Source organism: Schistocerca serialis, chromosome 4 (genome assembly GCF_023864345.2).
Source record: "Schistocerca serialis cubense isolate TAMUIC-IGC-003099 chromosome 4, iqSchSeri2.2, whole genome shotgun sequence".
In the NCBI taxonomy this organism is placed as follows: domain Eukaryota; kingdom Metazoa; phylum Arthropoda; class Insecta; order Orthoptera; family Acrididae; genus Schistocerca; species Schistocerca serialis.
In genome coordinates this window covers 831,519,389-831,794,211 of record NC_064641.1, presented here as the reverse complement: position 1 = coordinate 831,794,211, position 274,823 = coordinate 831,519,389, and the positions used below count along the sequence as shown (strand labels likewise).

At 40.7% G+C, this 274,823-nt stretch overlaps 1 protein-coding gene across 1 annotated transcript; it reads right to left on the bottom strand.

Moving 5' to 3' along the window:
- Positions 1 to 31,399: 31,399 nt before the first annotated feature.
- LOC126474998 (Bardet-Biedl syndrome 1 protein homolog) lies at positions 31,400 to 173,944 on the bottom strand. Its single transcript, XM_050102537.1, has 12 exons — positions 173,820 to 173,944; positions 171,293 to 171,449; positions 145,323 to 145,422; positions 126,421 to 126,536; positions 86,816 to 86,986; positions 86,601 to 86,732; positions 73,722 to 73,976; positions 68,230 to 68,458; positions 49,529 to 49,687; positions 47,706 to 47,833; positions 46,396 to 46,530; positions 31,400 to 31,625 (listed from the first exon to the last, which is right to left on the bottom strand). The coding sequence occupies exons 1-12, from the start codon at positions 173,843 to 173,845 to the stop codon at positions 31,449 to 31,451; spliced, it is 1,785 nt and encodes a 594-aa protein (XP_049958494.1). The 5' UTR covers positions 173,846 to 173,944; the 3' UTR covers positions 31,400 to 31,448.
- Between the last annotated feature and the right edge of the window lie 100,879 nt (positions 173,945 to 274,823).

Genomic DNA, 274,823 nt, shown 5'->3' with positions numbered 1-274,823 from the left:
GTAGTAATTGTCAGTCGTAAGATTTCTGTTTGTTTTTCTCAATTGGTGTCACTAATATTTGTACAATGTCACCATGCTTGTTAGACTACAGGTAGGTTCCTGGCACCTACTTGCCACAATAAATTTCAAAGTTCAGGGTATAAAATGTCTTGGTATCACACAAGCCATAAATTTTGATCACATATTTTGCAGGCGTATTAGGGATATGCTGTACAAATCTCCAGCGTCCTTTGAAAGGATGCAACATCTTGTCAGTAGTGGCAAACTCTCTGACCATGCAGTAAGAAATACAGTCGTTGACAAATTCTTGATGGAAGTCCCGGATGGATGCCAGTTTTTCACTTTGTTTTCTCTCATTCCGGGTGCCCAAGTCATCGAACCTAAGAGGTCAAAGCAGAAATCGAAAGGGCTTATAGCTGAAGAGAGCTGGTAAAATAGTCATTCCTATGCCATCTGTATCCCACGGTTCACAGCAGTTCCAAATTATGGACCTAAAAGCGTCTTTATCTCTGGTTTTGTTGTGTTTCTACGCTCTTGTTCTCTCGAACATTAAACTTCAACTTTGTATTTTCCGCAATGTTGTCAATCATCCCATCAGTAATAAATAGGTAACACCCATCAATTTCTTTTTCCGGAGTTTCAGCATTTGCCTTTGGAGGTGACAAAACCTTTAGGATGTTCTTGGCTTTGGTTTTAGACGAAGAGGGAAAAATGTCACTTATCCAAATAGTTTCTTAATCTTTTGCTATGTAAATAAAATAATCGCTACTATGCAACCATATGGTCATTTATTCCTTCTGTTGGCTGTTCGGTGTCACTGATGTGTTTTTTTCTTCAATAACTTTCTCTTCCAACTCAGATTCACATGAATCTCACAATCCTGATAATTCTTCTTCTGACAGTTATCGTAATTCTTTCCCATAGTCTTCAGGACGCACAATTTGACAGTACCTGTAAAATGGCTTTTTTCTCTATTTCCACACTTTTATGAGTCCTAATGAAACGAATGTTTATAATAACAAGCTATTGTTGCAAAACAATAACCAAGAATTTGAAAAAGTAATAAAAATTTCAGTTGAGAACTTTGATTTGAATATTCACATAAAAGCAAGATTGCTTTGAAGCGTAAGAAAAACACAAGCACTTCACATCACAAAGCTCGTAGCAGTAAACACACCACCAACACGACATTCATTTTTCGAACAACAATAAGGACCAAATTGCGGTAAGTGTGAATTGCGCAAATGTAATAAATGGTGACATCTGTTATTTATAACAAATACGTATTTGGACTTGCACTCAACTATAACGCTATCAGTTATACTAATAGACAATTAAATCTTGCTGCTAATTGCCTCAGGCTAGATGTAATGTAGTGAACGTGAGGCAAGACAACCAGCCACAGGACAGGATAACATCACTATTGAACTGAATAGATGAGCTGTAAATGATGAGTCACAGGTTGGAAGTGTATATGATAATCGTTTCTTAAATATAGTAGGAATCATAGAGACAAACTGTTCAAGAGGAAAAATCACAGCAGTATGTTGAAAAACTAACTCTCATAAAATTCAGTCATATCAACGTATCACTAAATTCTCCTCCTGAAATTAAAAAAAGGATATACATTCTCCCAAAAATAAAGCTCATCTGGTTTTGTTGGTTTTTCCAATGGGAAAGTAAAGAACTGTTCCCAATAAAAGCTCTGGTCTTACCTGAAATACAGATATGTAATGCATCACTAACTTAAAGACATTTTTCCATAGAGACTGAAACATGCCGGTGTTAAACCCCTGCCGGCCGGAGTGGCCGTGCGGTTCTAGGCGCTACAGTCTGAAACCGAGCGACCGCTGCGGTCGCAGGTTCGAATCCTACCTTGTCACAGAACCTGTAGTTTCTGATTCAGTCCTTCCACTCGACTCAGAAACATAGGCCCACGGTCAGTTATGGGTACAATGCTGTAAGTTGAGAGCTTCGTTGAAACCCCATGCGCAAGTCTGGTCTCTCAACCTTTTCTGCCAGTCGCTGGAATGGCCCAAGCGTTATCTTGGAGCCCAGACAACAGGCATAATTTGCTCCAACGTGCGCCACAACCTGCATTTGGTTGCACACTATTCCGTCAACGCCTGCCAGAATAGCCTCTTCAACATATTGAATGAGGCTTCCAGGCGTACACACTGAGTGTACCTGGTGTCCTTTCCTGTCCCTTGCTGTCATTTCCCTAAGGGGTACCATCATCAGCTATATGTATGAACTGCTGACGATAAATGCATCCCTACCCTTTTGCGTTCACCTCCTTTTGAGAGCGGACAAATCAGGTCTCGACAAAACAGGTGACGAGAGTCCCATTGGCTCAGTTTCGGTTTCAGAGAAAGACAGCACCTCAGACTTGTTGGTTAGGGGGATCGGCACAACATCTCGAATCCTCCCTGGTCCCCGTCTGTCTTGTACAGGACGCCTAGATCTACCATTGACACGCTAGTCACAGTCAAGTGGACGAGTAATGACAGATCCTGTACTTTCTGCAGAGGACCCAGGGTCTACAGAAGTGTATAGTACATGAGGTGGATGAGTAAAGACAATCCTGTACTTTCTGGAGAGGAGACAAGATCCACAGGAGAGGATGTGCTTGAGATACGTCTGGTACTGGTATCACAGAAGCACTACTCTGTGGAGCAATGGAGAAATAACTTAAAATTAAGCCCACTGACTATTTTGCAATTGTTGAGCTAAAAAGTAGCTACTTACCTGTAAGAATTGAAAAAAGTACACAAAATGTGATTCCTATTAAGACAACACAAAACCTTAGGTAAAAATTCCTAGTTTCATAAAACGTTTTCAGGTTCATTACAGTTGTTAGCAAACTCGGAAACAGAGTTTTTGCATATTTTCATTCAGTAATGTCATATGGGATAGCGTTCTGCGATAATTCACCTTTAAGAAAGAAAATATTCGTTGCACAAAAATGTGCTGCAAGAATAATATGTGATGCTCACCCATGATCATGCTGTACACATCTGTTTAAGAAGTTGGGCATTCTGACTACTGCATAACAGTATATTTATTCTTTACGAAGTTTGTTGTAAGCAGTATACTACACTCCCAAAGGAGCAATGATGTACATAATTACAATACCAGAAGGAAAAATGACATTCATTACTTCACATTAAGGTTGTCTTTAGCGATGCAGCAACAAAAATTATCATCATTCACCCACTGATATAAAATGTCTGATTCCATAGAAGAATTTATGTTAATGTAACGTGTAAAAGGTGGTGAGTACGACTTACTAACTCACAACATCTGTATATCTTTTTTCTGTTTGAAAAAAAAATGTTTAGAAATGTTCACTCTGTAACCGTAATGCAAATTAATTTGCGATGTGAATGTATATTGACTCAGCCCACATCTTTACGATATGTCATTCAAAATGATGCAGGGAACACGAAACTAACTAAATAACTAACCTGATAGTAGTTGAATAGAAAAAAAGCGAAATAGGGGATATAAGTGGCATCTCGTTGATACATCATCTCGTTGATTACAAAGTTATCTTTATTCATCGATTTAAACTTCAAGAATGCAGAATCCATGTCTAAGGCACCACCAACAATTAGAGTCAAACCGCCTCAATGGACGGTTCATTGCTCAAGACGCCATGTTGCTAGTCAGAAATACCGCCCGGACTGCGTGAAACACTTCAGGCGTTTTGTGTATGCACTTTTTAGCTGCAGCTCTTACTATCACGCCAGTTGTCTCTTGGATGGAATAACACTCTGAGTGGACGACAAGAACTCATCTCGAAATCATCACACCACGTTACACTGAAAAAAGTGTACATTTCTGCTATTACTGTAGGCTTTGACAGCGCCATTTATAGTGTTAGCTTTTCAAGTCCATTTTAGTTCTGGTGGCTTGATAGTGTTTACTATCGTAAATCCTCTCCGTCTTATTCATATATTGTTTTACATACATGTTTCTAGGCCTCACTAACGAGAATCCTATTAGAATACAGTATCTAATGCTTTAATATTTCATTACAACAATTTGTACTTTTACAGATTGCCTCCCTATCTCATTTTCGTTTTACAGAGACACGAACTATTTTCAGTGTCTCAGTTGTCCCTAAAAGAGCAGAATTATTCAATAACGTTTGGTATCAGTAACTAATTGGTGATGATCACTTTAGTCATGCTGTGAGTAGCACCATACTTGTGTGAGAAATAACTGTCAACATCGGAGACAAGTAGTAAAATCGCTATTCACGTAACTTCTTTGGAAAAGGAAAATTTCATGGGTTTGAGACTTGTTTTACATTAGCCGCCAATCTTGGAGTAGGTAACACATTTCTTCATGCATAATGCACGCATCAAAACGTTTCTAGAGTGCCTGCTGTATGACATTATTTTTGACTGTTGCTTTGGTTTCCTTACGTGAGATGGCTGATCACTATTGTGCATAACAAAACTTACTACTATATATACCCTGAAGCGCCAAAGAAACTGGTATGGGCATGCGTATTCAAATGGAAATGGAAATGCCATGTGGCGAGGGCCTCCCGTCGGGTAGACTTTTCGCCTGGTGCAACTCTTTCGAGTTGACGCCACTTCGGCGACTTGCGTGTCGATGGGGATGAAATGATGATGATGATAAGGACAACACAACAGCCAGTCCCTGAGCGGAGAAAATCTCCGACCCCGCCGGGAATGGAACCTGGGCCTTTAGGCATGACATTCCGTCCCACTGACCACTCAGCTACCAGGGGCGGACGCGTATAAATACAGAGATAAGTAAACAGGCAGAATACGGCGCCGCAGTTGGAAACGCCTACATAAGACAACAAGTGTCTGGCGGAGTTGTTACACCGGTTACTGCTGCTACAATGACACGTTATCAAGATTTAAATGAGTCTGGACGTGGTGTTATAGTTGGCACACGAGCGATGGGCACAGTATCTCCGACGCAGCGATGAAGTGGGGATTTTCCCGTACGACCATTTCATGAGTGTATCGTGAACATCAGGAATCTGATAAAACATCAAATATCCGACATCGCTGCGGCGGAAAAAGATCCTTCAAGAACGGAATCAACGACGACGGAAGAGAATCGTTCAACGTGACAGAAGTGCAACCCTTCTGCAGATTGCTGCAGATTTCAATGCTGGGCCATCAACAAGTGTCAGCTGCGAACCATTTAACGAAACATCATCGATATGGGCTTTTGGGGTCGAAGACCCACTAGTGTACCCTTGATTGCACGATACAAAGCTTTACGACTCACCTGAGCCCGTCAACACCGACAACGGACTGTTGATGACTAGAAACACGTTGCCTGGCCGGCCGGTGTGGCCGTGCGGTTCTAGGCGCTTTGAGTCTGGAACCGCGTGACCGCTACGGTCGCAGGTTCAAATCCTGCCTCGGGCATCGATGTGTGTGATGTCCTTAGGTTAGTTAGGTTTAAGTAGTTCTAAGTTCTAGGGCACTGATGACCAAAGATGTTAAATCCCATAGTGCTCAGAGCCATTTTGAACGTTGCCTGGCTGGACAAGTCTCATTTCAAATTGTATTGAGCGGATGGACGTATACGGATATGGAGACACCTTCATGAATCCATGGACCTTGCATGTGAGCAGGGGACTGTTCAAGCGGGAGGAGGCTCTGTAATGGTGTGGGCCGTGCGCTGTTGGAGTGATATGGGACCAATGATACGTCTAGATACGACTCTGACAGGTGACACGTACGTAGGCATCCTGTCTAATCACCTGCACCCATTCATGTCCGCCGGCCAGAGTGGCCGAGCGGTTCTAGGCGCTACAGTCTGGAACCAAGCGACCGCTACGGTCGCAGGTTTGAATCCTGCCTCGGGCATGGATGTGTGCGATGTCCTTAGGTTATTTAGGTTTAATTAGTTCTAAGTTCTAGGGGACTGATGACCTCAGAAGCTAAGTCCCATAGTGCTCAGAGCCATTTGAACCATTTATGTCCACTGTGCATTCCGACGGACTTGGGCATTTCGAGGAGGATAATGCCATACCCCATACGTCCAGCACTGCTACAGAGTGGCTCCAGGAAGACTCTTCTGTGTTTTAACACTTCCGCTGGCAGCTAAACTCCCCAGACATGAACATTATTGAGCATATTTGGGATGCCTTGCAACGTGCTGTTCAAAAGATATCTCCATCCCCTCGTACTCTTACGAATTTATGGATAGCCCTGCAGGATTCATGGTGTCAGTTCCCTCCATCACTAGTTCAGACATTAGTTGAGTCCATGCCACGTCGTGCTGCGGCACTTCTGTGTGCTCACGGGGGCTCTACACGATATTAGGCTGGTGTACCAGTTTCTTTGGCTCTTCAGTGTATGTATATGGTAATTCATAAGATAAATATAAGAAAATTCTTTGCCATCGCCGTGTCGTTTTTCCAACATTCTATCCTTATTGGTAATACAGTAAGTTTCATTCATCGGCTCACTCATCACCATGTAGTTAACAAATTTTACTTAAGTTCCGAGACAGCGGAGAATTAGTTAAATCATTTAGCTAATATGCTATCCTCACATCATTTCCAGTAATCGAATGCATATATTGGCAGAACTTATAAAATAAGATGAGCATAGGCTTTAGGAATGCGATTGCACTAATTACAGTGACTATAATTTTCTGCTTCGTTAATACTGTTAAGAAATTAGGAATATAAATTACCACGACTCATTAAGTTTTAGTTTTCGTATATGAATTGCCTTGGCTGGAAGTATGTCATAATGTATATGTAATACATAGTGATATGTTATTGATGTAGCAACGGCAACTAAGAGATAAATGACTAGTCTCCCATTTAAGTGAAAACGCGCACTTGATGTGTCAGAGAACGTTTGCGTAGCAGACCACTGTGACCTAATGTTAAGTACCAGATGGTTATAATTAAACTTTCCCTATTTAACACGTCATAACATGAAAATTACCGTACGATGACCAGACTTGGTAGCATTAATGTCAAGGGCATAGGGAAGAGAAATAATGCAGAATGAATTCAATTGAAACACTTTTAATGTGTTGCTACGGTACATCATTCCATTACATACCGGTATCATTACTGGTACAAAAGGGGCTCAATATGGCTCCCATTTGTGTCCAGTAGAGTCTGAAAGCGCAGGATTGCATTCTGCATAGTATAATGAAGCATGGCTAGGTATACTGGCTGCGCTTCAGACAGCACATTTGTGAATGTTCCCCTGGTAAACCCTGTCCTTCAGGTAGCCCGACAATCAGAAATCACAGGGAGTGAGATCGGGTAATTGTGCCGGCCAAGCAACTGGAAACGATCGGCTGACAATTCGATCGTTTCCAAATGTGTTTCGGAGAAGCAGGTGCGCCAGTCTGTTCAAAAAAAGAATGGGGCAACAATGAACGTAGCCGTGAAGCCACACCATACGGTGACACATTCACCATACAGAGGAGCTTCATGCACAGTGACTGGAGGTGAAGGTACCCACACTCGGCAGTTCTGCGTGTTTATCTCACCTGTCAGAGAAAAATGAGCTTCGTTCGTCCATAGGATGGTCCAGGGCCAGCCCTCGTCAATTTCAGTCCTTGCGAGAAAGTGGAGCGCGAAGTCAACACGTCGCTGGGCGCCCTGCATGATACGGATCTTGTACGGATACCATTTGAGAATGGTTCGAAGCACCTTCCGCACAGTGAACTGAGGGCTGTTCAACTGTCGTGACTCAGCACGCGCACTGCCTGACGATCGGGAAATGAGAGCAGCGTTCTCTGCCATAGCAACAGCGATTTCATCAACCACCTGCCGTGCAACCGGTCGCCGGCCTCTTCGCGGAGCGACGCCCAGTTCTCCAGCTGATTCGAACTTCTTCATCAAGCTCCGCACAGCAGGTGGAGAAAGAGGACCTTACGTAATCCTTTCAGCCGGCGATATTCTCGAAGTGTAGCATCAGCATTGCCGTTGTTTTGATAGTACAGCTTCACCAATAATGCAATGCTCCGTTTGTCAGGGCTCATGTTGACGCTTCAACAAGTGCATTGAGACTGGTCAGCTGTGTGAGACTTTGAATGACGATGACTGATCACGGCACCTGGTGGCCATTGTTGGAACTGGACGGTAGTGCTGTGACGCATGGAAATCGTGCGCCACATACTCTGGACATTAATGCTACAAAGTTTGATGCTCGTACAGAATTATAACGTGTTAAATAGGGAAGATTTAATTATAACCATCCGGTATTGATTAATGGCATAGGAGCCAATGGACATGACCCGTTTAGTATGAAAGTAAAAGGAGTTTAGTCATATGACTATTGGTTAAGAGGGGATGAAAAATTAATGACCCCCTTCAAGGTATGAAAGTGTTTTGTATAACTTGTGAACGATTGTATATAAGAACTTCATACACAACACGGATAGCCAGCCAAATGCTATGTCCTTGCAATATAATCTACTACAGAACTATCTGATAGTAATCAGAAAGTTTAGGCAAAAGATCGTATTATAATCATATCTGCCATCTAAAGCTAAGATCTAACGTAAAAGTGTTAGCTTATAATTTAAGGATTTTATTTTATCATCGTGTACCTGAATTTGGTTTAATGAGTGCTCTGACTGCATTATAGAATAAGTTTTCTGTCAGATAATAGTTGTAAGTCTAATGAACAAAATGCGATAAGCATTGTATGATGTTTGGAATGTAAGTATATAAAGCGACCAATAATTACTCTCAAATGAGTATAGATAATGATGATTTCTGATGTCAGAATGACCGTCATCGACATAAATGTCGAAGGAAAGTCATGATGAGGGTACACATCTTTAATGTTCCTCATACTTGGGTAGGCCAATAGGTAACTACCAACATGAGGAATTTTGATTATCTGGAATGATCTAGTATATGGTAGTTCTTACTCCTTCTTAATAAAACTGAAGGTTTATAGTAGGTTTTGAACAACACTTTCTCACCTACAGAGTATACTTGCGTTCTACCTAGCCTCTTGCCATACTGTTTCTTTCACAGATTAGCGTTTTCCGTGATAGATGTCAACACTTGTTTTATCTTTTCTTCCAGGTTTTCCTCTGCTTATGGCACATGTGGAATGGGGTTCAGCCATTCTTTTCTTTTTTTCCCCCGTTCACTAAATCAGCTGAAGTATGTGAAGTAGAATATACAGGAAGATTATCTACTATTTCTCCAACCACACACGGAAAATTTATCCATTTGGTCCGTTTATGAGGCGCACAGGTTCGCATAAATCGATTAAACTCATGAAAGGTCCTCGCCATGGGGTTGGCTTGTGGGTTGAACTCCGAGACCAAGATTTGCTTTGTTTGCTGATCTTTCAAGAATTCCCTCCATTTGTGACAAGTGAAATTGGATGCTTTGTCAGACAAAATCGATTCAGTCTTGCCTACCATAGGAATATAGTCATTTACTGTTCTTCTAATAACTGGTGTGAGAGCAGCTGATTTTACTGCATAGAGCTTAACACATTTGGAAAAGATGTTATCTAAGCCAGTAATATATTTAACGCCCTCCAATGGTGGAAGGTAGTGGTCTAGAAAGGTGAATACAAACCACACTCAGAGTTTTTGTAGTAATATCGGATGCAGTTCCTTCCTACTACCCAAGTTCGAAGGTTTTATAATTGTAAATAACATTATTGGAAAACAGCAACCCGCCACTCAAGTAAAATTAGTAAAAAGCACTCTCGATCACAGTTATTCATTAAAAATATGAACGGTTTCGACCTCTAGTAGTAGGCCATCTTCAGATAATGCACTGTAAAGATAAAAATTAAAAGTGCTGATTTACATAGGGAAGTGGGAAAACATGAGAAAGAAGCTATAATGTACCTCAAGTTTTTGTTTTGTTTTTTATGGAATTTCCATATCATAGCCAATTTTCATCTTTTAATTGTAAAATGATAAAGAAACTTACAAAAGTACTTGGTTATATTAGAGGTAATTATTTCTTGTATATAATAGACGCAGATTTAATAAAATTTATTACCATATTAATAATTTTAGCTGCTTTCCCTTTTTGTGACTGATATTTATACGTTTTTAACACAATTTTACACGTCGACTTTACTTCTTGGGAAAAAAATCTGACTTCTAACTTTGGTTTCAACTTAGTTTTAATCAATTGGTCTCTTTGTTGCAAACATCGACCAAGGTCTTGCTATTGACTACAAAGTTTCAGCACACTGTCGCAGCTTCTATTAGCTTCAACCGCGATATCTCCATGCAAACGGCGCCCTTGGGCATTATAACTGATGCCACAAGATAGCGCTCATATATGGCAAATGGTTCAAATGGCTCTGAGCACTATGGGACTCAACTGCTGAGGTCATTAGTCCCCTAGAACTTAGAACTAGTTAAACCTAACTAACCTAAGGACATCACACACATCCATGCCCGAGGCAGGATTCGAACCTGCGACCGTAGCGGTCTCGCGGTTCCAGACTGCAGCGCCAGAACCGCGCGGCCACTTCGGCCGGCAGCACTCATATACTTCTGTATTATATTGAAGTATTTTTAACATATAAATTATACTAATGTGAATACTGGTGCATTCAATCGTTGGATAGGTACATTCTTATACTATTATGGATAAATAATTGCTGTCTTAATTGCAGTTGTTACGGAAACAATGTCTTCTTATTGCCAACTATTACTCCCAGACATTCTGGCTGACAGTTTGACATATCATGTTGGCTTATTATTTAATGTTTTGTAAAACTGATTTTAACTTTTACAACATCCACAGGGTATTGAAATTCCTGTTTTTTTAGCCGTTTACAGTTACATTTTTGTACACTTTTAAAAATCTTAGCTTAGGATATGTAATTCAAATCTTGACATACGACACGTAAATTGCTTCCCATTGGCTGATGCTGACATCATGTGGCTCATGCGCGCCCTCTTTCATTGTACACACATCAAAAAAAGTTTTGCATTACCTCGGTTGCGAGAGTTCCGGAACCTGTACAGAAAATTGGAAAAGAGATCAACATAAACATCATTTCAGCTCTTTTTATTGCTCATGAAAACCACACATTTCATGTTGTATCACCATACAGTGAGACCTTCAGAGGTAGCGGTCCAGATTCCTGTACACACGTACCTCTAATACTCAGTAGCACGTCCTCTTGCATTGACGTATGGCTGTATTCGTTGTGACGTACTATCCACAAGTTCATCAAGGTACTGTCCGTCCAGATTGTCCCACTCCTCAATGGCGATTCGGCGTAGATCCCTCAGAGTGGTTGGTGGGCCACTTTGTCCATAAACAGCCCTTTTCAGTCTATCCCAGGCGTGTTCGATAGGGTTCATGTCTGGAGAACATGCTGGCTACTCTAGTCGGGCGATGTTGTCATCATGAAGGAAGTCATTCACAAGATGTGCGCGATAGAGGCGCGAATTGTCGTCCATGAAGACAAATGCTTCGCCAATATGCTGCTGATAGGTTGCCTTATCGGTCGGATGATGGCATTCACGTATCGTACAGCCGTTATGGCGCTTCCATGACCACCAGCGACGTACGTCGGACCCACATAATGCCACCCCAAAACAGCCACATAATGCCACCCCAAAACAGCAGGCCCCTCCACCTTGCTGCACTCGCTGGACGGCGTGCTTGAGGCGTTGGGCTGGACCGGGTTGCCTCCAAACACGTCTCCGACGATTGTTTGGTTGGAAGCATATGCAACACTCATCGGTGAAGAGAACGCGTTGCCAACCCTGAGCAGTCCATTCGGCATGTCGTTGGGCCCGTCTGCACCGCGCTGCACGGCGTCGTGGTTGCAAAATGGACCTCGCCATGGACGTCGGGAGTGAAGTTTCCTATCATGCAGCCTATTGCGCACAGTTTGAGTCGTAACACGACGTCCTGTGGCGGACCGAAAAGCGTTATGCAACATGGTGGCGTTGCTGTCAGGGTTCTTATGAGCCATAATACGTAGGTAGCGGTCATCCACTGCAGTAGTAGCCCTTGGGCGGCATAGGCAAGGCATGTCATCGACAGTGCCTGTCTCTCTGTGTCTTCTCCATGTCCGAACAACATCGCTTTGGTTCACTGCGAGATGCCTGGACACTTCTCTTGTTGAGAGCCCTTCCTGGCAAAATGTAACAATACGAACGCGTTCGAACCGCTTCATTGACCGTCTAGGCATGGTTCAACTACAGACAACACGAGCCGAGCACCTCCTTCCTGGTGGAATGACTGGAACTGATCCTCTTTCGGACCCCCTTCGTGTAATAGGCGCTGCCCATCCATAGTTGTTCACATCTTTGGGCCGGTTTAGTGACATCTCTGAACAGTCAAAGGGACTGTGACTGTGATACAATACCCAAAGTCAGCGTCTATCTTCAGGAGTTCTGGGATCCAGGATGATGCAAAACTTTTTTGATGTGTGTATTTAACCCATGGCTGTTCAGCCGTCAACATCAGCAATTCTGTGATTGGGCCAGCACAGCTGTTCCAAGCGCCGTTCGGATGGGTAACGATACATCATTTTAACTTATATTCTTTTTAATGTTTTCTGTCTACCCTATTTAAAGCAGCACTTTTATTTTTACAGTGCATTGTCTGAAGATGGTCTACTACTAGAGACTGAAACCGGCCATATTTTTAATAAATGATTGTCCTATCGAGACTGTTTTTTACTCATTTTCTCGAAGGTTTTGCCTTCTGGCGGAGTAGACAAGCTTTCAGATTTTTTGTGCGTGTCGAAATATATTTGGGAAATAGCAGTATAGGTTCAATTTCCTTCAGCATTTCTTTGCGCCGTAATTATCCCATATATAATGAGTACGCCGTACAAGAGTACATTGATAGGCGGCAGAAACACACACACACACACACACACACACACACACACACACATACATACATGGCAGATAGGACATATCTCATGTAGAACAAGACACCTTCGTATAATCAATACTGCTGTTGTATCTTGGGTTTATTCCGTTGCTGAAGAAAAAGCTTCACTCTACCTGGGATCGATACTTTGTAACTCCTCCGTGTTCTTCGAAAATATTACTTACTCACTGGTTCTTTCATCAGCATAATTTTGCATTCGAAAGTTTGTTCTAACAGATCTTAAATTCGGGTAATCCCCGAGGCAATCACGATAAGACGTCAACAATGATATTGTCACTTCCTTGTATGTAAACGATCTCGAAATCAAGTAACTGAAGAAACATTGTCCAATGGGCAAGAAGACGATGTAGCAATTTACAACTCAAGGCTCGATGATCACAGTAAACCTTGGCATGTCGCCCAGGCAAATAATTGTTAATTTTTTTAAAAGCCCAAAAAATAGTTTAGTTGCAGAATATCCTCATTCGCGCTCAGACAGAGTCCTACTGGTGAAGCTGATTATCCTTCTTTCAGGCCTTTGTTTGTTGGGTATAAGTTGAAATAGGCATGTCCCCGGCCAAGAAAATGAGACATCAGAAGCAAGAGAAAAGTCTTCTGTCATGTCAGCGTGATGCAATATGTCTGAGTGAACTAATGCATGCTTTATAACCTCAGTCCTCCTTGCTACGCTCTGTCCAGAACCATGGACTATTCTTCATTAAAAGGACTAATAAGGTATTGCTATTCAACAACTGAAGTGGCACAGATCGGTTAAAAAATGAACATAACTCTTTATAGTCTTTAGTTGTCACCTGTTCCTTGGAAACGGAAAGTACTTAATAGCACTCAATTTCTCAGGATCAGGTGTTATACCCTTAGATGAAATTACACGACCTAGGAATTTGATCTTGCTTCGCAAAAACATTGATTTTGATAAATTTGTGGTAAGTCCAGCAGATGAAAATTTCTGCAATGTTTTTCTAGCAGTTCAGTGTGTTCTTGCTGGGTAAGAGTGACTATTAGGGTGCCCTCCACATACATAGTTATTTTATACAATAATTCTGGCCCAATCACTGTGTCAAATGCGGCTGTAGAGTCTCCTGAACTAACGTTCAATCCAAGGGGCAACACTCGGTATTAGTAATATCTTCCAGCACAGATAATTGTAGTATATTTCCTCGAGCCCTCCAAGAGCAAAATCTGCCTTATGAAGATAGCATGTCGATGCTAGATGAATGCGTACACCGAAAAACTTCTGTAGTTGCTTCTCCAAGTTTTCAAGGCACGTTCCTACTGGTCAGTCATGCGATCTATTTCCATTGTGTCGAGTACGAGGTGTAATTTCTCATTGGGTATGACCACTGCAAGAAGCGGACTTAAGGGGAGAACAAAGGCTCGATGACCCCCTACTCTAATGTACGTCGCATTTCTTGAATCACAGCCTCTCTCTTCGACCACAGAACTGAAGAGGAGTTTTGACAGAAAGTTACATGGGATTTGGGCCCCATGCGGAATTCATAGGTTTCAGTAATGCCTGGCTTCTTATCAAACACATGAATATCCTTTGACAGTAAATCTTACAATTGGTCCTGCTGTTGGAGAGTAATATCGGTGGACTGTTAAGACTGTATCCTGAAGTAATTTTTCATCTTCACAACTCGAAGAACTGCTGTGAAATTAACCATCAGTCAGTAACTGTCTCGTTTTGACAATACTTATCATGGTACTGAGGAATTTTGATTAAATCCACGGGGGCTTCCTTCTAATAAACTCGAAGATAGCATTTATTCATATCTAAGTGAATTTTGACGCACTTCTCCCTTACGAACTCAGTACCAAAAATACATCTTTCTATCAAATCCTCTATTGCTAAAAAGACTCTATGGCTGTGGATTTGGATTATTACTGGTTTCGACTTACTACCCGCTGCACAAACGATTCTGCAGTTTTGAACTGGGTAAGTTGGCAGCTCTCGAATTTTACTTATATCATCAAACAACACTCTAGACATAACATTTATCATCGCCCCAACGTCAAGTAAAATAAAAGTTGGAATAGCTTCTGTAGTAGGTTTTATACATGCTTGCACTGTTTCCCTTGAACCTTCAGCACATGTGCGAAAATTATCCGTCAGTTCGTCTCTAAAATCTACATCTTCATTATACCTTAACAAGTGATTGCGTTAATTAGTTTTACATCCACCCCATCTTATGGCCAACATCAGGGGTTAAATGTGGCTGACACAAGTTTGTTGAACTAGCCACCACAGGACAAGTCTCATTTGTGACGTGGACAGTATTCACTGTGACATTTTGATTACACCAGTGAGTGTCAATATCACGATTTACTTCAGCATTCTGTTGCACGTAGGTGTTACTGTTTCCATTAAAGGGTATCTGAGTAAAGTCACTGATTGTTTGAATTACGAGGATTGCCCAGAAACTAATAAATTGCAGTTTTTTCCTTCAACAATTCTTTATTGAACATAATGAGAATCACACACACAAAACAATGTCGTTTTATCTACACACCCTATTTTTCCACGTAATCTCCATCCCGTTCTATGGCCTTCCTCTAGTGCGAAACAAGGGCCTGTATGCCCTGTCGGTACCAATCCTTGTCCTGGTGGCGGAGCCAATGCTTCACTGTGTGAGTCACATCCTCATCGTCATCAAAACGTCTTCTCGAGTCGTAATGCATCTATCCTCGTGAATGACATCAACTCGCTGCAATATCACAGGCGTCACAGCCGTGGATGGTCTCCCTGACCGCTGCAAATCGTGGAGATCCGCCAAACCCCGTCCGATTGACATCACCCTCCGTGTCCAGCGACTAACATTGTACTTCTGTGGACAGCAGATGCTCCATAGACTTTGCACAAGCGTTAGTAAATATTTCCCATAGTTTCTTTCTCCGCAGTGAGAAATTCAATGGTGGCACGTTGCTTATAAAGTGCATCACCTACAGGCGCCATTTTGAAATTGTCCTGCAACTAAGCTGTGAGTTGGAAGTGACGGAAACTTGGCGCACTCACTCAAGAGACTTCAAATAACACACATGTAAAGTTTTGCATTCGGAGCATTGTTTTCGGCTTAGAAAAAAAATGCGGTGCATTACTTTCTGGGCAACGCTCGTACTTTGTGTTGTACTGAACTGTGGTGTGTTTTGAGCATTGGAATACCACTGATTACGTTTTTTGTGAATATTCCGGGCGTGTACGCGGTTGGTGCGTCTCATCGGTCTTTCTCCTTCTCTTATGATAGATAAAGTCAGTATTTACATAACCACCAGCACCCGATACCTGAGCACTGGCGACGGGGCAACAAATCCAACGCGAGCGTAAGCTGATCGGTCAGATTGTTGTCATACTGCTGACTCGGCAGTGTTGCCCGATTCATTCGCTTCCCATTCCTATGATTATTTCCATTATTACTAGCCCTTGCATCTTCATTTATTAAATCATTGGAGTCTAGTAAATATAAAAAGTATTCCAAATTGGATTCAGGTACCTACACTGGGTTTTTGCTAATGAGACTCGACAACTTGCTTGTCAGAATATGTAACGCATTTTTATCTGATATACAGTAGTGGCATTAATTCTGGATACTTGGTAGAGATTCAGTGTATATTCCATTCAGGAGATTATTTTAGTTGAAATATACAATATAATTCACTACAAATTTTCAGAAAACATTTTTTAAAGTCCATTATTTGAAAATTAAGATTAAAATATAAAAATTTATTTAATTATTTTAAAGATCAAACAAATTACTCACAACCCACGAATTTTAGAAAGTTACAAGTTACTTGGCACAAAAATTATTACAATATTTCTTAGTATTTTGTGAGATACCCTTTTGATTTAGTCACTGCATCGACTGAGCGTGGCATAGAGTCCACTAAATGTCGATGATCTCCTGGTTTGATCATTCTGAACCACGAACTGACGATGGCCTCTAGGAGCGCCCTCTCATTGATGGGATTCTGTCGTGAAACCATGATGTTAAGCTTTGACCACAAGCTCTGAAATGGGTTGAGGTCGGGACTGTTACCAGGTCATGGTAACACACTACTCTGATGTTCATTGAAGCATTTCTTATTGATTTTCACGGTATGAAAATGCACACTATCTTGCTGAAAGATGCATTGATGGTTGTTAACTTCAAGCAAATCATTGATAGAGGGCAGCAATTTCAACACTAAGACTTCTTCTTGGTACTTTTTGACGATAACGTTGTCCTGTATCACTTTCAGACGTCAAATACCATGACCCACCGTACAGTCCCCCACCATGACACTTCATAGTGGCAATGGTGCACTGAGGCAAAAGTCTCCGCCTGGTCGACGACGAACGAACAGCTCCACCATTTCCAGAGATGCTGATATTATTCTTGTCACTCTGTGCGCTAATGCCCACTGCACCTGTTTCTGTTCTGGAATTTGTTCAGATAAGGCTTCTTTGTTGAAGCTGTCGCTCGCAAACCATTTTCACAAAGCTCCTGTCTGGTGATTTGATCAGAAACTCTAACTCCTGAAGTCTCCAAGATGGCATTTATGTCTTTTGCAGTACGTTGATGATCTTGCAGAGAAAGACCGCAGACAGTACGAGAGTCTTCATTAGTCAATACTGGTTTTCTGCTGGTTCTGGGAGCAGTTTTCATTGACCCAGTTTCTTCATACCGGTTGCAAACTTTCCTTGCACCCGACTTTGTAGTCCTGCACCTGATCTTTTGAGTATTTCTGGGTACGTATAACCTTCTACACGAAGTGTTAATGTCTTACTTCGTTTACTTGGTGATCAGTCAGCACGTTTCGGTATAGGAGGTATCGTCTTCAGTCCGTCATCCGTCTCAGCTCACACTAAAGAAACCTTATACTTCAACAACAACAATGTATTGCTACTACTGGAGTTTCTTGCTCTGCATGATGAATAGGCAGAGGCGGAGGTTGCACTTGCGGTTGTGTTGATGCCTGGTCTGGTGGGTCCTGTACCTCCTCACTGTGACCACTATGAGAAATCAGAATCGTGTGTTGAGATGGTTGTTCGATTTCAGTCGGTATTTCTTGAGCAGTTCTTGGTACTCGATACATCCCTTGTACGAGGCAGGCTGATTCTCGCTACAACTGGCGCACGTCGGTTTCTCTGTTTTGGGAAGTTTGCACTCTGCTGAGGTGTGGTGACCCTACAATGGATGCATCGCACTGGCAGGCAGCAGAAGTTTGCGGTATGTTCATAATGCTGACAGCATTTACATAGCTATCCTGGTGTAAAATTAGAAACGAAGATCGGAATTTTGGCACTGTCTTTGCCTTTCGAAAGTCTCACACATAAGCTGATTGTGAAATAAGCTGCTTTGTCTTCTCGGCCTAATTTTTAGACTGATGGGCATTGATCACATTAAACCCAACTTCCTGAAGTGCCTTCAGAACTTCCGCAGTTGGTATCTGCTCTCAATAACAATATTCAGTTCTCGATTTTTGGGTGACTGGTGGATAAAGAAGGAAATTTTATTGAGCGCGAAAAACCTAAGAGCTTTATGTTGATCAGCAAAGATGTCAGATTGATATTTGATACGATCTTTTTGGTATGTCGCCTTGAGCCCACCGTCCAGATGTGTCTTCAAAGTTTTGTTGAGTTCTAGGCAACTTGATGTGTGGTAAATCGTGACCATTGTAACAGCTGCCAGCCGGTGTGGCCGAGAGGTTCTAGGTGCTTCAGTCTGGAACCACGCGACCGCTACGGACGCAGGTTCGAATCCTGCCTCGAGCATGGATGTGACTGATGTCCTTAGGTTACTTAGGTTTAAGTAGTTCTAGGGGACTGATGACCTCAGATGTTAAGTGCCACAGTGCTCAGAGCCATTTGAACCTTTTTTTTTTTTTTTAACATTTCATTCTGCACTGACGTGCAAAACCAAATCGCAGAGATGAATGATGGTTTCTTCTAACAGTTGAATAATTTTATGCGCCATCTCCAACAGTTTGCTCCACATCCTTTCACAGAATTGATAGGAATATGGCTGCCAGTTTTGCCGACAGTCTAGACCCTAGAGCAGGCCACATACTTCGTGAATCAAGTATTCATACAGCCCACGATTCTCAGCCTATTTTATAATAATATGCATCTAGCAACTAACAGCTGAATCCAAAAATATCAGCTGACATTAAGAGCATCTTAAGAGTTTCTGCCTATATATATTCAATAATACGTAACTTACTTCCAAACCATAACCAAAAAAATTTTTTTACCGCTTTCAACACTACCGCTGCTATAAAATCCACCATTCCCAGTTTACAAACATTTCTCGTGTAACCTCGTGAATTCTATTTCACAGCTTCCGTTCCTTTCAACTATTAAACAACCATTAAGACAAGTTCTAACAACTTTTGCTTTATTTCCATTCCCGTTTTCCCACATCACCGATCATTTTTTAGCAGCTTCCCACAGGTTTTAACGTTATTATTTCTTCGTCAGACAATTGTTAGCCTCATTTTCATAATCTGCCACCACATAAGCAGTCCTTTTAATACATTTACACGCAGTTTTTTCGAAATTTTCCTGAACTTCTCCACCCTTCAACGTGTTTTGGAGGTTAAGACAACTACCTAACCTTTGTGCATATCGTTGTTAAGCAACCTAAGTTCACCACAGGATCAACATAGCTCAGCTTTAACCAAGCTTTTTCGACTTTTTTCACACCAGAACTCCAGATGCTTTCTAGTTCACCTTTATCTCTCCCCATATATTTTTATTTTTATTTTCATTTTAGCCTCATGTTACACTTTCCACCTTCTAAATACCATGTCACCCTCACAACATCCCCACAATGACCCCATCAAGTTTTATTTACATTCCTTCCGCAAACATGCCTTCGCCCTAGCCAGATTACGCTCCCATATTTTATTTACTCAGGCTTGTCTGACATTTGGCATTACCCCTAAAGGCCTCGCACTTAAAGTTCCCATCTCTGGCTGTAACCCTTCTTTCCATCAGTCCCTATACCAGTTCCAAACCGAACAACCATAGCCCTCACCCGCCTAATCCTTCACCTACACATCAACACAGCCAATGAACACACCCATCAACTCCTATACCTAATCAAAGTCCTCAATCTTTCCTCTCCCACATCCACACTGGCTGTTCAGAGCATCCTCCTACAGGCCAACCGCAAATTAGAACAGCATGCCACCCTCCACCTCAAAAAACTATCCAATCTCCTGGTTTCCCACCTCCGGAAAGGCAACTCATTCAGCCTCCACAACATTTCCAACAAACCTCAACCTCCTCTCATTGCACACAGACCCAGTCTCTCCCATCTACTCAATCTCCCACTTCCAGCTCCACTCCCCCCAAAACCTCAAAATTCTAATCAACACAATCTGGAACCACAACACCCCAATTCAGCAGTTAACCATTCCTCCAAATCTCTCTCCCAATCCGAAACATCTGTCCTATCCAAAGGCCCCACCTTCAGCCCCACTCCCAGATTCAACCAAACAGCCCACATCAAAGATTTACTGTCCTACACTGTTAGTCTCTGCGGGAAATATCACTTTGCCACAAAGAAAAATAATCCTAATCCTACTCCTAATGATCCAACTCACCAAGACACTATCCAAATTGAACCCTGCCTGGAACAGTTCCGTCCTCCATCACAGCGGGACCCACCTCCTCTTCCTCAAAATCACCCTCTCCAAACCTTCTAGGAATTTCTCACTTCCAGCCTTGCCTCTCAATCCTTTGTGAAAAACCTTAATCCTACTCACAACATCACCACAGCTGAACCCCAGGCTATCCGTGATCTGAAGGCTGACCCATCCATTGTCATTCTTCCGGCGGACAAGGGTTCCACGAATGTGGTACTTGATTGTTGGGAGTATGGGCTGAGGGACTGCATCAGTTTTCAGACAACACTACATACAAAGTTTGTGAAGGTAAGCCCATTCCTGATGTCCAGGCGGAGCTTCAAGGAATCCTCAGATTCAAAATGTGTAAGAAGTAAGCTTCTCTCAGTAACCATGGTTTGGTGAAAATTGAATTTCTCTTTGAATGGCCACTTTACCCCACCTCCCTACACCCCTTTCCCCCCTTCTATGCGGCCTGAGGTGTTGGTATACAGTGTCAATATTGGCTTTTAAGCAAAATAGTTTAATGACCACTGCTCTAGATAATTTTGAAGTGCACATCCAAACTACATTAAATTCTGGAAAGTGAGCTACTGTAGATTGGTACACTCACTTTCATTGACAAAATTAGCTGTTTGTCGGAAGTCTCTTACTATGATGTTATAATCATCTAATATCACCGAAGGCAAGAGACTGTTTCCACAGAAGAAAACTGCAGTCTGCATTTAAACTTTACATCAATGATTCCACCTATCTAAGGATACATCAACATATCAAAGATTTTCAAATACTGGCACTGGATAAAACACAATCCGACACCACACCCACACTGATGCATTTTCATGTGCTCTTGTTTAAGCTGTAACTGTCTGTAAACAACATTAATTGTGATGATGTGGTTAGCTTTGAAAGTTCTCCCGCAACTGTTAACATGTGTTTCAGCAGGAAATTATGGTTTAGATCTCCTTTTTATTATTAATGTAGAATAAGTTTGTTCCTTCTCAGTGAGGTGCTGCACAGCGGTCTCATCTGTGCCTCTTGTTGCACTTTGGGGGTCAGGGTTGGCACATGCTGGCTGTTGCTCAACACACATGTATCTCATGTCAGCTAGCATTTTGGAGAATACAGGCACACACATAATTATATCGGAAGTGAGTTTGAAGTACACCATTTACACATCTCATAGGCATTTTTTAGTATAATACATCTTAGCTATGCAAATATATACTATTAAAAATATTAAGTGTCATGTAATATTTTGTGTAATGTAATATCTTGTATAGACACCTTTTATTAACTTGACACATTCCACTACATTACGAAGTGTCATATTCATGATCTATGGAACAAGTACTAATCTAATCTAATCTATTTGGTCTAGGGGCAACACGACTAGGTTCTAATGTATGCTGACAACTGCTCTATTATGGAAATGTAATTATGATACTTCAGCAGTGTTCCACCTCAGGTGATGATGATGTGCCTACTCACGGAACTCGGAATGGCTGGGTTAGGGTATGCCTAGTAACCCTTGATCTGAGGAACAGACGATAGCAGGAACTCATAGAATACTCCAATAATATAAATACTCATGGTAAGCACATTTTAGGTGGTAAACTTTATAGGAATGATGTTCAGACTGTCATTCAGTGACATGGGATCAAACCTACAGCAGTAATATTCCTCCTCCTCCTTCTGCACTGGTGTTGTCGAACATGACTGGCACTATCAAAGTGTTGAGAATGCGTGAGCTTCATACTGTGTACAGCATCTGAACATACCACGGGTTCCAAGCAAAATAATTAAGATGAGTGAATGTTTAATTATAATCACCATGTACTTATGGATTTTTAGTGCAATACATCTCAGTTATGTGAATATCAGGAGTAGGGGGAAGCTGTTTTTATGGTTGATAACATGAAGTGACTGTCAGACGCTGCTCATATGTCATGGTGCACTGGTGCACACTGGCAGCGCCTCAAAGAACTGCTGTACAATGCTTTGCTTGTAGAAAAGTTGCAACATGTGTGTATGCCATGGACAGGATGATCATGGACACAGAGCTTCGTCTCAATATGTTCATAAAATTGTGCGATGCTGTGAGTACAGAAAAATCACAGCACTAAGGCTAGGGAAATGTTGCAACACAGGCTAATGGATCGTGATACTGATGTCATAATTATGTTGGTGTGACACCAGTGTCACATTGGTGTGATACTGGCAGTGCGTCAGTGCAATGCTGGTGTCGCGTCAGTGTGACACTGGCATTATGTAATCCTGACTGATCTGAGTCAACAATTTGAGGTCATTCTCTCACTCATGCTCTACTCACTGCTACTAAGGGCAGCCTAGGGGAGGAAGCTACTATCAACTGCCAACAGAATCTGGTCAGACTGAGGAATAGTTTCAATGGGTATTAGACGTTCTGTGCGAGTGTTAGATGCTCTGTGCTGATTTTCAAATGCTTTCATATCTAGAGTGGAGAAAAGATAGACCATATGGCCCATGGTAAAACACCATATGACTCAACAGCTAGTCAGCCCTCGTACAGAATGTCACCAACTGGATGACAGGTAATCCAGAAGGATTTGGAGAAAATGCTGCAAGATGACATCACTGAACCTTCAGAGATTCCTTTGTCTTCTCCTACAATGCTCATGAAGGAGCAAGATGGCACATGCTCTTCCTATATCAACCACATACAACTGAACAAAATCAAGAAGAGAGATATGTACACACTGCCACACACTGATGACACTCTAGGTTGCTTGAGAGGAACAAAGTATTTCTCAAGTATGAGCATGTAGACAGGCTTTGGCAATGTGAAATTGACAAGGCTTACTGATTAAAGACAGTTTTTGCAACTCCTGAAGGCCTCTATAAGTTCAAAGTTATGTCGTTTCCACTACGTAATGATCCAGCCACCTTCAAGCTATGATAGACAACCTACGTTGACATCATAAATAGATGACATGACTGAGATATCTGGATGACACTGACGTTTTTTCAAAGAAATCTGAAGAACATCTAACCACTTAGCAACTGTGTTGAAGTGTGTTCAAACTGCGGGTCCCTGACTGAATCCAAAAGGTCTCACCTCAGCACCAAGAAACAAAACTTTTGGGGAACTTAGCTAGTGGTGATGAAGTCTGTCCTGAGCTAGGAAAATACAATTACAGTGCAATTCTATTACAGATCCAGTAAAGTGATATAGTTTATGCTACTGGAGTACTCTCCAAGTCCAAGAGGAGCTACTTTACAACTGAGAAAGAGTACCTTGCCATTGTTCGAGCCATCAACAACTTCTGGCCACATTTATTGGGCAAAAATTCACTACTGTGACAGACCATCATTCTCTATGCTGGCTGACTAGACTGTAGGATCTACCAGGTTGACTGGCAAGATGGACACTGAGGCTTAAGGAGTACAGTGTCACACTGGTGTACAAAAACCAGACAAAAACGCAAGGATGCCAACTGCCTTTCGAGGAATTTGTTAGTGGAATACAGCAGTATTAAATGGATACTCTAGACAGAATCAGACACAGGTCTCACTGACCAGGTCTCTATTAATCTAGTAGGAACTTTGTTATGAGATGTGTTCACAAAATAAAGTCTCTAAGGCACTGGAGTCATGAGGAATGCTTTTACATGAGATCCAGCAATGCTGGAATGCTGGTGTACAGCTTGGCTACCCCCCGCCCCCCCCCCCCCCTTCAAATCCCCAGCAGCCTGAAATCACTGCAACTCTCAGTCTTGACTGAGCAAACTTTCACAATGGAGCTCCCCCTCACTCTTCCCATGAGGTGTGAGTTGCATGCAGTGATCCACTTTTTGAGTGCCAAGGGCACTAACCTGATTGACATTAATCATCAGTTATGGAGAGTCTATAGGCCACATGGTATGGACATCAAAAATGTGCTAACATGTGTCATACACTTCAAGGATGGACAATCAAATGTTCATGAAGAGTGTTCTGGTCAGCCTTTGGTTCTGGCTGAAGTTATGCATCATGACATTCAAAATCGAAGGAGGGGAATGCTGAAAAAGGCAGTGTCCATTCATTATGAAAATACTCGTTCCCATACTGCCCATGCAGCAGCCAATCTCCTGGCCCAGTTCAGGTGGGACATCCTCGTCGGTCCCCTCTATGGCCCACACTTTGCACCTAGTGATTTTCATTTGTTTCCTGAGCTGAGCTCACACCTGAGTCGAACAAATTTTCAGACCAATAACGAACTGAAAAACGAGGTCGAGTGGTACCTGTGCAACAAGGCACAAGAATTCTATGGCAAGGGTATACAAACAATCCACAGCACATGCAAATGTTCATCAGTCATAATGGTGAATATGTGAAATAGCTGAAGTCCAGCCTTTCCATTCATTGCTAATAAAGATGTTTTTAAACGTGAAAAAAATTGTAAACTTTATTTTACAGGTAATTATCTACCACACTAAGGAACGGCAAGTGATGGAAGCACATGCCGAAATTACCTCCAGGTTATTTGGCTCTAATTCTGCCTCCAGCAGCATTACACTACTGAACTGGAGTTGATCTTTTGGGATGTTCCTGAAGTTGACTCACGACTTCACCCACTTCTTAGTCAGAAAGCTGTGTCAACTGCCAAAGCTCTGAAAATTGCCAGGTGACTTGCAGAAGACATCATTCTGAAGCACACAGCACCCTGTGTGATGATTAGTGTTCGTGGAAAAGTTTTCCTGTTGAGTCTGGTATCAGAGATAATCTGACATCCACCCACAACTGCTTACCATCCACAGATGAATGGTTTCACACTCTTCTGACTGGTTTGATGTGGCTCACCATGAATTCCTGTCCTGTATCAACCTTTTTATCTCAGAATAGCAACTGCAACCTATGTCCTCAATTACTTTCTGGATGTATTTGAATCTCTGTTTTACCCACTACAGCTCCCTGTAGTACCACGGAAGATATTCCACGATGTTTTAACAGATGTCCTATCATCCTGTCCCTTCCTCTTGTCAGAGTTTTCCATAAATTAATTTACTTGTCGATTCTGCAGAGAATCTCATCATTCCTTACCTCATCAGTCCACCAAAATTTCAACATTCTTCTGTAGCAACACATCTCGAATGCTTTAATTCTCTTCTACACACATCAAAATAAGTTAGAGTTCCAGAACCTGTACAGAAAATTGGAATAGAAATCAACATAAACATCACTTCCACCCTTTTTATTGCTTATGAAAACCACCATACGGCGAGGCCTTCAGAGGTGGTGGTCCAGATTGCTGTACACACCGGTACCTCTAATATCCAGTAGCACGTCCTCTTGCATTGATGCATGCCTGTATTCATTGTGGCATACTATCCACAAGTTCACCAAGGCACTGTTGATCTAGATTGTCCCATTCCTCAACAGCGATTCGGCATAGATCCCTCAGAGTGGTTGGTGGGTCACATCACGCATAAACAGCCCTTTTCAATCTATCCCAGGCATGTTCAATAGAGTTCATGTCTGAAGAATATTGTGGCCACTCTAGTCGAGCGATGTCATTATCCTGAAGGAAGTAATTCACAAGATGTGCATGATGGGGGCACGAATTGGTGTCCATGAAGACAAATGCTTCGCCAATAAGCTGCCGGTATGGTTGAACTATCAGTCGGATGATGGCATTCACGTATCGTATAGCCGTTACGGCGTCTTCCATGACCACCAGAGGCATACTTCGGCCCCACATAATGCCAACCAAAGCAGCAGGGAACCTCCACGTTGCTGCACTTGCTGGACAGTGTGTTCAGCCTGACCAGGTTGCCTCCAAACACATCTCCGATGATTGTCTGGGTGAAGGCATATGCGACACTCATCGGTAAAGAGAACATGATGCCAATCGTGAGCAGGCCATTCAGCATGTCGTTGGGCCATCTATTCCATGCTGCATGGTGTCATGGTTGCAAAGATAGACTTCGCCATGGACACTGGCAGTAAATTTGCACATCATGCAGCCTATTGTGCACAGTTTGAGTCATAACACAATGTCCTGTGGCTGCACAAAAAGCGTTATTCAATATGGTGGCATTGCTTTTAGGATTCCTCCGAGCCATAATCCTTATGTAGCGGTCATCCACTGCAGTAGTAGCCCTTGGGCGGCCTGAGCGAGGCATGTTATCAACAGTTCCTGTGTCTCTTTATCTCCTCCTTGTTCGAACAATATTGCTTTGGTTCACTCTGAGATGCCTGGACACTTCCCTTGTTGAGAGCCCTTCCTGGCACAAAGTAGCAATGCAGATGCAACTGAACTGCGGTATAGACCATCTAGGGATGGTTGAACTACAGACAACACAAGCCGTGTACTTCCTTCCTGGTGGAATGACTGGAGCTGATCGGCTGTTGAACCCCTGTCTAATAGGCGATGCTCATGCATGGTTGTTTACATCTTTGAGTGGGTTTAGTGAGACCTCTGAACAGTCAAAGGGACTGTGTCTGTGATACAACATCCACAATCAACGTCTATCTTCAGTATTTCTGGGAACCGGGGTAATACAAAACTTTTTTTGATGTGTGTATTTTAATTTTCTGACAGTCCATTTTTCCCTATCATACAATTCTGTGCTCTGAACAACACTCTCAGAGCTTTCTTTCTCAAATTAAGGCCTAATCTGACATTAGTAGCCATCTTTTGGGAGCAATTCCTTTTTTTCCAGTGCTAGTCTGTCTTTTATGTACTCTTTGCTCCATCCCTCAAGAATTATTTTGCTACCTAGGTAGCAGAATTCTGTAAGTTTGTCTACTTCATGATCCCCAATTCTGACATCAATTTCATCTTTCTTTGATTTATTCTCAGTTCATATTCTGTACTCATTAGACTGCTCATTCCATTCAGCAGATTCTGTAATTCTTCTTCATTTTCACTGAGGATAGCAATGTTATCAGTGAATCTTATCATTGACATCCTTTTACCAAGAATTTTAAGCCTACTCTTGAAGCTTTGTCAAAACACTTTTCCCCCTTGGAAAAAAAAAAAAAAAAAAAAAAAAAAAAAAAAAAAAAAAAAAAAAAAAACCCCTCACTTCCTTGGAGACACGGACAGTGCGAAGACATCCATGGCCTCTTGGGAGGCTCCGACAAGATCCCGCGGAGAAACACGAGAGTATGGTCGAAAATGTCCAGGACGGAAGCTTGTGCGTGGAACGTGCCTCCTGGACAAGATGATGGGTGAAAACTCCGGAGCAGCATCCGTAGGTGTCGTGGACCTGGGGGTGTGCCCCAGCGAGATGGGTCCCGGAGAAGGCGGCGTCGCGACTGGGGCCGGTTCCAGCGTACTCTGAAGCGGTAGCGACGTCGGCTGCAGCAACACACACGGAAGATCGGCAGCAGCGACAGGACTGGCTTCTCGGGCTGGTGGAGGTGAAGGAAGGGGCGGTGGTACTGGCGTGGCCACCACTTGTGGGCGCATCTGGTTGTAATGGCGAACAACCATGCTGTCGTCCGTACGTATTTCACAAAGCCGGCGGCCGCGAAGAGCCTTGACCACCCCTGGAATCCATTTAGGGCGAGATCCATACCCTCGCGCCCACACATCGGCACCCACCGAGTATTTTCCCGCACTAGGGGACACAGTACAAGGCCTGACAGGGTGAAGCAGGTGCAGTAGAGTGTGCGGTTGGCGGCCATGCAAGAGTTCAGCAGGGCTGCGATCACCCAGAGGCGTGAAGCGATAAGAACTCAGAAATTGCAACAGAGCATCATCTGTAGAAAAATCACTAAGGAATTTTTTCATCTGGCTTTTGAAAGTGCGGACAAGGCGCTCGACCTCCCCATTCGATTGCGGATGGAAGGGCGGTGCTGTAACATGAGGAATCCCTTGTCCAGTACAAAAATCACGGAAGGCCTGTGAAGAGAACTGAGGGCCATTGTCCGTGACAATCGTGGATGGAAGACCTTCTAGCGCAAAGATTTTGGACAAAGCCAGCGTCGCCACCGCAGTGGTGGGCGACGGACATCGAACAACAAACGGAAACTTCAAGAAGGCGTCAATCAACAGTAGCCAGTAAGTGCCGAGGAAGGGGCCGGCAAAGTCAGCGTGCACCCGTTCCCATGGCTGCGCCGGATCAGGCCACAGAGAGGGCATTGTACGGGGTGCAGCCAGTTGTTGAGCACACTGACCACATGCAGCGACCATGTGGGCGATGTCCGAATCAATACCGGGCCAGTAAACGTGCCTGCAACAGTTTGAGAACATCTTTGCGAAGAGAGGCTGGCACCACGACCCATGGAGACGCGCCATCCGTGGCCAGAAGAACAACACCATCACGAACAGACAGACGAAGGCGCAAGGCATGGTAGTTGCGAAGGCATGGTAGTTGCGAAGATTTTAATCTCCCTTTACATACTGGATTACTTGATCAATATCCTCATATACCTTGTCTTTCTTTTCATCTTCTGCTAGCGATGTCAATATGTGTACCTGAACTATTGTTGTTGGCATTCATTTGCTTTTTGTAGTTGTTGTTCATTTGCTTTTGATTCTGATGAGAATAACTAGTACTGAGTTGTTCAGAGTAACTCACTCTTTGCCCTACCTTACTATTCATAATGAATCATACTAATCATACTTCTGTTATAACATTTTGTGCTGCTGTTGATGTTACCCTACACTCATCTGACTAGAAATTATTGTCTTCTTTCCATTTCACTTCACAGACCCCCCACTATATCTACAGTGTGCCTTAGTATTTAATTTGTCAGATTTTCTAGCTTCCATGTCATGTTCAAACTTCTGAAATTACACACCCCTACTCATAGAACATTACCTGTTTGTCAGTTATTTGATTTTTTTATCATGGTCACCTCTCCCTTGGCAGGCCCCTCCCAGAGATCCAAATGGGGGACTAGTCCAGAATCTTCTGTCATACAGAGATCATCATAACACTTTTTCAAATACAGGCCACATGCCTTGTGAATACATATTATGTGTCTTGAATGCAATGATTTTCATTGCCTTCAGCATCCTTATGACATTGATCATTGCTGATTCTTTCACCTTTTAGGGGCAGTTTCCCACCCCAAGGACAAGAGAGTGCCCTGAATTCTGTCTATTCCCCCTCCCTCTGTGACAAGGCCACTGGCAGAACGAGAGTGACTTCTTATGCTGGAAGTCTTCAGCTGCCATTACTGATGATTTTTACTCAAAATTTCAGCAGTGATGACGTTTGAACCTGGCACACAGGACATTTTGATTAGTTGTCGAAGACATTACTCTGAGATGGTGCGTTGTGTCCCTATGACTCATCTGATAAAGCTGAATAAGCACTTCAACACAACAAATGAGATTTTGAGTCAAAGAAAAGTTTAGCGAATCTTACCATAAAATTCTGTGCTGAGGATCTCTGATAACAGTAACAATTTTGTGTGGTTAAATTGCTTGGTACAAGTTGTTCAGCTGAACACCACTTTGGTTTCTTGTGTGTCCCTAATCTATCCCAGCTCTCCGGCTGGGGAAAGAGGACCCACATTTTTATGTGGTTTGGATTCCATGTCATAACATGCTTGCCTGAGAGACATCTGTGTTAATATAATTACTATGTGGTAAATGTTTCACCAAGAAAAAATTCTTTATTAGAAGCCTGTGCCACATCTACTTTTGTATCCTGGTTTTCAGTTATGTTCTGAACCAATCATTGGCAATTCTCTTATTTCTAGTGATTCTAGTTTCTTTTTACTTGTGTTTTATGGTCAGGAGTGTCAAAGGCCTCTGATGGATCTAAGAATTACCCATGACACATTAACCTTTGTCTTGTGCATCAATTGTCACTTGTAAACTTTGCTATGGTTCTTTCTGTGCTTCAACTACTCTGGAAACAGAACTATGCTCCACCAAGGAAGTTACTTAAGCAATTCATTAGCATGTCTTTCATAATGAAGTGTATTATGTGTCAGAATGATGACAACAGAGAAATGAGTCAGCAGTTTTCTACACCTTCTGCATCACCTTTCTTTAGTGGAAGCATAACTCTTGCTTGTTTCAAATACTCTGGAGAGTTACTTGAGCTGAAAGACTTATTTATTATGTCAGATAATGAGGCTTGTGTATTGCCTAGGAGTTCTTGGAGAACACAGACTGACACTTCATCTATGCCTGCTGACTTCTTAGTTTTTAATTTTTGTATTGTTTTCCTGTCTTAATGCTCTGTGATGGGTAACAACATCCTTGTATTTGCCACATAATTTTTTACTGGAACAGCATTTGATTTTGTGAATTTTTGTTAAATTTCTCTGTGACACATGAAAAATATTTATTCACAAATTTTGCTGCTTATTGGTTTTTCATATTTCCTTTTCTGCCTCCATATCAGCTCTTAATTAAATTAGACTTTCTACTTTTCATTTCCCTTTCTTTCAATCCATCTTTAGTTTTCACTCTGTTGTTCTACAATCTCTAGATTGAAACTGGCAGAGTGCTCACCCCTGTACTATCTTTGACTTCCTACTACTATGCCTTCCCTTTCATCTTTGTCATCTTGGCCTTAGACCAGGTGGATTGTTCTCAACTTGGATTCTGAGTGACCTGCCCTTCCTTGCCACATCTATCCCTCTTTCTTCCATGAGGAAGGAACTAACATTTCTGAAAGCTAGGATTTTTTCTTCTTCTTTTAATTATATCTATTGCATCCTGAAGGTAATTATGGCCAGACATTCTGCCCCATTGCAATTTTATAGATACAATTTTATAGTACAGGCAACATTAATAGCAACAATAAAGTGATTACATGCAGGTTCTTTACAGAACTGTTCCATTGCTTGTTAAGGGCACTGTAGTAAAAGGACAGGCAATCCAAAGTGGAATGGAAGGTAAATATACAAACCATATTATGTTAATTACAAATTTTTTATCACCATTTTATGAATAAAATAACAGTACATTACATACGTGAAATGAACAAGCACATTTGTTCTCTGTTCTGGCCTAGCTTTATGAAGTCATTGCCAACATGTCACATACTGGCATCTCAATAACCACCGACAGGAGAGGTTCTGTTTGTTGTTGTTTGACAACAAAAACACGTACTTCATCAGAAATGTTCAGATCTGACACACACTCCACTATTGTATCAAACTTATATGTCAGACTTGGAACAAGCATAGGCACCTGAAACAAATACACTATGACTAGAACTACTCTACAGTGTTTATAATTCAAGTAATTAAAAAAATTTGCTTCACATGCTTATGACATTGCTAACTTACTTTGTGCATATTTAAAGCTACATTAGATAACTGATGCATAAGACTAGAAAATAACTCTTCCCTAAATTAAAAGGCTAACTGATACAAAAACCCATAACATCCACTGCTACAGTTGCAGAATAAATCTCTTTCTTCATAGTCCATAAAATTGCATTGGTGTGCATCATGCTGAAACCAAAGACATAATCATAAGTACTGCTCATTGCTTCATGTATCTGCATTGTTTTGATAAAGAATGGCCAGGAGCTCTGTCTTTTGTGGCTTGGTAAGAATTTGGAGCATACAGGTTTTCTGGACAATGGTGTGTATGTGTGTGGGGGGGGGGGGGGGGGGGAGGGAAGGGGGGATTGGGGGGGGGGGGGGGGGAAGGTTGCCAATCATTCAGGACTCTTCTAAGCTCTGGGCATGTTTCAATGACTGATATCAAATGTGACAATGGAACATAGTGCGTCTTTCCTTAACTGCTTGTATTGTAAGGATGCAACAAAACTCTATTTACAAATAAATGGTATAGCTCAAGTAGTGCTGTGCTTTGGGAGGTTGGTTGGCTGTTGAGTTGAAACAGTCATCAGCTGGCAACTTCTGCAGCACTTGCTACAAAATAGTTGTATTAGGCTTGTGCAGATAATGCGGGTCTCTGTCTGGAGCCACCTCTATTTCCCTAGCAGCTTGTGGGACTTCTTTAGACCCTGTCCAACAAAAGAACTTATAGAGTATGGGGTAAGTACTGTCAGCAAATCCTGTAATATCATATAGAATAACTGTAATGAAGCAGAGCTAATAGCAGAGTTGGACAGAAAGATTCCACATCACCAGAACTATTCTCAGCAGTCCTACACTAAGTTTCCAATATGTCTGAAAATGCAAGTTTACAATCAGTCTGTATTACTGGTTCTTAATAATGAAAGGTAGATATGGACTTTTAATGTGCAAAACATTCTAAAATGGTGATTTGTGCAGTGTGTAAGGACAGATGAATGTTGGGAATTGCCAGGAGAAATAAGACAACAAGCAAAGTGATCAGGGAATGACTGGAGTGGAAGATATGATAATGACTGTAATGAAAATGAAATGGAATTGGGCAGCACATGTAGCTGGACAAATGAATTATATATGGACCAAGGAAGTTCATTGCTTGATTTCAAGAAATAAGAAAATACCAAAGTGACAACCTAATGGAAGGTGTGTAGATGACCGCAACATGTAGAAAAGTCTAAAGGAGGCCTAGTGGATGTCAAATGGCTGACCAGAGAATGCTGATGTTTCGGATGATATTCAACAAACTAGCCCTTCCAGAATATGTCACAGTTTGTGTCATGCACCTTACAATACACTCTTATACTAAAAATCAATTAGAATGTTGCAAATATGAGCATTTTGGTCATAACAAGTTGGCATATAAGGGTCAAGCAACATGCAACAAGTCTGTAGAGAATGTGCATGATGCAAGAATATTCTGCTCATTCCCAGACAACTGTGTCTATTACAATGATTAATGTCCTGCAAGGAGTAGAGAAACCTCCTTTATTCAGAAGAATGTAAGATATGAGAAATAACAGTTTCCAAACCGATTCCAAACACCAGTGCACAGAAGTCTTTTGAGACAATGCAACCATTGACTTTTTCAGCAACTGCAACAGTGAGAAAAGTTAGTGTTACCATGTCCTCATAAATACAGTAACTGATGTAGACACAAACGTCTGCAATTGTATGTGTACCAACAAAGGATAAACATTCCCAACATCTGCCACCTCCAAACAATCACCTCCTGCCTCAGTATTAAATATTGAGCAACTTGATGCACCATCCCTACAGATGGCTAAGCAAAAGGGAAACAGCTTATCTTGTACCACAATTAGTCATCAACAACTAAAGGCAAGAATGTAATGAAAAATAATATAGTGAAAATAAATACTCCACACCCATCAGATCAAGCCACATAGGGATGATTGCAGTGCTTGTTGCTGCAAAAGACCTGCTTTAAAGAGAGTTGCACACAAGGTGTTGAAGCTTCCACAGAACTGATGACCTCAGTCGGAAGAGGGCCAAAGGTGGAATGGGAACACATGTCAACAACAACTATCACTCCACTTCTTTCTCACTTAACACTACATTACATGCAGTTGCTGGAGTAGTGCACAAGCTGAACAGATAATGATGTTCCCTTTATATGACATCTAATGAAGCTTTACACACTAGCATGCTCTAGAACCTGAACATATAGCACCCATATAAAATGTACTTTATGGAGACTTTAAAGTGATTTGTCATTTTTTCTGAAAATGGGACAAGAAAAGCATTTTATACTGCTATAATCATCCTCTGTCATGAAATTTTCAACATGCTCTCCTATCCTTGTAGACAGAACTCAGTCGTTTGTGGTCAATGATTTGCACTCAAGTAATCACTTCCCATTCTGAATAAAACCAAACAGCTCTAGCAGTATCCAAAAAGAAGCCACAAAAGTGGTTGCTTGGCAAGACGAAATGGATGCTGTATAATCAATTGGCTGTTTTTCTTAATATGTGGAAAGTTTCCAGGAATGGATGGATTACATTTCAAATGTGATTCATCAAACTGGTGAGACATCTTTTTGAAGACTTCAGACCACAATCGAGGATTTTCATTCACCATTGATAATTTTATAGTGAAATAGGCTTCAACACTGTAGCATAGTACAGGATGTAGTAATACAGATGGGTATATGATGATAAACTATTGTCAGTTAACTATAGTATACATATTAAGCAGAGCAGTAATAAATGCACAACAGGAAAATTTCTAAAAGATGCTACTGATAATTTATAGTACACTATAGCATGGCACAAACACTGTGCAATAATAATTGGGTACATAACCATACAAAATATAAAAACGTAACTATACAAGGTGGGTTAGAAAAATTAAAAAGGGAAATGGATAGGTTAAAGTTAGATATAGAGGGAATTAGTGAAGTTTGGTGGCAGGAGGAACAAGACTTCTGGTCAGGTGAATACAAGGTTATAAATACAAAATCAAATAGGGGTAATGCAGGAGTAGGTTTAATAATGAATTAAAAAATAGGAGTGCGGGTAAGCTACTACAAACAGCATAGTGAACATATTATAGCGGCCAAGATAGACATGAAGCCCATGCCTACTACAGTATTACAAGTTTATATGCCAACTAACTCTGCAGATGACAAAGAAATTGAAGAAATGTATGATGAGATAAAAGAAATTATTCAGGTAGTGAAGGGAGACGAAAATTTAATAGTCATGGGTGACTGGAATTCAACAGTAGGAAAAGGGAGAGAAGGAAACATAGTAGGTGAATATGGATTGGGGGTAAGAAATGAAAGAGGAAGCCATCTGGTAGAATTTTGCACAGAGCAAACTTAATCATAGCTAACACTTGGTTCAAGAATCATAAAAGAAGGTTGTATACATGGAAGAACCCTGGAGATACTAAAAGGTATCAGATAGATTATATAATGGTAAGACAGAGATTTAGGAACCAGGTTTTAAATTGTAAGACATTTCCAGGGGCACATGTGGACTCTGACCACAATCTATTGGTTATGAACTGTAGATTAAAACTGAAGAAACTGCAAAAAATTGGGAATTTAAGGAGATAGGACCTGGATAAACTGAAAGAACCAGAGGCTGTACAGAGTTTCAGGGAGAGCATAAGGGAACAATTGACAGGAACGGGGGAAAGAAATACAGTAGAAGTAGAATAGGTACCTTTGAGGGATGAAATAGCGAAGGCAGCAGAGGATCAAATAGGTAAAAAGAAGAGGGCTAGTAGAAACCCTTGGGTAACAGAAGAAATATTGAATTTAATTGATGAAAGGAGAAAATATAAAAATGCAGTAAATGAAGCAGGCAAAAAATGAGCTCGACAGGAAGTGCAAAATGGCTAAGCAGGCATGGCTAGAGGACAAATGTAAGGATGTAGAGAGCTTATCTCACTAGGGGTAAGATAGATACTGCTTACAGGAAAATTAAAGAGACCTTTGGAGAAAAGAGAACCACTTGTATGAATATCAAGAGCTCAGATGGAAACCTAGTTCTAAGCAAAGAGGGTAAAGCAGAAAGGTGGAAGGATTATATAGAGGGTCTATACAAGGGCAATGTACTTGAGGACAATAGTATGGAAATGGAAGAAGATGTAGATGAAGATGAAATGGGAAATACTGCGTGAAGAGTTTGACAGAGCACTGAAAGACCTGAGTTGAAACAAGGCCCCGGGAGTAGACAACATTCCATTAGAATTACTGACGGCCTTGGGAGACCCAGTCCTGACAAAACTCTACCATCTGGTGAGCAAGATGTACGAGACAGGCGAAATACCCTCAGCCTTCAAGAAGAATATAATAATTCCAATCCCAAAGAAAGCAGGTGTTGACAGATGTGAAAATTACCGAACTATCAGTTTAATAAGTCACAGCTGCAAAATACTAACGTGAATTATTTACAGACGAATGGAAAAACTGGTAGAAGCCAACCTCGGGGAAGATCAGTTTGGATTCCGTAGAAATGTTGGAACATGTGAGGCAATACTGACCTTACGACTTATCTTAGAAGAAAGACTAAGGAAAGGCAAACCTACATTTCTATCATTTGTAGACTTAGAGAAAGCTTTTGACAATGTTGACTGGAATACTCTCTTTCAAATTCTAAACGTGGCAGGGGTAAAATACAGGGAGCGAAAGGCTATTTACAATTTGTACAGAAACCAGATGGCAGTTATGAGAGTCGAGGGGCATGAAAGGGAAGCAGTGGTTGGGAAGGGAGTGAGACAGGGTTGTAGCCTCTCCCCAACGTTATTCAATCTGTATATTGAGCAAGCAGTAAAGGCAACAAAAGAAAAATTTGGAGTAGGTATTAAAATCCAGGGAGAAGAAATAAAAACTTTGAGGTTCCCTGATGACATTGTAATTCTGTCAGAGATGGCAAAGGACTTGGAAGAGCAGTTGAATGGAATGGGCAGTGTCTTGAAAGGAGGATATAAGATGAACATCAACAAAAGCAAAACGAGGATAATGGACTGTAATCGAGTTAAGTCGGGTGATGCTGAGGGAATTAGATTAGGAAATGAGTCACTTAAAGTAGTAAAGGAGTTTTGCTATTTGGGGAGCAAAATAACTGATGATGGTCGAAGTAGAGAAGATATAAAATGTAGACTGGCAATGGCAAGGAAAGCGTTTCTGAAGAAGATAAACTTGTTAACATTGAGTATAGATTTAAATGTCAGGAAGTCGTTTCTGAAAGTATTTGTATGGAGTGTAGCCATGTATGGAAGTGAAACATGGATAATAAATAGTTTGGACAAGAAGAGAATAGAAGCTTTCGAAATGTGGTGCTACAGAAGAATGTTGAAGATTAGGTGGGTAGATCACATAACTAATGAGGAGGTATTGAATAGGATTAGGGAGAAGAGAAGTTTGTGGCACAGCTTGACTAGAAGAAGGGATCGGTTGGTAGGACATGTCCTGAGGCATCAAGGGATCACAAATTTAGCATTGGAGCGCAGCGTGGGGGGTAAAAATCGTAGAGGGAGACCAAGAGATGAATACACTAAGCAGATTCAGTCGGATGTAGGTTGCAGTAGGTACTGGGAGATGAAGGAGCTTGCACAGGATAGATTAGCATGGAGAGCTGCATCAAACCAGTCTCAGGACTGAAGACCACAACAACAAAATTATACAAAACATAAACACATCACATAATGATGCAATAAGCTCTAGGAAAATTTGTTAAATGCTAATAACCTTCTCAGCCATCTCAAAGAATTCTTTAATGTGGTAAAAAGGGTGTGGTTCATGGTGTGGGTTCCTGTTCTCATGTCCTAGTTCATGAATCATGGGCAACGTATGAGTGGCCAAGTAAGTGGTCATGACAGTCGGGATATCAGTTACTTTGGAATATGGCTGGGCATCTCGGACATATTCTGAGTCGTGGTCACCTTTGTGCTCAGACGCCAAAGACTACCAAATCCACCAGTCAGTCCCTCAACCATTAGGGGTAAAACTCAATGGGACCCGGGGCAATTAAGGCTAGCAACCTGCTTCCCTGGTACTTTAAATATGATGCTGGCAACAATCAGAGCAAAATGCCTCGGACCTTTGGAGGCGGCGGAGTCCCACCTCTAATTGACAAACCAGGGACTCCTAAGATACGACTCGGCAAACAAATGGTAACAAGATGGGGAGCTATTAATATCAATGGGGGCTACTCTGGGAAGAAGGTAGAGCTGGCATAGGCTGCAAGTAAGATAGGGTTGGACATTTTAGCTGCTAGTGACATTCGGGTAAGGGGTGAGAAAGAAGAGGAAGTGGGAGAATACAAGGTCTACCTGTCATGAGTCAAAGCAGGAATAGCACAATGGGGTGTAGGGCTTTACATCAGGAAAGAAATGGAACCCAGCGTAGTTGCAATAAGGTATGACGAACGACTGATGTGGATAGATTTGACAGTGTCTAGCAGGTAGGTGAAAATACGATCAGTAATGTTTCAGATTTTGATGTACAATGGGGTAGGAATGATGATGGAATTAGGATCACATTTGAGGAAGTGGAGAAAATGGTCAGTAGATTGCAGTGCAATAAAGCGGCTGGGATGGATGAAATTAAGTTGGAACTCATCAAATACAGTGGAATGTTAGGTCTTAAATGGCTACCCAGGATAACTGAAATGATGTGGGAGTCAGGACAGGTTCTATCAGACTGGACAGAAAGCAGTAATCACACCAATCTTTAAAATCTTCTCAGGTATTGTTGAAAGGAAAGTGCGAGTATTAGTTGAGGACAAATTGGAAGAAAATCGATGTGGGTTTAGGCCTCTTAGAGGTTGTCAGGACCAGATCTTTAGCTTGCAGCAAATAATGGAGAAGTGTTACAAGTGGAACAGGGAATTGTATCTATGCATTATAGATCTAGAGAAGGCATATGACCAGGTTCCTAGGTGGAAGTTATTGTCTATTCTACAAGATTATGGAATAGGAGGCAAACTTTTGCAAACAATTAAAGGTCTTTACATAGATAGTCAGGCAGCAGTTAGAGTTCATGGTAAATTGAGTACATAGTTCAGAGTAGTTTCAGGGGTAAGACAAGTAAGACAAGGCTGCAACCTGTCTCCACTGTTGTTCATATTATTTATGGATCATATGTTGAAAACATTAGACTGGCTGGGTGAGATTAATATATGTGAACACAAAATAAGCAGTCTCGCATATGCGGATGACTTAGTTGTGATGGCAGATTCGATTGGAAGTTTGCAAAGTAATATTTCAGAGCTAGATCAGAAATGTAAGTACTATGGTATGAAGAATAGCATCTCCAAAACGAAAGTAATGTCAGTGGGAAAGAGATATAAACGGATTGAGTGCCAAATAGGAGGAACAAAGTTAGAACAGGTGGACGGTTTCAAGTACTTAGGATGCATATTCTCACAGGATGGCAACATAGTGAAAGAACTGGAAGCGAGGTGTAGCGAAGCTAATGCAGGGAGCTCTCAGCTACGATCTACTCTCATCTGCAAGAAGGAAGTCAGTACCAAGACTAAATTATCCGTGCACCGTTCAATCTTTCGACCAACTTTGTTGTATGGGAGTGAAAGCTGGGTGGATTCAGGTTACCTTATCAATAAGGTTGGGGTTATGGATATGAAAGTAGCTAGGATGATTGCAGGTACTAGTAGATGGGAATAATGGCAGGAGGGTGTCCACAATGAGGAAATCAAAGAAAAACTTGGAATGAACTCTACAGATGTAGCAGTCAGGGCGAACAAGCTTAGATTGTGGGGTCATGTTACACGCATGGGAGAAGCTAGGTTACCCAAGAGACTCATGGGTTCAGCAATAGAGGGTAGGAGGAGTCGGGTAGACCAAGGAGAAGGTACCTGAATTCGGTTAAGAATGATTTTGAAGTAATAGGCTTAACATCAGAAGAGGCACCAATGTTAGCACTGAATAGGGGATCATGGAAGAATTTTATAAGGGGGACTATGCTCCAGACTGAACACTGAAAGGCATAATCAGTCTTAAATGATGATGATGATGATGATGATGATGGTTGTGGTGGTAAAAAGGGTGATCTGATAGCTGTACCACTTAATTTTAAAAACTTTTAGATCCAAAGACTGAACATGGATTAGTAATTTGTAGAAAATTTTGATAGGGTTCACTTTGTGAGAATATTCAGTTCTTGCCAGCTTGTGCATTGATATATCTGAATTAGGCTTAGCTCTGGTGTAGTGATCATGAGTTTCCATATATATATAGATAAAATCAAAGATGAGGTGACTTACCGAACAAAAGCGCTGGCAGGTCGATAGACACACAAACAAACACAAACATACACACAAAATTCAAGCTTTCGCAACAACCTGTTGCCTCATCAGGAAAGAGAGAAGGAGAGGGGAAGACGAAAGGAAGTGGGTTTTAAAGGAGAGGGTAAGGAGTCATTCCAATCCCGGGAGCGGAAAGACTTACCTTAGGGGGAAAAAAGGACAGGTATACACTCGCACACACGCACATATCCATCCACACATACAGACAAAAGCAGACATATTTAAAGACATATTGTCTTTAAATATGTCTGCTTTTGTCTGTATGTGTGGATGGATATGTGCGTGTGTGCGAGTGTATACCTGTCCTTTTTTCCCCCTAAGGTAAGTCTTTCCGCTCCCGGGATTGGAATGACTCCTTACCCTCTCCTTTAAAACCCACTTCCTTTCGTCTTCCCCTCTCCTTCTCTCTTTCCTGATGAGGCAACAGGTTGTTGCGAAAGCTTGAATTTTGTGTGTATGTTTGTGTTTGTTTGTGTGTCTATCGACCTGCCAGCGCTTTTGTTCGGTAAGTCACCTCATCTTTGTTTTTATATATAATTTTTCCCACGTGGAATGTTTCCTTCCATTATATTCATATATATATAGATATATACAAGTGCGAGTATTCTGAGACTGGAAAAAAAGACAATGACAGTGCTCCACATGACCTGTTTTACACATTTTGTGTATGACTTTCTTTTGTATTTTTAAAATATTCTTGATGTGGGGGGAGTATCCCCATATAATCAGACCACATGGCGTATTTGACTGGAATGGTCCAAAGTATGCCACCATAAGGTACTCCAAGCTCACTAAATGACACCATAGATATTTTTTCACATATATGATCGATAGGTCCCTCCCAGCAGAGTTTGGAGACAATGTAAATACCTAAAAGTTTTATTGACTTATTTTCTACTTCATTTGACATTTCCACTAGAAGTTTTGGGTTTTATTGCAATAACACAAGAGTTTATTAACTGCAAACCAGTCCAAGGCCACATCAAGAGTTTCTTTTGTGGTGCAGTAAGTAGTGTTGTATGATCAGCATAGCATACGATGGAGTAAGCTATGTTATTAGCCAAATCATTGATTGCTGCAATGGAGAAGAGGGGTCTGAAAATAGATCCTTGTGGAACAGCAGAGCTGATTTCCATTGAGGAGGAATTAACTTTTCTGTCTGAGACAAATTGTTTTCTGTTGCTTAAATAAGAACACGTCACATCAAATGTGCTCCCATGCATCCCATACAACTCCAGCTTTCTAAGTAGTATGTCTACAGGAATGCAATCAAATGCTTTGCTTGGATCACATAATAGCAGTGATACCGTGTTATTGTCTTCAAGAGCTACTAAAGTTTGATCCATAATTTCCACAACAGCCACTGTTGTATTTCTCCCCTTGAGAAAACCGTACTGATTGTTACACTTTTTTCATTGTAGCTGCTTATTTGTGTGTAAAGCAATGCCTCAAATGACTTTGATAATATTGGCACAATTGAGACTGCTCAGTAGCTTTGGGGAAGTTGTTTGTCCCCCTTCTTTAAAAACTGGGATAACTTTTGACACCTTGAGTGATTCCAAAAAATACTCCAAATTCTAAATATTTATCCAAAATAAAAGCTAATGATGTAGAAACTGAATGTACTGTCTTTTTAATGATGCAGTTCAGCAACGTACTTTTAGAATTTGAAAATTTGGAAACAGCTTTTATAATATCATCAGATATGACAGTACTTCATTGAAATATCTGGTCACCTGGCAGTGGGGCTCCAATCACATCCATTGCTGAGGAACTTGTTGCTCTAATATTGTTTCCTATTTCTTGAATCAAGTTTAAAAAGTAGTGCTTTAATTCCTCAGGATCGAGCAGAGCTGCTTGTGTGCATTTTGGTGTGTCCACTTGTTTTATTATTTCCCATGTCATCTTGTATTTATTGGGAGCCCTTAGTATATAGTTTTCCACTGCTAGTTTTTTTTGCCAGAATGGGCTTAGCTTTGTAATATTGTTTGCATTTAAGGTAGGACCTATAATTGTTCTGTTTCTGTTCTGTCCTTTGGGTACAGGCATGCTTATGAGCATGTTTTCTCTTTTTTCCACATGCTCTTCAGAAAATCAGTTCAGCCTTTTATTTTTCAGTACACTTGGAGATCTAATTTTTGTTACTGGTGAATAAGAATACCATATATCTGTAAGTTTCTTTAAAAAGTTATCAAAGGCTATTTCAGCTCCCCTTTTCCCCAACTGACAGTTACACACAAAGTCTCACTTTCCACTACCTAGTCTCTTATGTACTCTTCCTTTTGATCTCTTATCAGTACCACTTTAGGTTCTTTGATTTTAATTGGCTGCCTCCTACACAGTGTGAGGAGCAAAGGCTCATGATATGCCAGGCCTTCTCCTACAAGCCTGACTGTAAAGTCTTCCCTATGTAAATTCTCTATAATACTCTCTATGCAGGAATTCTTATTTGTACGGTTGTCTGTACAGTTATTTGACCATCTATGAAGACAGTGTGTTTCCTAATTGAGTGCAACACATGTAGACTTGCAGCTAACCAGTAGTTCAAAGTGTCAGCCAACTAAACACATCATAACCATTTTGGTGATGGGGATCAAAGATAGACATACAATAAAGAAACAGCAAAAGAAGATCACGGCAAAAGTTCCCAAAGTCAGTTAAGTGTACCACCAGTTCCAATGAAGTATTGGAGTCATTAGAAGGATTTCCAATATCCAAAGAAGGGCATCAATATCAGCTGCGAATGGCCAAGGCAGTCTCCTACCAGCTGTTGGAGACATTTCTGTGGCTACAACAGATTATTACAGTTGCATGTAGGTAAGATCTGGCTTTTGCCACAGAGAGGGCAACAGGGACATTGGATCCAACAGGAACTGGGATCTACTCTGTCAGTGACTGCAGATATGGGCCTAGTAATAATCAGGTACAACACTTCATGTTATGACATCTCTATACAAAGACAACTGAAATCCTTCCCAGTTTACTTAAAAATCTGGTGTGGGTAAAGCAGATATTGTTCAAGTGTTGATAACCTAAGCCAGTCGGGCTGTTCACCTTGAGAAGATCAGGCTGGCAACTGGAGATGTTGTAACCATTCCTACTTTCAGCCACTATGCTGAGGTTAAATCTTAGACATTTTCCTTTGGATATCTTTATTTCTTGACATTTATTTACAATAATACTCCATTTTATAACTATTATTACATTGCCATTGTTGTCATACTAGTTTTACAAGGAACCCTCCATACTGTAAATTATGGATTTTGATGCACTTCAAATATGTTGTAGAGGCACTTACCCAGAGTACCTGGCTATCCGGATTTTTAGCAACGGGCCTTGGTTTTTGAGAAAATCAGTTTTGAAGTTTGTTGCGTGTTTTGTATATCTGTAACATTTCATATATGCCGAAGAGGTAAGCATGGCACAGGGGTAAGGTTAACGACTACCACACTGAAGGTACTGTGTTCGAATCCTGCTGCTGTACTTTATATTTTTTCAAAATCAACCGAATTTTTCAATTTTATTTGAAAGAATATCAACAAACAGTGTAAGGTGTGTGAAATTATAAAGATATATTCTGTTATTAATTTTTTCAAATATTCATTCTGTTTGTGGTTCGCACTTGGAGTTCCAAATGTTCGTACAACGATCACTTCTTGTATTACCTGAAATCGATCTTCGCCCATTATTGTCCTCTCTCCTGTGAATACCGTTAGCTGTAACATGAACCCCAGCTCCTAGTTTTGGCCAATGAAGATGCGAATTGCATACCTGTATGATAACATATAACTACAGCATCAGTTGCTCGCAAAGCGTCTCTAGTGCCGTGTGTTAGAAGAATTCTGTGAAATGGAAAAACCAAGTGTTTCTGCAGCAGTGCAGCCAGAAGAAGATCCACAAGTAGAGGAGTTGAACGAAGAATCAAAAGGCGAAATCACAAATGCCATTAAATATGCTGAAAATCTACTCCGTGATTTGAATCTCGTAACGAATACACCATCTAGCATGATCTCTGCCAATTCCATTGCAATTGGCGATGAGATATGTATGGCAATACAGGATCTCTTGGCCAAAAGACAGATCATTATTGATGATGAATTGATAGGTTTCAACAAAGAAGATGAATTGGGGGAATATGATGTGGTAAGTTTCACTTTTTTATGAATATTTTCTCTTTCAGACAAATGGAAAAAACAAATACGTTCCCGAAGAGTTCGCGTCAGAACTGACAGATTATGCGCCCCTGTCCTACAAAGAAAAAGCAGTTGCTTTTTCAGCAGCTCATCCTAAATGGAGCTTGAAAAGTCTGCAGTCTCATGGAGTTTCGCGATTGAAACATAAATCGATATTATATCGATGGAAAGATGATGTAAAACGAGGTGGAACTTGTCTTGTGAGACATGTGAAAGGTTCGTCAAAGCGAGGCAGAATTTGGAACAGGTAAATCATATTGACATGAAGTATATGTCTAGTATATTGTAAAAAAGAGAATGGCTTATGAAAATAATACAAATTTTTTCTGAGATCAGGTGACAACAAGAACTCTACAGCAGTGGGCGATGAACGCTGCTCTTCCCATTTTATTGGAAAACTTCAATTTTGTGGCCAGCCATGCTTGGGTTGAGTGGTTCAAGAAAAAACATAAGATTCGGCAAAGAAAAATCACAAAGTTCATCAGCTCTAAGGAATCTGCGACGATAGACGAAGTTTTAGCAGCTGCCGAACAATTCCAAAGAATACTTATGGAGAATTTCGACCTTGACTTCATAGTTGACACTGATCAAACTGGCTGCCAGTATCAGGCAACTTATAATAGATCACTTTTGGAAAAAGGAACGAAAACCGTTCCCATCTGTAAAAAAGATTTAAACGAGACTACTCAACAGCCTCAGGAAAAGAGATCTCATATGTTTTTTTATGTATGCAAGAACCGTCTGGAAAATTTGGTCCTACTGTTAAGAAACGAGTAGACAAATTAACTGGGAAATACAGAAATATAGTTGTGTCCTGCACGAAATCTGGCAAGTTCACGAAACCAGTGTATGAAGAATTTTTGGATCCTGTAAATCTTCCATATGTGGGACAGCCAAAATTTTTGTACAATATTGATCCGTGGGGAGGGAAAACCGATTCAACTTTATACGATCATCTATTCACTGATGAAAGGAAAGCGAGCACCGGCACCCTAAAAGTGATCCCACCAAAGTGCACTCCTTATTGCCAGCCCTGCAATGTTTATTTTAACTGACAGGTGAAAATCTTCACGGAAATTATTCAGAATGCTTTTGACTTGATGGAAGACAATAGAGAGACTGCTTCCTGGAAAGATTTGATAAAATTACATTCGCTAATCCTACATCAATTCAGCGCCCCTAATTTTGAAAGCATGATTAAATATGCATGGTTCGCATCAAAATTAGCAGATGAAAGAGAAATCTTTTTGAATGGAAAAGAATTGTGTTTCCCAGTATCGCTTATGAAGAAACCGTGTGCCTGCAAGGCGATTGCTTTCATAAAATGCGCGTGGTGCTGCAAAAATTTGTGCTTCAGTTGTTTGTATGATAAGTATCATCCACAATATTGTTCTGGCACATCACGCAATGTGGACGCTGAAATATAAGATTTTGTAATACTGTATGACAGAAAAAAATAATAACTGAATATATCGTTATAATTTCACACACCTTACACTATTTGTTGATATTCTTTGAAATAAAACTGAAAAATTTTGTTGATTTTGAAAAAAAAAATAATTAATGAGTAGGATTCGAACATGGTCCCTCCAGTGCGATAGCCATTAACCTTACCCTGCATTACGCTGACCTATTCAGTGCGAATGTAATGTTATGGATATACAAGGCACACAATAAACTTCAAAAATGATTTTCTCAAAAACCAAGGCCCGTCGCTAAAAAGCTGGATAGCCAGGTCCTCAGGATAAGTGCCTCTACAACATATTTGAAGTGCATCAAAATCCGTTATTTACAGTATGGAGGGTCCCCTTGTTAGTGCCATGATTTTGGTGTAATTCAGTAACAGATGTGTATAACTTAATTATATTGTGCTACTGACCTCACTGTAGTTGAACAACACCATCAATTCTTCTGCCAAGAAATAGTAAAAGAAAATTTTATAGGAAACTCTACTCAGTCTGTAGAGAATATAACTGTTCCATAATAAATCACTGCAGATCCCAACTTCCTGGCCTCAAAACCCTTAAATCAGCACTTCTCAGCAGCATTTGAAAGATTGTTTATTGGTTGAATAAACTTCCATCTGATGCATGAAATTTTATTAAATTTCGGTGTATGAAGAAGTTTGACATTAGGTGCAACATACCTCAATGAAAGGTCTCTCCACAACGTACATTTTGTCATCACAGTGTACAACAATGAATAATCCCTTTAGTGGCACATCTTTAGACATATTTTGAAGCGTAATGGCTAATCTGAATTTAGGGCCCAATCCTAAAACCTAAAAGCAGAAATAAATGTCGTCTAGTTAAAATGGGCACAATAATAAATGTAACATGAAGTAAAAATGTAAAACAAAACAGACAAACAGCTCAATTCACCATGAAGTGCTGCAGAAGTCAAAAGTTCCTGCAGTTATATAATGCCATGTTCCACTTTTGGGATTTATTATGTCGTCAGTTTCTTTTTGCTATTTAACTGTTTTGAAAATTATTAAAAGTTTCCTGAGACAAAATCTGTGCAAACTTTTACATTTTCTATTTCTACATTCAAATCCATATCATCTCACTGAAGTATTACAGTTGAAATAATGATAATGATGATATGGGGGTTACAGTAATTAATTCAAAGTTTCTCTATAGCCATCCACATCTGGGTGTTACTGGATTTCATTAAATTTATCAGAAGTACCATCCAGGCATTTTCCTGAAGAGTGCATGTCCAATTTTCCTCCCTTCCATATACTATCTGAGCCTGTGCTCAATCTCATTGTCAACAGATATCTTTCCTTATTAAGGTCTCAGCATCTATGTAACTAGAAATGGTGTAGAAAAGAGGGAAGAACTGACCCCAATTTGTCATGAAACTGTCCTAATTCTCAATTTTAGTGATTTTGGGCAACAGCAGAAAATTTAAACTTAAACCAGAATGTCCACTGAGGTTTCAGATCTGCTCCTTCCAAATGGTAATTTTGTACTGTAACCACTGTATCACTTTGCTTGGGTCCATACATTTTACTTACATTATGCATTGCGATGCATTTGATATCAATATATTTTCTTGAATACTACGGTGTGTAAAAGGGCAATTACAATGTTTACAAAAAGTAGACGTGTGTAATTTTTTGTACGTAAAGTGGTAATATGGATACCTCAGATTCTTGTACTAACTTAGTAGTTTTATATTAAGTAATAGTTTTTGTAATCTTTAAATTTAAGTTTGAAACTGATAGGTTAATTACTAAGGTTCTGGATTTTCCACTATTTCAGATTGTGATATGTAATACAGCAGTTAAAATTTATATCTAAAACAAGATTTAAAGTTTCAAAATCAAAAGATGAAATTGATTGATGATATTAAAGTCTTCAAAATACATCTTCATTTTGACTGAAAATTTATTACTCTTATCATTATTTTCTGCATAAGTCAGAAGTATTTCTGTGGAGCAATACATACCTGAGCAGTTAGCTTGAGTGGTTCTTTGCTTGAAACAGGAAGAGAACAGCTCTGCAAGGCTTGCACACATGCCCTGGCTGCAGTGAGGTGCATTCGAAATAAATCATGTTGGAAAGCCTGATGTATCTCTGAAATGTTAAATAATAATAGCATATAACATCATCTTGTATTTCTATATCTTAAAAAAAATTTGAAAAATGAAAAGAGTGGAAAAAATAAATGACAGATAGATGCATTAAGTGATGTAATTCCAGGTGATGCATGTCATACTAGGTGTAGTACACACTTTAATGTGAAAATGTTCAGATATCTTGTAGCTATATGCACAAGAAATTTGAAATATTCCATCAAATAAAAATCAAGCAAATTTATTCATGACTCAGTTGAACACAATTAAATGGCATTGTTCTACATGTCTTGGATAAATTGAATTTTGGCAGCTGTTTTCTTTCATTGGTTTAAGTTTGTTTTCCTTGTACATATACTGGAACAACAAATATTAAATCTGCAAATAAAACTTTGTATGCATACAATTTGTTTCTATCTCAATTTGGTATTCTATAAAAAACAAATTATTTCCTTGAAAATGCCGTGTGTACATGTATCCATAGATGTAAGCCATCAAAACCGGTTGCTAATCCCTTATATTGTTATTTTGGTTTTCAGTCCAAAGACTGATTTGGTGCAGCTGTCCAGATTGGCTGATACTGTGCAAGCCTCTTCATCACCAAGTAACTGCCTGCAACCTGCATCCGTTTCAACCTGCTTGCTATATTCATGCCTACATCTTCCTCAATAGTTTTTACCATGCCACACTTCCCTCCACAACCAAACTGACTATTCCTTGATGCCTCAGGATGTACCCTATCAACTGATCCCTCCTTTTAGTCAATTTGTACCATAAATTTCTTTTTTTTTCCCAGTTCGGTTCAGTACTTCCTCATTAGTTATTTGATCTATCTATTGAATCTTCAGCATACTTCTATAGCATCACATTTCACAAGCTTTCATTGTCTTCTTGTTTGTATTGTTTATCATCCAAGTTTTGTTTCTGTACAAGGCTACACTCCAGACAAATACCTTCAGAAAAGACTTCCTAAGACACAAATTTATATTAGATATTAACAAATTCCTGTTTTCTACATCCCCATCTACATAGATACTCTACAAGCCACCACACAGGCATGGCTAAGAGTTCTTTGTACCATTACAGTCATTTCCTTTCTTGTTCCATTCGCAAATTGAGTGAGGGAAAATGACTGACTATATGCCTTTGTATGAGACTTAGTTTCTCTTATCTTCTCTTCAGGGTGCTTACACAAAATTTACGCTGGAGGCAATACAAATTGCTGTAGTCAGTCACATTTATTATAATAAATTTTCCATGTAGCAGACAATTTACTATAACAAATAATCAGCCTGATAATAATAAACTTTCTGCATAGTGGAAGTTTATGGATATATCACCCATAAAATGTTTTGGCAACCTGCAGCACTGTCTGGCAGCAGAGGACAGGAAATTATTTTAGTTTTACTAATGGCATTTCAGTCCACAGTGATTTTTATCACATTTCAACAGTCACAAATATAAGATAATAGCTGAAAACCTTATAAATGACTCATAATGTATAGTTTATATGAATTCACAGCATAAAATAACAAATTTCTAACAGGGACATCCAGTAATCCATATTAACAAACAAGCAAATAATAATCTCCTACCAGTGGCTCTTATTGGCTTCCACGTTTGAACTGAAGTCAATTTAATGATTAGTTACTTAAGAAACTAACTTGCAAGCCACACGTGTGAAGGATACACCTACCTTTGTAACACTGACGCTCACGCATTGTTTGTTCAACAAAAAGCCTTGTCTTCTTTGGTATAGGAACTTTAACTTGTTGTCCTGGCACAAACCCATCGGTGGTTGTCTGTGTCACAAAGTTTGCTGTTCTTTTAAGAATTTTCACCATTAGACAACCAGCTGAAGTGACAGAAATGTTATGGTTAAGTGCACAGTTTGCAATGGTTAAGTACACAGTTTTTCCAAAAATAATGTTTCAGCCCATAGATTACATTTTGTGAAAGTGATTTTAGTTCCTTGTGATTGTAATTAATTATTTATATTAGTGTTAACTTCATATCAAAATTGAAATTATCAAGGTATGGCCCAATCAGACAAACTGTATACCAGGTGATTAGGCAGCAGTATCGTTAGCAGTGATTTTACAGAAAACAGGTAGTGTACTAAAGGAGAAATAAAAACTGAACACTGAGAAGAAACTTTTAGAAGGAGCATTGTTATCTTACCTGCAGAGTTAATAAATAATAATAATAATAATAATAATAATAATAATAATAATGAAAGATGCTCTGGACATATAACACATACAGCACATACAGGGTCTCCATAATTAAAGTTCCAGTTCCAAAACACCATGGAAAGAGAACTGCTGCTCAGAATGATGTCAAATTTGAATAGTATATTATTGGTACAGAGGGAAAGTCATAAAAAAATTCTTGACAACAGATGGTGCTGTAAGCATCTTAATGTAAATGGGGTTGGCTACAAATACCAGATGAATCACAATGCAATGGCTATGATTTGAATTGCATTTCGCACCATCCGTACTGTTCAATGTGCATCACTGCAGAAGTTCAGCAGTCAACATTGCGGCACCATTAGTTAAGTAAGCGCATCCACCATAGCAAGATTGTACCACATTGGATGGAAAAAATTGGTTTTTAACTGTCCTGAGCCTGGAAATTGTGCAAAATGCAAAACTACATCAATCTGTAACTGACGTGAGACTGGCGCAAGACGTGTTCAATGCTTTGCCTGCCACAAGCTGAAATCAAGAAACAGCATGTTCCACAATAAATCAGAATGTCTCAGGGGTCGTGTTCAAGATGCACTTTCAAATGGTTCAAATGGCTCTGAGCACTATGGGACTCAACTGCTGAGGTCATTAGTCCCCTAGAACTTAGAACTAGTTAAACTTAACTAACCTAAGGACATCACAAACATCCATGCCCGAGGCAGGATTCGAACCTGCGACTGTAGAGGTCTTGCGGTTCCAGACTGCAGCGCCTTTAACCGCACGGCCACTTCGGCCGGCCAATGCACTTTCAGTTCAGCTAAGTTCGTAATTGGAGCACTCAACACAGCATCATCCAAATAATCCCATAGCCAAAAGCCACAAGGATTAAGATTAAGTGATCTGGATGGATCTAGATCAGCCACTGGCATGGCTGTCAGCAGAGCCCGTGGATGACACAGAGGTTGGAGTGCCATGAAGCAAAATCTCTTGAACCGAATAAAAGAAGATACAATCTAAGAGTCCTGATAGAGTAGTTAATGTGAAATTGTTAAACATAGACAACCAATGGTGAAAAAAGTAAGGGGGGGGGGGGGGAACCATGAGAGAGTTATGATACGAATATGAAAAGGAGGGAAAAATAACAGAAGAGGTCATTGTAAGTTGTGACCAAGTGCATGGGTAATACCAGATCTGTGCAGTATAGAAGCTACCATCTGTATAAAACACTGGATACATATGTAAGACGAAGCACTGCTCAAATCCTAATACTGCCATCCTGATTTAGCTTTCTGTGGTCTCTCTCGACCTTCTGAGACAAAATCCAAGATGATTCATCCAACAAAAATGACGGAAAATTTCTGTCATGCTTCCTAACAAAATTAAGCTAGGGCCCCTTCTCTAATAATTCAATATCAGTTTATATTAAACTCTAAGCTCCCATCCCACCTTCAAAGTTCTTAGGTACTGGTTCTGTGAGTATGAATGCATTCACCCCTCTGGTGAAGCACACATCAAGATCACAGCTATTTTGTGGGTAATGTTCAATGATACATAGCTGTGCGTTACAAACAAACTCATTATGTCCATTACTCCATTAAGGCTGCCAGTCTTTTTGGCTAATGTAGGAAGCTAAACAGTGTGTGCACATCACCAGATATATGAAAGCTAACTGCACTTCCTTTGTTAATCACTCTGCAGATGTCAATGAGTTCTGAGTACAAAACCCTGGCTTCACTGGAGGTTACTTTTCAATGAAGATACCAAACAAGGCATTTTATTCTACACAATGTTCTATAGCTTAAGCATATGAAAGGTGCACCTAGGAAGATGGTTGGTTGGTTTTTTGAGGGAAGAGACCAAACAGCGAGGTCATCGGTCTCATCGGATTAGGGAAGGACAGGGAAGGAAGTCGGCCGTGCCCTTTCAGAGGAACCATCCCAGCATTTGCCTGGAGCGATTTAGGGAAATCACGGAAAACCTAAATCAGGATGGCCGGACGCAGGATTGAACCATCGTCCTCCCGAATGTGCACCTAGGAAGACAAAAGTGAGCTGTTGTGGTGTGGAAAGAGAACCACTGCTCAGAATGATGTCTGCATCTACATCTACATCCATACTCCACAAGCCACCTGACGGTGTGTGGTGGAGGGTACCCTGAGTACCTCTATCGGTTCTCCCTTCTATTCCAGTCTCGTATTGTTCATGGAAAGAAGGATTGTCGGTATGCTTCTGTGTGGGCTCTAATCTCTCTGATTTTATCCTCATGGTCTCTTCGCAAGATACACATAGGAGGGAGCAATATACTGCTTGACTCTTCGGTGAAGGTATGTTCTCGAAACTTTAACAAAAGCCCGTACCGAGCTACTGAGCGTCTCTCCTGCAGAGTCTTCCACTGGAGTTTATCTATCATCTCCGTAATGCTTTCACGATTATTAAATGATCCTGTAACGAAGAGCGCTGCTCTCCGTTGGACCTTCTCTATCTCTTCTATCAATCCTATCTGGTACGGATCCCACACTGTTGAGCAGTATTCAAGCAGTGGGCGAACAAGTGTACTGTAACCTACTTCCTTTGTTTTCGGATTGCATTTCCTTAGGATTCTTCCAATCAATCTCAGTCTGGCATCTGCTTTACCGACGATCAACTTTATATGATCATTCCATTTTAAATCACTCCTAATGCATACTCCCAGATAATTTATGGAATTAACTGCTTCCAGTTGCTGACCTGCTATTTTGTAGTTAAATGATAAGGGAACTATCTTTCTATGTAATTGCAGCACATTACACTTGTCTACATTGAGATTCAATTGCCATTCCCTGCACCATGCGTCTATTCGCTGCAGATCCTCCTGCATTTCGGTACAATTTTCCATTGTTACAACCTCTCGATACACCACAGCATCATCTGCAAAAAGCCTCAATGAACTTCCGATGTCATCCACAAGGTCATTTATGTATATTGTGAATAGCAACGGTCCTATGACACTCGCCTGCGGCACGCCTCAAATCACTCTTACTTCGGAAGACTTCTCTCCATTGATAATGACATGCTGCGTTCTGTTATCTACGAACTCTTCAATCCAATCACACAATTGGTCTGATAGTCCACATGCTCTTACTTTGTTCATTAAACGACTGTGGGGAACTGTGTCGAACGCCTTGCGGAAGTCAAGAAACACGGCATCTACCTGTGAACCCATGTCTATGGCTCTCTGAGTTGTTGTTGTTGTTGTGGTCTTCAGTCCTGAGACTGGTTTGATGCAGCTCTCCATGCTACTCTATCCTGTGCAAGCCTCTTCATCTCCCAGTAACTACTGCAGCCTACATCTTTCTGAATCTGCTTAGTGTATTCATCTCTTGGTCTCCCTCTACGATTTTTACCCTCCAATACTAAATTGGGGATCCCTCGATGTCTAAGAACATGTCCTACCAACCGATCCCTTCTTCTAGTCAAGTTGTGCCACAAGCTCCTCTTCTCCCCAATTCTATTCAATACTTCCTCATTAGTTATGTGATCTACCCATCTAATCTTCAGCATTCTTCTGTAGCACCACATTTCGAAAGCTTCTATTCTCTTCTTGTCTAAACTATTTATCTTCCACGTTTCACTTCCATACATGGCTACACTCCATACAAATACTTTCAGAAACGACTTCCTGACATTTAAATCTATACTCAATGTTAACAAATTTTTCTTCTTCAGAAACGCTTTCCTTGCCATTGGCAGTCTACATTTTATATCCTCTCTATTTCGACCATCATCAGTTATTTTGCTCCCCAAATAGCAAAACTCCTTTACTACTTTAAGTGTCTCATTTCCTAATATAATTCCCTCAGCATCACCTGACTTAATTCGACTACATTCCATTATCCTCGTTTTGCTTTTGTTGATGTTCATCTTATACCCTCCTTTCAAGACACTGTCCATTCCGTTCAGCTGCTCTTCCAAGTCCTTTGCTGTCTCTGACAGAATTACAATGTCATCGGTGCACTTCAAAGTTTTTATTTCTTCTACATGGATTTTAATACCTACTCCGAACTTTTCTTTTGTTTCCTTTATTGCTTGCTCAATATACAGATTGAATAACATCGGGGATAGGCTACAACCCTGTCTCACTCCCTTCCCAACCACTGCTTCCCTTTCATGCCCCTCGATTCTTATAACTGCTGGTTGGTTGGTTGTTTTGGGGAAGACCAGACAGCGAGGCCATCGGTCTCATCAGATTAGGGAAGAACAGGGAAGGAAGTCAGCCATGCCCTTTGAAAGGAACCATCCCGGCTCGTTTAACTGCCATCTGCTTTCTGTACAAATTGTAAATAGCGTTTCGCTCCCTGTATTTTACCCCTGCCACCTTTAGAATTTGAAAGAGAGTATTCCAATCAACATTGTCAAAACCTTTCTCTAAGTCTACAAATGCTAGAAACGTAAGTTTGCCTTTCCTTAATCTTTCATCTAAGATAAGTCGTAGGGTCAGTACTGCCTCACATGTTTCAACATTTCTACGGAATCCAAACTGATCTTCCCTGAGGCCGGCTTCTACCAGTTTTTCCATTCGTCTGTAAAGAATTCGCGTTAGTATTTTGCAGCCATGACTTATTAAACTGATAGTTCGGTAATTTTCGCATCTGTCAACACCTGCTATCTTTGGGATTGCAATTATTATATTCTTCTTGAAGTCTGAGGGTATTTCGCCTGTCTCATACATCTTGCTCATCAGATGGTAGAGCTCTCTTGAGTCTCGTGGACGAATAGCGCGAGCTGGGTTTCACACGACCGTCTTTTTCGAAACCCCTGCTGATTCCTACAGAGTAGGTTTCTAGTCTCCAGAAAATTCATTATACTCAAACATAATACGTGTTCCAAAATTCTACAACTGATCGACGTTAGAGATATAGGTCTATAGTTCTGCACATCTGTTCGACGTCCCTTCTTGAAAACGGGGATAACCTGTGCCCTTTTCCAATCCTTTGGAATGCTACGCTCTTCTAGAGACCTACGGTACACCGCTGCAAGAAGACGGGCAAGTTCCTTTGCGTACTCTGTGTAAAATCAAACTGGTATCACATCAGGTCCAGCGGCCTTTCCTCTTTTGAGCGATTTTAATTGTTTCTCTATCCCTCTGTCATCTATTTCGATATTTACCATTTTGTCATCTGTGCGACAATCTAGAGAAGGAACTACAGTGCAGTCTTCCTCTGTGAAACAGCTTTGGAAAAAGACATTTAGTATTTCGGCCTTTAGTCTGTCATCCTCTGTTCACTACCATTTTGGTCACAGAGTGTCTGGACATTTTGTTTTGAGCCACCTACTGCTTTGACATCAGACCAAAATTTCTTAGGATTTTCTGCCAAGTCAGTACATAGAACTTTACTTTCGAATTCATTGAACGCCTCTCGCGTAGCCCTCCTCACACTACATTTCACTTCACGTAATTTTGTTTGCCTGCAAGGCTTTGGCTATGTTTATGTTTGCTGTGAAGTTCCCTTTGCTTCTGCAGCAGTTTCCTAACTCAGTTGTTGTACCATGGTGGCTCTTTTCCATCTCTTACGTTCTTGCTTGGCACATACTCATCTAATGCATATTGTACGATGGTTTTGAACTTTGTCCAGTGATCCTCGACACTATCTGTACTTGAGACAAAACTTTTGTGTTGAGCCATCAGGTACTCTGAAATCTGCTTTTTGTCACTTTTGCTAAACTGAAAAATCTTCCGACCTTTTTTAATATTTCTATTTACGGCTGAAATCATCGATGCAGTAACCGCTTTATGATCGCTGATTCCCTGTTCTGCGTTAACTGTTTCAAATAGTTCGGGTCTGTTTGTCACCAGAAGGTCTAATATGTTATTGCGACGAGTCGGTTCTCTGTTTAACTGCTCAAGGTAGTTTTCAGATAAAGCACTTAAAAAAATTTCACTGGGTTCTTTGTTCCTGCCACCCGTTATGTCAAATTTGAACAGCACATTATTGCTGGAGGGAAAAACTGTGGAATCATCAATGCCTATGCCATGGTGCTGGCAACCACACAACCGCAAGTCACATGTCAGACAGTCCACGGCCAGCCATTCCTGGCACAGGCACAGTGCTGGCAAGTTGGACAGTGCAGGTGCAGCTGTGAATGGTGAAAATCACAAAGGGACAGGCTTTTACAGACAGTTAAAGATTTCACTGCCTCAAAAACTGCGAGAAACTCAACATCATATGCATTCCAGTCGCATTGTAACCCTGAGAGCTTCTATGAGAAGAAACTGTGTGGCTGATGGCTACTCACTAACACATTGTTGAAGCACTGTGCCTATGGCAGTTCAGCTGGCATCCACAACCACAGCAGTTCAGCATAGTGCACAGGGTGAGCAACCAGCAGGGCTCCTGTGAGGCTCGGTTTGGACTCAATAAAGCTTCTCTCCATTGTGTCTGTCCAGAAAACAGGTGTCCTTCCCTACAGGAAGGGGCCATATAGTGCCACAGTTAGTGGTTCCAGCCCTGCAATGGCCTTAGGCAGATGGCGCAATCATGCTTAGATAGTCTTGGACCATTTGTGGGCATGGCTTGTTGAAGACCGCTTATACTTTATTCAGTAGCGGCATGGATCTGCTTATGTGTTGTGTCACACCTACTGCAGAATGATGGCATCTGAATGTCTGCCAGCTGCACAATTCAAATGTCTGCAGCTCCTCCGGAACCGTGGCTGGGCCTAACAGTCAGTGAGTAGAACAACAGTGAGTGATGGTGGTGGCCACTCCAAAACTTCAATTGTTGCATGCAGCAGGCATCAACATGCACCCATCAAAACTACATTCTGCTTGAGTGACCCAGCCAAGCACCAATCAAGTAGATGTGGAGATGTGGTACTCTCCACATCAAAGAGTTAAGTTTGCACTAAGAGAGCGGTAGGCAGTGACATTGCCAAAATGGAACCAATGAACTTCACCAAAGCCCTCGCCACTGTCAGCATTGAATCTCCTGTCCATCACTGTTCTTCAACCAAGACATTGTGCCCGAGGGATCAGAATCTACTGGATTGGTAAGCCTGCACTTTATCATTGTTTCAGTGATTGTAGCTAGGATAACTTTTTCACTACTCATGCTTGGCACAGACTTAGTGTTCACAATGAGTGTGCTCCTTAGTGGTTTGTCAGAAATTTAACTTTTGTTATACCAGTTATATTCTTCAGCAAGGGACTTGATTATTTGTTTTACAGTTATTGACGTTTTGAAGGCTGTGTTGTTCACTGCAATATTAAAAAATAGCTCTTCTTGCAATAGTAAATTTTCTGAAGACATATTTAATCTCTGTGGTGTTAACTGATTAGTTCTGGAAGACAATTTAAGAACTATTCTTTTGTGTAACTAAAGGCACAGACCTGTGCACATTCATCATAATTGTCTCAGTAAATATTTTTGAGTTTAGGTTCCATATAGCATTTATATCAAACATAATACTATGGTTGATTAAATGCACTAGACTCAATTTCTGTGACCATGAATATACAGTTCAGTAGGTTAATAATGATTCCAGCCTCTCTTAAGCATGGAAAGATGGTCATTAGTTGGTGGTGGTGGAGTTTTGGTGGCTTAAAGAACACCATTGTGTTATCGAAGTACAAGAAACAACATGGCAAGATTCGTAAGACACTGTCCAGAGAACACTGCCAGGTCTCGGCAGCATTCCAAAGACCAAATGCCATATACATGCTCTCTAAAAGTGTAAAGGGCAAGATAATTGCCGTTTTCTGAATGTCTTCAGTGCACAGTCAATTTTGCTAAATATAAATGAGCCTGCCAAGATGTTCAAATGGTTCAAATGGCTCTGAGCACTATGGGACTCAACTTCTGAGGTCATTAGTCCCCTAGAACTTAGAACTAGTTAAACCTAACTAACCTAAGGACATCACACACATCCATGCCCAAGGCAGGATTCGAACCTGCAAGTGCAGCAGTCTCGCGATTCCAAACTGCAGCGCCTAGAACCGCACAGTGCCAAGATGTGTCTAAAATCCTGCAGATGTGGTTCTGCAATTGGTCCCACATCATTTACAAATTAACAGCACAACAGTCCCTGCATGGTCACCATGAGCTGCCTTTCTTAGGGACTAAGTGCAATGCAGAGGACCATGGGCTGCTTGATGGTTGATCAATGTAATTTCTGGCCTTGAACCTGGCCTTTGTAACAGTGAGTCTACTAGGTGCAAGTCAACTTGTACAGCACGAGGTGGGTGGACCAGGTACAGCTACAATGTAGTGGGTCATCAAAGGTTTGACATTTCTCAGTGCACCAGGCAGGCAAGTGAGCTCTAGAAATTTGTCCAGCATGGCTGTTTTCCATCCGAAAGGGGGGGGGGGGGGGGGGAACTTCATTGGTTTTATGTTGAAGGAAGCAGCCTGTCACTTATGTGAACCTATCAAGTTTTTTAGTGAATCAATCAGCTGGGCATTTGCAACACTGGCTAGCAGCTTGTAGTGGCCAAGGAAATACGCACCCAGGATTGGCATGCTGACTTTAGCCAAAGTAAATACCCACACAAATGTGTGGCACAGTCCGAGGTCCAAATTTCAATGATGTGTGCCTTTTTTATGGTTGAATTATTTGCCATCATAAGAAACAGTGCTTTGTCCTTCCAGCAGTCTCTTAGCATAGATGGAGGGGAAAACAGACAGACTGAAACCGGTGTCAATGAGGTACTACACACTGCCAGGCTGTTCCACTGTGAAGACACACCTGGATGTTGCACTGCAGCCAACTGTCTTGGTGTGGTTGCAGCTGGGATTTGGGTGGGAGCAGGGAGGTCAACATTTTGTCACTCCACTGCCGAAGTTGGCATGTTACCAGCAAAGGCCACCTGCCAGCTCATCTGATGCTGGAGGAATACCACTACAAAGGCTGGTACTGCATTGCCCATTGCATGATCCAGTTTGGTGGTAGCTGGAACTGCTACTACTGCAGTGCCTGCTGCCCTCTGGCTGTGAGTGTGCCAAATGGTTGACCAGCAAACTTAGTGCTGCCACCTGTGTAGCCAATTTCTGAACTGGGTGGTGCAGGTCAGCATCTGAGGAGACAGTCGTTGCCATGAAGTGAAAACTGCTGGTAGGGTGATGGTACCATAGGTTGGTGCAGCAGTGATAGTGGACACCATTGCCATCGTGTCATGCACCCAACCAGCCAAGTCTGTAATGGCACCCAGCTGCATTTCTGTCTGTGCGGCAATGACCACTTGTGATTGTGCTGGGAGGCTGGGCACCCAATGCAACAGTGAGTCTGGAACCATGTCTGACCATCTGAGGCTCCGCATATGGTGAACGTACTAAGATGGCCTCCTGTTGTGGCATTCCTCTTGGCGCGGAACCCCTTGTTCCTGAGATGATGAAATTCACTGGTTTTACTCCCCCTTTAGTCACTTTTATGAAGATTGCATCAGCAGGGTGGTGATTATGTCATACACTTCAGCTACATTGTCTTGGTCTAGATAGCTCATGATGTGTCCAAATGTAGCAAAGTCACAGGTGATGTTATTGCTCAGGGAAACCACCTCCACTTGGCTGAACCACATGATTGGGTCATGGGCCCAAAACATTGGCAGCCTAATCATCACCCATAAGTTCTGTGCTTGCTAGCACTCCCATAACAGAAGGCTGTGTTGGTGTGGTCAAACTTTGCACACAGAAGTTTTCCTGAGCTGGCTCTGGGTGGGCAGAGTCCATGCATGCAGAACACAGTTTATATGCAAAGACGTAAGATAACTATTCAGTCACCAGTGAAGCTGAAATGCATATTTTTGTTGCTTACAAGACAGTCGTACAGAGAGCCAGCTTTAGTGTCCCCCCCATGCACTAAGTTCAGGATGTAGGCTGTGGTGAGGATAATTGGTGAAGAGCATGTCTGCCAAGTAATGCGTTTGATTTAGCACATTTGAGTACATGACCAGATGACAGTGATTTCAGTTTGTAATATTTATGCACTGGTGATTGCATGACTGCAGTAATTAGCATTAGCCCAAGTTATGTTTGAACACTGATCCCACAGGGTACAGACTCCTCAGTGATACTAGTGTTTTGCATGAATGTGAGGCTGTGGAAAAACAATGGTTGCCTGTACAGACATACACGTGAGTGGGGAGCTCTTGTTAAACTTGTTGCAAGTGGTCGGCAGCCTGTAGAAACAGAATCTAGAAAATTTGGCTGTAAAGAAATGTCATTCAGCTCACACTGCTGTTGCTTTTTGATGACTTGCACCCATGCATGCCATAATGTTGCCAGCATTTTGCCTATCAGTAAGCATGCATTCCAGCGGACACCTAGCTTGTGCTGCCTGTGAGCAGCTCTGGTCTGTTCACACAAAGCTGCAGCATGGCTGCCACAATGTAAACATGAGAAACAGGGTTCGCACATAAGCTATCTGAAATAACAAAATATTTGCTAAATGCATTCAGGTTCTAAAACATTCATTTTCCTCCTCAGTTGGACATAAGCACAAAAGTAACTTTTGCATCTGTCAGCATAGCTCGATGAAATTTGCTCCATACATAGAAAGAACTGCAACAGTATAGTACACGATGTAAAATAGAAATATGCAATAGGATGAAGGAAAACAACACTTATAATTGAAGACAATAATTACACTGATGTTACCACGAATTATGATGGTACCCTGGACATTTCAAAAAATGGGACATGTCTACAGTAGCAAGGATGATCACCGTGGATGGCAATGCTTGCTCTACAACATGCTCCTGTGCAGGCCACAAAGATGGTTAAGGAGTTCTTGTGGAGGGAGGGGCGTTCCATTCCACAACCAGTGTAGATGACAAGTGCTGAATGGTTGTTGGTGCATGTGGATGTGCTGCAGCATATCTCTCCAATGCTTCCCACATGTATCTGGAGGGATCTGAGCTGGGAGAACAGCCAGGCCAATCCATTCACTGACTATTCACTTGTTCCAAGAACTTTTTCTCCTGCACCGTTCAATGCTGTCACACATTGGCATCCATGAAAATGAAGTCACACCTGGACCACCAAAACAATCATCTTCAACCATGTTCCTGGGTGCCATAGGTGTTCCCACCTCTTGTCATATGAGGATGCATCCAGAACCCTTCTCTGACTGAAACCACTCTCATCCAGGAAAAGCCCATGATGCCACTACTCGTTGGTCCAGTCCCTATGTTCTTGGCACCATCCCAAACAATACCGCCTATGTGCAGGTGTCAACAGAATGTACAGGTTGTCACATAAGGAGACCCCCACCCCATGCAGACACCAGATCACTGTGGAGTGTGACTTTCAGCTTTCAGTCCTGTTAAATGTGATGCAATTGCATCTGCTGTTTGGTGTGGGTCCCTTCTCACCCACTGCATAGTATAGCAATCATTTACTACTGGAGTTGACCATAGTCAACAACCTTATCTCATTTGGGAAAAAGTGCCTGTGGTTTAGAACATTCCCCATACACATGAAGAAATGATGTGAGCAATACGGAATACAAGTGTGACAGTTGTCACACTTCCTCCTTCTTCCAGTATCCTGATGAATCTTTCCCATGTTAAGTCATTCAAAAGTTGTCTCTGAGCCATGTTATTATAGTCATGCTGACCTCGTGCCATGTGACGTCCAGTTTTCTGTGCATGGTTGGGAGGCCCCTGGCAATATGATCCTGCACTTTCATTCATATCCACTGAGTTACTTTACCTACCTTGTCCTTCAGTTTTGTAGAGCAGTGTACATTTTCCAAGTAATATTCAGATGGCAGTCTTACATTGTTGTGAACAGTTTTCTTTTTGACAGTAATTGGACATGTGATAATGAAATAGGCACAGAAAGTGTTACAAAAATTATTCCACTAATCTGCAGCATTTTCTGGATGACATACGGGGGCCGTAGGTCAGTTGTCCAAAATGTGCTTGGGGCATAAATACTAAATAAATGAAAGTACAAATTTATTATCAATACAGAAATACATGAAGAGTTCAATGAACTTACAAAAGATGCTCAAAGTGGTTTCCGTACTGTTCTAAGCAAACACTGCGTTTTTTCAATGATGATTTACAAATTTTGTGACATACCTTCTGGGACTGTAGGTTTTCAAATTCTGATTGGATTCATTTCTTCAAATGTTCAATATTATGTATCTTCATGGATTACAATCAATTTTTTACACTGCTAATCCATTCATCAAACCTCACAATAACTCCATAAGGTTGTTCTATCTTGTTGCCATATCAGCTTTTTCTTAACAGGCTGCAGATGCAGAATTTCAGTAGACACAGATATGTCTGTTCATGATGCCATTCAACCTGAAAGTCACTTCGTCACTCCAAAGAATGCTCTTCTAAAACTTGGGACTGACTTCTTGTCAGACTGTGAACACTTGCAGAGTTCCCTATGAGTGTTTGGAACATCTTTGTTTAGCCTTGTAGTAAAGTAGACCTATACAGTCTCAATTTCAGCTCTTCAGAATCCTTATACACTTGTTTTGCTATTCCATACTCCTTCGAAGATGTTCTCTGAGATTGAGTCAGTAATTGCACAAAAGCCTGTGCAACAACATTAAGCTTCTCGTCTGTAATAATGGACACAGACTTTTGCCTACCCAAATGAGGAATTTCCAATACTAACCCATTCTCTTCACCTCTTAAATTTAATTTGTGAATACCTTGTCAAGATGAGAGTTGGATGTGTGGAGACCACTTCACAGACAAATCACAAACATCACTGTACTATGGTCATATTCCATAAAGTTTGCAAAACAAATACATGCTGTTCTATAGTTAACTTTCTCTTCAGTGTTGCTCAGATAACAACACACACATATCCTAAAACTGCTACTGTTACCTGTCTTATGGATACTACACATTAGTCAAGCACAAAACTGACTACCACTACACTACACAAAACAATGTCTAGGAATTGTGAGTGACAATTGAGTTATGGTCCACCTTGTACATTAATTCATGTCTCAGACTGCAATGAAGACTAACATCTCTAAAGAGCTTTCAATTACACATTCATTTTCCTTATCCTCATGCGTACTTTGTGAATAGTGTATTAGGTGAAAGTTTATTATATCAACTCCAAAGTTATCTAAATTGGTGTAAATGTGATCTATGTAGCTAGAGGTGCTTCTACTTAGTCTTGTTGTCATAAAAATTTATTGATGAACCTTTCTACAAAATTACTTGTCACCTTCAAAATTCTCTCCATTACATGCGATGCACTTGTCAAGTCTCTTTTCCCACTGTTGGAAGCATGTTTGGAACTCTTCAAGTTTGATATTGTCCAGTGCCCTTTGCGAAGCTGTTTTTACCGCCTCCATATCGTCATAACGCTCCCCTTTTAGCATTTTTTTCATTCATGGAAATAGGAAAAAGTCGCATGGGGCTAGGTCTGGCGAATACAGAGCGTGGGGAACGACAGACCAGCTCTGAGATGCCAAATAGTGGGTCACTTGTAAGCCCGTGTGTGCTGGAGCATTGTCGTGATGCAGAAACCAGTCACCTGATCGCCAAAGTTCCAGGCATTTCCTCCTCACATCCTCTCGCAGATGCCTTAAAACATCCAAGAAAAAGTGCTGGTAAACAGTCTGGCCAGGGGGTACGAATTCCTGATGCACAATTCCATGAACATCAAAATAGATAATGATCATTGTCTTCACATTTGACCTCGCTTGCCTGCCTTTTTTGGTCTGGGAGATTTGGGAGTCCTCCACTGGCTTGACACTTGCTTGGTTTCTGGGTCATACCCATAACACCAACTCTCATCCCCTGTAATGACTTTGTTCAAGAAGTTTGTACCACATGCAATCTCTGTTTTCAAGTCCTGACACACATTTATGCGGATGGTTTTTTGCTCCTGTGTGAGAAGGTGTGGAGCAAATTTAGCAGCAACACATCTCATGTGCAAATCCTCACTCAAAATCCGCTGGCACGAGCTCCAACTGATTCCTGTCTCTGCTGAAATTTGGTCGATCATTTGGCGAAGATTCTCGTTGATCTTTTGGCGGACCTTTTCAATGTTCTCCTCATTTCGTGATATTGAAGGGCGTCCAGAATGAGCTTGGTCTTCAACACACATCTCACCACGTTTAAAGTGCCCAAACCACTCGAAAACCCGTGTGCAGCTCATAGCGTCCTCCTGGAAAGCTTCCTGAAGCATTTGGTGTGTCTCCATTGCAGTTTTTTTTAAGCAGGAAACAAAATTTAACACACACTATTTGTTCTTTTAAAGTTGCCATAACGACTTCGCAGAGGTAACCCGCCAACAGTCAGAGAAAAACAATACCACACTTGCACATTCAGCTCTACACTGACTCCATCTGCACAGCTGTTTCTTGAAGGTCTCTACTAACACCATCTAGCATGAGAACCCTGCACTACGTCTTCGAGTGGCAGCGCCCTCGGAGTCAGGTTTCTTTTAGGTCTGCCCTTGTAGTTGGCCCATCAACTCAGTATGACAAAACATAATTATGCAGAATATCATTTAACTCCCTAATCTTAAAATGCTTTACAGAATCTATATTAAAATCACCACCTAAATCCATACCCATGTTGTTACATTTCCTACATGCAATGTCAATCATTTTTCCATGTTTTTTAAGAAATCATCAACTATGTTACTAGGAGATCTGTACAAACCTGCAACAATCAAGGGTATTTTGTTTACCATTAGCTTTATTCCTGAAATTTCAAATATTGCTTCTACAATGAGTTCTGTGATGAGATGCAGTTTTATGAAATTTAGGTGGTCTTTACATTACATGGTAAAGCCACCATTTTTACTGGACAGAGTATAGCTGTCAGGTTTAGTCACAGTGATTAAATAATTCGACAGGCTATGTACGGTACTGTAAGAATGATCACATCTACATTTTCCTCGCTTAGTGTTTGCTGTAATTGTATGTACTTGTTGTTTAGGTACTGAATATTTTGATGTAGCACTTTAATGAAACCTATTTGTTTTCGTTTCTTCAGGATGTTTCTACCAAATGTCAACCTTTTCATAACTTTTCTGTGATGTATGAGTTTTAGATGCTGCAGAATTATGGACATTTTTCTGTTTACTATGTAATTTACCATGCCCAACAGGTTCCCCTGTTTATGTTCTTGCAGATACACATTTTACTTGAAGATGCAGTGTCTAGTATACTCAAATGAAAACCATCCCTAACTAAATATTTATTATTTAAATTTTTTTTTTGTTGAAGAATATTGCTCTGATCCTCTTGCATTGTTTTCTTATGCCACTGCTTATTTTGCAGGTGTATTTCTCACTTACCAACATCCTATTTACAATATGCATAAACACTTTTTGCTAATGAATCAAGTTTCTAGTTTTATTGGTAGGTTCTTGTTTACTACTATTTATATAGAACCATTGTGTCATGACTGAATACCTTATTATAATATTGACTGGATTGCACTGGATTTATTTGTGCACCCTGTTTTCAATGTTGCAATATTTTTAATGTATTAATTGTGTTGGCTAGTTTTAATCTCAGGAGAAATGTTGACTTAGCAGTGTGGAACTAGTACATTTTTTAACAGAGCATCACCTATCATCAGATATTTCTTGGGTAATATGGTTTCATCTCACGATTTTGATGCTTTAATGTCAACGCCATTTTTTTTCTTTTATTGTGCTTCACTGTCTTCCGTTTGTATTTGAATACTGCTTTCCGGAGTAGTTCATTTGTTGTAACATCATCAGAAACACTGGCCACAATTTATTTAGTGTCGGGCACAATGAGTTTGGTTCTTACTTTTTGCAAACACAAGACATTGGTTTGGTCCCTAGATTAGCATTTATTTTCTTTAGTGGTAATATTTCAATTTCAAGTGTTTCTATGTTGCTTTGAAGTAATTTAATAGTTTCATCTCTTGAGTTCACTGCACTCTGTAATTCTGCTGTTTCTATCCGTAAACAGTCACGGCATGTCTAAGGACAATCATTGCTTATGAAGTCCAGAGTTATTTCTGCACATTCTTCACATAGGCAGAAATTATACTTAACACATAAGATAATTTTGATAATATGTTTTTCTCTTTTCTTACATGTCAAACTTTTGAACTTGTGGAACTTCGGTGATAGCAAATGACAGATAACATAGTGATACAGAGAATACAACACACAGTATTTTATAGAAACTCAATACATACAAGAATACATGACATAACACACTCGAGTTACAGAACGAACTGCTGCTACCATCAACTGTCAGATATAAGACTGCATGTAGTTTTCTCTGGTCAGTGATGCTAATATTCCCACAAACTTTTGACTTTTTGATGAGAGCACTGCTTTGGCACACTGTTTCTTTGATGCCATTTTTTTCAAAATGTAATTTTTCTTGGACACACACACACACACACACACACACACACACAGTGGGATGTGAAATGAATGAAGTTACATGTAAACAGGTGGAAGTGGTTACTGTAGCCCACTTCTGTAAAGTTTACAACAAATTATAGCTAGTGCTGTTCAGCTCAAGCAGATTATAATGGGAATTACTTCTAGGGCATTTTATGTTCATTTGGGATTGGTACTTTGGAAGGGAGCAGGGTGTTAATTACATTTTCTGTGAGTCTCAAGTGAACTGAAATAAGAGTTTATTGTTATAAGTGTTTAAGTGAAAAGAGATTTTCATATATGAAAGTACTGATATCATTTGTCAGAGTAGTTGGTGACTTCTGACTAGACTTCAGTGCCACTAAAAGAAATAAAGCCATTATTTCAATTGCAGATAATTTTCCCTTTCATCACAATATTAGGAAGGAAAGATGTGACTCTAGTTGCAGTACGAGATGGAGTGAATTTGAAATAGATTTTACTATAAAAATGTTTGGGAAACGCTACCTCTGAGACTAGATGATAATTGATTTCTTTTATAAATTAACACACTTACTACAGTAGAAAGACTTACTCAAATGCAAAAGAAACTCATTATGAACTTGCAACATATGTTTAGTAATCAGTGTGTAGGAATTAAACAGGCTTTGCCTTATTTGTTCACATTCTGAGAAACTATTAATACTGAGACACATGACTGCTCAAAAATAAGTTTTCAACATACAACATAATACAGCATAATAAGTCTTGAAAGTCTCTTCGAGTTTGCTGCCAGATCCTAAAATGAACTTGACTCGATATTTCAGTGATCCAACTGGTCGCTATCTTCGTGGAGAATGCTGCTTTTGCTGATGAGTCCCGCTGAGAACTGATGCCAGGCTGCAAATCAACGTCCTATATAGTCCACTGTTCAGTACCCGGTGCATGCGCTGCCCATCATGGTTGCTGCCCTCCAAGACAGGGAAGTGGCACCGCCATTAGTAGACACTGGCAGCAATGATATATCGCACTCAGGGCCACACCGAAGTGCCTATATAGGACACTGATTTGCAGCCTGGCGTCAGTTCTCAGCGGGATTCATCAGCTGAAGCAGCATTCGCTATGAAGATGGCGACCAGTTGGATCATCGAAATATCGAGTCAAGTTGTTTTAGGATCCAGCACCAAACTCAAAGAGACTTTCAAGTAGTTGAGTGTATTTTAGGAAGAGAAATGGAATACAAAGTAGGAACTGTCACAGCACCATCTGGAAGGGCAGAAAACTGGTTTTCCACTTTTACACAGGATTCTTAAAAAGCTTGACAGACTAAACAAACTGGTATAGGAAAGGAAAGGATGTCATGCTTCATCCAAAATCAGTGTCGACACCCAAAGTTGTGCTTGCAGGGAACACGGTCATGCAGCAAAACTCTGTCGGTAGCGGAGCACTCTATCAATAAAAAATAATGAGGAAGAAATAAAAAGATATGTAAAGTACAACAGGTAAGTGATGTTTCTTAAAGTGCAGCGTTAAGAGAGACATGCCTGTTGAGCAGAGGAATTTAAACAAAGTCAAACAATGATCTGGGTATGCAACAGAAAGGCACAAGTAATTGAGATCTAATGGTCATGGGAGGTATGCATATATTCCTTATGACTTTATCTCCCACTAAATGGGATTCTTATTTTCAATATATTTCTTAATAAAGGAAGAACTGATTACTCTTCTTATTGTTGCCATTCACTATTCTGTAGTTCTCCCAATTGCATTCAGTGGTCTGGCAGCATTGAAACACCCAACATTTGGGGGAGGAACAGAACTTATGTACTGAAGTGAAACATAACAAAAATAAAGTAAAATCTAGTCTCATGGTTATTAAATACTTACCAACAGTAATGAGAACTAAGCTGTTCTCCTCCTGTCCAAAGCGACCAAACCTTAATGCTGCGACTGTGTCAGGAGTTGCAATAGTATCGACAAGCTGTTGACCAGAATATAGTTTAACCAAGCCACCTGAGAGAGCAACTGCCACTAAGCACAGTCCTTGCTGAGGCAAATGAACACTACCAATTGCTGTGATATTCTTTTCCATTTGTAGTTTCCACTGTCTGCGTCCCTGTGATAAATACCTGTTGTATTTATTTACTAGCCAAACTGTGAATCAGAGCTACTCAGACAAGAAATAAGTCACTAAATTTGAGTAAGTACCAAAGCACTGACATAAAATAAAGAAATTAAGTAAGTAAGGAAAAAATGTGAAAACAAAAGACTTCTGATTGCACATACAAATAAATAACATATTACATACACTAAATTCCATGTGATCTAATTTTGCTGCTCCTGTTTAATTATACCCTTGTTTGCTTTAAGCATCAAATGAGACTTAACATTCTGTAAGAATATGTTATAAATTTGTACCTACAATACCTACTTTGAACATTTCTTCACAGTGTTCTTTCTGTAATCTCTCTCTACACACGGCTTGAGTCATTGGGTATGGTGCCTTTCCTTTTATCATTTAAACCCAAGTGAGGTGCTGCAGTTGTTAAGAAACTGGAATCGCGGTCTAGAAGAGGAGGGTTTCCTATCCAGGGAAAAATGACTATCTATATGCCTTCATATGGGCCCTCATTTCTCTTATCTTGTCCTTGTGGTCCGTACACAAAAAGTACATTGATGACAACACAATTATTCAGCAGTCAGCTGCAAATGCTTGTTCTCTAAATTTTCTCAATAGTCTGTCAAAAAAAGTTCTCTTCCCTCCAAGTATTCCCATTTGAGTTCACTTAGAATCTCTGTAACACTTACTTGTCGATGAAACTTACGTGTAACAAATGTAGCAGCATGCCTCTGCATTGCTTCCATATCTTCCTCTGATTTGACCAGGTGGGGATCCCAAACACTTGAGCAGTACTCAAAAATGGGTTGCACAAGTGTTTGATATTCAGTCTCCTTTATAGATGGGCTACACTTGCCTAAAATTCCCCCAATAAACCAAAGTCAAGCATTCACCTTTCCTACTATTGTCCTTTTGTGCACATTGCACTTCATATCACTTTGCAGTGTTGTGCCTAAATATTTAATTGACATGACTGTGTTAACCAGCACACTACTAATACTGCATTAGAATATTTGAAAATTGTTTTTCTTACTCATCTGCATTATCTAACATTTTTCTACATTCAGAGCAACCTACCATTCATCGCATCAACTATAAATGCTGTGTTGTTCTACAGTCACTCAACAATGAAACTCTCCTTTATACTATAGTGTCATCACCAAAGAATTGTAGTTTGCTGCTCACCTTATTAATCATATCATTTCTACATACAGAACACAAGAGTGGACTTATTACACTTCCCTGGGGCACTCCTGATGGTACCCTTTTCTCTAATGAACACCCACCATTGAGGACAACATACTGGGTTCTATTTCTTAAGAAATCTTCAGGCCACTCATATATGGGAACCTAATCCATTTGCTTGGAACTTTGTTAACAGTCTGTAGAGGTACACTGTGTCAAACACTTTCTGGAAATCTAGGAATATGAAAGCTGCATGATGTCCTTTCTCCATGGTTCACAGGATGTTGTGAGGAAAGGGCAAGCTGAGTTTCACATGAGTGATTCTTTTTAAATGTATGCTAATTTGTAGGCAGAAGCTTTTTTGTCTCAAGGAAATTCATTATATGCAAACTCAGGATATGTTTTAGAATTCTTGGCAAACAAGCGTTAAAGATATTGATCTGAAACTTTGCAGGTCTGCTCTTTTACCCTTCTTATTTACAGGATCACCTAAACTGTCAAAGCAACCTGGGATTCCATCTGAACACGGTGACATTTGTTTTCAACTCTTTCAGTTGCTTGTCTGCACTAGGGATGCCTATTAATATGCCTTTCCTTTTGCTGTCTTCTATTGCCACATGAAACTGGTTGATGCTTGTCTGGGTAGAAGCCTTTGACCTGTTTACTGATTTTACACAGGATCAGATTTTCCTGGGTTCTCAGATAGATCTTTTGCTAAGATATAATGGAGGATGTTGCTGTACACTTTGCACATTAATATTGTTAAGCAAATGCTTAAAACAAATGCCAAGATGGTTTTTTAAAAAGGACATAACTGATTTCCTTCTCCAATCTAAACCTGTTTACCATAAAAGGACATAACTGACTTCCTTCTCCAATGTAAACTTGTTTATCATATGTCACTGTTGACAGACTCTTGAAACCCTTGCTGTTCTTCCCTTTGTTAATCATTTAAAGCAGTTTATTCACAAAGTTTTATTTTTTTCATTTGACCTTCATTGTCAGATGAAACATTTATTATTGCTCTTAGATTTAAATCACTGAACATTGTTGGCATTGAAAATAAGTTGATAATGACTGTTGTATTATGATATTTAGTCTTTGTTGAGAGCTTCACTGTAATCAAATAATCATACATTTGACATCAACAATTCTCAGTCAGTCCTATGACGCAGTTATCAACATTAAAGTCTCCATAGACATTGAATTTATAATTAACACTGCATATCCTTATGACCTAATTTCTCTAATTTCTTAACAAACTTTAAGCTCACTTATGAAACATAAGCTGTGGCCAGCTGTTGGTCTGTAACTGTAAGTGTGCTTGTGTGTATTTGCAAATCTGCCATTGTGTGTTTGCAAATCTACCATTGAGGTACAGCATTCAAAGAGCTATTTAATAAAATATCCATTATGGCTTAGGGTCTAGGACTTAATTCCTATTTCTGTATACCTGTAAACTCATTCCTTTACCTGGTTCTCCAGTAATATGAGTTAACTAGTATCCATATGGATGTATCAGTTCAAATTCAGTGATCTGCAAGTGATGAACTGATAAGCATATCATCTATTAAAACTCTACTCACCTTTTCATTTTCCTGTGAAATTTGGTACCTCTCCATTAGTTACTCAACCTACGTCTCTGACATTCAGTATTCTCTAGCACCACATTTCAGAAGCTCCTATTTTCTTCTTGTCTGAACTGTTTATCATCCACATTTCATTCCTAGGGCTACATACTCCAGACAAATACCTTCAGAAAAGTGTTCCTAACACTTAAATTGATATTAGATGATAAATTGTTTTTCTTTTCCCGAAACACTGTTCTTGCTATTAGCAGTCTGCATTTAATATCCTCTCTACTTTGTCTATTGTTAGTTGTTCTGTTACAAAAATATAAAAACCAATTTACTATTTTTAGTGTCTCAATTCCTAATCTAATTTCATCAGCATCACCTAATGTAATTGGACTACATTCCATTTGTACCTGATGCCATCCACAGTTGTGTAAATGAGGTTGTCAACCAAACTGTTGCCTGCTGCTCAAACTATTATCATTTAACTTTTTTACTGAAATATTTCCTCCAAGGGCTTAAATCACCTGTGACATCTCAAGCCTTGCTTGCATTTTACTAAATGACATTAGTTGTCTTGTTATCATCACCCAAACAGTTATCACTCCAACGAATATCACCTAGCAATATGGCCTTAAACTTTTCTTTTCTATGCATAGCTCCCACATTATGCCCTAAATTGTAAGTTTGGTTTTGTCTTCAGAGCACTGAAGCTACTGAAGATGCCTAAATGGAAACCATAAGACTAATTTCTTCTTCATCTTTACCATTATTTAGCAGATTAGACCATAATCAACTTTCAGATCTGGCTGTAACACTACTGTGGTAAACTGTTCTTTTTTTCAATAGACACTTATCATCTAACAGTAGTGGCAGTCACTGCACTGTCCAAAATCAATGCCATTCTTCATTATCCAACAATTAACAAATTTATTATGAACTATTTAAAAAAAAAATACAAATGTTGCAACTAGTGACCTGCGCCGGTTTCGCATGGGTACCACCAAGTATCTATGGCTGGACGTCTTGTTTATAATATGTAGCGAGAAGAGAGGTAATCCATGATGTTCTTGATTGGAGTTACATTGTGCCTCCCTTTTAAAAGAAGCTCCCAAAGATCGAGTTAAAGTTTGATATCCTTTAGCCTCAGAAAGTCTTGCATCATGAAATTCACTGGATTCTGGAGACCGCACAGTCCTCAGTCTTTCAGACATTCTAGCGCATTGAGAAATACTTGACCTTATTCTAGGCATTTCTGTTCATAAACAAAATCATAGAGCAAACTCAATAAATTCCTGTTTAATAGCCAAGAGGTCAAATAAAAATGAAATCTGTTGAAAGAAGCAAAACAGTTTTGTTAAGTTTTTAATAAACAAAGTGAAATTAGTAAATCTGCATATCCAGCTAAGTAAATTCAATGTTAGTCTGCATTCAGAGAGATAAGATTGCAGCAATTAATTATGTCACCGACAGAAACTTCCGAAAATACTTCTGTCTCTGACGTAAAAAAAACTAAGAGCACCATCTATTGGTTCTTTGGTGTACTACAAAACTAACAGTTCTACCTCTCATTTCTTTGGTGCAATACACTGTGATGATCGCTTTACTTGCAAACATCTGAACTACTAAGCTGAGCAGATTCCTAAAACTTTAAATTAAGATTTTTTTGCATAATCCAATTTTGATTAAATAAAGCCTATATGTTGTCTCAAGCTATGCTCAAGTTACCTGTGAAAACCCCATGAAAATTCATCTAGTAGTTTTGGAGACTAGTGTGTTCAAACAATGACAGAAAGTTGCTGTATGCTATTACACTCCCTACATCACACTCACATCAGTTTTTGGCAAATATTTTCAATACACAGACATGATTGTTTTACAGTTTTATTATTAGTGTAGATGTAGATTTTTCAGTGATAATACTGTCATGTAATATATTAATTGGCTGATTTATACCTAGATTATCAACTAATAAAATATAATTATGAGAAATGAATAAAATTATTTACAGAAGATAAATTTTCCACAATTTGTAAGGATAGAGTGTTTTTAAATAGTTGGATTCCACAAGATTAGTCAACTAAACTACAAAATGTTTAGCTTAGCTTGTTATAAACTACTATCCTACCACAAAACAAATTTTATTAATTTTTCAGATAAATAATATGCAATTAATAATTTTGTGAACACCAATGTAACACAAAGCTAGCACTGCTAAATGAAGAAAGATGATGGCATATTATTCAACTAAATATTAATATTTGCTGAACTCAGTTGCTGTAAAGCATTCTCTTACAATAGATACTACTCTTAGATATGTATGTACTAATTTCCTACAGCTACAGATGCATTACATTAAAAAATTGTGAACTTATAATTTGCAGCATCTAAATGAATAATTTAACAGGACTCAAATTAGCAGCACCTTAATAATGGAACAAACTTTTTAGTGGCACTGCAACATAAAGATACAATTGAAAATTTAATGTGAAATTACTTACCTTCTTAGAAAAGCAATGCAAAGCACTATCCATTAGTGCTACTATTATACTTGATGTACCATCTGGCATTAACAACAACCCAACAGCAGGAGCTGTAAGCTCTGTTAAGGTGCGAGTCTGCTGCCAGCCCCGACGAAGCAAACGTAAGGTCCCATCACGGCACAGGCATACAATTCGGAACTCCACATCATACAGACCAGAACAGGCAATGTGGGCAGGAGCAGGACTGTGTACTTCACCACCCTCTAGTTGTACCTTTCATATCATAAATGGTTACTGGTTTCAGAAGAGCACCAACTGATTTAAAGCACTCAATGAAAAATATTGTAATGAACTGTTTTGTCAGACATATACAGCTTGTCCCAAAACAACACAGACAAGCTTTAGAGACAGGTTCCTTACACCAAAACAAGAAAAATAGTGAAACATATCACTTCTACTGAAGAGGTGGTTATAGCTCTTAAGGCATGCATTTTAGAGCCCATCTTTACTAGACTTTTTTTTCTTGTTTTGGTCTTTACTGCCTCCTCCCAAAATTACAGAAAGTAAAGAGAGATGTATTTCTTGGTATTGAAGTAGAACAAGTGCTCACAGCTCTAAGGCATGCATTTTAATGCCCATTTCTACTAGAACTTTTTTTCCTGTTTTGGTGTAAAGAACCTGTACCTAAAGCTTGTCAGTTTTTTTTTTTTTTGGACAATCTCTATCTTTTCCATGAATCACATTAAATAAGAAAACTAAACAGTGCTACTATTCCTACAGTATTTTTATATTTTTATACAAATAATGAGTCATCAATATAGCGCATACTATAATAGTAAGTGTACAATGTGCAGGCCGCTAAAACTCAGAAACGAGTCCTGGTATGATGAAGGGAGTTATACAGTATGGTAGCCCTCTACTGCAATCCATGAGAAAGGTTCCCATTTTTACCTGAAGGTTGTGCTTTTGAAGATATAAAGGCTGGGAAGTTTCGCTCTCCAGAAATTTCTAGAACATTCCAGAACATTCTAGAGTATCTGAGAATATTTCAGAACATAAGAAAGCATTCTTCAACATTTCAGAATGTTCTGGAATGTTCCACAATGATGTAGGATGTTCTGGAATGTTCATGAATAGTCTGGAACATTCTGGAACATTCCAGAATGTTCGGAAACATCCCAGATCATTGTGGAACATTCCAGAACACTCTAGAATGTTGTGGAGTGTTACTGAACATTGTGGACCACTCAAAGTCATTTTGGTACGCTCTGGAATTTGTCATTAGTGGGGGTACCCATTGGTAGGGGTGTATAAAGCACGACCTGTCATGGGTTCAAACATCAGTATCTTATCAGTGATGAAGGGAGAAACTGAAAAACTAGTGTAGTAAGCGAATAAAATTAAACAGTGAAGTGAGTAGTCAAAGTGATACAGTAACTGAATATAAACTGACAATAAAGCATGAACAGTGTGTAAAGTTTACTTAGTGTATTTGTCAATAAAAAGTTGATTTGATTTATATTTTAGACAATGCCCAAATGTCAAAGAGGAGAAGATCTTGCCAGTTCTGAAGCAAAATGATGGAAAAAAAAAAAATACACACGACGAGTATGAAATGCATTTAAGTTTCCAACAAACAAGAATAAGCCCCATGAGAAGCAGAGAAACCAAACAGCAAAATTAACAGATTGAAGAATCAAGAATTGCGACACAATCTTATGATAAAACACTGAAAACTCAAGCCAGCCATGAAAATATCACCCTATGAGAAGTGTGGATGAGGACCAGTACATAATACAACCTAACAAATGAAGCATTCCACTATGACCCAATGAAAGAATTTAATAAACACAAACACATCGTAATCGGAAAAAAGGACATCAGCCAACTTTGCAATGTGTAAAAATACAGTAGACAAACACCAGGATTCTGATACATGAATGGAAAAATTTGGCTCATAACTCCCAAAGCGAAGCTGAGTACCCCAGCTAGTGTATGTATAAAATTTGGTTGAAATTCCTCCAAGCATTCCTGAGTTACACTTTTATGTTATCCCTTTTCATCCTGACCCTCAGCTGCAGGGATACTAGTGGTGTCTTATTGTCACAGTAACTTCTCCACTGATACACATACCAAGTTAGGTAGAAATTGTTTCAATCAATACACAGATATACTGATATGTCACTGCCATTGCTCCCCCCTGCACCACACATCCCCACTTCTAGGTGTTAAAATTTATTGGGGCTGTCACCAATAAGCCTAGTGACCCCTAAATCTGTGGATTTAGTTTTAATATTGGATTTATTGAATATTTTTATGTAATTGCTTCACAATTCCATGTCCTCCCATATGAGCAGTGTAGTTATACTACACATCACTGTAGCTCTATACAAATAACAAGAGACATATATATGAGATTTGGTTAAAACTGCTCCAGACATTCCTGAATTATTCTCCTATGTCAACTCCTTTTCACTACTATCACATGCTATGGGAGGTGAATGGTTCTTATCCCCTTAGAAGCCTTCACAGGTGCACACACAGCAAATCACCAAAGTTTCATCACAATCAGATGAATGGTATAAACACATAGAAGATGAACAAACAAATATTTATTTCCATATATTATATTTGCATCTGAGTTAGCCTCCATTTTAAACATAATATATCGCTGATCCCTCATACAAAAAACTGTAGCCTGTATTTGAAAGACAGTACGACACAGTGGTTCAAAAAATTGCCATCCAAAATTGTTCTCATCCAACTGTCCTATAGAATCTTAGAACACGTTCAGAGTTCAAATGTAAAGAGGTATCTGAATTAGGATGACATTCTCCATCCTACCCAGCATGGATTCCAGAAACGTTGGTCATCCAAAACCTGATTTGTGCTTGTCTCACATAATGTTCTGGAAACCATGGATCAAGGTAATCAGATAGATGCAGAGTTTCTTGACTTTTAGAAGCATTTCTCTCAGTATCACACCAACACTTATTAATCATGTGGGGTATCAAACTGGATTGAGGATTCCTTTGTAGGTATAATGCAGTTTGTTCTGTTGTTTGAAAGATTATCTATAACTGTAAAAGTAACTTCAGGTTTGCTCCAGTGGAATAGTTTGGGACTCCATATGAATGGCACTGACAGAAAATTTTAATAGTAACCTCAGGCAATTTGTGGATGATGAGGTTATCTATAATGAAGAATTATCTGGAAAAAAAGCTGCACAAGTACTGAGAAATGTAAAATTATACACTTCACAAAATGCAAAGAATGTAGTATTGTCTGAACAAAATAGCAATGAATCACAACTGGAGTCAGCCAGTTCATACAGATACCAGGGTGTAACAATTTGTAGTGATATGTAATGGAGTGATCACATATGCTCAGTTACAGGTAAAGCAGGTGGCAGACTGGTTCATTGGCAGGATACAGGGGAAAAGCACTCAGTCTAAAAAGGAGACTGCTTAAAAAACACTCATGTGACCCATCCTATGATATGGCTCAAGTGTGTGAGACCTGACCAAACAGGTGTAACAGGGCAGCTTGAATGGACAAGAAGAGAGTAACACAAATTATCACCAGCTTTTTCTTACTCATGTGAAAATGTCATGTAAATGCCGAAATACCTGAACTGACAGGCACTTGAATATGGACACCAAGTATCTCACTAGTGCCTACTTACAAAATCTGAAGAGCTAATACTACGGGACAAATATAGGAATACTACAACCCACAATGTACTGCTCCCTTAGGGATGCTGAAAACAAGATTGGACTAATTACAAAGCCTACAAAGGCATTTAAGAAACCATTTTTTCTATGTTCCACATGTGTGATGGTGAGGGAAGAGATCCTAATATGTTCTACAATACATTTCATACTGGTTTGCAGAGTAAAGATGTAGATGGAATTTATCATCATATTTGAACTCAGAGGTGTAAATTTTGCTTAACTGAAATGTTTGTATTAAATAGGTCATGACTTTGCTAGTATATAATAGTGTTATGGTTAGGTTAGGTTAAGTTACACAATGCTTTGTTTGAGGTACTGAACTGAAGCAGCAGCTGAGTAGCTTAAAAAGAGCAACATTGGTTTCTTTATGGTAACTGTTTTTCTTGTAAATACATTTATAAAGTAAATACATATAAAAAACAAAGATGCTTTAACTTACCAAACGAGAAAGTGCTGGTATGTTGATAGACACAATAAAATAAAAAACACACACACAAATATTCAAGTTTTCACAACCGATGGTTGCTTCATCAGGAAAGAGGGAAGGAGAGGGAAAGACGAAAGGATGTGGGTTTTAAGGGAGAGGGTAAGGAGTCATTCCAATCCCGGGAGTGGAAAGACTTACCTTAGGGGCAAAAAAGGACAGGTATACATTCGCACACACACCCACATCCATCTGCACATATACAGACACAGGCAGACATATGTAAATGAAAAGAGGTTGGGCAGAGATATCAGTCGAGGCGGAAGTACAGAGGCAAAGATGTTGTTGAATGACAGGTGAGGTACGAGGGGCAGCAAGTTGAAATTAGCGGAGGTTGAGGCCTCGTGGGTAATGGGAAGAGAGAATATATTGAAGGGCAAGTTCCCATCTCCGGAGTTCTGATAGGTTGGTGTCAGTGGGAAGTATCCAGATAACCCAGACGGTGAAACACTGTGCTAAGATGTGCTGGCTGTGCACCAAGGCATGTTTAGCCACAGGGTGATCCTCATTACCAACAAACACTGTCTGCCTGTGTCCATTCATGCGAATGGACAGTTTGTTGCTGGTCATTCCCACATAGAAGGCTTCACAGTGTAGGCATGTCACTTGGTAAATCACGTGAGTGCTTTCACACGTGGCTCTGCCTTTGATCGTGTACACCTTGCGGGTTACAGGACTGGAGTAGGTGGTGGTGGGAGGGTGCATGGGACAGGTTTTACACTGGGGGTGATTACAAGAGTAGGAGTCAGAGGGGGTTTGGGGATTTCACAGGGATGAACCAAGAGGTTACGAAGGTTAGACACTCTTGGTGGAGTGGGGAGGATTTCATGAAGAATGGATCTCATTTCGCAACAGGATTTGAGGAAGTCGTACCCCTGCTGGAGAGCCACATTCAGAGTCTGATCCAGTCCCGGAAAGTATCCTGTCATATGTGGGGCACTTTTGGGGTTCTTCTGTGAGAGGTTCTGGGTTTGAGGGGATGAGGAAGTGGCTCTAGCTATTTGCTTCTGTACCGGGTCAGGAGGGTAGTTGCAGGATACGAAAGCTGTTTTCAGGTTATTGGTGTAATGGTTCAGGGATTCAGGACTGGAGCAGATTCGTTTTCCACAAAGACCTAAGCTGTAGGGAAGGGATCTTTTGATATGGAATGGGTGGCAGCTGTCATAATGGAGGTACTGTTGCTTGTTAGTGGGTTTGATGTGGATGGATGTGTGAAGCTGGCCATTGGACAGATGGAGGTTAACATCGAGGAAAGTGGCATGGGATTTGGAGTAGGACCAGGTGAATCTGATGGAACCAAAGGAGTTGAGGTTGGAGAGGAAATTCTGGAGTTCTTCTTCACTGTGAGTCCAGATCATGAAGATGCTATCAATAAATTTGTACCCAACTTTGGGTTGGTAGGCTTGGGTAACCAAGAAGGCTTCCTCTAAGAGACCCATAACTAGATTGGCATACGAGGGGACCATCCTGGTACCCATGGCTGTTTCCTTTAATTGTTGATATGTCTGGCCTTCAAAACTGAAGAAGTTGTGGGTTAGGATGAAGCTGGCTAAGGTAATGAGGAAAGAGGTTTTAGGTAGGGTAGCAGGTGATTGGCGTGAAAGGAAGTGCTCCATCGCAGCGAGGCCCTGGACGTGCGGGATATTTGTGTACAAGGAAGTGGCATCAATGGTTACAAGGATGGTTTCCAGGGGTAACAGATTGGGTAAGGATTCCAGGCATTCGAGAAACTGGTTGGTGTCTTTGATGAAGGATGGGAGACTGCATATAATGGGTTGAAGGTGTTGATCTACATAGGCAGAGATACGTTCTCTTGGTGCTTGGTAACCAGCTACAATGGGGCGGCCGGGATGTTTGGGTTTGTGAATTTTAGGAAGTAGGTAGAAGGTAGGGGTGCGGGGTGTTGGTGGGGTCAGGAGGTTCATGGCAAACTTTGTATGCAGTGTTGTCTGAAAGCTGACGCAGTCCCTCAGCCACATACTCCCGACGATCAAGCACCACGGTCGTGGAACCCTTGTTAGCCAGAAAAATGACGATGGATCAGTCAGTGCTTAAAGTAATATAGAAATAATTACCATCATTCTCACTGTGAGGAGATTATCACTACTCATAACTGATTTTAGTATGCTTGGCACAAACAACCTGCTGTTTCTGTATGTGGATCCAGAACTTGACTTGTCCCATCTCCCTTCATGATGGAATTTGTGGCTCACAATGTGGGATTGAATGACTCAGTTAATTAACAGATGAGGCCTTCATTCAACATTGATACATCAAAGACACAGCAATTACCTTCTAAGAAGCAGATTTCTTGTTGTAATCAATAAAATGATAACATCCAAGCTTTGTTTTTCCACTTTTAGGCACCACACCACCACTACTCTGATCTAACAGGAAGTTTTGAGGAGCAGTGTAATTTTTTTCTTATCCGTTCATTTAACAGCCAGAACATTAATGGTCGACAGAAATATTATTTCCTCTTTCCTCAAGAGAGCTCCACATAACTGGTGTGGAATGTTTTCTCATTGGCCTTATAGCCCCTGGAACTTGAGTCCTTTTATATAAGAATTCCACGAACTAGTTCGGAGATCTTACCACTTACCCATACTGATAGTTTTCTTGTCCTCAAACTATGTCTTAGACATTTTGTGAACTCTCCCACAAGGATATGCAATTTAACTCCACACTGCCAAATCAGTGGTATACTAAACATCTGACCAATTTGCACACTATGTGTGGTACCTTGAAGACTGACCATGCCAGTTTAGCCTATGTTAAAAGCAGGATTGAGTATAAAAAATTAATTCTGGGACCAAAAAAGAACATAATCTCAATGACATTGAGAAATCCAACAAGTATAAAGCTGCATTGAGATTAATAAATGGTCTGGCTATGATGCAAGAAATAAGAAAATTAATCTCTCTCCCCAAAAATTTAATGTTTTTTTTTTATTACATCAGAAGTAGGAACTACTATTATCAAATGTGATACAAGTTAATTAGAGTCACTTTCACAAAATTTCTGCCACGCGGGATTAGCCAAGCGGTCTAAGGCACTGCAGTCACGGACTGTGCGGCTGGTCCCGGCGGAGGTTCGAGTCCTCCCTCGGGCATGGGTGTGTGTGTTTGTCCTAAGGATAATTCAGGTTAAGTAGTGTGTAAGCTTAGGGACTGATGACCTTATCAGTTAAGTCCCATAAGATTTCACACACATTTTGAACAAAATTTCTGTAGATAATCAACAAATTCAAGTGTGTTCACTTCCTCTCAGGTTTCACCTGTTTCCGCCATAAGAATAGTTGAAATTGTCAGAGAGTGTAGAAATATATACATATCTTGCAACTTATTGAAGAAGGTAATAGACTGGGGTGTGCATTCTTCAAATTATTGTGTAAACAAGATTATGTCGGAGGAATATTGCTTAAATGTCTACCACACTTCCAGTAAACAAAAATGGAGATAAAGACTCTCCTTCAAGTTTCAGGTCAATTTCTACAGTTACAGCATTCTCTAAAGTATTAGAAGGTGTTAATACATTTATCTGAAAATCTAAGAACATATAAATGAACCTCAGTACAGTTTTAGGAGGAACCGGCTAACTGTTGATGTCATAGACTTTGTAATAAAATACCTCCTTCAGGTACTCAAGGACAGAGGCTTTATTCAAGTTACTTTTTATTATCTAAGCAAGGGCTTTGACCGTGTACAGCATACACCAGTTTAAGAAAGAAATCTCTCATGGTTTCAGAGACAACAGCTTTAAACTATTATAATATCATTTATAAGGCCAGTAGCAGGTTGTCTATATTGGCAAAGAAATGTTCAGTATAGTTCAAGTTATGGTAGGTGTTCTACAGGGATCTAAGCTGGACCTTTCCTGTTTCTGATAATCTTTGCTAACTTGCCCTCTACTATATGCAGATGACACAACTTTTCTTCACAATAGTAATGACATCAATAGCCATAAAACTTCTATTGAAAATACAATCACTCATGCTCTATTTGGTTTAGAGTGAAAGGGGTCTCTTCTGAATGAAAACAAAACTCTGCAGATGGTTTTTACTTTAAGAGACAAGCCTCCTTCACATAGTTTTAGTTTCTTAAGATCTTGTTCATATATTTAGATGATAAACTATCTTGGGGTTAGAATGTAAAATATTACAGTTACAACTGCCTAGAACAATTTATCTGTTAATGCAATTTAGTTAGTTAGTTTCATGCTCCATGGATCATTTGTACAATCAATTGTTATGATGTGGAGTGAGTCATGTTACATTCACATCACAAATTCATTTGTAAGTATGGCTACATGCTGACCATTTACAAATGATAGTAATACCTATCCACCATCAAATAAAAATTGTTCTACAGAATAGAAGAAGTTGTCAAGGAGACATTTTTTCAGTTTGTTTTCAAAATTTATTTTGCTCCCTGTCATCAGACATTTTATATCACTGGATAAGTAACCAAAAAATTTAGTTGTAGTGTTGTGCACCCCTTTTCACTTGGGAGTAATGGATGTTGTTTTTCCTTCTGGTATTGTAATTGTGTACATCATTATCCTTTTGAACTGTAGTGAGTTGTTTCCAAAAAACTTCATGAGGGAATAAGTATCTGTGAAGCAGTAGTCAGAATCCCCAGTTTCTTAAACAGATATCTCTAGGTGATCTTTGGTGAGAATCACATATTGTTCTAACTGCATGTTTTTGAACAATAAAGATATTTTTAATTGAAGATGACTTACCCCAGAACATTATTTCATATTACATCATTGAATGAAAATATGCAAAACATGTCACCTCAAGTGGTTTGTCTGTCCCCCAGATTCGCTATGACTCTTAAGCGCAAATGTGGCTGAAGTTAGTTGTTTTAGATCCAAAACATCTTTTTTCTTGTTTAACTTCCCATCAATGTGGACAACCCAAAAATTTTGAAGTTTCCACCCTACTTATTATTTCCTCACCATGTGCTACATTTATCTTTGGCATTGTACCTCTAGATGCACCTTTTTAAACTGAGAGTGAGACCATTCGCAGAAAACCAGTCAATGATACTTTTAAGGATATTGTTTAGCATTTCTTATGTTGCTGTATGCATGCTTGATTTGATTAAAATGCTAGTATCATCTGCAAAAAGAACTAATTCTGCATGTTCTATGTTAGGTTGAAGATCATTTACATATATGAGGAACAACAACAGACCTAAGATTGTGGCTTGTGGAATCTTATACATGATTAGAAGAATCTGATACATGGTACCCTCTGCCATACATCACACACTGGCTTTTGGGGTGTACATGCAGATGTAGACATTTCCCTGATTACATCGACTGAATTCCTAAGTACTACTTTCTGCACCCTTTTGATTAGATGTGACATTATTCACTGGTTGTCTGTAGCATATTCCATGAAACCTCAGTTCATCTAGAGGAATATTGTGATTCACACTGTCAAAGACCTTAGGAAGGTCACAAAAAATACCAACTAGTGTTATTTTTTTATTTTATGCTTGTAAAATTTGGTGAATGATTGCATAAATGGCGTTTTCAGTAGAGCAACTCTTCTGAAATCCGAATTGTGCTTTGCTGAGGATATTATTGTTGCTTAGAACGGATACTATTTTAGAATACCTTCTCAAAAATTATGGAAAATGATGTTAGCAGTGAAACAGGTGGATAGTTATTGACATCTGTCCTATCACCTTTCTTATAGGGGTTTTTAAAATGGCTTGGGACTGGAGTATATGCGTCTATTTTTGGCAAAATTCACAAAAATTTTTTATGGACTAGGCATCTATTTTTGTCAAAAATCAAATCTCTTCTTTGTTTGTAAATGATTAAATGCACAAATTTAATAAATGATTACACTACATGAGTGAAAGCAAACAAAGCCTTACTTGTTTGAAACTGACTGATAAAAAAGTGCTGATTGGGAACTTTCTGAGTTGAATGTTTACTTTTGCAAAATCTTTTTATTCTAAAATTGTCTTTGTTTTCTTTGTCTGGCTGTATTTAAGCTTTCAACAAACGATTGTTTTGCTGAAAAACAGCAGCTATTTCTCACCGGTGAATTGAACGTGTCTCTGATTTAAGGTGTTTCTTGACATTACTTGTCTTTCCAACCCTACCCCAATTTGATGATTACAAAATAGGCACAATACTAATTTCTATCTCTCACAGACATTTATAGCCATGCAACCCATGCTTGAGAATGCTACAGAGAGAGCTGACTAGACACTTAATGTAGAAGTAGAACAGAAAGTAGCTCTATTCGAAAGTTAGGTGAAGAATTTCAGTGCTGTCAAAAAATATGACAGATTTTGTTTTCCAACCACTATAGAGCAGAGTGTCAACATTATATAGTGGCAGCTGGCAGTGAGCAAAAACAAACTACAATTTTGACCACCAGAGGGAAGAGGAGCGGTGCGGGGAGTTCAGCAATGTCATCGTCTTGCAGGGTAGCAGCCTACAACTGTGTTCTGCAAAAGTAAAACTTATACATTGTCACAGGAATTGGTGATCCCACCTAGTGTTGTGAGGGTTGTAATTGAAATCCATGATGGACTAAGATTAATCGCTTCACTCATTTCTGAATAAGAAAAGAAAACAATGAGCAATGCACAATACAAAACATTCAGAAATTGCTAGTGCACAATTACTTCTTGTGGTTTTCAGAGTATTTTTAATGAGGTAGGTCAGGGCATCTAGCAGTATTTGACACAAATATAGCTCAAAATATTGTATACCTAATTTGCCATGTTAAAAGTATCTGCATTATACCAATGTTTGAATTTTAGCTAACAAACAAATGTAAGCATTTATTTGTAATAAAATGCTAGTCCCAAGGCTGCTGAGTACTACATTGCATCACGTGTTGTGTATCTTAAATAGTAGGAGTATTGATACTCCTTAATGGAAATCAGTTAGAATAATTAATGACTCCAAAACAAATGGTTTTAAGAGTAGCTTACAGTAAATAACCTAGGATGAAATTTATATTGAACCAAGCACTGACATAAAATTTAATCTATTCTGTGATAAATTCATACCAGAGGAGCTTTCCCCTCATAACTCAGTACCACCCAGGATTGGAGCAACTGAATTATGTACTTGGCCAGGGTTTCATATACCTCTTGTCCTGTCCTGAAATGAGAAATGTCCTGCCCACTATCCTTTGCACCTCTCTCACAGTGGTATTCCACCATCCACCGAACCTACACAATATACTCGTATATCCTTATGCAAACCATGCTCCCAAACCCTTACTTACCTCATGGCTAATACCACTGTAATAGACCTAGATGCAAGACCTGTCCCATACATCCTTGCACCACCACCTACTCTGCTCCAGTCTGGTCACCAACACCACCTATCCCATGAAAGGCAGGCCTATCAGTGAAACCAGTCATGTGGTCTACAAGCTAAGCTGCAACCACTGTGCTGTATTTTTTTGTAGGCATGAAAACCAACAAGCTGTCTGTCCACATGAATGGCCACCAACAAACTGTGGCCAAGAGACAAGTGTACCACCCCGTTGCTAAAAATGCTGCAAAACATGATATCCTTCATTTCAATGACTACTTCATAGCCTGTGCCATATGGATCCTTCCCACCAACACCAGCTTTTCTGAATTGCACAGGTGGGAACTTTCCCTGCAATACATCCTATGTTCCCATAACCCTCCTCGCCTCAACCTTCATTAGTCACTGTCCTCTCCCATCCAGCCTCTTTCCTGTTCCCATTCCAGCACTACACAGCCATCATTCCACCACCACACCCAGTCTTTTTATTTCTCTTCTTTTCCGGTACTTCACCTCCACCCTCCCCAATTCTCCCCTGCCCTCTGTCTAACCTGCTGCACTTCACTGTCTGCCACCCCCAACATAATATCCCTTCCCTTCCCCACCTCAGCCTCCTCCTTACCCCCACACAGTTGCTGCTGCCATCATGTACTGGTGCTACTGCTTTCAGTGTCGTTTCAGTTGCCCAAGACCGCAGTTGTGTGTGTGTGAGTTGCGTTTGCATGAGTGTGTATGTGTGTGTGTGTGTGTGTGCGTGTGTGCGTGTGTGTGTGTGTGTGTGTGTGTGTGCATATGTGTGTCTATTGTTGACGAATGCCTTAATGGCCGAAAGCTTTAATTGTGAGAGTCCTTTTGTTGTGCCTATCTGCGACTCAGCATCTCAACTCTATGAGTAGCAACTTTCCTTCTCATTAAATTGACACATTCCATGCTGGATTTTCCATTGCTTGATTAACTCATTAATTCATATAATAGGAGCAGTCTATCAAAATATTAAATCATTCATTCAGCAGAAGTGAACAGTAATAATATTGAGTGAAGTAGATAACCACACACTTTGCAGAGGCCTCTTTCAGGATCTTGGAATTTTAACTCAACAAGCACCCATGATACGTAAAGTAAGAAATTGAGGATTTTAAATGAGATAATTCTTGATTTATATTTAAAGATCATTTCCTTGCCGGTAATAATTTTTTCAACATCTTAGACCATCAGTTTAGTTATGTTTCTTTTTATAAACAGTATTACAATCATTAATGAAGATAAACAAGCCTACAAGCAGTCAAAAAATGAGGAAAATGCTTTAAAGTGAAACTTTTCTTGTGACAATCAGCTAAATTATTTACAAAAATACATTTTCTGCTAATGTTATTCACTTACTTTTTGGAGAATCACAAAAGCTTCTGATTCCAGGATGTATATCTCACCACTTTCAGTCCCAAATACGATACAGGAAATGGCATCTTCATCAGTCATTGATTTTTTAAGTGTTGATACACATGTTATCACTGTCTGAAAAAAATCAATAGTTATTTACAGATACACTTTAATACCTGTGAACAGTCATTACATAAACCTTCTGTCTGTACGATTACCTGTTTTTTGGGTGGCAAATTCTTCTGTTCTTCCACAAATTCTTTCCGCTTTGAATGGTCAAGGATAAGGAGCTGTTGTGATCTTTCCGTTAGGTTGTTGAACCCAATTTCTTGCCGAAGGTTTTGTAGAAATTCGTAGAAGACATCTGTTTCTAACGATTGGTCTCTTACCTGAAATTATAACAACTTCTATAAAATGTAGTTGGCTGCAGCAAGTGTTACTGTAAAAGTAGTCACAAAGAATTGAATGTTATAAATTTTCTTGTTTTGGGGATGACAATGTCTGATGTCTCCTTGAGTCTACGGCTAGATAATACAAGGTCTGTTCAAAAAATGTCGGAACTTTGTCCACAAAATTTATCTACACTCACTTTCTGTATATTGTGCATGGTGTCCTTCAAAGTACTCTCCTCCACAATTGATACACTGCTCCCAACAGCTTTTCCACTTCCAGAAACAATCTTGGTATGCTTCTTGCTGGATCATGCGAAGTGTCGTCTGCAAATTTTCTTTTATCTCATCTATCATTGCAAATCTTTGGCCCTTCAATAGGTTTTTCAACTTTGAAAATAATATTAAAAAAATGTGCAGGGGTCTGGTCTGGAGAGTACAGAGGATGAGACAACACAGTGATTTAATTTTTGCGCAATAGTCGCACACCTTCAGGAATGAATATGCAGGTGCATTTTCATCATGCAAGAGTAATGAATTGTCTCACCACATTTCAGGCCATTTCTTTCTCACATTTTCTGGCAGGCAAAGCAAAACACATCCTGAAAGTACTATTAATTAACAGTTTGTCCCTGTGGCACAAATTCATGGTGAACTAATCATTCAAAGTCAAAGAAAACTATCAGTGCGGCTTTGACATTTGAACTGAACTGATGAACTTTTTTGGTCTTGGAGAACCTCTCCTGACCCATTGTGAAGATTGAACCTTGGTCTCAACATCATAACTGCAAACCCACATCTCATCACCAGTTACAACTCTCTTAAGGAACTTCTTGGTCTCATATATGCAATCCAAACGCTCTTCACACATGGCAAGGTGAAGGTCTTTCTGGTCTTGACTAATGAGCCGGGGGACAAACTGGTGGCAACAAGATGTATTCCAAGATGGTGTGTGAGGATTTCATGACATGATCCAACTGAAATGATACATTCTTCTGCAATCTCTCAAACAGTCTGTCTTCAATTGGCACACACAATTTTCTTGGCGTTCCTGATAAGAGCATTGTCAGTAGACATCTAAGGGCATGAGCATTGTCAGTAGACATCTAAGGGCATCCTGAATGAGGATCATCGTTAAATTCCTGTAGGCTTCCTGCATCATTTGGTGTGTTTCTGTAAATTTTATCTTGAGTTTCACACAAAATTTAATGCAGATGCAATGCTCATCAAACTCTGCCATCTTGAAATTCACAAACTGTGGGGCACAACATCCTACTCAATACAGCTCTGAACAATAACTAAAAGATGTAAACAATGAAACTTTTGGCAGTTACACATGAAACACAGGCATGTGCAGGGATGTCAAGTGCATTTCGCTCCAATGTACCATTGGCACGAAATTACAAATGTTCCAGAATTTTTTGAACTGGTGTCTTATTGCTAGACAATAGTATCTGACAGAAAACCTAAGAAGGGATATGAATGTTTGTTGTGGAGTCAGACAGCAGCAACCAGCTGAGACTGAAGCATCAACAGGGAAGCAACCGATTTTGTGACTTTTATGAGTTCCTAAACAGGAGTGAACTGTACGATTTCATCTGTGTGCTTTGATAGTTTAGTTTCTTGAGTTTCTGCATGTTAATTTAATATCTAATAGACACAGTTCTTGCTTTTTATTTGTGTTGGAAAGTAAACCAGTTTTGTGACATATTACAAGTTGCAAACGAGGAGCAAACTATTTCATCTCACCTGAGTGCTTCAGTAGTTCAGCTTTTGAATCTCTGCAATTTAATCTACTTTACTAGACACAGTTCTTGCATTTTCATCAGGGTCTACAGTTGAGTTCTGCAACACATGTCGATAACCCATTTGTCTTTAGTAGCGCAGTTTTCCACAGTCTGTAGTACGGATAGGTGCTGTGATTGTTGTGTGTGGATCTGAGCTGAGTTTGTGATACTTTGCTCTCAGCTCCAGGTTGTGATGGCTTTGGGTATCACTATTGTGGGCCCGACATCCAGCATGTCTCAGTCCTCTGATCAGGTCTCACTGGTGGCCAGCCCAGTTACTGCTTGCACTGAGGTTGACCCCTCTCCTGTGGTCAAGTGGGAGGTTGCCTCGGGGCATGGCAGGCAGACAAAGACTTCCCAGGGGGCTGCACACATGGGCTCCCCGGTTAGTCTGATGAACAGGTTCCAGGTGCTGTCTGTGGCTGACATTGTCACTCAGCCAGATGCAGTCGCCTGTCCTGTTTCAGGGGAAACCTCTCAGCCTACAAGATGTGGGCAATCACAGAGAGTGAGATTATTGGTAGTTGGGAGCTCCAATGTTAGGTGCATTATGAGGCCCCTTAGGGACATGGCTGCCAAGAAGGGGAAGAAAGCCAATGGGCACTCCAAGTGCATACTGGGTGGAGTCATTCCAGATGTGGAACGGTTCCTTTCAGATGCCATGAAGGGCACAGGGTGCAGCCAACTGCAGTACCAATGATATGTGTTGCTTTGTATCAGAACAGATTCCCCCTGGTTTTGAGTGGCTAACAGAAGTGGTAAGGGCTGCCAGTCTTGCTTGTGAGATGAAAGCAGAGGTCAGCATTTGCAGCATAGTCAACAGGACTGATTGTGGACCTTTGGTACTGAGCTGAATGGAGGGTCTGAATCAGAGGCTCAGACGGTTCTGTGAGCATGTGAGCATGTAGGCTGCAGATTGGGTTTCAAGTGCCACTGAATAGGTCAGGAGTCAACTACAGGCAAGAGGCAGCTACATGGGTAACGGGGGTTGTGTGGCATGGACTGTGCAGTTTTTTATGTTAGATGGTCTCAGGAAAACACAAAAAGGGCTTTAGTCTGAAAGGGTACAGGCCAAACACAGGAAGAACAGAGATACAGGAATCATCGGTGTAACAGTTGTAAATTGTCAGAGCTTGTTTGTTGCTGTTAGAAGTAGTTCATCTTGTTGCAAAATTGAAGTAGATAGTTCCTGTGACATAGTACTGGTAACTAGAGCAAAATAATAATTGAATCCTTTTACTGACCTCTCAATTCAAGTGATACAGCTGCTGAAAGGTTCAAACATGTACCTGGCTCATACAATTATAGTTGGTGGTGACTTTAATTTACCTTTGATATGTTGGCAAAAATACATGTTTAAATCTGGAGGTAGGCATAAAACATCATCTGAAATTGTGCTAAATGCATTCTCTGAAAATTATTTCAAGCAATTAGTTCTTGAGCCCATGCGAATAGTAAACAGTTGTTGAAACACACTTGACCTTATAATAAAATGTGAAAATATTTTTGTGTGGTGAAGTTTGGGATGTGTCTTTGCTTAACACAAGAAAAACAATGTGTCATGTCATATTATGTATATCCTCCACCAAATAAATAATACCTATCTTGTGTAATCTGGGGCGCTGCTTCTTAATCCATAGGTTTATCTTGAACATTACTGCAGCACCACACGAGTCACGCATTGGTAGAAATAAGCTCCTGTATTTCTTGTTCACAAAGAGTTTTATTTTGCATGCTAGATGTTCAGCAGTGAACTACATGGGTAAAATTGACTTAACAGTGTCTCACGAGTGACGTAAGACTGACTTCAGACTGACCTCTGATTGACCTCTGACAGCATACAAATCGCCTGTTTATATGATCTTAAACAATTACTGTCCTTGTTACATATTAAATTTTTAGATTTATACAATGCAAATTTTACATACATCTTCCCAAATTACACAGTGAATAATTTCATGCAAACACAGGAAAGAATCTGTTTCTATTAAGACTGTAAATTACATGTTTTATCATTGCAACAATATATTTCATTAATTTGCATATATCATTTTACTTACTTAAAAAATGATCATCCTATCATTTACAGGTGAACGGGGTGAATACATTCCTACATAGTTCTAATTACATTGATCTCTCAAAGGCTTTTGATTGTGTAAATCATGAAATTCTGCTAGACAAGCTCAAGTATTGTGGCATGAGTGGGACAGTGCACAAATGGTTTAATTCGTACCTAACTGGAAGAGTGCAGAAAGTTGAAATAAGTAGTTCTCGTAACATGCAAAGATCAGCACATTCCTCAAACTGGGGAACTATCAAGTATGGGGTTCCACAAGGGTCAGTCTTGGGTCCTTTGTTGTTCTTATTATATGTTAATGACTTGCCATTCTATATTCATGAAGAGGCAAAGTTAGTTCTCTTTGCTGATGATACAAGTATAGTAATCACACCTGAGAAACAAGAATTAACTGATGAAATTGTCAATACTGTCTTTCAGAAAATTACTAAGTGGTTCCTTGTAAACGGACTCTCACTGAATTTTGATAAGACACAGTACATACAGTTCCGTACAGTGAATGGTATGACGCCATTAATAAATATAGACCTTAATCAGAAGCATATAGCTAAGGTAGAATATTCCAAATTTTTAGGTATGTCCATTGATGAGAGATTAAATTGGAAGAAACACATTGATGATCTGCTGAAACGTTTGAGTTCAGCTACTTATGCAATAAGGGTCATTGCAAATTTTGGTGATAAACATCTTAGTAAATTAGCTTACTACGCCTATTTTCACTCATTGCTTTCATATGGCATCATATTTTGGGGTAATTCATCACTGAGGAATAAAGTATTTATTGCACAGAAGCGTGTAATCAGAATAATAGCTGGAGTCCACCCAAGATCATCCTGCAGACATTTATTTAAGGATCTAGGGATATTCACAGTAGCTTCTCAGTATATATACTCTCTTATGAAATTTGTTATTAACAACCAAACCCAATTCAAAAGTAATAGCAGTGTGCATAACTACAATACTAGGAGAAAGGACGATCTTCACTATTCAAGATTAAATCTAACTTTGGCACAGAAAGGGGTGAATTATACTGGCACTAAAGTCTTTGGTCACCTACCAAATAGTATCAAAAGTCTGACAGATAACCAACAAGTATTTAAGAAGAAATTAAAAGAATTTCTGAATGACAACTCCTTCTACTCCGTAGAGGAATTTTTAGATATAAATTAAGAAAAAAAAAATATTTAAAAAAAATAAAAAAATAAAAATAAAAAAAAAACACAAAAAAATAAAGTTGTTATATTAAATTAAGTATGTTGTTAAATTAACCTAATTATGTCATGTATTGGAAAATTCGACTCGTTCCACATCATTACGAAATATCGTATTCATGATCCATGGAACTAGTATTAATCTAATCTAATCTAATCTTTCCATTAACCAACACCAATTAAAATACAAGTATGGTATGCTTAATTCTGACTGAAAAATCATCGTGTCATATTTCTATTATGGATTCAAACAACTTTTTAGCCTGAAAACAAAAGTAGCTGTCTCTTGATGACTAGAAATATTGGAACTTGGGAAAGTGGAAATGAAACTGGAAGAGGATACAGGATTCCAAAAGGGTTTTGGTATTACAACCTCTTAGCAACAAATAATCCTGAGCTAATAACAATACAGAGATTAGTGAGCATAGGGTTGTCGTAGCAAAATTGAATATTGTAACTCCCAAACCCTCCAAAAATAAATGAAAAATGTACCTATTCAAAAATGCAGATAAAAATTGACTGGCCTTCTTCCTGAGAGACAATCTCTACTCTTTCCAAATTAACAATGTAAGTGTAGATCAGGCATGGCTTGAATTCAAAGAAATAGAGTCGGCAGCAATTGAGAGATTTGTAATGAGTAAATTAACAAACAATGGAGCTGATCCTCCTTAGTACACAAAATAGGTCAGAACACTGTTGCAGAAATAGCGAAAAAAGCATTCCAAATTTAAATGGTCACAAAATCTCCAACATTGGCATCCTTTTACAGAAGCTGAAAATTTAGTGTGGACTTTAATGCAAGATGCTTGTAATCGTTTCCACAATGAAACTTTCTCTTGAAACCTGACAGAAAATCAAAAGAGATTCCGATCATATGTGAAGTTACTAGTGCCGAGGCACAATCAATGCCTTCTCTGCATAGTAGCAATAGAAATACTATTAAAGACAGTGCTGCCAAAGCAGGGTTAGTAAACCCAGCCTTCCAAAATTCCTTCACCAAAGAAGACGAAGTAAATAGTCCAGAATTTGAATCAAGAACAGCTGCCAACATGAGTAACGTAGAAGTAGATATCCTCATAGTGGTGAAGCAACTTAAATCACTGATCAAAAGCAAGTCTTCCAGTCCAGACTGTATACCAATTCAGAGTAGCTGATACAATAGCTGTGTACTCAACAAACGTATAGAACCATTTGCTCGATGAAAGATCCATACCAAAAGACTGAAAAGTTGTGTAGGTCACACAAATATTTGAGAAAGGTAGTAGGGGTAATCCAATAAATTACAGGCCCATATCATTAATGTTGATATGCAGCAGAATTCTGGAACATATATTGTGTACGAACATTATGAATTACCTTGAATAGAATGGTATATTAACACACAGTCAACATCATTCTTGTGAAACACAACTAGCTCTTTACACAGACAAATTGCTGAGTGCTACAGAAAAGGGATTTCAAATTTATTCCATATTTCTAGATTTCCAAAAGGCTTTTGACACTGTACAACACAAGCATCTTGTAGTGAAATTGCGTGCTTATAGAAAATTGTCTCAGTTACATGACTGGATTCATGATTTTGTGTCTAAAATAACACAGTTCATAGTAAATGATGGAAAGTCCCTAAGGAAAACAGAAAAGATTTCTGGCGTTCCCCAATGTAGTATTAAAGGTCCTTTGTTGTTTCTTATCTATAAAAATGATGTAGTAGACAATCTAAGCAGCTGTCTTAGGTTGTTTGCAGATGATGCTGTCATTTATCGACTAGTAAAGTCACCAGAAGTTCAAAGCAACTTGCAAAACAATTTAGAAAAGATATCTGTATTGTGCAGAAATTGGCAATTGACCCTAAATAATGAAAAGTGTGTGTTCATCCACATGAGTGCTAAAAGGAATTCATTAAACTTCAGTTACACACGAAATCAGTCAAATCTAGAGGCCGTAAATTCAACTAAGTACATAGGAATAACACTTATGAACAACTTCAGTTGAAGGAACACACAGAAAATTTTGTGAGGAAGGCAAACCACACACTGCATTTTATTGGTAGAACACACAGAAAATGTAACAGATCTACTAAAGAGACTGCCCGCACTGTGCTTGTCCATCCTCTTTTAGAATACTGCTGCATGGTGCGGGATCCTTACCATATAGGACTGACAGAGTACATCTAGAAAGTTAAAAGAAGGGCAGCATGTTTTGTATTATAACAAAATAAGGGAGAAAGTGTCACTGAAATGATACAGGATTTGGGGTGGACATAATTAAACAAAGGTGTTTTTTGTCGCAGTGGAATCTTCTCATGAAATTTCTATCACCAACTTTCTCCTCCAAATGTGAAAATATTTTGTTGATGCCATCCTACATAGGGAGAAATGACCACCTAAATAAAATAAGGGAAATTAGAGCTCACACGGAGAGATATAGGTCTTTGTTTTTTCCGCTTGCCATATGAGATTGGAATGATAGAGAATTATTGTGGAAGTGGTTCGATGAACCCTCTGCCAGGCACTTAAATGTAATTTGCAGAGTATCCATGCAGGCTCAGATGTAGATTAAATTGGTTCCAGTTTCTAGTCACTTTGTGTCTTATTTAGATATCAGAGAACAAGGCACAGCTTACACTTAATAATACCGATGTTTATTAGCAGAAGAAATACTTACAAGTTTCAGGGATTATTTCTGAAAGTACCTACACAATGATTGCAGTGCTGTATTTTGGATCAACATAGTCATTTCCAGTAGTCAGAAGCCATGAAGTTGCAACCAATCTTCCTCTAGTATTAACTGCTTCTTTCATGACACAGTTCTGCTTCTCAATAAATGGAGTTGCCAAATGTAGCAGTGCAATAAAACTGTAATAGCCCATTCCTGGATCACTGCTAAAAGCTTCATCATGTAGTTCTTTCGATAATGTCAGATCACTATTTAATTTTGTTTCAATAACCAACTTTTAGCACATATATTTTTTTCTTAATGTAGGTGCTTCTAAAAGTGTCATCAGTGCAATTCTGAATCTTTACTCTTTTGATAAAATAGGAGGTATGACCCTTCCACACATGTGCACTCAGCATACACTAGGAGCTGAATGAGAAAATCAAGCAATATGTCTCACCCTCAGAATGCCACAATGAACTTCATCAGGCTGACAAAACAAATTTGTCTATAGGGTGCTACATCCAGATGGTACCATGGACATAGCAATACCAATGAAAGATGGGAACCTGGACTACTACTGTGTCCTGATGCAGTGCCTAAATGCTGGGTTATCACAGAGGTACAGCTTTATTTCCTAGTCTTTACTAGCTGCTGCATGTTTGTCAACTGTGTACTATGGACTGAAGCTGGCCTTGAGCAAAGATTTTGCTTGTAGCAATCTGCTAATGATTCATAATTTTTTTGAGTGTGAGCTTACTTCCTGAAATTTATTTGCATGGTGTAATGTGCTACTCCGGCTAACGGCAGTCAGTGATGCTCAATCCCATTACCTGTGTATTTGAGTCTAATGTGCATGTAAGGTGGGGTGAAATATATCTCTGTCTAATGCTGACACAATGTACTTCTACATATGTACTCTATGAACCATGGCACATGGCAAAACATACCTTGTACCATGGCTGGTCATTCCCTTTCCTGTTACACTTGCAAATGGAGTGCATATGAAACAGTTGTCTGCATGCCTCCATATACAAACCATAGTTGCTATTATTGCCTTTGTGATCCTAGTACTAAATGTGCATTGGTGATAGTAGAATCCTTCTGCAATCAGTTGCAAATACTGGTTCTCTAAATATTCTCAATAGTTTTTCATGAAAAAAAGTTGTTTTTCCTCCAGAGATTCTCATTTTGAGTTCCCGAAGCAGTTGATCTCACCTGCTGATAATGAATCTAGCATGCCTCTGAATTTCCTAGCTGTCTTCCTTTAAGCCAACCGTATGGGGATCCCAAACTCTCAAGCAATATCCAAGAGTGGTCACAGATAAGCTGCATTTCCCAAAATTTCTCCCAATAGGCCACAGTCTACCTACCATTTGCCTTCCTTACTACTGAACTTATATTTTCATTTCATTTCATATCACTTTGCAATGTTACAAACAGATATTTAATCATAGTGCATTTTTCTACATTTAGAGAAAGCTGCTTACCGTCAATTAGAAATTCCATCTTAGTCATCTTATATCACTCAATGACAACGATTTCCTATACACTCACACGTTACCAACAAACAGTAAAAGAACACATTGCTGTTGATCCTATCCATCAATTTGTTTACGTATATAGAGTAGAAGAGCGATCCTAATAAACTTCTCTGGGGCAGTCCTGATGATACCATTGCCTTTGATGATTACTCGCCATCCAGGATAATTTACTGGATACGATAATAGCAATGAGAATTTATTTAGGTCATTTGTTATAGTTCAATGGGTCCAGGACCTCTACAACTCCTTCAGCAGCAATAGACAAAATGTCACAAAAACAGCAATTTTAGTTTCTGTTACAACAAAACCAGAAATACCTGTGATTCCTCCACCAAGTGTTCCCTTAGCTAACCAGTTTTGTTAGTTTTGATGACATGAAATAAGAGTGAGCTTTGGATGCAACAACACTCCAAAGTATTTCAAGTATTGAATGGAAATTCACAATACTTTGTATTTCATTCTTGAGCCACATCTGATATCTCTTTTTGCTATGGAAGTTATGTGCATTGTCTAAACCTGCAGTTTTATCTCTCAAGGAAATGTGTGACAGTACATGAATCTATTCTTTTAAAAAATGTCATATTTTAGACACTAGACTACAACATTATTGATACCATCATTAATGGGTTACTAATTTACAAAAACTGAGAAGAAAGTGGGAACTTTTGTGAGCAGATGTGCATGCATTTGAAATAGCACAATTAGTCAATTTTCAGAAAATGCCCATGTACTTAAAATGTGAATAACCTCCAGTTTCTAGGTCACTTCAAAAGTGCTTTTAGAATTGTGAGTCTACACCATCAGTCTCTGGTACGATTTATACACACACAGGTGACCCAACATTGAGGATGATCAGGTCGACTTGGTTATGAGGAATCCTGTGCTGTATAACCCAGGGATTCCACTGCAGTGGAAGCTTTTAACTTAAAAATAAATTTGGCAGAGATACATGGAAATTCAAGCCAACACAGGAACATCTGTTTCAGTTATATACTTGTCAATTTTTTATAGCTTAGGCTCCCTATCATTGTCACCTGCAAACCAATGCCTTCTCATTTATGACAAAAGGCACTTCCAATTAAAAACACCTGTCACATTAGAAATATATTATAAATAATTAATTAAAATATATACTTTTTTAGCAATCAATATCCCACCAGCATTAATTATTTTGGACTGGATACAGTCACTCTTTTTCATTTTTCATTTCTAGGAAAGATCTATTTGTTTCTGGTGCAATTCCTTTTCAGGAATGTGAAAATTGGTGAATAGCATTTATGCACTTTTATTTCCTCTGTCTTTCCTGTGTTAATAATTTTCAGGCACATACTACTTTAAAACAGAATAGAAATCCCTTGTTGTTGAAGCACAAGTTTTTTATTTTACATTATGAGTAGATGTCACACAAGAATGAGATCAGTAACCAAATCTTGGTGTCATAGAAAAGGCTGTGTCCAGAAAGCATGTGATACTGTTAGTAGTGAAACAAAAATTTAAGAACTGTTATTTGTATTCTAACTCAGTTAGCCCAGTGATGAGACTGGTTGCAAGTGTGCAAGCACATCCCCTAAATACAGCAACTAATTTTTTGTGATAGGGGGCTCGCTTCCTGATATCCTTTATGTTGGACACCAAATTCATTTGATAAATACAACATAAAGAGAGAAAAACATTTAATTGAATTTTATGGAAAATTATAAGTGATAACTGATCTTGCTAATGAGTAAACAAGAATTTGTTAATCGACAATATCACTTTCTCAGGCACCAGTTGAGAGACTACTACAAAAGGGAAAGTTTCTTATTCACATTATAAGAATCACTAAGGTTAAGTGCAAGTAGACCAATTGGTTTGCATGCAACATATTTGACATGAGGGGAAGTTCTACGGTTTTTTTAGTGGGCTCTTGAGACTACCTGTTTACAAGTCACACAGAACAGGTGCCTGTGAGTGACCATGGAGTGAGAGCCAGTTTCTAAGGATGATGTGCATTTCTCCACCTACAAGAAGGGATCAGTGACTGTGCTTGCTGTCTCTATCTATCTGCTGCCACCCTTTGCCATCTGCTGGCAGCACCTCATGCGCTGACACCAGCTGCCTACTACTGCAGTCCAGCCTATTCCACTCCTCATGTGCCATTCCTTCTTTAATGTTTGCATAGTCACCTCACAAAGTGGGTTTTCTGTGTACAATGATTTGATTGAGGCTTTTTTTTCGCAGTGTCATGTCCCTGATGCCTTATCTGAGGTACAAATGAGGATTAAACCAAAAGATTATTGAAGGTGAAGGACAGATTTTTGATTCTTTTCTAGAAGTTAGCATGTTTTTTTAATTAATATTAAAAAAGAAAAGAAAAGATAGATTTGATATTTTCTCCATGATACAAAAATCCTAGAGCATGAGAACATCAGGTTGACAACAATTCTGGAAATAATAAACAGGTGGGAAAGAGGTGTTACAGCTGCAACGGAATTGCAAGGTGAATCAAATGTACGAGGGCTGTTCAAAAAGTAAGATTACTTTTCAAATTGTGCATACAACATAATTTGATTATTGATCTTTTTTATGTTGGTACAGTTGTCCTGAACATATGTTCACAATTTCAAGTGTACAGCATACTTTGTTTGTTTTGGACAGATAGAAAGGTTAGACATGTTTTAGTGTGCTTGGCAATTTTTGATTGTTATAAAAAATGGAGCAAAGAATTTGCATCAAATTTTGTGCGAAAAATGGAACCAATTGCCCTAAAACACTTGAAATGTTGATGGTGGCATATGGTGAGTCTGCTCTAAGTAAAAAAAAATGTTTACTAGTGGTACAAGCTCTTCAAGATGGCTGAGAAGATGCCAGTGATGAACCTCACTCTGGATGCTCCAACACATCAACAACAGATGATAATGTCGGAGCTGTGAAGAAAATTGTTTTCGAAAAATGGCAAATTACTGTACAGAAGTTGCTGAGGATGTTATCATCTTGGTCAGTTCGTGTCATGCAATTTTTTTAGGTGTTTTGGGCATGAGATGTGTGTCAGCGAAGTTTGTACCAAAACCTCTCAATTTTGATGAGAAGAACCATCACATGAGCACCACTCAGGAGCCCTTGAATAATGTCAATGATGATCCTGATTTGCTCAAAAGGGTCATAACTGGTGACGAAACATGGATTTATGGTTATGATGTTGAAACCAAAGCCGAATCATCCTAATGGTAGCATCCTGGAGAGCCAAGATTGAAAAAAATGCATGCCAAGCTCAATCGAATGTCAAAGTTTTGCTCACTGTTTTTTTCAATTACCCTGGTGTAGTGCATCATCAATTTTTGCCTCAAGGTCATACAGTCAATAAGGAGTATTACCTCGATGTTAACACCATTTTCATGGAGCAATGTGCAAAACACAACTGGAATTGTGGAAAAACAATTCATGGCTTTTGCAACTAACCATGCACCTGCTCGTTCATTGTTGCTTGTGAGAGATTTTTTGGCCAGAAACAACACAACAATCATGCCTCAGCCATCATATTTACTGGATTTAGCCTCTGCGACTTTTTCATGCTCCCAAAACTGAAGAGACCAACAAAAAGATGAAGACTGTCAACAATTGAAGAAACAAAAACTGCATCGCTGGAAATACTCACGGCTGTACCAAAAAGTGCTTATAAGAAGTGCTTCGAGGATTGGAAGAAGCATTGGCACAAGTGTATTGTATTTGAGCGGGATTACTTTGAAGGGGACAACATGAATATTGATGAATAAATAAATATTTTTCATAAAAATATAAAGTCACCTTACTTTTTGAACACACTTTGTACATCAGTGTTTGCTATTTGAGATGTCTCTAAAGGGACTGAAATATATGATTTGCATTTCAGATGATTCTATTGAATTGATAGCTTTATACATCCATGAAGGGCGTGTGCTGATTTCACTGCACAAAAGTGTAGCATGGACTGAAATGTTTTACAATTATTGTAACATGTTTAGAATAGTGAAAACATTTCAAAAGAACTGTACATATTAAAGGCAAACTCTGCTGACTGCTGATCTAAAGACGACATTCTACAGAATTATATGAGGAGGTAAACAAAAAATCCTTCAATCCCCTTCAAAGCACCTTCCGCTGATACTAAAGCATGTATCCAATCTTTTAGTCCATTGTCTGAAATATTTGTACAATTCATCTTTGGTGATGCTCAACAGTGTCTCCATTGGTTTTTTTCTTCACCACGGCAATGTTGACAAAACATTTTCCTTTCATGTCACTTTTAATTTGGGAAAAATAAAAAAAGATTCCGAGATCCAAGACTGGGTGAATACGGGGTGTCAGGCACAGGAGACATACCATTTGTGGTCAAAAGTGACATGCAGACAGGTCTATGTTGATAGGAGCATTATAAGAATAGAAAAACCAGTGATCCGGCTGCCACAAATCAAGTCTCTTCTTCTACAAATTGTTATACAGTGTTTTCAAAACTTCTAGGTAGAAAGCCTGGTTAATTATCAGAGCCTGTGAAACGAACTGTGGGTAGATGACTCCTCTTGCATCAAACAAAGTAATCAGAATTGTTTTAAAATTTGACAAGCTTTACAGCAGCAAGGTGAACTTGAGCCTTTCACTGGCTTGACTGCTGGATCGTTTCAAGGTTGTAACCATAGCGCCATGGTCCATCAACTCTGATGACTTAGAGAAAATGCTTCAACCATTTTAGATCACTAATTTCAAAACATAGCATGCTTCCCTGTGTTAACAACATTCAGCAGTCAACAGCTGAGGAATGACTTTGGCAGTCACTCTTTTCATTTCCAAGACCATATCACAATCTCTAAGTAGTTCCTCAGACTAGTCTGGATGTACAAACAGAAGCAAGCAGGTGGCTTCAGTTTTATATTAAGAGAGGGAAGATTTAATAAACAACAATGTAGGAACAGACAGTTTGCTACTTATTGTGAAGAAGACACATCAATTTGCTGACAGGCACAATTAAAAGACACTTACATAAAGCTTTTGGTTACAGCCTTCATCAGTATGAGATACACACCATTCACACACACACACACACACACACACAAGCAAGCACACATCATGTACACACAACTGCCAACTTCAGCATCTCAGGCCAGAATGAAACTATCATGTGGATGCAAGCAGCAATCTGGAGGGGACGGGGAAGTGGAAGGGATAGTAGTGTGCAGTTGGGAAGAGAGATGTACACTGTCTGGTGGAGTGTGCAGGGACTAGACTGCCAATAGGCACAGCATCAGGAGGTTGTGGGGTGGGGAGGTGGGGAAAAAAGGAGCAAGAAACAAGAGGAGTGGGGAAAGACAGGTGGATCTGTTGGCAGAAGGCTACAAATAAACAGGGTGGGAGATGAGAATGGGGAGGAGATAATAGGATAGATAGGCTGGAAACTGTTGGGTGGAGGGTGTGGGGCAGTATGTTACTGTAAGTTGAGGCAGGATAATTACAGGAATGGAGAATGTGTTGTACGAATAACTACCATCTGTGCAGTTCAGAAAAGCTGGTGGTGAAGGGAAGGATCCAGATGGCTCAGATAGTGAAGCAGTCATTGGCCACATTTGGCTGGTTGAAGCTGTGCAATGATTGCAGCAGAGCTGGTACATGACATGTGTGCTTTCATAGGTGGCCCGACCCCTTACAGGGTAGGATAAACCTTCAGCAGCATTGGTAAATGACATTTGTGCTTCCACAGGTGGCCTGACCCCTGATGGGGTAGGATGAACCTGAGACAGGACTGGAGTAGGAAGTGCTGGGTGGGTGGACTGGGCTGGTTTTGCACCTGGGTCTTCCACAGGGGTATGATCCTTGTGGCAAGAGGTTGGGATTGCGAGTGACACTGAGATAGACTAGAATGTTATGGAGGCTGGGTAGGCAAAAGAACACCACCTTATTAGGGGCAGGAAGTATCTTGGGTAGGATGTCCCTCATTTCAGGGCAGGATAATAAGTAATCAGAGCCCTGGCAAAGGATATGGTTTAGTTATTCCAGTCCAGGATGATACTGGATGAGGAAGGGGATACCCCTTTGTGGTTGGTTCTCAGGTTCTTACTGCTACCTTTCCCAAAGTTCTTCAGACTACAAATCCACTACCTCATTCCTCATATACCTTGTTACCTTTATCCTAACTCACAATTACTTCTCATCTGAAGGGGAGGTATATAAACAAATCTGCAGCACGGCAATGGGCACCCACATGACACCTTCCTATGCCAACCTTTTTATGGGCCATATAGGGGAGACCTTGCTAGCCATCCAAAAACTCCTAACCCCTCGTCTGATTCAGGTTCACTGATGATATCTCCATGATACGGACTTCTTTCCTTCATAATCTTGACACTTCCCCCATTTGCTTCATGTGGTCCTAGTCAACAAGAATGTCATTCTCCTAGATGTTGACCTCCTCCTCCTGATGTCTCCATCCACACCTCTCTCCACATTAAACCCACCAGCTACCAACATTTTGGCAGCTGTCATCCTTTTCACACCAACAAATACCTGCCCTACAGCCTGGCCACCTGTGGACAGTGTATCTGCAATTGACAAAAACGTCTTTGCTGAGTCTGAGGGTCTCACAAAGGCCTTCACAGACAAGCACCATCCCCCAGGCCTAGTCCGCAAATGAATCTCACATGCTATTTCCTCTCACACCCCCAATCCTCCCACCACATATTTTTACACATTTATGCAAATTTTAACATATCTGTATGTGAAACTTCCTGGCAGATTAAAACTGTGTGCCGGACCGAGATTCAAACTCGGGACCTTTGCCTTTCGCGGGCAAGTGCTCTACCAACTGAGCTACCCAAGCACAACTCACGCCCTGTCCTCACAGCTTTAATTCTGTCAGTACCTCATCTCCTACCTTCCAAACTTCACAGAAGCTCTCCTGCAAGTTTGGAAGGTAGGAGATGAGGTACCGGTGGAATTAAAGCTGTGAGAACGGAGTGAGAGTCATGCTTGGGTAGCTCAGTTGGTAGAGCACTTGCCTGCGAAAGGCAAAGGTCCTGAGTTCGAGTCTCGGTCCGGCACACAGTTTTAATCTGCCAGGAAGTTTCATATCAGCCCACACTCCGCTGTAGAGTGAAAATTTCATTCTATATCTGTATGTATTTTGCACATCTGTGCATGTTTCTGCATGTTTTTATGTATTTTTATACAACTTTACCCATCTTTTTGCTTATCCACCTCCTCTCACAACAAACAACACCTATTTTTCCCATTTATGCATCATTCCCATTTCCTTTCACCATTCCTGCCTCAATGGATCCTTGCTACATCTTTGTGCACCACTTCTTCCTGGCTAAAACCCAGTCCCACAGCCTGTTTCTCACATGCTGCCTAAATCATGGAATCCCCTCAAACGGCCCAACTGTAAAGATTCCTTTCCTTGGATCCCACCCCTCGTTTCACAATGAGCTACACCTTTTCAGATTCCACCACTCCCTGACCCTCACAAATCTAATGCTGCAAAAACACATCTCCATATCACAGGTATCCCAGGACCATCTCTGCTCCTTCTGCATGATACTACTACTCTGCCATCCTTACTCCATACATCACACCTCTGAAACTTAATCCCTTGCTCTCCAGCACCTGGAGGAGCATTCCAGACACCACCTCCATAAGTAATCTCACCTGCTGACATCCTACCGTTGCCTTGGGGTACCACCATACAACCCATATGATACCTGCAGTGTTCCTTCTCGTCCACCCCACATAGCAGCTAAATCCTGCCTAGCTGACTTTTTCAACTTACCACATCCCCCAAAACTCTGTACCAACTCTACACCCAATTCAGAGCCAAAACATTTCTGAAACACTGTGGTTAACCTTTCCACCAAAGCCCTCAGCTCCACAGAAGTTTCAACCCTATACAGAGGCCTCACCTCTTGCCCTACACCCAAATTTAACCATGCTCGACTTGCCAAAGACCTACTCTCCTTCTTTGGATCCCTGCAATGGAAGCACTTCTTTGCCACCAGTCCCTCCAACCAAAATCATCCTTATTCCAACATTGAACCATGCCTCCCCCTCTTACCTAACCATCTGCTGGTCACCTTCCAGGAATTCCTTACCTCCAACTGAACCTCACCATCCTTCCCCAGGTTCCTTCCTCAGAACACCAACCTTTCTTTAGAAGAAAGAACAGCCATACACAACTTCAAAACAACTGCTAACCCTACCTGCAGATAAATGTTCCACCACTGCTGTTATGAAGTGCAATGGCTACTTGGCAGAAGACCTCAGCCAATTATCTGACTTCTCCACCTATAAACTCTGCCAGAGTGATCCCATCCCAGAAGTCCAACACAAACTCCAATCCCTGCTTAAAGCCTTAGGCCCTTCCCAGAACATCTCCCCTGAATCCATTTCCTTCCTCAACCCTATGACACCCCACACACCCACCTTCTACATACTCCCAGATATCCACAAACTCAACAATCCTGGACACTCCATTTTGGCTGGTTATTGTGCCCCCACTGAAAGGATTTTGGCCCTCATTGACCAACACCTCCAATTGCCCATAATCTAGCCTCCCACATCAAATGCGCCAACCACTTCTTCACAAACTCTCCACCATCCTCAACCCTTTAGCCCCTAGATCCCTGCTCATCACTGTTGACACCACCTCCCTATACACCAACATCCCTCATGCCCATGGTCTTACTGCTATTGACCCCAACATCCTTCAGACTCCAAACCCACTACCTCATTCCCCATACGCCTTACTAAAATTATCATAACCCACTGATACGCCTGCTAAACCCGCTGGACAGAACAGGTAATTAGGATTGTGGAAAGGGCCAAATAAGGTTGGGGTCAGTTTCACCTTCTAATTGAATTTTTTTATAATTTAATAAGACCTTTACAACCAAAGTGCCACATAGCCGGACCTTTACTGAATGCACCTCTTTCATGGCTGAAGGCCTCCAAACAAGAAAACTTAACAAATCAAAAAGATAAAAATCCAATTAAGTTAGCAATAAAATAATCAAAAACCATCACAGCAAGGTAGATAGAACAAATATACGCAAGGTGCAATACCAAAAGCTGAAGGCCACAATTAGGTTTCAAAATTTTAGAATATATTGCCATAGACTTTTAAAGGCAGAAGGCCAGAATGTTTAAAAACAAGAAATCTTAAAAATCAACAAGATAAAAATGCAATTAAAAGGCAAATAAAATAATCGAAAGAACATCACAGCAAGGTAGATAGAACAAACATATGCAAGGTGCAATACCAATGGCTGAAAGCCGCAATTAAGTTTCAAAATTTTAAAATATATTACCATAATCTTTTAAAGGCAGAAGGCCGCAATGTTTGAGCTTGAAAGATAAATTTAAGAGTAAATGTTGCCAAATTTTTAAGAAAAAAAGAAAAATAACAATAAGCCTTAAATTTTAAATAGCTGAAAACACATTATTAAACACCGGTGGCACCCAGCCTCCAAGGAGGTCTGTCTGCCCTCATTCATTTACGCGAGACAGGTTGTGAGCCCAACTACACTTGATGTGTCAGAACCCAGCCACGGGACAGCCACGGACCAACCGACACAACAACTTGCTTCCTATCAATCAATACATGAGAACTCAAACAGAAAATGTTGCAGATGTGATAATCCACAATGTCAAAATTACACACCATGTCGGACAGCAACAACAGGTGAGGAAAGGATGCTGCCTGAAATTACGTTAGTGGCCAGGTCAGGTAACCAGAACACTAAGGGCCACAAGGCAGGAAATCCTGATGGTCCGCAGCAGTCGACCGACTGCTCCAAATGCTTACAACATTTAAAATAGTCACCAGGAAATAACACCAACTACACACATAACCCGACAAACACTGCACAAAGACTTGAACGACACCCAACAGTAACTAAATACACACAAAGACAAATCGGGAGTTGATGCACACACACAGCCAACTCATGTACAATCAGCGAACCAAAATGCGTCATTAGGTTGGATGACCGACCGACGACCTACCAAGATCGTGGCCCGGCTCAAGTGATACGTGGCGGCAATGGTCGGGCGAACCATGTTGACGCAGACCTCACTGCTGCTCGAACCCGACTGCACTAGTGTCGCGTTGCAACTCCCCGACTGGCAGATCCAGACTGCGCTCTAGACACGTTCCAACTGACTGGCCACCCAAACTCATGACTGGCACTGTTTTCAACAGACAAAGACCGGGAAGTAATAGCATTCAAGCAAAGATACTATGGGAGGGGATATATTGATACGTGCTGCTAATGCCGCCCTTGGTCAGGCAAAGTAACAACTGAGTGACAGTAGTAATTTAAATTAACATAGTGAGGTGGAAGTACATTAAAAACAAGGTGTAAAATATATCATGGCGGGAACATGAGCCAAGCACGGCTCACCCACAACTACTAAACAAATCTGCAGCACAGCCATCGGCATCCAAATGGCACCTTCCTAAGGCACCCTTTTTATGGGCCATCTAGAGAAAACTTTCCTAGCATCCCAATATACCAAACCTTTAGTCTGGTTCAGGTTCATTGTGATAACTCCATGATCTGGACTTAGGGCTGAGACATCCTATCTTCAATCTTTAACAACCTCAACATCTTTTCTCCCATCTGCTTCATGGTGTCCTCCTCAACACAGCCTGCCACATTCCTAGGTGTTGACATCCTCCTCTCTGATGGCTCCATCCGCACTTCTGTCCACATTAAACCCACAAACCACCAATAGTACCTGCATTTTGACAGCTGTCATCCGTTTCACACCAAAAAATCCCTCCCATACAGCCTGGCCAATTGGGGATGGCGTATCTGCAGTGACAAAAACTCCCTTGCCCAGTATGCTGGGGGTCTCACCGATGCCTCCACAAACAGGCACTATCCTCTGACCTAGAGTGCAAACAGATCTCCTGTGCCATTTCCCCTCACACCCCCAATTCTTCTACCACCCTCAAGAACCAGCCACAAAGGAGTGTCCCCTTCATCACCCAGAACAGTCCCAGACTGGAACAACTGATCCACTTCCTTCGCCACAGCTTTGATTACCTATCATCATGTCCTGAAATGAGGGACATCTCACCCAAGATACTTCCCACCTCCACAACATCCTGGTCCATCCCTATGCCACTCCCAATCCCAATACTTTGCCACAAGGATCACATCCCTGTGCAAGACCCAGATGCAAAACCTGCCCAATCCACCCACCCAGCACTTCCTATTCCAGTCCTGTCACTGGTTTCTCCTACACCATCAGGGGTCAGGCCACCTGCGAAAGCACACGTCATTTACCAGCTCTGCTGCAGTCATTGCATAGCTTTTTGTGTTGGTGACTACCAACTAGTTGTCCACCAGGATGAACGGCCACCACCAAACTGTGGTCAAGAGCACAGTAGGCCATCCTATGGCACAACATGCAGCTGAACACAACACACTTGATTTCAATGGCTGGTTAACTACCTCAGCCATCTGAATTGTTCCCTCCACCACCAACTTTTCTGAACTGTGCTGATGGGAGTTACCCTTACAACACATTCTCCACTCTCGTAATTATCCTGGCCTCAACCTACAGTAACATACTGCCCCACACCCTTCAGCAAACAGTTTCCATTCTCTGTATCTTATCATCTTCTCCCCATTCTCATCTCCCGCCCTGTTTATTTGCAGCCCTCTGCCAATGCAGCTGCCCATCTTTCCCCACACTCCTATTTTTTGTTCCTTTTTTTCCCCACCTCCATGCCCCACAACTTCCTTTAACTGCACCTGTTGGCAGTCTAGTCCCTGTACACTCCTCCAGATGGTGTACATCTCTCTTCCCACCTGTACATTACTATCCCTTCCCCTCCTCCTTCCCTGCCGCCTCCAGATTGCTACTTGCATCCCATGTAACAGTTGCATTCTGGCCCAAGATGCTGGAGTTGGTGGTTGTGTGTACATGAAGTGTGCTTGCTTGTGTGTGTGAATGGCGTGTGTCTCTCTTTTACTGATGACGGCTGTAAACGAAATTATAGAAGCGTCTTTTAATTATGCCTGTCTGCAATTTGACGTGTCTTCTTTATGGCTAGTAGCAATCTATCTTTTCCTGGAGTTACCATGTTCGAAGATTTAATAAAATATTTTTTACTTGGTCACTAAAACATGACTAAAACTTACATTTTATATTGCATGCTGTAATATTTGTGTATATGCTTTTGATGGATGATGAATGCAATGTATGTTTTATGGGCAAAATGATATTTTTTAAGTGATATAATTAAAATTGAACAGTTTTCAGATTTTTTTCTTTACTATTATCTGAAACTGAATTTCATGATTCTAGGTCAATGGGAAATACCCTACAGGTTTTCTGAATGGGTATGTATCACAATATGTGACATAAATGCCCGAATCTTTTGATTGCACTAACCTAGAAGTTCAAATTTTTTGCAATGGTAAGGGACCATAGACTTAAGATTGTGACACAAATTTGAAATTGATACATCAAACTCTTCAAGAGAGAAAGAGATCTTAAGAAATGGACAGACAGAGAGAAGGATGAAAAATGACAAAAATATATTTTTTTCATGTGATAAAATAACAAATTAATAATTTTCAGAATTTTTCCTTCACTTTTGATGTGAAACCTTGCTTCATGACAAATTTCATGATTCTAAGTCAACAGAAAGCAGCCTACAGGTTTTGATAAGTGAGTTTGCGAGTATCAAAATATGTGACATAAATGGATGAATATTTTGATTATATTGACTGAGAGGCTTAAAATTTGTACACCGCCGAGGAACCCTGGACCTTAGTATATGATATAAATTTTAACTTGATACATCTACCTGTTCTTGAGAAAAAGAGTTCATAACAGTCGGACAGATGGACAACAAAACGATCTTAAAAGGGTTCCGATTTCCAGATTGAGGCACAGAACCCCAAAAACCATCAAAAACTTGAATTTTCTCCACTGCATTCTCCTTACTACCAGTTTTTAACATTTAAAGAGTTAATGTGCCCGTTTTTTTGAGCAAGAAGGAAAAACTTTATTGGCTGCATGCTGGTCTTGAGAATCAGTCATTACAAAAACAATGAGCACACAAAACATCTGTCAATTAATAATTCCACAAGCTGAACAGAAGCTTCTTTAGGAAGACACTTCGCTTACTGACTCAGAAATGGTAGCTCTGTAAGCATCTAGTGGAAGAATGTAGTGCTGCAAAAACTCTGCCCAATGCAAAATAAGTTTGGTTTCTTTAGGTATTCCCTCATGCATAGCCATTTGTGGACTTTAGTTGCTGTGGACATTTTTGGGTTCACTGCCATGAGGCTGAGATGAGTCAGCTTTAGTAGTATTGGAATAATGGTCAAAGATGGTGAAGCTGTAACCCATCCAGGACCTCAATAAATTGCAGACACATTAACATTTCAAGGAAACAGAACACACAAAGAGATTGTTGTCAGACAGTGGTGTGCTATTTATAACTGAGGAGCCTAAAGGATTGTTAACTTAGGAGAATGTAAAACATGAATTAATTTCATGGTATCATGGACAAGTTTATCCTACATATCACCCACAAGTTAATTCTACAAAGGTTAGACAAAAAACTGGGGAAGCTCTTTTGAATCAACTGTGGAAGCCAACTTATAAAATGGAGTGAAATGATAACAGAATTTCAAAAAGGACTGGCAGTTAAATAAGTGCCTCCTTTGCTAATGGTAAGTGGAAAAATGAATGGGTGAACCTGTTTTACCAGTTGATAGAATGACAAGTAAATGGAGAAGTGTGAGAAACAATGGAAAAAGAAGGAATAAGATACGGCCAGTTAGGGCAGCAGAAATGAGAAAGTGGGGAAGACATGTCAGAAATGACAGAAAATTGTGACACAGGAGATCTGGTGTTAGTTAACAGCCAACAGATGAGTGCAAGGTATATATATGCCATCACACAGGCTGACCAAACAGATCTTTGACTGGGTAACCACTAGAAACAACAAATGGGTGGCAGAGATAGAAAATGACCTGAACCAACTCAACATAACAGCAGACACAATAAACGACAGAATAAAATTCAGAAACATCATTAAGAAAAGTAAACTACATGAGATACAATGTGACAAACGAACAGGCATAAAATGGACCGAAGAACGCAAGCAAGGTCACAGCCAGAAGATGAAAGAAATATGGGCAACCAAAAAGGCAATCAAGATGAAGCCGAAGACACAAAGCCGACAAGAAGCATGGACAGAGGACCGGAAACAGAAACACAGCGAGCGAATGAGGGAAGTTTGGGCAGCAAGGAAGGCAACAAAAGGAACTGGCCATGTAGTTTAGTCCAAATGCGCTGTTTAAGGGCAAAACACCAATAATAATAATATATATATATATATATATATATATATATATATATATATATATATATATATATATATATATATATAAAAATTCTTCATGAAAGGTCCCCCATAATACAGATGATGCCTGACTCTAAGGCATTAACTTTGAGTCACCCTGTATTCAGAAAGGTTAAGGGTATTTGTAGTAGTGAAGATACGAAAAAGAGTTCCTATGCATGGGACAAGAGGGTTCGTAAGTGGAGTTTCTAGTTGACTTACAAAATTTTTGGTACAAAGAGTTGGTATACGAATTTATTTGGAGCCTCATTCTCATTTACTTTGTGTTAAACCTAAAACATGACATTTTTTTTAGCATAGCACGAGAACACATTAGCAGTAAATAACTCAGTCATTACTACTGAACTGACATATTTTGGTGAAACTTTTCACTGTAGAAAGATATAGTTCAAAGACAGAAAAGAATGGCACACTACATGCCACAACAGACAGATTCTTACTAATGTGAGTAATCCCATTTCTACTTAGAGAGACCTCACACTTCCACTCTCCATTGCCTTATGGAATTATCTTCTGGTGTAATGACAAAGAAGAAATAAAAGTTTTGTCTGAACTTGAATATCACACACACAGCCTTTAGACTGTCTTGATATTATTACACATTTTGTGACTAATAAAAGAAAGTTTTGGAAAGAGTGCAGTCACAATGATATGAACCAAATGGTTAACAAATGAAGTGAATGACTCACATTTTCAAATCTTGTTTGTGCTGCAATTTAATTATTAATATTTTACATTATTTGCAGCAGCTAGTATTATTCATAATTTTTCTCTTACACAAAAAAATATTTCTACCATTGCCTTCAAAAATGTATTGTATAGTCTCACTATGAACCATGGACTCCCACCATGAACCATAGACCTTGCCGTTGGTTGGGAGGCTTGCGTGCCTCAGCGATACAGATGGCCGTACCGTACATGCAACCACAACGGAGGGGTATCTGTTGAGAGGCCAGACAAACGTGTGGTTTCTGAAGAGGGGCAGCAGCCTTTTCAGTAGTTGCAGGGGCTACAGTCTGGATGACTGACTGATCTGGCCTTGTAACACTAACCAAAATGGCCTTGCTATGCTGGTACTGCGAACGGCTGAGAGCAAGGGGAAACTAAAGCTGTAATTTTTTCCGAGGGCATGCACCTTTACTGTAAGGTTAAATGATTTATTTATTTATTTATTTATTTAGCATCCAATAGATCACACATGTGATATAGGATTTGTCATTTGATTACACGTAACACATAACAACACATACACATAATAAATTGACAAACATATACAAACAGCAAACAAATTACATACACATAGTACATAAGTAGTGTACAAGAACTTATTACCCAAAAAACAAAAGTACATGCTCACGATAAACAATTTTAGATAATGAACTATGCCTTATACACAAAACGTGTTACGGATATGCACAAAAAGTATTACGGATATTTAACAGATTTTTCCTAAGTATCATAATTACAAAGTTGAAAACATAATTAAATTAGTCTGAATTTTAAAAAAATAAGTAAGCTACAGGTTTCAATCCACAGTCTGAGACAGGTATTCATTTACACTGTAGTAGCATTTTTCTATAAAGTATTTTTTTACTTCATGCTTGAAATTATTTTTGCCTTTCAATTCTTTAATTTGAGATGGAAGTGCATTTAAAAGCTTTATTCCTAAGTGGCTAACATGTTTCTGACTTCTAGTTTTTGCTACATAGGGAATGTGGAAGTCTTTACAATGCCTTGCGTTGTGATCATGGTAGCTTGAGTTGGTTTGGAGATCGCAGTTATTTTTACTTATCATTTCCAGGCATTTAAAAAAATATATATTGATGGTATTGTAAGTATCTTTAGTTGTCTGAATAAGGGTCTACAGTGAGTTTGTGGTGGGCTGTGTGTCATGATACGAATAGCTCTTTTTTGCATAATAAAAATGTCATTTAATCTTGAACTGGTTTTTCCCCAAAAACTTATGCCATAGTTTGCAACTGATTGGAAGTAACTGAAATACACTGCTCTAATACATTCTTTGCTGCATACCTTGGATATTATTCTTAAGGCAAAACATGCTGAGCTAAGTTTCTGAGTAAGATATACACTGTGTTCATTCCAGTTTAAATCTTGGTCATTTCGCATTCCCAGAAACTTTGTGGTGCACACTTTTTCTATTTGTTTGCTATCCAGCATAAGGCACATATTTTCCCCTTGACACTTGCTTCCATACTGTATTAAGTTTGTTTTCTTTGTATTTAATGTCAGCTTATTTGAATAAAACCATGACTGTATGTATGAGAGCGTTTTCTCTGCTGTAGTACACAATGATTCTTTTATATCAATAATTATGATACTCATGTCATCTGCAAATAGTAGAATTTTGGCTGAGCTGTCTGGAGCCTGTATATCATTGATATAAATTAGAAATAACAATGGGCCCAGGGCTGCCCTGTGGAACACCTATTTCAATTTGTTTTGGTTCAGAGAAGAGTTTAAAATTGTGAAGATTGTTGGATGACCTCAGCTCAACAACTTGTGACCTGTTTTGCAGATAAGATTCAAAACATTTTTTAACAGTACCCCTGATGCCTATTGCTTCAAGTTTCTCTAGTAATATTACATGGTTCACAGTATAGAAGGCTTTTGATAAATCTAGATTAATTCCAACAACCTGTTTATTTGACTCCAAATTTCTTACTATTTCTGTTGTGTAGTCCAGTATGGCTGTTTCTGTACTGTGCCCTGCTCGAAAGCCATGTTGACTGTTATTTATTAGTTTATGTTTTTCTAGATATTTTGTAACCCTGATTTTCATTAATTCCTCAAGTATTTTGGAGAAGGCTGGGAGGAGAGATATAGGTCGGTAATTTTCTATTTTATGTCTGTCACCGTTTTTGTATAGAGGTATCACTTTGGAGATTTTAAGTTTGTCTGGAAATATCCCTTCACTAAGGGATAAGTTTGCTATGTGCACTATAGGTTTCACAACACATGGAGCAATTTTCTTAATTATTGATACAGGTACATCATCCAACCCAGAGGACATTTTGGATTTCAAGCATTTAATGACTTTTAGAACTTCATGCTCATCTGTTGGCATTGCCATCATGCTGGTATTTACCATTGGAGTTGTCACTGTTGGTTGTTGCTTAAATTTACTACTTAAAGTAAGGGGAATATTTACAAAATAATTGTTTACATAGTTTGGCATGGCATCTTTTTCTATGGGAATATTTTCATTATTTTTAAGGTTGATTTCCTGTTCTTTAGTTTGACCCCCAATTTCTTTTTTTACCATTTTCAACATCATTCTGGACTTGTTACTAGCCTGCCTTATTAATCTATCATTACTTAATAATTTTGCTTTTGCTATTACTTCACAGTAAGTCTTTTTGTATGTCCTCACATACTCAACAAACTGCTGATCATGACATGTTTTTAACTTTAAACTTAGTAATTTCATGGTTTCACTTGACTTTTTAATTCCGGGTGTAATCCAGGTCCCTTTGGATCCAGATGATCTATAACTCAAAAGCTTTTTTGGGAAACACATTTCAAAGTATGTCATAAAAGTGGAAGCAAATATATTGTAAGCGTCATTTGTGTGCCAGGACCTCTGACCAAACTGCATTTTTTATATTATTTTTGAATTGATTACAATTTTCAGTAGAGAAAAATCGTTTGTACTCCTTTTTATTTTCCTCCTCCTTGGGAGTTGCAGTGAGATTAAAGGTTAGTGCATTATGATCTGATAATCCTATATTCACATTTGCAACTGCAACTTCATGTGTGTCCACATTTGAGAAGATGTTATCTATTAGGCTTTCACTGGAATCTGTTGTTCTAGTGGGAGGTGATATGTGGGGGAACATGTTGAAGCTGTTTAGTATGTCTAAAAACTTGTTTTTTACTGGACTCTGGACCAATAAATTAATATTAAAGTCACCACAAAGAATTATGGTAGAGTTCTCATTTGAGAAAATGAGCATTTCTTCCAAATTCTTAAGAAAGACTTCAGTATCTCCAAATGGTGACTTGTAAATTGATGCAACAACTATTTTCTTCTTTAAACTATATAACTGAATGGCTACTGCCTCTAAATCCTTTTCTATGATTAATGGTTTAGCCTCATATCGTAACTTAAATTTAAGCTTGGGATTTAGATAAATGCATACACCACCACCTTTGGCATTTTGCCTACAGTACTGACTGGCAAGTTTATATTGGCTTAAGTTTATGCTGTTTAGTTCATTGTCCCTGCACCAATGTTCCATAACACATGAACAATCAATATGGTCACTATTTGCTGCTACTTCAAGTTCAAGTTCAAGGTACTTGTTTTTAATGTTCAGACTCATAATTCTTAGCGGATTTGAACAATCCGACTGACCTGTGACTTTACACTCTGTTGATGCATTTTCTCTTACACTGTTACAAGATTTCATACCTTGTTGTAGATTCCTCTGCTTGCAAACATTTCCCTGTTTCCCTGTTATGTGCTGTTGTTCACTGCTTTGCCCCAGCAAAAATCCTGGCTTCTCAAGGGTGGATGCCTTCTTCTGGTGTGACGACTGCTCCTATTTCCACTGCTGCCGCTGTGTGCTGTTGCAGTGAATGTCAGTGATTCTGGTTGCTTGGTTATTGATGTTGGAACTACTGCTTCTGATGTCGCTGTGACTGCTAATGATTCTGGTTGGTTGGTTTTTGATGCTGTAACTATTGCTTCTGTTGTTAGTTCTGCTGCTGCTAATGTTGGTCCAGTAGTAGGTTCCTCTGTTGCTACTGTTTTTTGGACGGTCCATTTGCGTGCTGCTGCTGTTTGTGCTGGTGTTTCTGCTATTGGAGATTTATACCATCCCAGTACAGTGGCTGTCGCTTTGTAATTACATTTAATTGCTTCCCTTATTAAGGTTCCTAACCTGGCCTTCCCATTTCTGTTAAGGTGAAGCCCATGTTTCATAAAACATTCTCTATCAAGTGTGCTTGAGTCAATTAATTTCACATTGTTGAATTGCCTACTACTACTTTTAAGTTTCGCATTAATTCTGTGAATTTCCTTATTCACACATGACCATTCAGGTAAATCATGCCTGTGGGGAAAGTTCACCAGTAAAATGTTTGTATTTGACAGTACTAGCAAAACACTCAAGAGCTGTTTATACATTTTCATAGCATTGTTTTCGTAAATGTCTTTAGCTCCAGCGCAAATTACAACACTGACCTGCATGTCATAGTTATATTTTACGATGTTTTTCATCACTTCTTTGAAACCAGCACCTGGTTTAACCATGCCTGTGACCGTCGTTGATTTACTATTTACTTGCAGTTCTTGAGAAATTCCTTTGGCGTGACTATCTCCAAAGACGTCGACTTTTGATTCTTTCTTCTTTGTCACACGCGTCGGTTTTTGTTTATTTGTATTTTCACTTTGTTGCAAAACGTCGTATTTGTTTTTATCGCAAAATGTGACAGATTTTACAGAGTTTGTTATTCTTTTAGTGGACAAGGGATTACCTTTGAGTGACACTTTTATCCACTCGGACGTTGTTTCACTGTCTTGCATCACTTCACTAGCGTTTTGCTTATCCTTATTGCAGGCATCACTACTATTCGACAGAACACTATACCTGTTTTTATCTGCAATTATAATTTCATTTGCTGCCTTTGATGCCTGTCTATTGCTTCCTTTCCGCTTCTCATAACTCACCAGGTTCCCATTTTGTGGCTTAATTGTTTTATCATTTAGAAGATGGTGCAACTTCAGCTCACAGTTTTCATTAGTTATATGCGAAATCTCACGTCTTAGAACATCTACAATTTTTTGTAAACTTGAAATGCGTTCGTTTAGTTTTTCAATTTCACTTTTACAGTTTTCACAGGATTCCTTTTTTACGACAGAACAGTAACTTTTATTCATTCGTTCACTATGCATCACTACACTTGTCGCCATCTTGATCACATAGTGATGGTGACCTCTTGGGTAACATATTAGAGAGGTAAATAGTCCCCCATTCGGATCTCCAGGTGGGGACTACTCAAGAGGATGTCATTATCAGGAGAAAGAAAACTGGCGTTCTACGGATCGGAGCGTGGAATGTCAGATGTCTTAAACGGGCAGGTAGGTTAGAAAATTTAAAAAGGGAAATGGATAGGTTAAAGTTAGATATAGTGGGAATTAGTGAAGTTTGGTGGCAGGAGGAACAAGACTTTTGGTCAGGTGAATACAAGGTTATAAATACAAAATCAAATAAGGGTAATGGAGGAGTACGTTTAATAATGAATACAAAAATAGGAGTGCGGGTAAGCTACTACAAACAGCATAGTGAACGCATTATTGTGCCCAAGATAGACATGAAGCCCACGCCTACTACAATAGTACAAGTTTATATGCCAACTAGCTCTGCAGATGATGAAGAAATTATGAAATGTATGATGAGATAAAGAAATTATTCAGATAGTGAAGGGAGACAAAAATTTAATAGACATGGGTGACTGGAATTTGAGACTAGGAAAAGGGAGTGAAGAAAACATAGTAGGTGAATATGGATTGGGGGTGTAAGAAATGATAGAGGAAGCCGTCTGGTAGAATTTTGCACAGAGCAAACTTAATCATAGCTAACACTTGGTTCAAGAATCATAAAAGAAGATTGTATACATGGAAGAATCCTGGAGATACTAGAAGGTATCAGATGGATTATATAATGGTAACACAGAGATTTAGGAACCAGGTTTTAAATTGTAAGACATTTCCAGGGGCAGATGCAGACTCTGACCACAATCTATTGGTTATAGATTGCAGATTAAAACTGAAGAAACTGTGAAAAGGTGGGAATTTAAGAAGATGGGACCTGGATAAACTGACTAAACCAGAGGTTGTACAGAGTTTAAGGGAGAGCATAAGGGAACAACTGACAGGAATGGGGAAAAGAAATACAGTAGAAGAAGAATGGGTTGCTCTGAGGGATGAAGTAGTGAAGGCAGCAGAGGATCAAGTAGGTAAAAAGATGAGGGCTAGTAGAAATCCTTGGGTAACAGAAGAAATATTGAATTTAATTGATGAAAGGAGAAAATATAAAAATGCAGTAAATGAAGCAGGCAAAAAGGAATACAAAGCCTCAAAAATGAGATCGATAGGAAGTGCAAAATGGCTACGCAGGGATGGCTAGTGTTATAACCTTTAATCACTAATAAATTGCGTGGATATACAAAAGTAGAAACAATAGCGGGTCACATGCTACTAACTCCGTATCTGGCATTCGACTGCCGTGCCATGACATGCGACCGGCGCCGTTCATAGCCAGGTGGCGCTCCCGCGCTCGGCCGAGCTGTGGAGCGCCTCTATCGCCGTGTTCGTGTACTGACGTAGCAGCACTTTTAAATCTCTCGGCTTGTGGTCGGTGATGAGGTGAAACTTAGAACCATACAAAAAAACGCTGAACTTTTTTAGAGCATAAATGATAGCGAGCGCCTCCTTTTCGATTTGAGAGTAACGCCGTTGGGCATCGTTGAGGGTCTTGGAAGCATAGGCGATGGGTCGTTCCGACCCATCCTCATACCGATGGGCAAGAACAGCCCCTAGGCCATACTGTGACGCATCAGTCGCCAGAACCAAGTGCTGACCAGGACGGAATGTGGCAAGACAAGGTGCCGACTGCAAATGAGCCTTCAGGCGGACAAAAGCCTGCTCACACTCGTCGGACCAACAGAAAGGAACGTTCTTGCGTAACAGCTGATGCAGAGGATGAGCCACCACCGCCACGGATGGAATGAATTTGTGATAATAAGCAATCTTGCCTAGAAACGCCTGAAGTTCTTTGACCGTAGACAGCCGGGGTAGAGCGGTAATGGCTGCAACGTGCTGTCGTAGAGGACGTATACCCTCACGGGACAAGTGGAAACCAAGATGCACAATGGAGGGTTGGAAGAACTGTGACTTGTCCAGATTGCACTTCAACCCAGCCGAATGCAGAACCCGAAACAGTGAACGCAAATTGCGAAGGTGCTCCTCAGTGGAGGCCCCCGTGACAACAATGTCATCCAGGTAGTTGATGCAGCCGGGAACGGAAGCCGTGAGCTGTTCCAAAAACCGCTGAAAAATGGCCGGCGCACTAACGAGGCCAAAGGGAACTGCTGGTACTGATACAACCCACAAGGTGTGTTGATGACGAGAAATTCCTTGTTAGACGCATCCAATGGCAACTGATGGTACGCCTCCGATAAGTCAAGTTTGGAAAAGAACTGGCCCCCAGCGAGCTTGGTAAATAACTCCTCAGGATGGGGAAGAGGATAAGTGTCAATGAGGCTCTGAGCGTTGACAGTGGCTTTAAAATCACCACACAATCGCAGACTCCCGTTTGGTTTAGAAACCACCACGATTGGCGATGCCCATTCGCTGGAGGTAACAGGAAGGAGAATCCCAGAAGCTGTTAACCTGTCTATCTCAGCTTTGACAGGTGCACGCAATGCCATCGGAATAGGGCGTGCCCAGAAAAACTTAGGGCGAGCTGTAGGTTTAAGAGTAATGTGGGTTTCAAAATCCTTGGCACGACCCAGACCAGCAGAGAACACGGACGAGAATTCAGAACACAATCCATCCAGCTGTTGATACGGAATATCCTCAGATATGAGGTGCACATCATCATCAATGGAGAACCCGAACAACTGGAAAGCATCATAACCGAACAGGTTTTCAGTGCCCGCATGATCCACCACATAAAACGTGAGGGGCCTAACAACAGTCTTGTAGACAGTGGAAGCATCAAACTGGCCAACGATAGGAATTTTCTGCTTATTATAAGTCCGTAGATTTTGCATAACTGGAGACAAGGGAGGGGAGCCCAACTCCAAATACGCGCGAGAATTAATGAGAGTTACTGCAGAGCCAGTGTCCACTTGCATGTGAATGTCTTTATTCAGAACATGAACAGTAACAAACAACTTATTTGTTTGAGAAAGCACACAGTTAACATCCATGTCCGATGCCTCGTCCTCGTCGACAGGAACTTTAGGGGACTGACACACAGAAGCAATGTGGCCTTTTTTCCTACATGAATTACATGTGGCCCAACATTTTGGACACGCGGCCCTGTCATGCTGTACGAAACAACGTGGACAAGAAGGAAAAGATTGAGCGATGCTTAGAACTTCCGACAACGACAGGTTTGGCAGTTGTAAGGCACGTTGCCGAACTTCTTTATCAGGGGCAAGCCGTAGAATAGCATCCCTAACCATCAAATCAGCATAAGACTCATGATGAGTGTCCGTGACAAACTGACATTTCCGATTCAGACCGTGTAGTTCCTCCGCCCAAGTTCGGTAAGATTGATGGGGCTGCTTACGACACCGGTAGAACGCCACGCGGGCGGCAACAACGTGGGTGTTTTTTCGGTAATAGGTAGACAATAAGTCACACATTTCTTGGAAGGACAGAGAGGCAGGTTCCCACAGAGGGGCTAACTGAGATAGCAGCTGATAGATCCGTGGGGAAATCCAAGATAGAAATAACGACTTACACATAGGAGCGTCGACAACGCCGAAAGCCAAGAAGTGTTACTGCAAACGCTTCTCATAATCCTCCCAGTCTTCAGCGGCCTCGTCGTAAGGAGGGAATGGAGGCGGAGAAGAGGAAGACAGATGATGAGTAAGCGATGTCGACAACTCCTGAATAGCAGCCGTCAGCTGTGTTTGTTGTGCAAGAATAGCAGCCGTCAGCTGTGTTTGTTGTTCAATGAGCACTTGCATAAGCTGTTCCATGTCTGTCCCGACATGAACACACAATTCCATAACGCAGGAAAAAATTATCCGACCTTGTTGCCAAAAAGTGTTATAACCTTTAATCACTAATAAATTGCGGGGATATACAAAAGTAGAAACAATAGTGGGTTACATGCTACTAACTCCGCATCTGTCATTCGACTGCCATCTCGTGACATGCGGCCGGCGCCGTTCATAGCTAGGTGGCGCTCCCGCGCTCAGCTGAGTTGCGGAGCACCTCTATCGCCGTGTTCACGTACTGACGTAGCGGCAGTTTTAAAAACAGAAAGGGTATTCATATTGCACAACAAATCTGCATCACATACATTCAAGTGGGTGGGCTGAAATTGCTGTCACTGTTGTTGTAGTAGCTATAGCAAAATTCAGCAAGAAGCAAATCAGAAGACTTGTACGGTCTATTAAGTTTTGTTATTAAAAAGATTGTGGTCATTATACTACAGCTTATAAATTGGATTTTTATGAGTTGTTCTTTTCCAACCTGCTTAAAGATAGCAGTAGTTGTCTCTCTACATATAAAGGGGACAAGTCATGTGTTGATAACTACTGTCATATTTCTCTTAGTAAAACACTGCATGTTTCAATAATTTTGTATACATTTCACCTACAATGACAAACACTCAGTATGGTTTCAGGGAAAATTCATCTACATTGAAAGCTGTTGAAAATATTGTTTCAACAATATCAGTGACTCTGAAGCAAAATCATCTCTTGGTGCCCTACTGATTGACCTGAGAAAGGCATCTGACTCTGTGAACCATCGATGTGCCAGTGTCCACTTGCATGCAAATGTCTTTATCCAGAACACGAACAGTAAGAAACAACATATTTGTTTGAGAAAGCACAAAGTTAACATCCATGTCCGATGCCTCGTCCTCATCGACAGGAACTTTAGGGGACTGACACACAGAAGCAATGTGGCCTTTTTTCCTACATGAATTACATGTGACCCAACGTTTTGGACACGCGGCCCTGTCATGCTGTACGAAACAACATGGACAAGAAGGAAGTGCGGAACGAACCTGCTTCTGTGGTTGCTGTTTTCGCTGCGAGCGTGGCGGCCCAACGCGATGTTGTTGACGCGAGTGAACCGCCGCCACATCGTCGTTCCCCTGGGAAACAGGCAAATTGTCCGCGTCGAAAGTGGTCTGTACGGCGCCTACATCACACCACGCGTCTATTTGCGCACCAGCAGCGTGAGACACTTCAAAAGATTGAGCGATGCTGAGAACTTCCGACAACGACGGGTTTGGCAGTTGTAAGGCACGTTGCCGAACTTCTTTATCAGGAGCAAGCCGTAGAATAGTGTCCCGAACCATTGAATCAGCATAAGACTCATGATGAGTGTCCGTGACAAACTGACATTTCCTACTTAGACCGTGTAGTTCCACCGCCCAAGCCCGGTAAGATTGATGGGGCTGTTTACAACACCAGTAGAAGGCCACACGGGCGGCCATGACGTGGGTGTTTTTTTGGTAATAGGTAGACAATAAATCACACATTTTCTGGAAGGACAGAGAGGCAGATTCCCGCAGAGGGGCTAACTGAGATAGCAGCTGATAGATCCATGGGGAAGTCCAAGATAGAAATAATGACTTACACATAGGAGCATCGACAACGCCGAAAGCCAAGAAGTGTTGCCGCAAACGTGGCCTCATTGTAAGGAGGGAACGGAGGCGGAGAAGAGGAAGACAGACGATGAGTAAGCGACGTCGACAACACCTGAATAGCAGCCGTCAGCTGTGTTTGTTGTTCAATGAGCGCTTGCAGAAGCTGTTCCATGTCTGCCCTGACACGAACACACAATTCCACAACGCAGGAAAAAAAATATCCGACCTCATCACCAAAAAGTGTTATAACCTTTAATCACTAATAAATTGCTTGGATATACAAAAGTAGAAACAATAGCGGGTTACAGGCTACTAACTCCGTATCTGTCATTCGACTGCCATGCCGTGACATGCGGCCGGCGCCATTCATAGCCAGGTGGCGCTCGCGCGCTCGGCCTCTATCGCCGTGTTCGCGTACTGACGTAGCGGCACTTTTAAATCTCGTGGCACTGTCACAACAGCTAGAGGACAAATGTAAGGATGTAGAGGCTTATCTCACTAGGGGTAAGATAGATACTGCCTACAGGAAAATTAGAGAGACCTTTGGAGAAAAGAGAACCACTTGTATGAATATCAAGAGCTCAGATGGAAACCCAGTTCTAAGCAAAGAAGGGAAAGCAGAAAGGTGGAAGGAGTATATAGAGGGTCTATACAAGGGCAATGTACTTAGGACAATATTATGGAAATGGAAGAGGATGTAGATGAAGACGAAATGGGAGATACGATACTGCATGAAGAGTCTGACAGAGCACTGAAAGACCTGAGTCAAAACAAGGCCCCGGGAGTAGACAACATTCCATTAGAACTACTGATGGCCTTGGGAGAGCCAGCCATGACAAAACTCTACCACCTGGTGAGCAAGATGTATGAGACAGATGAAATACCCCCAGACTTCAAGAAGAATATAATAATTCCAATCCCAAAGAAAGCAGGTGTTGACAGATGTGAAAATTACCAAAATATCAGTTTAATAAGTCACAGCTGCAAAATACTGAATTGTACAGGACTGCAAAGGAAATCAATCAGCAGCAGCATACCTTTAAATATGGCAGTGAAAACCACTCATAAGTGAAGCATAAAGTAATCACTTAGCCAAACTGCATCACAGTCTGCAAAAGTAAAAGTTAATGGCAGTAGATGAATATTACTGCTCTCAGATCCCAAGCAGGCCCACATGTAATACAAACAGATGAATGGAGTGCACACTGTCAATACTCCATTTGGCTGTGGTGATGAACACATTCAATTCAGCCAGAAGTAAGACTAGGCTGAAGGACACATGTCCTAAAATGTGTTGGCTGGTGTCCTTATGTGGCCTGCCAGCTGGAGACGCCATGTTGCCCCTGTTCTCAGTGATACCACCAGACATAGCTGTAGTGAGGCATATTGATAGTATTGTACCATCCAGTTATACGCACAGTGGGATTACAAGACTGGATACTGTGTAGTGGCTACGGTGTAGCTCATTACAGGAGACCTTAATCGGTATGGCAAGATGGGGACATGAACCCAGATCCTCTAGATTGTGGCTCTTGAATCAAATTGTCGTAACTTTGAAACCTGAAGGGAGTAGTGAGACCTTTGCACATCTACATGTGTGCATTTTCATTTTTGTGTGTATGTGAGGGGATGGGGGAGGGGAGAGATGAGGGGTGAATGGCTGAAGCACCTCCTGTCATGACTTCAAAAATGGTTCAAATGGCTCTGAGCACTATGGGACTGAACTGCTGTGGTCATAAGTCCCCTAGAACTTAGAACTACTTAAACCTAACTAACCTAAGGACATCACACACATCCATGCCCAAGGCAGGATTCGAACCCTGTCATGACTGTTACAATGAATTACTAATATCCACATGGGTCTTGACAAGATTTCAACTTGGTGAAAATATTGGAAATTTGCTTCAAATGTACAGAAATGTAAAAATGTACACTTCACAACATGCAGAAAAGTGGTACCATAAGACAATTCAAATATCTGTGTGTAACAATTTGTATGGATATCGAATCCAAATGTCACATGAACTACCTTCAGAAAAGTAAGTGGGAGACTTGAGTTCATAGGCAAGGTACTGGTAAATGCAATTAGTCTACAAAGCAGATTGCTTACAGAACACTTGAGTTTCCCAACTCAGAATATTACTGAAGTGTGTGGGGTGCATACCAGACAGGACTAACAGGGTATACTGAACATATTCAATGAAGGACTTCACAAATGGTCACAGGTTTGTGTGACTTACAAGAGAGCAGCACAAAAATGATAAAAAGCCTGAAATGACAGGCATTTGAAGATGGAAAATATCGAAAGAAGGCTTACTTACAAATTTAAAGAACCATTATTAAGTGAAGAGTCAAGAACTATACTTTTGTCCACTAAGTACTGCTCCTGTAGGGATCATAAAGACAAGTTCAGAAGAACTACAGTGTGCTCAGTGGCATTTATAACAGTTATTCTTCCCAAATCCATACACAACTAGAACAGAAAAAAACCCTAACAAGTGGTACAAAGCTAAGTACCCTCTGTGCCATGCACTTCACAGTTATCTGCAGAGTATGAATGAAGATGCAGGTATTGCCACGTTAATTATTAATGGATGGCTATATGGCAGACAATATTCTGTAACACTGTGCATCTAGATGGTTGAAATTTTGTAATGTGTCGGAACCTAGAAATATTGCTAGTGACCAGAGAAAAGAATGAAATAAGAAGGAGACCAATTGGTTCCATGGCTATATCTATTTTATCTTGTGTGTAGGCCTGCTTCTCAGAAATGGGGCAGTTATTAAAGCATGTAGAACAATTTAATATGAGGAGAGACTTAATTTTTAAAATGAGCATTGGGAGATGTAACATCAATGACAGAAAAGTATTAGTGGGAACTGGATGTGAACAAATTTCAACAGTACAGATAATGTTAAATCTTCATATGAAGCCTTATGCAAGCATTTTGAGATGTGGATCATTCATCACAAACTCATTCAGTGGGTGTTTCAAAGCAAGGAAATATACACTGGCCAGAATTCTTATATTTGTATGTTTAAAGAAAGTAAATGATTTTACAGCACAATTCAGGTAGAAACTGAAGCTTATTGGATTCAGATGTGCAGTAATATGGAGCTTTTGTGAGACTCTATGAACCATGGTGACAGTGCCATTTATCAAGAACCACAGCACTAAATCTGTGGTCTGCAAGAATAATGAGTTACAGGGAGATCAAACTGTACATAACAATGCAGATCAGAGAAATATGAAATTTCAACTAAGTTCTAAAGTCGAGAGCCTTAAATTTGGCAAAAGTTGAGGTTATACTCTGTTGGGAGTGCATAATGAATGTGAGAAATTCCTGGATTTTTTTGTAAGAGTGGCCTATGGAAATGGTAACGGTTGTGGGTGAAAGTGTTAAAGGGATGATTCAGTGTGAGTTTTAATATCAGGAAGGTTGCCAGGTGAAATTTTGAAGGTAGACTATGAGCAAAAAGAAAGCAATTCCTTGAATAGAGTAATTTGATTAAAGGTGGATGCTGGTCATTAAATGGTACAAATAATTCACAGAGTGATATGACCTTCACAAGCAGCTTCATGACATGATACTACCACTGGTTCTTGAGACAGCCTTCAGAAGGCTTTGGTCCAAGGGACAAGATGAGAGGTAAGAGGGTAAGTTTGCAGCAGAGAAAGGAGCTTGTTGGGGTAACTGAGTGGGAACCTGGAGTGAGACAAGGGGAAGATGAAGGCAAAGATTTTGGAAACTGTCTAAAGAGACATTCAAACTGTTCCTAAAATCTGTAATGATATCAGTTGGTGATACCATGTGGCAGTAAACAAAGGACAACCAGTTATAGCATTTTATGTAAGTACTAAAGTTCAGCAGTGGAAAAAGTTGAACATGAAATGCATGAGCTGTGACAAACAAAGAGATTATCGTGGTCTAAATGCAGAAAGGGCTGGTGGATGGTTTTAGTTGGATACAGAGATGTGCATTTTAGATTAGGTCACTGTGGTTGGAACTGAAGTGCAAACAGATGAGCAGGAAGAAGAGATAAGAAATAAGCCTTGAAGGGATAATTGTAAGTTCTCTTGTTGTCACTGCATTCTTACAGTTCTCATTTACTACCTGCTACTTTTTCACCTATTTTCTGTCTTTTTCTATCCTGTGTCTTGTCTAAACCTGTTACCAGTCCATCATTCCCTTTGTTTCTGACTTGTCAACTATGTTCTCTGCCAGTCCCAATATCCTATGTTTTCACACATTGTTTGCTGCTGGAATCTAATTATTATTTTATTTTACATTATTCGAACTGAGAAACTTCTGTCCCATTATTCATAATTTGTCCTTTACACGATAAAAATATTTTCAAACACTAACTCCAAAATTTATTGTTAATCAACATCTAAATTTACCTGTGACCAAAGATCTTTCTCCATAGGGCTCACATCAAGTGATGGAACAGTAAATTTGAAGTAAGGTCGCAAATTCTTGTAGATGTACACATTAGGACCTGAAGCTACAACAACTCCTGTCAAACGTAAGAAACAAATAATACATAATATCAGTTACAATTATGAATAATAAAATAAAACTAATTTGAAAATATATTGCTTTACAAACTATAAAAAATGACTCACAGACCAAAACTATTAAAATGATGCTGAAAATCTGTATGGGAGAGTTTACTAATCAACTGAAAGGATGTTATTGTCACTAAAGACTTCTCAGTTTTACATTTCTCTGTATTCTGTTTTTTAACTTTTTTTAAAATTCTGTATTTGGTGATGAGAAGTGCTACTGGTCAAACAAAAGAAATGAAAAGTGATTGACTGAAGAACACATACATGTTGAAAACCACTGCAATTTACAAAGTGAAGTTTGCTGTTAAAGAATGTGAGACACGTGTGGAAGAAGGAAACGAAGTCAAATTCACTACAGTGGTGGACATTTGAGATATGTAGGAGTATAAAATTGAGAGAATTACATGTCAGAGCTACATGCCACGACTGGCCAATTTGACTGCCTTTATGCAGTTGTAATTAAAGATAAAATAAGTAAGCAGAAATGTCACTCCGGACCTTTTAATATCGAAAGCCAAACAGCATCAGCTGACATGAAAAATGCCATCCTAATCATTGACTGCAACACCTGTGGGAGCTATTGTGAAAGACTGCTTTTAAAATTCTGCTGCACAGGTTTCAGGTTGTCTGTGAGGAAATATATCCTGACCCTCACCAGATTTACTTTGATATATCAGCACAAACAACATACAGTCAGGTGACAAAAGTCATGAGGTACCTTCTAATGCTGTGTTGGACCTCCTTTTGTCAAGTGTAGTGCTGCATCTCAACATGTCACAGACTCAAAAAGTTGTTGCAAGTCCCCTGCAGAAATATTGAGCCATGCTGCCTCTATAATTGTCCATAACTGTGAAAGTGTTTCTGGGGCAGAATTTTGTGTATTGGGTGATCAGGTAGACAAATCATTCACTCAAACTGTCCTAAATGGTCTTCAAACGAATCATGAACAATTATGTCCCAGCAACATGGCACATTGTCATCCATAAAAATTCCATTGTTTTTTGGGAACATGGAGTCCATGAATGGCTATAAATGATCTCCAAGTAGCAGAACATAACCATTCCCAGTCAATGATAAGTTTGGTTAGACCACAGGACCTAGTACATTCCACATAAATACAGCCCATACCATTATGGAGCCACCACCAGCTTGCACAGTACATTGTTGACAAGGTGGGTCCATGGTCTCATGGGGTCTACACCATACTCATACTCAAAACCTACCAGAGGCTCTTACCAACCAAAATCTGGACTCACCTGACCAGGCCACAGTTTTCCAGTAGTCTAGTCTTCAACTGATATGGTCAGAAACCCAGGAGAGGTGCCACAGGCAATGTCATGCTGTTAGCAAAAGGTCTCACACTGGTCATTTGCTGCCATAGCTCATTAACGCCAAATTTCATCACAATATCCTAATGGATATGTTTGCCTTACATGCCACAGAGATTTCTGTGGTTGTTTTATGCAGTGTTACTTGTCTGTTAGCACTGAAAACTCTATGCAAATGCCATTCCTCTCAGTCATTAAATCAAGGCCGTTAGTCATTTAGTTGTCTGTGGTGAGAGGTAATGGCTGAAATTTGGTATTCTTCACATGCTCTTGACACTATGGATCTCGGAATATTGAATTACCTAATGATTTCTGAAAGTCCCATGCATCTAGCTCCAACTGCCATTCTGTGTTCAAAGTTTGTTAATAACCATTGTGCAGCCATAACCAAGCCGGAAACCTTTTCACATGGATCAACTGAGTACAAATGACAACTCAATCACTGTGCTTCCCTTTTACAACTTGAGTATGTGATAAAATCACCATCTGTATATGTGCCTACCACTATCCCATCATTTTTATCACGTCATTGTACACTTGTATTTATTGTGTTCTGAGATCCTGAAAAGGCCCTTGACACCATGACTAGAGATGCTATACCAATGGGTTAAGAAGCTTTGGCTGTTCTGGATATTTTGCAAAACTGATCTGAACACTCCACAACTGATCCAGCTCTGCACCAAAATAACATCTCAGAGGAGTTTCTGACCACAAAGGAGCTTAATCAGGGTTGTGAATTCATACCACACACTCTACACTTGGAAGCCAGAGACATCATTTACAAATAATAACAACGTGGAGTTTTGATATAGTTTGGTCAGATTAATGAAGCTCACCTAGCATTACAAATGCACTGAACAGAGATCACTGTTTTTTCCTTCTTCATATCTCACACTGAACAGGAGCATTAGAACTGCCTAGTATGTTTTTTGGACCTCCTGCTGCATTGATATTTGCTCTGCACTGATATTTCAGCACAGCTTCCCTCTGAGACAGGTGCACAGCAACTGCATTGACAAAATCACTCCCACATACAAAATCATCTTTTGTATCTGCTCTGACAAATCTAAATGATCCACTATGTTAGTAATATAGTACATTCTGCATTGTATTAAACATGTGCTCCTAATATTTACTTGCCTTGCTAAATTGTAAACAATTGCAGCCTCTGTAGGACGAGTTGGACACAGGGCTCCACTGGCCAATGGACAATAACAATGTAGACAGCCTACATCCTCCAGTGACCACTGTGCTTTGGAAGACAAAATTGTTTTCTGTTATTTTTTTCATGAAGTCTTTATTCACACCACTTTGCAGCCATGCTGAATGTGTGCCAATATATTTTATTCAGACAAACATGGCATAACATTTCTGAAGACACCTCACTGGCTTGTATAATTTTTAATTGTGCCTGTCTGCAGCTTAACATGTCATCTTTATGGTACGCTGGCTTGTACAATACATTGATAAACAGGCATTGATTTATATCTTTGTCACTGAAGACAATAGATTTGGCTACGACACTATGGGCACTGCTGTTAGTACTGCTGTTATTAACTTAATCCCAGCCATCTGAAATGATGTGGCTGACATTTACACTAAAACTGGGACCAATAAAATGGACTAAGCACCTGATGGGCATTCAGTGGAGCTACTCTGGTGATGTTGCATGTGAATGGTGTGTGGCTGTTGTCTCATATTAGCCACAAAATGTTGGTCTATTCTTGTTGACTCCTTATTGGATTTCTGACAAAATGTCTTAGTTTTTCTCTCACCTGTTTTCACGTTCATTGTTTCTATATATGTGGCTGTGGTAATGAAGATTATTACTCCATTCATATTTTCACATTTCCACATGATGGTATGGGGTCATTTGTCAGTGTTGGTCTTGATGTTATTTATAGTGGTGGATGTACCCTGAAAGCAGAACTAGAATAGTCAGTGTCATTTATAGACTGATACTTGTGGCAATGATGTGAAATATTCATTGGAACTACCTTTCACAAACGAATATTCTACACTCCTGTAACCCTTAATTTTCATTAGTCTTTGTCCTTAACCTCTAGCCCCTGCCCTGTTCCCATTCCAGCACTACACAGTCCTCTATTCCACCAACACACCCACAGTCTTTTTACCTCTCTCCTTTTCTGCTAATTCTGCCCTACCTTCTGTCTTACCTCCCAACTGCACCTAGCTGCCTTACCCTCTCTCCACCTCATTGCTGTAAGCTTTCTTCAAGCAGCAGTTTACCATCCCCCACCTCTACTCTACTATCCTTCCCCCTTGCCGCCCTAGCCTCCTCCCTGCCACCACCACCAGGTTCCGTCTCCCATCATACGCTGCTGCTCAGCAGCCAGAGACTGCTGTCATGTATGTGTGTGTCATGTTTGCATGAGTGTGTGCATGTGTATGTTCTATCTCTGATGAAGGCCTTGTTGGCTGAAAGCTCATTTTCTGACAGCCTTTTTGTTGTGCCTACCTGAGACTCAGCATCCCCACTATATGGTGGGTAGCAACTATCCTTTTCATAATATTTAATATTTTAACAGCTTAATAAGCTTCTTCATGTCACAGAATATCGTAACCAGAGGCCAACATGGATTCCAAAGAAATAAATCTACTACCTCAGCAACAAAAGAAACTGAGGACATGTACTGCAAGTACTTTCCTGGGAGGAATCAATAATTGGAATATTCCGCAAACTAACAAAAACTTTTAACCTAGTTAATCACAACACTGTTCTTGAAAAACTAAAATGCCATGAGATGAGAGGCACTACATTCAATCTTATAAAACCCTACTTAACAAACAGATACCAAAAGTAGAAATAGCAGATGAGGGGAGTAATAGATACTACTAAGACATGGAGATGATCCAAAACACCATGCCACAGGGAAGTGTCATAGGGCCTCTGTTCTTCTTGATATGTATTAATGGCCTAAAATTAAACTAAAACTAAACTCTGGCCAAACAGGTCTCAGAAGACCCTAACGGTACTGACCAACTGCCATGTCATCCTCAGCCTATAGACATCATTGTATGTGGATATGATGGGGTGTGAGGTCAGCACACTGCTCTCCTGGCTGTTGTCAGTTTTCATGACCAGGGTCGGTACTTCTCAATCAAGTAGCTTCTCAATGTGCTTCATGAGGCTGAGTGCACCCTGCTTGCCAACAGTGCTCGGCAGACCAGATGGTCACCCACCCACCCAAGTGCTAACGAAGTCTGACAGTGCTTATTACAATGATCTGATGGGAACCGGTGTTACCGCTGCATCAAGGCTGTTGGCATATTATTATCTGACTTACCAGATAAAATTCAACAGAATGTGTGCCATCAATGCAGCTAAGTTTGCAATTGGAACACTGAACACAACATCTTTCAAATAGTCCCACAGCCAGAAGTCACATGGATTAAGATCAGGTGATCGGGATGGCCAGGCTGTAGGGAAATGACGGCTGATAATTCTAACATTTCCGAAATGGCGCAAGCTGCTGCTTAACTGGATTTGCAATTTGCAGAGGTGTGCCATCTTGGATAGAAATGATCCCATCCACACATTCACGCTGTTGGAGAGCTGGAACAGACACTCAAATTCCTTACCAGTGATGGTACAGGTAACAGGACCGGAAGTACATGTCTCTTCGAAGAAATATGGCTCTATGATACATGATGCTGTGAACCCGCATCACACAGTGGCCTTTTCAGGATGAAGTGTGCATTTTCCATTACCCATACTCGACAATTCTGTGTACTGACATATCCTGTCAGATGGAAGTGGGCTTCGTTTGTCCACAAACTCTTAAATGGCCAATCATTGTCCACTTCCATGTGAGCAAGAAATTCTAAAGCAAAGGTCTCTCTTGCTGACAGGTCAACAGGAAGCAACTCGTGCACTTGGGTAATTCTGAATGGCTAGCAAAGAAGGATGTTTTGTAGGATTTTACATAGGATTCTCTGTGCACTACATGTTTGCACATCACCACTCATCTCCTCCTGCACTGTTGTGGCCACTGCTTCCACTGATGTCAAGTCAGTTTGTTTCCTCTGTCTACCAGGTTAAACACCAAAAGAACCTTTTTTTCGAATTTCTGAATCATTTTCTCCAGACCCATGGCAGTCGTTGGACCAATGACTTTTTTCAAACTCTTCAGTGTCTGGAACTTCTGCAGAGTGATGTGTGCACAGTCATCATTCTTGTAATACAGCTTTACAAGCAGAGCACGATCCTACATTGAGACAGTCATGGTGAACGTCACAGATGCGAAAGGAGGAAAAGCCGTGTACCCGGTGTGTTTATACCAACTTCAGTGGGTCGTGCACATGACAGGTGTTTTCATGTATGTATTCTGACACATACAGCACCATCTAATGATCAATTTTCACACTATTTTCTTTTCTTCTGCCATATGTTTGCCCCCTTTTCCAATAATATTCCATTGCAATTTGGTGTTATTTCTACAATGTTTTGAACGTTTAACTTCAATTACAATCACCCTGTATACACAGGGCGGAGAAAAACTGTGTCACAAACTTTGCACCCTGGATAGCTGATGCCACTAGGAACCAAAATTACTAATGTTGTATAGGTCGACAATGCACCATTTTTAAACTACGGAAAGTTGGTGCCACAGGATATGGTTGGCCGTGGGTTTAACCTGCAGCCATTCGTTGGTTGACAGGCAGCACTATGGTTATCAGTTCACGCATACAAACATCCCATGCCCAGTCACTGCCCCAAGGTGATACGCACACGCGTTGAATAGGTCTTGCTGTTTGTCTCTACCTCATGTCAGAGGCATTCACATGAAGCTTTGCTTCGGACCACACAAACACGTTACCTGTGATTTAGTCACACAGTATTCATTTGAAGAACAATGAGATATGGTTTTTGTTTATGGGTTAGCTGATGGTAATGTGCACAAAGCTCGATGGTTGTATGAGGAATGGTACCCAGTAAGACGCCACCCACTCCTGCAAACGTTTACAGGAATTTACTGGCAACTTGGCAAAACAGGCTTGTTAGCAGGATATCGTGGAGATGCTGGAAGACCTCAAACACAATGGGATGCTGCATTTCAAGAGACTGTTCTCGAGCACTTTAATGTAGCACCTACAACAAGTACTCGAGCAGTTGGACACGACATGGGGGTCGCTCATTGGTTAGTCTGGAAAGTTTCGAGGGATGATGGCCAGCATCCATTTAGTTTCCATCCTGTCCATGATCTAAATCCTGTGGCAGACTATTACCACAGGCTAGGATTTTGCTGGCGGTTTCTGCAATGTGTTGCATGAGATCCCAACTTTCCCATCATTTTGTGATTTACTGATATAAGTGCAGCTTCCATCAGGATGGCCTTTGCAACACTCGAAACATTCATTACTGGGCAAGGGGAAATCCTCATGTCACGTATGTCCACGGATACCAGGAATGATTTTCATCCAACATTTGAGCAGGCATTGCGGGTGACCATCTGATTGGGCTGGTCTGCCTACCTCCTCAACTTACCAGGACAAATTACCTTCACTTTTTGCAAGAAACTCTACCCAGCCTGCTGGAAGATGTCTCCTGGACATACGGCTATGCATGTGGTTGCAGCATGATGGGGCACCCGCACATAACAGTTGTGCTGTGTGTGGATTTTTAAATGAACTCTTTGACAGCTGGGTAATTGGCAAAGATGCTCGTAGGACAAGGCCCCTGCAATCACCAGACCTCATGCCACCAGACTTTTTCCTGTGGGGATGCTTCAAGGTTCTAGTTCACCCATCCAGATGCGAATCACCTAGAAATGAATAGGAATTAATGGATCACTTTCAACATGCTGCCAGTCACATCAGGGCAATGCCAGGAATCTTTGAAAGAGTTCAGCAAAATACTGTTTGACATTACCTAGCTTGTGTCGCATCAGAGGGTCACCAGTTCATGCATCTGCTTTAAGTAAACAATGTTATAGCTACAAAAAAGGCCCTTTTCAGGGCCAACGCAATTTGTAAAAGACATTCTGTATGCAAACTAACAGCTGTTGACAGGTTTGTTCCTGGTATGTCTTATCATATAGCTATAATGGATGTGTCGGGACCCCAATGGATTTGCCCCCAAACCCCCTGAGAGGAAGGCTGGCACACTACCACTGAGCATGCTGGCTGCCTTGGATACATCACGACTTCCGGCAGGCAAAGCATTTGTGGTCATGGATTGTCCAGAGCATCAGGCAACAGGGCAATCCCATGGCCAATCAGAGCACATGATGCCAAGTTTCCATAGTTTAAAAATTTTGCATTGTCGACCTACACAAAACTAGTAATTTTGGTTCCTATTGGCATCAGCCATCCAGGGTTAAAATTTCGTGACACAATTTTTCTCCACCCTGTATATGATGCTGCAATCTGTGCTGTAACTGTTACTGTATAATCAAAATGTCAAGACTTATATTTAATGATAAAACGTGTATCAACTGAAATACATCAAGTGCCTAAATAAATAAACCTAGAATGATGTTACTGTGGAAAACATTGCTGTCTCAAGATGTTGATATCTCTATTTATCTGCAACAGATTTTCCATATGTGCCACCAATATTTTAACAGATTGCATAAATTATAAATGAATAAAGGAGTCCCATGGTTCTTTATAACCACCTGTTGTTCAGTTACTGACTTAGGTTTTTTTAACTTCATGGTATTTGAACCCACAAAACATTAGAACAATTTTCAATGGGGAAGAAATGAATGGAAACATATCTATATTATTTACGCGTATAATAAAACATTGTTCCAGGCTTCAAGACTTTATACCTAAAAGTCTAAGATGCTGACCTTGCCTAGGGTATTCGATAGGTCATAGGTGGTAGATAGCGAACATTCCATCAGATGTGGTGGACAGCTGCAAATACAGAGTAAGTAGTCCTGGACCAAGGCAAAACAAAACCAAATCCATTTTGCATCTGTCTTGTAGCAAGTGGCAAAGTGGTTCACATCTGACTACCAGTGGTTGAAATTTATATTCTGGAACCAACCCTTCCAGTACTAACACTCAGGTTCACTCAATGAGTGTACCCAACCGCACCTGATTCCAGGTACTATCATCATGGAGCATTTTAAGAGTCACAATATTACCCCAAGTGGTCAATCCACTGCCAGTATTACTGGTGCAACTGGTCTTTTGGATTCTGTGGTGGCCAGGTTAAAATGCAATGTGATTCAACAGAGGAAATCGGAGTCTTCTGGCCAACTTAAAACCAAAACAAAAACATTTTTTGCAACAATTAACATACAAACACTTTTGCAACCAAGTAAACTTCATAAATTGGGAGATACATTAAAAGAACAGAAGATTTGAATTTTGGCACTTCAAGAAACATGAATGACAGACAATAACACCATGGACTTTGGCAATTATTGTCTTTTTAAAAGTAAGACTAATAAAAGAATATGTAATAATGCACCAAGTCTGGGAGTTGCTTTTGCAGTCTCCAAAAATATTTTAAATTCAATAATTCATCTGGATTGTGTTCATGTTGTTCTTCTAATCCCCCTCCAACACATTGTTTTCAAAACCTTCTGTTTCAACTAACTGGTGGATTCATGAAAATTTCCTATTGGTTGCTTTCCATAAACTGAATTTTCTTGTATCCACCACCTCCTCTTATTCTCATCTCATTCCTTCCATAATCTGTTTCCACTCCCTGCCTGGTGAGCCAATCCGATTCAATAATAAATTACTCCCATAACCCAAGCACTAACAAGGCATCCACTCGATACATTTCTCCATCTATCTTAACTTTTAACATGGATTGACAGCCAATTGGTTTTCCAGCTTCTCCCATTGGTCCTTTAATCTTAAAACTGGTCACAGTCAAACTTGGTATTTCAGAATTCTCTGCTAATAATGTGTTGTACACTTTGCTGGCAATTGCACAGAGCTCACTACCAGAGTAAATTGGCATTCTCATTTTTCTTCCTTAGGTTTCTGTTTTTATAATTGGTACCATTACTGTGTTACCACCAAATCTTCTTGGTCATCCATTAACTGGTCTTTTGTTATTATGAAAACTTTGCCATTCTATTTCACATTGTAATGTTATGGCCCCACTTCCCCATTTCAGGTTGGGACACACCTGAAACTACAGCCTGTTTTCCATCTGATTACCTGCAAAAGGTTCTAAATGTCTCACTCTCTCCCAAGTATTGCATTTGTTCCCATGTGCGTTGCACTCATCTTCCTCCCTTACATGGTGTTTCTACTCCCTGTATCAGTAGCTGCCTAATCCTCTGCAGTGTGATATCTAAACTTTATTTCTTCATTCTGTTTCACATCACCTTTTGGCTGTCACCCAGCATTGTCCAAATTTTCTCTAAATGCTTCCCCTTGTTTTTCTCCTCTCTACAGTTGGGTGAATATTGGCCTTACTTGGTCAATGGACTCAATGATGGTTCCTATTAGGTAGCTGTGTGTATTTCTCGTTAATCTTTATGCACCCACCTTACAACTGCTCTTTCATCATATGTAGTACATAAGTACTTGTTCTTTTCAAATTCCTTTTCTAAAAACTCAGCACATGTCCTGTCTGATCTCCTGTTATATGTTTGGTTGCAAATAGATATTAGTATATCATCCTGCTTGCTTTATGACCAATATTTAACCAGAAACATCTCAAATTCTTGGTACAACATTAACTCCTTTTCTAGCTTCATACTCCAATTGCAGGCTTCATCTTCCATCTGATACACTATGTATGTGATTTTTGTTTTATCGTCCCAACTTACAGGTAACAAACTGCAAAAATTTCCAATGAAAGCTGTGGGGTGCCATTTTCCCCTTGGATGAAATTTGCTGAATTTAGAACAGTTAATAAACTCAATCTGTGGATCATTTTCACTAATCATAGTTGTCTGTCCAGTAAAAGCTTCCAGTTCCTGCTTCCATTTACTTTTCACAACCAGATTGTCCTGCTGTTATACAGTTTGTTGTACCTCCTGTACAACGTGGCTTACTGGTTCTACCTTTTTGTCAACTTTGTGAATCTTTTCAGCTGTTTTCTCTTGATGTATTGTATCATTTGCGAGAAATGAAACTGCTGTCACAGTATCCTTTAATACAGTTTGCTTTTACCAATTAACCTTTTGCAAATTCACCTGCCATGTTAATGCCTTATTCACCACTGATTGTTCCTCTTTTACTTTTTCTATTGATTCGTTTGTCCTTTTTCCATTTTATTACTAAGCTGTTGATTGTTTGATTATGCATTTCCAATTTTTCCTCTAGTTTTTAAAAATCTTTCTTCTATGCCACAGATGACTGTAGTTCTTTAAATTTTTTTTAATGAAATCCTTCATTTGTCTGCTAAAAACTTCCTGACCTACTCCTCTTATTGGTGTTCCTATCACTGTATTACAACTTCCTCCCTTTTTAACCACCATTTCCTCCTCTATCGTGCTGTCCATTGCTAGTCTATTTCCCACCATTATTTTTCCAGAATTTCCTAATGGACTTCCCACTATTCCCAAGGACATATTATCCTCCTGAATTTGACTTTCAGTTAATGACTGATTTGAAATACTTCCTCCTTCACAAAATCAGTCAATGACTGATTTGAAATACTTCCTCCTTCATAAAACATGCTCTCTACATCCACTTTTACCTTTTTAGCAGCTTTAACTGTGGGACTGCACAGTTCAATTTTACCCAATGTTTGTTTGAAAAATGTTACATGATGAAAGACACATGTTCTGGTAATATTGAAAATACCATCTGCATGACACGCACCTTTCTTCACATGCCTTTTTACTTCAGCCTTATTGCCAAGTGCATTGCCCTGTAGTTAGTTCCTTTCCTAAACTTTCAAAACTGTTAGTGGCCTAGTTATTTGTGACACTTAATTTTTTGAATGTGAGACCATAATACAGATCCTGAAACAACTGAGGGGAAAATGGGATCCAAAGCCTAGGAAATATTTTTTTGGAGGCTATTAGGAAGACTCAAAGGGTTACCAGTTCATGAAGGATTACCAACTGATGAATCCATGAACAGGAAGACACTGACTAGCAGAGATGTCATATTCTTTGAGAATAGTAAAAACAAAATAAAAGAGGATCATCAAGAGCATACAACCACTTCATTAATGTCATCAGGTTTAAGAAATAATAATTCTGGAAAGGAACAGAACATGAAGTAAAGGAAGAAGTAGATAGCAAGGAACTCATAGACACATTCTATGAAGTCGAAATTCTAAAGGATGAAGAAAAGGAAGAAAATATTTTGAGACATTCTTCTCAAGCACCTAAGCCTAAAGAATACCCTGATTATGAAATGTATGTAGCCCATACTTCTAATTGGTGAATCTACAACAGTTAAATAGGCAATAAGTGGTACCAATTCTCAACAATGGAGAAAAGGTATGGAAAGAGAATTGGAGTCATTTTATTAAAATGAAACTTTCAAATTGGTTGAAATGCCAGAATGGAAAAAAACTGTTAAAAGACATGATGGGTATTTAATGTAAAAAATCCTGAAATTGTAACATCAAAACACAAGGCATGACTTGTAGTCAAGGGATATACACAAAAAAAGGGATTAACTACAGGGAATTGTTTTTTCCAGTGGTAAAATATGAATAAGTTAGATATGTTTTAGCCCTGGCAATAAAAGAAGATTTGCTCATTCAGAAAATGATTGTGGAGACAGCTTATTCAAATGGGAAATTAGACGAAGAAATATATGTGATCTCAACAGAAGAAGCTAGAAAAACTCATCTAGAAGAAGTGAAGATGTGGCAATTGAACAGAGTGGTGGCTGCTGGAACAGATGTCTGCTCAACCCTTGTTAAAGATGGGTATGATACAATCTGTGGCAGATTCTGTTACAGAAGAGCTTACTGTAATGGCTATGTGTGTGGATGATTTCTTCATTCTAACTAAAGATGAGAAACAGATGAACAATTTAAAAAAACAGCTAAAAACCTAGTTTAACACACATGACTTTGGAGAGGTAAAGCAATATTTGAGTATGAATATTTTTAAAAGTAATATGACAGAAGAGTTATGAAAAAACCAAACATCATACATGGAGAAAATTGTGAAAAATTTTGGCACGAGTGACTATAAATACATTTCTACACCAATTGGAATCATGAAAGAAATTAACGATGAATGACAGAGATGTAGGGTGCAATGAGAAGGTACCACACTTAGAGGCAGTATGGAGCCTTTTATTTTTCACACACATCAAGATCTGATATTTCTTTTGCCACAGATGTGTTGTGACTCGCCGATCATTAAAAGTGCCGCCACGCAATTATGTGCGTCCTATACATGCGGCGCTGTCTGCCAGCCATGCAGCACCATGCCACCTAAGCGGCCAGCCAGCCAGTGTCCGCCAGACTTGGACTCAGTGTTGATTTGAATGTTACCGTGTTCACATGTCTTGCTTTGTAAACTTGCCCTGTGACTTACATGTGTTGTATCGTTTTTGAAATATGTGTGTTCAACTTGACGTTATAACAATTGGCGACAAGGATGGGATTTTTCCTTTTCATCGTTGACCCGCAGGTTTCCATGGCTACTTTAGAGCAACTATTGCAAGGTCTCATAGAACAGCAAATGCTTCTCACATCAGCGATTCACGATTTTGTCGCAGCATCAAATGCGGGCCATTTCTCGTCGTTGTCTATACCTCCTTTTCCTCCTTACGACGAGACGGCGGAAGACTGGTCTGATTACGAAAAATGCCTTCGGCAGCACTTCTTGGCATTTCATGTCTCTGTTCCTTTCATGGATTCCACCTCAAATGTGTCAGTTGTTGTCACAATTGGCTCCTTTGAAAGATCCTGCATCTTTGTCCTTTGCTGAAATGTGCTCACTTCTGTCCGTATATTTTCATAAGCAAATGCATGTGGTAGCCTCTCATGTTGCCTTTTATCATTGTCAAACAACTGAATCAATCCTATCGCTCTTGGGCTGCTGAGCTTCACGGCCTCAGTCGAAAGTGTCAATTTGTTACTGACGTTCACGAAGAATCCTACGCAGATTCCGTGGTACGGGATACTATTATCCGGTCGGCGCCCGACAAAGAAGTGAGGCAACGTGCCCTACAGTTGGCAAATCTGACTCTAGATGAAGTCCTATCCATCGCGCAGTCTTTTGAAATTTCGCGCGCCGCTGGAGCACAAATAGAGGCATGGGGTGATGTCGAGGAAATACAACCTCTGTGTGCTGTTGATGACGCGTGCGGCGTGTCCCCACCGGCCAACGTGGCCGCAGTACGCTCCCACATGCAGCCTCGGCATAACAGTAAACAACCCTCTCAGAAACTGCAGCAAAACCCCCGGCAACTTCCTTCCTGTCCATGGTGTTTTACGAAACATTCACGCGAGGATTGTCCCCAAAGTTGGGCTGTGTGTCACAATTGCAAAAAGAAGGGTCATGTGTCTTCCGTTTGCAAATCCGACGGCATACATGATGTTCATGACCGTGACGCTGATTCTGCTTCTGTGTTGTCTGTCAATTGCACTTCTTCCCTTTCGGGGAAGTTATTACTCACTGTCCAAATCCTTGGTCGGGATGTTCGCATGCAGGTGGATACTGGTTCTGCTGCCACTATCATTAATTCTCAGACATATCTTCAGTTGGGTTCTCCAATCCTATCTCCTATCACTCGGCAATTACGGATGTACAATAAACAGAAGATTTCTCTTGGGACAATTTAATGCTGAGGTATCTTACAAATCCATCATTCGCACTGTTACCATATTTGTGGTTGACCATAGTAATGTGGAAAATCTTTTTGGTTTCGATGCCTTTCACATTTTTGGGTTCTCTATAGATGACTCTGTCAATATCATCTTTGATGCCATTCCTTATGCTCAATTGGATTCCTTATCGACGACATTTTCGTCAATTTTTTTTCTCCTGGGTTAGGCCGTGCAAAGGACTTTGAAGCTCATATCACGCTCAAACCCACTGCTCGGCCCAAGTTTTTTCAGGCTTGGCCCATTCCTGTGGCCCTTCGTGATCGGGTAAAATGGGAGCTGGATCATCTCACTGCTTCAGGGGTCTTGCTTCCTGTCACTTCAAGTGAGTGGTCCTCTCCTGTCATTGTCGTTGCTAAGCCCAATGGTGATATTCATCTCTGTGGTGATTTCAAAGCCACTGTAAATGCTCAATGCCTCATCGACACTTACCTTATGCCCCGACCTGAAGAATTGTTCACTAAACTTGCGGGAGGCCAGTATTTTTCTAAAATTGACCTGTCGGAAGCTTATCATCAACTTTCCTCTGGACACTGCTTCCCGGCAGTTTCTGGACCTTAACACACCTTTCGGCCTCTATCAATACCAACGTTTGCCATTCGGGGTTGCCAGTGCCCCTGCTCTCTTTCAACAATTCTTGGAGCAATTATTGCTCCCTGTCCCTGGGTGTATCAATTACATGGACGACATTGTTGTCACTGGCTCCACCACTGAAGAACATCTTCAGAATCTCCGCACACTTTTTCATGTCATAAGAACTGCCAGTCTTAAGTGTAATCTTCAGAAATCATAATTTTTTCAGGCATCTATCACGTAGTTGGGGTTCCAACTCTCTCGGGATGGTATTCATCGGCTTCAGCAAACTGTTGCTGCGATCGATGCCCTTCCTCGCCCTACATCTGCTAAGGCTTTCTTGGGGAAAATAGCATACTATCACAGGTTTTTACCATCTGCAGCTTCGGTGGCTCAGCCGTTGCATCGCCTGTTGTATAAAAATGTGTCTTTTCACTGGTCCGCGTCATGCGATGCGGCTTTCCAAAAATTGAAAACTATGCTGAAACGGGCTACTTATTGACCTGGCCAACTGAAACAGGCTACTTATTGACCTGGCCAACATCTAGTTCTTGCCACGGACGCCTCTCAGTACGGGGTTGGTACCGTCCTTGCGCACCGTTTTTCTGACAGTTCTGAACAACCCATTGCTTATGCCTCCAAAACGCTCACGGATGCCCAACGGAAATATTCTCAAATTGAAAAAGAAGCTTTGGCCATTATTTATGCTCTTCATAAGTTTGGTGTTTTTCTTCATGGATCCAAATTTCACCTTGTTACAGACCACAAACCACTTGTTTCCTTGTTTCCTCCATCAACATCGCTTCCCGACAAGGCTGCACACCGCCTCCAGCGTTGGGCTCTTTACTTGTCTTGGTTCAATTATGAGATTCATTTCCGGCCGACGGCTCAACATGCGAATGCTGATGCACTGTCTTGCCTTCCCATGGGTCCTGATCTGGCATTCGATAGGGACAAACTTTTGTGTTTCCACCTGGATGTTGCCGAGCAGCGGGTTGTGGACGGATTCCCCATCACTGGGGACCGGCTGGCGGCTGCTACGGGTTCTGACCCTACCCTCTCCCGGGTTTTACACTGTGTTCAGAAGGGTTGGCCAGCTCATCCATCTGCTAAGACTTCTGATCCGTTGCGGAGCTACTACGCTTTGTGCTACTGCCTCACAGCTAGGTATGGTGTTATCCTCCTTTCCACCGACAATGCTTCGCCACGTGTTGTGGTACCTGTATCTTTGCATGCTTCGGTCTTGCACCTCCTTCACCAATGGCACTGGGGTGTGTCTCGAACAAAATCTCTGGTGCACCATCATGTGTACTGGCCTGGCATCAACTCTGAAATAGCACACATGGTCGTTGCCTGTGGCCTTTGTGGTTACTCGTTATTGACACCTACTCTAACTTTCCTTTCATTGTCCGTTGCACGTCGCCTACCACCGTGGCAAACATAAGTGCTCTCGCCCACATTTTTACTTTGGAAGGCCTTCCCTCTACTCTTGTTACTGATAATGGTCTGCAATTTGCCTCTTCCAGATTTGCGGATTTTTGTGCTCGTCACGGCGTCATGCATGTCACGGCCCCTCCGTTCCATCCACAATCAATTGGCGAGGCTGAACGACTGGTCCGCACATTTAAGGCTCAGATGAGGAAACTCCTGACTTCTTCTGCTGCTGATGATGCGCTTCTCCAATTTCTGGCTTCTTACCATTTCACCACAACGGGCGACCACAGCCCGGCTGAGCTCTTACATGGCCGACAGCTCCGCACGCTACTTCATCTTCTGTGACCTTCCTCCTCCCGGCCGCGGGTGCCTTCACTTGGCCAGTTCACCGCCGGCGACCTCGTATGGGTGCTACACCACTGTCATCTCGGTGCCAGCACAAGAACAGACGCCACCAGGAGACGTGCCCATGCAGGAACTGGATGACCATCATCTGTCGGAGCAACTCTACTTGCCTCCTTCTCCTACGGACGCCGACACATCGCCCATGTCTCCTGTTATATCAACCGGAATTGCCGCAACGGGCAGATTGGTGCATGGGGCCCCAGCAGATTCGGCCCCTACATCTCCTGTCATCTCAACCCGTTATCATCGGGGACACTTCTGTCTGTACAGGAAGCCTCCTCCTCGAGACTTTATGGCCAGTCAAACAATGCCTATGGACGTTAGCAATCTACAGGCCACCTCCATCAAGACCAGTGCAAAAATTTGAAAGGGAGGAAAAGTGTTGTGACTCACCGATCATTCAAGGTGCCACCGTGCAATTACGCGTGTCCTCTATATGCGGCGCTGTCTGTCAGCCATGCAGCAGCTGCGCCACCTAAGCGGCCAGCCGGCCAGCATCCGCGACTTGAACTCAGTGTTGATTTGAATGTTACCGTGTTCACATGTCTTGCTTTGTAAACTTGCCCTGTGACTTACATGTGTTGTATCTTTTTTGAAATATATGTGTTCAACCTGACGTTATAACAAAATGTTCTAAGCAGATTCTGCAAAAGCCCAAGAGAGAAACCCTGGAAAGCTGTTAAAAAGGTATTTCAATATCTAAAGGGAACAACAGACAATACATTAAGATGTTATGAAAGGGGAAGTATAAAACTCGAGGGCTATAGTGATGCAGACTGCGGAAGTGAGTTGCAGAATCAACATTCCATGACTGGATGTTGTTTTAGATTAATAGGTCTTTTATTCTGGCCCTGTAAAAGACAGAAAACAATAATCCTGAGCACTGAAGAAGCTGATGACATGGCCCTGTCACACTCAATTCAAGAAACATTGTCGATCAGTTCTTTAATAAGTGAGACAGAGACTAATATTAATGTAGATTGTAGAACCCTCCAAGATAGTCTGTGACAGTAGGGGAGCTACAAACTTAGCCAAAAAGGATGTTACTACTGCCACAAACAAACACATTGATATGAAACACCATTTTATAAGGGATCACACAGACAAGAGGTACTGAAGTTTGCTGATTATGCAAAGAAGAGGTGTTGGCTGATCTGCTAACCAAATCCTTGAACAAGGAGAAATATTGGAAGATAGTGAGACAATATGGTTTGACTTATGAAAGTGACATCCAAAATACCTGTTCAAAGGTGGGTGTTGGGGATATATGAACAACTTATTCCGTATGTGTATGTTTGTACAGCAATGTGTACTCCACGAAGTGCAACAGACCTCTATGAATGAATAATTTAATTGGTTAGATAAAAAACCTACTCACCAAGTGGCGGCAGAAGACACACATAAAAGAAGGTTGTAATTATGCAAGCTTTTGGAGCCAGTGGCTCCTTCTTCAGGCAGAAGGATTGAAGGGGAAGGAAGACGGGTGAAGGAAATGGACTCAAGAGGTCTAGGGAGAGGGGTAGATTTCAGGAAAGTGCCCAGAACTGCAGGTCTGGGGAGACTTACCACATGGGATGAGAAGGAAAGATTGATTGTTGCTGTCAAAAATTGATTGTTTTCATTGTTATATTAGACAGAATTGGGGAGACGAGGAGTTTGTGGCACAACTTGACTAGAAGAAGGGATCGGTTGGTAGGACGTGTTCTGAGGCATCAGGGGACCACAAATTTAGCATTGGAGGGCAGTGTGGAGGGTAAAAATCGTAGAAGAGACCAAGAGATGAATACACTAAGCAGATTCAGAAGGATGTAGGTTGCAGTAAGTACTGGGAGATGAAGAAGCTTGCACAGGATAGAGTAGCATGGAGAGCTGCATCAAACCAGTCTCAGGACTGAAGACCACAACAACGACAATGACTGCTTTGTATACTCCGTGGCATTACCTTAATGACATACTATAATGCACTGTTCTGTGTGATTAGTTCCAGCAATTATTCAGTAAGGACACACAATTCAATTTGTAATCACTGTTGCATAACATGAGTGTTAATTTTCAACAAAACATTTTGTTTAAATTAACAGCTGTGGCTAATTCATCATTACCTGCCAGATGATACAATTAAACACAAGGAATTTACTAAACCTGAATATAAAAACAGAGCAAACACATGTTAATTATGTTTGGAAGAAACTGATGTATGCAAGCATGAAGAAATATGTGATATTCTATTTACATTAATGTTTTACCTGGCACATGGTTTTCATTAGTGTCCATATAAACTGAAACAACACCTGTAGGGGCCTCTGTCAAGACCGATTCCGTCATTAGAGATGTTCCTTTGTACACCTGAAAATATAGTTTGTTATTACTTCTCATCCTGCAAACAAAGAAGTTTGAAAAAAGGCATTTGAAACCTAAAAAGAATTAGAAACATTACAAAAATGCATATAGTGAAGAGAGAAACAGGGGCTACAACAAAGATAGTAAAGACTCAGATAAGTACAATTAATTGAAAAATAGACATTGACTCTATTCTTTGCAATGGTAAGTTTGTCAGATTGTAGTGAGTGTGTAAGAGAATGTAGTGGCACCTACCGACATCACTGGTGCAACATTACTGTTAATTGCCATGGTGCCGCTATGCAGACGGCACTTGTCATGAGGTGTTCCCTCTGATGGGATGTGATCATGTCAGAACCCACATCTACATACATACTCCACAAGCTACCATATAGAGCATGGCAGAGAGTACACTGTACCACTACTAGTCATTTCTTTCCTTGTACCACTCACAAACAGAATGGGGGGGGGGGGGGGGGGGGAATGGCTGTTTATATGCCTCTGTATCAACTCTAATTTCTCTTATCTTATCTCTGCAGTCCTTATGTACATTGGCGGCAATAGAATCATTCTGCTGTCAGATTCAAATGCCAATTTTCTAAACTTTCTCAACAGTTTTTTTTTCTTTTTTTTTTGCAAAAGGAATGTTGTCTTCCCTCTAAGGATTCCCATTTCAGCTGATGAAGCATCTCCTGTAATTCTTGTGTGTTAATTGAACCTATTGGTAACAAATCTAGCAGCATGCCTCTGAATTGCTTCAATGTCTTCCTTTAATCTGACCTGGTTGGGATCCCAAATAATTGATCAGTGCTCAGTAGATTGCACTAGTATTCTACATGCGGTCTGAATTACAGATGAGCTACATTTCCCTAAAATTCTCCCAATATTTCCCTACTACCATCCTTACAGCCACACGGGGTAACCGCGCAGTCTGAGGCGTCTTATCACAGTCTGTGCGGCTCCCCCCATTGGAGGTTTGAGTCCTTCCTCAGACATGGGCATGTTTGTTGTCCTTAGCGTAAGTTAGTTTAAGAGTGTAAGTTAGTTTAAGTTAGATTAAGTAGTGTGTAAGCTTAGGGACAGATGACCTCATCAGTTTGGTCCCAAAAGACCTTACCACAAATTTCCAAATTTCCATCTTTACATGCTTGTTCCATTTCATATCTCTTTGCGACATTACACCTAGATATTTATTTGACATGACTGTGTCAAAAATCTAGGAATCTGGAATCTGCCTGTTGCCTTTCATCTGTGGTTCACAGGATATCATTTGAGAATAGGGCAAGCTGAGTTCTGCATGAGCAGTACTTTTGTGGACCTAATCTTTTCTGTCTCAATGAAATTTATTATATTCAAACTCAGAAAATCTTCAAGAATTCTGCAGCAAACTGATGTTAAGAGTATTGGTCTGTAATTTTGTGGGTCCAGTCTTTTACCCATCTTATGTACAGGAGTCATCTGCACTTTTTTCCAGTCACCTGGGGCTTTGCACTGGGTGTGAGATTAATGAAAAATGCAAACAAAGCAAGGAGTCAAGCCAGTGTGTACTCTCTGTAAAACCATATTGGGGTTCCACCCGTACCTGAAGAGTTATTTGTTTTCAACCCATTCAGTTGCTTCTCTATGCCAGGGATGCGTACTCCTATGCCCTCCATAGACGAGTCTGTGCGACAATCAAATGACTGTATGTCTCTATGATCCTCCTTTGGCAGTCCTTTCACTGTCTTCTAAAGCCACACCAGATCCTGCATATAAGCTGGTCCAGGGCCAGTCTGAGTTAGTTGCGATGTGATCTGTGGACTCATATTCAGGAGGATGATGTTTCAAATCCACATCCAACCATCCTGATTCAGGATTTCCTTCATTTCCATAAATGGATCCAGGCAAATGTTGGGATTATTACTTTGAAAGGGCACAGCCAATTTTCTTCCCCATCCTTGGAAACAATCTGAGCTTGTGTTGCATCTCTAATGACGTCATTGTTAATGCTACTATCATGGTCTCTGTTTATGGAATATTGATATGACATGGACTGAATTTTGGTTTAGCAATGTTCTCCACAAGCATCCTGTATGAATATCAAGTTATAAATAAAAGGTCTGAGTCCTCAATAGGTTGGTGTAACTTGCCTTTTTCAATCATGACGGTGACGATAGGACCCTTGACATGTGCAAGTCAAATCTTGGATATCTTTGTAATTAGCAGAGAGAGAGTGAAGTCTTTCAACCATTCAACACTCACAACAAATGCTAAAGCAAATATCAGATTTCCAGGAGCTATTGACAGATGTACTATAGGCAGTGCAAGCATTAGCGAATGTGGGACAAACGGCTTCCACACTTCCTGTGTTTACAGCTTTTCCACCGAGCTTTTCAAATTTCTGATATGGAATGACAAATGGCCATATTCTCATCTGGAAATCTCGAACTGTGTCATTAAATTCAAAACTACAACTTGAGTTTCCTGCAATGTTTTCTTTATTACATGAACATTTTTGATGTAACATGTTATTGCTGCTAGGGAAGGAGAAAAATGGCCCTTATCGATGTTATGTTGGCTGGGCAGCCTACTTACATGATTAAGAAGGATTTGTAATTTCAGATGTTTGTGCAGCCACAATTACACAGATTTTCTAAACAGGGATGATGTAGTGCAACTTACCTCTGATTTAGAACTGAGAAACTATACATTGAGGAAATCAGATTTTTGTCTGATGGAAGTAATATGAATAGCTCAAGCCTATGAAACTACCTACACAGCTCAGTATTTGTTTATGATGGAAGAAGGCATAATGAAAGTCAGATTTCTGGCACTGGTCACACAGGACATTATGCCACCTGTAACAGGGCCTCCACTTGCTCCATGGCCTGGAAGACCTCATGAACAAGATAGATTGTAGGATTAGTATTGCATATGCTGTTCCTTTGGAAAGTAGGATTAGTACTGCATCCCCTGTTCCTTCATGTCTCTGGAATCTAAACTGATATAAGCTTAAGTCATTTGGAATGTTATGAAGCAACTCTTTTTCCATATATGATATCAGTTTTGTCACACAAGGGTACATCCCATGACTTTTGTGATGATTTGCTCTGTGATTGCATGGAAGCCCCATTTAGGACCATTCCTACATCCTCTTAAATTTGAAACAGATTTCCTGTTTGTTAAAATCTTCACTGAGAATCAAGAAAGTTCATTTACACAGGCAAGTTAGGAAACTGGTTTACAGTGCATCTCATAGCTGTAAGTGCTGAGCTGTTCATTTTAGGACATTGTTTTGTGATCCAAAAACTCCTACTAAGGACTTAGGGTATGTAATTATGTGAAACTTTAAACCATAAAGGTAAACATGGAACATCATTACTATTGCTGTTGTTGTTGTTGTTGTTGTTGTTGTTGTGGTTTTCAGTCCAGAGACTTGCTTGATGCAGCTCTCCATGCTACTCTACCCTGTACAAGCTTCTTCATCTCAGAATAACTACGGCAACCTACATCCCTCTGAATCTGCTTTGTATATTCATCTCTTGGTCTCCCTCTATGATTTTTATGCTCCACACTGTCCTCCAATACTAAACTGGTGATCCTTTGATGCCTCAGATATTTTCCTACCAACCAACCCCTTCTTCTAGTCAAGTTGTGCCACAAATTCCTCTTCTCCCCAATTCTGTTCAGTACCTCCTCATTAGTTATGTGATATACTCATCTGATTTCCAGCATTCTCCTGTACTACCACGTTTCAAATGCTTCTATTCTTTTCTTGTCTAAACAGTTTATTGTCCATGTTTCACATCCATACATGGCAACCTACACTCCATACAAATACTTTCAGAAAAGACTTCCTGATGCTTAAATCTAAACATAATGTTAACAAAATTCTCTTCTTCAGAAACACTTTCCTTGCCATTGCCAGTCTACATATTATTTCCTCTCTACTTTGACCATCATCACCTATTTTGCTTCCCAAACAGCAAAACTCATTTACTACTTTAAGTGTCTCATTTCCTAATCTAATTCCCTCAGCATCACCTGATTTAATTTGACTACATTCCATTATCCTCCTTTGGATTTTGTTGATGTTCATCTTATATCCTCCTTTCAAAACACTGTCCATTCCATTCCAGGTCCTTTGCTTATGGAGTTTAATTCCTACTCCAAATTTTTCTTTTGTTTCCTTTACTTGCTCAATATACAGATTGAATAACATTGGGGATAGACTACAACCCTGTCTCAGTCCCTTCCCAACCACTGCTTGCCTTTCATGCCCTTCAAGTCTTATAACTGCCATCTGGTTTCTGTACAAATTGAAAATCGCCTTTCACTCCCTGTATTTTACCCCTGCCACTTTCAGAATTTGGAAGAGAGTATTCCAGTCAACATTGTCAGAAGCTTTCTCTAAGTCTACAAATGCTAGAAATGTAGGTTTGACTTTGCTTAATCTATCTTCTAAGATAATTCATAGCATCAGTATTGTCTCGTATGTTCCAGCATTTCTAGGGAATCCAAATTCATCTTCCCTGAGGTTGGCTTCTACCAGTTTTTCCATTTGCCTGTAAAGAACTTGTGTTACTATTTTGCAGTCGTGACTTGTTAAACTGATATTTCGGTAATTTTCACACCTATCAACACCTCCTCTCTTTGGGATTGGAATTATTATATTATTCCAAGTCTGAGGGTATTTCACCTGTCGCATACATCTTGCTCACCAGATGGTAAAATTACGTCAGGGCTGGCTCTCCCAAGGCTATCAATAGTTCTAATGGAATGTTGTCTACTCCCAGGCCTTCTTTCGACTTAGGTCTTTCAGTAATCTGTCAAATTCTTCATGCAGTATCATATCTCCCACTTCATCTTCATCTATGTCCTCTTCTACTTCCAAATATTGCCCTCAAGTACATCAACATTGTATATAGACCCTGTATATACTCCTTCCACCTTTCTGCTTTCCCTCCTTTGCTTAGAGCTGGTTTTCCATCTGAGTTCTTGATATTCATGCAAGTGGTTCTCTTTTCTCCAAAGGACTCTTTAATTTTCCTGTAGGCAGGATCTATCTTACCCCTAGTAATATATGCCTCTACATCCTTACATTTGCCCTCTAGCCATCCCTGCTTAGCCATTTTGCACTTCCTGTCAATCTCATTTTTGAGACATTTGTATTCCTCTTTGCCTGCTTCACTTACTGCATTTTTATATTTTCTCCTTTCATCAATTAAAGGATTTCTACTAGCCTTCATTTTTTACCTACTTGATCCTCTGCTGCCTTCACTATTTCATCTCTCAAAGCTACCTGTTCTTCTTCCACTATATTTTTCCCCCCATTCTTCTCAATCATTCCCTAATGCTCTCTCTGAAACTCTCTACAACCTCTGTTCTTTCAGTTCATCCATGTCCCTTCTCCTTAAATTCCCACCTTTCTACAGTTTCTTCAGTTTAAATCTACAGTTCATTACCAATAAATTGAGGTCAGAGTCCACATTTGCTCCTGGAAATGTATTACAATTTAAAACCTTGTTCCTAAATCTGTCTTACCATTGTATAATCTATCTGAAACCTTCCAGTATCTCCAGGCCTCTTCCACATATACAGCCTTCTTTCATGATTCTTAAACCAAGTGTTAGCTATGATTAAGTTATTCTCGGTGCAAAATTGTACCAGGTGGCTTCCTCTTTCATTCCTTATCCTCATCCCTTGTTCACTTACTACTTTTTCTTCACTTTCTTTTCCTACTATCGAATTCCAGTCACCCATGACTATTAAATTTTCGTCTCCCTTCACTATCTGAATAATTTCTTTTATCTCATCATACATTTCTTCAATCACTTCATCATCTGTGGAGCTAGTTGGCATATAAACTTGTACTACTGTGGTAGGCATGGGCTTCATGTTTATCTTGGCTACAATAACGCATTAACTATGCTGTTTGTAGTAGCTTACCTGTGCTCCTATTTTTTTATTCATTATTAAACCTACTCGTGCATTACTCCTATTTGATTTTGTATTTATAGCCCTGTATTCACCTGACCAGAAATCTTGTTCCTCCTGCCATCAAACTTCACTAATTCCCTCTATATCTAACTTTAAACTATTAATTTCTCTTTTTAAACTTCCTAACCTGCCTACCTGATTGAGGGCTCTGACATTCCACGCTCCGATCTCCTGATAACGCCGTCCTTCTGAGTAGCCCCCACCCAGAGATCCGCATGGGGGACTGACTATTTTACCTCCAGAATATTTTACTCAAGAGAACGCCACCATCATTTAACCATACAGTAAAGCTGCATGCCATTGGGAAAAATTACAGCTGTAGTTTCCCCTTGCTTTCAGCCGTTCGCAGTACCAGCATAGCAAGGCTGTTTTGTTTAATGTTACGAGGCCACAGATTAGTCAATCATCCAGACTGTTGCCCCTGCAACTACTGAAAAGGCTGCTGCCCCTCATCAGGACCACACATCTGTCTGGCCTCTCAACAGATACAGATACTCCTCTGTTGTGGTTGCACCTACAGTACAGCACTCAGTATTACTGAGGCCTGTGACACACAAGCCTCCCCACCAATGGCAAGGTCCATGGTTCATGGGGAGGGAGGGGGGGGGGAGACTTCATTACTACATATACAAATGTCAATGTCTATTTTTCAATATGGGAGTAAAGCCTCGCTTATTGCCTTTGACATACAATTTTAATTGATCACTAATGTAAATGTTTCTATATGCTAAAATGATGCCTATTCCATGCCATGATGTATCTTCCATGATAACCAGTTTTTTTGCTGGTTTCACATGTTATTAGACGAGGAGGAGATTGGACATTTACCTTAAGCATAAGGAACACTGCATCACATTCTGTAGACCATCATTACTGCACATCTTTGTACTGAGGGCAATTGAGCAGTAGATGGTTTCATTCACATTGGGAATAAGGTTGCCATAATAGTTACTTCTGTCTATGGAGGGTTTTTTTTTTTAATGCATCCATAGCTTCTAAATGACACAGTGTTGACAATAGGCTTGTCAAAATAAGAATGTGATCTAGATGTTCTACATGTACTTCAAAGACTCTAAAATTCTCTGAATTACATTTTACACTTGTCTCATGTAGTTTGGAGAAAATGATCCACACATTATTGATGTGATATTGCTTGTTCACATGTATTATAAAATGTTATTGAGGTAATTCATACACTGTGGTATGTTTTGGGTTGAATACTGCATAAATCTTTGGATAAAGGTGGGCATGCTTGCTATTTTGAAATGCAATCTCATTCCTTTATTGACATGGGGAGATTTGTGAAATAATTATTGGATGTCCATTAACTGTACTTTTAGCATTACTGTATATGTGTTAAGTCTCATGGCACTGCTTGATTGAGGGAACTGATGTGTTTAAAAGGAGAGAAAGAAAAAGTTTGTGTTAATTCTGAAGTGAACAGCACTGGGTACAGACTGAATCAATATTTAATTTGGAATGGGTTTTGAGCTTGAACCCTTGCTTTAACCCTGATTTAACAAAAATGTCAAATGTTCATTATTATTATTATTATTATTATATTTTCTTACAGTAGTTACATATTTCCTGCCTGACTAGAAAGGCTAGTAGTCACTGAAGCACAAAACAGAGCATGATGGATGACTGTGACATATTAAACTTAGGATGGAGCCAGGTTTGCAGTGAAAAGTTCGAGTGTGGGTGTATATCATGGGTTGGGACAATCATTGACTAACTGAACTGCTAGTTTGGGGCATGAGTCTTGCTACATCTATGGTGCTGTATGTGGAAAACAATAGAGCTCCTTTTTTTATTTTATTTTTTCCAGGAAGATCCAATGAGGAAGTGGGCAGATAACACCAGGGTGAATAGTGTACTTCAGATAAGTTCACTTCAACCTGTAGATGCCTATCCATAGTTTTTGTTACCTGGATTGATTGAAATTTACAGCTTACATTTTCAAAGAATGGCCTATGAATTCTAGTGATGCTTACTGCACTTCTTTTCCATTCATATCTTAACACTACATCACATTTTCTACAATTAAAATTATGCTTGGAACTTAGCTTACAGAGAACACAATCACAGAACTGTATTACTGATTAAGTTGCCATTTACTCTTATGAAAATTCATTGTGGGTTTTCACCATGGAAATGAGCACTCAAGAGATAACAACTTTCTACGAAAGATAAATATAAGAGATTCAATAGGAAGTAGGTTCTGGCTTCAACCCAGACAAGGGAAATAATCTTTGACTCTGCTCATTGGATACCTGAAAGCCATCGCAGTGTCACCAAGTCTTGAAAAGTATGTGTCTCAATTTACCTTGACTCATCAAAAACTCAACCAAGGGCTACAGACTCAATGAAACTGATACTCCTTGTTGTTGTTAACATAGGAGCTGACAGAGCAAGAACAACTTCTGTTTGAATTGCTAACAATGGCAAGGGAACTGATTGGAAAGATATCACAAGACAGTTCAGTAGGACGTACAAATATAATAGCAGTGAGACTAACACAGTTTCTAAGAGTATCCATATTAGGTCCACATATAAAATTAAGGGAACGAGAGTTGTGAGCACAGAATAGACAGTACCACAAGTGATTGTGCCTGGACTGTGCTGAAACCTTCATTGGAAGCAACTTTTTGAGAGATGTGCATCAGGTAAAATGCCATGGGCAGTCTTATTGGCCAGAATGTCAATGGCACATCAGCACCCTCCACAGTTGTGGTATGGCAAGGCACCCGTTCTATGAATGATGTCAAGAGTTTAGCAACAAGGACAGTAAATGCATAGCAAATATTTTTTTCTATGTAAATGGAAAGGGGAAAATTGTGTTTTATATATGAGGAAAAATATGTTGATCAGTATTCTGAAGAAATAATACAAACATAATTAGAAATAAGAAAAACTGAGAAGTTTCCTAAAAAGTAAATGAACATGTTATTTTATTTACAAGGGTACAAGTGTAAAGGGCTGTCCTTGTGGATTGATTATGAATCTACTGCTCTTCTTATTACAAGTAAACAATCTGCCATTTTATTTGAACAAAGAGCAAAAATTAATCCCTTTTTATGATAATAAGGTATTTATTGGGTTGGTGCATAAGTTCATTGTGTTTTTCAATAGGTTTAATAATAAACACAACAGGTACACATAACACAGACTTTAAGTCATCAATGATACACTGAAGAGCCAAAGAAACTGGTGCACCAGCCTAATATTGTGTAGGGCCCCCACTAGCATGCAGAAGTGCTGCAACTTCACATGGCATGGACTTGACTAATGTCTGAAATAGTGCTGGAGGGAACTGACACCATGAATCCTGCAGGACTGTCTATAATTCTGTAAGAATATGAGGGGGTGCAGATCTCTTCTGTACAGCATGCTGTAAGGCATCCCAGACATGTTCAATAATGTTCATGTCTGGAGTCTGGTGGCCAGCAGAGGTGTTTAAACTCAGAAGAGTGTTCCTGGAGCCACTCTGTAGGAATTCTGGATGTGTGGGCTGTCGCATTGTCCTGCTGGGATTGCCCAAGTCCATCGGAATGCACAATGGACATGAATGGATGCAGGTGACCAGACAGGATGCTTATGTACGTGTCACCTGTCAGAGTCATATCTACATATCTCAAGGGTCCCATATCACTCCAACTGCACATACCCCACACCATTACCAAGGAGCCTCCGCCAGCTTGAACAGTCCCCTGCTGACATGAAGGGTCCACAGATTCATGAGGTTGTGTCCATACCCATACACGTCCATCCACTTGATACAATTTGAAATGAGACTCGTCCAACCAGGCAAAATGTTTGGAGTCATTAGCAGTTCAATCTCAGTCTTGACGGGTCGAGGCAAGGAGTAAAGCTTTGTGTCGTGCAGTCATCAAGGGTACATGAGTGGGCCTTCAGCTCTGAAAGCCCATACCAATTATGTTTCATTGAATGGTTTGCACACTGACACTTGTTGATGGCCTAGCATTGAAATCTGCAGCAATTTGCGGAAGGGTTGCACTTCTGTCACACTGAACGATTCTCTTCAGTCGCCATTGGTCCCATTCTTGTAGGACCTTTCTCCAGCTGCAGCAATGTCAGAGATCTGATGTTTTACCAGATTCCTGATATTCATGGTACATTCTTGAAATGGTTGTACAGGAAAATCCCAATTTCATCACTACCTCGGAGATGCTGTGTCCTATCACTATAACACCATGTTCAAACTCACTTAAATCTTGGTAACCTGCCGTACACCAGACTTGTTGCCTTATACAGGCACTGCCAACCACAGTGCCGTATTCTCCCTTTTTTCATATCTCTGTATTTGAATATGCTTGCCTATACCAGTTTCTTTGGCACTTCAGTGTATATTCTTCTTCACTAGTTACAACAGTCTGTTAATGCCAGGGTAACTTTCAATTCTGTGACTGTAGAAACCACATGGATTTAAAGTGAAGAACCCATCGAACCATGTTTGGAGTGCATTTTCATCTGGGAATGGAGTTTCTTGAAAGCTGTTTGATATAGAGCAGACAAGGTGAAAATCGGAGGGTCCAAGATCAGGTGAATGAGGCGGGTGCAGAATGACTTAACAATCCAACTTCTGCATAGTGTTTTTTGTCAGTCTAACAGAATGCAGGTGGGCATTATCATAGAGTAGCATCACTTTGTGCAAACTTCTTGGTCATTGTTCTTGGACTGCCTCTGCAAGACATCTCAATTGTTGACAATAAATGTCAGCAGTGATGGTTACACCTTGGGGAAGTAATTTTAGTAGTGCACACTATCTCTGTTCAAACAGATGTATAACACTATCTTCTGCGAATGCATGCAGGTCATTGTCAGGGAGTTGCTAGTTTATTCTGGCTCAACTGTTCCTTTCTTTTCCTGATGTTGGCCTAAAGACAACATTTCTCATCACCAGTAATGACACAGGATAGGAAAGGTTGGTGTTGTCGATGAGCCAATAGATGACGAGCAAGCAGAGGTGCACATGTGGCCACCTGTTCATTTTTGTGATTCTGGCTTAAAGCATGTTGTACCCATAAATCTGATTTTTGAACTTTCTCAATTGCATGCAAATGTTGCTCAAAGGTGGAATGATACTGTTCATCAAATCTGCCAGATCTCAAGTACAGCAATGTGGAACATTATGAATTAATGTGTTTTAAATTATCTTTATAAAACACCAACGGTCTTCCTGAATGTAGAGAGTCACTAATGTCAAAACAATCCTTCTCAAAATGAGAAAACCATTTTCTTTCAGCATTCTGTCCAGTGGCATTATCCCCATACATGATGCAAATGTTTCTGACTGCCTCCACTGTTGTCACCCCTTCACTGAACTCAAACCAAAGTAAATGTCAGAAATGTTCCAATTTCTTCACTTGGTACTTTATTTTCTAGCATCCATAGCTCCAGTCACTATATCCAAATGACAAAATGTTAATATGAAAACTCAAATTGCAACAATGAACTACCAATAAAAAATGACAATAGATAAATAAACTCATAGCAACCAGAATACCAGCATGCAATACAAAAACATTACAAACTTGTCCACCAACCTAATATTATGCCTAGCAGTGAAATGCTGTTATTGTGGTCTTCAGTCCAAAGACTGGTTTATGCAGCTCTCCACACTAGTCTATCATGTGCAATCATCTTACATTTATATAACAGGCTACAGCCTGTCTGTCTGAAACTGCTTGCTGTAATCAAGCATTGGTCTCCACCAACAATTTTTTCCTCTCACACTTTCCTACATTACCAACCTGATGATTTCCTTGGTGCCTCAGGATGTATCTGATTAACCAATAACTTCTTATAGTCAATATCTGCCTTAAATTTCTTTCCTCCTCAATTAGATTCAGTACATCTTCATTAGCCATCAGGCAATTTAATCTTATGCATTCTTCTGTAGCATCAAATTTCAAAACCTTCTTTTTTCTTCATGTCTGAACTGAATCAGTCATGTCATTGTTGAGAGAAGGCACAGCCATAGGCTTTAATTACATGCAAATATTAAATTTATTAATCACACTGAATTTTCAGTTAATTAAATTGCTAAATTGATGGAAAGATTTCATTGAGTAACAATGTCCAAATAAAAATCGGCTATTTGGCTAGCAGAAAAGCAATGCATGAAGCCTTTTTGAACCACTGAAAGCAGTACCAGTACCATCACCAAAATCTTTAACAGCATCAGCAACAACAACACTACCACCACCAGGAATACAAACAACAACAACAAGAAGCAACAGCAATGAAAACAACATCAATACAAACAGATGCATCAACACAAACATTAAAATCATCATCAGCAGGAGCAGCAGAACCATCAACAACAGCCATAACACCAGAAGGAGAAGCAAAGAAGACTACTGTACAAAGAATCATGAAAACACTAGCAGCGGCAGCACTACCAATAACAGTAGCATCAGGATGACAGCTTACTGAGGAGCCAGAGGGTTAGATTAATAGGCCTACTTCTCCAGTGTCTGTCAGAAAAATGTACACACTTTACAGAATGAAAAGTATTACTTCTGTGTTTATTTTACATTTAATAATTGATCACACAAGTTGTACAACCTTCAGTTTAGCACATGGTTACATGGTTACTTTAAATGTTCAAAATGTTCACCGTTGGTGGCTATACACATAACAGAATGACAAGCAGTTGCCACAACTACGTCAGTCAGTGTTACAGTGGAGATCATTGCACATGTCACTGTAATCTCCTCGCGAAGTTCCTAAACCATGCATGGCTTACGTTGATAGACATTATATTTCACAGTTCCCCACAAGTAAAAGTCCATAGGTGTTAGATCTGGTGACTGTGGAGGGAACTCAATGGGCCCTCTTCATCCAATCCAATGCCCCAGAAAATTGTCAACCACGAAAGCTCACACTGCTAGGTGGTAGTGTAGTGGCACCTTGTCCTGTTGGGAGAAGACCTCTTCATCAGCTCCATAAAGTGCACTTATACCTGGCAAAATTGAAGTATTTAACATTTCCAGGTACACTTCTCCAGTGACAGTAGCATCAAAGAAAAAGGGTCCTACTAAGCCCCTAGATGATAGTCCACATCACGCATGACCCTCTGGTAGATTTACCACTTTATCCACAAAAACATGCAGATTTTCCAGTGCCCAGTACACACTGTTATGTTGATTCATGGATCTATTAAGTTTAAATTGTGCCTCATCATTCCACACTACCTTCGTCACAAATTGTTCATCATCCGTTACCATTTGCTAATACCATTTGTGAAATTGCATTCTTTTTCAGGATCACCATCAATAATCGCATGCAGTAATTGTGGAATGAAAACCTTCCACTTTGAAGCTTTCAGAATTCTTTGTACACTTGTACTGCTAACCCACACTTCATGTGCACATTACATAGCAGACTTCTGTGGAGAATTAACAAACATTTCTAAAATGAGAGCCGATGAAGCAGGGCTTGTAGACATACGATGTCTTCCTAATCTTCCTTTGTGAATATCACAAATTTTTCCACACAATTCAAACTTGTCAATGATGCTTTTAATTGTTAGATGGGTTGGCAGTTCTGTTTCAAACTCCCACCTCCACTAACATTGCACTTCAACGGCATTATCATACTTGAAAAACCACTTCACAATACATTTTTGTTGCCCAAATGTCAAGCATGCTCCAGCCATCTTGTTTCTCAATACCGAGATAAAAGTAATAACATATGTTGCGCCAAAGACCACACTATAACACACTCATAACTCAAATCGAACGGCAATATCAATATCTCGATAGAGCCTGACAAAGAGTGTATACATTTTTCTGGCTGACCTCTGTATTTTACACAGTGATGATTTTTTTATGTCCACAGACCTAGAAAATAATAAGAACGTGACAAATCAGCCTACAAACTTACAGATAAGTCACAGCAACTTCTTTTTTAAACATTCAGGGCCTTGAAAGGAAAGTTGAAATATTGTAGGAGTTACTAACAAAAATAAGTATTCTTTCCTCTATTTATCTGAACATTGGCTTAAACAAGAACAAATAGAATATGGTATTATAAACCAGAAGGTTATAAATACAGGAGCAGCTTCTGCACATCCCAGTGCCAAAACGGTGGTACTGTAATCCATGTTTTCAGTGAAACAGACCTTAGAGCAATTGATCTCAGCTGTGAGTGTGTTGGGAAACACTTCAGAATTATGGGTATCATATGTGATGTAATGAAAGTTATTTTAGCATGTATCTACCACAGCCCCGATTCAGATGAAAGTACTTTTTTAAGTAACTTAGATTGGGTACTCTGCTACATAACAAAGTTGGAAGAATATGTAACAAAAATGGAAGTGGGGAACCTAAATTGAAGCTTTGATTTAACTTGTGACAAACCTAGAGTAAAAAGGTTACTGACTGTCCTATGGCAGCACAATTTCCATTACATTAATTCAAAAGCTACTAGACTACATGTCTTTGTTGACTGTCCTCATGATATGTATTCCACCACTGTGAAAGAATTTATTTTCTCAGATAACAACATGTTAACAGTAGAGGTAAAACATTTTATAAAAGTGGACAGGATCGAGTCCCAACAAAAGTTAACTAGGTCTAAAAATACTTTAATCTAACAAAATTCAATCTGAAAAAAACTGGTTCACATGCTGAGCATAAGAGATGGGAACAAATTATTTGTAAGATGTGGTTCCAATGCCTAATTTTTTTATGAGACCTTCCACAATTATTTAATTAGTATCTTAAATGCTCGATCTGCTCCAGAGAAAAAAGATTTAACAAAAAAGGGAAAACTATGGTATGGAGAATCTAAAGAATAAACTACTCCTGTTAAAATGCTTAAGTGAAGTCAATAATTCTGATGAAATTAAGAATCTGCAAAAAGTTATCAAGAAAGTGTACAAGAAAGAATTACAGTTGACAACAAACATCCAGCACTAAATTCGTAAAAAATAATAAAAACGGCCTCCTCAGTAGTTAATAATGTTAAAGGTGTAGTCAGAAACTCTGGTAACAAAGTTCCAATACCAGCAGATTTACTGAACCAATACTTTGTAAATAAAAAAGTTAATAAGAAAACCTAATGAAACGTATATGGATTTTCTTAAGAACACAAACTTAAATCATGAGCAGGCCAGACCTTGTAAGGTAACAGGGGATAATATGGAACGCTTTCAAGTAATTTAAAATTTAAAGCACAGCAGCAGAGATAATATGCTGGGCAAAATAGACGGGAAAATACTTGTCTTGTGTTTTGATGGGCATTGTAGTTCCGTTGCATAGTGTTTTGGTTTTCTTTTAATTGCAACAAATTATATAAGTGTGGTGATAATTTGTAAAATTATATAACGTACTTAGATTTAAGTATTTAAATATTATAAAATATTGTAAACGAATTGTGGCCATGTTTAGCGATTATTTTGACTACTGTGGTGTCCGACTCAGGACTGTGGATATGAGCGGGAAAATCGTGGTCTTTTGGTCGTTGGCCGATGTGGTGGCGAGTTGGGAGCGGCAAAGTGCCATGAGTGCAAGCATGGACGCCAGTGTATGCGAAGGAACAAAGTGAAAGTGTGTGGGTGTGAGACAAACAGTGTACGAATTGCACCTATTATTATTTGTGAACTTAAAAATGCATGGCCACAATGTTAAAGTGTTTCTTTTGAATGAATAAGTTTCAGTCTGAACGTGTATAGTTCAATTCACTGCTCTTTGAAAGCCAGCCAATATCTGACTCAATAATGGGGGCGCACATGCAACCGTTTACTACCAACCCCCTTTGCAGATGAGCCACGTGAAAAATAGGTAGTAAACGAGCCCGAGTTCAGTTGTAATTGGGGGCTCAGGCGGGATAGGACTTTATTCCAGATTCCATAGTATTTCGGAATCGGATGTCCGTCTGATGTTAGGCTTTTGAACAGTCAGTGTGGGGGCTCTGAGCTAAATCGGTGCATTAGCAGTACCGGAGTGTTTGTGCTGGACAAGATACGCGCTGCCCCGTGGTTACGCCGATATAAGGCCACCACGATTGTGAAGCAGTCAGTTACGCAGTCTGATGAGTCGACCACATGTTGCCATGGGTAAAACCTCCGTGCGTGCCGTGTCCACGTGTTGCCGCGGGTAAAACAGTCGTCCGTGCCGTGACCACGTGTTGCCGCGAGAAAAAAACCGTCATCCGTGCCACGTCCATGTGTTGCTACGGGTAAAGCAGTCGAAGCTGTATCCACGTGCTGCTGGCGATCAACGCCGTCGTCCGTGCCACCGACCAACACGACTACATGCTGCCAGGGGCCTACGCAACGTGTTCTCGCTCCCGATTGAGTTTGCTGTGTCCACGCCGCCGATTACGATACATTACATAGCTGTGCTGCGGAGCTCACTGCAGACGTCGCGTCACACGAGGATATAAAAGATAAGTACAGCCAGCAGCTACATTGCAAAATTGTGTCCTTTCATTAGCCATGGCCGATGAGACGCGTGAATCTCAAAGTGAAGGCGAATCAGTGGATGTTAGGAGTACCTGTAGTAGCCCTAGCATGCCAAAAGAAATAGGCTGGATACCAGGAAGTGACCTCGGTACATTTTTTGTAAAACTTGCTAGTAAATTAGGAGAAATAGACTCAAAAATACGGAATATGAAAACTGCAATAGTTGGAGAAATGGATTCGAAAATAGGGGATATGGAATTAAGGCTTAGTGATAAAATAAACACAGTGAGTGAAAAATTTGATCAGCTAGATCTCAGATTCACTCAAATTACAGATAAAGTCGAAAACACAGTTAAACTTGTTGAGGGAATTATTGAGAGAGTTGATGAGGTAGAAAGAGGGCTAGTAGCCAAGGTGGACACTGTGCAAAGTAATCTTGTGGGGCAGATTCAAGTACAGGAACAGAAATGCACGTTATTTCAAAAACAAACAGAGGCAGACATTGAATCCATTAAGATAGGAATGCTGCGTTGCCATAAGGGAATTACTGACAATAAGAAGGAATTAGAAGGGGAAATAAATGTCTTGAAGGAAACAGTTAATACTGTAGCAGCAGGAAATGGAAATTTATTGTTGGGATATCCTCTGGGGCATGTATTTCAGTCAAAACCTTTTATTGGGGAGAATAAATACCATGCAGTTGACTTTCTAGCTGCGTGTAAGGATAACTTTGTGACAGGGATGAGTGAGCAGGCAAAAATTAAATATGTTACGAGGCAGTTGGAAGGGGGAGCTCAAACCTGGGCGAACCAAAATGATGATAAATTTTGTGATTTTAAAACCTTCAAAACCTGTTCTTGAACAAATACTGGGGCCAGGCAAAACAATTAAGATTGCTAAACGATTTTTTGAATGGACCCAGTTACAAGAGTGGAAAGGAAAGTATGAGAGAGTTCTGTGTTTGAGAACTGAATACATTAAATCATCTGCATAGGCCACTCGGTGTATTAACAGAAATATCTAAACTAAAGAAAAGATTACCAGAGCATTTGCAATGGGATTTGATTCACAGTGCAACAGATTCAGTGGAAGAATTTCTTAATTTTGTGGATAATATGGACAGGGCACTGTGTCACAGACCTAAATACATGGAACATAGGGAGAGTGGAAGGTATCATGAAAGGGGAAACAGTATTAATTATGAATACAGTAATAACCATAACAGGTGGAGGGAAGATAGAAGTGATCAGAATAATCAGGATAGAGATTGGAGAAGCAGGCCACAAAGGTATAACAGAAATTTTGGGGGGAGAAGAGAGAATTTTGATCAGATGAGGAGTGATAGAGAAGGTATGAGAATAGGAATGCCAGATGCAAATGGACAGGGTAGGCAATCAAAAAACTAATTGATGCCTCAGAGAAGTTACAAGCAGAGGAGGACAATATTGGTTTGTGTGCAGCAAAATTCATTGAAAGATCAGAGACCGAGGTAGTTTCATCAAGAGGGGAACAGAAGTGGATATGGAATTAAGGGGCAATGTTCACAGTAATAATGGGTGTGATGAATGGGTAGAGATGTCTATTGGAAATAGTATGGAGAATTGTGGAAAAGGTGAGGAGAGGGTTAGTCAGTGTGATGTAAAGGCTAATAAGAGTGGTGTATCTGACAATGTGGAAAATGCTAGTAAATTACCTACTGATAAGGTTACTGTGCTTGTGGGTGCAGGTGTTAACTGTGGTAGTGATAGTGACTTCAAGGTGGATATGGAAATGTGTAATGATGTGGAGAATGTTACTGTAGGTTGCCCAGAAGATAAAATTGAAACCTATGTTTTCTTAACTGATGATGCAAGCCTGAAAGATAATTGTGGATGGTTAGGAAAGGAGGAGGCTGATTATGATTTGAGTGATTGGGTGTCCTATGCAAAATTACATAAAGCTTTGATGCCTGAAGAATGGGGTAAAATAAAATTTAAAATTGCCAGAAAATTGGAAGAATTAAGTGAAGAAGAGAATGTTGAGTTTGCTATTAAGGATCTGTTTGAAGGGGATACTGATGTATGTTTTGGAGAAAGGTATAAGAAAACAAAGTTCAAGGAGGGAGATAAAGTGCTGGTGAGGAACAAGAAAAAATCCAGTGACATTGATGGTGAAATCAAAAAGTTATTTGAATTATACCATGGACCCTTTGAAATAACTGGTTGCCCACATCCTAATGCATATAGGTTGGTATATCCAGTGTCCAAAAAAGCTATTTGGACTGAGAAATGTAACGGAGTTGAAAAAATATGTCGTGGAAGAATAAAGGGTAAGGAAGTGAGATTCCCATGTATACTATTGTCTAGTTAAAAAAATAGTTGAGATTTTATTAAAATTTATAATGTATCTGTGGCACCTGGTGTTGATACTGGTGCGTGGGGGTAGGATTGTTGCTGGGACAGTCATGTAGGGCAATCACTAAATATGCAAATTGTAGAGGCATACGGGAAATAATTAATTTGCTTATTATAAGATGTTCATTAGGGAAGTGAGGGAAAGAACACTAATGGCTAAGTGGAAGCTTGTAAAAGTTTGACATTGGTGAGTTTGTTTGCCATTTATGATTGAATCTAGTTAGCCATGGAAATGGCATAAAAGAATGGGTTTCAAGATATTGCCAAATATTATGTGAAAATTTATATAGGAATTCATGGAAAAAAATTGAGCGTATTTATGTACAGTGATGATATAGCTATATAGATGCTTAAAAAAAAAATAAGAATCTGCATCTGGGAATAAATTCTCTTGGTGCGGGGTGCAGAAGTGTCGGAGCTCCTGATCTGGGAACATTTGAAGGGTGAAATAGAATATATTTAACTATGCCATGTTTGTGTTTGATTTGTGTGCATGTTTGTCATTTGTACAAACCTCAATAAGAACTGATCAGTGAACACAGGATGTTCCAGGGAGGGTTTGGATAGCTTGACTCCTGGGAAATGTAGGTCTGCATGTCTAGGCAAGATTTATGAGGATTTGATTAAATTTTGATAGGATGGCTTGGCTAACGAGAGGAAGCACAGTGCTGCTGGCTGACAAGTTTGGAAAGACTGTATTCCAATGCATAAACCTGTGAACACAAGGATCTGGTTACAACAACCTCGTGCAACTTACAGAAACAACTGTGTAAAAAGTGAAAGTGTTAATGTGTAGCGAGTGTGCAACCTACATATAGACTAACATGGGCATTTATATAATGTAAGTTTCTTTGCATTTTGCCTGCCCAATCAGACTCAATAGGAGACTATCTAATTGTATATTTGAGTAGGATACATTGTTGGATTATGTTTGTATGTTTTGTGATGACAGTACTTACACTGATTAACTCACCACTATAACACTGTTCTACATGTTTTGGTGCCATTATAGTTACAATTAAAAGTTTAATATATAAAGTAATATTGGTTGACTCCATTTGGTGCTACTTCATGTTGCCATTACTAAGGTAATGTCTCCATGAAGTGGGGGTATGTAAGGTAACAGGGGATAATATGGAACTCTTTCAAGTAATTTAAAATTTAAAGCACAGCAGCAGAGATAATATGCTGGGCAAAATAGACGGGAAAATACTTGTCTTGTGTTTTGATGGGCATTGTAGTTCCATTGCATAGTGTTTTGGTTTTCTTTTAATTGCAACAAATTATATAATTGTGGTGATAATTTGTAAAATTATATAATGTATTTAGATTTAAGTATTTAAATATTATAAAATATTGTAAACGAATTGTGGCCATGTTTAGCGATTATTTTGACTACTGTGGTGTCCGACTCAGGACTGTGGATATGAGCGGGAAAATCGTGGTCTTTTGGTCGTTGGCCGATGTGGTGGCGAGTTGGGAGCGGCAAAGTGCCATGAGTGCAAGCATGGACGCCAGTGTATGCGAAGGAACAAAGTGAAAGTGTGTGGGTGTGAGACAAACAGTGTACGAATTGCACCTACTATTATTTGTGAACTTAAAAATGCATGGCCACAATGTTAAAGTGTTTCTTTTGAATGAATAAGTTTCAGTCTGAACGTGTATAGTTCAATTCACTGCTCTTTGAAAGCCAGCCAATATCTGACTCAATAATGGGGGCACACATGCAACCGTTTACTACCAACCCCCTTTGCAGATGAGCCACGTGAAAAATAGGTAGTAAACGAGCCCGAGTTCAGTTGCAACCTCCATTAAGCAACTTTATGGAGGTAGATTAAGAGGAAGTTCTTGAAACTGTCAAAGACTTGAAAAATTCATATCATACAGATGTTTTTCATATGTCAAACAACCTCCTGAAAGAAATAATACATTAACATACTGTATAAACTTGGGTCTTAAAGAGGATCTTTTTCCTGATTCCATCAAATTATACAAGATGACTCTAGTCCGTAAGGAGGGAAGCAAATCTGAACTTGTGAACTACAGGCCATATTCACTACTCCCAGTACTAGGCAAAGTCTTTCAAAGTATCATGTATAAACAAATGTATGAGTAGCTAGAACTGAACAGGATGTTAAGTACATAACAGTTTCGTTACAGGAATGAAAGATCATCTACACACTCTTTAGTCAGAGACATTTTATCAGCATCTGAGGACCATGCACATACATAGGTAACCTTCTGTGATCTGAGTAAGATCTTCAACTGTGTTGACCACCATGTTTTGCACTCCAAACTAGAATAATATAGAATTTGTGACAAAATTCTAAAACTAATGTAATCATACCTCAATAAAAGAAAGCCAATGGTAAGTTCGGGAGAACAGTTGGAGTGCCACAGGGATCAAAATTAGGACTTCTTCTATTTCTGGTGCAAATAAATGAATTACCAGTCAACACAAATGTAAAGATATATATGTACATAGATGATACCACTTTTCTGTCAGTAAATAAACCATGTATTTGAAGAATGAATCTGGTGAAAGGAAGTGCAGCATCCTGGTTCAGTGCAAATTAAATATAAATAAGATGCGGAATATGTAATTCTGTCTATCAAAGACTGCAAAAATGGATAAACAAAATGTAAAATTTTTAGGCAATACACTTGACAACAAACTAACATGGATCACTGATGTAGAATAAGTAACAGTTATGTTAGCAAGACTGACGTACTTGCTGAAGAGACTGATGATGTCACCTTTGAATATGTAAGGACAGCGTATTTTACCTCTTTTCAATCTATTTAAAATACAGATTAATACTCTAGGGAAAAAGGAAAAAAAAAAAAAAACGTTCTTGTTATTCAGAAAAAGGCAATTAGAGTAATGGAAAGAGCAGATATAATTCATTGAAAGCTTTTGTTCACTAAGTGTAAGATCTTTAACTGCAATTAATTTACATATTCTAGAAAGTGTTAATGACATATACATTGAACTATCAAATTTAAGTGTAAACAAATCAAAGACATGATTATAATACAAGAACAAGTACTATGCTGCTCTTACCACAAAACAGACTAGCAAAAACAAACAAGTCATACCTACAGGGCAATAAAAATATGTAACGATCTGTGGAAACATATCACAGGCATGCCAAATCAAATCATTTAAGGAAAAACTACATAGCTTCTTGCTAGATAACCAACCTTATTCTTTGGAAGAATTTTTATAAATGTCAAATACAACACTGTAAATAATATAAATTTGTATTTTGTAATATCAATAAGTAAAAGTCTATTGCATGTACAAATGCTAAATGGATCAAAGAGAGTCCGAATCTGAAACGAAACCTTCAACAACTACCGTAGTGTTAAGAAACAGATGAAGTCTGTAAAATAGAATAAGGCCTCAGGATCCAGTTGAATACTTGTCATATTCTATAAAAGTTTGTGAATGAGTTAGGCCCTCTTAATCATAACATACCACAGATCACATCAAATATAATGAAGTACCTCGAAGAGAATGACCTTCTCCATGATTTTTTTCCAGATGATGTACTTATCTATAATGATGCACTATCTGCAAAAAGCTGTATAAATTTTCAGTAAGTTCTTGATAAAGTTCCAAAATAGTGCAATGAACAACAACCTGCTTTAATTATTTAGCAATGTGAACTTGTGATCATCATAAAATGTGTAAATGTTGTATTCTATGAGTATAGCATCAATGAGTTACAACTGGAATCAGTCAACTCATAGAAATATACCTACGTGCAGTAGTTTGTAGCTACATGAAATGCAATGACAGCACAGGGTCAATTGTAGGTAATGCAGGTGACCCATTTTATTGGTAGGACACTTTTAAGATACAGTCATTCTACAGAGGAGAATAATAGGTGTAAAACTAAGGATAGGCCTACAGACAGATAGATGACGAATGCGTTTGGCTGCCAAGAGAGCAATGTGTGAAGCCTCCAATGATGACAATAACAGAATACTGTCAAATGATCTTACACAAAACTCAGATATTTTGGTGGTATATACAGGCTGTTAGTGGCATCAACATTAGTGACCAGTCCAAGAATTGCCCCAATTTCTTCACTGTACCACTGAAAAGATGAGAGTAATATATATTAGTGTCAGTGGTGTTGAGAAACAGCTAAAATCATTAAAAGTGAACAAAGTTAAAGGGCAGAGTCTCTCAGATTGTATACATAATTTACTGTGAGGAAGCCCCTCCTATAACTATAATCTATCACAGATCTCTAGAACAAAAAACTGTGCCCAGTTCTTGGAAAAAGGCACAGGTCACACCCATATACAAGAAGGGTAGTAGAAGTGATACACAAAATTACCCTCTAATATCCTTGGCATCAATTTCTTATAGAATCTTAGAACATATTATCAGCTCAAACATAATAAGGTATCTTAAACAGAATGACCTGCATCACCTCCTCCATGCCAACTAGCATGAATTCCGTAAACATCAAACGTGTGAAACCAATTCGCACTTTTCAAGACGGACAGCTAGATGCAGTATTCTTTGATTTCAGAAAAGCATTTAACTCAATACCACACTTACTATCGAAAGTACAGTCATATGGGGTATAAGTGAAATTTGTGGTTGGACTGAGGACTTTTTGGTAGGGAGGATGCAGCATCTTATCTCAGATGGAGAGTCATCGTCAGATCTAGAAGTAACATTGTATGTGCCCACGGTAGTGTGCTGGTACCCTTGCTGCTCATGTTATATATTAAAACCTTGCAGACAATATTAATAGTAACATCAGATTTTTTGGAGATGATGCAGTTATCTATAATGAAATACTGTCTGAAAGAGGCTGCAGAAATATTCAGTCAGATATTGATAAGATTTCAAAGTGGTGCAAAGATTGGCAACTTGCTTTAAATGTTCAAATATGTAAAATTGTGGGGTCACTGATTGGATCAGCCAAGTCATACAAACACCTGGATTTAACACTTTGTTGGGATATGAAATGGTATGATCACATAGGCTCAGTCAAGGGTAAGGGAGATGAGATGGTAGACTTTGGTTTATTGGTAAAACACTGGGGATGTCCAATCAGTCTATGAAGGAGATTGCTTGCAAATCACTTGTGCAACCAATTCTGGAATACTGCTCAAGTGTGTGGGACCTGTACCAAATAGTATTAACAGGGGATATTGAACATTTACAGAGAAGGGTTGCGCAAATGGTCATAGGTGTGTTTAATTTGTGGGAGATTGTCACAGAGATATGAGGGAACTGAACTGGCAGACTCTTGAAGGCAGACATAAACTACCCTGAGAAAATCAATTAACAAAGTTTCAAGAACCAGCTTTAAATGATGACACTAGGAATATACTGCAACCCACTATGTATTGCTCACAAAGGTATCAAGAGGACGAGATTAGAATAATTACTATACACACAGATGCATTGAAACAATCATTCTTCCCATGCTACACACATGAATGGAATGGGAAGAAACCCGCAACACTGGTACAATGGGCATACCCTCTGACAGGCACTTTGCAGTGATTTGCAGAGTACGGATAAAGATGCAGATGTTGGAGACTGCTTATGAATCACTTTTGCATACCATATTAAAATATTGCTCAAGTACTTGTGACCTATACCAAAGAGGACTAACAGGGGATGATGAGAATATGCAAAGAGTGACAGCACCAATAGTTACACGTTTAATTGATCCAAGGGAGAGTGCCATGAAAATGTTGAAAAACCTGAAGTGGTAGATGCTTGAACTATATCACAAAATCCTACTTAGAAAACTACAAGGATCAGTATTAAGCGAGTAATCTATCACTATATAACTGTCTTCTATGTATCATACCCATAGGGGCTGTGAAGATATGATTAGACTATTTACTCTTCCCACAGAGGAGTTTAAGCAATCATTCTTCCCACACTCCATGTGTGACTGGAATGAGAGGAAACCCTAATTTCTGGTAAAATGTGATGTATCCTCTGCCATGCACTTTATAATTGTTTTCAGAGTATGTATGTAATGTGGATTTTATTGCAGTATATTACACTGATCACTCATGCTATGTTACAAGGTTCCATTTGTAATAGAAATGAAAAAAAGTTAAATATAAAATTAAAATTTGCAAAGCTAAACCTCAACCTTTCCTCATAGCAGACTTCTTTCATTTTGCATACGAGTTCCTAACAACAATTTTGAGTCTTTTACTGTAAAGTAGAACTCATTTACATACAACACTATTGCTTTATAATAAATCAGCACTCTGTGTCCCAAGAATGTTCAGTCCATATACAATGATCAGACGGAATGTTACGACCACCATCCTACTGCTGATGTAAACTTGTCCAAGTGATAACAGCGTCAGCTGGCAAGGAACAACTGCTAGTCAGACACAGGCATGGTGCATCCAGTATCAGTAAGAATGTTGTCCATGTGCAGAATGATGTTTGGCAGAGGACTCAACTGGATGAACACAAACAGCTGATAACTGAAGCTAAAATCACTGTCCTCTCTGGAAAGCCAGCTTAAGATTACTTACATCTAGAGATTAGCTGTGACCTTTAATAAATTTTGAACATTTCATAATTAGAAGCAACTATATTTAATTATCAGTATTTTACAGAACAGTAATTTTGATATCAAAATAGATGCCATGCTTAACCACACTGCATGCTTGCATCACTGACTCTTTTTTCCAGAGTTAAGCTTGTATAGGATCTATAAAATAATATAGTCTCTTATACTTACATCACACCCTGAAAATGGCTATCACTACACACTTCACTAACGGAAAATCATGTGACACACTCAAACAATGTAAAATGAGAGGTGGAATAACAAAATGAAACAGATTACTACTCGACACAAAGAGGAGAAGTTGAGTGTCAGATAGGCATATTGAAGAGTACATTCAAAACATAGACTAAGCTATTGGACAGAGTCCTCCTTCACATATAGAATAAAACACACACACACACACACACACACACACACACACACACACACACACACACACCACTATCACCTCTGGGCACTAAGGTGTCACTCGCTTGAAGTGTACAGACCTTGAGACGTATGTTGGAGGAACCGGTGCCCAAATCGGCAATAATCAGTTTATAGTCTCCATCACCATTAATATCAGCCATAGTAATACAATGACTGAATGTATAAATTCCAGCATGAGCATCAGTGAAGGCATCAAGCCATGGTGTATTAAGTGCCCTGTAAATGTAATTTCTCAATGTAAAACATACCACATGCATATTTCGTTTCAGTCGATTCAGTGTACATAATTTTACAGCCAGCCAAATACCAGTACATGTGTTTATGCCCAACTAGTCATCAATTGTAAATTGTGGAACTTGATTGTTATAGCTTAATGGTTGATATAATTCAATAAAAGGTAAACATGAGAACTTATTTGTAAACACAAAAAGGAAATGCGTGTCCCATGTACCACAGATTGGTGACTACTTTACTGGCCAACTGAATCCTGTGCCAAACTAGAGAATTTAAAAATATACAAGAAAGTATTTCCACCAGTATGCAAGTTTTCAAGAAGAAATATTTTAAACTATGTCATGCAGTTGCTAACAGATTTGTAAAAAAAGGGCTTGAGAGACACTGTATGCAGAAAACGATTATTATTGCCCACCTATGGTTTGTTCACCATAATAACATTCCCAGCATGGATTTGAGGGCAAAGTGTGAGTGAGACACATGTTTATTGATGTTATCTTTGTGGTACTGACTCAGGAGGAGAAGAACTACTCCTGTTTCTACAACAGCTTAACTTAATTCATATTCACAAAGTCAGTCCTGTCCCACCAAAGAATCTCTCAACACATATACCAACAACTTCTCACTGTCTTTATTCTGCTGCAAATAGCCCACAGATTATGTCCACAAACAAATCTGTTGAGGCACTACACTCTGCTCTTCCTCTGACTTGAAAAAAACTCAACAGCACCCTTCTTGTCACACAGTGCCACTCAAGCCGGGAATGCCTCAATATTACTTGGCCAAGGCTATGAATTTCTCAAGTGTAGTCCTAAAATGAGATACTCCATGACCATCATCCTCACACTGCCCACTGTTGTCTAATATCTCCCTTTTATCTTCTGTAACATTCTTGTCTAACCATATGTCATCACTATAAACTAACAGTTTAATGTCACTATGAGTCTTTTTAAATGTTGCTGATGGACTTAAACTTAAACAACTATGGAACAGAATATAGAAAAGTTTTAAAATTCTGAAACTTCATATTCCATGCAAAAAGTTTTAATTTTTACTAAAACGAGCCTCAGTTGTTACTGTTTATAGAAAATTAGTTTCATCTCATTGCATAAATGTCAACACAGTTGCTAAAAAATAAGAAGTTTTTATTTCTCAATGGCATAAAGAGTTGTTATTACAAACAATTAAAATTAGTGACCTGTATCAGTACAAGTAGTAGAGACTGATGGGTGTTTATGGGATGAGACTCAGGGATGTACATTAAGTATTAATTATAATGTTTATACTATACAGATCTTCATTTTACCAGTTCTATATATAGAAAGCTGATTGCGGTCTGTCAAAAATTTTTTTCAAAGACATTACTTTAATCATATACCAGTAACTGTGATCTTTTAAGTGTAAACAAACTATGCCAAAGCATAAGTTACCTATCATTAATGAGACCTAGTTACTGTATTGATCTACCTTATTTTACAAAGTCAGTTTATGTTACACAAATACAACTCTAGTATAAGCTAATGTAGTTGGCCTGTATTTTGATTTCTCCCATAATGTAGCCTTGCACATTCTCCCTTATGATAGGAGCTGGTAGCAGAACGTTTAGTGAGGCTGAATGAAAATTAGCAGAAGTAATGGTAGGTAAGGAAACATTATCAACACGACTGACTGCAAACTGTATTACGACATGGTACACTTTTGATAAGCCATTGTATTAAGTACGTTTCAACGCATTACTAAATTGAACAAAATATTATAGCATATTAGACTGAACAACATCAAACTTTGAAAATAGGTGTAAGTGTTGCGTGAGATATCTGTTTAAAATGTGATGATTCTTCCTCATGTCTTTCTAATTTAAAGTATTGTTAACTGGAAGATTATAATACCCAGTTTTCCTCATCACCTTCGTGTGGCTCATTACATGAGCAGAAAGTGAGCAAACGTTCACCCTCTGAGTGACGAATTTTATGTACTGGTACTACTTTAAGAGAAGCTAACATCAGAAATTAGTGTTACAGAGTAAACTAGAATTAGAATCACCTAGGTACAACATAAGATAATATTATGTTATAAAACTGCATTTTTTTAAATCTCTGGAACTGTACGTCATAATGTATTGTAAATCAGTGTGCATTAATGTTCTGCCTGAAACGCTTTTCCAGTTAATTTCTTTCAACGTCAAAAGTATACCTCCACCAACAAAATCTTAGATAAGGTATATAAATGTCCGGCACACATCGAATGCAGCCTGTGCGCGTAAGTAATTGAACACTCGTTAATTGCTGTGGTGTATAGCGACTTGTTGGGATGCATCATGTAACATGAAAACGGATATAATGCTATACAAACCTTATTCCAGTCATCTTCATACACATGTACCACACATCAAACTGTTTGAACTGCAGCACACTTCGCTCGCTATGAAGACGAGCAAACGCCTCCAGTCCCGGAATCCATAGCGACCGCGTCGGACAACAAACGACTTCACCGTTGTCATGGCAACGCAACTTGCTACGGCCCCACACACGAGCGACGGATCACGGCGATCCGTCGCATGGGGAACCACTGGCTTTGTAGATCGCACATGTGTGAGCAAATCCCAGCGATCTGTCGCTGATCGCATGTAAATCCCAGGCACTCTGATGCATCGCATGCGATTCGTGTTTATAATATCGCTGCCTGGTTGGTTGGCAGCGATCTATTTGCTTATTAACAACAGTGTTCTCTAACTGACAATCGGCGATACTTCGACATCATAGTGCTGATTACATCAGTTTGTTTTTTGTCGTCTTGCTTTATGGTTTAAGTATCACTATGGCCACTTGGAATACAGATTTTGCACTTGAGTTTCTCGAATTATTCGGTGAGCAGGAACCGCTGTGGAAAGTGAAATCAAAGGATTATCATGATAAATTAAAAAGAGAGAAATGTTTCGAGCAGCTGCTCGTAAAAGTTAAGGAAGTGGTCCCTCCAGCAACAAAGGCCAAGTTAAAAAAATTCACAACTTGAGAACTGCTTTTAGGAAACAGTACAGGAAAGTGGGAAATTCTTTAGTGTCAGTGAGTACAACAGAACAAATATATACACAGCTGTGGTGTTTCAGTAACCATTTGTTTTTAATGGACAATGCTGAGCCTCATTCCTTGTTAACAGTCAGTTCGTTAAGTGAGATGAAGAAATTACGAACTGTCTGTTTCTAAAGGACGATGCTGAGCCTTATTCGTTGACACTTTAACAGCCAGTTTGACAAGGAAATGACGAAGCAACTAGCATTTGTCATGGTCACTGCATAGTTGTAACATTAGTTAAAATATAGGAATGAAGAGAGTGATTTAGAGATAATATTATTTATTTTTATACTTAATGACAGCTTTTACAAGTACTGCAGTACAAAATATAACAAATGAAAAGAGAACATCTATAGGTACGGTCATCACGTAGGCCTAAGTTTGTGAACGCTAAACTGTTTCACGAAGGCACGCTGCCGGCATCATTGAAGTATTGCACATAAACTTGTGGAACTCGCTGAGTAGAAGCTTTGGACATAGCTCGAATTCTTTGCAGCCCCAGTAAGTCGCAATGACATCCTGTTCCAATCACTTCTCTGTCGTAATTTTTCCTATCAAAGCAGTCCGAAGGCGAGTACGTGTCTGTACCGTTTCTGCGTCAGAAATTGTGAAGCGTACAACAAGCCATTACAATTAAAAATATGTTGTTCAGAATCAAAGCGAATGTTTAACACTCAGTATCTTGTAGTTAGTCTTCCTAATATCTTTTCCACAATCCATCTGGCATGTGACACTAGATGAGTGTAAATCCTTGTTCAGTTGATTTTTGTTGAATGGTTTCATGAAGTTTTTACGCAATGGTAAAGCCTCATCTCTGGCAAATACGTAAGATAGTATGTATTCACTCACTTCATATGGTGGAGGTAGTTTCAAATTGCCATTCGCAAGTTTCTTTTAGAAATCTGTATTCTTCATTACACCCCCATAGCGGATACACGTCCATTTGTGGTATAGTGAAAGTAAATTAGTTCATAATTAGCAATGGCAAAAAGCACTTGACTGTGAAACTGCGTGTAGTCCTAGCATCACGTGGTGGAATAACTTGACTTGTTTGTCCGCACCTCGTGGTTGTGCGGTAGCGTTCTCGCTTCCCGCGCCCGGGTTCGATTCCCGGCGGGGTCAGGGATTTTCTCTGCCTCGTGGTGACTGGGTGTTGTGTGATGTCCTTTAGGTTAGTTAGGTTTAAGTGGTTCTAAGTTACAGGGGACTGATGACCATAGATGTTAAGTCCCATAGTGCTCAGAGCTATTTGAACTATTTTGAACTTGTGTTTACCGTCAACTCCCCCAGACAGGTAGGTAAACGCCATCTGATTTCAAACGCCTTCGCGACTCTTCCCAATCTTTATCTGTCGATGGAAAGTGCGAAAATAGAACATATTTCCGTTGATACATGTTTCAGGAAATACCGCCAGATGATAGCGGCGCTCAGTCACGGATCCAGGATTTTGGTTTGGAAGGGACTTAACCCAGCTGATAGTAGCCTTTGTCGAGGTAAACAATAAAACACTAAAAACGCACACAACATTATATTTTGCTCATTTAACGTACAGCGAATGTCTACGAATAACTTCTCGCAAATTCTTCAATGATTTCGGCAGGTTGTAGGCTGCCGGATATACATATCTCGGCGATTATAAATGCAAACCAAACCGTTCAACCAGTCTTCCGTCATTGTGCGAAGGTACGATTTTATTAATTGCATCGAAGAGAAGCTGTGCTCCAGACTACATTTGTAATTTTTGTATTTGGGACTAACTCATTTGTCTCTTGACGCGCCTCTGCAGCTGTTTCGGGGGGGGGGGGGGGGGGGGAGGGAGGGAAGTTCTCTGTCTCTCCAAGGCTCCTTCCAAAGAGGTATTTATCCTAACAATGAGAGAGGAGGAAGCAAGTCACTTCTGTAAACACGCTGCCACTACTGAGTTCAGATTTTCTGTTTTTACGGTTCACATAGTATGAGGGTGAACAGTTCCAGAACTGCAGAGTGCTCTGTTCTTGAAAAGCGACTTCTTAAGTGTCCCAATACAAAATCCATGAAAGAAGGAATACATTCAATCTGAAACATAACACATGACACTATTCTCGAGGTCGAACGGACATAATAGAAAAGGAAGAGATGCTGCATCAAGCAAAATGCGTGTGTATGTATTAAAGGTTTATTTTACCTTTAGTATTCCGTGCTTCAATATCTGAGCGATGAATTGAACGTTTGGCAGTTCTTGGTGCCTGCACTGGGATGTACCAACTTTCTACAACACGGCACCCCTCTCCGAAAATTTCTTGATGTATTGTTTCTCAGTGCCTTTAGAGTGTTCTTTCTATACTGTCTACAATCTCATAGCAAAGGTTAAGACCTAATGCAAAAGCCTGAAGTTGCCGTGAAAGCGAAACAGTACTTCCAAATACATCGGCGGTTACCGTCAAAGGAAATACAAAGTCGATTTGTTGAATAGACGTCTGAAGACTTGCACTTTCTGACGACGAAGTTCCGTCCAGTTCTTCAAGGAACTTAACGATAGGCGAAGAGCCCCTTGAATTGAAGGGCTTTCACGCCAGCGTGTATCACTAACACTTCGTATCTCTTTTTGCCTCTGCGTTTTTTTCATGTATAGCTCGCTTGGTAAGTTCCAGTCCTTTTCCTGACTCACGCACAAAACTGGTAACACCACTTATAACTCTCATCATATTGCGAATACTAGCAAGCTGCAGACTTCCACGATAGCTACGTTTAGTTAATGTGCTTGCACAATGCGTAGAAGTCGCTAGCGCATGGAGCTGTTTTATTCGAAATTTTACTCCACTAAACTTTCCAGACATGCTGGTATCTCTGCCATAACCTTGACGTCTCAAATTATCAACTTGTAGGCCGACGTGACTCAGTTTTTAAACGATCCGATCACTTAATACAGCACCAGTCAAGTCAGTTGCAGATAGAAACCATAGAACTTTTCTTTTGTATATCGATGTACCTGATACGTATAAGGAATTGTTCTGCACTACTGACAACGGTTGTGTTGTTGCCAAGGACAGTATAATATTTTGCTTCCTTGACTTTATAGAGCATCTTTTTTATCACGACAGAATGGCAACAATCAGTCAGCTGATTCTGAGTTGTTTTGCTCAGATATGTAGCATTTTTCGCTCCAAATGTTTTTGGAGAAAGGAACCAGGTGCCAATGCGAAATTTTAAAACCGAGATTTTCCTTGGCCGATTTCCTCACTCAACGTACCATCATCAGGATGACCTCTTAACGGTATGTTTTCTCGAATATAGGAATCAGCCACTTCTATTTGATTAAATCGTTTCCGTTTCTCAGTTCAGATAAAAATATTGACACCCTTTTCAGGTTTTCCTTGTGAACTTTTGAAATATGTACTTTTTAACACCACCATTTTGTGGTCACCGGTAACGGAATGGTTTCTCGAGGTTTCTAGTCCATTTTTATATTTGCAAAGTGGACGGGTGACTACAGATCCTTGAACCACAGAATGCGTGCCCCCACTACCTGGAACAGAAAGTAGAACGGCAAACAATATGCACCATTCTGTTGTCGGCTATAGACTAGTCTAAATTATTCCTTTAGCCAATCAGATAGGAGTGGGATCCTTCCCACTCGTGTCTTATAGAGTGCCTAAAGGATGCTGCTTTCTCGAATAGCTAAACAATTCAAGCAAATCACATTAATGGTTTTTATAACAATAAAGTAGATTGACAATACCTAACTTTGATTACAACGAGCTGTCGCAAGCGGTGGGGGAAATGCAAATCACCAGTGTCCTTCGCTATATACAATGTCCAATACAAGTTAAGTGCCTAAGGATCACTAATAACGGTTCTGCTAGTGCCTATGCTACAGCTCGTCTTCTACAGTCTGTCTGCTACTGTCCGGCCGAAGCTGGCAGGAGCGACGCTTATATTCTTATTCTCTTCGGCTAGAGGCCGCTCCTAGTCAGTGTACTATGGCTGAAGTCTCACAGTCTTCTCTGCTCGCTTTCTTCATCTTCGTGCCGGGGCTTCTCGTTACGCCGGAACAATAGGGATCTTCTTTTTTGTCCACCGTCTTTTTGTACGGATATTCATATTTACGAGATGGTTCCGAAGACTCTGACAGATGTTAATACTTTTTCTCGTCACTGAGTACTTTTCCTATTACACAAGAAACATCAAACCAATTTTCAGCGCAAGTAATGTACGTACTGCCGGCCGGTGTGGCCGTGCGGTTCTAGGCGCTTCAGTCTGGAACCGCGTGACCGCTACGGTTGCAGGTTCGAATCCTGCCTCAGGCATGGATGTGTGTGATGTCCTTAGGTTAGTTAGGTTTAAGTAGTTCTAAGTTCTAGGGGACTGATGACCATAGATGTTAAGTCCCATAGTGCTCATAGCCATTTTGAGCCAATGTACGTACTAGCCACTTCCACAAGCACTGGTACGGGCTCCGTAACAACAGGAAACAAAACCTACAACTTGTACACAAAATACAGAATCATACACAATCAAAACAACTCAACAACAACTAAATAAACTGTTCGGAACTACTCTACAGGGTTATTTAAAAACGACCAATAATCCTTTAAGGCAGGGCTGATCACGGCGTGCCAAACGGCACGCGTGCATGGTGTGCGGGCCACGGTCGGTCCAAGGTTCAGTCTGTTTTAGCTTTGTTCATTCGTTGCCGGAAGTACCCGCTACAACGCGACTATCGTTTAGTATTGCTGTGCGACATTTTGCGGCTGGCACGACTCTCTTCTGTTTGGCAGAATCGTGGTGTCAACGCTGTCTACTCTTCGCTGTTTCTTGGCGGTGTGACAGGCGTTCATAGGTCCTGTGGCCGTTTGCACAAAAAGAGGCAGTCTAGCGGCGAGAATTTTCAGTATCTATAATGCAGTTGCATAATCGAAGTGCCGGCCGGAGTGGCCGAGCGGTTCTAGGCGCTTCAGTCTGGAACCGCGCGACCGCTAGGCTCGCAGGTCCGAATCCTGCCTCGGGCATGGATGTGTGTGATGTCCTTAGGTTAGTTAGGTTTAAGTAGTTCTAAGTTCTAGGGGACTGATGACCTCAGATGTTAAGTCCCATAGTGCTGAGAGTCATTTGAACCATAATCGAAGTGTACTGCATATTGGCTACGAAACGATATTACAACACCATGCAGAAAGAATTAATAGGCTTATTCCATAATAAAATAACAAAAATTTACAATGATGGAGAGATGGGTTTCACTGTTCTGTACTTCGAGAAGCAATTTTTGGGCTAAATTTGCAGGAATGGTGCACGTGAAAAAACTGAAATGGAGTTCTGAAGTCACAGTCATTATTCCATTGTGTGTTGTAACAATTTTTGATGAAATTGAACGAGTATGGAGACTATGTATTACTGCGAAGTATGTTCATTACGTCATGGGACATGCCTGGAACGCTTTATCTATGTAAAGCTCGCTATTGTTGAATTTATGAAGGAAAAAGAGTGCATGAACTAAAATTGGAACATGTGGAATGGATTGCAGACCTCGAATTTAACTGCACTTGATTGTACACCACCCATAGAATGCGATTGAAAGGTGAACTACTGGTTTGATGCGGAAGCATTTAAAAAGAAAGTCGCGTTGTAGAAAAAATTCGGACAAAAGGCACAGTCCAGCTCCGCAACTTCACAGGCGTCAAAGAAAACGCGAAGTATGAAGAATTCATGGTGGCCTTGAAAGAATTACAAGGATAGTTTACTAAACGGTTTTGAGGACACTGCCAGTCTTGCACCCATTTTCGAACTGTTTTCGAGACCGTTTGCCGATTCGGTTGAAAGCACCCCTGTGTATGTGCAGATGTTATTGATCGATCTACAATGAAAGTCCCGTTTTAAAGGCGAATCGTTTTTCGTTAAAACTTTCCGGGATGTCTACATTGTTTTCATCAGGGAGAGTTTCCAAGTCTTCGTAATGAGATTTCAAACGCGGTAAAATATTTCGATCAGAACATGTGTATGAAAGACTTCTTATCGATTGTGAAACTAAATAAGTCACGATTATGTGCGAACCTGAGTGCGAAAATCTGTGAAATTGCCTCCTTCTGTCTGTACGCCGAAAGTTTGTACTAGATAAAAGTTATAATATGTCTTCAGGATGCCAAAAATAATGAAGTAATACTGAAAATTTGTTTTGTTTATGTTCTACGTAGCTGAGGAATATGAAACCAAGTTGTATGCAGTACGACTGCATTGCCATTTAAATACGTTGCGTTCGCCAATTGCCCCTCTTTCCCCTCAGACAGCGTGGCTGCTTTAAGGGGTTTAAATAACACTCACAGATAAGTATGATTATTATGGAACCAACTTCAAAATCGGGAAAAAAGTCAGCTATTCACTACGAAGGTTACATACCAGTTAACCTACTCGACCAACATGTACCAAACAGCTGATCTATTTCGCGATTTTGAAGTTGGTCTCATAGTAAAAATTGTTCTTATTGATGACAGATTTTAGTTAAATGACGAGTTATAAAACAAATTCACAGCGGCGACGGGCGCGCGAAAAAAGATAATTTAAAAACAATTCAAAACCAAACAAACCCAAGACTGATTTTATATTTCACGATTTACGTGAAATATTACTTCACGATCTCCCTTGTAGGGAGTGCTCAACACCACACCGATCGAAAGATCAACGAACTCAACCGAACAAAAGTTCACAAACTTGACAAATAGTGTTTACCTAAATTTCATTGAAGTACATAAAAATAATCTGAAGGCTGTACCTGATGAAGTTTGAGTCGGCAATAATAAGTCACAGACATTGTTTCGAGGTAATATTGGTTTATTTTCGCTCGATTCCCCCGCTTCTTTCTTTCTTTCCTTCTAGTAAAAAATAAAAATAAACAAGAAACTATCTCCTTATTTACATTTCGATGTCATTTTTTCAGAATTTGCCGAAAACAAAGAAAGACACACTGTGACAGAAAAAGCCACTTGAAAGCTCATTCTCTTGTGTTCGATTCAACAAACCAGACTTCAAAGGCCTATGCGTAGAGGAGCGCAGCGCGCATTCACAAACCGCACACTCGTATCGCAAGCACCAGGAGCGACCGCGGAGCAGGTGGTTGGGTGACGGTAGTAGCGGGCTGTGCGCTGTGCATCCCCAATGAATGGCGCACGGATTAAAAACTCGTCACGTAAACAGCTTCTTATAGAAATTAAAACATTGGAAGACGTAGTACAGCCAGTTAAATACGGATAAGTGACGAAAATTATACTGTAGGTTGTATACATTCCTGGAAATTGAAATAAGAACACCGTGAATTCATTGTCCCAGGAAGGGGAAACTTTATTGACACATTCCTGGGGTCAGATACATCACATGATCACACTGACAGAACCACAGGCACATAGACACAGGCAACAGAGCATGTACAATGTCGGCACTAGTACAGTGTATATCCACCTTTCGCAGCAATGCAGGCTGCTATTCTCCCATGGAGACGATCGTAGAGATGCTGAATGTAGTCCTGTGGAACGGCTTGCCATGCCATTTCCACCTGGCGCCTCAGTTGGATCACCGTTCGTGCTGGACGTGCAGACCGCGTGAGACGACGCTTCATCCAGTCCCAAACATGCTCAACGGGGGACAGATCCGGAGATCTTGATGGCCAGGGTAGTTGACTTACACCTTCTAGAGCACGTTGGGTGGCACGGGATACATGCGGACGTGCATTGTCCTGTTGGAACAGCAAGTTCCCTTGCCGGTCTAGGAATGGTAGAACGATGGGTTCGATGACGGTTTGGATGCACCGTGCACTATTCAGTGTCCCCTCGACGATCACCAGTGGTGTACGGCCAGTGTAGGAGATCGCTCCCCACACCATGATGCCGGGTGTTGGCCCTGTGTGCCTCGGTCGTATGCAGTCCTGACTGTGGCGCTCACCTGCACGGCGCCAAACACGCATACGACCATCATTGGCACCAAGGCAGAAGCGACTCTCATCGCTGAAGACGACACGTCTCCATTCGTCCCTCCATTCACGCCTGTCGCGACACCACTGGAGGCGGGCTGCACGATGTTGGGGCGTGAGCGGAAGACGGCCTAACGGTGTGCGGGACCGTAGCCCAGCTTCATGGACACGGTTGCGAATGGTCCTCGCCGATACCCCAGGAGCAACAGTGTCCCTAATTTGCTGGGAAGTGGCGGTGCGGTCCCCTACGGCACTGCGTAGGATCCTACGGTCTTGGCGTGCATCCGTGCGTCGCTGCGGTCCGGTCCCAGGTCGACGGGCACGTGCACCTTCCGCCGACCACTGGCGACAACATCGATGTACTGTGGAGACCTCACGCCCCACGTGTTGAGCTATTCGGCGGTACGTCCACCCAGTCTCCCGCATGCCCACTATACGCCCTCGCTCAAAGTCCGTCAACTGCACATACGGTTCACGTCCACGCTGTCGCGGCAAGCTACCAGTGTTAAAGACTGCGATGGAGCTCCGTATGCCACGGCAAACTGGCTGACACTGACGGCGGTGGTGCACAAATGCTGCGCAGCTAGCGCCATTCGACGGCCAACACCGCGGTTCCTGGTGTGTCCGCTGTGCCGTGCATGTGATCATTGCTTGTACAGCCCTCTCGCAGTGTCCGGAGCAAGTATGGTGGGTCTGACACACCGGTGTCAATGTGTTCTTTTTTCCATTTCCAGGAGTGTAGAACGAGGGTGGTTTAAAAAGTTCTCGGAATCACTACGAGAGGTCAGCGCTAGCGCAACGAGTTGTTCACGTGATATTCGTTGGACTGTTGCCTGTAAACACGTGCAACGTCAGTGCTCTTGGAAGAGAGCTGTGGCCACAGAACAAGAAAAAAGAGAAATGCAACTCCCGTGTTAAAAGTGGGAAACACAGACCGACAGCAGCGCCTCAAGTGGTATGGCGGTGAACTAAAATATGAAAACATTGCGGGTTGCATCCCTCCATCGTTTACTTGCGTTGTAGGTTTTCATTTTTATTTCAATTCTATTACCTTATTTTTCTGGGCGTGCCATGTAATTATTTTGGCTGGCATCATAATAAAGTAATTGCAACACAGCTATAGCACACTGTACTACAGCAGAGAGAAACCTATTCAGTAATATTGTCAGTCTATTTTTGACGTTTGCGTCTGACACACAAGGAAACATGATAGGAGCAGCGACTGTCAGGCAAAAACGTCAAAAATAGACTTTTAAAATGACATGCTTATATTGTTATCTATCAACATGTACAAGCTCCAGAATGTTTTATGGCTAATACGAACCAGATGCAACACTTGAAACTAAGAGTAAGTCGAAACAAGCTTTTAGTGTAAATAATTGAAGCAAAAGAAAAATAATGTTGTAGCAGCTAAACTGAACTACAAACATTCCTGAATAATGTCATTATTTTTACGTCATACAAGCTGCTGGATCAATGGAGGAAAAAAAGCATATTATTAAGAGAATAAGCAGCAGTTAAAGAGGTTCAATTAAAATATTTATCACAGTATTAATTAATGAAGAATTCTAAAATTTGTTACAACCATGTTTCAGGACTATAAGTTCTGAGTAACTGCCCATCAAACTTGCACTACTGACCATTAATTTCTTAAAAAGGTTCCTACATCTTACGACTGTAAATGCTTCAACACAAAAAAGAAAACATCAATACCAAGTACCATAAGTGGGAAAGGTGGATAAAAACAGTGAAATGAAAACAAAACTTACTTTTTATTTCTCAAGCACAAAAGAAAAATTTTCTTTTAACTGTTATAAAGCTTTAACCATTTACTGAATTAGTCTTTAACAATATCAAGTCTTTCATTACTGATGGTGTGTTTCCAATCTTTCACATACTTGTAAATCATTGTCTTAAAATATACTGTTCAGAAAAATGGGCCTTGCAAAATGTTATTTCCTCTAGAAATTCAAACAGTGAATAGAATGTATTCTCCAATTGTTCCTGGTGTCCACATCTGTCTGAGAATGCATACAACTGACTATTAACATTTGCTACAAAGGACATTGAGCTGTCACTAGCATACAGTAATTTTAGGTTTAAGGCATCATATTCTTTGAAACTGGTAAATAAATGATGCTCTATGGGTGTTGGTGAGAACAGAGTTGTGTTACAGTCACTACAGTTGTTTTCAGGTGTTACACCCATCTTTTGTAGAATGTAACCAGCTACATATGCTAGTGCTTGTCTGTCATTTCTTACATCAGCCCCACCACTACCAGCAGCAGCTTCATTATCAGCAAGGGCACAATATAAAGCACTTTGGTCCATAATGGAATGGTCTGTTGTGGAGTCAAGAAAGTTGTCATCACAAGCTCCCAAAAATTGTCTTAAATTGCTTAATGACATGCATCTACCATCCACACAATTACCTAGTGACTTTGTAGGTAAGGACATGTTATTGACTATAACTGATTTCAATGCTGCTTTTAACTGAAAGCAAGTTGGGTTGGTGTTTGCAACACCATGCTGTCTCACACAACAAAATACATTCTCCACTGGGTCTTGATTGACAGCCCTCATGCTTAAAAAATTAAAGCCATTTTTTAAATCTGTTCTAAATTAACATCAGTGATCTTATTGTAGTTTGCCACCCACTTATGAAACTGAACATATTTGTCTTATCTCTCCCTGTGCCTAGCTCCAACACTTTCCAATTTTCCATTTCCTTTAACAGACTGTACCACATTTCAATATGTGGGGACTCTGCAGATAGGGCACACTTATAAGACTTGCCACCTTGTGGATAACAATAGGAACTGTTCAGTGAATCAAATAAATAATCCATCTTCTCAACAAATTCTGCAGTGTATATTGCCTCAGCAGGTAAGATATTAAATGCCACATAAGTTTCAATAACTGCAGCAAGTGTATGACTAAGCTGGGTTGCAGCTACCTTGACTTCCATTTTAGTAAAAGAATCCTTTAATTCAAAATGATTCCTATGTAGTTTTGGCAATGTCTTAAACATCTTCTGCTGGTCCAGAAGAAAAGCCCTATGAATATATTCAAAACTGGCCTCTTTTTCAAACCCAAACCGTATTTTATTTCCTAGCAGAGCATTTCTAGTATTTTTTAATAGATGTGGGACATCATAAATGACTGCAATAGTTCATCTCTGACTACAAAATGAAATGGACTGGACTCAGTAGATTTCTCACAGCAGAGTTCCTTCAGTGCTCTCTGGTTGGTTGCACCCTGGTCACAAACTGTACAAACTACCTTTAGCCCTATTTCTTGCGATTGGCTTATGACATAGGTAATAAGACTTTTTAAAGTGATATTTGAAACTGAGTTGTGAGTGAAATAATCAGCAACAACCTGCTTCCAGCTTTTATGTGTGCCTCTAACCATGAAAACTAATGCATGATTTGCATGAACATTTGACCTCCCTATATGCCCTAAATCTTGAAACCCTGAAATTTCTTGTTTGCTTGCACTATAATACAACCCTCTTTTTAAATACATTTCATCAAAGAACAAAGCACAATATTTGTGACTGTTGTTCATTACTTCAACTTCTGCTTTCATTACATTCATGACCAAAGTATTGAATCCTGGTTCAAAAGGTATAGAAGACAACAGACATTTCAGATACCTCACAGAAGGAAGATAAAAATTTTGTTGGATTTAAGTCTGCTTTTGAAACCCCTGTACCTAAAACCCCACTTTCCTGATAAAATGTTTCAGAAAATAATGTGTACTCACTATCTGCAGATTCATTTTGAGGGGAGATAAAATACTGAAGTCTGTTGTTTCCATCTAGCGAATCGTGCTGTGAACTACAAACCAAGAGTTCTCAATGGACAAACGTTGAGGTACAATCCTTTCCCAAAATATCTCGGAATCACTCTAGATAGAACCCTGAGCTACAAAGAGCACATCACCAAGCTTTCTCATAAAGTTGCTGCGAGGAACAACATACTACATGAGCTCAGTGGTACCATCGGGGGAACCTCTGCTGACTGTCTACGCTTAACTGGCATCAGTTTTGTGTACTCTGCTGCAGAGCACTGTGCACCTGTGTGGTTGGAAAGTGTACGTGTGAAGAAGGTAGACACAAACTGAACGACACAGTGTGCTGCATTACTGGTTTCCTTCAAATCAACACCATTCCAGTGGTTACCTGTATTGAGTCAGAACCTTCCACCTCATTTAAGGCGGAAACAAGCTCTACCGAGGGAGGTCAAGAAAATCTATGCATCACCAACTCTCCTACCGCACCAGGAATTCCGCCATCTGCCACAGCAACAATTGCGATGAAGAAGACCAGCAAGTGTTACTGCAGGACAACTCATTGCGGATGGTTTTGATCTAAATGAAAGCTGGAAGCATGAATGGTCAACAAAAACATTGGGAACAAGAGCCCATCACCTTGATCCCACAAAAAAGCCCAAAAGGTTTTGACATACCGAGGAACCTCTGGTGCCGCCTCAACAGGTTAAGGACAGGACATGGTTGTTGTAGCTATTTCAGGTACAAATGGAACTGGATCAGTTCACCAATGTGTGAATGTAATCAAGAAGAGCAGACAATTGAACGTCTAGTCCAATGCTGTCCACTTCATTCATACCCTGGAATTCCCGACGACTTGTTCACTCTCACACCCAGCTTAATTAATTGGTTGAAAAACATGGACTTTAGGGTTTAATCTTGTTTTATATCATATGTATATTGTATAAAATCACTTTTCTTATATCAACTGTATATTGTATAAAATCACCATACGATTAAATAAATAATAAATAAATAAATAAAAAATACAAACAAATGTGCTTAAGTGACAAAGGATGTTTCGTTGTGTGTCCTTTCAAATTGTTAACTAATTATTGTACTGTGCCATGCGTAATTCAACTCCTCAAGCAGAAGTGGATGAGTTAAACATCTGAACTGAAACCACTGAACAACGGAAATGGTACGTTTCCGAACGTGGGCTCAATTCAAAATATTGTGTACTCACTCTTCTCTACAAGTCCCAGAAATTTGTAACGGGAATTTCCAAGCATCCTTTATATTGGGCACTTAGAAGTTGGTTTTTAAATTACTCAGGATGACATCAATGCCCGCAAATGCTTAAAGATGAATGAATAACTAAATAAATCAGAACTGTACAAGGTGCTAGCACTAGATATTTATACTGATATCTCTCCAAAAAAAATTTAAAAAATATTCAGAATGACATTGTAGCTCATTTTGGCGCTCCGTGTACAAGAATCGCGCAATAGTAGCAGCATAGAATCTCGACTTTTCCATCTTTGCAAACCACTACGTGCGAACAACGGCAGAACCACGTCACTGCCACAGCCATGGGGGTGAAAGCTATATGGGCGAAGAGGCAACAAGCCACGTAGTTCCATTCCAGACCACTAGAGGCGCTAGGGGTCAAACGAAGCTGGAATTGACCAATGAGAGCTGTCTAAACTCCAATGGTGTTTTTTTTTTGAAATATTCTATCGTCTTGCTCTGCACTGAAGTCTGTGGTCCTCGGTTAGTGTCGTCTTTGTATTTGTTTCATATTTACATACTACTCATCTTCATTATAAACAGATTTTTTGCTTTAAATTAATAAAGCTCACCGTGGAATTGAAGAAATTTCCTGCTGAAAAATGTCCACAATTAATTGTAAGGTAAGGCATTTAATTTTTCATTAAATAATCTCATAGCTTATAAATGAAATGTATTCTCTTCTATCGTGAATTAAGCTGTGTGATTTCCGTTTGTTTATTTAAATAACTTCGATATGTCTGTAGTAGTTTTATTTAATGAAGACGTTTATGTTTGTTTCAGAATGTTCAACACAACAGATTGACATTGAAATACTCCTGCAAGTTCCCCGGCTGTTCATCTGGCTATTACGTTGGTTCAACGGAGGAAATTTGCAACAAGCATTTCTACAGGTTTCTAAAACAACCTCAAGAGTTGCTTCTAAAGTGGAAGAGTGTTTATAAACTGTCATCAGATGGGAACTGTGCTTCTTATTTTGTTTTTGAAGATCATTTTTTCGAAGACGATTTTATGAATAAAAGCAGGCATAGGCTAAACAGGGGTGTGTTTCCAAAACATGTGACAGGTGTTCCATGTGAAATTGCCAAAATCGGTAGTGAATCAGATGACACTGTTGTTAATAGTGAACTGGGCCTACCAAGCACTAGTGGTGCTATGGCAGCTGTTCATTTTACAGCTGCTAATACCAGAAGTGAAACTGGTGTTAATGAACTACAAGGCCTTAGTTGTGCTGTGGCAAGTAGTTCTCATGTAGGTGTGTGTAGCAGAAGTGGATCAGGTGAAACTGGTGTTAATAGTGAATTAGACTTACCAAGCACTAGTGGTACCATGGAAAATCTTTATTATACAGGTGCCAATACCAGAGGTGAAACTGGTGTTAGAGAATTATCTAGCACTAGTTGTGCTGAGCAGAGTAATTCATTGAGTGATACATTTCTTTGAGTGTTGCTTCCCATTTCTCTCGTCTGTTCTTGTTTAAAGAGTGGAGTAGCTGTGAGCCCACTGATAGATTTCTAGAACTTTGGTATTATTGTTATAAAGCATCACTTTCTTGGTTCCAGCCAGGCACATATTCCTTTCTGTAACCCCTAGGAATGTTTGACTTAGCAGCTTTGATAACTAGTCTAACAAATTCATCGTAGTTGTTTGCTGTTGTCTGTGAGTTCTTCGCAGCTAAGTTGGAGTCAAGGTCTTTTGAGAATCTATCCTAGTTAGCTCGTTGAAAATTCCATCTAGGTAGGGGCATTGAGTTTACAAGGGGCATTTTAAACCAATTTCTGTCATAACAGGACAGTGTTGTCAGTTTGCAAAGTTAAACAGAATAGTACGAGTGGCGTTAATTGGGTGGCATAGCTGATCTTTGGACACAAATACCAAGTCTGGGTTGGAATCCTTATTCCAGCGTGCAGAGTGGAAGGTTCCCTTGTCTTTCACATCAAAGACCAAGTGCGTGCTGGTAGTTTCTGTCCATTGAGCTAGTGACTCCCCATTGACATCCACGGTGTCGTACCGCCAATCCGTGTGACGGCCTTATAAGTCTCCAGTGTATATACAAGGGTGATTAAAAGCTGGCGGAATTGTGGGGGTCCAATTCACATTGGAGGTTTGTACAGGTTGACAATTTTTAAGCCTTTTATCTGGGACTACTACTGTATTGATGTGGTTAACGTCTGTAGCATCAATTGCATGCACTCCGTTTAGGCTTGACTTCACATAAGTGGCTAATCCATATTGTGAATGGTGGATAGCTTTGAACAGTGTATAACCAGGTATTCGTCTTCTACACTGAAGATCTTGCTCATATTTGGTATTTTTTTCTTGAATGTTGACAACGTCAATGTTAAATTCATGCATTTGTTTCTGTAGATACATTTGGCGGAGCTTAAGCATTCAGTATTACGCTGCATAATACGAACTAGGTGTTTCTCATCTCTAGTTGGATGATCTTGAAAATGACGGTTATTAGTTATGTTTCTGGACATATTGTGTGTCACCTATGACACTTGCTCATTTAGCACCAACCAGGGCTCACGTATAGGTTAATTTAGGTTATACCTACGGACGTGAGCAACTATCGATCCCCATTTGTTTGTATTAATACTTAAACATTACATGTTTACATTCTTCCAGAATAAAAAAGAACCCAGCATACTGTAGGCCCAGAACAGCCAGGAGCGCCTACTTATAAAAAATATTGGGGGGGGGGGGGGCATACTGGAGGTTTTGCCCCAGAAAATTTACTAAATTTTAGATGAAAAATAGTGAGTTTTCAAGGTTTTTAAGCATTTTAGAGTCATATGATCAACATTAGAACCCCAAATACTTGACTTTCGACAACTCGACACTCCGGGAAACTCGACAAGACTGACAGATTTTTTTGCTTTGAAAAAAAAGAAACAAAACATAAACATGCATGGTATTTTCGTAATAAGATAATTTAATTTACAGTAATAATCATGCTTATAGAATATTATAGATTAGTGGATATATAGCTCTGAAAAGACTGAAATTATATTTAAATAAACGATAAACTATCATTAAAAGAATAAAACATAAAATATTGTTGTCGATCAGTAATACCACTTTGATTAATAAGTGAAACAGCTAATTTAAGCTTACTCTGAATAAGGCTCAAGTTTCATTAAAGAGTATTAATATCTCAAAGTTAATGCTTTAATACAGTAAATAAAGTTAATACAGTATGCCTAATACTTTCAGTCAAAAAGTATGTGAATAGGGGTTTTTATTGGGTCTTACACCCTAAAAATATTTAAATATTTGAAAATAGCTAATACGGTACTATAGTAATATAGTAATACAGTACTAAAGTAGTACTAATATTTCGAAACTGAAAATTTAATTCCCTATTTGATAAAGATTTTTAATATTGCTGTAAATGCCATTATTAGGGCTAGAGTGTCTTTAGAAAGGTGAAAATGTCAACCGTCTGACTGGATTACTGAATATGAAACATCTCGGTGGGCATGAAGAACAGCCAAGTTGTTCAGTCGCTTCTGTTCCATTGTTGATCGGAGATATGACTTCAGACGTCTACGGGCGCTAAATGACCCCTCTGCTGTTGCTGTCATGATTGGAACTACTTGTAGAAGCTTAATGCACTTCACTACTTCACATAACATTTCTCCAACTGCAGGCTCTTGTGCAATGTACTTTCTTACATCACGCATATTTTTTAAGACCAGTTGTTTTTTATTGGCGATATCGGCCAACTTTTTCAAGTGTAATCGCAGTCTCTCAATGTCTAGGTCATTTCTGAAAAACTCGGTTGATTTTTCTAAATTTGTTTCACCTCTGTTTACTAAAAGCAAGCAATCTTGTTGAACTGCAATGACCTGTATGAGTCCAGTTGAAGCAAACCGCTCAGTAATGCGAGATTGCACCGTTTCACAAACTTCAATGTCCGGTGAGCAGGCTTCGTTGTTTTCATACTTCTTCGGTATACTTCGATTCCGATGAAACGAAAGATCATCAACTTGTGAAGGTTTTTCTTTTAAACAAAATTCCCAAAAGTGTTCAAAACTATCACGCCTTCCATTCAACATACAAATCAAGCCCGCATATATTTTTTCCAGATCAGCAACACTTAGATGAGGGCATTGAATTTTTTCATTGAAATCTTCTACTGGGTTCATTGCGTGGCAATAAAGACGTAAATAGAAATACGTCTTGAATTATAACGTTGACTCAAGGTAGCCTGCACATTTGTAGTCTGCCTCAGTTTTGCCCTCTGCAGAAAATGATTCAAAAAACTCTAGAAGTTCTTCAGAGTTTTTCAATATTCTTAAGATAATAGAAGCTCGCATAGTGCATCGAGTCGGTCAAAGGGATCATAGACCAGCTTGGTCGTTGCCGCTCACACAGCGTATGCTTCTGAAAAATCCAATTATTTTGTTGGATTCCCTTACGGTGTTTATTAAGTCCTTGGCTAAAGCCATAATATCCATCATAGACGGAAGATGGCGGAGGCTGTCTACAACTGCCAAGTCTAAACTGTGATCAGTGCAGTGCACATAATGTGCTTTTGGTTGTATATCCAAAACTAACTTTTTTTTTAGTCCTTTGAACTTACCTCTCATATTCCAGACACCATCATAGCGCTGACCTCTTAAGTTATCCATTGACGTATGAAGACGAGCAAAAACGTCTTTTAAAATACTTAACAGTGTTTGTGATTCAGTGTTGGGGGTCTCGTATAAGCCAACAAAGTCTTCGTTGATGATTAAGGACTCATCGACAGTATGAATACAAAATGACACTTGTTTGCGAATTGAAGATTCACTTGTTTCGTCACCATAATAGAAAAATGCTCAGTCTTCTTTATTGAAGCCAATACATTTCTCAACAAAGAATTTCCTAGTAGAACAATGATCTTGTTTTGAAGATCGTGGGACGTTCACTTTTACCCCAAACACCCTAACCAATCTTTAAAATCGGGTATGTCGTTCTTTTGGAGTTCCAACAATTGAAAAAAATTTGAATTTACCTCTTTGTGCCCTCTAATTGCTAGTCCTTGTCGGCATAGAAATTGCACGGTAGTAAAAATTGTCTCAAGAGCTAAATGGCCTTTCTTCATAGCCCTATCTAGCTGCTCATTCAGTTGGGAGGCCACACTTCGGTTAGTGATAGGATTTAGTTTCAGAACACTTTCTTTATGCGTAAACGTATTTTCATGATGAAGGAATTTTTCAAAAATGGTTCAAATGGCTCTGAGCACTATGGGACTTAACTTCTAAGGTCATCAGTCGCCTAGAACTTAGAACTACTTAAACTGAACTAACCTAAGGACATCACACACATCCATGCCCGAGGCAGGATTCGAACCTGCGACCGTAGCGGTCGCGCGGTTCCAGACTGTAGCGTCTAGAACCGCTCGGCCACTCCGGCCGGCAAGGAATTTTTCCGAAGCCTTTTTCCAGCTAGAAAACCCTATGGAAGTAAATGCATTTTTTTCTTTTTTTTTTTTTTTTTTGAAGAAAATTTTAATAGATTTTTAGCATCTGTCTCTTTGCAAGTTTTGCCAAACACTTTTTCGGAAGATGCTTCAAATTCTAGCCATGTATATTTGATCAACCAATACTTCTGAAATGATCTTCCCTTAACGGATTGTCCAGGTTTCGGCTGTGAACGGTTCTTGCCTGAAGACGATGAAGCAGTTGACAACACAATAATTGTTGGAGGTTTACTTGCAGTATCACGAACTTCCAAGTGGGCCTTTTTGGTAACAAGTGTATCCATTGCAAACTTAATTCACAATACACTAAGAGCCTAAAGTAAACGAATAAAATACAGTCATGTAAAATAATCCACTAGACACTGCCGGCCGGAGTGGCCGAGCGGTTCTAGGCGCTACAGTCTATAGGTTCGAATCCTGCCTCGGGCATGGATGTATGTGATGTCCTTAGGTTAGTTAGGTTTAAGTAGCTCTAAGTTCTAGGGGACTGATGACCTCAGAAGTCAAGTCGCATAGTGCTCAGAGCCATTTGAACCACTAGACACTAAAGTCGGGACACTAAACATGTCTGCAGCATGCACTGAACTAAACTATCCAACACTGAACGAATGACTGCGACAGCAGGGCGGGCTTTATGTAGCTGCGGCACTGTAAGCTGCGTCAAGGCGACGCGAGTGGTGGTTTCCGGGATCTTCTGCTCTAGTCCTTTTAAGCCAGATTCCCACGAGAGCATGGCAGCATGGCGCGTGCCAACGGCAGAGGCAAGCGTTTTCCGCGTTGACGCGGCGGCTCGCGGGATTGGCGTTCCCATCTGGAAGCGGCAGACGCTAGCGGTAGCCAATGACGGACAGCCACTGAGGTATGAGGCGGGACCCACTGAAACGCGTGGTGCGTTTGATTAACCTACAAGAAGGAAAGACGTAGTTGGATAGAGACATAACAATTTTTTATTTTCTTTATGATGTACTCTTTCACGTATTTCGTTATTCATGTTTTCTTATTCCACCATAAACAGATTTCATGGCTACCATTCATGATAGTTCACTATCTCATTTAGAAAACCAATTGCCCCAAACCGAAACTTACTGTTACTTTCATAACAGTTTTTGTATTGCAACCTGCAGTACCTAAACACTGTTTGCTGTAATGATAGCACATTACCTGTTATCTGATAGTCATGTATTTATAATTAAAAGTTTCTGACAGTTGATGCTCAATATTTGCTATCTTAAGCTCATGTACTGTAGTTGAACCACTCTGTGACTGTTAGCTATTGAACTAAAAACCAAGTAGTATCACAACACTCAGCTCCATCTTTAAACAGCCAAAACTTTATCATTACCAAGATAGACATAACAATAATACTCACACCACAGTGTTACAAGTTAACATGCCTACCTAGACCACAGGTGATGAACAGTTTGAAACAATGTACGATGAAAGTGATTATTCAGATAGTTAAGCGGAACAAAAGTTTAAAATGTAATGAGCAGGAAAAGTGTTTCTGAAAAAGAAAATTTTTCACATCAAATATAAATTTTAATGGTTGGGTAATATTTTATAAAGCTAATTGTGTGAAGTGTAGCCTTGCATGTAAGTGAAACGTGGACGACGAATAGTTCTGTCAAGAAGACAACGGACGCTTTCAAAACGTGATGATAAAGAAGAATGCTGAAGATTAGATACAAAGATCGTATAACTAAAGAAGAGGTACTGAATTAAACAGAGGAGGAAGAGGAAGTTATGGCACAACTTGTCTAAAAGAGTGGTTATATGACGGACATATTATGAGGCATCAAGGAATCGTCAGTTGGTAATCGAGGCTAAATTATAGAGAGACACCAGGGCTTGCCAACGGTAAGCAGATTAGAATGGGTGTAGGATGCAGTAGTTACGTAGAGACGAAGAGACCTACACAGGATAGACTACTGCAAAGCACTGTATCAACACAGAGACGGATTGTATTTCTGGTTAATACAGCCCAACAGCAAATAACATCACCTTTCATTAGGTAGGTCAGTTGCGTATTCATTGCCAGAATGTTTGTTTAATATAGCCTCTAGCACATATACCTGTGATGTATTTGTGTATACATCTCTATTACTCTCTGCAAACAGCCTTATGTTAGGAAAAAACTTACAACTTGAATGCAGTTTTCTTATGGTGACTGTCAGCAAATGATGAAGTTGTACTACTGTTTTGGTCACTCTGACATTTGTATCATTTTCCATAAGACATGCGTTCCCTCAACAGCAAAGGGCAGGGAGGGCTCTAGAGGCGTAGTGAAGCTAGCTTCCCTAGAGGAGTAAACCTCATGCAAATCCTGGTCCACCAGGTTGGGGGTTCGGCAGGGGGCTAGTAACCCCATACTGTAAAAAAGAAGAATATTACGGAAATTCAACAGAAGCTTCGGAAACTGGATGGAAAGCATGTATAACGACCGCGTCAAAGGAAAGGGATAAAGGATCTAACAGTAGCATCATGGAATGTGAGGACAATGCTTCAGCCTGGAAAAATGAAAAAATAGCCAATGAAATTTTAAAATTCAACTATGACATCGTAGGACTACAGGAAATAAGATGGCAGGGGAATGGGCAGATAGATAAACCTGAGTACTCATTGGTATATAGTGGACCAGAAGAAAGAACAGGCCAACTTGGAACAGGGTTTATAATAACTAGGAAAGTTAGGAAAAGCCTTCTAGAATTTGAATCCATAAATGAAAGGATGTGCAGACTCAGACTAAGAGGTAAATTTAGGAATATATAAATAGTTAATGCACATGCAACAACAGAGGAAAAAGAGGATATAATTAAAGAACAGTTCTACGAAGACTTGGAAAAAGTATGCTGTGCAATACCTAAATGTGACCTGATGCTAGTAATAGGAGATTTTAATGCAAAAATAGGGTGGAATGAACATCCAATGGAGTTTCTGGAAAATATTCACTACATGAGGAAAACAACGAGAACAGAGACTTACTATGCCAATTCTCAGCAAGGAATAATATGATTATTAAAAGTACCTGCTTCCCACACAAAAAGAATCCATCTGGGTACTTGGAAGTCCGCAGCCAATGGAGTAGTCAATCAGATTGACCATCTTTTAGTGACTGCACGCCACTCCTCGTCAGTTACGGATGTACGGAGCTGCAGAGGCCCAAACTGTGATTCAGACCACTTTGTGATAAAATCGGTCTTGAGAGAGAAACTGTCACTAACAAATGGCAACAGAATAGGAAAGATGATCAAATGTAATACAGACAAACTGAACATCCCCGATGAAGTAAAAAAATACCAAGTAACACTAAGCAGAAAGTTGAGCAATGAAGAGACCACAGTAGGAGTAGATGAAAGGTGGAACAGGTTTGAAAAAGCTATTAAGGATTCTGCAGAGGAAATAACAGGCATGAGAAGGAACAGAAGAACCCAGGAATGGTTTGATGAAGATTGCAGGTCAGCAGTAGAGGAAAAGAACAGGGCAAGAACAAAAATGCTACAGAGAGTAACCAGAAATAATGTGGAACAATATAGAGAATTAAGCAGAAGAGCTAACAGATTGTGCAAGAGAAAGAAAAGTGAGTGGAATAAGAAGAAATTTCAAGAACTAGAAGAACTAAAGGAACAGAGTGAAATAAAAAAGTTCTTTCATGCCATAGGCAAAATGAAGAATAGATTCCAATCAAAATCAATGGCCTGTTCCAGTAAAGATGGGAAAATGATAAGGGAGGAAGAACAGATAGTGGGAAGATGGGCAGAGTATTTCAAAGATACGCTAAGCACCAGCCTAGAAGATGAAGAGACAGCCGCACAGGAGGGAAGAGTGGAGCTGGAAGTAGACAATGAAAGCAATGAGGCAAGAAAGCCAACACTACAAGAGGTCTGCCAGGCTGTGCACAAGTCAAAAAACAATCGAGCCCCTGAGGAAGACAGCACAATTGCTGAATTAATAAAAACTGGTGGTGGGGCTGTAATAAAGAAACTGCACACATTAATATCAGATATATGGGAAACAGAAACTATGCCAGATAACTGGAAAATTGGAATAATAATCCCCATTTATAAGAAAGGGGAAACAACAGCATGTGAAAACTATAGACTATAACACTCCTAAGTACAGCTTATAAGATCTTGACAAGTATATTAAACGAAAGGACACAGAAGTGTGCAGAAGGCATACTAGGGGAATATCAGTGTGGCTTTCGACCACACAGAGGAACAACTGATCAAATACTTGTGATAAGATAAATGATGGAAAAGTTCTATGAGTATGATATAGAACTGCGTTTCCTATTCATCGACTTCAAACAAGCCTTTGACAGGATAAATCAGCAAGAACTATACAGAGTACTGAAAGAAGTAGGTATATGTGCTAAATTAATAAGACTAATCAGAATGACAATGACAGAGACAAGAGCAAAAGTAAAGGTTCTTAGCAGAACAAGGGAAAGCTTTGACTTTAATAAAGGTGTGAAGCAAGGGGACAGTGTCTCCATTGTCCTATTCAATATAGCCCTGCTTAGTGTAGTAAATAAAATCAACAAAAGAGGCACCATATTTATGAAAACTAGCCAGATATGTGCAAACGCTGATGACATTGCTATAGTAGGAAGAAATACCAATACTCTCCTAGAAACATACCGGGGAATGGAAATATAAGCCTTAAAAATTGGCCTCATAGTAAATGAAAACAAAACAAAATATATGGTAATGTCACAATCTGAGGCTAGAAGAACCCCTAAAAACCTAAATATCAATGGGAAAAGCTTCAATGGAGTGTTCTCTTTTAACTACTTGGGAGCCCTAATAACAAATGATAACAGTATTGGAAACGCTATAAGGGAAAGAATACAAGCAGGAAACAGAGCTTACTTTGCAAATATGCAACTTTTCAAAAATAGCCTTGTTACAAGAAAAACTAAACTGCTAATATATAATTCCCTAGTCCGCCCAGTTATCACATACGGCTCAGAGGTATGGACGTTGACAGAACACGATAAAAATGCACTAAGAACCCTTGAGCGGAAAATACTACGCAAAATCTATGGGCCAATAAGGTAGGAAGAAGGCTGAAGAAAACGCTTCAATTCCGAATTACAAGAGTTAATACAAGGCAGGGACATAGTGAAATTTGTGAAATCACAGCGAATACGATGGCGAAGACACTTGGAGAGAATGGCAGAGGATAGAATTTCAAAGAAAATGATGAAAGGTATGATCCATTCAGTAAGGCGAAAAGGGAGACCTAGAGGAAGATGGATCGACGAGGTAATAATGGATATCACCAGTATGGGAGTCCGGGGGTGGAAAAGAGCAGCAAATAACTGAGAAGTGTGGAGGAAGATTGTTGAAGAAGCCAAGACTCACCAAGGGCTGTAACGCTACTGAAGAAGAAGAAGAAGAAGAAGAAGAAGAAGATGTGTTCCCTCATGAAACAACAACCAATTACTGGTTACATATCACCTACGACTGTCGAATGCACTGGCAGTTTTGAAACTGTGTACAAGTCATCGGTGACAAATGTATCATAATGCAGTTCTACATATGCTGCCACACGTTTTTTGTGCAGTGGAGGCTTTTCCGCTGACTTCAAATATCATGTGACCGTTCTCAGACAGATTAAAGGATACACTAACGTCGTATGAAATTATTTTTCATTCCCGTTTCTGCTGGGGAAAGCAGGTTAATCAAAAAATAAATACGACTTTTTGGCAACGAAATATCGAATCGGCAACTGGATTATAACGTCCGAAGTGGTAACTGTGAAACTGGTCTTTCATAACTACTTGCAAGACCGAGATCAGTGAGACTTTATGGTTATGGTAGACGATTCACTTAATATCACACTTGGTACTTTATGCCAAGGTGATTGACAGAAAGATTCGATCAGGGATGTGAAATCTTTCAGTAAAAGAAATAGACTTATCTAAGGCTATATACCCTTCCTGTAAAGACTGTTTTAGGGATTCTGGAAAGAGTAATTGGCGATCTGGTGTTATTACATGTAATTATAAAGTATTCTAAACGTTGGAAATAAACAAAATGTCTTAAGGCAAAACGAAATAATTAATAAGAAGTTTGTTTACGTAGCCGTCACCTGCAGCAAGTACAGAAATATTAGTTTTATAAATAACAAATGCGATTTTCTTGCTATGATGTATTTTATTTGTTCTAGACGCTTTTCACCTTTTACTTTAAGGCATTTCCAGTGGACTCTTTGCGATATTTGCAGATTGTGAAACAGTTCAAATCTTATTTTTTACGTGAATAATTGATTATGTACAGTTAATCGAGTTTTTGGTTGGCATGTGCGTTGCCTCATTTGGTCTCAGACTGTAGGTCGCACTATAACTTCACTTACGGGAGATAAGCACATTTTCACGTTACAAACTTTTTTCTTCACAATTTTCATGTTCTTTGTGGAGCACAATTATTCAACTGTTGCTAGCTGCGGATATTTGACCAAACACTGATTTAAAGTCGCAACTGCTTTGTGTTCAATTTATGTCTCTTGTTATTTGCTTTGTTTATGTACATGTTGCCAACCTAATGAAGTATATGCTGGAAACTAAAGTCTGTTCATTCTGTCCGCTTTACATCTGTTTATAATTGTGTGTGTGTGTGTAGTCAGTCAGAGTGAGTTGTAGAAAGTTGAATGTGAATGTCAAAGCGTGGGTGAAAGTTTCCATGTTCAGCTGATTCAAGTTTTGGTTTAAATATTTTGTGGAAGGATTTACGTAAGAGTGAGGACACAGAAGCTGGGTGCTAGTAGATAATCGTCTGTTGAAATGTTATTTTACTATTTCATTTATTAATTTAAGCAGTGATTCTACTCTCACATGAAGCGCTCCATAAAACATTTAAACCAAAACTCAAATCAGCCGAACGCCAACATTTTCAACTATTCTCTGACAAATACTACATTCACTTTCAACTTTCTGTACCTCGCTCTGAGTAGCCACACACCATACAGACATAAGGAGCAGAAATAAACAGGCGTTAGTTTTAAAGTGAACACATTATAGTTACGACTTTAAATGACAGTTTTCGGTAAAATGTCTACAGCTAGTGACAGAAGAATAATAGTACTCCACACCCATTAGCCCAAAGAACACGAAAATTGTGAAAAAAGAGCGAACATGAAAATGTGCTTATGTTCGATAAGCTAAGTTTTAATTCAACCACCAGCATGTGGCCAGATGAAAGGAAACGCAGTGTCCACCAAAAACTCGATTAACTGTAAATAAGCACTTATTTACGTAAAAAAAGATGTGAACTGTTTTATAATCTACACAAAATTGAATCATTCTAGATTCCACCGAAGATGCCTTAAACCGAAAGGCGAAACGCATCTTGAACAAATAAAGTACACTGCAGTAAGAACAAAGCGTTTGTTGCTTACAAAACGAAATAATCAATAGCTGTAGATACTTAGCAAATTACATCTTATGACATACCAGCAAATTAGTTTCGGTTTAACTTCTGTAGGTCTATATAGAATATTGTAAATATTAATGTGTTCCATGTCACTGTAATTCTCATTTCACATGCTATTAAGTGCCGTTTAAAAACATTCATTGATCCATTCCAAAAAAACTGTAGTTACTTTCACATTTCAATAGATAGATTTTACATACTTACCATGCAACGAAATACATGACTCCTTACGAGCTAGCATTTGTAAAAGTACCACGTTTCGATTTCTTGAACCGTTTACGAAATTTGGGGTTGATACAACCACATGGTTTACAACGAGTAGGGCGAAGTCTCAGCTGCATCGAGAGCGACCCGCGTGCAGCTCGTCCGCCGACATATCATTCCATATCTCGAGAACGGTGATAGCTATCGTTCTGCTCTCAGCTTTAAAAACAATTTCGATATGTTGACTAAATTTCATACGCAATAATGTATTATCTAAAATGAACTATACGCAGAGTCCTCGGAATGCGTTTTTACCTCTGTACACTCAATAAAATTTCGGATAGTGGTTTACATCAAAGCGATACGGGTTGTGCGGTGACCGCGCGCGAGTCGCTCGCGATGCGACCGACACTTTGTCCTGCTCGACGTAAACCATGTGGTTGTATCAACCGCAAATTTCGTAAACGGTTCAAGAAATCGAAACGAGTTTTTTTTGCCAACGATAACTTGTAAAAAGTCATGTATTTCGTAGCATGATAAATATCCAAAATCTATTTATCTACCGAGATATGAAAGTAACTACAGTTTTTCAGAAGTGATAGATGAATTTTTTTAAACGGCATTTAATAGCATGTGGAATGAGAAGCTAAACCGAAACTAATTTGTTGGTATGTCATAAGATGTAATTTGCTAAGTATCTATAGCTATTGATTATTTCCTTTGGTAAGTAACAAACATTTTTTTCTTGATCCAGTGTACTTTACTGGTTCAAGACACGTTTCGCCTTTTACTTTAAGGCATCTTCCGTGGAATCTAGAATGATTCAGTTTTGTTTTGATATGTGATACTTGCAGATTATAAAACAGTTCACATCTTTTTTTACGTGAATAGCCGGCCGAAGTGGCCGAGTGGTTCTAGGCGCTACAGTCTGGAACCGCGCGACCGCTACGGTCGCAGATTCGAATCCTGCCTCGGGAATGGATGTGTGTAATGTCCTTAGTTTAGTTAGGTTTAGGTAGTTCTAAGTTCTAGGGGACTGATGACCTCAGAAATTAAGTCCCATACTGCTCAGAGCCATTTGAACCATTTACGTGAATAACTGATTACTTACAGTTTTTGGCGGACATCTGCGTTTCCCCTCACCTGGTCACATGCTGGAGGTTGAACTAAAACGTAGATTATGGAACATAGCACATTTTCATGTTCGCTCTTTTTTCTTCTGTCACTAGCTGTAGACATATTACCGAAAAAACTGCTTTGAAGTCGTAACTACAGTGTGTTCACCTCATGTCTCTTCCTGCTTGGTTTGTTTATGTACATGTTGCCAGCCTAAAGAATTATCTACATCTACATCTACATTGATACTCCGCAAGCCACCCAACGGTGTGTGGCGGAGGGCACTTTACGTGCCACTGTCATTACCTCCCTTTCCTGTTCCAGTCGCGTATGGTTCGCGGGAAGAACGACTGTCTGAAAGCCTCCGTGCGCGCTCTAATCTCTCTAATTTTACATTCGTGATCTCCTCGGGAAGTATAAGTAGGGGGAAGCAATATATTCGATACCTCATCCAGAAACGCACCCTCTCGAAACCTGGCGAGCAAGCTACACCGCGATGCAGAGCGCCTCTCTTGCAGAGTCTGCCACTTGAGTTTATTAAACATCTCCGTAACGCTATCACGGTTACCAAATAACCCAGTGACGAAACGCGCCGCTCTTCTTTGGATCTTCTCTATCTCCTCCGTCAACCCGACCTGGTACGGATCCCACACTGATGAGCAATACTCAAGTATAGGTCGAACGAGTGTTTTGTAAGCCACCTCCTTTGTTGATGGACTACATTTTCTAAGCACTCTCCCAATGAATCTCAACCTGGTACCCGCCTTACCAACAATTAGTTTTATATGATCATTCCACTTCAAATCGTTCCGTACGCATACTCCCAGATATTTTACAGAAGTAACTGCTACCAGTGTTTGTTCCGCTATCATATAATCATACAATAAAGGATCCTTCTTTCTATGTATTCGCAATACATTACATTTGTCTATGTTAAGGGTCAGTTGCCACTCCCTGCACCAAGTGCCTATCCGCTGCAGATCTTCCTGTATTTCGCTACAATTTTCTAATGCAGCAACTTCTCTGTATACTACAGCATCATCCGCGAAAAGCCGCATGGAACTTCCGACACTATCTACTAAGTCATTTATATATATTGTGAAAAGCAATGGTCCCATAACACTCCCCTGTGGCACGCCAGAGGTTACTTTAACGTCGGTAGACGTCTCTCCATTGATAACAACATGCTGTGTTCTGTTTGCTAAAAACTCTTCAATCCAGCCACACAGCTGGTCTGATATTCCGTAGGCTCTTACTTTGTTTATCAGGCGACAGTGCGGAACTGTATCGAACGCCTTCCGGAAGTCAAGAAAAATAGCATCTACCTGGGAGCCTGTATCTAATATTTTCTGGGTCTCATGAACAAATAAGGCGAGTTGGGTCTCACACGATCGCTGTTTCCGGAATCCATGTTGATTCCTACATAGTAGATTCTGGGTTTCCAGAAATGACATGATACGCGAGCAAAAAACATGTTCTAAAATTCTACAAGAGATCGACGTAAGAGATATAGGTCTATAGTTTTGCGCATCTGCTCGACGACCCTTCTTGAAGACTGGGACTATCTGTGCTCTTTTCCAATCATTTGGAACCCTCCGTTCCTCTAGAGACTTGCGGTACACGGCTGTTAGAAGGGGGGCAAGTTCTTTCGCGTACTCTGTGTAGAATCGAATTGGTATCCCGTCAGGTCCAGTGGACTTTCCTCTATTGAGTGATTCCAGTTGCTTTTCTATTCCTTGGACACTTATTTCGATGTCAGCCATTTTTTCGTTTGTGCGAGGATTTAGAGAAGGAACTGCAGTGCGGTCTTCCTCTGTGAAACAGCTTTGGAAAAAGGTGTTTAGTATTTCAGCTTTACGCGAGTCATCCTCTGTTTCAATGCCATCATCATCCCGTAGTGTCTGGATATGCTGTTTCGAGCCACTTACTGATTTAACGTAAGACCAGAACTTCCTAGGATTTTCTGTCAAGTCGGTACATAGAATTTTACTTTCGAATTCAATGAACGCTTCACGCATAGCCCTCCTTACGCTAACTTTGACATCGTTTAGCTTCTGTTTGTCTGAGAGGTTTTGGCTGCGTTTAAACTTGGAGTGGAGCTCTCTTTGCTTTCGCAGTAGTTTCCTAACTTTGTTGTTGTACCACGGTGGGTTTTTCCCGTCCCTCACAGTTTTACTCGGCACGTACCTGTCTAAAACGCATTTTACGATTGCCTTGAACTTTTTCCATAAACACTCAACATTGTCAGTGTCGGAACAGAAATTTTCGTTTTGATCTGTTAGGTAGTCTGAAATCTGCCTTCTATTACTCTTGCTAAACAGATAAACCTTCCTCCCTTTTTTTATATTCCTATTAACTTCCATATTCAGGGATGCTGCAACGGCCTTATGATCACTGATTCCCTGCTCTGTACATACAGATTCGAAAAGTTCGGGTCTGTTTGTTATCAGTAGGTCCAATATGTTATCTCCACGAGTCGGTTCTCTGTTTAATTGCTCGAGGTAATTTTCGGATAGTGCACTCAGTATAATGTCACTCGATGCTCTGTCCCTACCACCCGTCCTAAACATCTGAGTGTCCCAGTCTATATCTGGTAAATTGAAATCTCCACCTAAGACTATAACATGCTGAGGAAATTTATGTGAAATGTATTCCAAATTTTCTCTCAGTTGTTCTGCCACTAATGCTGCCGAGTCGGGAGGTCGGTAAAAGGAGCCAATTATTAACCTAGTTCGGTTGTTTAGTGTAACCTCCACCCATAATAATTCACAGGAACTATCCACTTCTACTTCACTACAGGATAAACTACTACTAACAGCGATGAACACTCCACCACCGGTTGCATGCAATCTATCCTTTCTAAACACCGTCTGTACCTTTGTAAAAATTTCGGCAGAATTTATCTCTGGCTTAAGCCAGCTTTCTGTACCTATAACGATTTCAGCTTCGGTGCTTTCTATCAGCGCTTGAAGTTCCGGTACTTTACCAACGCAGCTTCGACAGTTGACAATTAGAATACCGATTGCTGCTTGTTCCCCGCATGTCCTGACTTTGCCCCGCACCCGTTGAGGCTGTTGCCCTTTCTGTACTTGCCCAAGGCCATCTAACCTAAAAAACCGCCCAGCCCACGCCACACAACCCCTGCTACCCGTGTAGCCGCTTGTTGCGTGTAGTGGACTCCTGACCTATCCAGCGGTACCCGAAACCCCGCCACCCTATGGCGCAAGTCGAGGAATCTGCAGCCCACACGGTCGCAGAACCGTCTCAGCCTCTGATTCAGACCCTCCACTCGGCTCTGTACCAAAGGTCCGCAGTCAGTCCTGTCGACGATGCTGCAGATGGTGAGCTCTGCTTTCATCCCGCTAGCGAGACTGGCAGTCTTCACCAAATGAGATAGCCGCCGGAAGCCAGAGAGGATTTCCTCCGATCCATAGCGACACACATCATTGGTGCCGACATGAGCGACCACCTGCAGATGGGTGCACCCTGTACCCTTCATGGCATCCGGAAGGACCCTTTCCACATCTGGAATGACTCCCCCCGGTATGCACACGGAGTGCACATTGGTTTTCTTCCCCTCTCTTGCTGCCATTTCCCTAACTAATGTTTGTTATTTCTGTTCTCCTTATATCTGTCTGTGTGTGTGTGTATGAGTGTGTGCGTACTCGATAAATGTAGTGTGTAGTTACATTATTCCAGTAGTTGACAGTAATACAGACAGGCTATTTACTTCTGTATTTGCCTACTTAGCGTAGAATTTTAGTTAACAGGTATTTGCTTCAATTACGAGGGTGAGTCAAATGAAAACCTTAAATTTGTAATAACAAATCGAAATATCGAACCGTTATCCTGTAAGTAGGTAAGCGTGCTACAAACAGCTGTAGGTGGCAGCATAGTGCAGATGCACACCTACCGTCGCAGAATCAGTATAAAGATGGCCGCCCCACTTGCGACTTGCACCAGGGAAGAACAGCGTTCTGTTATTCGGTTTTTGCGTAGTGAAGATGTGAAACCTATTGAAAGTCATCGACGAATGAAGGTTCAGTACGGTGATGCATGTTTGTCACAGCAGCAAGTCTACGAATGGAGTAGGAAGTTCGCAAATGGTGTGATCAGTGGAAGATTCTCCTCATCTAGTTCAGGCACAACGAGTTGTGATTCCACAGAACATTGCAGCAGTTGAAGCCATAGTGAAGGAAAACCGCCGAGTGACACTGAATGACATTGCAGCATGTTTACAGATTAGTTATGGGCCAGTACACCACATTGTGCATAATGTGCTCCAGTTTCACAAAGTGTCTGCAAGATGGGTGCCACGGCAGCTGGCTCCTGAAATGAGAGAACGATGTGTTGATGCTTGTGAAGAAATTCGGCGGTTTGAACGAGAAGGTGATGGCTTTCTTGCAAGAATCGTTACTGGGGACGAAACCTGGGTCCACTTCCACCAACCGGAAACGAAGAGAGCGGGCCATTCCTCATCACCAAAACTAAAGAAGTTTCGAACAGAACCATCAGCAGGGAAGGTTATGCTGACTCTCTTTTGGGACGAAAAAGGCGTCAGTTTGGAGCATTACATGCCTAGAGGGACCACTGTCACCACTGTCAATACACAGATCTCCTAAAAATCATCTGCGGCCTGCAATCAAATCAAAGCGACGTGGAATGCTGTCAGCAGGTGTCTTTTGCAACACGACAATGCAAGGCCTCACACTGCCTGTACAACAGTTGCAACAATCACAGACCTGCATTTTGAGTGTGTTCCTCATCCACCATACTCACCAGACCTTGCCCCAAGTGATTTCCATATGTTTGGACCGCTCAAAGACGCAATGGGAGGAAAGAAGTTCCATTCTGATGCAGAGGTACGCCACGCGGTGCATGAGTGGTTGCGCGGACTACCTCATGAATTTTTTTGTAAAGGAATTTATGCACTTTGTAAGCGCTGGAGGACTTGCATTGAGCGTGGGGGAGATTATGATGAAAAGTGATACAGCTTTGTACCACTTCTGCACAATAAATAATATTTTTAAAAGAATTAAAGATTTACATTTGACTCACCTTCGTATATAGCTGGTGAGGTACTAACTTTAGAGTTCACGATCATGCTTGAGCCATCAAAATGATGTAAAGATTGCTCTTTTTTGTAGTACTGATGTATTGTGTGGCTATAATCGAACTTTCGCAACTTGAGACAATGTAGTGGAAACTATTTACCAGATGGGTACTCCACAACTTTATAGGAATGAAGAACAGACTGTGTGCTGCCGGATTTGCAATGTTAGTAGTGTTAGTGTCATCATTCGCCGTGAGGTGCCGGTCTTGATAAGGTGACATAGAATTGATACACAGGCTTCAAAGCCTTACGGTTGATGTGTCTACTCAACATCGGTCTGGACAAGATGAACAGGGCTTTGTGTGTGTATCTAACCGGGGACCTAGAAACGATGGAGAGGCTTCGTCCGCCGTAGCCCATAGTGGTCCACAACCCCACAACAGGCCACAGCAGTCCATCCACCCCACCGCCGCCCCACACCGAACCTAAGGTTATTGTTTGTGTGGCAGAGTAATTATGGTGTACGCGTACGTGGAGACAGTGTTCGTGCAGCAATCGCCGACATAGTGTAACTGAGGGCTGAATAAGGGGAACCAGCCCGCATTCACCGAGGCGGATGGAAAACCATCCACAGGCTGGCCGGCACACCGGACCTTGACACAAGCCCGTCGGGCGGATTCGTGCCGGGAACCTGCACGCCTTCGCACTCGGGAAGCAGCGCGCTGGACCGCACGGCTAGCTTGGCAGGCTGAACAGGGCTTTACTCGTAAGCTGTTTACTCGTAGGCATGAATACGGCCATCTTTCTGCACTGTGGTTGAAGAACGCGATTCGAAAATTCGAATTTGCTGGCGATTTAGGAAATGTTCCTTGGAAAGGCCGACAGTCAACGGCGCCACAAACTGATGGGAAAATTACTATTGCCATTTCTGAGAACGCTGGACGCAATGTGTAGTCTATAGGCAGTGCACGATCCGTATCGCGACAACTGAACATTCCGTGGACCAGCTTTCGCAAAGTGCTGTCAACCGTGAAATGGTATCTGAACGAACTTCATATTATTCACCAACTTTTGCCATGTGATGCAGATGTTCGAGTAGAATTTGCTCTTACGTTTCTTGCAAGGGTTGAAGTTGACGATGTGTGGCCTAGGAACATTTTGTGGACTGATGAAACGCACTTTGCGCTCGCTGGGGTAGGGAGCACTAACAACTGTCGCATTTGGGATCGTCACCGCCAAACGAACGTGTATTTCGTTCACCTGCATAGTGAACGCATCACTATGTGGTGTGGCTTCATGGCACAGTTCATGACTGGTAGATTTTTATTTGAGGAATTTGGACCACAAGGGTCATGCAGTGTGAATGGCACACGTTACTATGATCTGCTTCGTCAACATGTGATTCCTGATCTGTGGGAGAGAGGTGCTTTGGACTCAACTGTTTTAATGCATGATGGAGCTCCACCTAACACAGCTCATGTGGTCACTCGGTTACTCCGAAATACATTTGGAGACAACCGACTAAATTGGCTCATCGTTCAAAACGGCACAGCCACCAAGATCACGACATTCGAACCTGCGTGGTTCTGGCTGTCGGGTTACCTGAAGACAGGGTTTATCAACGGGGCAACAACTCACATTGAAGGCTGAAGATGGGCATACTGGAGGAGGTAGCCAACATCCGACCTGAGATATTTTGGGCAGCAGTAGAGCTATCTCTAGGGCAGTTCCATGTTGTCGTGGATGGAGATGGTCGCCACAGTTAGCAACGTTTGTAAACTGTGACGTAAACACTAATGCAGCTACCAAATGTTCCCCTCTCGTGTGGAAATTAAAAAGTGTTTCTTTCAATGCTTTATTCCTTATTTCTCCTCCGCATGTCCTTAAAAATGTTCCTACAAAGTTTCATTGTCGAACTATCAATCCTTTTTCTGGATGTCCTGTCACGTAGCGAAAGCTTAATCACAACCACCCTGTACTTTTGCAGATACTTTAGACGTGAAAAAAAACTGTGATGCTAGGCAAGTATCACAGATGTGAGAAATAATTAGTTTGAGGGGGTCACTATAACGTTTGAGTCACTTTGATATTAGACTTGTTTTTAATGCGGTAATAACAGTGCTGCATGCACAAATATGATTGGTGTATGAATGGGACCGTAATATCACTGAGTTTGCATTGTGCCCACCAATTGTTGTTACGAGTGGAGAGCCTTGGCAAATTAGTGACAAAGTAAGAAAAGAGGTTTAGCGTGTTGGAACAAGCAAGATATTTATCTGTTTCAATAGCGCAGCCTGCATTCAGAAGGAATTATGGAAATAACGCCGGAGCATTGTACACTGGTGTCGACAATTTAGGAACACTGTAAACAGTGAAGTTCTGGGCTCATGTAGCAATTACAACCAGAAGATCATGCCCGGCGCCTTCTGTTCTGCATCACAATGGTGGAAGCATTTAAGAATGAACTTTCTCCTTCAAGGTGATATTGCCGGCCGCTGTGGCCGAGTGGTTCTAGGCGCTTCAGTCCATAACCTCACTGCTGCTACGGTCGCAGGTTCGAATCCTGCCTCGTGCATGGATGTGTGTGATGTTCTTAGGTTAGTTAGGTTTAAGTAGTTCTGAGTCTAGGGGACTGATGACCTCAAATGTAAAGTCCCATAGCGCTTAGAACCATTTGAACCATTTTTTCAGTGTAATATTCAGAATGAAGCAACCTTCCACTTATCCGGGAAGATTAATCGGCACGTGAGAGTGTGTGGCACCGAAAATCCTCATGAAATTGAGGCGTATGAGCGAGATTCGCTGAAGGTTAATGTTTTCTGCGCAATGTGGTTTCCACAACTGATTGCTGATTTCAAGAATTTCATCTTCTAACAAGACGAAGCATCCACTCATTGGAGAATTACTGTTCTTCGCTACCTAAACGACGGACTTCCACATCACTGGACCGGGTACAGTGGCAAAGACGATCTTATTCTGTTCTCTTGCCCGCCCTCTCCCCCTCCCCTTCCCCCTCCTCCTACGACACAGGTCTCAGGGCCTAATGAATTGTAACTAGTCTTGTGTAGTTCGCGAACGAACTGGTTACGGAAGAGCACTCCCACACTACGCGAACTCGTTCACGGATAAACTCATTACTTAGTTCTCTCGCTCTTTAACGAAGACCGACGGACAATAGCGAGACGTGCTCCCCCCCCCCCCCCCCCTCTCCCCCCACCCCAATGAGCGTCATATCGTGCTGAGCGTCTGCCAGTTGCAGTTACATAGCTCAGTGCTACGAATTTTCTGTTTTACGGTATTCTGCACTGCAGTGCCTGACATATAACCATAGTGTCAAGAAGTAAAATCGTACACAGCGTTAGGTAAGTACAGTACCTAAAATGTGTAATGTAAAATGACTATCATCACATAACAATTAACTTCTACAATGCGATGATGTGGAGTACGGTAATCGGTTGATTATAGGGTTACTATGTTTTGTTTTAGGCTGTTTATTACGATGTCATCAAAAAGGAAACATAGTTCCTTGTGGACACATTTCACTGAAGACACAGATAAAAGAAAAGCAAAATGTGACCACTGTTCAACATTAATAAGTATAGCAGCAGGCTCAAACGGAAATTTAACCCGACATATGAAAACAAAACACGCTTTAATCCCAATAACAATGGAAAGACAGCCACCGATAATGTCTGGTTTAAACTCACTGGAAGCAAATCAAACTACATCCTTATTGTAGAATGTTATTTCGGTACCAGCCTCCCAACAATCAATGAACCAATATATTCGAAGACCACAGTCAGCCCGGGAGGTTGAAGAAATAGACAAACAAGTTTTCAAGATGGCAGCTAAAGGGCATCACGCTCTACGAATTGTGGAAGAAAAAGATTTTCGAAAACTGATAGAACTAGTTTCTCATTGCCCAAACTACAAACTTCCATCAAGAAAAACGTTATTGGAAAATTTAATATCAAGGATTCACAATGGCATAATGGATGAAGTACAAAAGAAGGCGCAAGCTGTATCTGCGTTATCTCTCAGTACTGATGATTGGACGTCGAGGAATAATGAAAGCTCTATAGCCATTGTAGCCCACTTTATAGATGAAGAGACTAAATTTCAGTCGGCATTACTTGGTTCTATTGATTATAAAGAACGGCATACCAGCCAAAACATGTGCAGTTTCAGGAAAGACGTTATAACAGACTGGCATACTTCCCACAAAGTTGCTGCCATTGTTAGCGATAATGCTGCAAATATCTTATCTGCTGTCAGACTTGGTGAGTGGCGATCAGTCTCATGTTCCGCCCACTCTCTAAATCTTGTTGTACAAGAAGCTACTAAAGAAATATCTGACGTTTTGGCGCAAGTTAAAAATATTGTCGAGTTTTTCAATCGTAGTACACAAGGCCAAAAAACCTGATTGCTACACAACAGCAAATGAATCTGCCTGTTGTCAAGCTCAAACAGGACGTCCAGACCCGCTGGAATTCTACTTTTGACATGCTTCAGCGAATAATGAAGGTAAAGGATGCAGTGATTGCTACGTTAGCACTTCTGCGCTCTGACCTAACAATAAAAAAAGTGACTGGCAAATAATAGAAGGAATTTTGCCCTTACTTAGTCCATTCTATGAAATTACGGTAGAAATAAGTGCCGAAAGAAATGTGACTTTGTCAAAAGTTATTGTGTTTTGTAACCTGCTCAACAGTTTTCTGCAGAAGTATGCTTCTAACAATAAAAAAATTGTCGCTGTGCAATCAGTGTTCAAGAAAGGCATGGAAGACCGTTTTAAAGATTTAAAGAATAACATTCTATGCCCTGAGTGTACTATTCTGGACCCCCGATTTAGACAGAGATGATTTAGAAATCAAAAAGCTTGTGAAGTTGCAATACAACGCCTCAAAAATACAGTTGGTAGAGTGCAGTTACTTCAGAGGGAGAGTCGAGATATTTTAGTGGCTGATCCTACTGCTAGCGACCCTTCGGCGTCTTTTTCTAGTAGCAGCAGTAATGAAAATAAAAAAGACTCTATATGGGACGAGTATGACCAAGAAATAAGAAAAATCACTAGACCAGATAACCAACTTGCTGCTGGTATTAGCGAACTCGATAAATACCTCAATGAAGAGTATTTAGATCGAAAAAATATCCGCTTGAGTGCTGGCACGAGCGTCGTCAGTATTATCCTCATGTATGTGCATGTGTGTTAAAGAGATTTTGCATAGTAGCGACATCAGTGCCCTGCGGACGCGTTTCTTAGGCGACGGGACAAATCCTTAATGAACAAAGAACACTGTTATCAACGAACAAAGTATCCAAATTAATGTTTGTACATAATAATATGTAAATTTTTGTAACATTTCACTTGAAAATTAGAATGATTATTTAAAGAATAATAATGCAAAGCACAAAAAGTATGCTTTAGAATACGATCTCACTCAGGTACAAATGGCTCTGAGCACTATGGGACTCAGCTGCTGTGGTCATCAGTCCCCTAGAACTTAGAACTACTTAAACCTAACTAACCTAAGGACATCACACACACCCATGCCCGAGGCAGGATTCGATCCTGCGACCGTAGCAGTCGCACGGTTCCAGACTGCGCGCCTAGAACCGCGAGACCACCGCGGCCGGCGATCTCACTCAGGGGTCTTAGTTATTTTTTCTATGTCTAATTGTTTGGTAACAAATTATAAGGGTCAGTGTTTCTTCTGTTAATGATAAAGGTATTATTGTTTGTGCCATATAGTATTTAACCTGTACCTAAAGCAGATTTATTTTTTATTGGTTATTTCCAAATCTTACAAAAGTCGATTATTTATGAAAGTGTATTTTTATTCACAAAAAAACGTATTTACCATATTCTGTAAGTAATATTCCTACAATGAACTAATAAATAAATACGCTTTAAAATTAAAATACTACGAGTGCACTGTATGTAAAGTAAAGTAGTTTTACCCATTTGTGTAAATAACTGGTTTATTTGCTCCTTCGAAGTCTAATTACTCGACATAAAACTGTAATGATACAGACATTGGCAACACTGATCATTACTTAAAAGTCTAGCATAACGAATAAAAGAGCGTGTGCAGTAGCGGTAGCAAAGTGAGCGAACTGTCTTTCTGGAAATCGAGATGTGAGCTAACGAACTAAAAGAGCGACCTAGTTCGCGACGGAACCGCGAACTAAACTGAACATTCCCAGTCGCGAACTATTATGCGCAAGACTAATGGTAACTTTTTCCTTTAGAAGTACATCAACGACTGTGTTTACATATCCAAACTGCCAAGAACGTTGGATTACATCCGAAAACGCATCATTCCCGCTGTGATGACCACCGACAAGCTGCTACAGCAGATATGGAAAGAACTTGACTACTGGCTAACACGTGTCGTGTGACCATAGATGCACTCATAGAACATTTATACCGTGCAAAATGCAAACTTGGTGAGGTTATGGTTCTATTCATGGATCGACCATATTTGTACATGTAATACTTCGAAAAATATAGTGCTCTGAAAACGAAAGTGTCATTTATATACCTTTGATTTGATAAAAATGAATCTGTGTTTTTCTCAGACAGGCTGAGACTTGAAAAATGTGTAGTGAGCGAGTATTGTTTTTCCGCTAACTGCCTGCCTGCCTTGTGACGCTTGACGACAGTTTAGATGTGGAAAATAATTCATTTGGAGGTTTGTTCGAACTTTGCACATATCCAAGTGATGCTTACGTAATTTAATGGATAAACATGTCACAAAAAATTCAGAACATTTGGAAGCTTTTGAGTACGAAATACCGCAGGATACACCCTTTGTGTAATTTTTTGATAAATACGTTGTGTGTGTGTGTTTGTGTGTGTGGAATAAAGTTTGTCACACAAAATTACTGGATTTCATCGTAAGAGAGACAAAAAGTGCAAGGAATATTATTTTAAATTTATTTTATTTATCTATTAAAACAAAATTCCGATCGGGCTGCCTCATTTTAATTGTGGCCAAGATAGACACGAAGTCCACGCCTACTACAGTAGTACAAGTTTGTATGCCAACTAGCTCTGCAGATGATGAAGAAATTGATGAAATGTATGATGAGATAAAAGAAATTATTCAGGTAGTGAAGGGAGACGAAAATTTAATAGTCATGGGTGACTGGAATTCGGTAGTAGGAAAAGGGAGAGAAGGAAACGTAGTAGGTGAATATGGATTGGGGGGAAGAAATGAAAGAGGAAGCCGCCTTGTAGAATTTTGCACAGAGCATAACTTAATCATAGCTAACACTTGGTTCAAGAATCATAAAAGAAGGTTGTATACCTGGAAGAATCCTGGAGATACTAAAAGGTATCAGACAGATTATATAATGGTAAGACAGAGATTTAGGAACCAGGTTTTAAATTGTAAGACATTTCCAGGGGCAGATGTGGATTCTGACCACAATCTATTGGTTATGAACTGTAGATTAAAACTGAAGAAACTGCAGAAAGGTGGGAATTCAAGGAGAAGGGACATGGATGAACTGAAAGAACAGAGGTTTTAGAGAGTTTCAGAGAGAGCATTAGGGAATGATTGAGAAGAATGGGGGAAAGAAATACAGTGGAAGAAGAACAGGCAGCTTTGAGAGATGAAATAGTGAAGGCAGCAGAGGATAAGTAGGTAAAAAATGAGGGTTAGTAGAAATCCTTTGGTAACAGAAGAGATATTGAATTTAATTGATGAAAGGAGAAAATATAAAAATGCAGTAAATGAAGCAGGCAAAGAGGAATACAAATGTCTCAAAAATGAGGTTGACAGGGAGTGCAAAATGGCTAAGCAGGGATGGTTAGAGGACAAATGTAAGGATTTAGAGGCTTATCTCACTAGGGGCAAGATAGATACTGCCTACAGGAAAATTAAAGAGACCTTGTATGATTATCAAGAGCTCAGATGGAAACCCAGTTCTAAGCAAAGAAGGGAAAGCAGAAAGGTGGAAGGAGTATATAGAGGGTCCATACAAAGGCGATGTGCTTGAGGACAATATTATGGAAATGGAAGAGGATGTAGATGAAGACGAAATTGGAGATACGATACTGCATGAAGAGTTTGACAGAGCACTGAAAGATCTGAGTCGAAACAAGGCCCCGGGAGTAGACAACATTCCATTAGAACTACTGACGGCTTTGGGAGATCCAGGCCTAACAAACCTCTACCACCTGGTGAGCAAGATGTATGAGACAGGCGAAATACCCTCTGACTTCAAGAAGAATATAATAATTCCAATCCCAAAGAAAGCAGGTGTTGACAGATGTGAAAATTACCGAACTATCAGTTTAATGAGTCACAGCTGCAAATTACTAACGCGAATTCTTTACAGACGAATGGAAAAACTGGTAGAAGCGGACCTCGGGGAAGATCAGTTTGGATTCCGTAGAAATGTTGGAACACGTGAGGCAATACTGACCTTACGCCTTATCTTAGAAAATAGATTAAGGAAAGGCAAATCTACGTTTCTAGCATTTGTAGACTTAGAGAAAGCTTTTGACAATGTTGGCTGGAATACTCTCTTTCAAATTCTAAAGGCGTCAGGGGTAAAATAGAGGGAGCGAAAGGCTATTTACAATTTGTGCAGAAACCAGATGACAGTTATAAGGGTCGAGGGGCATGAAAGGGAAGCAGTGGTTGGGAAGGGAGTGAGACAGGGTTGTAGCCTCTCCCCAATGTTATTCAATCTGTATATTGAGCAAGCAGTAAATAAAACAATAGAAAAATTCGGAGTAGGTATTAAAATCCATGGAGAAGAAATAAAAACTTTGAGGTTCGCCGATGACATTTTAATTCTGTCAGAAACAGCAAAGGACTTGGAAGAGCAGTTGAACGGAATGGACAGCGCCTTGAAATTAGGATATCAAGAAAAGCAAACAAAGATAATGGAATGTAGTCGAATTAAGTTGGGTGATGCTGAGGGAATTAGATTAGGAAATGAGACACTTAAAGTAGTAAAGGAGTTTTGCTATTTGGGGAGCAAAATAACTGATGATGGTCGAAGTAGAGAGGATATAAAATGTAGACTGGCAGTGGCAAGGAAAGCGTTTCTGAAGATAAGAAAATTGTTAACATCGAGTATAGATTTAAGTGTCAGGAAGTCGTTTCTGAAAGTATTTGTATGGAGTGTAGCCATGTATGGAAGTGAAACATGGACGGTAAATAGTTTGGACAAGAAGAGAATAGAAGCTTTCGAAATGTGCTACAGAAGAATGCTGAAAATTAGATAGGTAGATCACATAACTAATGAGGAGGTATTGAACAGAATTGGGGAGGAGTCTGTGGCACAACTTGACTAGAAGAAGGGATCAGTTGGTAAGACATGTTCTGAGGCATCAAGGGATCACAAATTTAGCATTGGAGGGCAGCGTGGAGGGTAAAAATCGTAGAGGGAGACCAAGAGATGAATACACTAAGCAGATTCAGAAGGATGTAGGTTGCAGTAAGTACTGGTAGATGAATAAGCTTGCACAGGATAGAGTAACATGGAGAGCTGCATCAAACCTGTCTCAGGACTCAAGACTACAACAACAACAACAACAATGGTACTATCAAAAACTACAAAATAAAGAATGTAGCTTGTGCTATTAGGTATGGGGCAACTCGATACTCGTCGTCGCCAACCACTCACGCAGTGGCCTTGCTGACCCTTTTTCCCTCCTTGCATCCGTCTCTGTCTGTCCGTCTCTTTCTCTCTCTCTCTCTCGCTGTACACTGTCTCATTTACACGTGCCACGAACATTACACTACGCTCTCTCCATCTCTGTCTCATCCACTAACAGCTCGAACTGCCTTGAAGGCTTTGTCTCTTCACTATCTATGCTTCATAACCCGGCAGTGCAGAGTACAGTTCCTACTTGAGTTTGAGACTGCATCAAGTCCAATTCGGCACGGCGAATACGTGCACTGCTCTTGGATTGCGGTGCATTTGTTTCGTATTTGTTATTGACAATGGTTGTAAAAGGGAATATTTTGTGGCGACATTATTTTTTTGGTTGTCGTATTGTAAATTTAATTTGTTGATTTTAATCGATAGAATTAAAGGTGTTGCAACAAAATCTTGCACTGAAGGTACAAAGTTGGTTCGCCCAGAAGGTGAGGCATTTGTGTATCAGGATTAATGGTAATACCCTCAGCTATTTACAGGAAGCCAACCAACTACTTCGAAACTAGTAATTCATAGCTCCTCTAACGACCCATTGCAGTACAATAAGGAAGCCTTGGGGTCATTGCTTCACAGATTACACAGTGTACCCTTGTCATGTAATATTCATGACCGGGAATTTAGGATAATCCAGTTTATAGCGTATTATAATGGACACGATGCAGACTTCATCCGTGGTATTGACAGAAATGTGTTGCAGAGAATGATATACGGCGTAACAAGGTGTGCACCTTTACGTCATCAAGTACAACAATTACGCTCGTCCCGACACATAACGAGGTTTAAAATGACTAGAGAACGGATTATTATATGCCATTGCATGTTGCATATGCATTTGCATATTTGGCTCCTTTTCACCGGTTATTGCCTAACGAAATCATTACAGAAGAGGAACAGGAACACGCAGACAGAGTCAATGCTCCTGCGCCTGCGCCCACGGTTAATTTCCTCCGCTGTCAAACATTACGCGGCGGCAACAATTAAACTACGCAAGCTTTTAGTCGCACGTCCATTGTTTCAATTAACGTGTTGTGCGCCATGCCGCCCCAGAAAAGAAACGTTGTTTCGTGCATAGCTGACCGTCTGAGAACATTTACTTATGACGGAATTGCTTCATATTGTCGAGTTTGTGAGAAAAACGTTTTCTTCAAAAAAAAGTTTCAAATAGACCAGCATGTCAAGACAGGTCTTCATATCGCAAGAATGCAGACGAAAGGACCACGACAACAACTTCTGAGAACAGCAAGTTGCAGTAGCAGGGATTTGTCCAAAGGTAACCAAAGCAGTTAATTTAACATGGATACATGTGAATCATTCATTGCAAGCAGTATTCCTCTTCACAAACTTACAAACCCTATCCTCCAAGGCTTCCTGCGCAAATATTGCTTAAATCAAAATAAACCAGATGACTCAACATTGCGTAAAAATTACATACCAACAATTTAAGTAAATGTTCTGGAAGAAATGCGCAACGAACTCAAGGACAGCATTATCTAGATTTCAGCTGACGAAACTACGGACACTTGTGGCCGTTACACTGCAAATTTAATTGTTGGTGCTTTAAAAGAAGAGCTTTCTTCTACCTATTTAGCGGCCTGCAAAGAACTTGAAAAAAATAATTCATTCTACGATCGCCATATTTGTGAATGAGGGTATTAGAAAAATATTTCCAGAATATTCTGCAGATGAAAGGGTGTTTTTGTTTATTTCAGATGCTGCTCCCTATATGATCAAAGCAGGAAAAGCCCTCTGAGTATTTTATCCCAATTTGATTCATATGACGTACTTTGCTCATGGAGTATATCGCCTTGCTGAAGAAGTACGTGCCACGTTTGTAAATGTAAATAAACTGATTTCATCCAAAAAGAAAGTGCTTCTAAATGCATCAAGACCTACAAAGAAAAACTACCAAATGTGCCTTTACCTCCCGAACCAGTGGTAACTGGTAGGGGTACGTGGATCGAAGCTGTGTTGTTTTACAATGAACATTTCGAGGCCATTAGAGGTGTACTAAAAGACTTCGCTAGTGCAGAGGCTCTGGCAGTTTGCCACTGCGAGGAAGCTTTCAATGATTTCGGTATTAAAAAAAGACATTGCTGTTATTATCAGTCATTTTCTCCATATACCTGCAAGTATTAAAAAGCTTGAAACTCAAGGTTTGGCGTTGAATGAATCTCTTCAGTTAATGAATAGAGAAAAGTTTGAAAACATTTTAACAATTGTGCCAAATTGATATTGTTATTAATGGAATGGGTGAACTTTTACCAGAAACAATAAGTGCCAACATAGCATCCAAATTCAAATACTGCCCAGTTACCTCAGTTCATGTAGAACGGTCCTTTTCTGTTTATAAAAATGTTTTGAGTGATCGAAGGCACAATCTTACTACTGAACTTTGGAACAGTTCTTGGTCGTTCATGTTTACAATAGTAGAAAAATGTGAAATAAATTGTAAATGATGCTTTGGTCCAATAGTATTAATTAAAAGTTAAAGCTTTTCAAAAAAAATTCATGATTGTATGTTGATTTTTAAATAAAATATTACGGAGTTTTCGAGCGTGCCCCTGTATGTGCGATATATCTCGAAGTTTTCCTGTGCGTATCGACTGTTTCGCTGCGACTCACTCGCATGGCATCCGCTTCTTACCGTCCTCAATAGTAAAGAAGGAACAATTGAAACACGGTATGCGTCCCCACGTAGCAAATTATTAAAAAATAATCCGAGAAAGGCCCCCTTCGTATCTTCTACCAGAAAGTATTCAGAAAAAGATATTAGCGTTCTAAATGTACCGATTTTTGGCGTGGCCAGCACTCTTCCTCATAACTGATATACACAGGTTTGACATCGAGATATAATGCACGCAGTAATTACCATATTTTTTTATTATTTGAACTTGCATATCTCGACACTTCTCATGCATATTTAAGCATTTTTCATGCATATTTGTATGCATATTTTAAGGTTTTTATGCTGCATATAATCCGATCTCTTAATGACAGTAGGTATCATAGTACACCTTATTATGGTTATTTCTAGTAAGGTTGATAAGCGTCTGATCTCTAAGAATATGGTCCCGGCCTATTTTGTCCCAAAGAATAATGATCTAAAATTTAGCCCTAAGGAGGAGACAAAGCAGGGTAATTTAAGCCATCAGGTGTGTATTACATCACGTGTGATTATTACGATTCCAGGTATATATGCCAGACACGAAGAAACTTTGAGGTCAGTTTTAGAGAACATAGTACCAATTCGGGCTCAATATTAACTTTAAGTGCCCATTTGTATGAAATAGGCCATTCGATTACTAACCTCCGAATTTGCACATGCCACACAATTAAAATAAGGGTAGCACGCTCAACTGTTCAGAGGAGGTTGAAATTTATCGCTCACTAAAAAAGTGCCCCGAAATTACTCTTAACGCGCAGACTGGATGCGCCACAAAAGTCTGCTATCCAATTTTGATTGTCTAGATAGATAATAGTTAGCGTGTCCATACACCTAACTGATGTACTATTACAGGATGCTGTTATTCTTTGTTGCGGTTCTTCTTTTCATAAGGCTAGGTTTTTAAGGTTTTTCTCAACTGACAGAATTGCACATACAAAAACTTCTTTATGTGCCCTGCAATACTACGGATACGCTATAAGCTTGCTGGCTCAAAAAATACTATAGTCTACTATTAAAAAAATTATGGTATTAGCTAAGTTATTCCAGTTTTGTATTAATTTATATTTTAAACTTTCTATCAGGTTTTAACGGATTTTAAGAAACCTTTCAACACCCCTTTCTTGTCAATGATAACATCCGTTCAGGCCGAAATTCGCGCTAGCGCCTCCTCGCACACTTGGCTCGTAAGACATTATATGTCAAGTTTTCAGTTTGTTTCCATACTTATACGGGATTCAGAAATTTAGATATATTTATCCGACTTTCTGTCACTTACAGGTGCCACGTGATCCCAGACCGTTTAATCATAGACGGCTTCTTTTAGCGTGCTATCGGTTTTATCTTTACGATGAACGATGGGACTTAGCTGTAACCGGTCACTTCGCCGCGCCATGAACGTTTTAAAAATGTGTGGGTACTCAGCTCTCATCGATTTATGGCGCTTTTTGGTAATACATATCTCTTTTAAAAACTATTATAAATCTCTAAAGTTTTAATTTTTGTACGGATCAGCTGAAGATGCATCTGCTGTTGCGAAACCGGTAGTGACATTTTAATAAAAGTGTTTTAACAGCTAGTGCGGAAGATTTTATTCACCACACCAATCTCAAAGATTTCCTATCAAGTCTGTGGGATTCAAGAAGGTGATGTAACGACTTCAAGCTCCATGATTTCAAGCACTAAGCTATCTAACGACTCAATAAAGGCGAAAAAACGAAAGCACGATAAACCTTACAACAACCTCTAATTTGTTGATTCTAATGGCTAATCTGATGCATAGTTGTAGCAAGCTACTTCCAAATAGTTCCATATTACCTGCTAAGATGCGCCGACATTTAGAAGCTATACACCCCGATTTTAAAGAAAAGAATGAAGAATTTTTTATTTATAAGAAGCATCAATTATTAAGAAGTGTGTGACCCAAACAGTTATCGAAAAAGCCCCAGGGGCATCGTGTTTGCCCAGCTACCGCACTGCACAGGAGGACGAAGCAAACAGTCATTGAGACTTTAATAGAAACTTGTGTGGCAGACCTAACACTACGTGCAATCGATAAAAAATGTGCGTAGCATCTTTCTACAGTGCCACTTTCGAACGACACTACTTCGAGTCGAATTAACGATCTCGCTGGCTATATGAACGGGAACTTGTCGGTCGCCATCAGCACAACAAATTCGACTTCAAAATGAGTTAGTCGACTGATGCTGCTGGACTTGCCATCTTGCTGATAACTGTATGGTATTCGTATAAACATTCACTCGCGGATGAGGAGATTAGTGTTTAACTTTCCGTCGACAACCAGGTCGTTATAGACAGAGCACAAGCTCGTATTAGGGAAAGATGGAGAAGGAGGTCGGCCGTGCCATTTCTAAGGAACCATCCCGGAATTTGCCTGATGCGATTTAGGGAAATCACGGGACACCTAAACCAGGATGAACCGCCGACCTTCCGAATACGAGTCTGGTGATGACCACTGCACCACCTTGCTCAGTAGACATTCACTCGAAGAAGTCTTCCTTATAAGCGCATTGCTGGCAACAAACATTACAGGAAAATAAATTTTTAACACTATTAATGGTAAGCATTTTACGCATTTGGAGGACAGGCGGCAATGTCTTATTAGCTGTGAGGCGCTGACAGCTTTTGCACTGCGCAGCACTGTCTTTTGTTTCACAGGGTGATCCATTCGGTATAAATTTTAGGTGTTTTCTCGCCTTTGCTTAGATTGACCATAGACACCGCTATTGTGTTTAAAAATATAGCCTCTCGATCTTTTCTTTAATTGACAGACATCCACAACTGCGTAACTCAATGACATTCTGCGAGAGCAACAGTGTTTGGCATTCCCTTGACAACGAATTTGTATCCCCTTTTATGTCGATTTTGATGGATATAAAATGTTTTTCCGTTCCTTGCAAGGAAATATTCCCTTTACGGTAGTCTTTGATATTGTCAAAATAATATGTTTTTGATCACCTCTCTGATATACACGCAGTGGTCCAGAGATTCAATTTTTTAATACTTTCTTTAGTTCATTGTACTTCACCGTTTTGCACACCACCAGCGATGGGATTTTCGCTCTTTTCTGTCTGGATCTCGAATTCTGTTCGAATGTTATACACGTGATTTTTTCTGATTTGTTTTTAAATGTATTTGCTGTCGGGACGTTGCAGCTTCTGTTGTTTATTTCTTGCTGCGAGAGTCCAGCGATACTTGTTTTGTACATAGAGGTTATCGCGTTTGGCGCACTTCGTTTGTTTTTGTCGCGAAATTCTATAAAGGGTCGACGCCAGTTGTTCATCTAGGGTTTTTTAGATTTCATTCACTGTGTCTGGAAACTGAATAAATGGGACTGGAGACGCTTGTTCGTTGTTATCAATATTCCAGTTTGAATAATAAGGTGGGATACTGTGTCGTTCGAAACCGATTCATTGTCTGATATTTCAACTGACGATTATTCCGCTTCAGTTTCTTTTTGGGTGTTTCATTAGATCTGTCAGTATCATATTCGCCACACCGACGTGCTTTATGGGTTTTGGTTTTTCAGATCTAAATTCAATTTCGTTCTCACGTTCTTTTTTCTCCAGACGGCGGTAACCAAGGTCGTCGCAGGAGCTGACGTTTTGTCAAGTGCGGGTTGATATGCCAAATTTGGGTGTATGCTCATAATTAGGTTAATGATCGTATTTGGGAGCACGGTGGTTATTTCAGGGGTAATGACTGTCATTGCCAATGATTTCGTTCGCGGATCTGTCTCCATCCTTTGTTCACTTTCGCCTAGCGGGACGCCGGCTGGTTCTTCCGCGGAAGGGCCCTGACTTCCCAAAAACCCTCGCTGATTCGTAAAATCAGGCTAGCCTAGATTATCTCTCCTTTAACGGCGCTGCACTTCCACCATAATGACCATGTTGTCTAGGCGCTTAGCTTGTTACGTAGAGAAGCGTCTATTACTTCGAAGGTTGCACCAGCTCTTGCAACACTACCCCGTTCGCTATGGGATTCCAGCCCGTTGTACACTCATCCTCATAAATTTGGGATAATTGCAGAATATGGCGCCACAAAACGTGGCACTACACAAAACTGGCGCTAACAGCAAAGGCACATAGGGAACACACACGACACAGATCGGTAAGTACACGGTATTGGTGATAAGTTGAGAAAACCGTCCTGAAACATATGTGCGACAAAATGCCACTGTTTCGGGCTCATGTACCCCAACATCAATATGGGATATAATCACTCTGCACACGTACACAGGCCGCACGACGGGTTGGCATACTCTGGATCAGGTTGTCGAGCAGCTGCTGGGGTATAGCCTCCCATTCTTGCGCCAGTGCCTGTCGGAGCTCCTGAAGTGTCGTAGGTGTTTGAAGACGTGCAGCGATTCGTCGACCGAGAGCATCCCAGACGTGCTCAATGGGGTTTAGGTCTGGAGAACAGGCAGGCCACTCCATTCGCCTGATATCTTATGTTTCAAGGTACTCCTCCACGATGGCAGCTCGGCGGGGCGTTGCATTATCATCCATCAGGAGGAAGGTGGTACCCACTGCACCCCTGAAAAGGTGGACATACTGGTGAAAAATGACTTCCAGATACACCTGACCTGTTACAGTTCCTCTGTCAAAGACATGCAGGGGTGTACGTGCACCAATCAAAATCCCACCCCACACGTAAAACCATGACCTCCATACAGGTCCCTTTCAAGGGCATTAAGGGGTTGGTATCTGGTTCCTGGTTCACACCAGATAAAAACCCTGTGATAATCACTGTTCAGACTATACCTGGACTCGTCCGTGAACATAACCTGGGACCACATTCCAATGACCATGTACTGTGTTCTTGACACCAGGTTTTATGGGCTCTCCTGTGACCAGGGGTCGGTGGAATGCATCTTGCAAGTCTCCGGGCGAATAAACCGAGTCTGTTCAGTTGTCTGTAGACTCTGTCTGGAGACAACTGTTCCAGTGGCTGCGCTAAGGTCCCGAGCATGGCTACTTGCAGTACTCGGTGGCCGTCCGCGGGCACTGCTGGTGAGATATCGGTCTTCTTGTGGAGTTGTACACTGTGGACGTCCCATACTGTAGCGCCTAGACACGTTTCCTGTCTGCTGGAATCGTTGCCATAATCTTGAGATAGCACTTTGTGGCACACGGAGGGCCGGTGCTACGAGCTGCTGTGTCTGAACAGCCTCCAGTCGTTGTAGTGTTCTACCCCTCATGAAGTCATCAATATGTGATATTTGAGCCATTTTCAGCACAGTCATCATTAGTACGTCTGAAAACGTCTGCACACTTACTCGCTGCTCCGTACTCTGACATGCACCAACACACCTCTGCGTATGTGGACTGTTGCCAGCGCCACCGTGCGATGTAGCTCAGATGCACCGCATGGTCATACCCCGAGGTGATTTAAACCCGCAAACCGCCCACCAGAGCGTTGTTTCACCATGTATCAGCATTATCCTTAGTTTGAGGATGAGTGTAGATCACCCATTCGTTTCTTATCCCCTTACATACTTACTTTGCCGCGTCCCGTACGCGCAACGCTACTAGGCGGCATTCGGTCTCGCAGTGGGCAGTGGTTATGCTGTTCTGGATCGTCAGTGTAGGAACCAGCCTCGATAGGTCCGTCGTCTTTGAGAATCGCCGTGAGAAACTTCAGTAGATCGAGCTGACAATCAATAACGTACTTCGTAAACTTCCCGGTTCTTCATGAGGAGCATGCCTCTTAGGCATGTGGACTTAGCTCCTTGACGCGTTATTATTCTCCGGTATCTGAATTAAAATGACTGAAGTTGTGGAAACTGATTAATTTTTATTGAGCAAGGGAGCGACGGTCATTGTTGATGGTGGCCGGCATTCTTCCTATTGCGTCAGATACACGTCTAAAATGAATGAATTGGCTCACAGATTTTTTACCATTTACGAGACATAGTAGTTTAATACCACCATCGGTTCTGTGGGGCGAGTATCTGTCAGAATCGAGAACAGAATGTTCACAGTTCGGAGGCAATGAGCAGGTCATACGTATTTTGTCTTAGCTCAAAATGATCGCAAGTCACGGTTAACCGATCACCAAATACCTTCAGGGATGCTCTTTGCCATATAGCAGAAGAAATTCACTGGCAGAACGCGTGCTCCGTTCGGCACATTCAGTTTCGTTAAGAGGAACTGCTGAGCTAGCGTTTCCAGTGGCACATTCAGTTTCTTTACCGGGATCTGCTGAGATCGCGTTTCTAGCTAGCTTTTCTGCAACAAATATTACAAAATCATAAATCATGCAGCACTTAATAATTGCGGGGATCACATATCTTTCAAAATCAAACATGAATACAACTCATTTTAACATATTTATTATAAGTCAAAAGCTTTTTCTAAGACACAGGGACAGATTTATACACATTATGTCTGCTCCGTTCAAGGGAGACAATCATAATAGATACAGTTTGTTGAGAGGAGCATAGACCATAAATAACAGACTGCACACGCGACGATCTCTGCCGGGTTGACGTTTGAAACCAAAATCTAAGTCACGTGACTCGGTGCAGCACGCTCAACTCGTTGCAGCAAGCCGAATAATCTCTGTCATTACGCACTAAGCGAAGTGGGGCTGACAGTTTTTCTAATTTATATCTGACATCAGGCATAGATTTTAACAATAAAATGATTTTTCGCATTGCTATTTACGACATGTTATAGTACAGTTAACCTATTTTTTCCGAAATACCTAATATTAATGCGATGATTATCGTTACTACTCGTAGCCATTTGAAAATATTGACAGTTCTTTTCACAAACAACATAATTACGGTTATTTGGAGAATGCCTGTTTTCGTCGCATTGTGAATCATAATTCACCGGGTCAACAGCAGCAGAAGATGAACTATCGGTTTGGCAGGCAGCATTAGTTCAAAAATGGCTCTGAGCACTGTGGGACTTAGGTCATCAGTTCCCTAGAACTTAGAACTACTTAAACCTAACTAACCTAAGGACATCACACACATCCATGCTCGAGGCAGGATTCGAACCCGCGACCATAGCGGTCGCGCGGTTCCAGACTGAAGCGCCTTGAACCGCTCGGCCACAACAGCCGGCCAGCATTAGATTTCTAACGATTACTCAATGTGAAATGTTTTTCATGCTTTTATAACAAATGAAATCGATTTATATTCATAATGTCTGATTACCCCATAATAAGCGTTTACGTTTTATGACTTTTGCTTAATCCAGTACAGACACCAAAACAATTGATATAATGCATTAGAAAATAAATTACAGAATTCCTGTAGTTAGTTAGATATTAACATTCTGTCATTTTAAAACATAGTTTTTCATCGAGTTTTGCATCTAGGGATCAACATACATTCTAACTTTCAACTCGTGGAAAAATTTCTGCAAGTATTTTAACGTAGCTCACTTTCACAACTCATATTTTTGTCAGTTTACTTAATATGCTTCTAGTGAAAAGCACATTTGATCTTTAATAAAAATCTCATAAATTGTGCACTATAAATGCGTAATGACATACTCGGTTTCGTGCCCCGAGTCACGGGTCTTAGATGTTGGTTTTAGTAAAATGGCGTCATACGCAGTTTATATTATCTATGGTCTATGGTGATGATGATGATGATGATGTCCCATACTCCTTGACAGAGCGTAGGGGACGATGCGGGAGACCCGCACAGCTGCACGAGGTAAGGTCCTAATAGAGGTGGTTTGCCATTGCCTTCCTCCAACCATGATGAATGACAATGATGAATAGAACACAATACCCAGTCATCTCGAGGTAGGTGAAAATCCCTGACCCCGCCGGGAGTCGAACCTGGGATCCCGTGCTCAGGAAGCGCAAACGCTACCGCGAGACCACGGGCTGGGGACAATGGTATATGGAGAGAAGCCTTGCTCGTCGATTACATTTTTTTTCACATAAACATGTGACATTTCATCTTCGATCCTTTCAGCTACAGATTGATTTCTGTGATATCGTTGATCTGAATTAACAGCTCATAAACGTTTTATTGGAATTTTCACAGGAAAAATGAAATATTGCCTTAAAGAGCTTCCTTTCGCGCGAGTAAATCAATCTGTTATTTGTATTTTTTAAAAATGGTTCAAATGGCTCTGAGCACTATGGGACTTAACATCTGAATTCATCGTCCCCTAGAACTTAGAAGTATTTAAACCAAACTAACCTAAGGACATCATACACATCGATGCCCGAAGGAGGATTCGAACCTGCGACCGTAGCGGTCGCGCGGTTCCAGACTGAAGCGCCTAGAACCGCTCGGCCACATCGGCCGGCTTATTTTTAAAGAGATGACTTTCTTCAGGTAATACTTCATCCGAAGCTGTGCTGCTTTGCAGATGAATGCACTTGCCCCGTCTCTTCAATTAAGCACCGTCAAATGAGGTGAATAGAAACAATCGGGCGAACAGAAACTAAACTTCCAAAAAAGTTCTATGATATCGTTTTGGAAAACAAATGGGAATACCATTCCAATATTTGTCTACGATGGTTGTGAACCATTCCAACAGGGGAATTATGAATTTCCACGTTGGTGACGCAGATTGATGTTTTGTTCACTCTGTGACAAACATGGATGTGATGCTGAATTTTGCTTATTGAGGTCTTTATAAGTACGAGAGGCGTCCAATAAGTAATACAACACTTTTTTTCTCTGTTACTTTCGGCTGAAAAAAAGCGGCATTTATTGTGGGAAGTCGTGGAATATTCCCACTTCAGTCCCTATAGATTTGTGAAGTTCCGGTAAGTGGCGGTGCCATACGTGGCCTTCACAGTGGAGTCTGCAACGGAAGTGCGTTCCAAGCAGTCACTGAATTTCTTTTGGCGGAAAATCAGAGCATCGCAAATATGAGTGCTTGCAGAATGACTACGGAGACCTGGCAAAGAACAAGAGCACGGTGAGTCGTTGGGCGTGGCCTCTCATTATCCTAACAAGGTCGTGCAAACCTGTCCGATCTACCACGTGCTGCCCAGCCACGGACACCTGTGACTATTGCAAGGTTGGAACGAGGAGATCGGCGAATCACAATAAGCACTTCACTGCCCAACTGGACGTCTCTGTTGGTAGTGCTGAAACACTCGTCCACCTGTTGGGTACTCAAAGGTGTAAGCTCACTGGATTCCTCCCCACCTAACAGGATCATAAGGAGCTACGAAAAGACGTCTGTGTGGAATTCCTTTCGTGTTACGAGGCTGATCGTGACAATTTTTCTCGGACGTCGTCACAGGCTATGAAAAATGGGTTCATCACTTCGAAGCGAAACAAAACGGAAAAGGGAATCCACGGACTGGCGCCATACTATCTCTCCTCCGAAGAGAAAGTTCAAAGCCTCCGTCTAATCCGGTAAAGTCATGGCAAAGGTCTTCTGGGACTCTGAACGCGTTGTTCTAAATCTACATATATACTCCGCTAGCCACCAAGCGATGTGTGGCGGAGGGCACAATTCGCGCCAGAGTCATACACTACTGTCCATTAACAAAGCTACACCAAGAAGAAATGCAGATGATAAACGGGTATTCATTGGACACATATAGTATACTAGAGCTAACATGTGATTACGTTTTCACGCAATTTGGGTGCATAGATCCTGAGAAATCAGTACCCAGTACCCAGAACAACCACCTCTGGCCGTAATAACGGCCTTGATACGCCTGGGAATTGAGGAAAACAGAGCTTGGATGGCGTGTACAGGTACAGCTGCGCATGCAGCTTCAACACGATATCACAGTATTCTGACGAGCCAGTTGCTCGGCCACCATTGACCAGACGTTTTCAGTTGGTGAGAGATCTGGAGAACGTGCTGGCCAGGGTAGCCGTCGAACATTTTCTGTATCCAGAAAGGCCCGTACAGGACCTACAACATGCGGTCGTGCATTATCCTGCTGAAATGTAGGGTTTCGCAGGGATCGAATGAAGGGTAGAGCCACGGGTCGTAACACATCTGAAATGTAACGTCCACTGTTCAAAGTGCTGTCAATGCGAACAAGAGGTGACCGAGACGTGTAACCAATGGCACTCGATACCATCACACCGGGTGGTACGCCAGTATGGCGATTACGAATACACGCTTCCAGTGTGCGTTCACCGCGATGTCGCCAAACACGGATGCGACCATCATGATGCTGCAAACAGAACCTGGATTCATCCGAAGAACTGGCGTTTTGCCATTCGTGCACCCAGGTTCGTCGTTGAGTACACCATCGCAGGCGCTCCTGTCTGTGATACAGCGTCAAGGGTAACCATGGTCTCAGAGCTGATAGTCCATGCTGCTGCAAACTGTTCGTGCAGATGGTTGTTGTCTTGCAAACGTCCCCATCTGGTGACTCAGAGATCGAGACGTGGCTGCACGATCCGTTACAGCCATGCGAATAAGATGCCTGTCATCTCAACTGCTAGTGATACGAGACTGTTGGGATCCAGCACGGCGTTCAGTTTTACCGTCCTGAACCCACCGATTCCATATTCTGCTAGCAGTCATTGGATCTCGACCAACGCGAGCAGCAATGTCGCGATACGATAAACAGCAATCGCGGTAGGCTACACTCCGACCTTTATCAAAGGAGGAAACGTGATGGTACGCATCTCCCCTCCTTACACGAGGCATCACAACAGCGTTTCACTAGGCAGCGCCGGTCAGCTGCTGTTTGTGTATGAGAAATAGGTTGGAAACTTTCCTCATGTCAGCACGTTGTAGGTGTCGCCACCGGCGCCAAACTTGTGTGAATGTTCTGAAAAGCTAATCATTTTCATATTACAGCATCTTCTTCCTGTCGGTTAAATTTCGCGTCTGTAGCACGTCACCTTCGTGGTGTAGCAATTTTAATGGCCTGTAGTGTATTTTCCCCCCTCTGATCCAGTCACGGATCGCGCGAGGGAAAAACGACTGTCTCGACGGCTTAGTACGAGCTCTAATTTCCCTTGTCTTTGAATTGTGGTCATTGAGCGATTTGAAAGTTGGTTGTAATAATATATGCTCTACATCCTCGGCGAAGATTGGATTTCGGAATTTAGTGAGCAGACCCCTCCGTTTAACGCGTCGTCTATCTGCAAGTGTGTCCCACTTCAAACTTTCTATGAGATTTGTAACGCTCTCGCGATGGCTAAAGGTACCAGTCACGAATCTTGCCTCTCTTCTTTGGAATATCTCAATCTCTTGAATCAGACCCAACGAACAGTATGTAAGACTGGACGAACTAACGTATTGTAAGCAATTTCCTTTGTTGATGGACTGCATCGCTTCAAGATTCTACCAATAAACGGCAATCTAGAGCTTGCCTTGCCCGTTATTGTGTAATCTTATCATTCAAAATGGCTCTGAGCACTATGGGACTTAACATCTATGGTCATCAGTCCCCTAGAACTTAGAACTACTTAAACGTAACTAACCTGAGGACATCACACAACACCCAGTCATCACGAGGCAGAGAAAATCCCTGACCCCGCCGGGAATCGAGCCCGGGAACCCGGGTGCGGGAAGCGAGACCACGAGGTGCGGACCCATTTGAGATCATTTCGAATAGTCACACCCAGATACTTGACAGATGTTACCGCTTCCAAAGACTGGGCATTTATTTTGTTCTCGTACATTAACGGATATTTTCGCCTTGTTATACGCAGTAGGTTACACTTACTAATATAGAGAGATAACTGCCGCCGGTCGGTGTGGCCGTGCGGTTCTAGGCGCTTCAGTTTGGAACCGCGCTGCTGCTACGGTCGCAGGTTCGAATCCTGCATCGGGCATGGATGTGTGTGATGTCCTTAGGTTAGTTAGGTTTAAGTAGTTCTAAGTTCTAGGGGACTGGTGACCTCAGATGTTAAGTCCCATAGTGCTCAGAGTCATTTGCACCTTTTTTTAGATATCTGCCAGTCATTACACCAAGCATTATTTTCTGCAAATCCTCCTTGATTTGTTCACGACTTTTGCGTGATACTACTGTAAGTAGGCTGTTTAGGTTTTTTTATTGGTACCGCCACCTCTGTATGAAAATCACTGGCTGTGCTGTGTGCAGTCTGTGGCTGCTTTGCATTGTTGTAATACTCGCCATTGTAGTGTTGGGCAGCGGCAGCTGGATGTGAACAGCGCGTAGCGTTGCGCAGTTGGAGGTGAGCCGCCAGCAGTGGTGGATGTGGGGAGAGAGATGGCGGAGGTTTGTAATTTGTCATGAACTGATATATACATTATGACTTGTGATGATATTAAGGTAAATACATTGTTTGTTCTCTATTAATTTTTTTCATTTGCTAACTATCCCTATCAGTAGTTAGTGCCTTCAGTAGTTTGAATCTTTTATTTAGCTGGCAGTAGTGGCGCTCGCTGTATTGTAGTAGCTTGAGTAGCGAAGATTTTTGTGAGGTAAGTGATTTGTGAAAGGTATAGGTTAATGTTAGTCAGGGCCATTCTTTTGCAGGGATCTTTGATAGTCAGATTGCGTTGCGCTAAAAATATTTTATGTCAGTTTAAGCACAGTCATGTATAAATTGTTCAAAGGGGACGTTTCATATGTCGACCCTTAGCCTAGGATACCTCACTGGAATCTTCTGATTTTTCTTGTAGTTTGTGTATTTAGTGTAGCTTTTGTTTATTGCTAGCGCGTAACTGTAGAGAGAATCTCCTTTGTAGTTGTAGCCTTTCATTGTTGTACAGTAAAACAGTTGTGGCATGCATATAGATTTGCACCAAGTATTTCGCAGCTGCAATTAACTAGATATTATTTTCAGTGCTATGTTAATGTGTTCCCCTATTTTTGCTCTTCAAATTGTGTTCTTCTGTGTTGTCGTGTGAAATACTGTGACAATAATGGCGTGTGAAAAACGTAACAGTAGGCTCCAAAGTAAACTGAGAAATAATAGTGACGACGAGCGTGGCTTATCAGCACCACTGTGTAGTGAATTAACAGACGTTCCAAGTAGTAATTTGGTAACCGTGCATAGGGAAATGGAGCGGGCGGTAAATAATGGTGTAGACAGTGAAACAGGTAGTGAACAGGGAAGCATTATCGATCGATCGGTTGGCAACAGCTCGCCTCAGGATTCCGAAATGACAGGACACAATTTTACAAATACTGTAGATTCAGGTTTTGCGTCCTCACCGTTTTCTCAAATAAGTCAAGACACATTTTCAGCTTGTCAAAATGTGAATGTTGCCGGGTGCAAATGCACTGCCGAAAAGAGTAGAGGAACAGATTCCAGACACTAATGCATTGTTATTACAACTAATGCAACAAATGGAACAAAATCAGAGACAAACACAGCAAAAGCTGCAAAAGTTAGACACAATGGAACAAAATCTTAAAAAAGTTAGACACAATGGAACAAAATCTTCAAAAGTTAGACTCATTGGAGCAAACTATTGAACAAACACGTGAGGATTTAACTACTGAGTTACATAACATTGAATCGAAATGTCAAAAAGTCTGTAATGACGTAAAAACACAAATTTGTGAGCATTTTCAACCTATTTTTTCGCGGCATGAAAATGCATTACAGAATCACGAAGCAGCCATAAAAGAACTGCAAGCCATTGTTCATGAAAATCATGAGACCTTGTGGGCTAAAATTGACTCAGTTGCATCTACCGATTCGGTTACGCACCTTGCAATAACTCAGGAAAACTTAAAGGACACAGTAGATTCGATTTCAACACAAATGGACACTCTGAAACTTGGTTCAGAGAAACACACTGAGGAAATGTGTTCACTATCGGAGAAAGTAGCCGAACTTTCGGATCAGGTCACTAACTTATCTACAAAGGTAGATGATGATCTGAATGACACAAGACCTGTAGCCTTCACTGACTCAGAAGAGTATGAACAAATTAGAAAATTCAAACAGAATCAAAATCAAATCAATACACAGTACAAAAGAGAAATCCGGGAAGTACAAGATCAGCTGACACAGGTAATTCAGGAATTACGTATTTCAGAGGATACTCGCGCCCCAATACGGGAAGAGAGACACAGAAATACGGAACAGCCACAAAATAATAACACAGGGCATTTCGGAAGTTATGAAAGAAATTGGCAATGTGCACCGAATTTTGATATGGAACAGCCGACACGACCTAACAATGACCGATATGCTACTAGCCGACATGATGATTTTGACTATAAGCTGTTCATTACTACACGTAAATTCAAAACATTTAAGAATTCTGGCAACGACATTCATCCACAAGCATGGCTCCATCAATTCTCTCATTGTTTTCCTCCCAACTGGTCGTTAGAACACAGATTAGAGTTTATGTGTGGCTACTTGGAGAATGAACCAGCTGTAAGAATGCGATCGGTAATTCACGATTGCCACAGTGAAGGAGAGTTTTACCATGCCTTCCTCTCAGCATATTGGTCTCAAGCCACACAAGACCGAGTAAAACATAGCATCATAATGATGAAACGTTTCGAACAATCTGAATTTTCCAGTCTTATGAAATATTTTGAAGACATGCTGCATAAGAATCAATATCTTTCAAACCCATACAGCCCCTCAGAACTCATCCGCATTTGCTTAATCAAACTGCCTGAACATTTACGACATATTATTTTGGCAGGACGTTGCAATGACGACATTGAAGCATTTCAGGGACTTTTACAAGAATTAGAAATTGACACTGACAATCGCGGAACGCAGGAGCACAACAATTACAGATCACATCCGTCGCAATTCCGCGATGAAAGAAATAATAACTGGACGCGACAAGGCTATTCTCACAACGCAAATCGTGACCGAAACAGACACCACCCACATGACAACCACTGGCAGAGTAATTATAGTTACAGAGAAAGATCGCATTTCCGTAGTAATGACTATCACAGAGACAATCAGAGAAACAGACAATATGGGAACCAAAACAATTATTATCAAGGGAGGCAGAATAACTTGAGACGCAACGGTCCAGCGCGCAGTTACGATTCAGGGAGAAATTCTCCACCACTTAACCGACAAGAAAGAAACTACAGGAACTACCGACATGACGACAGACGATATATTCGTAACGACAGACCTGAATTTCATCAGAACTGGCGGGATTCAAACAGAGCAGGGCCCTCTCGTCACGGTGAATTTGTAGAAGTTAGGTCTCCTAATCCCAATAACGACGCGCGCCAACAAAGAGACAGACAATGACTCGCACAGCAGGCAGCCGCGTGCGCCCGCTGGCTCCGAGAAAAATAACATAAGACGCTAGCCTTGAGAAAAATTTTAGCATTCTTTACCGATGTATACAACATGATAATTGCGTTGAAGTTGAAACTCTGCGTACTAGGAAGAGTAAAGGTTTACACCACATTTCACATGTAAAACCATTTATTGAGAGATAATCTGCTTTTTAACTTAGTCTTTGCCATAAAACTTTTCACTTCACATTTCTAGTATGCTTTGTCAGATTTAGAATCTGTTAACATGTAACAATGTTTGAAGTGAAATATCCAGTCAAGAACCAAGAGAACTTATTTAAACAGAAATTACGAATGCATTGTTATAATGAACAGACGACACAGTGTTGTTAATTGTACATTCTTGCTTGTTAGTTGCACGATTACGTAACGACTATCAGGCTTACATACTTAGGACACATACTGGTACTGCTAATGAGATTTTAATGCAACTTTTGGTTAATTTGAAAATACATTCTGAATTTAAAGTGCTTTCTGAGAGATACCAGATGGCACAGTGGTTAGTTTATGTGACAGCTACACGATTGTTATCACGACGCTACTAATGAGTGACAATTCACAATGTTGCTTTTGCAGTGTATCTGTTTTATATCTACACAGTTTTCTGAATTCTTCTAGGAAGAAAAACATGTTTTAGTAGTAACTTTTGTGGTATAGCAACAATGAGACAGCCTTTTTCGTGGCATAACAATACATTACTGTACAGTACTTTCTTCATCACGCCAATATGCATAATAACTACGATATCTATACGCAAAGCATTTCACTTTTGTTTATCATGTGGTAAGTACATTGACTTCTGCAGAACTTAGCTTTCGGAGGTCGATAACTACGACACTTCCACAGAGATTATGTTGCGACAAGATGCACAGTTTAGCGCTACAGTACACGCATTTGAGTGATTAATCTTATACTTAAAACACTTATTTTTAAAGATTTTTTTAATTACAAAGAAAGTTTTCCGTGATACATTTCATTCCATTGCTGTAATTTGTAACACCTGGGAGTATAATTACATTTATCCTCAGGGGGTACACACTTACTTTGTGTACCATGTGTGTGGCAACCACAAGGAACCCTAGCTAATATGGTATTTGCTTATACAACTTTACACATCGGTACCATATTTCTCTAACACACAAATTACACAGCTATCTGATCATGTAACTGAGAGATAAACATTTTTTTTATTACATCAGTGACATATGTTTACGCAATTACAGAGTTGGATTACTTCACACTTACGAAATTGTTTTTTGTCTGTACTGTGTGATCTGTTCATATTTTTTCGGAACCATTGTGATACTATGAGAGCTTTGAATGATATATTTGGTAAGGGAGCATGATTTTAAAGTACGTTTGAGGTAGATGACACTATTGAAATGAGCAGAGAATTTTTTTTTGGTTTTGAAATTATTGCAGAAAGCTACGACGTTTTTGAGATTTGACTGAGGTGTTATGATGTTATTATTACGGCGACGATGTGTACTATGCTGTTGAGATATGTTTATGATCAATAAGATGATGCTACCGTATATGAGGAATAAGAAGTATGTTGGAAACCAAGAATCGTACTTTAAGAGTTATGAAATGTGCGTAAATGCGTGACTGTATCACAATGCTGACGAATATTTTATTTGGACACTTATATTTATAGGATTTTCTTTCTACAGATTTGCAACGCTAATTCTTGACCTGTGAAATATTTTTATGTGAGACTGTCACTGTAGCGGAAACTGGTGTCGTAAATATTTCCGTAAGAAAGTTAAGTGACCACCTGCACGTAATGCGTTGTGGGCACGCAGCTGTGTCAAACACCTGGAGAACAAGCCATTAGGGTGTGCCTTTCCGGAAGCACAGGTAGAAAAAAAAAAGGAAAAAAAGGCAGGCCTTTATCCTCGCCATTGACATTCCTTTAGAGAAAATATTGCAAATGCGACACCCTCATTACTTCCATTAACCTTGCTATTGACATTCCTTTGTAGAAAGCATCGCAAATATTACACGCTCATTACCTGAAAACATATGATTACTCATAATTTGTGCTAATTACTGCAATGCTTATGAATTGATGGGAAATATTCGTACATCTGCACACCTGATTATGACAAGTGTCTTTCTATGAGAGTTGAGAGCTACTGACTTACGAAATGCCACATGACTATTGAATGATGTTTTTATGCTTTGGTTTGCGTAATTGCTTATTTCATTTGACATCTGTTTTTCAGCTGTGTTGCAGCATTGCTTTCATAAAATAAAATTAAATGCATTTGCTAATGTGAACACTTTCTGTCAACAGATCTATTAAATAATAATTTTGTGATCCACATTCTTCAAAAAAGGAGCACTTGGAAAGGAAAGAACAAGAAGAAGGGACTAGTAACAGTAACTGCATACATAATATTCTTTTCAAGTTTTCTGATGGAAGGACACTACTTCTTCAAGACTGCATGGAAATCCACTACTTCTGTGTGCATTCTCTTTTACTGTTCAGACTGTTAATTACTTAGACATTAAGATGTGAATATACATTTCCCTTATCTGCATTGTTGTTTTTACTGTAATATTTTTTCTGCTTGAGCTATGTCATGTTTAGGTATAAGTTACTGCTGTTTGCCAGGCGTAGTGCTACTGAACTTTAATTTGTGTTACTCTGCTAAGCCAGATTTATTTTTTTGTTTGCTGCACATTGCCTCATATTAGTTGTAATGTTGAATTGCTTGGTAATTTAGATTTACTGTAGCTTGCTTTGCGATTTTCCATTTTTTTTCATTGCTGTTTATATTAATTGTTTTATATGCTGCTGCATTGCCTCGTCCCTTAGTTTAGCATCTGAGCTCAGTAGATTTAAGTTAGCTTAAGAGGGGGTAGACTATATAAGAACCAAACTATGGAGAATAGGGAAAGAATGCTTTGAAAGTTATATGAAAACGATTTGGGCCTAAATGAGTATTGTACAATGAGCCATATTTCTTTTGAAAGAAATATGGTTAGAATACAGAAAAGAGGTACAGATAGGACTTTTTGGGAATAATGATGAACGAAGGGAGATCTCCAAGAACAAAAAAGGTTTTGTTCGCAAAATACTGCAGTACCAAAAGTTACACTGAAAACGAACCCTGTCCTTTCCATTGTGTTATCCCCCTATGTGTTTGTGTACCCTTGTGTAGTTGTTTTCTTCCTGTCTGTGTAGTTTCATAGAATTTTTTCCTCTTTTAATATTAAGCTACATTCACTATGATGAGGAATACTGTTATCCTCAAATATAATTGGCATTAATAATATGTTATTTACTTTGTAAAGATGTTAGACATTATTCATTCTGTTTAAATGCTCATGTGTGAAGTTGATGTTTCGCAAGTTATTCTGATCTTCTATGTATGTACTCATGTCATAATTCCTGTAACACTGACGTATATGTCTATTTCTATTCTTTTGTAAAGCCTGTACTACAAATGTTATCTATATTGTTATGTTTTTAATGATGTATTTTGTACCTTTATTGTATTCTTATGTTATAAAATTGTAATTGTGACCATTCATCATATTATTAACTTGTAAGTTACATTTCACTGCACACGTTTCTGTTGGTCATAGTATATGGACAATATGTGAGAAGTAGGGACTGATAGTGTTTGCACGTGTGTTAATAATTCAGCAAGGGACTGGATAACAGCATTGCTGGTTCTAAGGACAATTCCAAAAACTTTGTGAGTGCACAAGTGGTGGTTATGGACTTGCTATATTATCCGCAAGACTCTTCAATGGTGATTGTGCACCTGCACAGTCACAACAGATGGCTGTTGGCTATCTCTACAAGGACTACAGTGGGTCTACATCAACCATCAATACCATCATCTCTACAAGGACTGCAGTGGGTCTACACCTCTGGTGGCCCACCAATACCGTAATCTCTACCAGGACTACAGTGGGTCTGCTCTGTGATGACCTACCAATACTCTTCAAAACGTCGAATGACTCTGCTGTGGGTTTGCTATGTTGTGGCCCATTACCTGTCAGCATGTCAAGAGTCAGCACTGTCTTTCTGATGGAAGGACACTACTTCTTCAAGACTGCATGGAAATCCACTACTTCTGTGTGCATTCTCTTTTACTGTTCAGACTTTGAAAAAAAAGAAAAACACTGTAATTTTACTGTGATGAATCACGACTGTCTTTATGGACTGTGAGAAAATTTTAGCTTTTGACCAACATTGTATCAATAAGTGTGTGCCTTTGATTTCTTTGTTATTGTAATTGTGAAAAAAATTTTAACAAATATGTATTGGCCAGTGCCCAAAAAAATTTGTAAAATTTTTTGTGGGGAGCATGGGGGCTATGTAAGTAGGCTGTTTAGGTTTTTTTATTGGTAACGCCACCTCTGTATGAAAATCACTGGCTGTGCTGTGTGCAGTCTGTGGCTGCTTTGCATTGTTGTAATACTCGCCATTGTAGTGTTGGGCAGCGGCAGCTGGATGTGAACAGCACGTAGCGTTGCGCAGTTGGAGGTGAGCCGCCAGCAGTGGTGGATGTGGGGAGAGAGATGGCGGAGGTTTGTAATTTGTCATGAACTGATATATATATTATGACTTGTGATGATATTAAGGTAAATACATTGTTTGTTCTCTATTAATTTTTTTCATTTGCTAACTATCCCTATCAGTAGTTAGTGCCTTCAGTAGTTTGAATCTTTTATTTAGCTGGCAGTAGTGGCGCTCGCTGTATTGCAGTAGCTTGAGCAGCGAAGATTTTTGTGAGGTAAGTGATTTGTGAAAGGTATAGGTTAATGTTAGTCAGGGCCATTCTTTTGCAGGGATCTTTGATAGTCAGATTGCGTTGCGCTAAAAATATTTTATGTCAGTTTAAGCACAGTCATGTATAAATTGTTCAAAGGGGAAGTTTCACTACTTTCCTTTAGACTACAGCATCCTCGGCAAACAGTCTAATGCCGCTGTCAATACCATCAATTAGATCGTTTATGTAAATTGTAAAAAGCAGCGGACCTATTACGCTGCCCTGGGGCACACCTGAAGTTACGCTTGTTTCTGTTGACGTCACCCCATTCAGGACGACATACTGCTCTCTGTCTGTTAGAAAACCTTCTATCCAACCGCATATGTCATCGGATAGACCGTAAGCTCCACCTTTTGGAGCAAGCGACAGTGCGGAACTGAGTCGAACGCCTTTTGAAAGGCGAGAAATATGCCATCAGCCTGGGAGCCGGTATCTAGAGCCTGTTGTATATCATGCACAAAGAGAGCCAGCCGTGTCTCGCATGACCGCTGACACATAAAATGTGTTCCATGATTCCACAACAAATCGATGTCATTGAAATTGGCCGGTAATTATGTATATCCGATTTTCTACCCTTCTTATATATTATGACCTGGGCCTTCTTCCAGTCCCGTGGAACTTTCCGCTGTTCCAGTGATCACTGATAGATGATGGATAAGAATGGTGCTATATTTGTAGCCTAGTCAACATAAAATCTTACGGGGATACCGTCTGTTAGCTATCCTCGTTCATGTCGCCACGATCAAGTCTAAAGTTTATTATGCTAGCTTCAGAAAACGGAAGAAATGACTTCAGCCCGACCGTCACCACAAAAATGCAAGTGACCCCTCCTTTGAATAAGACGACGCAAGGTCTCACACAAGTTTGCTCACCCGAGAGCAGCTCACAAAACTTCATTGCTCTATTCTTCCTGATCGATCCTACAGCGCAGAACTCGCACCTTCCGACTTCTTTTTGTTTGGCCAACTCGAGGATGCTCTCCGCGGAAAGCAGTACGTGGTTGACGGGGAATTGATTGATGCAGTAAATCGATGGCTCCGACATCGACCAGTAGAATGATGCCATGTGGAGATACAAGCCCTCCCAGTAAGCTGGCGTAAGGCCGTCTCATTGAACGGAGATTATTTCAAAAAACAGGGTGTTGTAACCAAATGAGTGGGGAATAATATGGTGTACTGGAATCCTGCATAAGATCAACCTACTTTCAGAAAAGAAACGTTTTGCATTACTTACTGGACGACCTTTGCACCAGTCTAAATTGTGTTGTTTTAATTTAATTACATGGTAAGCAAATCTGAAATTCCGTTTCATTAACTGCGAGTTTAGCTTTAAAGTATGCTATAATCTGACTTTTGTGTGGGGTAGTTGAAATTGTAGGGTTGTGTTTTCGGAATCTGTGAGGCGAATAGGACATTAATCATCGGTGTTTCTTAAGAACAACACCAAGAATTTGAGAAAAACGATGAACCACGTACTACTGTTCTCACAACCGAGGAGATTATGCTGTGAGTAAAGCATATGGAAAAAGTTAAAAGTCGCTTACATTGTGCGCATATATTTTTTTAACAAGCCCGATCAAAAACGTGTGTTTTAGGAGTTGGGATGTTGTGCGAGAGCTCTTCATTATTGGTGTGGGTACAGGTTTTAGAGAGAAAATGTAATTTTTAAACCGGGTATCAGTGACTTCATGTATTAACAAACGAACCAAACGCATCGATTTACTGTTATAAAAAAAATTGTGTGAAATCTTATGGGACTTAACTGCTAAGGTCATCAGTCCCTAAGCTTACACACTACTTAACCTAAATTATCCTAAGGACAAACACACACGTCCATGCCCGAGGGAGGACTCGAGTCCCCGCCGGCACCAGCCGCACAGACCATGACTGCAGCGCCTAAGACCGCTCGGCTAATCCCGCGCGGCTACTGTTATAATAAAGTAATTAGAGACGTTACAATTTTATTGGAAAACAGAGTAAAAAACGATAAATAATACAATATCTTTAGGTTTCGTATCTACGAGAGTTGACTGAAAAGTAATGCCTCCACCTTCGTAACCCTTCAACAGTTGGCAACATTGCTCTGCGGCAGGTACTGGCTTGTTCCGTAGCCTCTTCTCTACAGCTCCAGTTGGCGCGAAGCCTTAGCATTGAACGGTTGTGTTGTTACATTGTAAAGTATGGAACCTTTCGCAGTCAGTCGGTCAATGCGATTTAAGCAACGTGCAGTCATTGAATTCTTGACAGCAGAAGGTGTCACTCCAAAGAAGATTCATTAGAGAATGAAAGTAGTTTATCGTGATTGTGTTGATGTGAGTACTGTGCGTCGTTGGGCGATTAAGTTTAAAGGTGTTGTGGCGGATATATCCGACCTGAGTGAGGAACAAAGAGTTGGAAGTCCTGTGACAGCAACCACCGAGTTTCACAAGCAAAATGTTGAAAAATTGACTCAGGTCGATCGACGTATCACTCAGAGAAATTGCAAGCACAATCTACATTTCACAAGATTGTGTGGGTCACATTATTGCTTTGCTTGGCTATCGGACGAACTGTGCACGATGGGTATTCCAGATGCTGACTCCTGAAGTGAAAGAGATCAGGCTTGAAATTTGCCTGGAGCTCCTCTCGCGTTACGAGAATGAAGGTGACGCCTTTCTCCATTCAATTGTGGCAGGAGACGAAACGTGGGTACACCATTACGACCCGAAGACGAAACGTCAATCTATGGAATATTGACACATAGACTCGCCCCAGAAAAAGAAATTCAAGACGCGGCCCTCAAGTAGAAAAATCATGGCAACAGTGTTCTTGGACGCAGATGCTGTTATCCATATTGATTTCCTTGATCGTGGAACAACAATAAATTCAGAGCGTTACGTCACAACGCTGCGAACTCTGAAACGACGGCTAACAAGGGTCCGAAAGGAAAAGGGATTTTTTTTTTCCTGCAGCATGACAGTGCCAAACCACACACTTGACGTGTCGCCACAGAAGACCTTCAAAGACTGAATCTCACCACTGTACGGCATCCTCCATACATTACAGTTTCAGCACTGACTGACTTCCATCTGTTCCCGATAATGAAAGATATCTGCGGGGACATCATTATGCTTCTGATGAAGACGTTGACAGAACTGTGAGACTGTGGTTGCGTAAACAGAGTGTCGGCTTCTTCCGCGACGGCTTCAGAAAACTTGTTCATCGTTGGTTGAAATGTATCCAATTAGCTGGTGATTATGTGGAAAAGTGAATATCGGCAATTAAAGATCAGATTCTAAGGATTATTTCTGCGTTTGATTTATTAAAATATTCCCATCCAAACCCAACTAACGAAGGTGGAGGCATTACTTTGCATTCAACCATCGTAATAAAACATTTTTTGAATTATAACTATTTTGTTTCTTGTTTTTCAAGATTCGAAACAGATTTTGACATGTCAGTATTCACCTAAAAGACAAACTGAAAAAATATTAACTCTTCTGTTTCTGTTCCCCCTTTTTCTGGAGGGTGAATACAAACACCAAGTTTTTATTTCTTTACAACACAAAAGCGTGGGCTTGGTCCCAAATCTAATTATAAGTTTAAAGTTAGGCGCTAGATCTACAATCCAATATAATTTTGATTTTCATACGTATTAAAAGTCATCAATTTCTTTCTTTTGAAGCTGAAAACTGTTTCTACTCACCCCATTTTAAGGTACAAATGGTTTGTGGCTATTTATTAAATGGAAGTGCTACTGCGTACAAGTAGTAATAACTGCGACAAAACCACCGCAAGAAAATTTTAGCTCTCACTAGGAGTTTCTCACTGCCTATGAGTGTGGAAGTAAATATTCTGTCGGATTACATACAATTATTTCTAGAATTCGATAACGTACATTGCTACAAGAACTAAATAAATAAAATTTATGGTGTTTTCCTTACTTGCGCTGCGCTGTCTGCATCGCTTTCGTGTGACGTATACTGGAAGTCACTTTCCTAATGTTTCTGGTTGCACATCGACAGGACTTCGAGAACTCCTGGTTTGCACTTCGTGGGAAAAGTCGCCTTCCCCTTATTGTAAATTTCGTCCAGCTGAAATATACCTTACAAGAGAAAGGCGGGAGGAGAATTGCTCGCACCGATTACCTTTATTGCAGTTTCACTTGATGATTACTAAGACGTATAAGGGAAGAAAGGGGATTGTGTTAGCGAAAGGAAAAGAAAGTAGTTCAAAGAAACAGATAAACACAGGTGTGTAGAGATTTGGTTTAAAATACAAATAATTGGGTAAAAGGCGAGTTACTCACATTCTAGCCCCGGGGAGAAAGCGTATGACCACTACAAGAGTAATCTGTCTTGTGGAACTCCATGCAGGTCTACGTGCAAATAAATTTATAAACACAAGAAACATCCTCACTGACCTTATTCGTCACAAAAACCAGTAGTGGAGCTACCTCTACATAACGTAGGCGATTCTCCATTGCCACAACTAAGTGGAAACCGCCAGTTCAGGCACCACAAAATGCACATGTTGGCGTCAAATTGTTCGTAAACCCTACAGAATATGGCAGCACAGCAGGGATGTGGATCATCTGTCTCTGTATGTACTAGTAAGCAAATATATTGCTGCAATACAAGCACGCTGACGACCCGAAACATTAACACCATTGTCTACCGCGAGACTGAATATGGCACTGTGGCGTTGAAGCTACGTCACATGGTGAGGAAAGTATATGTAAGCGGGACAGAGATGAAAGGAGAATCGTTCTAGCGACAATACGGACCTTGAGAAAGGACGTATTGTTATGGTCCGGCGCTTGGGAACGCGCATCTCGGAAACGGCGGAAATGGTCAGCTGCTCGCATGCTCCAGTCATCGGCTTTTACAGGGTAGGCGAGAAGCCCCTGTATCCCTTAGTATCGAATGCTAATGTATTTGATTTGTTTTAGCACAAGTTCTAGCTCATGTTTTATGTGTCCAATATATCGGTATGTTTCACATCAAGCTGTAAACACATTTCCACACGCCTCCATATTCTTCTTGACATATTTTTTGTCTGGCGTTGTAGTGCGAAATGCATCCTCAGCAGCATTGTGCAGTTCTTCGTTTGTAGCTTAACGACATGCAGATACATGCGGCTTAACGACTCCCCGTAACGAGTTGTCAGGTGTGGTGAGGTCTGGACTTCTTGGTGGCCACTTCCTCAAGCTAAGGTATTAGCCATGTTTGTTTGTAACATGTATATTGCGCCATTCACAATCCCTGCAAAAAAGTACGGTCCAAGAGATGATGTGATGTCGTAGCTGCCCACTTCGTTACGTGAGGTGGGTTCCTTTCTAAGATGACTGTGTAATGAGGCTCATACGACAGTATTTTTAGCGTGTGAGCTACGGTAAATGGCACATTCATCTGAAAGCATAAGCTTGGCGCGGTTCACTGCATTTGGAAACTGAATTACCGCACTGCATGCTAAAGCGCGCTTATTCCCGTCTCAATCTGATAACTCGTTTACTAACGTTGAAACGTCCCCTTAGAAAAATTTATCAGTATAAAAACCTAAACAGCCTACTTACATATCCCCCATGCTCCCCACAACAAATGTTACAAATAGTTCTGGGCAGTGCCCAATACTGATTTGAAATTTTTTTCATAATTACAATAACAAAGATATCAAACGCACACACTTATTGATACAATGTTGATCAAAAGCAAAAATTGTTCTCATAGTCCATAAAGACCGTCCTGATCATTAATCACAGTAGTAATTACAGTTTTTTTCTCAAAGTCTGAGCAGTAAAAGAAAATGCACAAGCAAGTAGTGGATTTCCATTCAGTCTTGAAGAAGTAGTGTTGTCCTTCCAACGGAAAGACAGTGCTAACTCTTGCAGACAGGCAATGGGCCACAACAGAGCAAACCCACAGCAGAGTCAGTCGAAGTTTTGAAGAATATTGGTGGGTGGGTCATCACAGAGCAGACCCACAGTATTTCTTGCAGAGATAATGGTATTGGTGGGTCACCACAGGTGCAGACCCACTGCAGTCCTTGTACAGATAATGGTATTGGTGGTCCATCAAAGGTGCACACCCAATGTAGTCATTGTAGAGGTAATGTTATTTGTGAGCCACCAAAGATAGAGACCCACTGTAGTCCTTGTAGAGATGGCCAGCAGCCATCTGTGTCGACTGTGCGGGTGCACAATCACCATCGAAGAGTCGTGCAGATAATATAGCAAGTCCATAAACCAGCACTTGTGCACTCACAAACTTTTTCGAATGTCCTTAGAACCAGCAATGCTGTTAACTAGTCCCTTACTGAATTATCAACACATGTGCGGGCACTAACAGCCCCTTTTTTTTTAACTTCTCACATATTGTGCATATACTATGACCAAACAGAAACGTGTGCAGTGAAACGAAACTGGCAGGGTCGCCATATGTAACATCCCCTTAGAAAAATTGAGAATGACTGTGCTGGTAAACTTTTACGTTATTTGATTTTCAAACAGCTGAGCAAAACTCAACATACTCAAACAATTTTCTCTTTACTTATTCTGATCACTAAACCGACAATATTTTCAGCGCAACACAATCTGATTTTCAATAATCCCTACAAAAGAATGGCCCTGACCAACAATAATCTATACCTTTCATGAATCACTTACCTCACAAAAATCTTCGTTACTCGAACTACTGCAATGCAGCGAGCGCCAACACTGCCAGCGAAATAAAAGATTCTAACTACTGAAGGCACTAACTACGGATAGGCATAGAAAATGAAAGATTTTGATAGAGAACAAACAATGTATTTACCTTAATAATGTTCTGGCGGACACACATCCAGATCGTCCGCTTATAGCAACCTCTTAAAACTCTGGCATCTCTCTCTCTCTCTCTCTCTCTCTCTCTCTCTCTCTCTCTCTCCACATCCACCACTGCTGGCGGCTCACCTCCAACTGCCCAATGCTACGCGCTGTTCACATCCAACTGCCTAACACTAGAATAGCGAATATTCCAACAATGCCAACCAGCCACAGATTGCACACAGCACAGTCAGTGATTTTCATACAGAGCGCTACGTGGCGTTACCAACATAAAAACCTAAACAGCCCACTTACAACGTCGGTCGGAAAAGTCTGACCTTAAAGTTTTTCTTCGTGTGATCTCGCATTGTTGTCCTCGGTATACCGAGTTCCGAAGCTCGTTTACGTGGCTACTTCATAGGAGATTGTTCAGTCGAAGCAGAGACTCGGGTACTTGTTTCTTCTCGTGTCTTCATTCCACTCCGTGGCTTGTCTTTAACACTGTCAAAAGCAAAACCACATGTTTCACAATACAGAAGTGTTGCCTTTCGAGGGTGGACCCTTATTAAGTCTCCCCTGGAAGGATCCCATAATCTACCTCACTGTCTGCCCTATGTGTTGTCTGTCACTCGTGCACACAAGCACTTGTCACAAGGCGCTCTTCTGTAATAAGTGTGACCGCTCAAATTAAGACTCGACTGCGATTGCGAAAATATGTTAACATGAATTCCAACAATTGATCCAACGATTGATAAGAAGTAACGTAGCTACGAATCTGCATAATAACGTTTGATACTAAATAGGGGTTATAGCGGTACTGGGACCTTTCGCCCATAAGGTATGGAAGGTGAAGCAAGGAGCGCTCAGTAAGGTGTTCGACGCCACGCATCATCATACGAGGTGCATTCAAGTTCTAAGGCCTCCGATTTTTTTTTCTAATTAACTGCTCACCCGAAATCGATGAAACTGGCGTTACTTCTAGACGTAATCGCCCTGCAGACGTACACATTTTTCACAAAGCTGACGCCACGATTCCATGGCAGCGGCGAAGGCTTCTTTAGGAGTCTGTTTTGACCACTGGAAAATCGCTGAGGCAATAGCAGCACGGCTGGTGAATGTGCGGCCACGGAGAGTGTCTTTCATTGTTGGAAAAAGCCAAAAGTCACTTGGAGCCGGGTCAGGTGAGTAGGGAGCATGAGGAACCACTTCAAAGTTGTTATCACGAAGAAACTGTTGCGTAACGTTAGCTCGATGTGCGGATGCATTGTCTTGGTGAAACAGCACATGCACAGCCCTTCCCGGACGTTTTTGTTGCAGTGAAGGAATTTGTTCTTCAAAACATTTTCGTAGGATGCACCTGTTAGCTTAGTGCCCTTTCGAACGCAATGGGTAAGGATTACGCCCTCGCTGTCCCAGAACATGGACACCATAATTTTTTCAGCACTGGCGGTTACCCGAAATTTTTTTGCTGGCGGTGAATCTGTGTGCTTCCATTGAGCTGACTGGCGCTTTGTTTCTGGGTTGAAAAATGGCAGCCACGTCTCATCCATTGTCACAGCCGATGAAAAGAAAGTCCCATTCGTGCTGTCGTTGCGCGTCAACATTGCTTGGCAACATGCCACACGGGCAGCCATGTGGTCGTCCGTCAGCATTCGTGGCACCCACCTGGATGACACCTTTCGCATTTTCAAGTCGTCATGCAGGATTGTGTGCACAGAACCCACAGAAATGCCAACTCTGGAGGCGATCTGTTCAACAGTCATTCGGCGATCCCCCAAAACAATTCTCTCCACTTTCTCGATCATGTCGTCAGACCGCCTTGTGCGACCCCCAGGTTGTTTCAGTTTGTTGTCACACGATGTTCTGCCTTCATTAATCTGTCGCACCCACAAACGCACTTTCGACACATCCATAACTCCATCACCACATGTCTCCTTAAACTGTCGATGAATTTGAATTGGTTTCACACCACACAAATTCAGAAAACGAATGATTGCACGCTGTTCAAGTAAGGAAAACGCCGCCGTTTCAAGTATTTAAAACAGTTCTCATTCTCGCCGCTGGCGGTAAAATTCCATCTGCCATATGGTGCTGCCATCTCTGAGACGTATTGACAATGAACGCAGCCGCATTTTAAAACAATGCGCATGTTTCTATCTCTTTCCAGTCCGGAGAAAAAAAATTGGAGGCCTTAGAACTTGAATGCACCTCATAGAACGTGGAGGTCGACGGCTTGCCTGTTCTGTAGAGCACATAGAAGGCGATCTGTGGCATATCTGACAACAGAATACACGTCTGGTGCTGGCACAAGTTTCTTGGAGCACACCGTTAAGATGCTATTTTGAACACGAGGATCCACAGCAAGCGACCCCTGCGTCGACCCAACATCGTCAGTTACGAGTACACTGGGCACAGGCTAATCGAGAAACATCTTGTAGACGAGAGTGGGACAAAACCGAGCAGTAAACTTTATATCTTACGAAAATTGGATTTCTGCTAAAAATATTTTGTATAATGGGGTTATTAATGTGATGTGTATATTAAAGATGTATGAGATTCATGTGTAATGCATTAATGTTAAATGGTTCAACTTTTTCGAATTCTTTTCTGATGTTGACAAAATGACGGTTTTGTCCCATAGGTGGAGTAAAACAGACACTCATAAAATGTAAATGTAAAAATTCTTATTCCATAATTTACAAAAAGGAATATACTACACAAATACATTTTTTAAAAGGTAAAGAGGCATTTAACAATCTGAAATAAGAAATTAACACAACATGAGGCTCCATTTTACAGTTTACGAACAAAAGTCGCAAACGAAATTGTCATCTTCTTCACAATTTGTTTAAGTCTCTAGGGCCAATCGCTTACAGTTCAGACATGAATATACCCCTCCCTGTCCTTTGTAATGAGCAAGGTGGCGGGCGGGCGGGCGGGCGGCTGACAGACTGCGAGAATCCCTGTCTCAGCCACAGTGTACACATCCTTTTATTTTGTGTAAACTGACTCCAACAGATTAAAAAATTTCCCAGTGGCAACTGAACTAAAGCTATATGCTCTGGTAATGTTAGTTTTAATTCAGGACGTTGGTTAACGAATCCATAATACCAGTCTTTACGTCTCATTTTTTCGTGAAGGTATAGGTTATGACATTATTTTGTGCTAAATCAAATGCCAGCTGGCGTAGATCGGAAACTGTCAGGCCAAAGAGTCTTCCTTCCATAAATAATACACACTCAACTATTTCGTTTCCTTGAGCTTCAGAAAATACAGCATCACAGCGATGTAATCACTTTTCAAGAAGCCAGCTCGGGTGTCAGTTCATTTTCTCACACTTTTTTCACTCTATCCATCAAAGTTTTTCTAGGTACGTTGAAAGATACAGAAGAGGCAGTGTATCGCATCCATCCCTCAAGAACTGCATTTACTGCCTCCTTCATTCCTTCTTGTGACCAGCTCTGCCAAGCTGACTTTCGCACGTAGTTCCTCTCCATGCCTGAAATGAAACTATAGGTGCATTACTTTTAGGACATAAAAAATTTCACTAACATTGTTTGCGCTGTGTATTAAAATATTAAAGAAGAGAACTGTGGTGTGTGTACTGTAAGACCTTCGGTACACACACCATCAGATTATTTGACTTGTCGCTCTAACGGAGTAGGCGAGTGTCAGCAATATGTCTCGTGGTCTTATCGTGGCGTGTTTATCTTCTGCCGTTAGGTCAGACGATAGAAATGCCACTTGCACGCTTAGAGTAGCAGATTGACGGTGACCAACTTTAAACAGAACTTGATTAATTTTCACACACACATTTATTAAAATAATAAAAAAACATAGACATTACGTAACTTCATTCTGGATGCTGTGTACAATTGACCATCCGAAGTTCCTTTGGTCTTGGTGCGTTAATCTTATTCTCACACATCTCTGATACTTGACAAAGTGTCTATACATCTCTCTTCATGGCTACGTACAGGAATATGGTAATCTTATTAGGCGCATACTGAAACTTGACTATAGACTGGTGCAGACAAATGCAGACTAATGCAGGCTGGTACAGACTAATGCAGACTGAGTAATCGGACGTCTGTACACTCGTTATAATACATCGCGCGTTCAGGTATCACTGCGCGGGTGTGATCCGCGAGGAGAAAAGGTTCTACGTTAGCAGCAATCTCAATGGCTGCGTTACATATTAATACGCGGATCGGCGGAAGCAGAATTTGGTCCGTCTCTAGGACAGCGCCATCTCGTAGTGTGGACACGGACGAGCGCTGCGCCTGCGCTGTTGTGCTTAGCGGGGCGCGCTCTAGTGGGAAAGTTGTGTACGCGCTGACTACACGGAACTATGCACACAACAAGAACATTTTAATTGAAACAGAAAATTAACTTTTTTGTGTAACAAGTAAAAAATTTTTGTCTCAAGTAAAAACTAAAAAATTTGGCCAAAGCCTTTTCATTTCATGTTACATTCGATCCCCATTTAATGAAACGCATAATATTAATAATTCAGAGTTCTAATTATTTTATAAAGTATAATGAAACACTGAATTGAATAGGTTTAACAGTATGGGGCAACATGGAAGATGGTTGGCCACTCAATTGTTTTTCATTATGCTTTATAAAATAATTAAAACTTCGAATTATTAATATTAAGTATTTCATTAAACTTACTCTAAATGGAGATGGAATTTAACATGCTCCACCATCGATTGACAGTTCTGCCCCACAGTTCACAATAAAACAAATATGGCGATTTCAGCTTATCGACAACATTTGCGATGTTTATTCTAGAAATACAGCTAAATACACCGAATAATCATATCTACTGACGGATGGTAAATCTGACTGGCGTTGTAATTCTCAAAACCACAAACAAACTTCGTGCAACTCGGAGAAGAAACTGTTTAACTTCACTGCCTCTTCACTAGTTCAAAATGTTGCCACCCGATAGCAGCACTTAACGGACAGTCTTCTAGGGATCGATTCGACCCGCTCAGTCGGTTTTGCCCCACCCTCCCCTGGCCGGATATCCCACTTCTTGTTATACCAGGCTGATAGTCGTGTCTGGACGCGCCATCGTCCAGGCTGTTGTAAACATATCGCACCACTAAAGCGTGGCTGTGGGGGCAGTCCTATGGTGTGGGAGACATTCACCTGGGCTCCCTTGGGACCTGTGGGAGTAATCGAAGGTATATAATTGCGGACCGCCTGCGTCCTTCCACGTTTGATGTCTTCCACGAAGGCGATGGCGTTTTCCAGCTGGCTAACTCTTCGTGTCACAAGGGCATAATCGTGCTTTAGTGGTGTGAGGAGCATGGTCTTTCACTCACGTTGATATGTTGGCAATCATCTGACCTGAATACGATGGAAGGAATCAGGGGCGATAATAGTAGCCAGGTACGCGCCTGCAAACCTTCGGCGTAAATTACGTGAATTGTGACCTATGCATATACACTGAAGAGCCAAAAAGCTGCTACACCTGCCTAACATCGTGTACGGCCACCACGAGCTCGCAGAAGTGCCGCAATTCGAACGTGCCATGGACTCTACTATTGTCTGAAGTATTACTGGAGGGCTTTGACACCATGAATCCTGCAGGGCTGTCCATAAATCCGTAAGAGTACGAGGGGCTGTAGATCTCTTCTGAACAGTACGTTACATTGCATCCAAGATATGCTCAATAATGTTCATGTTTGGGGAGTTTGGTGCCAGCCGAAGTGTTTAAACTTAGAAGAGTGTTCCTGGCGCCACTCTGTAGCAATTCTGGACGTGTGGGGTGTCGCTTTGTCCTGTTGGAATTGCGCAAGTCGGTCGGAATGCACAATGGACATGAATGGATGCAGGTGACCAGGAAGAAAGCTTACGTACGTGTCATCTGTCAGATTCGTATTTAGATGTATCAAAGGTGCCGTATCTTTCGAACTGCACACGCCCCACACCATTATAGAGCGTCCACCAGGTTGAACAGTCCCCGCCAAACATGCATGGTCCATGGATTCATGAGGCTGTCTCCAAACTCGTACACGCCCATCCGCTCAATACAATTTGAAACGAGACTCGTCCGACCAGGCAACACATTTCCAGTCATCAACAGTCCAATGTCGGTGTTGACGAGCCCAGGCAAGGCGTAGAGCTTTGTGTCGTGCGGTCATCAAGGGTATACGAGTGGGCCTTCGGCTTCGAAATCTCATATCTACGATGTTTCGGTGAATGGTTCACACCCTGACACTTGTTAATGGCCCAACATTGAAATCTGCAGCAATTTGCGGCAGGGCTGCACTTCCGTCACGTTGAACATTTCTCTTCAGTAGCCGTTAGTCTCGTTTTTGTAGGATCTTTTTCCGGCCCAGCGGTGCCGGAGATTTTATGCTTTTACCGGATTCCTGATATTCACGGTACACTCGTAAAACGGTCGTACGGGAAAATCCCATCGTCGCTTCCTCGGAGTTGCTGTGTCCCATCGCTCGTGTGCCAACTATAACACCACGTTCAAACTCACTTAACTCTTGAAAACTTGCCATTGTACCATCAGCAACCGATCAGACATCTGCGCTTGACACTTGTCTTACATACGCGTTGCCGACCGCAGCGCCGTGTTCTGCCTGTTTACATTGTGTTTGAATACACACGTCTATACGAGTTTCGGTGTACGTCTTGCGCCACATATCGCCGATAAACTAGCAACGAAGCGTCGAATCCACGCCGCGCAGAATCGGTACCGTATTTCGTCCCAAAGTTGGGTCAACACGCTGTCAAAGAGGCAATCGTTAATTTCTGTCTCGTCACTGTATGTACCACCGGCTGTAATAACCTGATCTACGACTTTCACTGGTGGACTACAAGTCTGACAATGGTAAAGTAGCATCACGTATTCCAAAATACGCGATAGAACTTGCAACACGAAAACTAATTTAAAATTTTAGAAAGCATTCAGTTATTGGTAGTAAACTAGCTACCGGTATAAAATGCTAGCCGTTATGGCTAGTCGTGGTGGCAGAGGGAGCGAGATCCTTACTTCTACGGATCTCGCCCCGTCTGCCGCCACCAGCAGCCCTAATGGCGGAGAAAATTCTCAAGATGGTCTGAAGAAAGGGCCGAAACCGGTTGCTAGTGAATAAAAATCTGAAAACGTGATCGGGACTGTTTTAATTTGATTTTTAACGAAAAATAATGCAAATACCCTGCTCCTGCACAATGAAATACGGTATTAACGATGGGAGAAAGAAACTCAGAGACAAGTCCGAAGATCTGTATCATCAGTTTTCATGAGGTCACTCCAACTTCCCGGAAAGGAACGGAAGGAGCATTCATCTCTAATGTGTTTGATAGATCACAAACCGGAGACTCTGTAGCATCCCATTTGTAAAGAGAGTCTGCGCATCGTCCATGCCCAGTGCGAGCTCTGTTCAATTTGACCCATAGTTTCCTATCGAGTTCTGTGACAGTTATAGTTTCAGAATCACTTACTCTTTTGAGGAGTTTCAGTATGTTGACAGTTCTGATCCCACAGGTCTCTCTCACTCCGATGTTATTAACGTCTAGCTGTTCTGCTTGCCGTAATACTGGATTTCTTGGATGGAGTCTATTTCATCGTAGACTTGGTATGCCTTCCTGAATGGGTAATTCCAGTTTCTCCTGTAGCTTGCTGTACTCCCAAGCCAAGGTCTCGCTTCTACGGACTGCGGGTGGATAGATGTTCCTCAGAATAGGAAGCCAATAAATAGGTGGCTCTGAGCACTATGGGACTTAACATCTGAGGTCATCAGTCCCCTAGAACTTAGAACTACTTAAACCTAACTAACCTAAGGACATCACACACATCCCTGCCCGAGGCAGGATTCGAACCTGCGACCGTAGCGGTCGCGCGGTTCCAGACCGACGCGCCTAGAACCGCTCGGTCACACCGGCCGGCAATAAATAGGTGTGGGTTGGGTTGTCCCAGTTATTAACCGCATAGTGTGGCTCAACTGGATGTCACTAAAGTTGCTGTGGCAGCTGTTTAGCCACAATACTCGGCTGCTGAGAGGACAGGCGCAATGGATGAAGTGCGCAAGATATCTGCCGAAACTCCCCATGTCATTCCACACAGTTGTTGAACAATATTCTACATCTACATCTACATGGACACTCTGCAAATCACATTACAGTGCCTGGCAGAGGGTTCATCGAACCACCTTCAATTCTCTATTACGAAGAATGAACACCTATATCTTTCCACACGATCTCTGATTTCCCTTATTTTATCGTGGTGATCGTTCCTCCCTATGTAGGTTTTATCTTGGCAGCGGTAGTTTCAAGATGCTTTTAGTATGAAACGGTGTTGTCGAGCGTGACACCAAGGTACTTAGCGTACTTGTTATAACAAGACTGTGTCCGTTAAGTTTCACTCTGAGCTCCGCGTTAGCTTGTTTGTTGTTCAGATGGAATTTAGATACTTCAATTTTACTTGTAGTGGGCTTAAGTCGCCACTTTCTAAAATAGGAGTTCATAATGGCTAGATATTCAGCAAGAATTGTCTCCGCTTGCCCGAGATCTTTGGTTCATCAAAAATCAGCGATATCGTTCCCGTAACAGAATTTTCTTGACCTGTTATTGGGAAGGCTATATATTTGTAGGTTGAATAATAGGGGGCTATGGCGGAGCATTACTTGCTTTCCTCTCCTTGCTCACATTTTCTCCCAAGTAAACGCAGAAATATGTATTGTTTATCGTGGTGCTGATGAGAGTTACAAAAAAAAAAAAAAAATGGCTCTGAGCACTATGGGACTTAACATCTGAGGTCATCAGTCACCTAGAACTTGTAGCTACTTAAACCTAACTAACCTAAGGACATCACACACATCCATGCCAGAGGCACGAATCGAACCTACGACAGTAGCAGTCGCGCGGTTCCGGACTGAAGCGCCTAGAACTGCTCGGCCACCACGGCCGGCGATGAGAGTTACAGTTTTTCGGCATCGGAGGTCTTAGTATGGAGGGACAAGAGTTCACTTTTTTACGAAAAATAATTGGAAAGTTTTACTTATTATCCCGAAAAAATAATATTATACAGATAATGTTTTGTTTGTTTGCGTGTACACGTTCATAGTCCTGTTTCATATTTAAATCCCGTCGTCACAGTACCGTAGCATGCTGCTAGAGTAGTCAAAACAAGCCACCACATCCCACTGATATAGTGGGGCATCGTGCGGGAATTCGTTTTTTTTGCAACAACGCTGCAATGATCACCGGGTATCGCAAGAGAAGTGGAAGCCCTGGCTCTCGAATGACAATCGAACCAAGAGTGAAAAAGTGGAAACCAGTCACGGACCAGTTTTCAACATATTGTGCGACAATCTGAACGTGAAAGAGGTCGCCTCCGGGGTTCCGCGTCTGCTCAAACCCATTCAAACGGCCCGTCATATCGAGGTAGCATTATTAGTTTCCCCATGTTTGGAGAGCCCTGATGGCGCAGCTGTAGATCAGTTAATGAAAAGCTGCTCCCGGTGCTTAATTAGAATCGTACTAAGTGCACACGACCGGTTTCAGCCTTTATATTAGGCTGCTATCAAGTGTGTCTGAAATTACCTTATCTTAATACGCAGTATGACGGTCACACTGTATAAATATTTTACATAATAGAAGACGAAGGACAAGGCTTATAGAGGGTACAAGTGCAGATATTTCTACTGATGACAGAGGACAGTATACTGAACAACATTACACCAGTATTTACTTCATTTGCAGACTAATAATTATAGATATGTATGTGATGCCTGTCCTGTCTGACAAATTTAGGGGTGGGGGCTGGGAAGTTTGTCCGGATGGCTGAGATGGTTAAGGCAACTGTCGTAACCGAGCGGAGCATTCAGGTTCCAATTCTAGTACAGAAAAAATTTTCAAGCTTCACCATCGATTTATTTCAATGCGGCCAGAGTCCTGATTTCTCGTAAAATATAATAACTGTAGCCGTTAAGTTTTTTGGTTTCTTAGTCCCTTCAAGTACGCATGCCAAGAAAGTCATTAATGTTTATTTTCCCACGGGGCGGCTGGTCTTGGTACTGAGGTGCTGACGCATGGAGGCAAAATGTACAGCCATACTGACAGGCATAGTCCATTCGCCGTGCGGTTACAGCCGTACAGAAAACATCAGGTAGTAAATTGTTTAATGTGTTTGTGGGAAGACTGTGAGACGCAGAGGAAAAACAACCAACACACTGAAGTGGGTACTTACTAACGTTCCAACTATCAAAATAATCGTGCCCATAGCCCTAATAACCTGTACGTGTACAGTAAAAATGCAGAAAGAGTGCTGTTCCTGATAGTTCAAATTTTGCTCGCTAGAACATGTAACGTGGATGCCCGTCCATTGCAGCTATTTTGTACTTTTATTAAATCCAAGTAATTATTTTCAGCACTTCATTCAAAAATATGGAGTCGTAATTGTAAAACACATCAGAATATAATTCTTTTTGAGCCAAATCTTGGTGATAGGTCTAATGTATCTGATTGTACAGTTTTAGTAATTAGAACATGCCCATTTTTCTCATAACGTAATTCATCGTGAAACTTTTTTAAATGCACTTGACTTTTACTGTATTTTTACTGTATTTAACATTAGACGTTGTTACACTATAACACAACGTAAGATATAAATCCTTTCTGCATTTGTATTATACAGGGTGATTCAAAATTCTTATTACAGCTACTAGGGGCTGTAGAGGGCACTTAGTAGGTAAAGTTATGATAAGGAACCGGTTTGATGATTGGATCACTTTCATATCTTCTTCTTCACGGTAATCCCACAGCGGAGGCAATGAGCTCTGAGTTCTGTGTCTTACAGCAGCCCACCACATGGGCAATGTTTCTTGTACTCGTGCTCGGGTTTTCTTCAAAGTCGGGAGTGCAGCGCCCACTTCCTTGCCCTACCACAGAAACAAGGACTGGGGATACGCTCTGGAGCAGGGGTACCTAGGAGACAAAATCGTTCTTCAGCACCTGAGAGAAGCACACATTTATTAAGATAAACAACATACAATTGGCATTAGCCACATTCCGTAATAACACATTCACTTTTCAATTTAACTCAACAACACCCGAACAATCAGGGTTCTTAAGTCTCAACCAACCCAAACCACCTTTAAAATAAATGACAGAAGCTAACGAATAATTCAGATTAAACTGGCCTTTCGTTACTGAATAATTACAAAACAACAAGACCTTAATATTCCGCACGGTTCTTAGCAGTCTCAGCCAAAGGGGTCATTTACAATCTCGGTTCCAATTGGAACTAGCCACTCTATGGGGGAAAACACATAAGCCATAGAATCACTCAAATCGGCAGTGGCTCTAAGCGTCTACGTATGAGTACACAATACTAAAATACTAAAATTTTAATCGGCGTGTAGCCGCCTTAAATCCTTACACGTGACTCCCCTACTTGAACCGGCAGTAGCCACGTAAATCACAAACTTTATACAATATAAAATAAGATAAATTTACCAGTGGTCTAAATATTGCTCAAACAGACAAAACATGCAATTTAGTTTGGCGCTTAGCCGCCTTTGAATCCACAATTTGAATGGACAGTAGCCGTTTAAATTTTCAAACTAAACAAGCCGTTAAATATTGAAATGCCCGCGGTACCAACCGCTTTAAGAGCTTACACAAACAGATTAAATTTTGAGTTTGACTTGGTGCTTAGCCTTCTTTAAATTGTCCAGTGAATTTAACAATATCAATCGGCACTAGCTGTTTTAACTTCAGGAATACACCAAAAATTTTTTAAATCCGGCCCTTGGCCACATTAATTCCAAGATTTTTTTTTAAAACAACTTCACGGCTCTAGACACCACTAAACTAAGCAGGTTAAAAATTTTCATGGGCAACGACAGGTACTTAGGTGTTCCAATTCAAAGCACTAATGAAGCTACTCGTCCAATAAGACATCCTCAGACATAGGGTTCGATCGGTACAGCACATAAAACAGTACTTGCATTAACCAGCACTTTCAGTAAGTCTAGCTAGTCATATGACATGATATGGGCACTAGCTGCTTGATACTTAATCAGATATAGGGTTACGACTTGTCAATGAATAAGTCCTTAAATCCTGCAGCATATCAGGTGGAAGGCTTAAACATACAGATGCGACTGGAGGGTAGACATAAACCATTTTACTGACACAAATTACTCCAAAACAACGCATATGGCGGTACTGCGAGAACATGTTAAAAATGGCCCTAAGAATAAAAACAACAGAATATTTCAACTAGGCGGCTCTAACCACTCACATATCAGCCAACAGCTCATATGTAAAATTTCTTTTGCTAAAACAGTTCACTAGTCTATGTTGGCATTAAACGTTTAACTTGAAAAATATCAGAAATAACAACCAATGGGCTACCGCTATAACCATACAACAGGCAGTTTAACGGGCCATTAGTCACTCTGCGTTTTAGTTTGTATTGTTTGTAGATGATACAAACTTTCTACTAAGTAGCAAGTCAAGTACACATTTATAAATGGCTGTTAATAAAATTTTCACTGACAGTAATAAATCTTTAAAGCTAATTCACTGTCATTAACCTTTGAAAAGACCCGCTTTAAGCAGTTCAGAACCTGTGAGTAATTTCCTTCCAGCATGTGTATAACATATGAAAACATGCAGATCGAAGAGGTTGACAGTGTTTAATCTCTGGGGTTACAATTCTATAATAATTCAGTTGCGAAGGGCATATAGCAGGCCGGCCGAAGTGGCCGTGCGGTTAAAGGCGCTGCAGTCTGGAACCGCAAGACCGCTACGGTCGCAGGTTCGAATCCTGCCTCGGGCATGGATGTTTGTGATGTCCTTAGGTTAGTTAGGTTTAACTAGTTCTAAGTTCTAGGGGACTAATGACCTCAGCAGTTGAGTCCCATAGTGCTCAGAGCCATTTTTGGCATACAGCAGAATTGTTGCAGTGTCTAAACAAGTCTGTACTTGCAGTGAGAATGATGTCACATGTAGGATATATAATTATAAAAAGCTTGCATACTTTGCTTTCTTTCATTCTATTATGTCATATGGGGGTCATATTCTGATGTATCTTGTCAAACCGACCAAAAGTTTTTAGCGTGCAAAAGCGTGTAATAAGACTCAGTTGTGGTGTAAATTCAAGAACATCATGTAGAAACCTGTTCAAGGAACTCTGTGCTTCTCAGTATGTTTATTCCTTAATGAAATCTGTAGCAAGTAATATGTCTCTATTTTCAACAAATAGATCAGTACATAATATCAATACCAGGAATAAGAAAAATGTACATGAAGACGTAAAATCACTTACCTTGATCGAAACAGGAACACAGACTTTCAATGAATTTCCTGCAACCATTGAAAACTTGGTTTCAGATAAAACGCCATTTAAACCGAGTTTGAAAGACTTTTTGACAGGCAACTACTCTATAGATGAATGTGTTATCAGGGTCTGTTAGATCAGCTGAAATAAAAATGTCTGACATATTTCAGTTTTGACAGCACTCGGTCACAATACTCAGGGGCAGGAATTTTGTGTATGATAAATTTATCAAAAGTGCATAACTATATTTCATTCTGTCAGTGTATTAATTCTGTAAATATTAGCAATTCCACTTCACTGTAATGTATTCGTATATTTTGACAACCTACAGACAAATGACCAGGTTAGTGAGTATTATACTCAAATTTTTTTTGTTTTTATTTTAGATTTTCTGACTTGTTCCAAACTCACGAGAAACATCACATTTTTGTGTCTGTGGAACGAAAGCTAAATCTAATCTCATCAAATCTAGATGTTTTCAAGTACACAATACGTTTAAGTGCATAGGAAATGGCTACTCGGTACAAAACGGTGTTAGCCCTTATGTCCAGCGCTTGTTAATTTTAGTGACAATGCTTTGCATTTTCCCACTAAGACACAAATCAGCAGCCCCGTGACTGTCACAGACTCGCGCAGATTCCGCACAATCTAAGCCTTTCAGCACACGTGAGTTTTATGAAAAATAACTGATCAAGTCTCCAGGGACGATATTGGACGATGATGTTACGAAGAATCTAGGAGTAGTAGTTCTCGCTCCGCACTCCCGTACCGTCGGGACGCCAGCCGCAGTGGCTTATTTGGTCTTCGCTCAACAGCACCACGCCAGGCCCCGCTGTGCTCGACGTTGGTTGGTTCACTCGCGCTCTCCACAAGTCTACAGCGGCTTGCGCCACTCTCCTCTAAACCTCGTCCTCGCAGCCTCGTGTGCCCTCTAATCACGCTGCCAGCGCTGCAACTATTGCTGATGCGAATCGATAGGCAAAGAACTCAGTAGCACGCATCCGAATGTACCAATTTCCCGGAACTGTTTCTGTAGTCGGACGAAAGTATTACGTGACATCATAATTACAACAGGAACTGTCGACGGTGCCCTCTTCGCAGCTTTTGGCGTAGCATGAAGTGGGAGATTTGAAAATGACCCGATCTTCAAACTTATTTTATATCAAAACTGTACATTTCTGTACATGGGTTCCTTATGAAAACTTCATCTTCTAAGTCTCTTCTACAACCTCTAGAACCCTGTGATACGAATTCAGAATCACTCTGTACATAAACTGAGATAACAAAGGTCGTGGGGCACCTCCAAATATCGTGTTGGATCTCCTTTTGTCCTGCGTAGTGCAACAATTCGTCGTGACGCAGACTCCACAAGTCACTGGAAGCCCCCTGCTGAAATACTGAGAAATGTTCTCTCGATAGCCAACCATAATTGCGAAAGTGTTACAGGTGCAGGAGTTTGTGCACGAACTGACCTCCAGATTATGCCACATAAACGTCTGATGAAATTCATGTCGGCCGATCTGAGTGCCCAAATCATTCACTCGAACTGTCCAGAATGTTCTCGAAACCAGTCACGAAAAATTGTTGCCCGGTGAAATGGCGCATTGGCATCCATAAAAATTGCACCCTTGTTTGGGAACATGGAGTCCACGAATGGCAGCAAAGGGTCTCAGTTGGCTCAGTTTGACCAGAGGACACAGTACATTCCATGTAAACACTGCCCACACCATTATGGAGCCACCAGCGGCTTGCATAGTGCCTTGTTGGCAACTTGAGTGCCCGCATCTCGTGGTCGTGCGGTAGCGTTCTCGCTTCCCACGCCCGGGTTCCCGGGTTCGATTCCCGGCGGGGTCAGGGATTTTCTCTGCCTCGTGATGGCTGGGTGTTGTGTGCTGTCCTTAGGTTAGTTAGGTTTAAGTAGTTCTAAGTTCTAGGGGACTTATGACCACAGCAGTTGAGTCCCATAGTGCTCAGAGCCATTTGAACCATTTTTGAACAACTTGAGTCCGTGACGTCGTGGGGACTGCGCAATACTCGAACCCTACCAATAGCTCTTGTCAACTGAAATCTGGGCTCATCTGACCAGGGCACTGTTTTCCATTCGTCTAGTGTCCAACCGTCATGGTAACGTGTTCAGGAGAGGCACTGCGGACAATGTCGTGCTGTAAGCATAGGCACTCAAGTCGGTCGTCTGCTGCCAGAGCCCATTAACACCAAATTTCGCCGCACTGTCCTAAGGGATACGTTCGTCGTATGTCCCACATGGGTTTCAGCGGTTATTTCACGCAGTGTTGTTTGTCTGTTAGTACTGACAACTATAGGCAAATGCCGCTGCTCTCGGTCGTTAAGTGAAGTCCGTCGGCCACTGCGTTGTCCCTGGTGAGAGGTAGTGCCTGAAATTGGGAATTCTCGGCATACTCTTGAATCCGTGGATCTCTGATTATTGAATTCACTAACGATTTCCGAAACGGTACGTCCCATGCGTCTAGATCCAATGGGTGTCACCTGTGCCATACGTCTGTACGCGAGATTTCTACGCTCCTAAACATCCCTAGGTCCACTGTTTCCGATATGATAGTGAAGTGGAAACGTGAAGGAACACGTACAGCACAAACGCGTACAGGCCGACCTCGTCTCTTGACTGACAGAGACAGCCGACAGTTGGAGAAAGCCCTACGAAGTCACGGACTCAAGTTGCAATAGGCAGACATCTATCCAGACCATCATACAGGAATTCCAAACTCCATCAGGATCCACTGCAAGTACTATGACAGGCGGCAGGTGAGAAAACTTGGATTTCATGGTCGAGCGGCTGCTCATAAGCCACACATCACGCTGGTAAATGCGGTAAATGCTAAACGAAGCCTCACTTGATGGTCGGAGCGTAAACATTGGACGATCGAATAGTGGAAAAATGTTGTGTGGAGTGACGATTCACGGTACACAATGTGGCGATCCGATAGCGGGGTGTGGGTATGGCGAATGCTCGGTGAACGTCATCTGCCAGCGTACGTAGTGCCAAAAGTAAAATTCGGAGGCGGTGGTGTTATGGTGTGGTCTTGTTTTTCATGGAAGGGACTTGCACCCCTTATTGTTTTGTGTGGCACTATCACAGCACAGGCCTACATTGATGATTTAAGCAACTTCTTGCTTTCCGATTTGAAGAGCAATTCGTGGATGGCGAGTGCATCTTTCAACACGATCGAGCACCTGCTCATAATGCACGGCCTGTGGCTGAGTGGTTACACAACAATAACATCCCTGTAATGGACTGGCCTGCACGGAGTCCTGACCTGAATCCAACAGAACACCTTTGGGATGTTTTGGAAAGCCGACTTCGTGCAAGGCCCCACCGACAGACATCAATACCTCTCCTCAGTGCAGCACTCCGTGAAGAAAGGGCTGCCATTCCCCAAGAAACCTTCCAGCACCTGATTGAATGAATGCCTGCGAGAGTGGAAGCTGTCATCAAGGCTAAGGGTAGGCCAACACCATATTGAATTCCAGCATTACCGATGAAGGGCGCCACGAACTTGTAAATCATTTTCAGCCAGGTGTTCGGATACTTTTGATTACATGGTGTATATGTCCTTATCTATATCTCATGACTTTGTCATCCCAGTGTACATAAGAATTGTCTGTCATCTTCTATTAGATACAATATTTATAAAACCATCATATTATGTATTAAAATATGGCAATTTTAGGCACATTTGATAAAGACCTTGTACAGAGTCCAAAACCAGTCGTTTGGACCCCATACAGTTGTAATTAAGCAACTGGAACGGCGTTTCATTAAAAGTATCGGAAATGTCTATGCCTGGGCATTGAAAATGATTGATTTATTCGGCTAATCAGTATCGACTAAAAGACCAAGGAGCAAGGGTAGCGTTGTAGCTATGGGGGTTCACAAACGACGAACAAGACGAAGACCTACCCATCAATGTACAAAGTGATGCTGATTGCTTTTGGGGCTGCTACGATGTGGTGTTAACAGATTTTACTCGTAAGGGGCCAACCGTCACAGAAGGTACTACAGAAATCTCTTGAAGAGGTTACCCGATGCTGTCGAGGTAAAGCGGATCGAGTAGTTATCCAACAGGGGATTTTTGATCCACAACAACACCCCAGCTGCACAGGCCACCGTCACACAGTCTGCTTCTTTAGCCTATAAAATTTTGCCTCACTCCTGGTAATCTTCTCGCATATCACGCAGCGATGTCTTCCTCCTTCCTCGTATGAATGAACCACTGTGTAACAGGTATTCCACAATGTGGACGAAGTAATTTTCGTGGTGAAACGCTTCCTAAATGACCAAAATGAAGACTTCTACAACCAAGGTTGCCGCCAAGTCGTTAATCTTGGGGAAAATCTGTCATACTGAAGGGTGGCTATGTAAAGAAGGACTAGCACCATCACCAGTTTTCGTGGTTTATTCGAGGTAATAATTGAGACTCTGAAACTTTCCCTTTTACCTATAAGGAGCCATCAAAAGTGTACCGTTTTGGGAGTGCTGCTGCAGGGTATACGCAACGTAGCGCGACTCCGATGCGGGTATATAAGCACTGACATGTAGACACGGAATTAGTGTGGCGTTCGTGTCTTTGCGAAGTGCGTGCGGTAAATGTCGAAAGATGAATTTTGGCGGCGTTATTATCAAGTGCGTCCAAACAGGACCAACGTGTGTTTTCTTTCCTTGTCTGCCGAAGAACAAACACCGGTAGTCACGCATCGGAGAATGAAGAATTTATATGGGGCAGCATGTCCGTCGAAAACTGTTCAAAGAAACTGCGCTAAGGGGTGCTGCTGCTTCATGATAACGCACTTCTCCGTACTGCAAATGTCGTAACGCAGAATTTACACCAACTCAAGTGGGGGACACTTGAGCACCTGCCCTATAGACCTGATCTCTTCCAATGGGAATATCACGCCATCAGTTCATTTATAAAAGGTGTTAGAGGTTAGACGATTGCTGTCGGTCTAGGATGCGTAGCAGGCAGTTACGGACTTGTTTATACAGCAAGACACGGTGGTCTACCAAACGGGTATCTTCAATGTGGTGTGTTGGTGAGATGATTGTCTGATTCCTCATGGCGGTTCAAATGGTTCAAATGGCTCTCAGCACTATGGGACTTAAGATCTGAAGTCATCAGTCCCTTAGAACTACTTAAACCTAACTAACCTAAGGACATCTCACACATCCATGCCCGAGGCAGGATTCGAACCTGCGACGGTAGCAGTCACGCTGCTCCAGACTGAAGCGCCTAGAACCGCTCGGCCACCGCGGCCGGCCCTCATGGCGGGTTTTATCCGATTTCCATACCGATTCTGGACTGTACGGCCTTCGAATGGAAACTTTTTGATCCGCTCTTATATGTTGCGAACAGCCACTACCTCGAGTTATGGAAACGTTTTCTAGTTACACACCACACTTATCCCAAACTTTTCGTATTTGGACTATTGTGCAGCTGTTGTAAGTCAGAGCTATGACTGTAGTCGAAAAACCAATGAATGGTCCTGTAAAAAGCTGCATGAGACCAAGGGGTCAAGATATCGAAATATTTAGCAAACCACGCTAGTGAATCTCTGAAAGCTTCTCTGTACAGGGTTTATACGAGGGGCATTTAATAGGCAATACTTTCTCTGAAAGCAGGTCGGTTGTTTTCAGGAATGTAGTACACCATATCATTCCCCTTTCTTTTGGCTACAAAATCCTATATTTCAACGTAAACCCGGTAAAAATCCGCTTGACGTGGATAGCTATCACCCCATCAGCCTCACCAACGTTCTCTGTAAGCTGCTGGAACATTTGGTGTATTGGTGGTTGGGTTGGGTCTTCGAGTCACGTGGAGTAGGCTTCATGTCAGGGCAGCTTCCGCCACAGTCGTTCTGCCACTGACAGTCTTGTCCCTCGAGTTTGCCATCCGAACAGCCTTTTCCAGACGCCAACATCTGGTTGGAGTCTTTTATGAATAACGTAAAGCATACGACCTGGCGACATCATATCCTTGCCACATTGTATGAGTGTGGTCTCCTGAGTTCACTCTCTATTTTTATCCAAAACTTCCTGATGCTCCGTATTTCTGTGTCGAAGTTGGTGCTTTCCATAGTTCCCCGGTATTCAGGAGAATGGCGTTTCGCAGGGTTCCGTATTGAGTGTCTCTTTTTAGTGGTCATCAACGGCCTAGCAGCAGCCGTAGGGCCGTTGGTCTCCCCTTCTCTGTATGCGGATGACTTCCGCATTTCGTATTGCTCCTCCAGTACTGGTGCTGCTGAACGGCGCCTACTGGGAGCCATTCACAAGGCGCAGTCATGGGCTCTAGCCCACGGCTTCCAGTTTTCAGCTGCGAAGTCATGTCATGCACTTCTGTCAGCGTCGTACCATTCGTATGGAACCTAAGCTTTATGTTAGTGACGATACATTCACTGTAGTGGAGACATCTAGATTCTTAGGGCTGGTTTTCGGTGCCCGATTGACTTCGCTATCTCACCTTCATCAGCTTAAGCGGGAGTGATGGCAGAACCTCAATAATGCTCTCTGCTGCCTGAGCAACACCAACTGGTGGGGTGGGTGGGGGGGGGGGGGGAGCAGAGCAGATCGCTCTATGCTGCTGCAGCTCTACAGATCTCTTGTTCAATCCCGCCTTGACTATGGGAGTCTGGTTTATGGTTCTGTGGCGCTCTCAGCGTTAGGTTTCCTCGACCCAGTGCACCACTGTGGAGTTTGCCTAGTGACGGGAACTTTAAGAAAGAGTCAAGTCAATGTCCTGGTGGAGACGGATCAGACGCGCACAACTGCTCACCAGGTATCTCGCACACATTCCTAGTTCTCCTTAGCATCCGAATTACCGTCTCCTTTTCCCACCCGTGGCAGTTAATCTGTTCAACGGGACGGCCTTACGGCCATCTTATTGGGAGGGCCTGTGTGCCCGGATGGTACCATTCTACTGGTTGTCATCGTAGCCAAAGTCTTGCTGCATCAATCATCTGTCTCATAATGTGCAAGCAGTTCCATGCAGATGGTCCTTTATTGCTCATTACGGTCTTTCGGTAGACGGCGAGGAACCCAGTGGGCAAACACCTTTCGAATGCCCCAGCTTGTCGACGAGTGTGTCACCACCAACAGCAGAGAAGTCCAGTTGAAAAGCGAGGTGTTTCATTTGGATTCGTCTACCACCTCAGATGAGAGTTTCCGCACGTTCCAACACTGCAAGAGTGGCCACCATCTGACACGCGGGAGATCGGATATTTGCGCTGCCTCGCCCAACGACTCACCTTGTTTCTGTTCACTACCAAGTCTCCGTAGACATTCCGAAAGCGCAATGCTCTAGTTCTCCACCAAAAGAAACCCAATGACGGTCCTCTGTATGGAATGCACTTCCATTACAAACGTCATTTTAAAGGCTACGTATAGCGTAGAGGTCCAGTTCGTAGTAATTTTTATACCGTAGAGGTCATAGTTCGTAGTAATTGACGGAAAGTCATCGAGAAAAACAGAAGGGCTTTCTGGCGTTCCCCATGGTAGTGTTAATGGGCCCTTTGCTGTTCCTTATCTACGAGGGTCACTCCAAAAGAAATGCACACTATTTTTTTAAAAATCCATCTTTTATTCTACGTGTTTGAAAGTTTTATAGTGTGTAGATACATCCTTTATAAACAATATTTTCATTTCTCCACATAATTTCAATCCCTGTCAACTGCCTTACGCCATCTTGGAACCAGCGCCTGTATACCCACATGGTAAATTCTGGACCAACCTGTTGGAGCCACTGTTTGGCACGTGCACAAGGGAGTCATCATCTTCAAACCTTGTTCCACGAAGAGAGTCTTTCAGTTTCCCAAAGAGATGATAGTCACACGGAGCCAGGTCAAGACTGTAAGGCGGGTGTTTCAGTGTTATCCATCAGAGTTTTGTGATCGCTTCCATGGTTTCTTGATTGACATTTGGCCGTGCATTTTCGTGCAGTAGCAAAACATCTTGCTTTTGCCGATGTGGTCGAACACGACTCAGTCGAGCTTGAAGTTTCTTCATTGTCGTCACATATGCAACATAATTTATGGTGTTTCCACTTTTCATGATGTCCACAAGCAAGAGTCCTTCGGAATCGAAAAACACAGTAGCCATAACTTTTCGAGCAGAAGGTGTGGTTTTGAATTTTTATTTCTTGGGTGAATTTGCATGATGCCATTCCACTGATTGCCTCTTCGTCTCTGGTGAAAAATGATGGAGCTATGTTTCATCGCCTGTCACAATTCTTCCAAGAAATTCATCTCCACCATTCTCGTACTGTTCCTAAAGTTCACTGCATACCGTTTTTCTTGTTTCTGTGTGAGCCACTGTCAACTTCCTGGGAACCCACCTGGCATAAACCTTTCAGTATTATGCAAACACTTCCTTCCCCTATCCCAACGTAGCGTGACAATTCGTTCACAGTGATGTGTCTGTCAGCAGTCACCAATTCGTTAACTCTCTGCACTTTGTCTGGAGAGTGTGGAGTACGAGGCCCGCCGCTGCGAGGACAATGCTCAATATTGCCGTGCCCGCTTTCATCACGTAACCTGCTTGCCCACCGACTAACTCTACTGCGATCGACAGCAGCATACACCTTTTTCAACCTCTTGTGGATGTTTCCCACTGTCTCCTTTTCACAGCACAGGAATTCTATGACAGCAGGTTGCTTCTGACGAACGTCAAGTGTAGCAGCCATCTTGAAGACCTGCTGTGACGGCGCCACTCACGGGAACAGGTTGCGGGAAGGATGTATCTACACACTATAAAACATTCACACATCCAGAATGAGAACTGTATTTTTACAAAAATAGTGTGCATTTCTTTTGGAGCGATCCTCGTATATAAACGATTTGGGAGACAATCTGAGCAGCCGTCTTCGGTTGTTTGCAGATGACGCATCGTTTATCGACTAATAAAGTCATCAGAAGATCAAAACAAACTGCAGAAAGATTTAGAAAAGATATCTGAATGGTGCGAAAAGTGGAAGTTGCCCCTAAATAAAGAAACGTGTGAGGTCATGCACATGAGTGCTATAAGAAACTCGTTAAACTTCGGTTACAGTCTAACCTAAAAGCCGTAAATTCAACTAAATACCAAGGTATTACAATAACGAACAACTTAAATTGGAAGCAACACATAGAAAATGTTGTGGGGAAGCCTAACGAAAGACTGCGTTTTATTGGCAGGACACTGAGAAAGTGTAACAGACCTACTAAGGAGACTGCCTACACTACGCTTGTCCGTCCTCTTTTAGAATACTGCTGCGCGGTGTGGGATCCTTACCAGATAGTACTGACGGAGTATATCGAAAAAGTTCAAAGAAAGGCAGCACGTTTTGTATTATCACGAAATATGGGAGGGAGTGTCACAGAAATGATACAAGATTTGGGCTGGACATCATCAAAAGAAAGGAGTTTTTCGTTGCGACGGTATCTACTCACGAAATTCCTATCATCAACTTTCTCCTCCGAATGCGAAAATATTTTGTTGACACCGACCGACATAGGGAGGAACGATCACCAAGATAAAATAAGAGAAATCAGAGCTCGTACGGATAGATACAGGTGTCCATTCTTTCCGCGCGCTGTACGAGATTGGAATAATAGTTGTGAAGGTGGTTCGATGAACCCTCTGCCAGGCACTTAAATGTGATTTGCAGAGTATCCATGTAGATATAGATACCGTACCTTCATGGAACTGCAGGGGCTGAAGGGGTAATACTCCACAACGGCCGGCCGCAGTGGCCGAGCGGTTCAATGCGCTACAATCTGGAACCGCGAGATCGCTACGGTCACAGGTTCGAATCCTGCCTAGGGCATGGATGTGTATGATGTCCTTAGGTTAGTTAGGTTTAAGTGGTTCTAAGTTCTATGGGACTGATGACCTCAGATGTTAAATCCCATAGTGCTCAGAGCCATTTGCCATACTCCACAACGTCTCACAACAAATTTATAATTTTTTCAACCGAAATTGTCTGTGAGGAAATGTGTTATTTATTGAATGCCCCTCGTGCTAGTCCTGTAAAAAAAAAAAAAAAAAGAAAGTAATCTCTAAATTTGCGTTTTATGTGCTGAGTGACAGGATTAACGTGTAGTTGGGAGGTACCTTTTTGCTACCCTATCACAGTAAATTGTCATTAAATATATTTAAGGATTCTGCTTACGGAATAGGTTAACTGCTTTACAAAACAGTGGAACATGACGGTTGTTGTTGTTGTGGTCTTCAGTCCTGAGACTGGTTTGATGCAGCTCTCCATGCTACTCTATCCTGTGCAAGCTTCTTCATCTCCCAGTACCTACTGCAGCCTACTTCCCTCTGAATCTGCTTAGTGTATTCATCTCTTGGTCACCCTCTACGATTTTTACCCTCCACGCTGCCCTCCAATGCTTAATTTGTATTACCTTGATGCCTCAGAACATGTCCTACCAACCCGTCCCTTCTTCTTGTCAAGTTGTGCCACAAACTGCTCTTCTCCCTAATTCTGTTCAATACCTCCTCATTAGTTATGTGATCTACCCATCTAATCTTCAGCGTTCTTCTGTAGCACCACGTTTCGAAAGCTTCTATTCTCTTCTTGTGCAAACTAATATCGTCCATGTTTCACTTCCATACATGGCTACACTCCATACAAATAATTTCAGAAACGACTTCCTTACGCTTAAATCTATACTCGATGTTAACAAATTTCTCTTCTTCAGAAACATTTTCCTTGCCATTGCCAGTCTATATTTTATATCCATCTACTTTGACCATCATCAGTTATTTTGCTCCCCAAATAGCAAAACTCCTTTACTTCTTTAAGTGTCTCATTTCCTAGTCTAATTCCCTCAGCATCACCCGACTTAATTCGACTACATTCCATTATTCTCGTTTTGCTTTTGTTGATGTTCATCTTATATCCTCCTTTCAAGACGCTGTCCACTCCGTTCAACTGCTCTTCCGAGTCCTTTGCTGTCTCTGACAAAGTTACAATGTCATCGGCGAACCTCAAAGTTTTTATTTCTTCTCCATGGATTTTAATACCTACTCCGATTTTTCCTTTTGTTTCCTTTACTGCTTGCTCAATATACAGATTGAATAGCATCGGGGAGAGGCTACAACCCTGTCTCACTCCTTTCCCAACCACTGCTTCCCTTTCATGCCCCTCGACTCTTATAACTGCCATCTGGTTTCTGTACAAATTGTAAATAGCCCTTCGCTCCCTGTATTTTACCCCTGCCACCTTTAGAATTTGAAAGAGAGGATTCCAGTCAACATTGTCAAAAGTTTTCTCTAAGGCTACAAATGCTAGAAACGTAGGTTGGCCTTTCCTTAATCTTTGTTCTAAGAGAAGTCGTAAGGTCAGTATTGCCTCACGTGTTCCAATATTTGTACGGAATCCAAACTGATCTTCCCCGAGGTCGGCTTCTACCAGTTTTTCCATTCGTCTCTAAAGAATTCGTGTTAATATTTTGCAGCTGTGACTTATTAAACTGATAGTTCGGTAATTTTCACATCTGTCAACACTTATGAGATGGGGGAATTACGATTATACTGTAGAGTAATCTGATTATTGCTTAGTGTAGCTCACTTATAATAACTGTGTTGAAAGGTTAAAAGCAAAAAGAAAACTATAGAATACACGTTCTGTTATAGTGCTAGTGCTGACGGAGTCAGCACAAAGCACAACATAGCATGGGATAGTGTATCTTTATCGATGGTTATCGCCTAGCAACGGCTGGTAATATTCGAGTTAGGTAATGAGTTTCGGCTTCTGGAGTTAAATTCACTGTTAAGAGTGCAGCTTTCGCCTAGTGATGACTCCGCGCAGGGCGGGGTCCGCCAGCAGACGCCGTACGCCACGGGTAAGTTGTCTACTCGATTTCTGTGGAATAGTGTAATCATGTTGGCAGCATTAGCCGGCGGTCAGTCGCGTGGAGGAACGAATGCTGAACAGTTCAGTGTGTTTCCATTATGATAGTCGTTCAAATATTGATAAGTGCGAACTGTGCCGTGTGCAAGATTTCGAGCTAATATTTTTGACAGCTGATGTACGATATTCGAGATGTATGAGAAAATTAATGAGGCTGATAACACTGCGAACGATCTGGTATCGCCTGCGTCGTTCTACTTGTGTAGAACAGTGTGTTCATCCCTTCCATCCCTCAGGCCGAGTTTCTCTCCGTACAGTCATCGGTAATTTCCAAGATTGATTGCCTTCGAAGTCACTGGGTCCAAACGATACATATCGAACTTGTGATCGTAAATCGATCATGCGAATCTGGCGGGCGTTATGGCTATGTTTACGTTGGTCACTACAGCAACGACAAAAGAAGAGCGTTACAAAAATACTTGTAATTGCGAAGGAGACGACTTACCTTACTCGTCGTCGGTGTTGTCGTCATGTGAAAGTCCATCACGGTGGTCTGGATGGATAATTTTGAGAGCACCATCAGTGAAGTTTTGTGTTGTCGTGTGTTACGGAAATGGACCAGCGGAATTTAAAGCAACGTCATGCCGTCACTTTTTGTATTTAAATTGGGGAATCCTAGAGTGTGACCTTTGAAAAGTTGTAGCATGCCTATCGTGAACACTTCTGATCAAGACCACAAGTTTTTTCCCTGACACAAATGAGTTTTCGGAGGCTGAGGACACGTTGAGATGAACCTCGCCCAGGGAGACCTACAAATTCAAAAACTGGCGAAAACATCGAACGTGTGCGTGCTCTTGTGAAATTGTTCCTCCAGGACAAAGTGTGAGTGAAGTATTTTACAAAGATGTCTCTGAAATGTATTTTCAACTTTCCGCGGCGTAATGAATAGTCCACTAAATTTCGGACATGCAGCCGCGCAAATAAAATTTCTTCCACTGATATTTAGGCCGAGTATCTTCCGGCCATCCTCAGAGTTACTCTGAGGGTTGCGTGCCCGAAATTTAATGGACTATTTCCTTGAAAGCCTCAGGAAAAGGGTGAATCGAGTGAGGCCGGACATTGCTGACTAGTGGAAGCTGCTTCATGACAACACCCCATGTCACAATGCAACTTCGGTGATGAAATTTTTGTCTTCAAAAGGCACTCCTGTTGTTTCACAGACTCCCTATTCAGCTGATCTGAGTAATTGTGACATTTTTCTTTTCCCGAAATTAAGAAATGTCTGAAAAGGACCTCATTTTGGGACTCTGGAGAACATTCAAAAGAATGTGACCGACGTGTTAAAAGCCCACTAGTTGAAGATTCAGCGCTGCGACCAAGCCTGGCAACAAAGACTCCGCCGGTGTACAGCTGCCGAAGGGAACTACTGTGAAGGGGACAATAATGTTGTCTGCAAAAATTAAAAACTTTGGTGGATAAAAAATCAGTTTCATTACTTTTCTCACACACTTCCTAAGTATACAGTAAACGTGTTTTCGTGTACGGAAATATTTGTCAAAGATTTGTTTATTAAGCACTAGAGTTTTCTGAACCTACGTTGCAGTTTTAGCTATTTAATTATTTATAAAGAAAAGTTGGTTAAATGTGGAGTATACGTAGACTTCGGGTTACGTAACAGATTAGTCTGTCAAAACAACTTTTTTTCGTATTCACATTAGTTGGCTTCGCCATCTCACAACGAAAGGTGTCAACTTCGAACCTAACCTACACCACGGGCTACTTTAGAGATAACTCTGTTGTCACAACCCTCATTTTGTAGTTACATTCGTTGGATTCGCAAACCCACAAAGAAGGTTTCCACCTTCGAACTTAACGTAGACGTCGGGATACGCTGCAGCTCCGTCTGTCACGACAGCGAAGATTTCGAGAGAGGACACTATCTCTCTCGAATCGTAACATGTCTAGTGCGAGTTGTTTATTGCTCGAAGTATTATTAATAATTATTTATGAGTAAAATTCAAGAGACAGGCGGTTTTAGGTGAAAGCACAACGATTGGTGCTCTCTTTCTGTGACGTCGTCTAGGAGGACAACAGTGCTACTAACTTCAGCACTCTATTACATTGCACCGTGCATTCTGTTATCTTGAATATTTCTACAACTAGATTTAAATACAATAATATTTCATTTTCTCCACGACAGAAAAATTTACGACTGTGATCTACAATGAAAACTGGTTATAAATCGCTTGTGCGTTCCAGATATGTGTATGTGTAAGCCATATCAAACAGGACCATGAAGGGATATTACTGCTGTTTACGAAGATTATGTATTGCTTTTGAATAACAGGTAACATATAGACGAACAGAAATTACACAAATATGTTAAAATATGGATAAGAAGAGAAATTTAAAATAGAGAAAATGGATACAAATATTTCTCAAACACAGGCTACAATTTTCCAGCTAACGGAATGTAGACGAACAGGAAATGTTCAATGTAAAATTTGAATAAAAACATGAATTTAGGATAAAAAATTAATGCAAATATATCACAAACGTAGGTTACAGTATTTCAGCCAATCTAATGCTGCAAACGAAAGGTGTTTGATTTCTTGCAGTGACCCTACAAAGCGGGTATTTGGACAGTCGAAGGCAATGTGGAAGATTGTTTGTTCTTTGGTTTGACACTATCCACATGAAGGATTTTCGGTCATTCCCCGCTGAAACATTGATTTACTGTTCACTGCGGATGCTGTTGTGGTTACACCATACCCTTCTACTCTGGTGGAGACTTTGACTGTCGGGTGTTGTATGAGGTTACAGTTTCTGACTCCTTGTCTCTACTGTGATCGCCAATGCTCGCCCATAGTACAATTCCATAGTTGTGTTGCTGTTCTCACTGGAGGATTTCTTAGTTTCAGTCTTCGTTCCGTACGTTCGTTGGTAACTTGTACGGAATCACCGTGAATATACTCGTACAATGATGGCTTATTAGAACCTTTTTGAAGCTGAGATTTTAGAGTAGCAAGACGTACGGGATGGGCCGGTGGTATGTTGTTCAGAACGGCTAGCCACTGACTTGGAGTTGTCTTGATCGTTCCCGTAACTAAGCTCATTGTGTGGTCCAGTTGCAGGTCAACACGATTTGTGATGTGACTATTGACCCAAATAGGGGCACAATACTCAGCAATAGAATAAACCAAAGAGATGCTGCTGGTTCTCAAGGTGTTGACATCAGCTCTCCGAGATGGCTTTCGCTAATTTTTGGATTATGTTTGTTCTGATTTTTACTTTAGGTGAGATACTCTGCAGACGTTTGTGGGGCAAACTTCGATCGAGCTTTACTTCTAGGTATTTAGGGTGCGGATTGTGTCTTAAGATAGTTCCGTCGGAGTATATTCTCAGTTGAAGGTGGGCCTATCTGTTATTTAGTTGGAAGGCTGAAAGTTCTGATTTATTCGATTTCAGCTAAGTCCCCCTTTAGCAAAGTATTCATTTACGGTTTGGAGGTCTTGGGTGAGTGTGTTCTCTGTTTCGGCTAAGTTCGCGCTTTTTATTGCATCGGCTATATCATCTGCGTTCATTGATCTTTCGAGACGTTGTGATTGGAACAATAGACGTGTAGATGTTGAACAAAAGCAGCCTTCGGAATTTGCTTTTTCTTCCGTTCAGCATTACTTGAGAGGTTCTGTCGTTGAGTTTTCAGT

Excerpts from the sequence above, each read along its gene's own strand:
- LOC126474998 (XM_050102537.1), bottom strand. The coding sequence starts at position 173,845 with ATGTGTATGAAGATGACTGGAATAAG. Across the intron at positions 68,459-73,721 it reads TGCATTGCTTTTCTAAGAAG|GGACGCAGACAGTGGAAACT; the intron begins GTAAGTAATTTC and ends TATTTATCACAG. Across the intron at positions 49,688-68,229 it reads CTTAGTTCTCATTACTGTTG|CTGGTTGTCTAATGGTGAAA; the intron begins GTAAGTATTTAA and ends CTGTCACTTCAG.